The sequence below is a fragment of the Capricornis sumatraensis genome, chromosome X, assembly GCF_032405125.1.
Source record: "Capricornis sumatraensis isolate serow.1 chromosome X, serow.2, whole genome shotgun sequence".
In the NCBI taxonomy this organism is placed as follows: Eukaryota; Metazoa; Chordata; class Mammalia; order Artiodactyla; family Bovidae; genus Capricornis; species Capricornis sumatraensis.
This window is the reverse complement of record NC_091092.1, coordinates 106,467,764-106,756,121: the sequence shown is the minus strand read 5'-3', so window position 1 is coordinate 106,756,121 and position 288,358 is coordinate 106,467,764. Positions and strand designations below refer to the sequence as shown.

General features: G+C 40.7%; 2 protein-coding genes and 3 pseudogenes across 2 annotated transcripts; 1 reads left to right on the top strand and 4 right to left on the bottom strand.

The window, feature by feature from the left end:
- The first annotated feature begins 10,117 nt into the window (after window positions 1–10,117).
- LOC138071835 (transmembrane protein 126A pseudogene) lies at window positions 10,118–10,641 on the top strand (annotated as a pseudogene).
- A 33,286-nt stretch (window positions 10,642–43,927) lies between these two features.
- LOC138071834 (ferritin heavy chain pseudogene) lies at window positions 43,928–44,479 on the bottom strand (annotated as a pseudogene).
- Window positions 44,480–59,779: 15,300 nt separating this feature from the next.
- On the bottom strand, window positions 59,780–60,331 carry LOC138071833 (ferritin heavy chain-like). The gene has a single exon (XM_068963230.1). The coding sequence runs from the start codon at window positions 60,329–60,331 to the stop codon at window positions 59,780–59,782; it is 552 nt and encodes a 183-aa protein (XP_068819331.1).
- Window positions 60,332–101,956: 41,625 nt separating this feature from the next.
- On the bottom strand, window positions 101,957–245,209 carry PRRG1 (proline rich and Gla domain 1). Its single transcript, XM_068962200.1, has 4 exons — window positions 245,118–245,209; window positions 193,219–193,268; window positions 164,415–164,575; window positions 101,957–106,006 (listed from the first exon to the last, which is right to left on the bottom strand). Exons 2-4 carry the CDS (start codon window positions 193,223–193,225, stop codon window positions 105,521–105,523), a joined length of 654 nt encoding a protein of 217 aa, XP_068818301.1. The 5' UTR covers window positions 193,226–193,268; window positions 245,118–245,209; the 3' UTR covers window positions 101,957–105,520.
- On the bottom strand, window positions 175,739–176,377 carry LOC138071026 (transcription factor E2F6 pseudogene; annotated as a pseudogene).
- Window positions 245,210–288,358: the final 43,149 nt, after the last annotated feature.

Genomic DNA, 288,358 nt, shown 5'->3' with positions numbered 1-288,358 from the left:
ACGGTCCCATGTAAGGACACTTCTCTCTCCTCCTTTGCCTTCCAACTCCACCTCACGGCCAAATCCTAGACAAGCACACACACATACACACATGTGATCCCATGTAAGGACACTTCTCTCTCCTCCTTTGCCTCCTGACTCCACCTCATGGCCGAATTCTAGACGAGCACAGACCATTTCAGGGGCGAGCTGGCCAAGCCCCACGTGGTTGTTTTACACAAGCCACACAGGATGTCACTGAAGCAGGTGAACTTGGGAGAGCCCCACAGACCTCCTGTGTGTTTATCCCCGAATATCTCCTGAAAGGAGGAAGAACAACAGTGAAGGAGTGAAGAGGAATCAAGGGAGCACCGGGAATTTGGGAGCACAGGGCTAAGACCCCCGACAGGAGACTGTCTCAGAGGTGAGGCTGAACTAGGCACATGTGCCTCACCCTGGCGCTGTCCAACAGAGACCCCATTGCTGGACTTGGACTGTCCCCTCGGGAGTTACACCCCCACGGGAGAGCTGTACCCCTCAGAGTTTGGGGACTCATCCTGTGGAAGCTCCTCCGGGTCCTTTGTCTGCACACCCCGTCTCCCTCGAGAGTCAGGTGCCTTCTCCCACTGCTCCGAGGCTGAGGTGAAACACCTTGCCTCCCTGTCGCCAGCGCCCCTCCTGCCTTCTGCCCTCTTCCCTCCCAGCCACACTAGTTGAGTCTCACCATCGATGAAATCGTTCACACTCCAGATTTGAAGGGTTGCTGATCTGTGGCCCCATGTGGGCTGACACCTTGCCGTGTGAATAGAGACCTTCAGGTGCTCTTCCCCTGGGTGGGGGCACAATAATCTGGGACTTCATCGAGGCAGAGGGGAGGGTATTGAGGGGTGAGAGTGAGGGACAGTTTCTGTGTCTGAGGATATCTGGGAACAGGGACATGCACTCTAGAATCACCCAGATGACACCTCCTAAGCCCCTGCTTAGCATTCTGGCTCCGGTGGGATTAACTCAGAGCTCAGCAGCCCACTGCATGGTGAGCACTCAGGACTTGAATAGAGTAACCCCCTCTCCCTCCTCTGTTCTCACTGACTCGGTATCCCTGGATGCGAACACCCCAGACTCCCCCCTGTGCCTCTCTCGCAAGGTCTGCTGTGCAAGCATCTGGAGACAGACGTGGTGGAGATGGAGCAGATGCATGAGCCTCAGGGCTCCTGTTCTCACTGCTCCCCAGAGACCGTGTCTGCCTCCAAGTGTCGTTTGTTTTTCTGCGCTTCCCCAAGTTCGCATTTGTGGACTGTGTGCTTGTGTCGATTCCCCACCTTTCAGTTTGGCCGCTGTGCGCGGCTATTCAGAGCGTGGCACTCCCTGGGGGAAACCACGTGAAATCTGAATGTCGACTGTGTCCTCATCTCCTGCTACAGAGAGAGCCACCAGTCCTGTGATACCACGCAGATCCCTCAGGAGTCTCCTAGTATCATTTGTCAGATTTTATAAAGCACAAGCTAAGGATACATGCATCTTGATGCTTGATAAAAAGTGTTCTAGTGTTATAAAGCAAATTCATACTTCAGAAATCGATGGGATGAAATTAAAGGGCACCGATCCTAAAACCTGGAGTTTGAAGGTAAATCTTTCCTCACTTAATATTTACTCTCAGGTTTATTTAACATCAGTCCTCGGGTTAGATCTGATGTGGTACTTCAGACTTATTGTACCCTTCTGCCCTCTGCTGGGAATTTTAGCAAGCTGGGCATGGCAACAGATTATTGGGTTCGTAACAAAGTGGAAAATCAGAGTGAGTCGTGATATAATTTAGATACAGAAAATCCTCCAACATGCCGTTCAAGCAGCTCCATTAGGCCCAAAACAAAGAAAAAAACCCTATGAGACTGTGGAATGTGGTATTTTGCTTCATAAGCATTTGATCATGTTTTGTCTATTGTTTGGAAGAAAAAAAAAAAAGAGCCATTAGTTAGGAGACAGATACACACACACACACACACACACACACACACACACCAGTGTATAAAAGTATATCGACTCTTATAAAGAATAAAATTCGGGATTTCTACTCCCCATGCTTTCATTTGCTAAACTAATGCTAGTTGTAAAGATCTAAATGCTTCAGTGTATCCCCATTATAAGTTCATCATCATTAAACATGTGTTATCCAGGTTGTAATTCTTCTAATATCATCTACTTTAGGTGGACTACCAAATCTATGTCACTGATAAAACTTTATTTTCTACAAGAAAATATGGTACTAGCTTCTAAATGGTACTAGCTTTCAGCTAGTCACCCAAGAAAAACCAGTGTTTTTCAGTTATTGTAAAGATACTGGCTGATGTATGAAGTGGATACTCTGCTGGTGGATTTACCAGAGGACAGGTGCAAGCAGAGACAGAAATAACAGCTGTTTAAATAAATGCATAATCACACATATAAGTGGCAGCTAGAACCTGTCCCTCTGCAAAAAGAACAGCCACATCCTGCTTTGGGGTCTGGGGGGAGCAGGTATGTGCTGTCTGCCCCTAGATCTCCTGAGAGCCACTCTCTGCTCTTCCCTGGGCCCCAGGGGGCTGTGCTCTGCAGTGGGCATCTTCGGGCTCCTCTGCACTCTGCCTCTGCCAGGAGGTGTCAGCAGGCGCTTGGAGGGCAGAAGACAGCAAGGTCATGAGTGTATTTCTCTCACCTCCTCCTGGCTTGGGCAGTGATGGTGCTCCGCCACAGCTACAGCTCTGCCCAGGGCCCCTTCCTGCAAAGCTTCAGCCCTCAACCAGCTGTCAGAACACCTTCCTCTTCAGGTGTGGTAAAGGCTTCTGTTTCTGCAGGCCCCTGGGTGCCTCAACAGCCCCTGGGCTTCCCTGACCCCGTCTCACTCTGTGAATAGCCCTACACTAAAAGAAGCGTCCTAAGAGATCATCATGTAAACCACTTCCTCGGTTTTTAACAGATAAAATTAGTCAAACATCATACAACCGTTGTTAAATTAGGATTAGAATTTGCCTCTGGACCCGCAGTCTAGGCACTACCCTACACCCCTCTGCCATATTTCCATATGGAAAGAGACTCGGAAGCAGGGTAATAGTAGCAAGAGGTAAGGTCATGGAGCATCTGTAATGAGAAAGGATGAAGGGGCAGGAGGAGAGGGATGGTCTGTGCACCTGCATGGGGTCAGCAGCACAATGTTGAAGGCTGCACCCCCTAGATGTGGAGAAATGCAGTCTTCCACGGAAAAGCGCTCATGCAGCTTCCATGCCTCCTCCCACAAAGGTCAAAGTCCACCTTCCTTTTGAAGACTTCCTGGAACTGAAGCCACCAAACAAAATTAAATTCCCATAGACTTTACTGCTCCTAATGTTGTTAGGATCAAGTGAGATAATGCATGTTGGGATGCTTTGTAGAAAGGGACAGATTTATGGTATTATTAATGAGAACCATCAATTACAGATGAGAATGCTTACCTCTGAGATGTGGTGTCTGTTTCAATAAGAAAGGAAATGTGTAAAAGATGCTGCTATCTTAACCTGTAATTAATACTCCTCATCCTTCCTCAAAGGGCTCCTTGAATGAAGGGGCTTGATGAAGAAGGAGAAAATAAACTTAAATTGCCTTAGACTGTCATCACAACGTTGGCTTCGGTGTCTGTTTTCACCTTGATTTATACATCTTGACCACAGTCTGTGGTACAGAATTTTCTTTTATAAAACAAACTGAGGATGAGGTGGTCTAATAAGACTCCAGGAGGGTCTGTGCAACAGGCCAGGAGAGAGTCTTTCTGACTGCTGAATTCCAGAGCTTAACTACAGCCTTTGCTGAATTGTCAGTGTTGGATGGATTACATCATTGCCAGGAGATTTTCAACAGCCCTCCAATAAAACAGCTCTAACAAAAACGAGGATTTACTCAATGATAACTTTTCAGGGAATCACTTGACTCAGAACTGGCAGAGTCAGCTCTGAGAGAGAGAGAACAGATCTTCCCTGAGCTGTGCTTCACCCAGAAGCAGCTGGCGAGCTCTGCCTCACAGAGTGTGGCTTCCACAGCCTGAACGAGATGCTGGGTCCCTCAAACCAGTAACTACACAGAGTTCCCAGCACTCAGGCAGTGCTTTCCATCTGAGCTAAGGACCCTGAAGCGACTTAGAGAAGCAATCTGCACAGTGGAGAAGAAAGCCCCAGGTTCAGGGAAGTCCAATTTCCCCTCTAGAGCCTTGAGAAGAAATACAGGCTGCAGAGACAGCCCACTCGCTCTCAGGATTTACTCTCAGGAAGTCCTGCCAATTCACTGAGTGAGAGTGGGTGAGATCATCTGCAAGGTGCTCTCTGGAAACAGATTGGTTACATTGAAGACAAAGTCTGCTCTGTCATGTCCCTGCCTCAGGACATGGGCACGGCTCTCAGACAGAGCTCTGAAGGCTGCTCCTAGACAGAGCATGCCTGCAGGCCGAGGTGGGCACCGTGTGTGCTCAGCAGCTACAGCCACTCCCGGCTGCCTGTGGGGATGAGCCTATGGGTTTCCATCCGCACAAAGCTGCAGCAATGTCAGGAAGCTGTTTGCCAGGAAGCTGTCAGCCCACTTCTGACTTAGAAAAGACCCCCAAAGCAATTGACTTTTATTCAAAGGCCACCAAACTGCAATGCTGATCTAACTCGAATGAGGGAGTGGAGCACTTTAGTTTGGAGGCAGACTTATAGGGAAGTCAGTCTTGTTGCTGGTATGTGTTAGTGAGTTCTGTGAAGCTGGGCACAAGGAAACATTTGCTTTTGGAGCAACAAAGATCGAGGTTTACAGGTTGTTAGAGGAAGCCTATCAGAGACCGTTTGGTATTTGCCTGCTGACCATATGGTAACTTCGTGTCACTCTTAGAAGGGTTAGATCAGGGACCTTAGTGTGTGCTCTCCCCCAACCCCCACCCCAGACTGATTGTTTCCAGGAACTCCATCAAGATATGTCTGACCTCAGGGTCTTAGCTGAAATCACCAGATCTCAATAAGGTCTTCCTAAAGAGCTTGCCCTGCAGGCTTTCAAGTCAGGATATGCTGTGGCCCACACCCCTCATCTGCCCCTCCACTCCTTTCATTGGCAATGAGTCTCTGAAAGGTCTGTTTGCATTCATGCTGCATCTCTCCTCAGCTTGCCATGTAGGTGAATGCCCCCCCATACACATGTCTGTCACCGTACTGGAACATGACACTGTGACTCTGTTTATGGAGACGGTCCCTAATGTTGGAAAGGATCCTGGAAGGCAGGCCCAGGCATGCTGCCTTAGTTGCTGACTGGATCATATGGTAAGTGAGGGGGGATGTCTAGGGCAGTGACAAAGAGGAGGTCTGGGGGCTTAGGGAAGTGGCTGATAATCAGCTGGCTCAATATAGTGATAATAGTCTGCCCCTCTCTTGGGCCCTTGAAGTCCAAGATCCTCAAGGAAGAGCTTTAATGATGAAAAGTAGCTTTGTCCAGTTGTAGCAGTTTGGTCTGTATAAAGAGCACAGTGTCATCATTAGAATACACAGTTCTGGCCAAGCCACTGGCAGGCTGTGTCTCTGGTGCATTGCTTATTCTCTGCAAGCCCTGGCCCTCCAGTCATGAAATGGGATGGTGACACCTACTTCACAGGGTGTTGTGAAGATCAAAGGTATGGGAAAATGCTCAGCCTAGTGACTTCTACGTAGAAACCATGCCATTGTCCCTGGAATACTGTTGCCGTGGAAGGGACCTGGATTAGATCTCAGCCAGTTCCCTGGGACGTATGAGAAAGCTGAGGTCCTGGGAAGTTGTCACTTCCTCATGATCACCCAGGAGTTTAATCACAAGCTCAGAAGAGGAACACAGGTTTCCTGGCTCCCAGTGGAATGGTTTTCATTTTACATTACACTGCCTCTTTTATCCTTCTACAAATGATGATATACCATAGCTTTGCCCCTGTGGTGTGTTAATGTGTTCATATTAGTAAGATTTTCCTGTAGAACAGCAAACAGCAAAAAGTAAATATAAAATGAGATTTTACTCATAAAGGATGAAACCTATAGAAGAATGCTTAATGAAGGGCTTGGGTGTGTGGCGTGGGGGATTCACACATACAGGCCACGAATTCAGTTCTTTCCAGAATGATGAGTCAGTGTGATGCTCACTGTCTATTGTCCTCACAAAGACTTCCCAGTTATTCGCTACGCTGACTCTCTGAAAGCTCAGGTAGGGGCTATCCTCTGACAGAACACAGATCGTCCTCCTCTGGGAACCGTTGCCTGGAAGTCTGCCGAGAATCTGCATTTCTGTCTCTCGCTGGCAGTTTCACGATGATGTTTAGAAGCAGCGATGTGAAGTGAATAGCCACAGAGCGGAGAGTTCTTCCATCAAATTAGCATGACCCCTGACAGCTGGGGACAGCACACTCGCTTTTAAAGAAAACTGCCAAAGGGTCACCCTGCTCCAGCTTTTCTTTAGTTACCCAACACCAGCACATGGGTTCGTGTGTGGGGACAGCAAAGGAAACAAGCCCCAGGCCCAGACTTTAGCTGCCTTCCCTTTTCCTGCCTCCTCCCCAACCTGCAGACCTGTAAGCGAGCAGCTCCTCTGAGGGAAGATGCAATGTGGTTCTGTGGTTCACTGGTTGGTGTGTGTGTGTGTCTGTGTGTGTGTGTGTGTGATTTTTCCAGAGAGACAAACTCTCCATAGTCACTAATGCAGCAGAACATGTTCTAACTTCCAAGATGCAGAAGAAGCGGTCACAATATGTCAGAAAACTACTGTTTGCCAAAGAACGCTCCCAGAAGCACTAACCTTAGTTTAATATATTATTGATTTTCTAAACTGTTAACTATGGTTTATAATAGCATTATCGTACATGATACTACACATTACATCAATTATTACCTAGTTTATTAAAGCATTAATGTTGCCTTCAGCAGTTACCTGAAAAACTGATAGTATGTGTGAGACTTAAAATAAGGGATTTCCCAATGAACATTCGTTAAGTATTTTCAATGGCTTATAGGAGCTTTTCAGTACATTCCAGACTCTTTTCCTCCTTCTCTTATCTACCCCCCCCAAAAAAAAGAGCCTGTACTGTGCAAGTGTGAAGCACCAGTGGGTTTAGTGAGGTAATCCACAATTAGCCATTAGAAGATATTTGCATAGTTAATTAAATATCACTACTGATTGAAAGGTGTGTGTGTGAGCACATGCATGCAGGTGGAGAACTTAGGAATAAAGTAAAGGTTTCTAAACTATTTAAAAGCAGTGGGTACTGTCCCATTGTTAGTGCAAGGCAAGATTCTAGTCTTTTCTTTTACAGGTAGTGTATTAGTCTGCTAGGGCTGCTATGATAAAATACCACAGACTGGGTGGCTTAAACAACAGAAGTTTATTTTCTCACAGTTCTGGCAGATGAAGGTCCAAGATCAAGGTGCCATCAGGGTTTGCTTCTGGTGAGGCCTATGTACCTGGCTTATAAATGGCTGCCTTCTCACTGTGTCTTCACATGTTTTTCCCCCTGGGTGTGTGTACAGAGAGGGAGGGAATTCTGGCATCCCCTCCCCTTCTCATGAGGATGCCATGCCTACTGGATTAGGACCCCACCCTCATGACCTCATTTATCCTTAGTTCTTTCCTTAAAGGCCCTATCTCCACACATAGTTCTTTCTTAAAGGCCCTATCTCCACACATAGTCATATTGGAGATGAGGCTTCAATGTACCATTTTGGTAGGGACACAGTTCAGTCCATAGCAGGAAAGCAGCATGTCTTAGTGGAACACCTTGAACATTGGAATCCATTTGACCTGGTTTGGGGTCCCATTGATGCCAGCTGTGTGGCTTTGGGCAAATTACATCATCTTTCTGTGCCTCAGTTTCCTCATCTGCCTACCTTTCAGGTTGCTAGCCTTCAATAAATAAAAGCTATAGTTATTTTCATTGCTTATTTCAGGCAATTGCTTATTGAGGACTTTGTCTTACTCTTTGTATAACTTGTTTTAAAAAAACTTATAAGAGGATTCTCTTTGACTCTCTGAATGTGTTTTGTTGTGTTCTTACATGCAGGGGGTGGTGGTTTGCTTCCAGTTTGAGTAGAAGTTCTTTGAGGGCACGGAACATTCCCTCTTATATTTCTTTTTATCTGGCACCTCACATAGTATATTTTACATAGCAGATACTCAAGACAACATGATATTTTTGTTGGTTAGAAAGCTATTGCATCTGCCTTCTTGATTTTGGGGCCACTTTTTTTTTTTTTCTCTATCCCTACTACTACTACTAAGTCACGACAGTCGTGTCCGACTCTGTGTGACCCATAGACAGCAGCCCACCAGGCTCCCCTGTCCCTGGGATTTCCAGGCAAGAACACTGGAGTGGGTTGCCATTTCCTTCTCCAATGCATGAAAGTGGAAAGTGAAAGTGAAGTAGCTCAGTTGTGTCTGACCCTCAGTGACCCCATGGACTGCAGGCTTCCAGGCTCCTCCATCCATGGGATTTTCCAGGCAAGAGTACTGGAGTGGGGTGCCATTGCCTTCTCTATCCCTACCTCTCCTTTAACATGGCCCTGTTAATGAATTTTAGCACATTATATGGGATTGTTGAAGTCCTGAAGTTAGTAACTAATTGTTGATGTTTATGCCTTATTTTCTACTTCATTCTAGAAAGTAACTATCAGTATATGGTAAGTCCTGAAACGAAAGGATCCACTTGTGTCGATGTCAGCTATTGAACTAAAGTCAATCAATTTCTGACAAAGTTCCCCCCTAAAGAGCAGAGACAGACTATTAGCAATTAAGTTTAAGTTATTGTTTATGTTAGTTCCTGCATGGTAGTAATTTTTCCTGTTTTTATAAAGGATCTGTGTAATATATTTCAAGCTCCTATTATTAATATTTATAAATTCTCTCTGAAGATTGTGATTTTCAGAATAGGAATATGTTGACTTACTGTGTGTGGTTAATAGTTTGAACAAATAGTCAACTATGTCTGTTTGGGCTGAAATGAAGTAGAAGACATTTTAGTTCAAGGAGCTTATGGCCCAATATGAGACATAATCTATGGTGATATGACAAATGAAACTATAAGACTCTAATCAAGATTCAAATGAGAATGCTGTTTGAGCTCATCAAGATTATAAGTCACTAGAGAGAAGATCAACTTATATTTCCTTATATCTTCACCATAACTGTTTTGGTGCCAGATAGAATTAATGTTCATAGACATTCCATGAATAACCAATTTCTTTCTTATTGACATATGCTGCGGCTGCTGCTAAGTTGCTTCAATCATGTCCAACTCTGCGACCCCATAGACGGCAGCCCACCAGGCTCCCCTGTCCCTGGGATTCTCCAGGCAAGAACACTGGAGTGGGTTGCCATTTCCTTCTCCAATGCATGAAAGTGAAAAGTGAAAGTGAAGTCGCTCAGTTGTGTCCAACTCTTAGTGACCCCATGGACTGCAGCCTAGTAGGCTCCTCCATCCATGGGATTTTCCAGGCAAGAGCACTGGAGTGGGGTGCCACTGCCTTCTCCTTATTGACATATAGTTGACTTATAATCTGGTATTAGTTTAAGGTGTATGGCATAGTGATTCAGTATTTGTGTAGATTATACTATATTAAAAGTTATTGCAAAATAATGGCTATAATTGCTTGTGCTGTACAATATATTCTTGCTTTTTATTTTATACATTGTATTTTGTATCTCTTAATCCTCTACCCATATCATGCCCTTTCCTCCTTTCTTCTCCTCACTGGTAACCACTAATTTGTTTTCTGTATCTGTGAGTCAGTTTCTCTTTTGCTATATATGTTCCTTTGTTGTATATTTTTAGATTCCTCATGTAAGTGATATCATACATAATTTGTCTTTCTCTATCTATTTCACTCAGTGTAATATCCTCTCGATCCACCCACGAGCTCACAAGTTTTTTCACCTACACTGGAAAGTTTTTGACAAACCTTCAGTCTCTGTCAGTTTTTCTTCACAACTCTAGATGATAAAGACTGTGGATATAATAAAACAAGAACATATAAATGACTTGTCTTGTGCAGCCCAAGTGGCTGCACGTGGGCGACTTGAGCAAAGGTTGGGGTGAGCCCTTGCTTGGCTGATGAAGACCAGAGGAGACAGTGACTGCTGGTAGAAGAGTGTAAGGCTCAAGATGGAAAATCATGAACCAGATGGTACTATCAAGGAAAACTTAATTGATATCGTAGCCAGAAAAATTAACCAACTCCAAGAAGCAAAAAGGAATCTGCTTGAAAATGGATTAACATATCGGACTTGATGCTACTCTCTGTAGCCTAATAGCAAAGTCTTTTTCTATACATCTTACATGTGACACAGGCTGCTGGCTTACCAATGGCAGTGATCCCATTTTTGACAGCAAACATATCTTACAAAGGTTTTGTAAATTTACCTTTGAATACAGGTGATCTGCAGTGTGAAACCGGTGGCCTGTACCCTGTTTTCTGGCTGTCTCTGTGAATGGTGGCCTAGCAGCTAGGTATAATTCAGCCCTAGCTACCAAAGAAAGGAAACATCTTAAATTACTGGATTAGGACTTCTAAGCCTGTCTTTAGAAAGGTGTTATTTCCCATTTTGCTCCAGACTGGGTTTGCTGCATACCTTGGGTCTAGACAATATAAACTACTTATAAAGGCTCTTCAGTTACCCAGAAGTTGAGTGATTGTTAAGCAAATCTGTACACAAAAATAAAACTAACCTACATCTAAGTATGAATAAACAGACTTGTACATAAAAATAAAATGACGTGTCGTTTTAAAGCTAATATGTACTTAGGTATGTATTTCCATGCATGAGTCAACAAGATACACCTCCTTTATTAATAATGCAATAACAGTGATGTTTTTATACATAATCAATTTAATTGTTTCACTGCATTACTCAGTTCTAAACCTCTCTCTAGCCTCCAGCTTAGTGTATCTTCTTAAAATCTGAGTGTAGACTGTTGCATTGTGAAGTCCTAGGGTTCTGGCAGGAGTTGATATTTGGTTATTTCACACCAGAACATGCCCCTCCAAGGGCTTTTTCTCTGGGTTTCCTCTTTCTTTGAATGATGCTGCCAGTGTCCTGTCCCTACCTGCACAAGTCACCAATATCATTCATCTTTTATGTCTGCTTTTTCCCTGTCCTCATCCCTCAACTGCAAGCAGTGATTAAGATACGAAACTTCTAGGAGTTTCAAGTCTGGCCCCATCTTTCTTTGTTTCAGTTTCCATTGCTTTTACTTCAAGTTATCATTATCTCTTGCTTCTCTGGAAGTGATTGTCCAGTCACCAGTTTCTCTTTGCTCCCATTATTAGTGTGGATCTCTCTGTCACTCAGTGTCTATATAAATATGATCTTGATTCTGCCTCAGCAGTGGGCTGCTGTTACCTCCATTCATACCCCACCAATCTATTGCTTACATTATCCACATACTGGCATACCCTACTTCTCCCCATATCCACACATCTAAGGTTTTTTCCTTCTTTAATCCTATCAAAACACTCTATTTCCACAAAGCATTCCTCTTTCCATTAAACCATAATACCTCAACTGTAACCTTTGGCTGACATTTATCACAGACTCCCTATTTCAGTGATTACTGGTATACTTAAAATTCTTTCGGGTTAGAAGCTGTAATTAATTTATGTATTATCTAATCTTAGGCACGTCTAAATTTCATCCTCACTGGTTTATACCTAAAGAATATGAAAAGAAGGAAAGTTTAAAGCATACTAGGTTTATGGAAGAAATACAATAAATAAACCAATGTAACAGAGTTTGGGAACATGAGAAATTTGGAACACAATCAGACAAAATCATGTATGGAGTATCAGACAAATTCATGTATTCTTTCTTTTTTTTAAATCTTTTTTTTCTTTATCTTTTTAAACTTTAAATTTATTTTAATTGGAGGCTAATTACTTTACAGTATTGTATTGGTTTTGCCATACATCAACATGAATCTGCCACGGGTGTACACGTGTTCCCCATCCTGAACCCCACTCCCACCTCCATCCCCATACCATCCCTCTGGGGCGTCCCAGTGCACCAGCCCCAAGCATCCTGTATCCTGCTTCAAACCTAGACCGGCAACTCATCTCTTATATGATATTATACATGTTCCAATGTCATTCTCCCAAATCATCCCGCCCTCTCCCTCTTCCACAGAGTCCAAAAGACTGTTCTATACATCTGTGTCTCTTTTGCTGTCTTGCATACAGGGTTATTGTTACCATCTTCTAAATTCTATATATATGCATTAGTATGCTATATTGGAATTCTTCTGTCTGGCTTACTTCACTCTGTATAATAGGCTCCAGTTTCATCTACCTCATTAGAACTGATTCAAATGTATTCTTTTTAATGGCTGAGTAATACTCCATTGTGTATATGTACCACTGATTTCTTATCCATTCATCTGCTGATGGACATCTAGGTTGCTTCCATGTCCTGGCTATTATAAACAGTGCTGTGATGAACATTGGGGTACATGTGTCTCTTTCAATTCTGGTTTCCTTGGTGTGTATGCCCAGCAGTGGGATTGCTGGGTCATAAGGCAGTTCTATTTCCAGTTTTTTAAGGAATCTCCACACTGTTCTCCATAGTGGCTGTACTAGTTTTCCATTTGTTCCTAGAGCTTTTGGTATTGTATTCAAGAAATTATTGCCATGATTGTCATGTAACTTCCCCTATGTTTTCTTCTGATTCTTACAGATTTGGCTTTTGCATTTAGGTGTTAGGATCATTTTCAGTTAATTTTTTATGTGATGTAGCTTATTGGTCCAGCTCCATTGTTTTGCATGTGAATATTCAGTTTTCCCTCCATCTTTTGTTGAAAAGATTATTCTTTCCTAGTACTATGTAATTTTGAATTATATAGTTCATTACTAATCTTAATGACTTTTCCAAAGTCATGAGGAAGGGGTTCTACATAATAAAGAGAAAAGTCTTTATGTCTGGCTTGTCTCATCAGAATCCATGTTTATCCTCTCTTCACTCTTTGTCAGTCCCATCCTTTCCTCCTCTCTCCATCTGCTCATTCAGTGGATTCCATCCATAGGGCTCTAAATCTTTGCCACTCAAAGTAAGGTCCCTAGACACCAGAAATATTGGTATCATTTGGTAGTTTGCTAGAAATGCAGGTTCCGAGCCAGACCTCAGACCAACTGTATCAGCATCTGTACTTTAACTGGATCCCTAGTGATTCATGTACAAGGTCAAGTTTGAGAAGCACTGATCTGCAGAATCTTCTCAGGTCTCTCTAGGCTCAACTTCTACTAAAAGTAACCATACCACAGCAGCTGGTAAGAGAATAAAAATTCACCATTTTGTACCCTATTTTTCAACACATTACCTGGTGACCAGTGTGCGTGTGGGCTACAATGCCTCAGTCGTGTCTGACCCTGTGGGACTCTGTGGACTGTAGGCCGCCAGGCTGCTCTGTACATGGGGAGTCTCCAGGCAAGAGTACTGGAGTGGGTTGCCATGTGCTCCTCTAGAGGATTTTCCCAACGCAGGAATTGAACCTGCACCTCTTGTGTCTCCTGCATTGGCATACAGGTTCTTTACCACTACCGCCACCTGGGGTGACCAGTACAAAGGTGTTTTATTTCATGTCAACTTATTAGCAAGTTCCATTTGACACAGATCTAGGTCCCTATTACTATGGCGAGAGAGCTTTGTTGTTTTAGCTGTCATCAGTGTATTCTAGATTCAGTTGTTCTCAAGTACCTTGTTTTTTTATGCTTGTACTTCCAATATCTTTGATTTTCCCTGCATCTCATGCTTCTTATGATGTGCTAACAGGTGGATGAAGATAAATAATAATGTCTTTCCAAGAACAACTCAAACACCCACCCACCTTTAAGATTCAGAGGGAGGTTGCACTTCCAGAATGGTGGTGTGAGGAGTTTGGGGAAATCTTATTCCTGGAGATGCATCTCTTGAGCTGGTGAAATTTTCATTCAAAGTCTTTGATGGATAAAGATCCGTTGGTGGGCATCCAACAAAGTGAAAAGCATTTATTTAAGAAAATCTATGAAAACTAGACAAGACTGATGGGAATCCATGGCATTTTTTGTTTTAATTGGAGGCTAAATACTTTACAATATTGTAGTGGTTTTTGCCATACATTGACATGAATCACCCGTGGGTGTACATGTGTTCCCCACCCTGAATCCCCCCTCCCACCTCCCTCCCCATCCCATCCCTCTGGGTCATCCCAGTGTACCAGCCCTGAGCACCCTGTCTCATGCATCGAACCTGGACTGGGGATCTGTTTCACATATGATAATATACATGGTTCAATGCTATTCTCTCAGATCATCCCACCTTTGTCTTCTCCCACAGACTCCAAAAGATTATTCTATACATCTGTGTCTCTTTTGCTGTCTCTCACATAGGGTTATCTTACCATCTTTCTAAATTCCATATATATGCATTAGTAACTGTATTGGTGTTTTTCTTTCTGGCTTACTTCACTCTGTATAATAATTCATCCACCTCATTAGAACCGATTCAAATGTGTTCTTTTTAATGGCTGAGTACACAATGAAACATTACTCAGCCATGGCATTCCAACTAGAGATAGTCCTCAGGCGTCAGCAGTTCTGTCTTGCAAAAGAGCTGTTCCAGTGGACTCAGTGGCTGATGGCAACTCCTGTCTTTCGTATTAAGGTGAAAAGCAAAGTTGGTTATAGATTAAATTTATAAAGGCTTGATTTATATGACAACTTGGTAGGTCATGTGAAAAATAAAAGAGGAATAAACTTTATTGATTGTTAGAGTTGACAATTAAAGACAAGGCAATAGCCCTTATAGGGAGCAATTTTTCGTGGCTGGCATAGAAGCAGAGTGTTGAAGAGCAGAGTCGTTTATTTAAGCTATTGCTTGGAGTTAAAAAAAAAAAAGCTAGAATTTCTTATAACTCAGTATCTTCTTTTGACATGATGTCACAAAGTTTAGAAAAGAAACAAAAATGAAGTGAATCATGAACACATTCGGATATGTATATTTCCCTCAATATAATCTTCTCTTACTAAAATAAATTTTTTAATGGTTTGAATGTTTTTACCAATTCAACGTCACTTTTGTTTCAGTCGTGGAATACTGATTTAGCCATATGTTTTAAGATTGTGAATGTGGCCCCTAGGGGGCCACATGGTCTTCCATAAACTGAATTGATTAATTAATACTAGTGAGTGTCCTGGAATTTTTTTTTTTTTTAATGCTACAGACAGGCTTCATTTTAAGAGAAGGAAGCAAAATGCACATACAGGAAATCCAAGTTTGGTTTTCATTCACTGCTCAAGTTTCTGAGTTCAGTTTAAAATATTGTAATAGCAAATAAATAGGTAAAACATTTCCTTTAAAATACTTAATAAAATATTTTAAGTTATTCCACGTTTCCTAATTCTACATTCAGTTATGATATATTTTAAGTTTGTTGCTGCTGCTAAGTCGCTTCAGTTGTGTCCGACTCTGTGCGACCCCATAGATGGCAGCCCACCAGGCTTCCCCGTCCCCGGGATTCTCCAGGCAAGAACACTGGAGTGGGTTGCCATTTCCTCCTCCTTTAAGTTTGTTACCTTTCCTAATTTCATTTATTCAATATTTACTTCTAAGCCCCTCTGTGAAATAGAGTAGGAGGGAGGAAAGGAGAGGGAAGGAAAAGAGAGAGGGAAAGGAAAAGAACAGAAAAAAAGGCATTTAAAAATAAAGCAGACAAAACTACTTTTTTCTTATTTTAGAAATTATTTTTCTCTTGCATTTTGTTTGTATCTCTCATATATAGGCTACGGGGAGGGACGAGGGAGGGGGATTCAGGATGGGGAACACGTGTATACCTGTGGCAGATTCATGTTGATGTATGGCAAAACCAATACAATATTGTAAAGTAATTAACCTCCAATTAAAATGAATAACTTTATATTAAAAGAAAAGTGTTTTCGGAATAAGAAAGCAGTAACTCACGTTTTCCGAAAACAGACGTACAACACATTCAACCTTTTTCTTCCCCTATGATTAGGAATTCCTTTCTCTCCAACTTGAGACTAAACCTTTCATTCTCTGCAATCTTAAAAAAAAAAAAAAAGATGCACACCAGGCTTACATTCTGTTTCAGTTCAGTTCAGTTCAGTCACTCAGTTGTGTCCGACTCTTTGTGACCCCATGAACTGCAGCACACTAGGCCTCCCTGTCCATCACCAACTCCTGGAGTCTACCCAGACTCATTTCCATTGAGTCAGTGATGCCATCCAGCCATCTTATCCTCTGTCATCCCCTTCTCCTCCTGCCCTCAATCTTTCCCAGGATCAGGATCTTTTCAAATGAGTCAGCTCTTCTCATCAGGTGGCCAAAGTATTGGAGTTTCAGCTTCAATATCAGTCCTTCCGATGAACACACAGGACTGATCTCCTTTAGGATGGACTTGTTGGATCTCCTTGCAGTCCAAGGGACTCTCAAGAGTCTTCTCCAACACCACAGGTCAAAAGCATCAATTCCTCAACACTCAGACTTATTTATGGTCCAACTCTGACATCCATACATGACCACTGGAGAAACCATAGCCTTGACTAGACGGTCCTTTGTTGACAAAGTAATGTCTCTGCTTTTTAATATGCTGTCTAGGTTGGTCATAACTTTCCTTCCAAGGCGTAAGCGTCTTTTAATTTCATGGCTGAAATCACCATCTGCAGTGATTTTGGAGCCCAGAAAAATGAAGTCTGACACTGTTTCCACTGTTTTCCCATCTATTTGCCATGAAGTGATGGGACTGGATGCCATGATCTTCGTTTTCTGAATGTTGAGCTTTAAGCCAACTTTTTCACTCTCCACTTTTGACCTTCATCAAGAGGCTCTTTAGTTCCTCTTCACTTTCTGCCGTAAGGGTGGTGTCATCTGCATATCTGAGGTTATTGATATTTCTCCCAGCAATCTTGATTCCAGCTTGTGCTTCCTCCAGCCCAGCGTTTCTCATGATGTACTCTGCATAGAAGTTCAATAAGCAGGGTGACAATATACAGCCTTGACATACTCCTTTTCCTATTTAGAACCAGTTGTTCCATGTTCAGTTCTAACTGTTGCTTACTGAGCAGCTGTATGCAGGTTTCTTAAGAGGCAGGTCAGGTTGTCTGGTATTCCCATCTCTTTCAGAATTTTCCACAGTTTATTGTGATCCACACAGTCAAAGGCTTTGGCATGGTCGATAAAGCAGAAATAGATGTTTTTTCTGGAACTCTCTTGCTTTTTCAGTGATCCAGCAGATGTTGGCAATGTGATCTCTGGTTCCTCTGCCTTTTGTAAAACCAGCTTGAACATCTGGAAGTTCACAGTTCACATATTGCTAAAACCTGGCTTGGAAAATTTTGAGCATTACTTTACTACCGTGTGAGATGAATGCAATTGTGCAGTAGTTTGAGCATTCTTTCCATTGCCTTTCTTTGAGATTTGAATGAAAACTGACCTTTTCCAGTCCTGTGGCCACTGCTGAGTTTTCCAAATTTGCTGACATATTGAGTGCAGCACTTTCACAGCATCATCTTCCAGGATTTGAAATAGCTCAGCTGGAATTCCATTACCTCCACTAGCTTTGTTCGTAGTGATGCTTCCTAAGGCCCACTTGAGTTCACATTCCATAATGTCTGGCTCTAGGTGAGTGATCACACCATTGTGATTATCTGGGTTGTGAAGATCTTTTTTGTACAGTTCTGTGTATTCTTGCCACCTCTTCTTAATATCTTCTGCTACTGTTATGTCCCTACCTTTTCTGTCCTTTATTGAGCTCACCTTTGCATGAAATGTTCCCTTGGTATCTCTAATTTTCTTGAAGAGATCTCTAGTCTTTCCCATTCTATTGTTTGCCTTGATTTCTTTGCATTGATTAAAGGCTTTCTTATCTCTCTTTGCTATTCTTTAGAACTCTGCATTCAAATGGGTATATCTTTCCTTTTCCCCTTTGCTTTTTGCTTCCCTTGTTTTCATAGCTATTTGTAAGGCCTCCTCAGACAGCCATTTTGCTTTTTTTGCATTTCTTTTTCTTGGGGATGGTCTTGATTCCTGTCTCCTGTACAGTGTCGCGAACCTCCATCCATACTTCATCAGGCACTCTATCAGATCTAGTCCCTTAAATCTTATTTCTCACTTCCACTGTATAGCCATAAGGGATTTGATTTAGGTCATACCTGAATGGTGTAGTGGTTATAGCATCATCTGAATACTAAACAAACACATATAATATAAGGATAGTATATTAACTAGAGGTGAGTGAAGACACCTGGCATGTGGGATATTTTTAAACTTATTTCTCTTGTAGTCACTTTAAAAATGTCATCTGTCTTGGACATTTGCTTGTCACAAAAGTAATCTTGTTTTAAAGAAGAAGAAGCGTTTTAATTTGGATGGACTACAATAAGAACCTTAGGCTTATGTAGTTAACAGAGAGCAGGGTGTTCCAAAATATATATAGTGGCCTTGAAATGCACTATGAATGTGGTTTCCTCTCCCATTTCTTCAAATGACCCCAAGGAATCCCAGGCGATTCCCTCATCTACGACATTCCTTCCATGTGTATAGTTTATCTCACTATTGGACAAGGAAATAAGCAAAGTCCTGGGAGATTAAGTGAGAGATTAGAAGTGTCGTCATCTATGTTTTCTAGTTAGATTTCGTTTGTACTGAAATACTTTATATGGCATCTAGTGTTTCATGAGCTCATTGAACAAACCAGTTCACCTAATGTACCAGTGCTGTCCACTGTCCGTATACAGGGAGCCAGCATATGTAAAGCACACACTCAAGACACAGGGTTGGTGGGGTGCTCTATTGTATAGGTCCATATAGTCAAAACTGTGGTCTTTCCAGTAGTCATGTACGGATATGGGAGTTGCACCATAAAGAAAGCTGAGTGCTAAAGAATTGATGCTTTAAAATTGTGGTACGGGAGGAGTCTTGAGTGTTACTTGGACAGCAAGAAGATCAAACCAGTCAATCCTAAAGGAAATCAATCCTGAATGTTTATTGGAAGGACCGATGGTGAAGCTGAAGCTCCAGTACTTTGGTCACCTAATGCAAAGAGCTGACTCATTAGAAAAGACCCTGATGCTAGGAAAGATTGAAAGCATGAAAAGGAGGGGATGACAGAGGATGAGATGGTTGGATGGTATCACTAACTCAATGGACATGAGTTTGAGCAAACTTGGGGAGATGGTGAAAGACAGGGAAGCCTGGAGTTCTTGGGGTTGCAAAAAGTCAAACACAACTTAGAGACTGAACAAAACACAAAGAACAAGCTGTTTTTCTTAGGATATTCTTCACACTACTTGACATGTCCTAATAGTTGAATAATTAAAAATAATAGTTAAAGCAAACAGTTTAAGAGAGTAGCTAATATAAAAACTAAGTTACGTACCTTGGTGTGATTCTGTAAAAGTTAGAGAAAACATTATCAAAGTACATGTGGGAAGAACAATGGTAACAGTTACAATCATCTAAAGAAATTGACATGCACTGTAAATCCAGTTGACTCTTTAGTATCTTGAGTTTATTTTCTAATTTAAAAAATCAGTCAATTTAAATAGGCCAGTATTTTATTAAGGAAGATAAATCAATAATTAATCAACTTTCAAGATATAATGACCCTGGTTCAAATGGATTCACTGATGAATTCTACCATGTTATTTATCAACAGATTGTATTAATGCTTCTTCAATCTCTTCCAGAAGATAGAAGCTGAAGGAATACTTCCTAACTCATGCTAAGAGGCCAGCAGTATCCTAATGCCAAAATCATACAGGGACATTATAAGAAAACAACAGACCAACATCTTTCATGAACATACAGGAAAAAGTCCTCAACAAATATTAGCGGATCCAATATAACTATGTATTAAAAAAAATACATGTCAAAATCTATTTTGTGGAGGTAGGCCCTTACAGAGTGGTGTGTCCAAATTCCTTTCAAATGTTGTCTTTCAGTCTAGAGAAACAAGTCCACTGCAGACAGTTCACATCTAAGCAAACTGCTGGCCCTAAAATAAATTTGTTTCACAGTCACATTTTATATAATGAAAAACAGCACACTTATAAAAGGCATATATCTGTTTGTTGTTCTTGTTCAGTCACTCTCATTTCCAACTCTTTGCAACCCCATTAACTGGAGCACACCAGGTCCCTGTCCTCTACTGTCTCCCAGAGTTTACTCAAATTCATGTCCACTGAATTGGTGATGCCATCCAACTGTCTTATCCGATATCTTCCCCTTCTTCTCCTGCCCTGTCTTTCCGAGCATCAGGGTCTTTTCCAATGAGTCGGTTCTTCGAGTTAGGTGTCCAGAGTTTTGGAGCTTCAACAACAGTCCTCCATTGAATATTCAGGGTTGATTTTTGTTAGGATTGACTGGTTTAATTTCCTTGCTGTCCAAGAGACTCTCAAGAGTCTTCTCCAACCACACAGTTCAAAAGCATCAGTTCTTTAGCTCTCAGCCTTCTTTTTTTTTAATATACATTTATTTATTTTAATTGGAGGCTAATTACTTTACAATATTGTAGTGGTTTTGCCATACATCAACATGAATCTACCACGGGTGTACATGTGTTCCCCATCCTGAACCCCCCTCCCACCTCCCTCCCCATACCACCCCTCTGGGTCATCCCAGCGTACCAGCCCCAAGCATCCTGTATCATGTATCGAACCTGGACTGGCGATTCTTTTCACATATGATAATATACATGTTTCAATGCCATTCTTTCAAATCATCCCACCTTCGCCTTCTCCCACAGAGTCCAAAAGACTGTTCTATACATCTGTGTCTCTTTTGCTATCTCGCATACAGGGTTTTTGTTACCGTCTTTCTAAATTCCATATATATGTGTTAGTATACTCTATTGGTGTTTTTCTTTCTGGCTTACTTCACTCTGTATAATAGGCTCCAGTTTCATCCACCTCATTAGAACTGATTCAAATGTATTCTTTTTAATGGCTGAGTAATACTCCATTGTGTATATGTACCACTGCTTTCTTATCCATTCATCTGCTGATGGACATCTAGGTTGCTTCCATGTCCTGGCTATTATAAACAGTGCTGTGATGAACATTGGGGTACATGTGTCTCTTTCAATTCTGGTTTCCTTGGTGTGTATGCCCAGCAGTGGGATTGCTGGGTCATAAGGCAGTTCTATTTCCAGTTTTTTAAGGAATCTCCACACTGTTCTCCATAGTGGCTGTACTAGTTTGCATTCCTACCAACAGTGTAAGAGGGTTCCCTTTTCTCCACACCCTCTCCAGCGTTTATTGCTTGTAGACTTTTGGATCGCAGCCATTCTGACTGGCATGAAATGGTACCTCAATGTGGTTTTGATTTGCATTTCTCTGATAATGAGTGAGTTGAGCATCTTTTCATGTGTTTGTTACTCATCTGTATGTCTTCTTTGGAGAAATGTCTGTTTAGTTCTTTGGCCCAGCTTTTGATTGGGTCATTTATTTTTCTGGAATTGAGCTGCAGGAATTGCTTGTATATTTTTGAGATTAGTTGTTTGTCAGTTGCTTCATTTGCTATTATTTTCTCCCCTTCTGAAGGCTGTCTTTTCACCTTGCTTATAGTTTCCTTTGTTGTACAGAAGCTTTTAATTTTAAATAGGTCCCATTTGTTTATTTTTGCTTTTATTTCCATTACTCTGGGAGGTGGCTCTTAGAGGATCCTGTTGTGATTTATGCCAGCCTTCTTTATAGTCCCAATTCTCACATCTATACATGACTACTGGGAACACCATAGCTTTGACTATACAGGCCTTTGTTGACAAAGTAATGTCTCTGCTTTTTGAAAATTAAATGAGTGCTCATGTACATGACACCAAATTTAGAGCTCAGAGTTCCCTGTACACTCCCCTGACCTCCCCTTCCTCTCTTCAGTCTGGAAATACATGCAGTCCAAATGCATATTACTTATTCTCTTGCTTTCACCTTACATGTTGTAAACATAAACAGTGTTATAATTTTAGCTCATTTAGTAGTATATATATTTATAGAGCCTGTCTTTTTCTGTGAAGCTTTTTTAAACTTGATACTGATGCATGCAGCTGCAGTGGGCTTCCCAGTTGGCTCAAATGGTAAAGAATCTGCTGCCAGTGCAGGAACCGCAGTTTTGATCCCTGAGTGGGGGAAGACCCCTGGAGGGGGAAATGGCAAACCACTCCAGTATTCTTGCCTGGGAAATCCCATGGACAGAGGAGCCTGGCAGGCTACTGTCCATGAGGTGCAAACAGTCGGACATGACTGAAACAACTGAGTATGCATATATACATTAACACAGCTGCTGTAGTTTCATTCTTCTGTTGTATAATATCCCTGTGCATCTTCCTCCAGTGAGTAAATTGGGCATTTCTCCAATGGAAGGTCATTTGGGCTGATTCCAGTTTATGCCATTAGGAGGGTTGCTGCTCAGGTTGTAAGCATCACTTCGTGCTTGTGGATGAGCATTATGTGCTAAACACTGGAACTGTGGGTCTTCAACTAGGCTCTTGTTCATTTTATGGGACATAACAAAGTGTCCTCCAATGTCTGATTCTGTGGCACTATGTGAAATATAATTTGTGCTATTACATCCCTTCCTGAACACTTGGTATGATGCAGAATGTTTACACTTTTTTTTTTTTTAATGTTTAGCATCTATCCTGGCATATTGGGACTGGAAGACTGTCAGAATAGTGATGTTATAACATCATCCTATTTCTGGTTACTAAGCAGAGCCCTTATTTTGGCCTCATTCCACACTTGCAGCACTGCTTTCAACCTGGAAAGTGACAACAAGTGAATCTGTTTGTAAATACCAAATTATCTGATGCTAGTACAGCCTGTTTCATTGAATATTCCCAAGTGAATGGACCACTGCCAGATGACAGCATAAATATTCTACACAAGAGCGAGTATAAATGTTTAGAGACACTGTCCTAATTAAGGATTGTAGTGAGTTCTTTGAAATTATCCTGCAAAATCCAATTTAATGTTTCTCTAACTGACTTATATTCTCACAGTGCTCTATTGTATTCTAACACAGCTGGATGTCTTAGAAAATTGAAATATTTTCTTCCCATCTGTATTAATACTTGTAAGTAGAATTTTTAAAAGATGAAAAGTGAGTGTTTCAGTCTGGCATGAAAAAAATAAAATTCTTATTTCAGTTGATCTTTTTCAATATTAAGTAGCTATTTTATTGCCATTTTAATGTAGAGAAACTGTGATAAATATGCTGCTAACATTTAAAGACTTTTCTATAATAAGTTATTCCAAAAAGTGTTTTGATCATATTCAAGAGACAGCTGATTGATCTTTGCAGTGTCTCTTTATTAATGCCTTATAACAGATCCACAGCACGTTATTAGAACCTGTTTCAAGCATAGAGAAGGTAAACAAAATTAAGTCTCCTATGACTAACTTAGAATCTGTGTTCTCCTTATTCAGGTTTCTTTAATCATTCATACATGTTCAGTTCAGTTCAGTTCAATCGCTCACTCGTGTCCGACTCTGCGACCCCATGAATCACAGCATGCCAGGCCTCCCTGTCCATCACCAACTACCGGAGTTCACTCAAACTCACGTCCATCGAGTTGGTGATGCCATCCAGCCATCTCATCCTCTATCATCCCCTTCTCCTCCTGCCCCCCCAATCCCTCCCAGCATCAGAGTCTTTTCCATTGACTCAGCTCTTCGCATGAGGTGGCCAAAGTACTGGAGTTTCAGCTTTAGCATCATTCCTTCCAAAGAACACCCAGGGCTGATCTCCTTTAGAATGGACTGGTTGGATCTCCTTGCAGTCCAAGGGACTCTCAAGAGTCTTCTCCAAAACCACGGTTCAAAAGCATCAATTCTTTGGCACACAGCTTTCTTCACAGTCCAACTCTCACATCCATACATGACCACTGGAGAAACCATAGCCTTGACTAGATGGACCTTTGTTGGCAAAGTAATGTCTCTGCTTTTCAATATGCTATCTAGGTTGGTCATAACTTTCCTTCCAAGGAGAAAGCATCTTTTAATTTCATGGCTGCAGTCACCATCTGCAGTGATTTTGGAACCCCAAAAGATAAAAGTCTGACCCTGTTTCCACTGTTTCCCCGTTTATTTCCCATGAAGTGATGGGACCAGATGCCATGATCTTCGTTTTCTGAATGTTGAGCTTTAAACCAACTTTTTCACTCTCCACTTTCACTTTCATCAAGAGGCTTTTTAGTTCCTCTTCACTTTCTGCCATAAGGGTGGTATCATCTGCGTATCTGAGGTTATTGATATTTCTCCTGGCAGTCTTGATTCCTGCCTGTGCTTCTTCCAGCCCAGCATTTCTCATGATGTACTCTGCATAGAAGTTGAATAAGCAGGGTGACAATATACAGCCTTGACGTACTCCTTTTCCTATTTGGAACCAGTCTGTTGTTCCATGTCCAGTTCTAACTCTTGCTTCCTGACCTGCATACAGGTTTCTCAAGAGGCAGGTCAGGTTGTCTGGTATTCTCATCTCTTTCAGAATTTTCCACAGTTTATTGTGATCCACAGAGTCAAAGGCTTTGGCATGGTCAATAAAGCAGAAATAGATGTTTTTCTGGAACTCTCTTGCTTTTTCCATGATCCAGCAGATGTTGGCAATTTGATCTCTGGTTCCTCTGCCTTTTCTAAAACCAGCTTGAACATCAGGGAGTTCACGGTTCACATATTGCTGAAGCCTGGCTTGGAGATGTTACCTCAATCAAAAACGCAACATCCATTTCTCATTGAGATTTGCCCTCCAGTAGGACTAGAACAATTGTGCAGCACTCAACCCGGAGTAAGCAGCAGAATGCCTCCTTCCTGATCTCTACCCTGAACTCCTTTCAGAGTGTGTTGAAGGTCATCAAGTACAGTAGCTAATGACCTAATCCTTACAGAACCACATGGCAAGTGACGATTTTTGGTTGGAATGTCCCTTTCATGATCATAAATTTGACCATGGTTTGGCAGGCATTTTATGACCATTTTGTCCCATGGTGCTAGGAATGCTTATTCCCAGGTGAAGTGATGATTTTTGTTGATAGACCATTCAATGGTCTATTCCTGTACTGGAAAAAAAAAAGTGAAAGTGTTAGTCACTCAGTGGTGACTCACTCTTTGTGACCCCATGGACTATAGCCCACCAGGTTCCTCTGTCCATGGAATTCTCCATGCAAGAATACTGAAGTGGTTAGCCATTCCCTTCTTCTGGGGATCATTCCAACCCAGGGATCAGTGCAGGTCTTCTGCATTGCCAGCAGATTCTATATAGTCTGAGTAACCTTAACCGTAGTGAAAAGTCTCTGGACCACCTGTCTTACTAGTCTCTCATGATCTAGAAAATGATTCCTTCTTGTTGCTTCTTCCTACATCCAGAGTTAAACTATTGCAATCATTGATCTCAAATAGGACTGTATACCTGATCAACCTCTTTAAGTCACCTGTTTATTATTATCATTGGTTTGGTCACACATTTGGTAATACCAAAAACAACGATCTTGAAAAACAGGCAGGATACAAGTAATATAGTGAGTTGTACTTGTAAGATCATACATAACAATTTAAGTCAAGAATTTCCACTAGGTTTGGACCACTGTATGCCAAGGTCATCTGATTTAGTCTCTTCTGTACCAACTCTTATCTTTAAAGGAAATTTTTTATTGGCCTTATTCATAAGGCACCCATCCCAGTTTCCTAGTGTAATTAGGCTGATTATTCTTAGTATTGGAGAAGGAAATGGCAACCCACTCTAGTGTTCTTGCCTGGAAAATACCATGGACGGAGGAGCCTGGTAGGCTGCAGTCCATGGGGTTGCCAAGAGTCAGACACGACTGAGCGACTTCACTTTCACTTTTCACTTTCATGCATTGGAGAAGGAAATGGCAACTCACTCCAGTGTTCTTGCTTGGAGAATCCCAGGGATGGGAGAGCCTGGTGGGCTGCCATCTATGGGGTCGCACAGAGTCGGACACGACTGAAGTGACTTAGCACATTCTTAGTATGGTTTAATTGTCCCCAACATAAAGAGGTCTTAAATGATCATAATCTGCTGTTAGCCATATTAATCCATCCCACAGCTGAGGGAGACTGTAATCTTCAGCTAAAATTTTGCTTGTTGCTTTGGTTAAGCTTGAGTAACTTTAGAAGAAAATTCATATATATGATTGTGATCAAATATTAGTGGGCTTCCCTGATAGCTCAATTGGTAAAGAATCTGCCTGCAATGCAGGAGACCTGGGTGCGATCCTTGGGTTATGAAGATCCCGTGGAGAAAGGAATGGCTACCCACTCCAGTGTTCTTGCCTGGAGAATTCCATGGACTGTATAGTCCATGGGGTCGCAAAGAGTCGGACACAACTGAGTGACTTTCACTTTCACTTGCTATCATGTATAAAAAGAATTTTAGTAAACAGCACTTCTCTGTCACTTCCTCTTTATTATAATCTGTATAACCTATTCACTTATTTCTTAAAATGTGTAGATTTGATTAAAAAGCACCTACTGAATCTATAATATATTTAATCATAGTCACCGAGTGGTTGGTACTGACAGTGTTTTATATGCCACTAGTGCAGCACATATTGTCTGTCTGCCATCTCAGTGGCCCTTGCACAGAAGATTTATATAATTTATACAGTGACTAGTACGCATGTTAGTAATAAGTATTCTGGGTGATATATTAATAGTTTCAAATTTAGAAACCATATTCTTCACCATGGCAGTCACACAATCAGCTGTGTGGAGATATGTGAAGGCAATGGTGGTATAGATTAGACCTACAGTTTTGAGCCTTGCCCCCATGAACTTGCCTCTGAGTGACCTTACATGGCTGTGATACATGGGATTATTAGAATTAGATGTTCCATTTGATGATTACATGGAAAAAGGTATTTCAGGTAGTTGATACCTGTACTTACTCAAAAAAGTTCATATATGCATTGTCTTCTAGGAATTTTATTTTAGAATTCTCATGCTCCTAATAAACACTTCTCTCAGTAGAAAAATTGTATCTATTTTCTGACACCTCTTTCCCTAACAGGTCCATTTTCTTATATCTAATATGTGTAATTTGTCCCCAATTTCATAACCTTTTCTAGATTTATGAAACTGTCATTCATTGCTGTTCTTTGATCTATTCTTCCTAAACTATCGAGTGATCTCCTTAAGATGTCAACTGGATCTTGTCACCTTCTCCCCAAAATGCTTCATGGATTTCCCATTATACTAAAAATATTATCTCACATCCTTCAGGAGCTGACCTCTGTCTTCGTCTACAAACTCCTTGCCCTGCATCATCCTGCTAACGTCCTCCCTGTGCTTCTCACTCCTGTCGTTCTTTCATTCCCTCAACCACCCAGAGTTCTTACCTCAAGCCCTTTGTCCATCTTCCTCCTTGTCCATTTTATGCCCAGCTTATTCTCATTCTTGAAGACATGCTGTGCATGATTACGTCTCACAGAGGCCTTCCTTGAGTTTTCAACTGAAATTAGGTTCCCTGCACTTAAACTTTTTAAAGTTTTTGTAGCTTTAACAAAAACTTACACTCTATACAGCACTCATCATAGCTGTTAACTGTGCCTATTTATAGGATAACTTGTCTCCCTAGAGAATAAATTATGCAAGTGCATGGGCTTTTGCTGTTTCATCCAAAACAACATCCTGAGAGCTTAGCACAGAGGCAACATACCTCAGAATGAATGCATCATTGCTTTCCTATTTCACCTTCAGATGGCCTCAAAAAATTCCTTTACTTTATCTGCAAAGAATAACTTTCTCCTATTTCTAGGACTTCTGTCTTCATAGTTCTTGGCACTGAAAAGATATCGATAGCATTTTGTTGTTGCTGTTGCAGTTGAGGTGAATATCTCTCTAAGTAGATTTTGAGGAAATAGGTATGGGGAAGCATCATTGTGTTCAGTGTAATACAGTGAGATGACTCAGCAAAATGTCAAGAAGCCCTTTGGGGAAAATCTCTCTTGACAAGGTGCTAAGAGACAAATATATCTCATAGAACTTGGAACAACTTGCTATTTCGTAGTTAGATAGGTTTCTCAGCAGAATTCTGCCTAAACACTGTCTGTATTTGCACTTACTTCAGGCCAAAGAGAAGAGCACTGTGTACCATATTAAGCACAGAAGGAAGTTGGAGATGAAGGAGCAATTCTGAGACATGGGCCAGAAGATAAGAATACAGTGAAAGGAGGAAATCAGAAGCATCACTGGCCATTAGAAATGCCCTCCGTACCAGAAATTTGCAGAAATACTTGGTAGAATATTGATCTACCTACAGAGGGTTGAAACCAATCTTAATTCTGAAAGAAATCACTTTTACTGCCTATGCCAATGGGCTTTAGGATGCTAAACTTAAAGAGAATCAAAAAGTTGACTCAAGATTTCAAGTATAATTCCTTAGAAATGATCTTCAGGCATTATATCAGGGTTATTGTCTAAGAATTATAACATTGGCATTTTTGACCCCAGGATATTCTATGTTTTCCTAAAACTACATGAAGAAAAAAATCTCTAAGAAGTCATTTTAACTTCTTGTTGTTTTATAATTTTGTATGTTCCAAGAAATCTTTGTCCAGTGTATGTTATAAGGTTTTTTTAAAATATATATATATATATATATATATACATATATTTGATAAGATAGTAGATATAATGAGAAAGGCAATATTTTGATGGGAACATTATCATTTCATTCTCAATTTAATATTTTACATGTAAAGACAATAGGAAAAAAGTTAGGTTATTTAGTCATGTAGGGTAAAATCCAGTTATTTAATGCTCTAATTTTTTTCTTTTTTAAAAATTCTTTTAATTTAATTAATTTTTTTTAATTTTTGGCTGTGCTGGGTCTTCATTGCTGTGCAGGCTTTTCTCTAGTTGTCACGAGCAGGGGCTGCTCTCTAGTTCTGGTGTGCAGGCTTCTCATTGCAGTGACTTTTCTTGTTGCAGAGCATGGGCTGGAGGTTGCCCCAGCTTCAGTAGTTGTGGCATGCAGGCTTAGTTGCTCTGTGGCATGTGGGATCTTTCCAGACCAGGGATCAAACCCATGTCTCCTGCATTGGCAGGTGTATTCTTTAACACTGAGCCACCAGGGAAGCCCTCTAAATTTTTCTCAATATTTCTCAGATGTGTTTTTTGTGCTCTTAAATTTATGAGAGATACATAACTACATTGCAGGAAATTAGATATACCGAGCAGTGTTCAGTTGAATTCAGTCGCTCAGTCGTGTCCAACTCTTTGCAACCCCATGAATCGCAGCACGCCAGGCCTCCCTGTCCATCACCAACTCCCGGAGTTCACTCAGACTCATGTCCATCGAGTCGGTAACGCCATCCAGCCATCTCATCCTCTGTCATCCCCTTCTCCTCCTGCCTCCAATCCCTCCCAGCATCAGAACCTTTTCCAGTGAGTCAACTCTTCGCGTAAGGTGGCCAAATATTGGAGTTTCAGCTTTAGCATCATTCCTTCCAAGGAACACCTAGGACTGATCTCCTTTAGAATGGACTACTTGGATCTCCTTGCAGTCCAAGGGACTCTCAAGAGTCTTCTCCAACCCCACAGTTCAAAAGCATTAATTCTTCGGTGCTCAGCTTTCTTCACAGTCCAACTGTCACATCTATACATGACCACTGGAAAAACCATAGCCTTGGCTAGATGGACCTTTGTTGGCAAAGTAATGTCTCTGCTTTTTAATATACTATCTAGGTTGGTCATAACTTTCCTTCCAAGGATTAAGTGTCTTTTAATTTCATGGCTGCAATCACCATCTGCAGTACATAAGGGTAAATCCTTCTTGTCTTTCAGAGTTTCTCCCCTGTTTGCTGTTTCTGAAAATAAGGGACAGCTTAAAGTAATGAATCAGAGAAGGCAGTGGCACCCCACTCCAGTACTCTTGCCTGGAAAATCCCATGGACGGAGGAGCCTGGTAGGCTGCAGTCCATGGGGTCGCTAAGTCGGACATAACTGAGCAACTTCACTTTCACTTTTCACTTTCATGCATTGGAGAAGGAAATGGCAACCCACTCCAGTGTTCTTGCCTGGAGAATCCCAGGGACGTGGGAGCCTGGTGGGCTGCCGTCTATGGGGTCGTACAGAGTCGGACACAACTGAAGCATATGCCAAAGAGACATATTCTGGGGTGGTAAACTCTGTTCTCCTACAATGTATACATGTGAGATGCTCAGGAAAACTAAGTAACTTCCTGAAATAGCTAAAGTCACTGCCTTAAATACCATCTGAAGACAGAAGATATTGAAGGTGGGGGAGACACTTAGGGGAGGTGATCAGGAAAAACACAGTAAACAAAGCTAAGGTTATCATGCAAATTTTAAGTTGGTACCTTCTCCATACGTAAGAGTTTACAGACATTCAGTCATCCTCCCATTCCTATTATAGAGAGGGAGACATAGCAAGTGGATATTTTCTTTATGAATGTAAATGTATGTGTCTTACCAAATGTTTTCAGAGCTTCTCCGGTGTCTGCTGTTCTTTAAATATGCTCAGCTCAAGATAAGCCTTATGCCCAAGAGGCAGACCTTGGGGTGGCATATTCTGTTCCCCTTCACCTAACAGCTGGGAGTATGTGAGTTTAATTTTAGTGTAGGTTGGTCTGTTCCTCTAGTATATTGGTGTCTGTCTGCATATATGGTCTGTTCTCTTGCAAAACTTCTAAGGAGCCATTTAAACTTGAATTTTCATGGGAATTCACAGGAAGTTATATTCCCTTCCAATGACCTAAGCTCTTATTTGTTTTACAAATAAGCAGAATTAATTTAGGCCAAAGAATCTTCTTCCCTAATATCCTAACTAGGAGAAAACAAAGGAATTTTCCTCTGAATTTGATTAACATTCAAGAGAGGAAGGAGGGGTAGGGATTGGGGGTGGGGAGTGGGAAGATAACAAAACACTATTCCCTGCTACTCACCTGCCCAGCTCCTTGCTTGCTTGTCCTGGGGCCTTTGATTGGGCAGATTTGGAAAAGAAGCATGGTAAATAATGAAACAGGATGGCTAGATTTGCTCTATATTGGAAACAGCAGAGAGTAAGTGGTGAACAGAAAGAATGGATTGGATGGCTTCACAAGTCATTTATCCACCTGGGATGTCAGAATGTTTGTCCAGCACAACATGGATGATCTGTGACCTGTGTTCTGTGTTCTAATAAACTAACACAGAAGAGATAATGTTTGTCTGAATGCTTCTGGATGATTTCTGCTGCAAAACTTGTAGCAAGGCTGCTAATCAAGAGGAAAATGCAGCTATATCTTGGTGATAAAAATTGCTTTCCAGTGACTGACTGTGTTCCTCAGTCTTCTGCAAGGGAAATCAAGAGTAAAGGATGGCCAAAGTTTCCTTCACACTGCTGCACACACAGAGAAAAGTTACTCAAATGGCCAAAACAAGGGTTAAAGTCATAGAAACAGATTCAACATGGAGTCAAAATGAACCCTTCCTCTTAACAAAAGCTGTACTTGAAATTCTGAATTTGGATCTTTCCTAGGCTAGCAATATGCCCTGTGTCCTCTCTTGTGATGCTGGCCCATGGTTTCCAGGCAATCACAAGATTGTTAGGGGAAGCATACTGACTGAAACTGCCCACCCTGGCCAGGCTCTCTAGTAACCATTTGCATGAGTTGTTTTATGACAGGAGGTCCTGATAAGGAACATGGAAATAATAAGCCATCGCCAACCAGAAGAGTTTGGGAAAGGTCAAAAGGAGACACCATGTGTCCATCTACCTCGCAGAATCCCTCTCGCTAGCATGCATCTTGGCTGAGTGATGCGTGCACCACTAGAAAGGACTCTGAGTCAGAATGATTGACCAAAGACAACCCGGAAACTAACTCCATCAACACAAAACCTGAGACTGCGAGCCATGTGGCAGAGCAGTTCTCCTGGGTTCGCTTACCCTGCTGCTCTCTGCCCACGTGCCCTCTTCCAATAAAGTCGCTTGCTTTGTCAGCACGTGTCTCCTCGGACAATTCTTTTCTGAGTGTTAGACAGGAGCCCACTCTTTGGGCCCTGGAGGGGGCCCCCCTTCCTACAACAGGATCATGAAGGTAAACAACCAATGCACTTAAAGCACCCAGTCCCTGCACAAACATTCTGTTTTTCACTTTCAGTTTAGTGTTCAGTAAATATCATGAGATATTTAACACTTTTGTATAAACAGGCCTTGTGTTAGAGTATTTTCCCCAACCGTAGGCTACGTGGGTGTTCTGATTGCATTTAAGGAAGCCTACACTAAGCTATGATGCTTATTTTGATAGTCAGGTATTTAGCATACATTTTTTATTTAGAGTATTTTCAATTCATGAAGGATTTATTGGGATGGAACCCCATGACAAATTGAGGAAGATCTGTGCATAAAATGTATTTCCCTGTTTCATCTGAATATAGTACACATTCATGAATTTAGCCACTGTCCCTAAAAAAACTGCAGATGAAAGGCAGGAGGGAGAAGAGGTATAGTTTCCTCTGTGTGGAAGGGCAGAGTGTGTCAGTTATTCAGTGACTTTCTCCTTTGGGGAATACATGGCATGGAGAACTCAGGTAGGCTAAGGACCCTCACTGTTGCCAAGATAAAGATGTTATTTCAGACATAGGAAGGCAAATGTTTTCCTCTTGGAGGTAGCTGTGTCCTGATGTTTCCCTTCTGTACCGGTCTGCAATGTTCTTAACCTCATTCACTGTCTTTGGCGTGCAAGTTTGGGGAGATGAAATGGCACAAGTCCTTACGCCCAGTATAGGTAGAAGAGGCTCAGGACAGGACAGGGCGACACGTGTGCTGCTCCCAGAGTAGCTCTTCCATCTCACAGCTGACCTACAATCACCCATGGTGCTGCGGGTTCTTTTATTCTCATCTAGAGTGTTTCTTAATGTGATGAAGTTTTCTATTATAAACTCTGACAAAGATGAAAGGCCATTCAATAAGGAAAGATATTCTTTTCAGCAAATGCTGTTGGAACAATCACCATATTAATACATCTTCAAAAAATAAAAAATGGAAAACCTTACCTCATTCCTTTTAGTACAGAAAAATTAACTGAGCATATATAAAGCAAATAAAAATGAAACTGTGAAAGTTCCCAAGAAAATGTAGGAGACAGTCTCTGAGACTTTGGGTGAGAGAAGTTCTGTGGCCTGTTAGGAATGGATCAACACAGCAGAAAGTGAGTGAGCAGGTAAAGCTTCACCTGTATTGACACTAAAGTTATTAGTTGATGCATCAGTAACAGTCTCCGATTCACCTTTTAAGTTTTAAAACAGGGATCCAGGAATCTCTTCAGGGCCGCAGGCACCATCCACATGCAGCTCAGGATCTCCAGAGAGGGAGGGAGAAGGTAATCCATGGGAGCGTGGAAAACACAAAATCCATCTTGCCTTCATAAACAAACTAGGTAAGAGGGTAGGGTGGGCCATCTGAGCCCCTAGTGTATTTGGGTACCTGTGCCTGGTAAAATGATATAGATAAAAATCCTAGCGCATGCGCATATGTGCTCAGTTGCTTCAGGTGTGTAGGACTCTTTGCGACCCAGTGGACTAATTTGTGACCAGTGAATATGATGGAACCAACCTCTAACAAATCCCCACACAGCACCCAAGTGAGCATGAACTGCATGACTCCTTACCCCCAGGAGGGATCAGGGGTCAGGTCTCTCCTCATCACAGTTTCTGAAAGTGGTCCTTATGGATCCTTAAGGATCTGCAGTGGCAGAATTTAGATGAAATTTCCATCTCGAGAGGAGGAAAATGCCACATGTGGTTGGAATTTTCTCCATCTCCGATGACAAGTGAAATTCATTTCCAGGCAAGTTTTAGTGTCAGTACATTAATTTGAAAGGCGGACCAGAAAATTATCTGTCAGAAACTTGGTCGTACAACTCATACTTAAAATCTGTCTAAAATTAATACCAGATCATTCTAGGCTTCAGTGACACATACTGCTCTAGGACTTTTGTTACCACTGCACCTAACAGTTCTATGCCTGCTGTCACTCCCGATTAAGTGCTGCACATTTGTTCTAGTCCTACTTGAGGGCAAATCTGAATGAGAAATGGAAGATGTGTTTTAAATTGAGGTAACATGTATGAATGATTTAAGAAACTTGAATAATGAGAACACAGATAGTAAGAGATTCATAGGAGCCTTAATTTTTTTTTGTCTACCTTCTCCATGTTTAAAGCATGTTCTAATAATGTGCTGTGGACCTGTTCTAAAGCATTTATTAACAGACCCTACAGGGATGTCCCTGGTGATCCAGTGGATAAGACTCTGCACTCCCAGTATAGGGGGCCCAGGTTCAATCCCTGGTCAAGGAACTAGATTCCACATGCTGCAACTGAAGATATTGAATGTTGCAACTAAGACCCGCACAGCCAAATCAATAAATTAAAAAAAAAAAGGAAAAGGAATAGGGCACTGCAAAGATCATTCACATGTCTCTTGAATGGGATAAATACACTTTTGAAATAAATCATTGTAGAAGAGGCCTTAACTGTTAGTAGCATATTTATCAACCTTTCTTTACATATAAGTGGCAAAAAAAGTTATTTCATATTGAAAAGACTCAACTGAAACATTTGTATTTTTCCAGACGAGACTGAAACACATTTTCTTCTTTTAACATTCTCCTTACAAGTATTACTATAGGTGAGAAGAACATGTTTGAATTTTATGAGACACCCAGCTGTTTTAATACAATTGAGCTCTGTGAGAATGTAAATCAGGAAGAAAAAAACTTAAAAATAAATTGTGCAGGATAATATTAAAGCACTCTCTACAATCTTTGACCAGGACAGTGTCACTAAATACTTATTCCTGCTTTTGAATAGTGTATTTATGCTGTCTTCTGGCAGCGGTCCCTTCAGGGAGGAATATTCAGTGTAACATGCTGTACGTTGTTGTTCAGTCACTAAATTGCATCTGACTCTGCAACCCCATGGCCTGTAGCCCTCCAGGCTCCTCGGTCCATGGGATTTTCCAGGCAGGAATACTGGAGTGGGTTGCCCATGCCTTTCTCCAGGGGATCTTCTCGATCCAGGGATCAAACCTGTGTCACCTGCTTGGCAGGCGGATTCTTTACCACTGAGTTACCAGGGAACCCCAGTAGGCTGTACTAGCCTCAGATTATTTCGTATTTCCACACAGACTCACTCTCTGTCACTTTCTAGGCTGAAAGCTGTGCTGCTGTACATATGGAATGAGTCCAAAATTTTAACGGCTCTGCTGAGTAAACAGAAATAGAATGATGTTACAACATCACTGTTCTGACAGTCTGCTGGTTTCAGTATGCCAGGCTATATGCTAAACATTCACAGAAAACTGTAAAAATTAAACATTTGGAAATACCAAGTGTTCATGAAGGACTGGAATAACTCATACTCAACTTCACACAGCATCGGGGAAAAACAGTTTGATATGTTCAATAAAATAAACAAGAGCCTAGTTGACCCACAGTTCCAGTATTTTGCATGTAATGCTCACACACAAGCACTAAACCATGCTTACAGAATGTCCTGAGCAGCATTGTTCCTAAAGGCAAAAACTAGAATCAGCCCAAGTGGGCTTCCATGGGAGAAAGGACTAATTTATTCATTGGAAGAAGATGCACTGGGATCTTATACAACAGAAAAGCAGTACAGCAGCTGCATGCATCAGTATGAAGTTCAAAAAACAGGCACAGAGAAAAATATGCTATAGGAGTATTATATTCATATACTACTAAATGAGCTAAAATGAAAAACAGATAATTTATGTGTTAAACATATAGAGTGAGAGCAAGAGAATAAGTAATATGCATTTGCACCCTGAGTAATTCTAGACTGATTAGAGGAAGGGGAGGTCAGGCAGGAGTGTTCAGGTGACTCTGAGGTACTGATAATTTGTTATTGTTCCCTCGTGTCCCATTCTTGTGACCCCATGGATTGCAGCATGCCAGGCTTCCCTGTCCTTCGTCATCTCTTGGAGTCTGCTCAAACTCATGTCCATTGACTCAGTGATGCCATCCAACCATCTCATCCTCTGTTGTTCCCTTCTCCTCCTGCCCTCAGTCTTTCCTGGCATCCGGGTCTTTTCAAATGAGTCAGCTCTTCGCATCAGGTGGCCACAGTATTGGAGTTTCAGCTTCAACATCAGTCCTTCCAATGAACCCCCAGGACTGATCTTTAGGATGGACTGGTTGCATCTCCTTGCAGTCCAAGGGACTCTCAAGAGTCTTCTCCAGCACCATAGTTCAAAAGCATCAATTCTTCGGTGCTTAGCCTTCTTTATGGTACAGCTCCCACATCTATACATTACTATTGGAAAAACCATTTTTGACTATACAGACCTCTATTGGCAAAGTAATGTCTTTGCTTTCTAATACACTGTCTAGGTTTGTTATAGCTTTTCTTCCAAGGAGGAAGCGTCTTTTAATTTCATGGTTGCAGTCACCATCTGCAGTGATTTTGGAGCCCCCCAAAATAAAATAAAAATAAAGTCTCTCACTGTTTCCATTGTTTCCCCATCTACTTGCCATGAAGTGATGGGACTGGATGCCATGATCTTCACTTTTTGAATATTGAGGATTTAGCCAGCTGTTTCACTCTCTTCTTTCACAGTCATCAAGAGGCTGTTTAGTTCCTCTTTGCTTTCTGACATAAGGGTGGTGTCATTTGCATATCTGAGGGTATATTCTGTTCTAAATTAGGTGCCAAACACGCAAACCCTCATTGAATTATCATTGTTTATACTGATATATGCCTTTCATAAGTGTGCTGTTTTTCACATTAAAAAATGTGATTGTGAAACTATTTTAGGGTTAGCAATTTGCTCGGATGTGAACTCTATCTGACATGGACTTGCTTCTCTAGAGTGGAGGACATCATTTCCAATATTGAAGTTGATTTGGGCCTATCACTGTATAAGGGCCTACCTCCACAAAATAAGTTTTGACATACAAGATTTCTTTTTAATATGTTGTTGTATTTGATCTGCTAATATTTGTTGGGGATTTTTGCCTGTATGTTCATGAGAGATGTTAGTCTGTTGTTTTCTTGTAATGTCCTTGTTTGATTTTGGCATTAGAATACTGCTGCCCTCATAACATGAGTTAGGAAGTATTCCCTCAGCTTCTGTCTTCTCGAATAGAATGTAGAAACATTGATACAATCTGTTCTTAAAAACCTGGTAGAACTCATCCCATTTAGAATTCTGGCAGAATTCTGAACTCATTTAGACCTGGGGCATTCTGTCTTGAAAGGTGATTAACTATTGGTCCTTTTTTCCTGAGTAGATATTGGCCTATTCAGATTATCTGTTTGATCATTTTTAATTAGAAAATAAACTCAGGATACTAAGGAGTCACCCTGGGTATAGCCTCCATCTAGATTTCTTTTGAATTATTTGTAAATGTTAACATTGCTCTTCTCACTTGTAGTTTGATGATGTTTCCTCTCACCTTTATGGAATCACAACAAAGTACACAACTCAGTTTTCATATGAGCTACTCTCTCTTATACTGTTTGTATTGCTTTAACTGGAAATTAAATTGTCCAGCTATCTGAACTTGTCAAGTAGTGTTAGGAATATCGTAAAGAACACGGGTTATTCTTGGTGTACACATTCATCTCCCCATGAGAGAAGACCTACAGCAGAGCAGCCCAACAGCCCTGAATCTTGAGTGTGCCCTTCAGATCACCTGACTCCATGTACAGAGACAGTAAAGTGCACCTGTTAATTAGGTGAACTGGTTGAGTAGACCTCGGTTTGTTAAATGAGCTCATGACACATTAGATACCATAGGAACTGTTTCATTGCAAAAGAAATCTGCTTAGAAAGCATAGGTGGCCTGATATTTATGATCTCTCCATCTCCCAAGACTTCCCTCATCTTCTCGTACAATAGTGAGTATAACTGGACATAGGGAAGAGCTGTCCTCAATAAGGGCATCCCTTCAGGTTCCTTGAGATCAGTTGAGTAAAAAGGAGAGGAAACTACATTCATAGTGCATTTCAAGACCTCTGCATGTATTACATAACACAGAGCTCTATCTACACCATACATGTCTTAGGTACTTATTTTAATCCTTGCAAATTAAAAAGCTCCTTCTGTAAAGCAAGATTATTTTTATCACACCACAGATGGCCCAGACAAATGATATTTTTCCACTAATTATAATAAAATACAGTTTAAAAAATCCTGCAAGCCAGATGTCTTCAGTCAACCCTGGTGAATATAGTAGTCTTATACATGTTTTTATTATTATTATTGAGATCATGCTCTACAAAATGTGAGCCTGGTGTGTGTGTGTGTTTTTATAAAAATTGTGACATCTTAAAGGTTAAGTCTCAAGGTGGAGAGAAAAGAATTCCTAATGGCAGAGGAAGAAAAATATTAAAGGAAGTATGTGTCTGTTTTCGGAAAATGTGAGTCACTGCTTTCTTACTCCCAAAACAGTTTGTAATTGGCTTATGTAGGTGACTGTGTATGAGAGAAACAAACAAAAAGTGAGAGGAAAGCAATCTTTAAATAAGAAGAAGTAATCATGTCTACTTTGTATCAAAATTCCTTTTTTTTTTCCTGTTGTTTAACTCTTCCTCCCTCTCTATTTTATAGAGGGGCTTAGAAATAAACATTGAATAAATGAAATTAGAAAAGACCACAAACTTAAAATATAAATGACTGCAGAATTGGGAAGCATGGAATAGTTTAAAGTATTTTATAAATTATTTTAAAGGAAACCTTTTATCCATCTATTTTTTCTTACAATATTTTATACTGAACTCGGAAAATTGAGCAGTGAAAACTCAACTTGGTTTTTCTCTATGTGCATTTTGCTTCTCTTTCTTAAAATGGAGCCTATCCTTAACAAAAAACAAAATTAAATGGATATTCCAGTACAGCCATGAGTATTAGTGCTACACATCAGGTCAATTTATGGCAGTCGATTTGGCTCCCTCGGAAGCACACACAACATCTTAAATCTATGACCGAATGAGTTTTCCAAGACTGAAAAAAGTAATAGTGAATTGGGAATAAACCCAAAGTGTTTAAAAATTATTTCAGTAGATAGTGAAAAGAAGGATATATTGAGGGAATATACATATTTGAATGTGTTCATGGTTTACTTCACCCTTTTGCTTTATTAAAATTCCTGACATTTTGTCAAATAATGTTAATGAATTATAAGAAATTCCACTTTCTGCCTTTTTAACTCAAGGCTAATGGTAAAAATAAACAAACAAAGACAGACTCTGGTGTCCATCACCCTCATTTGATGCCAGCTATGAACAGTTGCTTCCTATTGGGTTATCCCCTTGTCTTTCAGTCTTAACCATCATCCCTAATAATCAGTGATGCTTATTTTTCTTTTGTTTTTTACATGACCTATCAACTGTTCATATAAATTGAGCCAGTATAACTTCAGAAAAATACTGGAGTATAGTTAATTTACAATGTTGTGTTCAAGTGTATTGTATAAGTTTTATAAAGCAAGATTTGCTTCTATTTTAATCCTCTCTTGTTGTTCAGTCAGTGAGTCATGTCCCACTCTTTGCAACCTCGTGAACTGCAGCACTCCAGGCTTCCCTGTCTTTTACTATCTCCCAGATTCTCTCTGCCTTGTGCAGTTATCTGGATTCCATTCAGAATAGCTCCATAAATGGATTGCAGAGGTGGAATCTGCCCTCATTTTTGGCATTCACTGAGGCAACTTATATGCAGGCAGAACTGCAGATCATCTATTCCAACTTCACCAGCTTACTCTATGTAACTCCATGAATGAGATTTTCCCACACTCCTCACATCACCATTCTGGAAGTCCAGCCTCCCTCAGAATCTTAAGAGTGGGTACTGGAGGTGCCCTTGAAAAGACATGATTATTTTCATCTATCAGTTAACCCATCACACATATATGAGAGTCAGGGAAAATAAGAGTTCTGAGAAATAGGAGCATAATAATAATAATAATACGTGGTTGAGAGCCACAAAGTCTAGAATACACTGATGCTACCTGAAACAAACAAAGCTGACTCACCATTGCCAACTGAACCAAGTCAGTGGCAAATAGAGCCTGCTGTTAAGTTGACATGAACACCTTTCTCCTGGTCACCAGGTGATGTGATGAAGAGTAGGGTACACAGCAGTGAATTTTTACTGTCTTAGAAACTGTTTTGGTATGGCTACTTTTAGTAGAAGTTGAGCCTGGAGAGACCTGAGGAGATTCTGTAGGTCAGTGCTTCTCAAACTTCACCTTGTACCTGAATCACTAGGGATTCCATTCAAGTACAGATTCTGATTCACTTGGTCTGGGGTCTGGCTAGGAATCTGCATTTCTAGCAAACTCCCAAATGAAGCCAGTATTCTTAGTGTCAGGGAGCTCACTTTGAGTAGCAAGAATTTAGAGCCCTCAGCACGGAATCCACTGGATGAGCAGATGGAGAGATGAGGAAGGGATGGGACTGTGAGAAGAGAGGACAGGTATGGATCCTGTTGAGACAAGCAAGATGTGGAAGACTTTCCTCCTTATCATGTAGAATCCCTTCCTCTCGACTTGTCAAGTTGTTGAGATTGTTGTTCAGTTGCTAAGGCATGTCCAACTCGGCAACCCTGTGGCCTGCAGCAGGCCAGGCTTCCCTGTCCTTCACTATCTCCCGGAGTTTGCTCAAACTCATATCCATTGAGTCAGTAACACAATCCAACCATCTCATCCTCTGTTGCCCCCTTTTCTTCTTGCCCTCAGTCTTTCCCAGCATCAGGGTCTTTTCCAGGGAGTCAGCTCTTCACATCAGGTAGCCAAAATATTGGAGCTTCAGCATCAGTCCTTCCAGTGAATATTTGGGACTGATTTTCTTTTGGATTGACTGGTTTGATCTCTTTGCTGTCCAGGGGACTATCAAGAATCTTCTCCTGTACCACAGTTCGAAAGCATCAATTCTTCAGCACTCAGCCTTGTTTTTGGTTCAACTCTCACATCCATACCTGACTACTGGAAAGACCATAACTTTGACTATACAGACCTGTACAACAGAGCAGCCACACAGCGCTGCCTCACATAAGCTGCTTCCTGTACACAGATAGTGGGGAGCACTTGTTAATTAGGTGAACTGGTTCAGTAGGCCTAGGTTGGTTAAATGAGCTCATAATACATTAGATACCATATAAACTACTTCAGTATCAAAGAAATCTAACTAGAAAGCATAGGTGGCCTGACCTTTGTGATCTCTCACTTAATAACCCAGGACTGTTTGTTTCCTTATCCAATAGTTAGTTTATCCAGTCCTTTTAGTCCAGCACTCTCAAGAAAATGTTGGCTCCCTTATGTTTATTTTAAATTCTGTTATCTCACCTTGTTACTCAACCACCCTGGGGTTCACTCCCCCAAAACACAAAGAAACCAATCTACTGGCACTGGTTGTATAAGGGAAAGTACAGCCTTTGTTGCAGGCCAGGCAAGGAGAACCAGCAGCTCATGCTAAGAAGACCCCGGGTCTCCAGTTGCTTTCACCAGAAGGTTTTTAACAACAGTGTGAGGCAAAGGGTCTCAGGGTGCATGATCACCTTGTGTTCAATTCTCTGATCTGTTAATGGCGAGATAACAGGGTGATGTTTTCAGTAATCTCAGTCATACACCTTCTGGTTTCAGCAGGTCTGGGTTATACTTTTTTGTGGCTAGCATGTAGTTAACTCTTTCTACATGGTGGGGTTTTGGTAACTGCAATGCCACTAAAGGATATATCTCAGAATATTATATAAAGCCCTTGAGAAAAAACTGAAGGTGTTTTAATGGCTAAACCATTATTTGTTCTTGGCTGTTTTCATTTGTTTCTGTATATTCTCGTTTCTCTGATTAAATTTGCTGTAAGCTTTCTTAAAATAAGAGGTGGGAGGGGCACACCAGGCTCTAGCCCAGAAATGCCCCTCAGAGCAGTGCTTGATTTTCACATGAGCTTCAATTTCAGTTTTCTGGCTGCCTGCAAGGCATTTCCACCTGCACATCTAATAGGCGTCTGAGACTTCCATGACATGCCTTCCCACATCCTTTTCATCTCCCCACTAATGTCCCCAGATTAATTAATAGCAACACTTTCAATCCAGGTAATCAAGTGAAAAAACTAGAATGGAGATTATTTCCCACCATTTCCCATTTTTCTCCTCTATCCCTTAAGCAAATCATGTCTCCTTGTCCAAAATCCATTTGGAACATGCGAAGGTCTCTTCATTTCCTCAGCGACCACTCTATTTCCAGCCACCACTGTCTCTCTGCCCTGCTGCTATGTCTCCTAACTTGTCTCCCAGCCTCAACTCACCCTCACTCACCTACTTTCTTTAAAGGAGCCGAAATCACTGGCTTAACATTCTGGGAGTCTATTTTATTTTTTATTCAGAAACAAAAATTGGACCTTAGCCTTGACCACATATTTTTCAGCCCTTCTCCTGAGGTAGTTTGAGTTTTCTTGTATGATTACTTTAATGGAAGAAAGGGTACAATGGAAGGGGGAAAAATATGTGTGTGTGTGTGTGTGTGTGTGTGTGTGTGAGAGAGAGAGAGAGAGAGAGAGAGAGAGAGAGTTGGACCATAAAAATTGCTGAGTGCCAAAGAATTGATGCTTTCAAACTGTGGTGCTGGAGAAGACTCTTGACAGTCCTTGGACTGCAAGACGATCAAACCAGTCAATCCTAAAGGCAATCAACACTGAATATTCAATGGAAGGACTGAAGCTGAAGCTCCAATACTTTGACCACTTGATTCAGAGAGCCAACTCATTAGAAACGACTCTGATGCTTGGAAAGATTGAAGACAGGAGGAGAAGGGGATGACAGAGGAAGAGATTGTTAGCATCACCAACTCAGTGGACATGAAGTTGAGCAAACTCTGGGAGATGGTGAAGGACAGGGAAGCCTGGTGTGCTGCAGTCTGTGGAGTTACAAAGTTGGACATAACTTACAGACTGAACAACAACATATATGATGGATGTTTTTGAAGGGCAATATGCATGACTAGCATGGTGAGCTAGGATGTCACTCCAGTGTCTATAGGAAAGTCAGCCTATGGCTTAGTTACCAGTATCATTGTTGTCCAATGATATGACGGACCCTGCCATAGCTGTTTAGGACCCAGGGTGCTACTCAGAAGCAACAAACTTTAACATTTGCATAATCTATTGAGCTATAAATTTTCAGGTAAGGTTGAAGACTCCCTTATTTTACTCCCTGTCCAATCTCATTCTTCACTTCTCCCTAAAAGACAACCAGTATTTTGAATGCTGTACTGCTGCTGCTGCTGCTGCTAAGTCACTTCAGTCGTGTCCGACTCTGTGCAACCCCATAAATGGCAGCCCACCAGGCTCCCCCGTCCCTGGCATACTCCAGGAAAGAACACTGGAGTGGGTTGCCATTTCCTTCTCCAATGCATGAAAGTGAAAAGTCAAAGTGAAGTTGCTCAGTCGTGTCCAACTCTTAGTGACCCCATGGACTGCAGCCTACTAGGCTCCTCCATCCATGGGATTTGCCAGGCAAGAGTACTGGAGTGGGGTGCCATTGCCTAGTTTATATATTTATGTATATCATTTTACCATGTACCCACATAGACTAGGGCCTCAGACGGCCCACCCCACCCTCTCCACCTACTTTGTTCATGGGGGTCCTGTGTTTTCCAGGATCTCAGAAACCCCTTCTCCATCCCTCTGCAGAGATCCTGAGCTGTATATGGACCAGACCTGGGTAGCTGAGAAAGACTCCTGGATACCTGTTTTAAAGTTCAAAAGATGAGAGAGTTGCACACAAGAATCAAACAGAGACCTTTATTGAGGAACCAAATAACTTTATGTGAAGAACTGGTAAAACTGCAAGGAAAAACTTAGGTGAACTTTTTCTGCAAGGGAAACACTGGTCTGCATGGCAGGCAGGGTGACCTTGGGCAGTCACCCAGAACTCATGGGAAAGTCCAGTACAGGCTCAGTCCTTGTCACAGGCGCCCAGGGTGAGCTTGTCAAAGATGTACTCTGCCAGGCAGCCTTCTGGCGTCCCCATCTTGTGCATGTTGGTGAGATGGTCCCCCAGCTCCTTGATGGACTCGAGCTGCTGGTCCAAGTGGCGCGTCTCCAGGAAGTGGCACAGGTGGGCATCACTGCTCTCTGTGGCCAGGTGGTGCAGGTCGAGCAGGCTCTGGCTGACACTCTTCTCCAGGTGCAGGGCGTCCTGCGTGGCTTGGAGGCCCCTCTCCTGCTCTTGGGTCTCGGACATCCTGATGTCCAGGAAGGAGATGCGGCCTCCACGCTGGTTCTGCAGGAACATCAGGCTCTCGGCCATCTCGCTGTGCTCCTGGGAGTGGAGCAGGAAGAAGCGGGAGAAGTGCTGCAGGGCCATGTCCTGGTGGTGGTGCAGGGAGCAGGCCCTGGCCTGGCACTGGAAGGAGGCGTGGAGCTCTAGGGTGGCACGGCTGTTGACCATGGCCTCGCACTCGGGGCGGTAGTGGTAGCGCACCTGCGAGGCCGCTGCGGGCAACATGGCAGGCAGCAGCAAGACCATCCGGAAGGTGTCTCAGATGAGGGAGGTGAGGCGGGGGCAGCAGCGGGTGCAGAGGTGCTGGCCGCCTTCTCAGAGCCTTCTCACTGTGACCCATGATGGCAGCCAGAGGTGGGATCTGGGCCCCGGGGCAGGTGGCTGGGTACGGGCTCTGGGATGGACAGGAAATGGTGACCGTTAGTGCAGGGTGAGCACCTGGGCTTTGGGTCCCTTAAGGAAGAGGTCACCAGGTAGGCGGGGCCGGTGGGCAGGGCAAGAGCGCTGAGTCCAAGTTCCATCAAAGCCTGGGTGAGGCAGGAATGCTTTGACCTGAGCACCTGATGCCTAAATTTTTGCATTACTAATAATTTGAAAGAACTTTTTCTTGTTCTCTAATTCAGCATCCTCCAACATTTTTGACACTAGGGACTGGTTTCCTGGAGGACAATTTTTCCATTAGACGGGTAGTATGTTTCAGGATTATTCTCCTAAGGAGAGCACAACCTCTATCCTTCAGGTGCACAGTTCACAGTAGGGTCTGTTCTCCTATAAGAATCTAATGCCACTGCTGATGTGACAGGAGGTAGCACCCACGTGATAATATGAACAGTCGAGAGCGAGTGTCAATACAGGTGAGGCTTTATGTGCCCACCACTCACTTGCTGCTGTGTGGAGCCATTCCCAACAGGGTGTTGGGGAGACCTGCTCTGATTGTTTCCTTCTATAGTATGTTTCCTTATTTGAAGGTTTAATGGTATTCTCTTCAGTTTTATATATCTGTGAGTTTTCCTCCAGAAATAGTTTGTTTTATTCATCATGATCTTCTCTTTTACTTGCATATCTTTCTTCATGTAAACTTAGGAATAAAGGGCTCATTTGATTTGCCTGGTTAATTAGCATGGATCAGCTCTAGAGCTGGGATGCCTATTTCATGTACAGTCTCATTTGTATTGGAGGGCAGAGTGTGTCAGTTATTCAGTGACCTTCTCTTTTGGGGAATACATGGGCATGGAGAATTCAGGTAGGCTAAGGACACTCACTGTCGGCCTTTGTTACCTAGGTGGCTATGGAGTCTCCACAGTATGAAACAGCATCTGGGCTGCTATCTGTAGTGAGGGGTGAAAGGTAACTATGGAATTTGATACTAATAGATCCAACGCCGGGAGAGTTGGCTTGCTCCTTCCCCTGACTGCTTTTAGCCAGGCAGGCTAACTGAGGAAAAAATGTCCAAAAAGCTTTTGGTTTTTGTATTGTCTCCAGGATGCAGGAGAAAGGGCCCCCATATTTCCAAAGGTAAGCTTAGTGGGCCTGGGATGTTAAATGTTTACATTATTCTCTTTTCCAAATGCCAGGAAAATGGTTACATTCAATTCTCAGGAATGAAGCAAAACTTTAGAAAAATCACAGAGGGGAGAAAGGCTGAAGGGGACACTCCAGCCATTTCTTTGACTTAGCTCTTAATGGCAATTGCACTGCCCTTCTGTGTCATATTCCAGACTATATCTCTAAGATCTGTAATGTTAATGTTGATTGATTGATCTATTTATTCATCTGTCCATCCATCCAACTATCTATGCATCTATCTGTATGAAGTCTTAGTTGCAGCACGTGGGATCTTAGATTTTTGTTGTGCCATGGAGGATCTCTAGTGACATGCAAAGTCTTATTGGTTGCAGCATGTGGGATCTAGTTCCCTAAGGAAGAGTCAAACCCTGGCCGCCTACATTTGGAACTTGGAGCCTTAACTAGTGAACCACCAGGGAAGTTCTAGGATCTGTAATGTTAAACCCATACCTTTTGAATTTCTTGTTAGGGGTTTGAGTGAATAATTTCTGCTGAAGAAAAAGAATCATATTTTTCTGGAATTGAGCTGCATAAGTTGCTTGTATATTTTTGAGATTAGTTGTTTGTCAGTTGCTTCATTTGCTATTATTTTCTCCCATTCAGAAGGCTGTCTTTTCACCTTGCTTATAACGACCCAATCAAAAAATGGGCCAAAGAACTAAATAGACATTTCTCCAAAGAAGACATACGGATGGCTAACAAACACATGAAAAGATGCTCAACATCACTCATTATCAGAGAAATGCAAATCAAAACCACAATGAGGTACCACTTCACACCAGTCAGAATGGCTGCGATCCAAAAATCTGCAAGCAATAAACGCTGGAGAGGGTGTGGAGAAAAGGGAACCCTCCTACACTGTTGGTGGGAATGCAAACTAGTACAGCCACTATGGAGAACAGTGTGGAGATTCCTTTAAAAATTGCAAATAGAACTACCTTATGACCCAGCAATCCCACTGCTGGGCATACACACCGAGGAAACCAGAACTGAAAGAAACACATGTACCCCAATGTTCATCGCAGCACTCTTTATAATAGCCAGGACATGGAAACAACCTAGATGTCCATCAGCAGATGAATGGATAAGCAAGCTGTGGTACATATACACAATGGAGTATTACTCAGCCGTTAAAAAGAATTCATTTGAATCAGTTCTGATGAGATGGATGAAACTGGAGCCGATTATACAGAGTGAAGTAAGCCAGAAAGAAAAACACCAATACAGTATACTAACACATATATATGGAATTTAGAAAGATGGCAATGACGACCCTGTATGCAAGACAGGAAAAAAGACACAGCTGTGTATAACGGACTTTTGGACTCTGCGGGAGAGGGAGAGGGTGGGATGATTTGGGAGAATGGCATTCTATCATGTATACTATCATGTAAGAATTGAATCGCCAGTCTATGTCTGACGCAGGATACAGCATGCTTGGGGCTGGAGCATGGGGATGACCCACAGAGATGTTATGGGGAGGGAGGTGGGAGGGGGGTTCATGTTTGGGAACACATGTAAGAATTAAAGATTTTAAAATTTAAAAAATAAATAAATAAATGAATAAAATAAAATAAAAAAAGACATACAACAAGCAAAAAAAAATAAAAAATTCAAAAAAAAGAATCATAAAAAATGAGTTTGTACTTTGTGGCTAATTGCTTTTGGGTATATGATAACATGGATATAAAATATTATATCCTTCTAATTATATAAATATTACAAGGAAAAGCTGGGGGTGGGGGAAGTGTTTGTGGAACATGCTTTCCTTGCTCTTTGCCATTGCTGGGCTGATTAGAAGTTAAAACTCTTTGAATATTGAAAACTGTAAATGCTCATAGGCTTCCCTAGGGGCTTAGTGGTTTAAAAAAAAAAAAAAAAAACAACCTTCCTGCCAATGCAGGAGATACAGGAAATGAGCAGGTTTGATCCCTGGGTTGGGAATATCCCCTGGAGGAGGAAATGGCCACCTGCTCCAGTATTCTTACCTGGGAAATCCCGTGGCTAGAGGAGCCTGGTGGGTTCAGTCCATGGGGTCACAAAGAGTTGGACATAACTTAATGACTAAACAACAATATATCTTGATAAGTGATGATTTTTGCCTATTGGGATCTCTGGAAAAAGGGAGGCAACATGAAAGAGAAGCAGTCTCCAACTGGAGATACAATTTTAGAGTTTTTAAATACAGTTTTTAATTTTTAAAATTAATTTTATTGAAATATAGTTGACTTACAATGTTTTGTTAGTTCCAGGTGATGAGCAAAATGATTTATTTATATGCATACACATACCACTCTTTTTTAGATTATTTTCTCATTAAGGTTATCACAGAGTTTTGAGTAGAGTTCCCTGTACTATACAGTAGAGCCTTGTTGGTTATCTATCTTATGCAGTATATAGCGTGTGTATGTTCATCCCAATCTCCTGACTTATCCCTCTCCCCTACATTTCCCTTTTGGTAGCCATAAGTTTGTTTTTATATATGTAAGTCTCTTTCTGTTTTGAGAATAAGTTAATTTGTACATTTTTTAAGAAAAAAATAAGATTCTACATATGAATGATAACATATGACATTTATCTAGGTTCATCTTTGTTGCTGAAAATGGCATTGTTTTGTTCTTTTTTTCTGACTGAGTAATATTTCATTGTGGGCTTCTCTGTTGGCTCAGCCTTAAAGAATCAGCCTGCCAATGCAGGAGACATGGGTTTAATCCCTGGGTGAAGAAGATCCCCTGAACAAGGAAATGGCATCCTATTCCAGGATTCATGCCTGGGAAATCCCATGGACAGAGGGGCTTTTCAGGCTACAGTCCATGGGGTCACAAAGAGTCTTACATTAGTTAGTGACTAAACAACAACAGTATTTCAGTGTATAAATGTACCACATCTTCTCTATCCATTCTTCTGTTGATGGATATATGGTTGTTTCCATGTCCAGCTGCAATGAACAATGAGGTACATGTGTCCTTTCTGATTATGGCTTTCTCCAGTGCATGCTCAGGAGTGGGACTGCTGGATCATATGGTAGTTCCTACCTTAAGTTTTGAAGGAACTTCCATACTGTTCTCCATAGTGGCTATACCATTTACATTCCCACCAACAGTGTAGGGGGTTTCTCTTTTCTCTATATCCTCTCTAGCATTTATTGTGTGTATACTTTTTGTTGATGGCCATTCTGATCAGTATGAGGTCAAAATGATCAAAACTACCTCCTTGTAGTTTTGATTTGCATTTATCTGATATTTAGTGATGTTGAGCACCTGAGCACCTTTTCATGTGCTTTGTGATTTTTGGCCATCTATATATCTTCTTTGAAGAAATGTCAATTTAGATCTTCTGCTCATTGTTTGTTTGCTTTTTTGACATATAGCTACATGAGCTGATTGTATATTTTGGAGATTAGTCTCTTGTTGCTCACTTCATTTGAAAATATTTTCCCCTATTCTGTGTGCTGCCTTTTTAAAATTTTTTGATGATTTCCTTTGCCCTGTAGAAGCTTATAAGTTTAATTAGGTCCTCTTTGTTTATTTTGATTTTTATTAGTCTAGAAAGTGGATCAAAAAAGATATTACTGTGAGTTATGTCCTGGAGTGTTCTGCCTATGTTTTCCTGGAAGAGTTACATAGTGTCCAGTCTTACATTTAGGTCTTTGATCCATTTCAAGTTTATTTTTGTGTATGATGTTAGAGAATGTTTTAATGTAATTCTTTTATATGTAGCTGTCCAGTTTTCCTTGGAACCCCATATTGAAGATACTATCTTTTCTACATTGTATATTCTTGCCTCCTTTGTGGTAAATAAATTGACCATAGCGTGTGAGTTTAAATGAAGTTTTCAGTTGTTAGTGAGCTCTTTTGAAATCAGATGTCTGACCCTTAAAAGTTGATAATTTTCCCACCTGGCATGTCGATTTTTTAGTGGGTCATTTTCAACTGTAAGACTGATAAGGCAAGTGAACTTAGGAAAACTCTGCCATTGTAGTGTAAAAATAGCCAGGTGTAACAGCACCCCAATGGCAGGCTGTCATCAAATGAGCATGGCTGTGTTCCAATACAGTTGTATTTAGGGCTGTTGAAATTTGCATTTCAGACAAATTTTTACATGTCATCCAGTACTGCTCTTTTAACATTTTTCAGTCATTTAAGAATACAAAATTCATTTTCAGCTTGTGGGCTGTACATAAATAGATGGTGGGTCAGATTCAGGTTGTAAGCCATTGTTTGCTAACCTCTGTTTCCGATAACATGTATACTTTGAAAACTGTAGAAATGAATTACTACAACCAAATAAAAATTTACAATTGAAACTGATGAATGTAGTAAAGAAGCACAGATGGGACATCATCATGCAGCTTATTATACTGCACACAATTCCAAATCCTTATCTGACTCTCAGTTTATATATAGCTGTGTCAATACCAGTTGCCACTGGAGAATTTGTTCTCAAATTGAAAAATTATTCCACAAGATTTAAGGCCTACCAAGTCACAAAAAATAGAGTCTAATTCAGTGGCCATTTCTGTAGAATGAGACACAGTTCTAGATAAATATTGAGATTGCTGTAATAAATCTGTTTGCAAGAAGAAAGGAAGACATATGTAATTGTGTTAAATCATTTCATGATAATTGCTTGACATTTGTAATTTATTGAGTTTATAGTTTTGAATTGTATATGTATAGTTTCATTTGTGAATTTTATAGAGAATGACTTTGCATTTTTTTATATTTATTATGACTTGAGAAATAAGTACTACAGTGACAAACAAATAACTCAAAATGGATCAACAGGCCTAGTGGTAAAGTACAAAATTGGAGGTATTCTTACCTCTCCAGACTGGAAAAGGTGCTAAAATTAGGAGATTCACTGTTACGAAAGCACATGGAGGGAGAGCCAAGGCTGTCCCTGTGCAACAGAGAGAAGATGAAACAAAGGAATGTCACAAGGTTTTCAAATCCTATACAGGAAACAGGCTAATACAACTACTCAGATACAAACATATGCTACCCTTTAAGAAAAATGAAGAATAGCTTTAAGAGAAGAATCTTGGGCTTAGAGCATGGAGCCTTCAGCACGGAAGGGGAAATCTTGACCCACAAAAAATTCCTCCTAGGCCTGGCAGCCTAATGAAATATCCATACTGGGCTTTGAAATTGCTTGGAATCAGTGACCTCTTTGTTCTTTGTGTTTTTTTTTTTTTCCCCCATTTTGGAATAGGAATGGCTAAAGCTCTTAGACTTGATTTGTTCCAGCATTGTTTTTTGAAAAGACATAACTTGTTTTCTGGGCTTCCCTGGTGGCTTAATGGTAAAGAATCCACCTGCCAATATAGGAGGCACAGGTTTGATCCTTGGTCTGGGAAGATCCCCTGGAGAAGGAAATGGCAACCCACTCCAGCATTCTTGCAGGGAAATCCCATGGACAGAGGAGCCTGGTAGGCTACACAGTCCGTGGGGTCACGAAAGAGTCAAGCACAGCTAGACGACAACAACTTGTTTTCTAGTTTTACAGGTATAGAGATGGACAAGTATGTTGTCCTAAGATGGGTCATATGCAGAGTCTCACTCTCTGATTTAGATAATGCTGATAATTAGATTTTGGACTTCTAAACTCATTAATTATATTTATATGAAATTTTGGACTTGGTTTACACTGTAAAGGATTAAGATTCAATAGGATGTTGGGATGGATGAACGTATTTTGCATGTGGGGTAGATGTGAATCTTTGGGGCCAGAGGGAAGAAAAACTATAGTAAGCTGAAAAATACACTATCAAAAATATTTACATATGAATTTCTTAAACCCATGAATGTAATCTTATATGGTGAAACTAAGACTGTCTTTAGATGTGGTTACTTTTAAGATCTTGAGATGGGAATATTATGCTGGATTATCTAGGTGGGCTCTAAATGCAGTCAGACACAACCACTTAAGAGGGAGATAGAGGTTTCACACTCAGAGAGGACAATGTAATGGGCAGATAGAACAAAGATTTGAAGATGATGGCCTTAAAGACTGGAGGGCTGCAAGCAGAAACCAAGGAAAGCTAGCAGCAAACAGAAAGTGGAAGGAGAAAGGAAGATTCTCCCCTGGATCCTCCGGAGGATATATATCATATCTGACACCTTGATTTAGGCCGAATGAACATATTTTGGTGCTTCTGGCCTCTGGACCTCTAAGAGAATAAGTATGTAGTTTTTGTTTATGGTGGGAGTGGTGGTGGGGTGGTCATCAGTTCAAGGCAATTTGTTACCACAGCCCTGGGAGATTATTTAAAGTGGAAGCAATCTAAATGCCCATCAAATGATGAATGGATATAGAAAGTGTGATATTACCATCTAACAGAATATTATTCATTAATAAAAAGAATAAAGTAATAATGTGTTCTGCAACATGAATGGACCTTGAAAACATGCTGAGTGAAAGAAGCCAAAAAGGAACACATTGTACAGTTCCATTCATATGAAATGTACAGAACAGACAAATCTATAATACACAGAAAGCAAATTAGTCTAAGATTGGGCAGGTAGGGATGTTGGGAAATGCTAGCTAAGCAGAGTGGAGTTTATTTGGGGGACAATGAAAATATTCTAAAATTTATAACTGGATATACTAAAAGTTCTTGGATATAAATTCAGAGGGTAAATTATATGGTATATGAATCATACCACAGTAAATCCATTTTTTCAAAAGAAAGCTCTACAGTGTGCTGAGAAAAAGGCATGAAATTATATTGAGAAAGACAAGTCCCATGATCTTCAATGTCAAGCTGGAGACCTAAGAGTGCTGATGGTATAGTTCCAGTTCAAGTCCAAAGGCCTCAGTTCCAGTGTAAGGGTCAGCAACCTCAATAACCAGTAGAAGGTAATGTTTCAGTTCAAATCCAAAAGAAAGAAAAATCCCCCCTCATTTAAAGAAGGGTCAGCCGTTTTGTTCTAGTCAGACCTTCAATTGATTGGATGAGGCTCACTACCATTAGGGAAGTCCCTCTGCTTTCTTTATTTATTCTACTGATTCAAAGGTTAATCTTATCCAGAAACACCCTCAGGGACACACTCATAATAATATTTGCCCAAATTTCTGGGCATCCCTTGGTCCAGTCAAGTTGACAAATAAAATTAAACATACTTATGTAAGTCCTTTGTCACAGATACATATTGTAATGTTTTTCCCATTTGCAGTTTGTCTTTTAGTTTTAAATTTTAATTGTCTATTTGATCACCTTTTTTATTTTCACTTGTATGTATTTTGTTCATTCCTGCAAAAATAAGGCAGTAGCCTTTTCCCAATAGCCTTGGGAAATGCTAGCTAAGTGGAATAAGGTTTATTTGGGGGACAGAGAAAATATTCCAAAATTCATTATAATACTTTTTTGGGGGGATTTTGAGAGAAATTACATTGAATCTGTGAAATTACATTGAATCTGTGAACTCTTTGGGGGACTTTACCATATTTACAATATTAAATTTTCCCATAAATGAACAAAAGATGTCTTCTCACTCGTATTGATCTAGTTTAAATTATTTTAGCAATGTTTGTGGTTTTCACAGTAAAAGTCTTGGATCTTCTTGGTTAAACTTATTCTTAAGTATTTTCTTCTTTCTGATGCTCTTAGTGGAGATGTTTTCTTAATTTCATTTTCAGATTATTCATTGATCAGGTATACAATACAATTTATTTTTGTGTGTTGAAGCTGTGCTCTGCAATTTTCCCAAACTTATTGCTCCTAATTTTTTCTTTCCTTTGGGATTCTCTTTATATAAGGTTGTATCATCTGTGAATAATTTTACTCCTTCCATTTTAATTAGAATGTCTTTTCCTCCTTGCCTACATGCTAAGGCTAGAATGTCTGGTTGAATGGAAATAGCAAAAGCTGACATTCTTTCCTTTTTCCTGACCTTAAAGGGGAAGCTTTTGTTGTTTCACCTTTGAGTATGGTGTTAGCTTTGAGTTTTTCAAAACTGCCCTTTATCATATTGAGGAAGTTCCCTTTTCTTTATAGCTTGTGGAATGTTTTAATGATGAAATGGTATTCGATTTTGCCAATTTTTTTGTGTGTGTCTGTTGAAATGATTGTGTGCTTTTTCTTATAATCATTCTGTTAATAAGATTAGTTGATTTTTGTGTATGGAACCAACCTGGCATTCCTAGGGAAAATTCTACTTGGCCACGGTATATGATACTTTTAATATGCCACTGCATTCAGTTTGCCAATACTCTGTTGAGAGTGTTTTATATCTGTACTCATAGGGGATATTGTTCTATACTTTTCTTTTGATGTCAGTATCTGACTTTGGTATCAGTTAATACTTGTCTTATAGAATAAGTTAAGAAGTGTTCCTTTTATTTTTTGGAAGAATTTAGGAAGAAGTAGTATTCTTCTTTATTTTTTTTTTTATTTTTTTAAATTTTAATTTATTTGTTTTAATTGGAGGCTAATTACTTTACAATATTGTAGTGGTTTTAGCCATACATAGACATGAATCAGCCATGGGTGTACATGTCTTCCCCATCCTAAACCCCCCTCCCATGTCCCTGCCCATCCCATCCCTCTGGGTCATCCCAGTGCACCAGCCCGGAGCACCCTGTCTCATGCATGCAACCTGGACTGGCAATCTCTTTCACATATGATAATATACATGTTTCAATGCTATTCTCTTCAGATCGTCCCACCCTTGCTTTCTCCCACAGAGTCCAAAAGACTGTTCTATACATCTGTGTCTTTTGTTTCTGTTGCATTGATCTCTGCCCTAATTTTTATGATTTCTTTCCTTCTACTAACCCTGGGGTTCTTCATTTCTTCCTTTTCTAGTTGCTTTAGGTGTACAGTTAGGTTATTTATTTGACTTTTTTCTTGTTTCTTGAGGTAAGCCTGTATTGCTATGAACCTTCCCATTAGCACTGCTTTTACAGTTTCCAATAGATTTTGGGTTGCTGTATTTTCATTTTGATTCGTTTCTATGCAGATTTTTATTTCTTTTTTGATTTCTTCTATGATTTGTTGGTTATTCAGAAGCATGTTGTTTAGCCTCCAGATGTTGGAATTTTTAAGAGTTTTTTTTCCCTGTAATTGACAGCTAATCTTGCTGCATTGTGGTCATAAAAGATGATTGGAATGATTTCAATTTTTTTGAATTTAGCAGGGCTGGATTTATGGCCCAGGATCTGATCTATCCTGGAGAAGGTTCCGTGTGCACTTGAGAAAAAGGTGAAATTCACTGTTTTGTAATGAAATGCCCTATAGATATCAATTATGTCTAACTGGTCCATTGTGTCATTTAAAGTTTGTGTTTCCTTGTTAATTTTCTGTTAGCTGATCTATCCATAGGTGTAAGTCGGGTATTAAAGTCTCCCACTATTATTGTGTTATTGTTAATTTCCCCTTTCATACTTGTTAGCATTTGTCTTACATGTTGCAGTGCTCCTATGTTAGGTGCATATTTATTTATACTTGTTATATCTTCTTCTTGGATTGATCCTTTGGTCATTATGTAGTGTCCTTTTTTATCTCTTTTCACAGCCTTTATTTTAAAGTCTATTTCATCTGTTATGACTATTGCTACTCTTGCTTTTTTTTGGTCCCCATTTGTGTGAAATACCTTTTTCCAGCCCTTCACTTTCTTCTTTAAAGGTTAGGTAGGATTCATCCTGGACTTTTCTTTGTTGAGAAGGTATTTATTACTGATTCAATCTCTTTACTTGTTATTGGTCTTTTCAGATTATTTCTTAAGTTTTGGTACTTTTGGTTTCTAGTGATTTGTCTGTTTCAACTAGGTTATCACATTTCTTGACACAATTTTCTTCACATTTTTATGGATACTTTATTTTTTGTAAAATCAGTAGTAATGTCCCCATATTCATTCCAGGTTTTAGTTCCTTGTTTTACTTCTTTAGTATAACCTAAAGATTTTTTACTGTTGTTGATATTTTTAAGGAAAGAACTATCAGTTTCATTGATTTGCTACTTTGTTTTCCCATTCTCTACTTCATATATCTCCATCCTAAACTTTTTTATTTCCTTCTTTGTGCTAGTTCATCTAGTTTAAGATGTAAAGTAGTATTTGAAATGTTTCTTTATAAGTTTAGGCTCTTATAGTAATAAATTTTCCTCTAAGCAAGGCTTTACATGCATTCCTTTCAATTAAGTAATTAGTAACAAGGGAAGACTTACTTCTGCTCTTTATTTTCTGTGTATCTTATTTTTGCTCCTCATTCCCTCTATTGGTAACTTCTTTCAAGTTTGATTTTTTGTAGTGAACCATTCTGATTCCCTCTCATTAATTTTCTGTGTTTATTTTTATTTACTTTTTAAATGACTACCTTGCAGATTGCATTTAATATCTTCAGTGTAGAGCAATGTATTTTGAATTAGTAGTAAATTAGTTTCAAGTGTACAAAATATGCCACTATACAGCTCCATATTCCCCCTTTTATGTTGTTGTCAGAAATTAAATCTTAAATATATAGTGTTCCCATTACTATACATTTATGACAAATATTTATGACTTTTTAAACATCCTAGAGGATAAAAGAAGAGTTCTCAGTGAAATATACAATAATAGTGGCTTTTATATTTATTTATGTAGTTACTTTTAACAATATTCTTTATTTCTTCATATGGGTTCTTGTTACTGTCTATAAATAAACAAATAAAGATATACTCAGCTCCATTAGTAATTAGAGAAATTTTTTTTAAATCACAATAAGCTACTAATTAAGACCTAGTAGAATGGCTATGAGTTAAAGTAAATAGGCAGATTTGTGTATTGCCAAAACATTACAGAAATTGGACCTTCACACATTGCTAATGGAAATGAGAAATTATGTGGACACTTTGGAAAACAGAATTGCAGTTTCTTTTTTTAATTTATTTTTTAATTGAAGGAAAATTGCTTTACAGAATTTTGTTGTTTTCTGTCAAACCTCCACATGAATCAGCCATATGGATACCTGTGTCCCCTCCTTCTTGAACCCATCTCCCATCTCCCTCCCCATCCCACCCCTCTTGATTGATACAGAGCCCCTGTTTGCATTCCCTGAGATATACAGCAAATTCCCATTGGTTATCTGTTTTACATAGGGTAATGTAAGTTTCACCGTTACTCTCTCCATACATCTCACCCTCTCCTCCCCTCTCACTGTCTCCATCAGTCTATTCTTTGTGTCAGTTTCTCCATTGTTGCCCTGCATAAATTGTTCGGTACCATCTTTCTAGATTCCATATATATGTGTTCGTATACTTATCTTTCTCTTTCTGACTTCACTCTGTATAGTAGGCTCTAGGTTCATCCACCTCATTAGAACTGACTCAAATGTGTTCCTTTTTATGGCTGAGTAATATTACGTGGTGTATATGTACCACAACTTCTTTATACAATCATCTGCTGTCAATGGACACCTAGGTTGCTTCCATGTTCTAGCTATTGTAAATAGTGCTGCAATGAACAATGGGATATATGTGTCTTTTTCAATTTTGGTTTCCTCAGGGTTGTTGGAATTCCCTAGTGGCTCAGATGGTTAAGAGTATGCCTGCCATATGGGAGAACCAGGTTTGATCCCTGGGTCGGGAAGATTTCCTGCAGAAGGAAATGGCAACCGCTCCAATATTCTTGCCTGGAAAATCCCATCGACTGTAGCCTGCCAAGCTCCTCCATCCATGAGGTCACAAAGAGTGGGACACGACTGAGTGACTTTACTTCACTTTCTTTCCTGAGGGTATATGCCTAAGCGTGGGATTGCTGGGTCTTATGGTGGTTTTATACCTAGTCTTTAACGAAATCTTGATACCATTTTCCATAGTGGCTGTATCAATTTGCATTCCCACCAGTAGTGCAAGAGGGTTTCTTTTTTCCCACACCTTCTCCAGCATTTATTGCTTGCAGACATTTTGATGATGGCCATTCTGACCTGTGTGAGGTGATACATCATTGTAGTTTTGATTTGCATTTCTCTAATAATGAGCAGTATTGACCATCTTTTCATGTGTTTGTTACCCATCTTTATGTGTTCTTTGGAGAAATGTCTGTTTAGGTCTTTTTCCATTTTTTGGTTGCATTGTTTGTTTTCCTGGTATTGAGTTGTATGAGCTGCTTGTATATTTTAGAAATTAATCCTTTGTCAGTTGTTTCATTGGCTATTATTTTCTCCCATTCTGAGGGTTGTCTTTTCACCTTGTTTATAGTTTCCTCTGCTGTGCAAAAGCTTTTAATTTTAACTAGGCCCCACTTGTTTACGTTTATTTTTATTTAGATTGGCAGTTTCTCATGAAGTTAAATATAGGTTTACCATATGAAATTGCAATCTCAGTCATAAAGTATCTTGCCAAGAGAAGTTAAAACATTCTTTTTAAATATGTATATGAAAGTTCACAGTAGCAATATTCCCTAAAGCCTAAAGTAAAACAACTCAAATGCTTCCAACTGGTGAATGAACAGAAGTACCATATCTATGGAGTAGAATATTATTCAGCAATAAAAAAGAATGAAGTAGCAATATCTAACACAGGTAAACTGCAAAAAGACTATGCCTAATGAAAGAAATCCAACAGAAAAGAATGCATATTGTATGTTTCCATTTATAGTAAATGTCTTGAAAAGGCAGATGTCTAGAGACCTAGACTAGACCAGTATTTACCAGGGTCTATCTGGGGATAGTATTACAGAGAGACTGTAAATGGGCATGCAGTATCTGGGGTGTGATGAAAATGTTCTAAAATTCGTTGTGATGATGGGTTGTACAGCTCTGTAAATATATTAAAGTCATTGAATTGGGCGATTTCAGCATCACTATCAAAGAAAGAAACCCCACAGACCTGTCTCTCCATAGAAACATCCATTGGATAGAGACGACTGGGAGCCTGAGAACAGTGACAGAATGAATACTTCATAATAAATGTTTTTATATACTTCAATTTCTGAATCTTATGGATGTTTTACTACTTCTAAAACTTAACACAAAGAAATTCACTCTTCCAGGGAAGGAAAAACGGTACAGATAACTCTTTCAGGAAGCCTAATTTTGACTTTAAAGTGTGCCAGGTGAGGATTAAGAGACCTATGTGTTTAGTGAGCATCAAGTATGAAATAAGTCATTTGGGGCTGGAAACAACGGAGAACATGAACTCAGGGTCTGAACACCTAAAAGAAACATACAAACACCACATATAAACCTATCAATTAAAAAAAAATAAAACAGGGATAATGCCATTCATCCTATAGGAATAGTGCCTAAATGAAATCACGTATGTAATAGTGATTACATAGCTCATGGAAATGAGATGGCAACAGAGCAGAAAATAGGCAGTTTATCCCTTCTGAAGCCAGATAATTCTAGCCTCCATTCACCAGGGCTGCTCTTCACTTTGAACTTGTCAAAGAGGGATTTGGCCAAGCTGACTTCTGGACCCCCCATCTTGCTACCCAGAATTACGCAGTAACATTTAACATAAAGTGAAAACTCCCTTCACTTCAACCCTTGCCCAACCCCATCCCCTTCACTCTTTCCCCAGTTCAACCCCAATCATGATTTTCAGGCCATGTTTTTATACTTTAACTCTGCTCAGGCATCCACACTCACCAGGGCCCCAGACCAACCCCAACCCAACATTGTTTTACTAGGGGAGGAATGATTTTGTGTTTTCCATGGCCCCGTGGAACACCTTCCCTCTCCATCGGTAAAGATCCTAAGCTGCATGTGGACAGGGCCTGGGTAGCTGGAGAGACTCTTGTATACCTGTTTTAAAGTTCAAAAGTGAGAGATTTGCACATAAAAATTAGAGACGTTTACTTATGCATCAACTATTAACTTTATTTGAAGAACCAGTAACTTTATGTGAAGAACTGCCAATACTGCAAGAAAAACACTTCAGTGAAGTTTTTCTGCAAGGGCAATACTGCGGACTTCATGGCAGGCAGGGTGACCTTGGGCAGTCACCCGGGACTCAGGGGAAAGTCCAGTCTAGGATCAGTCCTCCTTGTCGCCGTCGCCCAAGGTGAGCTTGTCAAAGACGTACTCTGCCAGGCTGCCTTCCGGGGATCCCACGTTGCTCAGGTTGCTGACATGGTCTCCCAGCTCCTTGATGAACTTGACCTGCTGGTCCAGGTAGCCGGTCCCCAGGAAGTGGCACAGGTGGGCGTCGCTGCTGTCGGTGGCCAGCTTGTGCAGGTCGAGCAGGCTCTGGTTGACGTTCTTCTCCAGGTGCAGGGTGTTTTGCATGGCCTGGAGTGCGCTCTCCCACTGCTGGGTCTCGGGCATTCTGATGTCGAGGAAGGAGACGTGGCCCCCACGCCGGTTCTGCAGGAACATCAGGCTCTCGGCCGTCTTGCTGTGCTCGTGAGAGCGGAGCAGGAAGAAGCGGTAGAAGTGCTTCAAGCCCACATCATCACGGTTGAGGTAGAAGGCCACCGCCAGGCACTGGAAGGAGGCGTGGAACTCCAGGGCAGTGTGGCTGTTGAGCGCGGCCTCACACTCAAGGCGGTAGTTCTGACGAACCTGTGAGGGCGGTGTGGGCATCATGGCGGGCGACTCCAGGGCCCAGGGAATGGCGGCTCGGTTGGCAGGTGTGCGGGGCTGGCATCGGCGGGGGCGCGAGCGCCAGCGGCCTCCTCGGAGCCTTCCCATGGTGGATGATGTGGGCGACCAGAGGCGGGCTCTGGGCCAGACGACAGGCGGCTGGGTGTGGGCTCTAGGATGGATGGGTAATGGCGTCCGTTGGGCCAGGTCAGTGCCTGGGCTTGAGATTGGTTAAGGAAGAGGTCACGTGGGTGGGCGGGATCTGTGGGCAGGCGGGGTCTATGGTCTTGACCCTCCTTCTTTCGCCTGGTGACGTAATGGCTGTTGAGAAGGGACTATAAGACAATTTCAACAATCAGGTCCTGGAAAATAACCCAGAAAAGCTCCACTCCTTGTCTCTCTCCAGGTCCTTCTCACCTCTACTTTCTGATTCAAGTGAAATAGTCAGACTACAGTGTGTAGCAGCTAGTCTCCTGAGGGGCTGATGAGAGGCTGGATAACGTGTCATTTACGTGTGGAAGAAGCCTCTTCGGGATGGGCTTTGACCAATGAGAAATGGGGGGTTGAAGAGAGCCTGTAAGATAAATACCAATGCTACCCTCTTCCACACTGCCAAGTGACCTGAGGAATGATTTCAGATTCTAAATCTCTAGACAAGCCTGTTCAGTGAATGATCTGCTGAGTCTTTGTGGCTCATTAGGAAGCAGTGGCCAGTGTGATAAACACGTAGGATTACATTTCTTCACATCTTTCCCTGCCTGATGTTTCATTTGTCTCGCCCTTATTGCTGTGAGTTCACACATTCTATCAAAATCAGCATCTTAACAGCATTTAAGCTGAGTCTCAGTCTCTGTTTTCTAAAAGTCAAGCAAGGCTCAAACTCCTGTGTTGGTCATTCTGGGAATCTCCCTGTTATATGTCTTATTATATATCATTTTATTTTCTCATATATTTTCTACTATTACTTCTTTGAGAATTTCCTCTTTGTTCCTTTACTAGCTGGTTGCGATTTCTGCCCTCCCTTGATCCTATTGTATTGCGGCAGGATTGCTTTGACAATTAACCATCTCTCTAATTTGCTATTCAGCAGTGCCTATTCTATTCTTCTATTTATTGGACTTTTTATTCCAACAATAAGTGTTTTCATTTTCATGATCTCTAGTTTATCTTTATGGATTATATATATATAGATAGATAGATAGATAGATAGATAGATAGATATATATATATATATATTACTGCCTGAGGATATTAAGTGTATTTATTCTGAAGTTTTGGTCTTACTCTACTAATGCTTTATCTTTGAGTTTAAGTAAGGTTTTTGTTACGTATTTTTATTTTGAAATATTTTCAAAGTTTCAGAAAAGTTACAGGGATAGTGCAAAGAACTTGTAGTTTCTGAACCATATGAGAATAAGTTGTTGACCTGATGTTTCATCAGCCGAAATACTTCAGTGTCTAATTTCTGAAAACATGGAAATTCTCCTGTAGCTACAATACAACAGGCAAAATTGAGGAATGAACTTTGATGCATTACTACCATCAAATACTCAGATGCCATTCAAATTATTTTTTTTTCCAATTATTCCCCCAAATGCCTTATGCAGTAAAAGGACCCAATCTAGAATCTCATGCTACAGTTAGTTATCATGACTGTTAGCTTCCTTCAGTCTGGTGTAATTCTTGAGTCTCTCCTTCTCTTGCATTCCTTGACACTTTTCAGAATCATAAGCCAGTTATTTTGTAGAATGTTTCTGACTTTTGGCTTGTGTAATCTTTTGAGTATAAGAGCTCTTTCTTTCATTGATTCAGTTTGATATTTCTTCTTTATAGTTTATTTTTTCAAGTTTTTCTTCAAACATTTGATGATTTTTAATTCATGATTGGTTTTTAGATTCCTTTTTAAACATTCATCTGTGTGAATTTAGAAAGCCAGGGAGATAAGTGGTGGGACAGCTTCTACTCTGGCCAGTCATTAGTGAAATTGGAGAGAATCAACTCATATTTTTGGTGAACTGCTGGATTTGGAATCTCCTTGTTCTTCCCGGGTTTTTCTACTCACCTGTGGGTACTGTCCCAACTTGTGACAAAAGCTTCCACACACCCTGCTCTGATCTAAAAACATTTACCCCCTCTCTTGCTACTGCTCTGTGTGAGGACTAGGAAGCAGTTGTGGGCAACAGTGTGTGTACTTTCTGTGGTATCCAACTAATCTCCTTCTTAGATGTGTCCAGACTCAAGGCTGAAGGATCCTGTGCATAATTGAAAATAGTAGAGCCAAGCATTTTCTATCTAATTAATCAGTTCAGAACCTGCCTAGTAACATTTGGAAGTGGGTTATGTTCCCAGTGAGTTTGTATTGCTGAGGAGGACCCAGCAACATTTATACACAGCATTCATATGGCTTCTTCCTTTCTTTGAACAAGCATGACAGGAAAGATAATCAGAGATGAGGGACAAAAACCACAATCCAAACTGCAAAAACTGCCTGTGTTGAGAACATAAAACGGAAATATCTGCTAAGTTGGGGCATTCACCGAGAGGTGGTTGGCTATCTAGAAGTTGTTCAAAAACTTAAGAGCCACCTCATCAACTTGAATGTTCTAGGGAAAATGGATGGACCATCACACAAGTCACTTAACATCTTTAATTTCTTCATCTATACAATAAGATTAAGAAACTCAAACTTCTGGCGAAAATAAACAGGTAGAACACACACAAATTGGAAAGTTCCGTGCAAAAAGTCTTCTATTGAAATTATCACAGGGGAAGGTGGAAGACACATCGCTAAAATGCATTATCTATGCTGTGTAATTCCACTGCCAATTAATTTTATTAACTATGAAAGATGAATAACTTGGGAAAGAAGTCAAAGGTTGGTTGCATCTTGCTTAAAATAACCGTAAATACTATTTGTGCAAGGTGGCATAATTGATATAAAGTAAATTGATTAATTTGATGTAAAGTAAATTGATACAATTTATCAATAAATATATCAATATATCAATTGATATAAAGTAAAACTTCTTTCATTTTGGAAAAGTGTTATAATTTGTACTCAGGACACTTGAATGGAGCTTAATCAAGTAGGAAGGGATTGGTAGCTGTCTCAGTGGACACTGTCTCGCCTACTTACTGACTTTGTGGAATAAACCCAACAACAGGCTATATGTAAATAAAAGGTCATGGGTCAGTTCCAGTAAAATTTTATTACAAAAGCAGATGGTAAAAATCACAGCAAGTTATTTTGTGGATATCACTAAAATTATTCTAAAATTGGTAAGCAGAGGCGAAAAGAAAAAACAAAGCAGAAGAGCGAATACACTATTAAAGGAGAACAATAAAATTGGAAAACTGACATTACTCGACCTCAAGACTTACTATGAAGCAATGGTAGTTGAGACAGCATGATATTGGTGAAAGAATAGCCAAATAGTTCAGTGAATAAACTAGGGAATAGGTTAAGAATCTGCCTGCCATGCAGGAGACATTGGTTGGATCCCTGGGTTGGGAAGATACCTTGGAGACAGGAATGGCAGCCCATTCCAGTATTCTTGCCTAAAGAATTCCATGAACAGAGGAGCATTCCATGGGGTTGCAAAGAGTCAGGCACGACTGAACACAGACACTTTATCTCCAAGCAGCGTTAGGACCCCCAAATGGATATACTAAACCACCACCAGGGAGTCCAGAAATACAACCATATAAATATGATCAAGTGATCTTTAACAAAGAAGAAAAGGTAATACAATGGAGCAAAGATAGTATTTTCAAGAAATGGTGCTGAAACAACTGGACATCAACATGCAAAGAAATGACACACACTGCACGTCATTTATAAAATTTAATTTAAAATGGATCATAGACCTAAATGTAAAATGTCAAGTTATAAAGCTTCTAGAAAAGAACAGTGGAGAAAGCTCAGATGACCTTGGGTATGTAATTGATAAACTGTATTTGATTAAAATTAAAAACTTCTGCCCTGTGAAAGACAATATTAAAAGAATGAGAAGACAAGGCCCAGACTGGGAGAAAATATTTGCAGAAGACACATGATCAAGGACTGTTATCCAAAATAGACAAATAACTCTGAAAACCTAACAATATTACATTTGAATCAGTTCTGATGAGATGGATGAAACTGGAGCCGATTATACAGAGTGAAGTAAGCCAGAAAGAAAAACACCAATACAGTATACTAACACATATATATGGAATCTAGAAGGATGGCAATGACGACCCTGTATGCAAGACAGGAAAAAAGACACAGCTGTGTATAACGGACTTTTGGACTCAGAGGGAGAGGGAGAGGGTGGGATGATTTGGGAGAATGGCATTCTATCATGTATACTATCATGTAAGAATTGAATCGCCAGTCCATGTCTGACGCAGGATACAGCATGCTTGGGGTTGGTGCATGGGGATGACCCACTGAGATGTTATGGGGAGGGAGGTGGGAGGGGGGTTCATGTTTGGGAACACATGTAAGAATTAAAGATTTTAAAATTTAAAAAAAAAATTTTTAAAGAAAAGAAAAGAAAACAAACAGTGTAGTTTTAAAATGGGACAGAAATGTTAACAGCTCATCAAAGAAGATATACAAATGGCAAACAAGCATATGAAATGATGCTCCATATCGTATGTCATCAGGGACATTAACACAAAAACCTGCATGCCGATGTTTGTAGCAGCTTTATTCACAATGCCCAAGATGTGCTTCCATACCTGTAGAGATAAAATAAATTTTGATACAATCAGACAGTGGAATACTAATCAGCACTAAAGAGAAATGAGGTATCAAGGTATGGAAAGATATGGAGAAGACATAAATGCATCTTACTAAGTGAAAGAAGCCAATCTAAGAAGGCTATATATACTGTATGATTCCAACTGTATCACAATCTAGAAGAGACAAAAGTATGGAAACATTAACGAGAACAGTATGGTATTGGCATAAAAACAGACACACAGATCAGTGGAGCAAAATGGAGCCCAGAAATAAACTCAATTTAATTAATTTATGGCAAAGGAGCCAGGAATATACAATGGAGAAAAGACAATCTCTGCAGTAAATGGTATTGGGGAAACAGGACATCCACATAGAAAACAATGAAACTGAACCACTATTTTACACCATACACCAAAACCAACGCAAAATGGATTAAAGACTTGAACTTAAGACTGCAACCATAACAGTTGTAGGAGAAAGCAGAGGCATTAGTAAACTCCTTGACATTAGTCTTGGAGGTGAGGATTTGTATTTGACACCAAAGTGAAGGCAAGAAAAGCAAAACTAAACAGGTGGGACTACATAAAACTAAAAGACTCCTGCACGACAAAGTAAAACTATCAACAGAATAAAAAGACAACCTATTGAATGGGAGAAAATATTTGCAAATGATAAATGTGATAAGGCAGTGGTCACCAGTCTTTTTGGCACCAGGGATCAATTTTGTGGAAGACAATTTTTTCATGGACTGGGTGTGGAGGGATGGTTTCAGGATGATTCAAGCACGTTACATACTGTGTGAACTTTATTTCTAATCTAATGCTGCTGCTGATCTGACTGGAGGTTGGAGACTCCTGTGATATGGGGTTAATCTCCAAAATAGCAAAAAAAAAAAAAATTGATTACTAAAACTGACAGAAGATCTGAATCAATATTTCTGCAAAGAAGACATACAGATGGCTAAGAGGTACATAAATGTATTCGGCATCACTTTTCATCAGTTTAGTTCAGTTACTCAATTGTGTCCGACTCTTTGTGACTCCATGAATTGCAGCACGTCAGGCTTCCCTGTCCATCATGAACTCTCGGAGTTTACCCAAACTCATGTCCATCAAGTTGGTGATGCCATCTAGCCATCTTATCCTCTGTTGTCCCCTTCTCCTGGCCCCAGTCCCTCCAAGCATCAGGGTCTTTTCCAGTGAGTCAGCTCTTCACATGAGGTGGCCAAAGTATTGGAGTTTCAGCTTCAGCATCAGTCCTTCCAATGAACACCCAGGACTGATCTCCTTTAGGATGGACTGGTTGGATCTTCTTGCAGTCCAAGGGACTCTCAGGAGTCTTCTTCAACACCGCAGTCCAAAAGCATCAATTCTTCGGCGCTCAGCTTTCTTCACAGTCCAACTCTCACATCCGTACATGACTGCTGGAAAAAGCATAGCCTTGACTAGACGGATGTTTGTTGGCAAAGTAATGTCTCTGCTTTTTAATATGCTATCTAGGTTGGTCATAACTTTCCTTCCAAGGAGTAAGCGTCTTTTAATTTCATGGCTGCAATCACCATCTGCAGTGATTTTGGAGCCCAGAAAAATAAAGTCTGCTACCATTTCTACTGTTTCCTCATCTATTTGCCATGCAGTGATGGCACCAGATGGCCATGATCTTAGTTTTCTGAATGTTGAGCTTTAAGCCAACTTTTTCACTCTCCTCTTTCACTTTCATCAGGAGGCTCTTTAGTTCTTCACTTTCTGCCATAAGGGTGGTGTCATCTGCATATCTGAAGTTATTGATATTTCTCCCAGCAATCTTGATTCCAGCTTGTGTTTCTTCCAGTCCAGCGTTTCTCATGATGTACTCTGCATAGAAGTTGAATAAGCAGGGTGACAATATACAGCCTCGATGTACTCCTTTTCCTATTTGGAACCAGTCTGTTGTTCCATGTCCAGTTCTAACTCTTGCTTCCTGACCTGCATATCGATTTCTCAAGAGGCAGGTCAGGTGGTCTGGTATTCCCATCTCTTGAAAAGAACTTTCCACAGTTTATTGTGATCCACATAGTCAAAGGCTTTGGCATAGTCAATAAAGCAGAAATAGATGTTTTTTCTGGAACTCTCTTGCGTTTTCGATGATCCAGTGGATGTTGACAATTTGATCTCTGGTTCCTCTGCCTTTTCTAAAACCAGCTTGAACATCTGGAAGTTCACAGTTCACGTATTGCTGAAGCCTGGCTTGGAGAATTTTGAGCATTACTTTACTAGCATGTGAGATGAGTGCAATTGTGCAGTAGCTTGAGCGTTCTTTGGCATTGCCTTTCTTTGGGACTGGAATGAAAACGGACCTTTTCCAGTCCTGTGGCCACTGCTGAGTTTTCCAATTTTCCTGGCATATTGAGTGCAGCACTTTCACAGCATCATCTTTCAGGATTAGAAATACCTCAAATGGAAGGCATTAGGCTAAATGAAAGAAGTCAGACTAAGAAAGACAGATACCAAATATGTATCAGTATATGTATCTCCTTTATATGTGGGATCTAAATCAAGAATAACACCCAAAAGCCAAAACTCGTAGAGGACAGATTGGTAATTGCCAGAGCAAAGGTGAGGGTTCAAGGTGAGCAAAATGGGTTAAGGAAGCAGAAGACAAAATCTTCCGGTTTTAAGTCATGAGTTATAATGTATGGCATGGTGCCTGTCGTTAATAACACTATTGTATATTTGGAAGTTCCTAGTATAGTAAGTCTGAAATGTTCTTATCACAAGTAAAAAATTTGTAACTATTGAATGGTAATGGATGTCAACTACTTGGGATCATTTCACAACATATACAAATATCTAATTATTATGTTATATACCTGAAATCATTGGTATATGTCAATTATATCTCAATGTAAGAAATATGGAGACAGTAAAAAGATTAGTGGCTGAGAGGGGAGGAGGAAATAATAGGTGAAGGGGATATATTTTAGGGCACTGAAAACTCTGTACATGACTATAGTCAGAGGTACATGTCCCTATATATTTGTCCAAACCCATAGAATGTACACCACAAATAAGGAATCCTAACATAAACTATGGCCTTTGGGTGATTATGATGTATCAGTGTAGGTTCACCATTGTATCAAATTTACCACTCTGCTGCTGGATGTTGATGGTGGCATACATTATGCATATGTGGGGCCAGAGAATATGTGGTCTGGGAATATCTCTGTTCCTTTCTCTCAATTTTTCTATCACCCTAAAACTGCTCTTAAAAATGTTGTTTAGTCAGTAAGTCATGTCCAACGTTTTGCAACCCCATTGATTGTAGTATGTAGACTCTGTTGTCTCCCAGAGTTTGCTCAAATTCATGACCATTGAGTCAGTGATGCCATCCAACCATCTCATCCTCTGTTGTCCCCTTCTCCTTTTGCCTTCCATCTTTCCCAGCATCAGGGTGTTTTCCAATGAGTCAGTTCTTTGCATCAAGTGGCCAGAATATAGGAGTTTCAGAAATAGTCCTTAAAATGAATATCCAGGGTTGATTTCCTTTAGAATCAGACTGGTCTGATCTCCTTGCAGTTGAAGGGACTCTCAAAAAACATCGTCTCTAACAAATTTAAAAAGTAACACAATAGATGGTGGGCTGGATTTGGCTTGCAGACCATAGTTTGACAACCCATGGTATAAAACAAAGCACTTTGTGATGAAACAAATACATAAATGTGTGTGTGTCTATGTCACTTGATGTGTCTGGTTAACCGTGTGTCTATTACCAAGACAGGCTCACTGCCTGATGTGCATAGAACCCCATAATATAGCATTGGCTTTTGAGAAAAAAAAAGAGTTTTATTGTGAGGTCAGCTGGCAAGGAGACAGGAAGCAAGGTTCTCAAATCTGGTTCTTCACCCTAAGGTTGAAGGAGAAATTTAAGCGGTTTGAGGAGTCAGCTGATTGGCCAGTCTCGAATCAGCCCATATGAACTACTTGTGCTGCTGGAAGCCATGGTTTCCTTTTCTCTTGGGAGGGCAGAGTATGTTGCTTTACAATGTTGTGTTTGTTTCTGCTGTAGAACAAAGTGAATCCGCTATATGTATACATATATCCCCTCCCTCTTCAGCCTCCCTCCCTCACCCACATCCCACTCCTCCACGCCATCCCAGAGCACCAAGCTGAGCTCCCTGTGCTATACAGCAGCTTCCCACCAGCTGTCTGTTTTACACATGATAGTGTATATATGTCTGTGCTACTTTCTCAGTTGGCCCCCTCCCTCTTCCCCCTCATGTCCACATGTCCATTCTTTATGTCTGCATTTCTATTTCTGCCCTGCAGATGGATTCAGCAGTACCGTTGTCCTAGATTCCATATGTATGCACTAATAGACCATGTTTGTTTTTCTCTTTCAGACTTACTTCACTCGGTATGACAGACTCTAGGTCCATCCACATCACTACAAATGTCCTAATTTTATTTCTTTTTGTGGGTGAGTAATATTCCATTGTATATATGTAGATCTTGTTTATCTATATTTGTGTCACTGGATATTTCGGCTGCTTCCATGTCCTGACTATTCTGAGTAGGCCTGCTATGAACATTGGGGTACATGTCTTTGAATTATGCTTTCCTCAGGTATATGCCCAGTAGTGTGGTTTCTGAGTCATATGGTTGTTCTATTTTTAGTATTTTAAGGAACCTCCATACTGTTCTCCATTGTGGCTGCACCAATTTACATTCCCACCAACAGTGCAAGAGGGTTCTCTTTCCTCCACACCCTCTCCACCATTTATTGTTTATAGAATTTTTTGATGATGACCATTCTGACCAGTGTGAGGTGATACATCATTGTAGTTTTGATTTGTATTTCTCTAATTATTACCAACATTGAGCATGTTTTCATGAGCTTTTTGCCTATCTGTATGTCTTTGGAGAAATGTCTGTTTATTTGTTCATTTGGCTGTGCTGGCTCTTTCTTGCTGTGTGAGGGCTTTCTCTATTTGTGCTGCATGGGAGCTACTCTTCAGCTGTGGTGTGTGGGTTTCTCATTTCGGTGGCTTCTCTGTTGCAGAGCATGGGCTCTAGGGACGTGGGTTTCAGTAGTTTTGGCTCGCGAGCCTCGTTGCTCTGCAGCATGTGAGATCTTCCCAAACCAGGGATTGAACCAGTGCCCCCTGCATTGCAAGGCATATTCTTAACTACTGGGTCACTAGGGAAGTCCTCATGGTAAGTTTCAATTTGTATTGCTCTACTGATGAGTGCTATTGAGCATAACATCCCCATTCATCTGCTCTCTAGGTCCATTACTGAATACTGAGGCTTAAACAGCAGTAGGTCCACACGTGGGATGAGTGCTAGGGTTTTAGGACCTGGGGTTTTGGTTCTGGCTGATTTTCTGTGGCCTGACAGGCCAAATTATTTCCCAGGTGATGCTAGTGATAAAGAACCCACCTGCCAGCTCAGGAGACACAAGAGAGGTGGGTTTGATCCCTGGGTCGGGAGGATCCCTGGAGGACGAAATGGCAACCCACTCCAGTGTTCTTGCCTGGGAAATCCCATGGACAGAGGAGCCTGGCAGGCTACAGTCCATGGGATTGCAGACAGTTGGATACGACTGAGTGACTTAGCATGCATGCATGATGGGCCAAATTATTTCCATTAGTTATATTGCTATCCATCTTTTGGTGGCCTGGGCAGTGAGCTATGGCTGGTTCTTCCACCATTCTAACAGAGTCTGATAAGTCCTGGATCTCCTCTGTGTATTTCTTTCCTTCCTGATGTTCATAGAGCTCTCATTTCATATAGCCCCACATACCTGTACCACAGAGAAGGTGTACTTAGAATGAGGAGAAGGAGTTACCTTTTTCTTAGCTCCAAGGTGCAGGGCTCTCATGCAGGTTATTAGCTCTGCCTTCTGGGAAGACATACCCGGAGGAGGATTTCTGCTTCTAGGACTTCCTGATGAGTTACTGTTGCATAGCGAAGAGTCCCCTGTCCATGAAGCTGCTCCCATTTGTAAGCATTTCCGTATCTGGATTGTCGGGTCAGGTCTGCTAGAATGGAGTTGAGTGAATTGTACAGAAAGGCCTCATGGCATTCTGCAGTCTATCTTAGTGGCTCATTGTCATTTCCTTTAAGAGCGTCATATAGGGGTTTACCATGATCCCAAAGTTAGGGATCCAAATACAACAAAGCCCAGCCATTCCTGAGAATCCTCATGATTGCTTTCTGGTGGATGATGCAGTCACTCTAATGCCTCCCTTCCATTTGGAATATGTTTCTTTGTCATAGATATTTTACAGTTGGTTGAGAAGTTTTCACTTTTCCCATGGACACTTTGTATCCCCAGTCTGCCAGAAAGTTGAAAGTAAGGATTGTATTTTGGCCTGAAGCTTCCTTCGTTTTACTGGCCATTAGGTATATTATTCATATATTGCAGTACAACTCCTTCATTTAATTGGCGGTCCCTTAAGTCCCTGGCTAAGGCTTGCCGAGAAGATGGTGGAGGCATTCTTCGATCCTTGTGGGAGCACCATCCAACAGTAGGGTTGTTTCATACTAGTCTCTGGATCATCTCATTCAAAGGCAACAGTTCCTAGGCCTCAGGACCGAGTGGTATGCATTAAAAGGGATCTTTTAGGTCCAGAATTATAAACCAGCAAAAGTCTCCGAATAAGATTGTAAGTAAAAGTATAAGGATTTGGCACTGTGGGACGTATATCGTGTACAATTTAGTCAATGGGTCTCAGATCCCATGCAAACAATAATCTCTGGCCCCTGGCTTTTATACCAGCAGTATTGGAGTATTTTATTGATATTGATAAGTTTGATAAGGGGCTTCCCTGGTACCTCAGATGGTAGAGAATCTGCCTGTAGTGCAGGAGACCCAGGTTGGATCCCTGGGTAAGGAAGATCTTCTGGAAAAGGGAATGGCTACCCACTCCAGTATCCTTGCATGGAGAATCCCATGGACAGAGGAGCCTGGTGGGCTACAGTCCATGAGGTCATAAAGAGTCGGACATGACTGAACCACTAACGCTACACTACTGAGGTTGGATTACTTGGCATTTAATAACGGTGGTTGTCAGAGGCTTTATACTTCACATGCCTCTTTAAAGGTTATTGCTTTTTCAGTTCTGACACTTGGCACTGGGCTGGCGTTTTCCTACTACTGCATCAGCGGTCTTGGCTCTTCCTGACCTCCCCACAACTCAAGCATCCACTCTTACCTTTTGTAGAATTTCTTCAGGGACTTCTGGTTGAAGTTTGTCTCTCCATTGTCATAGCAAAGCTTGGAGGATGCAGGCTTGACCTAGGAGTAGTTTAGCATCTACTTTTTCTGGTGAGAAAGACACTTGGGCATTTAACTTTGTTAGATCTTCCCCCAGTAAGGGAATAGGGCATTCAGGCAGACACAGAAAGCTGTGCCCTACATATGCTTCCCCACCCCCCACCAATTATATAAGATCTGAGGTAGGAAATGGAGAGTGTACATGTACGAATGCCCTGGGTTGACCTTGGTCATCTAGCCCTTTGGGAACTTATTTCATTTGATACTGCCCTGCCTGAGGGCAATTGAAAAGATAATAATTTTAAATATGTTTAAATTTAAACATTTACAATATAATAAACCATCTAGTCTTTTAAGCCATAGTTTTTTGATCCCTATTTTACATGAGAAAACAGAGGCACAGAGAAGGTAATTAACATTCCCCAGTGTCCACCATTTAGTAAGTAGCTAGAATGGCATTTGAACCCAGGCCATCTATGTGGAAGAATCCATGACACCAAACTGTTTCTCCAAACCTGAAGAGCAAGAAGGATCTTTCAGCTTCCCTGGTGGCTCAGTGGTAAAGAATCCTTCTGCCAAAGCAGGAGACCTGGGTTTGATCCCTGATCCAGGAAGATCTCACATTTTGCAGAGCACCTCAGCCTGCACATCACAGCTACTGAACCTGTGCTCTAAAGCCGGGGAACCACAACTGCTGAGCCCATGTGCCACAACTACTGAAGTCCAAGCACCTCGAGCCCATGGTGTGCAAGAAGCAAAGCCACCACAATAAGGAACCCACATACCACAACTAGAGAAAAGCCTGTGCAGTAACGAAGCCCCAGCACAACCAAAAATTCAATTTCTAGTTATAAAGATGAACAGCTACTCAGCTGGTGCTTGCTTCTATCTATAGGAGAACAGTTAATTGACATATGTAAGATCTGAGACATTGTCAGAGAGAGGAAAATGAAAGTGCCAGTCACTCAGTCGAGTCTGACCATTTGCGACCCCATGGACTGGAGCCTGCTAGGCTGCTCTGTTCATGGAATTCTCCAGGCAAGAACACTGGAGTGGGTGGACATTCCCTTCTCCCAGGGATCTCCCTGACCCAGGGACTGAACCAGGGTCTCCTGCATGGCAGGCATATTCTTTACAGTCTGAGCTACAGGGAAGAATATTTGTAAATATTTGAATATTTGTAAATATTCAAAGCAGTTTGCAAACTTTAGGGAGACTCAGATTGACCATGTGTCAATCTGAGGACCATATCTTATCAAGGACCATAAGACAGGCAAGATCTGTACAATTTTAACTTTTGCCTTATTAACCACACCTAGGCACAGAAGAAACATATTTTGAGTGTTTTTGTAGAAACATATTTTGAGTGTTTTTGTTAGGCAAAGGCAATATTAGGGTTTACCTGTGTAGAGACTTCATCTGATCAAATAGAGTTGACCAAGAGGTTGAATTTTTAAAGGGGAAGAGGAGAAAAATAAAGTTTTTTTTTTTTTTGGCTGTGGTGGGTCTGTGTTGCTGCACATGGACTTAGTTCTCCTGAGGCATGTGGGATCATAATTCCTGGACCAGAGATCAAACCCGTATCCCCTGTGTTGGAAGGCAGCTTCTTAACCACTGGATCACCAGGGAAGTCCCTATCGTTTTCTTAAGAAATATTTTTTTAACTGGAAAATTTATTTCTGCATAGTCAAAAAAGATAAAAAGTTCAGTCTTCTCCCCATTCCTAAAGCAGATCCCAGGAGGCCACACTGAGGTCACGAACAGGCTGATTTGGGGCCACTGGGTGTGGGCACAGTCTGCAGTTAGCTAATGGTCAATGTCAGGTCAGCACACCCTGGGCATTTCATCACCTCAGCCCTGCTTCTACATGTTAGTTACCCTGGGCATGGGCTCTGCCGTACTCCTAGTCCACTCTCCAGGGAGGTTTTCCACTCCCATGACCACAACACAATCTATATAGGGATCATGATATTTCCCACAGGTCTGTTTCTGAAGCTGACATCCACATCCACTCTGAACTCCAGATTCATTTTTTCTGACTACCTGCATGACAGTTCCACTTGGATGTCTAATATACATCTCAGATTTTACATGAGGTTCAGACGGTAAAGTGTCTGCCTGCAACGTGAGAGACCCGGGTTCGATTCCTGGGTCAGGAAGATCCCCTGGAGAAGGAAATGGCAACCCACTCCAGGACTCTTGCCTGGAAAATCCCATGGACGGAGGAGCCTGATAGGCTACAGTCCATGGGGTCGCAAAGAGTCGGGCACAGCTGAGCAAGTTCACTTCACTTGCCTTCTCCAACCTTCCATCCCAGCTGTGCCCCTGGCAAAAGACCACAAACTGATAAAATTGCACCACCATCAACCCAGGCTAAATTAGATTATTTTCTTCATATCTCACTCTTCCTCTCTGGTCCATGAAGAAACCTTGCTGATGTATTCCAATCCATCTGCATTTCTTCGTTTCTTCATCCTCCACTCCAGTTCAACGATTGTCTTTCACCTGGACCAGCTGTGATAACTACTAACTGGTCTCCCAGCTTCAACCCTTCTCACTCTGTATTGCTCAATACAGCCAGTACCCCTAAATTCATATGCGGGGGATTCATTTTCTTTTCAGTTCAGTTCAGTCGCTCAGTTGTGTCTGACTCTTTGTGACCCCATGAATCGCAGCATGCCAGGCCTCCCTATCAATCACCAACTCTCAGAGTTCACACAGACTCACATCCATCGAGTCAGTTATGCCATCAGCCATCTCATCCTCTGTCGTCCCCTTCTCCTCCTGCCCCTAATCCCTCCCAGCATCAGAGTCTTTTCTAATGAGTGAACTCTTCCCATGAGGTGGGCAAAGTACTGGAGTTTCAGCTTCAGCATCATTCCCTCCAAAGAAATCCCAGGGCTGATCTCATTCAGAATGGACTGGTTGGATCTTGCAGTCCAAGGGACTCTCAAGAGTCTTGTCCAACACCACAGTTCAAAAGCATCAATTCTTCGGCGCTCAGCTTTCTTCACAGTCCAACTCTCACATCCATACATGACCACAGGAAAAACCATAGCCTTGAGTAGATTGACATTTGTTGGCAAAGTAATGTCTCTGCTTTTGAATATGCTCTCTAGGTTGGTCATAACTTTCCTTCCAAGGAGTACGCGTCTTTTAATTTCATGGCTGCTGTCACCATCTGCAATGATTTTGAAGCCCCCCAAAATAAAATCTGACACTGTTTCCACTGTTTCCCCATCTATTTCCCATGAAGTGATGGGACCAGATGCCATGATCTTCGTTTTCTGAATGTTGAGCTTTAAGCCAACTTTTTCACTCTCTTCTTTCACTTTCATCAAGAGGCTTTTTCGTTCCTCTTCACTTTCTACCATAAGGGTGGTGTCATCTGCATATCTGAGGTTATTGATATTTCTCCTGGCAATCTTGATTCCAGCTTGTGTTTCTTCCAGCCCAGCGTTTCTCATGATGTACTCTGCATATAAGTTCAATAAGCGAGGTGATAATATACAGCCTTGATGTACTCCTTTTCCTATTTGGAACCAGTCTGTTGTTCCATGTCCAGTTCTAACTGTTGCTTCCTGACGTGCATATAGGTTTCTCAAGAGGCAGGTCAGGTGGTCTCGTATTCCCATCTCTCTCAGAATTTTCCACAGTTTATTGTGATCTACACAGTCAAAGGCCTTGGCACAGTCAATAAAGCAGAAAGATGTTTTTCTGGAACTCTCTTGCTTTTTCCATGATCCAGCAGATGTTGGCAATTTGATCTCTGGTTCCTCTGCCTTTTCTAAAACTAGCTTGAACATCTGGAAGTTCACGGTTCACATATTGTTGAAGCCTGGCTGGGAGAATTTTGAGCATTACTTTACTAGCACGTGAGATGAGTGCAATTGTGTGGTAGTTTGAGCATTCTTTGACATTGCCTTTCTTTGGGATTGGAATGAAAACGGACCTTTTCCAGTCGTGTGGCCACTGCTGAGTTTTCCAAATTTGCTGGCATATTGAGTGCAGCACTTTCACAGCATCATTTTTCAGGATTTGAAATAGCTCAACTGGAATTCCATCACCTCCACTAGCTTTGTTTGTAGTGATGCTTTCTAAGGCCCACTTGACTTCACATTCCAGGATGTCTGGCTCTAGATGAGTGATCACACCATCGTGATTATCCGGGTCGTGAAGATCTTTTTTGTACAATTCTTCTGTGTATTCTTGCCCCCTCTTCTTAATATCTTCTGCTTCTGTTAGGTCTATACCATTTCTGTCCTTTCTTGAGCCCATCTTTGCATGAAATATTCCCTTGGTATCTCTAATTTTCTTGAAGAGATCTCTAGTCTTTTCCATTCTGTTCTTTTCCTCTATTTCTTTGCATTGATTGCTGAAGAAAGCTTTCTTATCTCTCCTTGCTATTCTTTGAGACTGTGCATTCAAATGGGTATATCTTTCCTTTTCTCCTTTGCTTTTTGCTTCCCTTCTTTTCACAGCTATTTGTAAGGTGTCCTCAGCCAGCCATTTTGCTTTTTTGCATTTCTTTTCCATGGGGATGGTCTGGATCCCTGTCTCCTGTACAATGTCACGAACCTCCGTCCATAGTTCATCAGGCACTCTATCTATCAGATCTAGGCCCTTAAATCTATTTCTCACTTCCACTGTATAATCATAAGGGATTTGATTTAGGTCGTACCTGAATGATCTAGCAGTTTTCCCTACTTTCTTCAATTTAAGTCTGAATTTGGCAATAAGGAGTTCATGATCTGAGCCACAGTCAGTTCCCGGTCTTATTTTTGCTGACTGTATAGAGCTTCTCCATCTTTGGCTGCAAAGAATATAATCAATCTGATTTTGGTGTTGACCATCTGGTGATGTCCCTGTGTAGAGTCTTCTCTTGTGTTGTTGGAAGAGGGTGTTTGCTATGACCAGTGCATTATCTTGGCAAAACTCTATTAGTCTTTGCCCTGCTTCATTCTGCATTCCAAGGCCAAATTTGCCTGTTACTCCAGGTGTTTCTTGACTTCCTACTTTTGCATTCCAGTCCCCTATAATGAAAAGGACATCTTTTTCGGGTGTTAGTTCTACAAGGTCTTGTAGGTCTTCATAGAACCGTTCAACTTCAGTTTCTTCAGCATTCCTGGTTGGGGCATAGACTTGGATTACGGTGATACTGAATGGTTTGCCTTGGAAACGAACAGAGATAATTCTGTCGTTTTTGAGATTGCATCCAAGTACTGCATTTTGGACTCTTTGTTGACCATGATGGCTACTCCATTTCTTCTGAGGGATTCCTGCCCACAGTAGTAGATATAATGGTCATCTGAGTTAAATTCACCCTTCCAGTCCATTTTAGTTCGCTGATTCCTAGAATGTCAACATTCACTTTTGCCATTTCCCCTTTGACCACTTCCACTTTGCCTTGATTCATGGACCTGACATTCCAGGTTCCTATGCAATATTGCACCACCATCAACCTAGGCTAAATTAAAAGTTCGATTATCTTCTTCATATCTCATTCTTCCTCTCTGCTCCATGAGGAAATCTTACTGATGTATCCAAATCCATCTGCAGTGTGTCTATATCTCTTCATTTTTTCAGCCTCCACTCTAATTCAACCACCATTGTCTTTCACCTGGACCACCTATGATATCTACTGACTGGTCTCCAAGCTTCATCCCCTCCTGCTCTACATTCCACAGTACACCTGAAAGCACTGACTTCACATTCACGGAGATTCATTTTACTTTATATTTAATATCACAAATTGACCTTCATCCATGAGCTTATATTTTTCAGCCATTCTATTGAGGTAAATTTTGAGTGGAATAATTACTTTACTGCAACATGGTACAGTTCAAGTAAAAAAATCACAGGTGGATGTTTTGTAAGAGTAGCAACCATGCTCAACAGTGGTAACCACAGGAAGTGTCTGTAGGAAAGCCAGCCCTACTACACTTGAGTGTCACTGTAGCCAAGGGTGAGCTTGTCAGAGAGGGACTCTGCTATGCCAGAATCCAGGGCCCCCATCTTGCTACCCAAAACTCTGCTTCAAACAAAATGAATACCCCTTTATTTCAGTCCCTTCCCAATCTCATCCCCTTCACTATTTCTGGAGATCAACCCCAATCATGATTTTCAGGCCATATTTATCTATTTATTCTATTCACAAGCACCTACATTCACCAGGGCTGTACCTCACCCACCCCCACCCCATGTACCACATTGTTTATTAGCATGTGTGTGTGTTTAGTCACTCAGTCGTGTCCCACTCTTTGTGAGCCCATGGACTGTATAGCCTACCAGGCTCCTCTGTCCATGGGATTCTCCAGGAAAGAATATAGAAGTGGGTTGCCATTTCGTCCTCCAAGGGACCTTACCAACCCAGAGATTGAACCCTGATTTCCCATTGCAGGTGAACTCTTTACCATCTGAGCCACCAGGGAAGTCCAGGGAAGGTATGTTTTTATTTTTCAGGATCCCATGGAACCCCTTCTCCCTTCCTCTGTGCAGATCCTGAGCTGCCTGTGGACAGGGCATTGGTAGATCAAGAGATTCCTGGATACCTGTTTTAAAACTTGAAAGGTTAAGGGTTTGCATGCATGAATCAACAAGGCACCTTTATTTCTTCAGGAAGCAATTACTTTATTGGAAAAACTGGCAAAACTGAAAGAAGGAAAACTTAAGTGAACTTTTTCTGCAAGGGCAATACTGCAGACTGCATGGCAGGCAGGGTGACCTTGGGCAGTCACCCGGGACTCAACAGAAAGTCCAGTTCAGGCTCAGTCTTCCTTATTGCCTTCACCCAGGGTGAGCTTGTCAAAGACGTACTCTGCCAGGACGCCTTCCGGGGACCCCATGTTGCTCAGGTTGCTGACATGGTCTCCCAGCTCCTTGATGAACTTGACCTGCTGGTCCAGGTAGCTGGTTCCCAGGAAGTGGCACAGGTGGGCATCGCTGCTGTCAGTGGCCAGCTGGTGCAGGTAGAGCAGGTACTGGTTGACGCTCTTCTCCAGGTGCAGGGTGTCCATAAGGGTAGTGTCATCGGCATATCTGAGGTAATTGATTTTTCTCCCTATAATCTTGATTCACGCTTGTGCTTCCTCCAGCCCAGTGTTTCTCATGATGTACTCTGCATATAAGTTAAATGAGCGGGGTGACAATATACAGCCTTGACGTACTCCTTTTCCTATTTGGAACCAGTCTGTTGTTCCATGTCCAGTTCTAACTGTTGCTCCCTGACCTGCATGTAGGTTTCTCAAGAGGCAGGTCAGGTGGTCTCGTATTCCCATCTCTTTCAGAATTTTCCACAGTTTATTGTGATCCACACAGTCAAAGGTTTTGGCATAGTCAATAAAGCAGAAATAGATGTTTTTCTGGAACTCTCTTGCTTTTTCGATGATCCAGCGGATGTTGGCAATTTGATCTCTAGTTCCTGTGCCTTTTCTAAAACCAGCTTGAACATCTGGAAGTTCATGGTTCACATATTGCTGAAGCCTGGCTGGGAGAATTTTGAGCATTACTTTGCTAGCATGTGAGATGACTGCAATTGTGCGGTAGTTTGAGCATTCTTTGACATTGCCTTTCTTTGGGATTGGAATGAAAACGGACCTTTTCCAGTCGTGTGGCCACTGCTGAGTTTTCCAAATTTGCTGGCATGTTGAGTGCAGCACTTTCACAGCATCATCTTTCAGGATTTGAAATAGTTCAACTGGAATTCCATCACCTCCACTAGCTTTGTTTGTAGTGATGCTTTCTAAGGCCCACTTGACTTCACATTCCAGGATGTCTGGCTCTAGGTGAGTGATCACACCATTGTGATTATCTGGGTTGTGAAGATCTTTTCTGTACAGTTATTCTGTGTGTTCTTGCCACCTCTTCTTAATATCTTCTGCTTCTGTTAGGTCCATACCATTTCTGTCCTTTCTTGAGCCCATCTTTGCATGAAATGTTCCCTTGGTATCTCTAATTTTCTTGAAGAGATCTCTAGTCTTTCCCATTTTATTGTTTTCCTCTATTTCTTTGCATTTATCGCTGAGGAAGGCTTTGTCTCTCCTTGCTATTCTTTGAGACTGTGCATTCAAATGGGTATATCTTTCCTTTTCTCCTTTGCTTTTTGCTTCCCTTCTTTTCACAGCTATTTGTAAGGTGTCCTCAGCCAGCCATTTTGCTTTTTTGCATTTCTTTTTCTTGGGGATAGTCTTGATCCCTGTCTCTTGTACAGTGTCACAAACCTCCCTCCATAGTTCATTCAGGCACTATGTCTATCAGATCTAGTGGCAGACCACTTCAGTATTCTTGCCTTCAGAACCCCATGAACAGTATGAAATGGTAAAAATATGGGACACTGAATGATGAACTCCCCAGGTGGGTAGGTGTCCAGTATGCTACTGGAGATCAGTGGAGAAATAACTCCAGAAAGAATGAAGGGATGGAGCCAAAGCAAAAACAACACCAAGTTGTGGATGTGACTGGTGATAGAAGCAGGGTCTGATGCTGTAAAGAGCAATATTCCATAGGAACCTGGAATTTTATGTCCATGAATCAAGGCAAAGTGGAAGTGGTCAAAGGGGAAATGGCAAAAGTGAATGTTGACATTCTAGGAATCAGCGAACTAAAATGGACTGGAATGGGTGAATTTAACTCAGATGACCATTATATCTACTACTGTGGGCAGGAATCCCTAAGAAGAAATGGAGTAGCCATCATAGGCAACAAGAGAGTCCGAAATGCAGTAGTTGGATGCAATCTCCGAAATGACAAAATGATCTCTGTTCGTTTCCAAGGCAAACCATTCAATATCACAGTAATCCTAGTCTATGCCTCAACCAGTAAAGCTGAAGAAGCTGAAGTTGAACCGTTCTATGAAGACCTACAAGACCTTTTAGAATGAACACCCGAAAAAATGTCCTTTTCATTATAGAGGACTGGAATGCTAAAGTAGGAAGTCAGGAAACACCTGGAGTAACAGGCAGATTTGGCCTTGGAGTACAGAATGAAGCAGGGCAAAAGCTAATAGTTTTGCCAAGATAATGCACTGGTCATAGCAAACACCCTCTTCCAACAACACAAGAGAAGTCTCTACACATGGACATCACAGATGGTCAACACCGAAATCAGATTGATTATATTCTTTGCAGCCAAAGATGGAGAAGCTCTATACAGTCAGCAAAAACAAGACCTGGCTCAGATCATGAACTCCTTATTGCCAAATTCAGACTTAAAGAAAGTGGGGAAAACCACTAGACCATTCAGGTATGACCTAAATCAAATCCCTTATGATTATACACACACATTGGGCCCATCTAAATTTTAAGATTGTTGATTCTACTTCTATTTAAAAAAAAGTAATTGGACTCTTCTCCATATGGATTGCATTAAGTCAATGGATGGGTTTGGGTGAAAAGTGAAAACAGTATGAAAAATTTAAGTATATTTTTTCAAATCTCTGAACATGGGATAGCTTTTCATTTATTTATGTTTTCTTTGATTTTGTTTGTCAGTGTTGTACAGTTTAAAGTGTATAGATCTTTTGCCTACTAGGTTGTACTTTTCCATTAAGTATTTTTTTTTTGTTTTTGATGCTATTGTAAATGAGATCATTTTCTCTACTTCATTTTCAGATAATTCTTTGTTTGGGTGTAGAAACACTACTGAATTTTACATGTTAATTTTGAATCCTGCAACTTTACTGAATTTGTTGATTAGATTGAACTGTTTTTTGGTAGAATCTTTAGGACTTTTATAGATATAAAATCATGTTGTCTGCAAATAGAAACAATTTTACTTTTTCCTTTCAAATTCTGCTGCATTTTATTTCCTTTCCTTGCCAGATTGCACTAGCTAAAACTTCCATGCTATGTTGAATAGAAGTGTTGTGAATGGGCACCCTTGTCTTATTTCAAATCTTATAGGAAAGCTTTCAGTCTTTCATCATTTAGTATGATTTTTGCTGTTGCTTGTCAACATTGCAACAATGTTATATGTTGTTATCATGCTGAGGTAAATCCCTTCAATATCTAATTTGTGAAGTTTTTTAAATTATTAACAGATGTTAAATATTGTGCAGTGCTTTCTCTGCATCTATCGAGTTGATCATATGATTTTTATTTTTCACTCTACGAATATGATATATGACATTGATTAATTTGTATGTGTTAAACCTTCCCTGACTCCCAAGGATAAATCCCACTCAATCGTGGTGAATGGTCTTTTTAATGTGCTGCTGAGTTCAGTCTGCTAGTATTTTATTGAATATTTTACATCTATGTTTATCAGGTATATAGGCCTATAATATTCTTTTCTGATAGTGTCCTTTTCTGGCTTTTAGGTAGCAGGATGGCCTCATAAAATGACTTTGAGAGTGTTTGCTCCTCTTTGCTTTTTGGGCAAGTAGTGGCATTAATTTTTTAAATATTTTAAAATTTTTATTTATTTGGCTGTGCCAGGTCTTAGTTTTGGCACGTGGGATCTCTGATCTTTCTTGCAGCATGTGGGATCTAGGTCCCTGACAAGGATCAAACCCAGGCTCCTTGCAGGGGGAACACAGAGGCTTAGCCACTGGACCACCAGGAAAGTCCCTAATGGTATTAATTAAAAAAAAAAAAAAGTCTAGTAAGATTCAACTGTGAAGCTATCTGGTCCTGGGTTTGTCTTTTTTAGGAGATGTGTGATTACTGACTCAGTCTCCTGACTAGTAATTTGTCTTTTTCTTTTCTTCCTGGTTCAGTCATGGTAGATTGTATTTTTCCAAGAATGTTCCCATTTCTTCTAGGTTCTCCTGTTTGTTGGCATATAGTTATTCATGGTAGCTTATAATGATTCTTTGTATTTCTGTTGTAATGTCTCCCTTTTCATTTATAACTTTATTGGTTTGAAACCTCCCTTTTCCCCTAGCTAATCTAGCCAACGGCATGTCAATTTTGTTTATCTTTTCAAAGAAACTACTTTTAGTTGGGTTAATCTTTTGTATTGTTTTCCTGTTCTCAATTTCATTTATTTCTACTCTAATATTGATATCTTTCTTATGCTGCTCAATTTGGGTGTAACTTTCTACCCCACCCCCACCACCCAATTCCTTAAGACATATAAAGTTAGGTTTTTTTATTTGAAATTTTTCTAGCTCCTCAATGTAAATGTGTTTTGCCATGAACTTCCTCTTAGAATTGATCTCACACTGACTTGGTGGGGTTGTGGACTGTGGGACATTCTGTGATAAGGGCATCATAATGGACTGTCTGCCCTCCATCAAGTTACCAGAGTGAAGCAGATGGTCAGGTGATGTAAAAAAAAATCACAGAAGCATGGTGAAACAGAATCAGAGCTCAAGATACTGGGTTGGCAAAAAAAAAAAAAATTGTCTAAATTTTTCCATAACATCTTACAGAAAAACCTGAATAACTTTATGGCTAACCCAATAAAAAGGGTATCATGTTAGAGGGTAAAAGCTCAAGGATTGCCAGAAATGACCAAAAGTGGAATTTGGAGGGATGTATAATTGTATAATAACGTCCATCATTGTTTCCAAGGTTCATATCAAATAGTTTAAAATTATAACACCTTATTTTACACTGATAACAACTTCAACTGAATTTCTTTATATATATAAAGAAACTTTTTATATATAATTCATGGATCATGTGGGATCTTTCTTTCATTGCTATGCATGCCTTTAGTTGCCTTGTGGCATGTAGGATCTTAGTTCTTCAACCAACGATCAAACCCACATTCCATCCATTGGAAGATGGATTCTTAACTGGACAAGGGAAGTCCCTCAACTGAATTTCTAACCTTACCACTTTTACTTCTCCTTCCCATCACATTTTTTGATTGTTGATATTACAGTGTACATATTTTTTATATTGCTTAAGTAATAACAGGCTATTGTAGTTATAATAATTTGTATTACATTTGTTTAACTTTTAAGCTAGAGTAGTAAATGGTTTATGCACCACCATTATCATACTACAGAGTCTAATTTGAATATATATTTACCATCACCAATGAGTTTTACTCTGCTTTTTTGTTTTTATGTGTTTATTTATTCCTTCCTTCCTTCATTTACTTTTTTCAGGCAAGGCTTTATTGGGGCTGCTACTACAGCAGGGAAGAGTGAGAACAAACAACAGGTTCTCTTATTTATTTGCTCCCTGAGGTGGGGCTAGCTTGTTCCTTATATGGGGTGAGGGTGGAGGTCTGTTCAGAGGTCAAGCCGGAGGTGTCACCCCTTAGGTGGTGTTCTATGCAGAGGGCATGAGCAGTACCCTGCTTTTTCTCCAGGCTCTTTAGAAGTGGCAGTTGGGTTTTTGGCCTCTGTGTATCTTTTGTCCAGCATTTGCCCCAACTGCACATGCACACAGCTATTTTCAGTCCCATATAGTTCCTTTGTATTTCGTTGCTTGGTAAAAGGTGTCTCCAGGTGCAAGCTTTGCAGCATTGCAGCAAGGGTCTCAGATCCCAGCCAGTCTCATTCCCGCAAGAGACTCTACATCCTTATTCTTAAGGAGTAAGGGGCTGAAGGTCTCTTTTTCTGAAACTTCTTCCTGCTGGACAGGGGCCACAGACCCTAGCCTGTACTAGAGGTGTAGAAGTTCCTCAGTGACTGTTCCAAGGACCTGTAGGAACCTGGGCCACTTGCCACTGGAATGAGCTGAATTCCTTGAGCCATCATGAGCCTCACTTCAAACTGTTAACACCTTTAAAAGACACAGACTTAACCAAAAGGTTAATAAATAAACAAGGGCTAAAAAAGACAACAGCAATAGCCATTAAAGGGCCTAGAAAGGGAAGGAACCAGGGTAACTTTCTTAACTGTTAACCATTCAAGGGAGGCAGTATCTCCCCTGCCAAAATTAGGAAGCCACTCTGCCGAGGTGTGTATTTCCTCAATATTAACTTGTATATGTCCTGTTGCATTGATCCAAATGTAGCAGGGAGTATCAGTTATTGCACAAACTCTGCCTTGGTCTGCCAGATGGTAACCAAGGATTGGACAACTGTCAAGAACCACATCAGCCAAGGAAACGCGAGGTCCCAGGTCCAGTTAAGACTTCAAACAGGAGCCAATGCACTACATCATTTTACTTAACTGTTGATCATCCCTGTCTTTTTAAAAATTAATTAATTTATTTTTGGTTGTGCTGAGTGTTTGTGGCTATGTCAGGTCTTCATTGCTGCACGCAGGCTTTCTCTAATTGCATCAAGTGGGAGATTCTCATTACAGTGGCTTCTGTTGTTGCAAAGTGCGGGCTCAGTAAGTCATGAGCTTAGTTACCCTGCGGCATGTGGAAATCTTCCTGGATCAGGGATCAAACCTGTGTCCTGCATTGTCAGGTGGATTCTTAACCACTGGACTACCAGGGAAGTCCTGTGCCTGTCTTTTGAAAAAGTATCTCAGATCTTCCACAGGCTCACAGGTGTATTGTTCTTCTGTTGTGATCTTTGCTGTTTTTGTAGGTAAAAACTTTAGTCTGGACAAATGTACAACCGCAAGATATCCCTTGCAGTTTGACAGTAATCGGGATGGTTAAAATTACTTTATAGGGGGCCTTCTATTATAGCAATCTTTGGTATTTGTGGGACCCCCCCTTTCCAGGTTTTAAGAAGAACTTGGTCCCTGGGGGTTTGTTTTTGAAGGAACTGATCCTTCCTCTATGTTTTTAGTGGGAGCAGGCAGTGCCTTGTAGGCACTGTCCTGGATTGCCTTCTGAACTTGCGCTAGATTTTTTTATGTGTATATCTCATGGCCTGGCTCACTTCCTCATCCAGTAGAAAGTTAATAATAAGCAAAGACCTCCCATAGGTCATTTCAAATGGGCTAAATCTCAGACCACACCTGGGGGCTATATGGACCCTGAGGAGTACAATAGGAAGCAAATTGGTCCAGGGTTCATGAGTTTCTTGGCAGAGTTTCAATGTGGTTTTCTTTAAAGTATGGTTCGTTTTCTCTGCCTTTCCTGAAGACTGGGAATACCAAGAGGTATGTAGCTTGTAGTCTATTCCTAGGGCTCTTGTGAGCCCCTGTGTGATTTTGGCTGTAAAAGAGAGTCCATTATTGCTCTCAAGGGACTTTGGAAGTCCAGACAGAGGAATTACTTCTTTTATAGGGGACTTATAGGTGTCTTTCACCTTTTCAGATTGGGTGTGGAAGGCTTCAACCCATCCTGTGAATGTATCAACAAATGCTAGATGTTTATATCCTGACAGTGTGGACATTTGGATGAAATCTTAACTACCAGTCTTCCTCCAGGTATGGACCTCAGTGTTCAGTTGACCTGAGTAATGAAGGGGGGATTGGATGGGTCTCTGTGTTATTGTGGGCACATAAATCACAGGCAGTATTGCTTATTTTACTGTTGTTTTAAGCCTCTTCACTGAAAAGGCCTTCTGCATCAAGTCCCATAGTACATCCCTTTTGGAGTGAAGGGTGTCATGTAAGCTCTCAATGAGTTTCCATTGTTGGGCATCAGAGATTAGAATCTTACCCTCCTTTTTTAATATCAGCCTGTGATTCCCTACTCATAGCCCCATTTCTCAGCATATTCTTGTTCCTGTGGGGGAACTCTGGGGAAGGCTAGGAAGTTCAGGGGGACCAGTCCCTAAAGCCGGAACCTGTTTAGGTTCCTGCGGTTGAGCTGCCTGTTTTTCAGTTCAGTCAGCTTTGCTGTTCCCTTGGCTCACAAAAGATCCCTCCTCTGATGGCCCCTACAGCTGATTACTGCTACCAGGGTCAGAAGCTGCATGGCTTCTAAAAGAGCTGAAATCACATCTTTATGTTTTAAGGGGGAATTTCTAGCAGTTAACATTTCTCCTTTTTTTGAAATGGCAACCAGAGCAAGTCTATCCTAAAGGAAATCCAGTCCATCCTAAAGGAAATCAGTCCTGAATATTCACTGGAAGGACTGATGCTGAAGCTGAAACTCCAATACTTTGGCCACCTGATGCGAAGAGCTGACTCATTTGAAAAGACCCTGATGCTGGGAAAGATTGAGGGCGGGAGGAGAAGGGGACAACAGAAGATAAGTTGGTTGGATGGCATCACCTACTCGATGGACATGGGTTTGAATAAACTGCAGGAGTTGGTGATGGACAGGGAAGCCTGGCATGCTGCAGTCCATGGGGTCACAGAGTCAGACACAACTGAACAAGTGAACTGAACTGAACATGAGCAGGTAGCACATGGAACCCAAATTTAGAGTCTGTAAAAATATTTAATTTCTTATTTTCTGCTAATTGCAAAGCTCTCGTTAATGCAGTTAGTTCAGCCTTGCCTTTCAGTGTCGTACCTTTTTGCCTTTTCATGCTGTTCATAGGGTCCTCAAGGCAAGAATGCTGCAGTGGTTTATGATTCCTTTCTCCAGTGGACCACTTTTTGTCAGAACTCTCCACCATGATCCATCCGTCTTGGGTGGCCCTACGTGGCATGGCTCATAGTTTCATTGAGTTACACAAGGCTGTGGTCCATGTGATCATTTTGGTTAGTTTTCTGTGATTGTGGTTTTCATTCTGTCTGCCTTCTGATGGATGTGGATAAGAGGCTTGTGCCAGCTTCCTGATGTGAGGAACTGGCTGTGGGGAAAGCTGAGTCTGTGGGGTGGCAGGGCCCTGGCTTCTATGACGTCTTCTAGACTAACTATGGCATATATTGTCTTTCAGGTTCCCACTTCTGCAAAACTGCTCCCATCAGTAAGCCTCTTGGCCTCAGGGCTACCAAGAGGCTCTTCTAGAAGATCAGACCTGTTGGAGTAAGTTTGTTTTGGGGTCTCCATACACTGATGCACTAAGTCTCCACTCTTGATAGCTGGAAGCAGAGTTGCTGGGTTCAGGGTTTGGCACACCTTTAAGGTAATGTCAGGGGTATTAGGAGGGCCTGATACCTTGTTAACCTACTTGTAGTCAACCATTGATGTCTTTTGACTTCCAGAATAGATTGTATCTGATGAGGGATTAATACATGTAAGTGTTGTCCCAGGGTGAGCTTGGAAACATCATAACCAGCAGCTGTGGCTGCTACCGCCTGCAGTTAGCTTGGCCATCCCAGGGCCACTGAGTCCAGTTGTTTTAAAAATAAGCCAGTGATGTCTGATCTGGTCCCAGCTTTTGGGTCAGGACAACCCGTGCTATCCCTCACCTGTCGTGAACATACAGGATAAATGGCTTGTCCAGATTCGGAGGGCCTGGTGCTGGTGCTCAGTTCAACTCAATCTTTATAGAGTCTCAAAGTCCCACTGGTTGTCCATAGTCTGCCGGGAGCCAGTGTGAGGAATCCCGCCCGTGACAAGGTCATGAGGAAGGAAGCTGACATACGCAAGGCGTGCTCAGACTTCAGGGGCCCCTCTGGAAATTCCTAAGCATGTACCCCAACAAAAATCTGCCGGTTTTTGTGCTCTGCTTTTCCACTCTTCTGACATTCTCTGGAAAAAGTCAATTCAGGGCTTTAGCCTTCTGCATTTGAAAGAGTGTTTCAATCCAAAAACCCCTCTGATGGCTTTCTAGCCTGCCTGTAGGACTCGTACAGCTGCGCGTGTGATTGTTTGAGGCCTCCTGACCGCAGGAGGCACAGGAAGCTTAAAACATCCTAGGAATGTAGGGGCTTCCGAAGAGTCAAAATCATTAGAATAGGACTGATTGAAAGTTTCATTTGTTGAGTCAATGCTTGCTGCCAAATTTTCATATCCTTTATTTTTAGATATAGTTGGTATATAGAAAAACAAGTAGTAGACCTGGTATTAGCAACATTAGATCTTTGAGTTAAGTACCTTCTTTGTTATAATCCACTGCACCTTTGTTCTATAGAGATGTAACTTTAGCGCTTTAAGGAAATGCAGATTAAAGAAAAATAGTTAGGGGAAACGAGATTAACATTCATTAAGAAAGAGAGCCAAAAAAGTGTTAACAAGCCTCCTGGCCAGAAGATAATGTAAATCACCTGAGACCTTTTGTATACAAAAAATATACAGAAAGAGTCTGGGCTGCAAACGCTACATGATTTTGTATTACCCATTGATCTCTATGTATAATCAAAAGTATAAAAGGCCTTGAAGGACAATAGAAGGAGAGCCAGTCGCTGGACTGGTTTTCCCCATGTCTCCTCTTTACTCTAATTTCAGGCTGAATTCCCATCTGGGGCGTGGAGGCTCACTATATCTACTTACTTGCCCTGGCTTTTAAGATCTGTAAGAGAGAGAGCCCAAGGCAGGGCACTCTCTGATACTCAAATGGGCGCCGGTGGCCTAACGTAGACAGTGCAAGCTCCTTGTCTGGAGTTTTATTGGTTTTCCACGTAACCCAAGTTAATCAGCCTCTTCTCTCCACTTAATCTTCCTACTACACTACTTCTTCCTAATCTAATCTTATATTAATAAGTAAGTTTTCCTCGCCGACTCTGTCCACCCTTCGAATTCCCTGGATCCACCGGGGCTGGACCCCGGCAATAGTCCATTGAAGGGCTTCCCTTTTTCCTCCCTTTGGAGCCTCATAGAGGGGTTTTGCTGCTGCTGCTGCTGCTGTTGCTGTTGCTGCTGCTGCTGTTGCTAAGTCACTTCAGTCGTGTCTGACTCTGCGCGACCCCATAGGCAGAATCTGGACAGGACAGAACCCAGCCATCCTGAGAAAGCCTCAGAGCTGCCTCCTTGTGGTTTCAGATGGTAATGCACTAAATGCTGTGTTGTTTTTTTTTAATGTATTTATTTTAATTGGAGGCTAATTACTTTACAATATTGTATTGGTTTTGCCATACATCAACATGTATCCACCACAGGTATACACATGTTCCCCATCCTGACCCCCCTCCCACCTCCCTCTCCATACCATCTCTCTGGGTCATCCCAGTGCACCAGCCCCAAGCATCCTATATCCTGCATTGAACCTAGACTGGCAATTCGTTTCTTACGTGATATTATACATGTTTCAATGCCATTCTCCCAAATCATCCCACCCTCTCCCTCTCCCGCAGAGTCCAAAAGTCTCTTCTGTACATCTGTGTCTCTTTTGCTGTCTTGCATACAGGGTTATCATTACCATCTTTCTAAATTCCATATATATGTGTTAGTATACTGTATTGGTGTTTTTCTTTCTGGCTTACTTCACTCTGTATAATCAGCTCCAGTTTCATCCACCTCATTAGAACTGATTCAAATGTATTCTTTTTAATGGCTGAGTAATACTCCATTGTGTATATGTACCACAGCTTGCTTATCCATTCATCTGCTGATGGACATCTAGGTTGCTTCCATGTCCTGGCTATTATAAACAGTGCTGTGATGAACATTGGGGTACATGTGTCTCTTTCAATTCTGGTTTCCTTGGTGTGTATGCCCAGCAGTGGGATTGCTGGGTCATAAGGCAGTTCTATTTCCAGTTTTTTAAGGAATCTCCACACTGTTCTCCATAGTGGCTTTACTAGTTTGCATTCCTACCAACAGTGTAAGAGGGTTCCCTTTTCTCCACACCCTCTCCAGCATTTATTGCTTGTAGACTTTTGGATCGCTGCCATTCTGATCTATGGCCAGGGCTCGTGACCCTGGGTTCAACACAAATCCTAAATATTGAACCCATTTCTGTGACATCTGAGCCTTGGTTAGAGAGACTTTATATCCCCCTTTTTGCCAGAAAATTTAGGATGCTAACAGTATTTTGATCTAAATCTTGTTTGGTCTCATGACTTACCAATAAGGCATCAACGTGTTGTAGCAGAGTTCCCTTCTCCAGGTTCAGTTCTCTATGCTCCCTTGCTAATGCATTTCCAAAAATGGGGGCTGTCCTGAAAACCCTGCAGAAGCATTGCCTAGGTGTATTGCTTAGCCCCCACAATGTCAGGGTCCCTCCATTCAAAGTCAGAAACGTATTGAGAGTCTGGATATAGGGCAGTACAGAAAAAAGCATCATTGAGATCCAAAACAGAGAAATACCAGATGTTGCTTAGCACTTGGATGAGGAGGGGGTATAGATTTGGCACCAATGGGTGAATAGGGATGACTGCTTCACTCACTGCTTGTAAGTCTTGCACAAACTAGGCTTCTGAATGGGGAGGATGGGGATGTTGCAAGGGGATTGGCAGAGCGTAATGAGTCTGAGTTTAGGAATTTGCTGAGCAGCAGTTGGAGTCCCCTCAGGGCCTCAAGCTTCAAGGGATATTGTCTCTTCCAGGGGTATTCTTCCCCAGGCCTTAACCCTATTTTTTCTGGGGGAACATATTTAGCCTTCCCTGGCACCAAGGTATCCCAAACTGCAGGATCTACCTGTTCTCTGATTTCTTGGGGGATGTCATGGGGGATATTTTGATGCCCAATGAGTGGATCATATGGGGCTACTAACAGATGCAGTCTCTGTTCAGATTCTTTACCTCTTTGAACTTTACCCTGTCCTGAGAATATATTACGTCCTATTTAGCAACTCTCCCCTGAGGAAGGGAGCGGCATTCTGGCATATACAAAAAAGAGTGACTAATAATAATGGACCCGATTCCGCAAACAAGGGGAGATGTTAATTGCTTTATCTTTGCCTGTCCATCAGCTCCCATCACAGTACAATCATGGCTGGATGGGGGCCAGCCAGCCAAGTCAGAACAGAGCAGGCGGCTCTAGTGTCCACAAGAAATTCAGTTCTTCTGTGCCGGGAGCCAGCACGGGAGATCCCACCCATGACAAGGTCATGTGGAGAGGCCTGATGGGCAAGGCGAGTCAGGCTTCAGGGGTTCCCCCTGGGTTTTCCTGAACATCTACCCCCCAAAACCAGAGTCTGCCTGCTTTATTACTGTGCTTTCCACTCTTCTGACATTTTCTGGAAAAAAGTTAATTCAGAGCTCCAGTTAACAGTCTCCTGCATATAAAAGGAATGTTTCAGCTCAGACTCCTTTGATGGCTCTCTAACTTGCCTGACAAGTTCCCCGGACTTTTACAATTTGTGAATTGCTTACAGCCCCCCAACCGCGAGAGGCACAAAGCTTAAACGTCTTAAAGATATAGAGCCTTTTAGAGTTAAGAATTAGTTTGGTGAAGAGTTTGTTGAGTTAATGTTTGCCACCAGGCCTCCATATCCTTTATCTTTTAGGCACCTGGGAGGATATTAATCAATGTAATCAGGATGCAGAAATAGGAATATAGTAGTTTTGATGTTAGCAACACTAGACTTTTGAGTTAATTACTTTTCTCTTTATAAGTCACTGTACTTCTTTCATTGTTATAAATTGTTGTATCCTTGATATGTAAGAATGTAACTTTATTTAGTGCTTTCTGAGAGTGGCACAAGACTTTGGGAAGAACAACACAAATAAGTCTTCTGGTTGACAAACCCTTATCAGAAAAGGGCCGTAAAATATTAATTGGCCTTCTGGCCAGAAGATGATGTAAATCACCTAAGACTTGTGTATACAACTAAGTATGCAGAGAAAAAGCCTGGTCTCGATAAGAGTCAGGGCTGCTGACACTGCATAATTTTGTATTATCCATTGATCTCTATGTACAATCAAAAGGTATAAAAAGCCTTCTGAACAATAAAGGATGGACCAGTTTCTTGGACTAGTCTCTCGGACCAGTTTCTTGGACTAGTCTCTCGAACTAGTTTCTTGGAAATCTGGCTCCCCCCATGTCGGATCTCTCTCTCTCTTTGTCCCTCTCCCTCCCTCTCCTTTTCCGGCTGAATTCCCATCTGGAGCAGGGAGGCTTGCCATGTCTACTTACTTGCCCTGGCTTTTAAGTCCCGTGAGAGAGGGAGCCCAAGGTGGGGCACCCTCCGCTATTCAAACGAGTGCCAGTGGCCTAACGTAGATGATGCAAACTTCTTGTCCTGAAGTTTTATTGGCTTTCCCTGTAAACCAAGTTATTCAGCCTCTTTTCTCCACTAAATTTTCCTACTACACTATTTCTTCCTAACCTCTCTTTATATTTCTAATTAAATAAATTTTTCCTCGCCACGCTGTCCCCGCTTTGAATTACCCTGGATCCACCGGGGCTGGACCCCGGCACTCCTGCCTGCCAAATCCAAGATAATCCAAGGCTCCCATGGAGTAATGAGGATGGATCAAGTGGGATCTGTTCCCAGGCAGGCCCTTGGGCCCAATCAGTCAGTGGGCAAGAAATCCTAGAGATTCACAAGGCACTGGGGCTGGTTGGGGAAACTCCTCAGTCATCCCACACGAGGGTGCTGTGGGACATTTCATCCTTCTAGTGCCCCCCTTTCCAACAAAAGGCACACTGGTTCAGGCCAGGGTGGCTTCTGGGGGGTCTATCCAGTCTTTTCAGCCATCCAGGGTCCCCTTGAGGTGGTGGGTGAATCAGAGAAACCAAATGCTTCATTTTCTTTATTAGCCACTTATCCTCATTGGCTATGAGGGCTACTTAATTTCTTCTAAGGGATTCTTGCCCACAGTAGTAGATATAATGGTCAGATATACCCACTTGAATGCAGAGTTGCAAAGAATAGCAAGGAGAGAGAAGAAAGCCATCCTCAGTGATCAATGCAAAGAAATAGAGGAAAACAACAGAATGGGAAAGACTAGAGATCTCTTCAAGACAATTAGAGATACCAAGGGAACATTTCACGCAAAGATGGGCTCAATAAAGGACAGAAATGGTGTGGACCTAACAGAAGCAGAAGCTATTAAGAAAAGGTGGCAAGAACACACAGAAGAACTGTACAAAAAAGATCTTCACGACCCAGATAATCACAGTGGTGTGATCACTCACCTAGAGCCAGACATCCTGGAATGCAAAGTCAAGTGGGCCTTAGGAAGCATTAGTATGAAAGCTAGTGGAGGTGATGGAATTCCAGTTGAGCTATTTCAAATCCCAAAAGATGCTGCTTTGAAATTGTTGCACTCATCATGCCAGCAAATTTGGAAGACTCAGCAGTGGCCGCAGGACTGGAAAAGGTCAGTTTTCATTCCAATCCCAAAGAAAGGCAATACCAAAAAATGTTCAAACTACCGCACAATTGCATTCATCTCACATGCTAGTAAAGTGATGCTCAAAATTCTCCAAGCCAGGCTTTGGCAGTATGTGAACCGTGAACTTCCAGATGTTCAAGCTGGTTTTAGAAAAGGCAGAGGAACCAGAGATCAAATTGCCAACATCCGCTGCATCATGGAAAAAGCAAGAGAGTTCCAGTAAAAACATCTGTTTCTGCCTTATTGACTATGCCAAAGCCTTTGACTGTGTGGACCACAACTGTGGAAAATTCTGAGAGAGATGGGAATATCAGACCACCTGACCTGCCTCTTGAGAAATCTGTATGCAGGTCAGGAAGCAACAGTTAGAACTGGACATGGAATGACAGACTAGTTCCAAATAGGAAAAGGAGTACATCAAGGCTGTATATTGTCACCCTGCTTATTTATCTTATATGCAGAGCACATCATACGAAATGCCAGGCTGGATGAAGCACAAGCTGGAATCAAGATTTCCGGGAGAAATATCAGTAACCTCAGATATGCAGATGACACCACCCTTATGGCAGAAAGTGAAGAACTAAAGAGCCACTTGATGAAAGTGAAAGAGAGCGAAAAAGCTGGCTTAAAACTCAACATTCAGAAAACTAAGTTCAAGCCATCCAGTCCCATCACTTCATGGCAAATAGATGGGGAAACAATGGAAACAGTGATAGACTGCATTTTGGTGACTTCAGCCATGAAATTAAAAGACGCTTGCTCCTTGGAAGAAAAGCTATGACCAACCTAAACAGCATGCTAAAAGCAGAGACATTACTTTGCCAACAAAGGTCCATCTAGTCAAAGCTATGGTTTTTCCATTAGTCATATATGGATGTGAAAGTTGGATTGCAAAGAAAGCTGAGTGCTGAAGAATTGATGCTTTTGAAGTGTGGTGTTGGAGAAGACTCTTGAGAGTCCCTTGGACTGCAAGGATATCCAACCAGTCATTCCTAAAGGAAATCAGTCCTGAATATTCATTGGAAGGACTGATGCTGAAGCTGAAACTCTAATAATTTGACTACCTGATGCAAAGAACTGACTCATTTGAAAAGACCCTGATGCTGGGAAAGATTGAAGGTTGGAGGAGAAGGGGATGACAGAGGATGAGATGGTTGGATGGCATCACCAACTCGATAGACATGAGTTTGAGTAAGCTCTGGGAGTTGGTGATGGACAGGAAAGCCTGGTGAGCTGCAGTTCATGGGGTCACAAAGAGTTGGATACGGCTGAGCAACTGAACTGAACTAATCCTCATTGGCCTTTTCCATTAAGTCTCAGTTGTTAGAGACCTTGAAGGCATCCTCTACCAAGGTTGATAATGGGTTTTGAGGCCCAGCCTCAAGCTTTTTTAATTTTCTCTGGATATCAGGAGGCCAGATAGGTCTTCCCTTCTGTGGACTCTGGGTCTATATGGGTTTCCTTCCTGAATGCCTCTGTCACTTGACTCAGGAAGACTGCAAGGTTTTTAACTTCTTCCTGTACAACCTTTCTGACCTTATCATAATTTACAGACTTTCTCATATACCTTTTCATTTCTTCTGGAAGACAAGTAATGTAATGTCTCATCCTAGCCTGGCTTACACGATCTTCATAGTCCCCATGTGGCCCATGTTCTGGGGTTGCATCACTACCGCCTGATGAATTTGGTAGTGTGGATGGGTGGCCAGTAGACTTTTTCTGTGTATTCCCTGGCCTTTCTCAGTATATACGTCTTTTCATCCAGAGTGCAACAGTGGGCCAGAATAATTATGATATCCTGCCAGGTGAGAGAGAATGCCAGCCCTAGCCTGACAAATTCATCCCTAAATTTGTTAGGGTTCTCTGAGAACTGGCCAATGACTCCTTGCAGATGAACCCAGTTAGTTTAGGATTTCTCTTTTGGACATTCCAAGGGCCCTTTGGAGCACTCCACAGTTAACTGGAAGTCTAGAGAATTTCCATTAGAATTTAATATTTTGATATTTGTCAAAAAATTAGAAAACATTTTAAAACACCCAGTCAAACAAGATCGTAGGTTTCTGTGGAACAATTCTTATTTCTTGAGGTAAAGTAGGGAAAAAAATCTAAAGTAAATGTAGATCACTTAATGGCACACACTCTGTTATCAAACGTAGCATTCCAGAACAACTTTGTTCTCTTACAAGAGAGACCGAATCCAGTCATCCCTCAGTCTTTGTTGTTGAGTTGTTAAGTCGTATCCAACTTTTTGCAACCTATGGACTGTAGCCAGGCTCCTGTGTTCCCCATTAACTGCCAGAGTTTGCTCAAATTTATGTCCATTGAGTCAATGATGCTGTCTAACCATCTCATCCTTTGCCACTCCTTTTCCTTTTGCCTTCAGTCTTTCCCAGTATCAGGGTCTTTTCCAATGATTCAGTTCTTTGCATCAGGTGGCCAAAGTATTGAAGCTTCAGCTTCAGCATCAGTCCTTCCAGTGAAGATTCAGGACTAATTTCCTTTAGCATGGACTGGTTTGGTCTCCATTCAGTCCAAGGTATTCTCAAGAGTCTTCTCCAACACCACAATTCAAAAGCAGTTCTTTGGAACTCAGCCTTCTTCATGTTCCAACTCTCACGTCCATACATGACTACTGGACAAACCACAGCTTTTTACTATACAGACCTTTGTTGGCAAAGTGATATCTCTGCTTTTTAATATGCTGTCTAGGTTTGTCATAGCTTTCCTTCAAAGGAGGAGGCATCCTTTAATTTCTTGGCTGCAGTCACTGTCCACAGTGATTTTGGAGCCCAAGAAAATAAAATCTGTTACTACTTCCACTTTTACCCCTCTATTTGTCATGAAGTGATGGGACCAGGTGCCATGATCTTAGTTTTTTGAATGTTGAGTTTTAAGCCAGCTTTTTCACTCTCCTCTTTCACTCATCAAGTAGTTCTTTAGTTCCTCTTCACTTTCTGCCATTAAGGTGGTATTATCTGCATATGTGAGGTTGTTGATATTTCTCCCAAGAATCTTCATTCCGGCTTGTGATGCACCAGTCTACTCTTCACCAGACATCTTTAATTTCTTTCACAAGACAAAACTAGGTATATTTAGGTCTGTGTAGCAATTAATATTCCAATATTGTATCTTACTTGAAATGGCCTGAGTATTCCATAAATTCCCATCATTTAACTTAATTTAGTTTAAAATGTACCAGCATTTGGAGAGACCATTTTAGATGGACATTACCAAAACATAGCTATTCCTTTAGATTTTACCAAAATGTTCTTATCTCAGTTACATTTACTTAAAAATTTAATCATATCTGGTTATTATCCCTGTTGACAGATTTTTGTAACAATATGCACTTACTGACTTCTAGTAACCCTAGATACAATGAAAGTATTACACTTAATGCTGATGACTCTACACCCAGGTCTCTATTAAGTAAACCTAGTAGCTTAAGCTAGATAAGGTAATTTATATAGAACCAGAAGTCTCATGGTTTTCCTGCTTATATTTAAAATGGCTTTTATTTTTTCCAGTCTGGGGGACTATAGATAGATTAGCTAGTTCCTGAGAGCCTAGGCAGAAAAGTTACATTGCAAAGACAGAGGAGAGAAAACTGCAAGCTTTCTTGTCTTGTCTTTTTGTTCTTTGAAATCCCACTAAGTAACCCAAGGCTGGAGTCTTCAGCAGTGTAGGCTGTATCATCCATTCTCTCCTGACCTGAAATGTTTTTGAGAAATCCATCGATAGTGTAAGGGGGTTCCCTTGTATATAACTTCTCTTGCTGCTTTCTAAATTCTTTATGTTCGACAATTTAATTATACTGTGCCTTGGTGTAGTCCTATTTAAGTTGAACCTATTTGGGATCCTTTAAGACTCTTGGGTCTGAATGTTCATTTCTCTCCCCTGGTTTGGGAAGTTTTTAGCCATTATTGCTTTAAATATACTTTCTGTCCCTTTGTCCTTCTTTTTTTTTTCCTTCTGGAATTCCCATAGTGTGGATATTGTTTCTTTTTACTGTGTTCCATCTGTCCTAGCAGCTTTCTTTACTCTTTTATTCTTTTTTTGCCCCCTCTGACTGGATAATTTCAATTCTCCTAACTACTCGGTCACTGCTTTCTTCTGCATGGTTGGATCTGCTTTTGAAGTTCTCTGTTGAATTCTTCAGTTTACTTATTATATTTTTTAGCTTTAGGATTTGTTTTTATTTTTGATGATTTGTATTTCTTTGAACTTTTACTTTTGTTCATGTATTGTTTTCCTAATTTCATTGAGGTGTCTGTGTGTACTTGTAGTTCACTAAACTCCTTTAGAAAAATGATTGTGAATTCTTTGCCTGACAGTTTACAGATTTCTATTTAGGGTCAGCTGTTGGGAGCCTTATTAGTTTCCTTTGGTGTTTTTCTATTTCCCTGTTTGTTTTTGTTTTGTTTTAATGATCTTTGATTTCTTACATGGGTATCTACACATTTGAGAAAGTGGTTTTCTATTTTAGACTTTACAGGCTTGCTTTGTCAGAGACAGCTCTTCACCAGTCAGTTCAGTTTGGGTTCCTCTACATGTCTGCTAATAATATCATTGGGCCAGTGGGGCTTGCCATCTGGGTCTATTTTGGGGTGAGGCCACTGCCTGAGCTACAAGGTTGGAGGTGTGTGTTGCTGGCTGTACACTGTGGGATAGGACTGCTGGCTTATTTCCCTGCACACAGAAGGCTGTAGGGTGGGCTCCACAGTTGCTTGAGTTCTCTGGTCAGGCTTCCTAGATGGTGGGCACTGGGTACTATACTAAATAAGAGGTGGAACTATGAATTAATATTAAAGAATAGCCACTCTGGAAATCAGGTTCTTTCCCTCCTCAGGGTTTGTTTTTTCTACTTGTTCTAGTTGTTGCTATTTTAGTAACATTTTAAACTCATATTGTAAAGTCTGTATTCTTAGATGTGGCTGAAGTCTCTCTTACTGTAGTGGTCAACTAGTGATTTGACAGAATTCCTTAAACATGTGGAACACTCCCACTTCAAAAATTGTCCTAGTTTTCACAGGTGGGCTCTTTTGTGTTGGAAAAAACCTTCGACTTGCAGTCTGACAATATACAATTCTATCATAACCTTCACTTTTTGCTTAGAGAGAACCTGAAGGTCAGAAAAAGGTGAGAGTTTAAAGTCTCTCAGGTTTTTTTTTTTTTTAAGAGCATGTACCCAGCTTTTGATATGTGCTTGACCTTTTAGATTACTAAGACTACCTGAAAGCTTTCCAAAGTCTTTATCCTCCCAAGCTTTTCTGTTTGTCTATTGTTTATCCCTACTGTTGGTCCTTGTCTAGTTGCTAGCCCTAATGCTTTTACCTTTAAGTATTTTTGACTGCCTTCTCTCCCTGCTACCCTGCCCTGTTGCTGCCTCCAACTTGGGAGATTTCCAAGTCAGGTTAAATAAACATAAACCCTTTGAGCTGGTACTTCAGGAAGCCAAAATACAGAGCTGAGTAACCAACCTCTATTCTTTGAGGATAAGGTTCATTTTTTTCTCCCTCTGGTACTAGGAACCTCTACCTGGAATGTAAGCTGTCGAGAATTCTACAGTGCCAGTGAGAAGGGAAGCCAGGGCTAAGGACAGGGTAAAGGAAACATTTTTTCTTTATTGGTTGCTATAAGCTTTAAGTAGTTTCCAGAGTGCTAATAAAGTTGATTCTGCCAGATTTTGGCAACTTTTTTTTTTTCCTGATTTTGTGGAAGAACATGGAGTTACCTATTTTCATTGACATTGCTCTATGCTTATTTTAAAACATAGTTTATGAGTATATTCAAACTATCATTTCCATAAATGCAAAAGGACTGATTATTGAAAATGTAGCGAACAGTATGGTGATGATGGAAATGATGCAAACCAAGAATCAGAACTGTTAGCATTTTGTGGTGCTCTCTGCTTACAAAATTCTGATAGCGTATGTTGGTGGTTGGGGCAGTACACTTGTGAGTTAGGAACAGTTGGACCAGAAAGAACGTTAAAACTCTAAGCAGTCCATTAGTGGAAGAGATTCTGTAGATTGCTCTTTTAGTGTGTGTGTGAAGATGAGGGACTAAGAAACTGGACATCAATAGGAGATGTTAAGTGATGATATTCATCAAATTCTAACGTTTGCAGAGGGAACCTGAAATAAGGGTAATTGATAAGGAAGGTCATAGATGGTGAGGTTCCAAGCTTCTCACTTCTGTCATCAGCCATCATCATCTCATCTGTTTAATATATTAGGGTTCTCTGAATAAAATATTTCCAACTTTGTTTCCGCTGTTAAAAACTTACAGAAATTACAATATAGCCTGATAGGACTGCATGATGATGATGACTAATTATAATATAAAACTTTCAGCCAAAAGATTGTCTGTGAGATAGGGTAGAATTAGGGTTATACCAAATTAGAAGATTAGAAGGTTAGGCCAATCTAATTCCCAGGGACAAAGCTATAGGCACCATTGCTTTCTAATCCCATTAGTGTCTGTCACAAGGTAGGTACTTTGTTAAGTATCCATCATCTGAGTTACTAAGAAAATAAGGTTAGATAAGCCTGTGGGACCAGATTATAGCAGGTTTTGATCTAAAAAAAAGAAGTAGATAAAATAAATAAAATTACTGAGAACAAAATGTCGTCATACAAAGTTTAAGGAAATGGCATGTGATAAGAATCACAAGACAAAGACAACCAAGAGACCAGCCAGAAAGGTACTAAGGTTTTGGTCGATATATAGTATTAGAAAGGCCTCATTTTAGGTGGCAACCCACTCCAGTATTCTTGCCTGGGAAATCCTATGGACAGAGGAGTCTGGCGGGCTACAGTCCATGGGGTTGCAAGAATCAGAGACGACTGAGCGACTAAACCACAACCACATACTTGTGGAAGGGAGGTAAAGGGATTAAACAGAATTCTGGCCCTCAAAGAGCTTTAGGTATGTTGAAAAGGCTTAGAATGAGTAGGTGATTTCAAGGAGGTCCAGGAGGTAGAAGAGCAGCTCTGGAATTTATAGCCTGAACTTTTTGGAAATACTTTGAAAAAGGAAGAGAGACAAGTCCATATGGCTACAGCCAAGTGTGAAATTTTAAAAACTGATCTCTTATGATTGATGTGAGAATAGTGTTCCCTTTAAGGAGAGGGTAGGGTAAAAGGGAGCCTTCTGGGGGTACTAGAAATATCTTGATATAGGTTTTAGGTTTCATAGATGTGTTAAGATGTATGTTATAAAATTTTTAGAAACTGATGTTTTTAAAAGTACCTAAACTTACACTTATAAAATATACATCAGCTTCTCATCTTTGAAGTAACTATACTTAGGGAGATGTCCTGTGGTCATATACGTTTCCATCCTTTGCTTTCCTTTCTGTGTTTCATGTAAAATGCAAGCTATTCTGCTAAGGGGAAAACACAGGTCTTTTGTATCTGTAGACAACACTGTTCCCAGTAGTCGACAAACTCCACTATAGCAGGGAACTGAGTCTACCCCTTTGGAGCAAGTGTTCCCATTTTGTATCATTCCAGCATCATTCACAGCATCATTCTTTCTTAGGCTTTGAACACCCTGAAGTTTTCAGCAGGTAATTTTTGATTACTGAGCAGTGTTCCCTAAATTCCTAAGAAAAAAAGAAGTGTAATAATTTTACCATGTTAAAAAGATCACAATAAGAGCTTATGTAGCATGTTTATCACCTCACCATAATCTAATTATTAACAAATGGCAGAAGAAATCTTTTTGGTTTAAAAATAGCTTTATTTAGCATACCCAAAACAGAAACATAAGAAAAACCTTACCTGGAATGAACATAAAATAGTTAAATACCATAATTTAATGTAAACCAGCTGTTTAAAAATGTGAAATATTATCAAATACATGCTATTTACACAGAACCAAGGTAAAGCTCCCTCCACAGTTATTCTATCAGATCATCAATCTTGAAGTCATCATTAACAGTGAATCAAACACAGCATCTGTATTTGTACTGGTCAATAGGAAAAAGAGAAATCATTTAATTTAAACAGATACAATTCATTGTGACATTCAAAGCAGGGAGGCAGAAAAGTGCCAGTTCTAGGATTCCAGACACAATCACTGCAGGTGGAGGTCTGGAAACCGATCCACTAAAAGACCAGGTAGCCCATTCTTTCATGTAAATATACACTGGTTGATTCAATGTAGTTACTTCTTAAGAAAGGTACTAAATAGATCTGTAAAAATAAACATTTATTAAAAATGATCAAAGGTGAATGTAATATCAGTCAGGTAAGAAAGGCTAAAGCATAAAAATAGACGCTATTCCAGACAAGCCCCTTTAATTATAACAAATGTTAAGAAACTCAGTGTACAAAACCAGATAGGGTAGCAAAAGGGTTTCTAAAAAGGTCAAACCCAAACCAAGATCAAACAAAACTAACCTAATAGACTGTTTCTTAAAGAAAGTATTCTGTTTATCTTAGACATTTGCTTCGCCTGTCATTATCACCTGAATGCGGCCATGAGACCTGTGGCTGATGTCAGCACTGTGGAATAGTGTGTTCTCTGACAACGGTCTAAAAAGCTATAGCCATTGATCAGTGTAAGCATTTGGCTTTTGCTTCAAGGATGAACATTCATTCTTATACTTAAATTCAGGTATCTCTAAGAGGCAGCGTTAAATTCACTATCAGGAGTTTAAAATGTAACATTAAATGGCAAGTATGCATAGTTAGTAATAGAACATCCTGTTCCTTTGTCTAATCCTGTAAATTTCAAACTTTTGGTCTCCAGACCCCTTTATATTCTTAACATTTATTTGTTGGGGATCTGGATACCGAAGAGCTTTTGTTAATGAAATTTATAGCTACCAATATTTGCCATGTTAGAAAGTAAAAGTAAAAAAAATTTAAGTACTTATTGATTTAAAAATATAAAAGTCCCCAAATTAAGAAGTCCATTACATGCTAAACATAAATAACATTTTAAAGAAAATAGCTATATTTTCTAAAACAAACAAAAGCATGGGAAGATGACTAACATTTTTAACAACTTTTTGAGAAAGTGAAAAGACAACATGTTGGTGTTATTATGAAAATAGTGTTGTCTCACAGACCCCCCTCAAATTTGAATGTTCTCAAGGACTCCCAGGGGGGCTCATTGGCCAGTTGTTGAGAACTGCTAGTTTAATCTAAGGCCTGATATTAATGACAAAAGAAAAAGTCCACACAAAAGGAGCCTTAATTTTTCTCTAAACCAAAATACATTACTGGCTCAAACACTCCCATTCTCAGCTTTAAGTAGAAGCCAGAGATTACCATGTACTCAGGGCCAAATTCAAAACAATGCTGTCATTTCTGCTGAGACCAGGTTCAAGATTTATTAATTTTTAGTCCATGAAAGCCATAAAACCTGTTATCTAAACACAGTCAGCGGTAGTTCCCTTTCCAGCATTTGCTTACTCCTGTTTGTGCTGAGCGTACAGTTGTCATTAAGTAGGCTCAGCATTGGTATAGACCAGAGAATGACAGGTGTTGAACTAAGAGCTCACACACTCAAATTAGGAACCTGTGAGCCACTAATGGAGCAGCCTGCTCTATTTCTCACTCTGTGAAAACTCAGATACATTTTAGGGAAACAGCAGATTCTTCCCCCATGACAGCAAGGAGAACAATGCTGTGACCTTACACCTAGAGTGCTCTTCACGTCTTACAAATGACTTTCACACATACCATCTTATTGCATCCTTTTAAAGCCCCAGGATAAAGGCAGGGTGAATGATACTATCACCATTTCAGAGGTAAGTAAGGAGCTTGAGGGTCAGATATGGGTCTTTCCCAAAGTAGCCTGGCAAGGGTATGGCAGAATGAGATCTGATTTCAGGTCATCTGACTCCTAGTTCAAGGTCCTCCCAAGCAGTCCTCCTCCTTTGGGTTTAGGGGAGTCTGCATGGGGATGGATATGGAGGCCACAGGACATGACACTTCCAAAGCCTGCTTGCCTTCTGCCTGATCAACCATTTTATCCAACACTAAGGAGTCGTGGGAGTGGCACAGAAATCTGACCGACAGAATGCATTTTCCATCAGCGCATGTATAACTGTTGGATTTTTTCTTCTTTCCTAGCCAGTTTATGTTGGCAGTTCATTCACAGCCTGTTCCCCCTGCTCCAAGAATTTTCAATAAAAATTCTGCAGGTAAAAAAATCTGAAAATACAAAATGAAACAGCAGCTGTGAGATATGTTTGCAGCTATAACTAGATTTATTGTGCGCCTGGCACAAGACAGACTTTGCAGTCTTCCTCCGCCAACTGGAGAATAATGCAGAAATCACAGTTATTAATTTAAGGGAAAATTGCCTGGTAATCATCTTGAGACAAAGGCTTCACTCTATACAAAAACATTAAGAAAATAATTCCCAGGGTTTTAACTAAATTCTTACTTGCTAGAAGATTCTGGGGTGGTAGGAGAGCAACTAGAGTAAAAGGCAATGTAACATGGAGAAAGAAAGTGTTGCCAATAAGCCAAGGAGAAATCTGCATCTGTTCTGTCATCAATTCGAGTATCTACTTGAGAAATGATTCTTTTGCCAGGAAATCCACTCCACCAAGATGTTAATACAAATAGCATGCGACATTCAAGGACACTAAGCAAACACTGTTTAATTTTTGGGGGGAGGCAGTCAATTACAGCACCAAAATCCCTCCTGTGAAAGCAGCCAAAAGCCATGAAGGACCAATGATTTTCTTGCTGTCCACTAGGAACAAGGTATCAATTATTATGCCTTCCTTCTCTCTCTGTCACCCTCTGAGATGTTCCTCAAGTCAAGACTGACTATATGCATTTTTTCCCTTTTAAGGAAGTTGAAGAAGGTTAACAAAAGCCTGTAAAAATTTAAAAGCACGCTAAGTTCATCTTATTTTCAAAATTCAACAGCACGTTGCTGTTACACAAATTGTTGGTGCCTTCCCCCCAACCTCCAATTTTGGTGAGTAATGTTCTCTTTACAGGTGATTTAGATAGATGTTAATGACTTTTTAAGACAGGTGCCCATATACTGGGCTGATGTACACACACGTATATGTTCATGTACATATATATACATAAACATACATGCGCACACACCAATGTATATCTCCTAGGAAGACCTCCACTAGTATTTTTCCCTCTTCACATATTTCCATTAGCAAAAATGAGCATGGATAAAGAGTTTAGAGTGGGAAACAGAACTAATGAAAATCAAATTGGAGAATATGAAGTGGTATGCTGTCAGAGTCCAATAAGTCAGATGCACATGTATGTAGTGGTAAAGTGCTAGAAAGTTTTCTCATTAGTATTTTAAAAATGATTATAGTAAAAAGAAGTTTGCAGTTTCATTTGATAGTGGTGACCACAGGCACCATGGCAATAGCACTGGCTGAGTTGGAGTTGATGATGTCCTCATACTCCGGAGGCGGATCGAGGTGAGGTTCTGTTTCACTCCTCCGTAGGTTCATCTGGCCAGTGGCTTCCTCGTAGGTCGGTGGGGGATCGCAGTTGGACAGGCGAGTGGAGACAGAATCTGAGCGCCCAACCACGTATTCCAGGAAGCCTGGGGACAACCCGCTGTTATCAAACACTTCATCTGGTGGGGGAGGTGTAGTGATAATATTGAGGTGTTGAGGGAAAGGAATATGACCTTCCGTCACTGTCTGTCGGCGAGTCTTGTTTCTTAGGAAGCATCTCCAGATTAGGAAAATGACAAGGAGGATAATGAAGAGGCCAAAGATTAATGGAAAGGTAAGGTAAAACTGAAACCAGTCACTTCCTCTGTTACTCTCTCCTTGTTGTGCTTTTGTGTACGTGTTCCAAAACTCCTTCTGAAAATAGAAGAGGAGATTAACTGTAAATCAGCATGATCCAAAGATCGAAAATAGCAAATGAATGCATATCTGGGTTTTATTAATATGATGAAAACCCCAAACCAGATTTGTTGGTTCCAGTGACCTGCGGCCTGTATTTTCCCTGACAAGACTACAGATCATGGTGCTCCCTCTGGACCCTCCCCTAAAATGGGGAGTCAGAACCCAAGGTCTTCAAGACTTGGTGTTTTTTGTATTTTCAGTTATGATATATTGGAAGGGAAAAAAGCATAAAGAATTTTCCCTTTTCCAAATATACCACCTAATCTCTCCTCTAATATAGAAGGTAAATACCATTTTCCATGTCCAATTATGAGATGAGGGACCCCATCATCATTGTGCTATTTCAGGCTGTTGGAGGCTCTTGGTGCTCAGACTGAATGCCTTGTTTTCCAATAGCTCTGTTTGGGACTCTCTCCTACCAGGTATTCCCCCCCAGCCCCTGAGTACACAGATTTAATGCATCTAAACATTCAATAAGTAGTGGTGATGATAATGAATTTTTGTATATCATGGGCTTCCCAGGTAGCTCAGATGGTAAAGAATCCGCCTGCAATGCAGGAGACAAAGGAGACGTGGGTTCGATCCCTGGGTTGGGAAGATCCCCTGGAGAAGAGGATGGCTACCCACTCTAGTATTCTTGCCTGGGAAATCTCATGGACAGGGGAGCCTGGCAGGCTACAGTCCATGGGGTTGCAAAGAGTCAAACACGACTGAGCGATTGACCGTTCACTTGTGTATCATAAGTCTCTGCTTCAAATTGGAGTAATCTATATCCCAAACCTTGGTACAAACACCACCCCCAGTGCTTAGACTTAGCCAATAATGTTTGTTTTTTTCCCCTCACAATATTTGTTTGCAGGCTACTGATAGTATTTAAATACCTAGCAGAAGGTAAGACTGTGGGCTCTAAAACTGTTTGTTTCATAGCACTATCTTTTATTAGTCATAAAGGCTTTTAAAGTACTATATGGATCTAAGAATGACCCACAGTGCTCCACCCCTAAACTGGGTCATCTTATAAGGTACATTATTATTCCAACATTCTGTGATTCTAAGATAAAAGTTTGATATGCTGTAAGAAATACGGTATGACTTAGTAAAGGCTGGGTGCAGGTGAAAGTATGCCAGGTGCAGCATTAAAACAAGCCAAGAGTAGAGACACTATAATCCCAAAGTCTGTAGCATTTATTTTAGGACAGTACCCCAAACTGGAAATTAAATTTTTATTAGTGAAACAGTCAGTTAATAATCCAGGTTGAAAACTCATGAAGCTTTTTGTAAACAATAAAAATGTATGCTATATTTGTATAACTGTTACTTTTAGTATTGCCAACTTTATTACAGAAAATATAGATTATATAAAAGTTTACTAATGCAGAAATATCTGAAAAGGAAAAACCAATCATCTGTAATTACATTGCAAAGATATAATCACTATTAACATTTTTGGTTTACAACTACTCTCTTCCAACTCTCAGTTGAATCCTTACACAAATGTACATTTTTTAAAAATTTGGAATCAAACTGTACTAAATCTCAATAAACTTTTTATTAATCTACTTTGTAGGTAACTTTCTTAATCTATAGAGATGAGGATTTCTCCTCTCTTTGCCATCTTTCAGATCACCATCTCCCTCCATTTAATCTTAACCACAAAACACAAATAATATGTGATTTCAAATAATTATATAATGTTAATCTTAGAATAAATGGAATAGACAAATGACTTTTTAATCTTGTCCAGTCACTTTTGGATAATCAATAATGCACATGAAAATAGTTCTGTTTCTTTTTTCATGCTTGGCTGGTGTAAATCAATTTCTGTGGTTTCCTTGGCACACTTGGGAAAAAGCAGCAAAGTTGTGTGTTTTGTTTTTTTTTCCCCCTTTGGGAGAAAAAACTTTAACCCTTGAAAATAAAAGTGTGATTCTGTTTTAAAGACAAAGCTTAGACAAGAATAGAATCATCACAGCAGCTTTTTACTTTACCAATAGCAACACAATTCACAAGCTGCACCTAATAATGAAGGCATACTTATCATCCCCACTTGCAGATGAGGAAATGGAGACTCAGCGATGTTACCTTATAATAAAACCAAGGTCAGTTAACACACAAATGTTGGAGCTGGTATTTGAATGCAACAGGCCTGGTGTCAGAGCAAAGCAAAAAGCAGTCTGTCCTGATGCATAAGGTATGTCAAACTTGGACAGTTTCCTAGAAAATTCAATCTTTCTCATCATGCTAAATGTGTAGTTTGAAAGCAAGTAACATTCATTGATCTGAATAAAAAGGTACTGCCAGATTTATTTCTTTGGAAACTAGACTGACTTTGTCCTTGAGGCAAGAGAATCAGGGAAATACTCACTTAAAATCAAGTAAAATAACTGTCATTCAAATAGACAAACCAGGTTTATGTATCTCTAAGCTATTTAGATTGTTCTTTATCTTACTGGAAACAGCCAGAAGATATTCAGAGAGCAAATAAGTGATTTCAAGACTCAGTAAAACAGTGCTTTAGAGGCGATGGAAGTTTATTTGAGAAAGAAAATTTTAATGAATGAAAGGGATTCAGTAATTTTAGATAACACTAAAATTACATAGATAATGAACCTCAAGGGATCAGAGGGGTCTGGCAAATCATTCAGACATGGATGAACCCTTGCATCCCTGGGATAAATCCCATTTGATAGTGGTGTGTGATCCTTTTAATGTACTGTTGGGTTCAGTTTACCAGTATTTTGTTGAGGATTTTTGTGTCTATGTATGTTTATTAGTGATAATGGCCTATAATTTTCTGCTTTTGTGGTATCTTTATCTGGTTTGGGTAACTGGGTGATGGTGGTATCATGGAATGAGTTTGGGAGTGTTCCTTCCTCTGCAATTTTGCGGAAGGGTTTCAGAAGGATAGGTGTTAACTCTTCTCTAAATGTTTGATAGAATTCACCTGTGAAGCCATCTGGCCCTGGACTTTTTTGGTTGGGAGGTTTTTTTTGTTTTTTTTTTTTAATAACATGTACTTACATACTTATTAATAATGAGAGATATTTTTCTTCATGTTTTGAAATACTTATGTTAGGTTTCAGACCCCATGACCCCAGCACCCTAAAAGATAGGCTCCCATGGTAAGGAGACCTAGGGATTGCAAGTCTATGCCTTAGCATTTGTTGGGAGTTTTTAAATTACAGTTTCAATACTTGTGACAGGTCTGTTCATATTTTGTATTTCTTCTTAGTTGAATCTTGGGACACTGTACCTTTCTAAGGATTTGTCCATTTTATATAGCTGCCTTATAATCTTCAGTATTTCTGTGGTTTCTAAGTTCTCCTTTTCACTGCTAATGTTAGGTTTGTGCCCTCTTTTTTCTTGATGAGTCTGGCTAAAGGTTTATGAATTATTATCTTTTCAAGGAAGCAGTTTTTAGTTTCACTAATCTTTTCTATTGTTTTCTATTTTATTTGTGCTTTAATCTTTATGATTTCTTTCCTTCTACTAACTTTGGGGTTGTTTGTTCTTTCTCTAGCTGCTGTAAGTGTAAAGTTAGATTACTGAGCTTTTTTCTTGTTCCCTGAGGTAAGATTGTATTGCTGTAAACATCCCTGCTTTTGCTGCATCCCATACGTTTTGCATTGTCATGCTTTTGTTTACCTAGAGACAAATGAATTATTTTTTTTTCTTCAGTGATCCATTGGTTGTTATTTGTTGCTTTTCCCTTGTTGCTTTTTATATTTTCTCTAGTTTTTGACAATTATTTCAGAGGCAAGAGCCACAAAAGATAGATGTTTCATCACAGTGGGTAAGTATATAAAAGATTCTACCAAACCAAATTTGTCGCTATTTTATTATAAAATGTCTGCTTTTCTGATTTGAATTTTCTCAATACCATTTTTAAGTGGAATTTGAGTGACTCAAGGCCTGAAGGACCATATTCCTAAATTCAAAGAGTAAAGCCAAGAATATTTTTCCAGTCTTTGAGTAATCAGCTCAGAACCTACGTATGTGGTAAAGTTTGGAAGCGGGTGATGTGCCCAGTGAGTTTGTATTGCTGAGGGCCCGGCAGCATTTATACTCAGCACTCATATTCTCCCTTTTACTGAACAAGCATGACAGGGAAGGAAAGACTACCAGAGAGAAGGGACAGAAGCCACAATCTTAACTCCAAAAGCTGCCTTGTTGAGAACAAGTTGGAATATTCCAGCAAGAGGTCACTGAACACTGTTAAGATTCTTTATCTAGATGGATGTTCTAGGGTAAAAAAAAAAAAAATCCCTGTAAAAATACTTTGTGTTCTTTCATGAAAAGAGTAGGACTATGTAGATCTAACTTCTGAGAAAACAAAGACTACTTGTAAATTATGAAGTATGATATAAAAGGTAAGGCATTCTCTTGAAAATTGCCACTAGAGTGTATACAGTTTGCTGAGAAACAATATGTATGATAAGTATGGTGTCAACTTATTTTACTATAAGTTGTAAATGATATGGCTGGGGGATGAAGAATAAGGTACAGTTTTTCTTTTATTTTTAATTGGAGGATAATTACAGTATTGTGATGGTTTCTGCCAGATCAACATGAATCAGCCACAGATATACATATGTCCCCTCCCTTTTAAACCTCGCAACCCCCCTAGGTTGTCACAGAGCACGGCTTTGGGTGCCGTGCATCATAGAGCAAATCCTCACTGGCTGTTTTCCATATGGTAATGTATATGTTTCAGTACTACTCTTAAGTCATCCCACCCTCTCCTTCCCCGCTGTGTCTACAAGTCTGTTCTCTAGGTCTGTGTCTCCTTTGCTGCCCTGCAAATAGGATCATCAGTACCATCTTTCTAGATTCCATATAGATGCAATATGATATGATATTTGTCTTCTCTTTTTGACTTAACTTCACCCACCTCATTAGAACTGACTCAAATGTGTTCAGAAGTTACAGTTCTATCTTTTAAAAAATAATTATGGGGATTATTATTTTGCTAGGTAGCATACAGCTTACATAAAGTAAAAAACTCTATAATTTAGGTATAATGGTAATGGTTGTAAAACAGTAAAGGTTCAGATTCAGGATACTTGAGGTGGGAACTGATAGCCGTCCCAGTATAAGAGGCAACAGGAGAACTCTCAAGTCCCAAAATATCCCTTGTAAGCAGCATTAAAAACTGACTGGTATTTTAGGGTTGCAGTTGAATATACCAATGTAGGAAGGCCCCAGAGAAGGCGATGGCACCCCACTTCAGTACTCTTGCTGGAAAATCCCAGGGATGGGGAAGCCTGGTGGGCTGCAGTCCATGGGGTTGCAGAGTTGGACATGACTGAAGCGACTTAGAAGCAGCAGGAAGGGCCAGACTGCACTTCCTTCTGTGGACACATCAGATCTACGCAGGGAACAATTGTTTTCTGGGAAAAAAAAAAAAAAACTATAAAACTAGCAGAGCAACTTCTACTCATCAGGTGAACCAGGAAAAAACCCTACACTGAGCTGGGTAGGAAAGGCTGGGACACAACCTCCCCATGGACCCCACCCGTTGTGTGAGGACCTATCATGGGGAGGGATCTCAGAAACATGAGCTGTTCTCCTTGAGGAGTAAAGGATTTGAGCTCACATGGGGGCACCCCGACTGTATTTAGCAGGATAGGAGCAGACTCAGAAGCACCCAGACTTCCTGTGAAAGAGACTCACTTGCTGATCTTAAAGCATCAGTCAGCCTGAGACACAGGCCTCTGAGATAACAGACATCTTTTAGGCCTAATGCAATGCTCTGGGGGTGGAGGATGGCAGGGGCCACCTTAACATCCTGGGAAGGGGCTTGTACCTTTGTGTGCAGCCCCAGTTTCTGAGGGTTCTCTCTGGGTGTCTGGCTCTGGTAGGGCTTGTGCAGACAGGTCACCCAGGGCGGAGCAAGAAGCAGCACTGAGGTGCCAAGTCCTTCTGGGAAAGAGGCTTTATGTCACAGCTCTGTGGCCTGAGAGGCAGACTTCTATGGAAACATACAGCTAAGGCCCCCTATAGTCCTCTCTAGAGCACCAGCACCTCCCAGAGGGGAGCTTGTACATGTGTCTGCTGCCCCCTAATCAATCACCTGGCTGTGATGGCTAGCAGGTCCTGTGTTTGTGGACCTCTCGATAGTGGAACAGATGTAATAGTTCCTGGCTGGCTACCACTCTCAGGGCACAGCACAGACACAGATTGAAACACAGCCCTTTTTGTGTGAAAAATCCTTCTTTGCTTGTCTTGGAGCTTCAGGCTGAGGAGCACGATTCCTGTTTGGTGCTTATATATAGGGCTCTCTGTGGATGAAGGCCAGTGGATGGTGCCTTTGCATTCTCCCACCACGCTGCTCCAGGCTGCTGGTATCTCCTAGAAAGGTGCTTGTACCCTCCATCTGGCACCCCGACTTTGTAGGCTGCTGCCTAGGACACAAGTCTATACAACTGGGCCCTGGTAGTCAGACTTGCCCTTGTGGTGCCACAGGACTATAGAGTATGTTCACACATTTTAAAAGCTGCTGTTTGAGGTCTGGCTTCTCATCAGCCTGAATGTAGGTGCTGATGGTGATCCTCTTCTTTGTGAAATATCTTGGCACACCCCCAAGGACTGGGAGCCAATAGAAATAAAATGGGCTGCTTGAACAATTACAAAGGTTTGACAGGCAACCAAGAGCTAGGACAGGGTTGAATGACAAGGTTCTTCTTTTGTAGACTACTTCTTCAAGACTGGAAGAGGTGGTGGTTTCATCTACTAAATAGAAACCAACACAGAAAGTCAAGGAAAATGAAGAGAGGAATGATGAAACATCAGAAAAAAACCTTGAACGAAACAGCGGTAAGTGACTTATCTGATGAAGAGTTGAAAACAATGAACATAAAGGTGCTATTGAACACAGGAATGGAATGGGCACACACAGTGATAACCTCAAATGGAAGTTACAGAGCTGAAGAATACACTAGAGGAGTTCAGCAGCAGACTAGATGAAGCAGAAAAGGTCAATGCATTTGAAGACAGGTGAGTGAAACTCAGCCAGTGAGAGCAGTGGAAAAAAAAAAAAAACACAAAAAACGAAGATAGCTTAAAAGAAGACTTTGGGGACAACATTGAACTGACTTAAGATTTGCATTTTAGGGAGGTACCAGGAGGAGGAGGAGAGAGAGAAAAGCATGGAAAGATATTTTAAAGAAAGAATGGGGAAGGAAACACATCCAGATTGGGTTCATCTTGTTTGGAACTCTCCAGGTTTCCCAAAGAGACACACACCAAGACAGATTATAATTAAAAAGATTAAGGAGATACTTTTAAAAGCAGCAAAATAAAAACAATATGTAACATACATAAGACCAGCAGTAGATTTTTCAGCAGAAATGTTGAAGGCCAGGAAGGAGTGGCATGATATATTCAAAGTGCTGAAAGGAAAAAAACTTCCAACCAAGAACACACTTCCCATCTAAATAGTTATTCAAAGTTAGGAAGAGGGTTTTTTGGACAAACAAAAGGTAAAGGAGTTCATTACCAGCCTGATAAGAAATGTTACAGAATTTTCTTCAAGCTGAAAAAAAGGGTACTAATTAAATCTCAAAGGTAAATAATGTAATAAAATGTAATAAAAAGGTACATAATGTAGTAAAATGGTAGATTAATCATTTATAAAGCCAGTCGGTAAAGTGTCTGCTTACAATGTGGGAGACCTGGGTTCGATCCCTCAGTCGGGAAGATCTCCTGGAGAAGGAAATGGCACCCCACTCCAATACTCTTGCCTGGAAAATTCCATGGACGGAGGAGCCTGGTAGGCTACAGTCCATGGGGTCGCAAAGAGTCGGAGATGGCTGAGCAACTTCAATGTCAATGTCAATGAATGTTAAAAGACAAAAGTAGTAGTAAAAATAACTAACTACAATCCCATTACTGTTGACCCTTGAACAACACAGGGGTTAGGTGTACCAACCCTCTACCCACTTGAAAATTCCCATAGAACAGTTCCACATCTGTAGATTCAACCAAGCATACATTGTGTAGTCCTATAGTACAAATTTAGTGAAAAAAAAAAAATCCATGTATAAGTGAGCCTGTGCAGTTCAAAGCCATGTTGTTCAAGGGTTAACTGTATGTAAGGGATATACAAGATACAAAGATGTAAAATGTGATATGAAAAGCATAATGGACTGGGGAGGAGTAAGAATGTAGAACTTCAGAATGTGTTCAGATTTACAACTGAAGTTGATAACTTGTATGTGTAAGCCTCATGGTAGCCATAAAGCAAAAACCTATAGTAGACACTTAAGATAAAGTGTACTATTGAAGAAAATCATCAAATCACAAAGGAAAGGCACAATAGAGAAATGACCAGAGAAACTGCAAAGCAGTAAGGGAATATTTAACCAACAAAACAACAATAAATATATACCTATACTTCATTTCAAGACATAATCGACCTGGGGATTTTTGCAGAAGCTAGTAACTGGCCAGTGATTTGTTATGTAAATGAATAGTGAACATCTGCATTTGAGTAAAACACTTTTTTTTTGTACTTGTGCATGTCTTACTAAAGCATTCTAATATTTCATTAGAGGCAGTATAGCTGGCACTCTGTGCAAGAGGACAGAGCATCTATTTCAAATATACTGTTTCACTGCTCTTTTCCCTGGAAGGACATTCTGTACTTTCTGGTGGCATTTTTCTTTAGTCCTGTGGGTATTATTTCACCTAGAGTGTGTTCTTTTACCTGGAGTTGACAAGGCGGATCTTGTGGAAATGAGAAATTTCTCGATGTGTCAGTTTTGAAAATGTTATGGTAATACACTTGTGTTTGTAACATATACAAGGTTGGAACAAAAACTTAACAGAGCAAAATGTGAATGACAACTATAAGTTGTATAATAAACCCCTGATCAGTGTTAAGCTTTAACAACTGTATACATTAATGCTAATTGTATCACTTTCTAAAAGCATATTAATATGTGTGTGTTTGTTCAAAATTCTCCAAGCCTGGCTTCAGCAATACATGAACCGTGAACTTCCAGATGTTCAAGCTGGTTTTAGAAAAGGCAGAGGATCCAGAGATCAAATTGCCAATATCTGCTGGATCGTTGAAAAAGAGAGTTCCAGAAAAACATCTATTTCTGCTTTATTGACTGTGCCAAAGCCTTTGACTGTGTGGATCACAATAAACTGTGGAAAATTCTGAAAGAGATGGGAATACCAGACCACCTGACCTGCCTCTTGAGAAATCTATATGCAGGTCAAGAAGCAACAGTTAGAACTGGACATGGAACAACAGACTGTTTCCAAATAGGAAAAGGAGTACATCATGAGAAACGCTGGGCTGGAAGAAGCACAAGCTGCAATCAAGATTGCCAGGAGAAATATCAATAACCTCAGATACGCAGATGACACCACCCTTATGGCAGAAAGTGAAGAGGAACTAAAAAGCCTCTTGATGACAGTGAAAGAAGAGAGTGAAAAAGTTGGCTTAAAGCTCAACATTCAGAAAATGAAGATCATGGCATCTGGTCCCATCACTTCATATGAAATAGATGGGGAAACAGTGAAATAGTGTCAGACTTTATTTTGGGGGGCTCCAAAATCACTGCAGATGGTGACTGAAGCCATGAAATTAAAAGATGCTTACTCCTTGGAAGGAAAGTTATGACCAACCTAGATAGCATACTCAAAAACAGAGACATTACTTTGCCAACAAAGGTCCGTCTAGTCCAGGCTATGGTTTTTCCAGTGGTCATGTATGGAGTGAGAGTTGGACTGTGAAGAAAGCTGAACACTGAAGAATTGACGCTTCTGAACTGTGGAGTTGGAGAGCACTCTTTAGAGTCCCTTGGACTGCAAGGAGATCCAACCAGTCCATTCTGAAGGAGATCAGCCCTGGGTGTTCTTTGGAAGGAATGATGCTAAAGCTGAAACTCCAGTACTTTGGCCACCTCATGCGAAGAGTTGACTCATTGGAAAAGTCCCTGATGCTGGGAGGGATTGGAGGCAGGAGGAGAAGGGGACGACAGAGGATGAGATGGCTGGATGGCATCACTGACTCGATGGATGTGAGTTTGAGTGAACTCCGGGTATTGGTGATGGACTGGGAGGCCTGGTGTGCTGCAATTCATGGGGTCGCAAGGATTCGGACACGACTGAGCAACTGAACTGAACTGATGTGTTTGTTACGCCGATGTTATTGCCTGGAGATGTATCAATTGATCAAGCATTCATGATACAACTTATGACTGTCATTATCATTCACATTTAAGGCTGATGTTTTGTCTGGTTGATCTGTCCATTGATGAAAGTGAGGTATTAAAGTCCCCTACTATCATTATAAACTGCTATTTCTCCCTTTAGACCCATTAATATTTGCTTTATATATTGAGGTACTATAGTGAGTACCTCACTAGTGTTGGGTTCATGAATATTTACAAGTGTTATATACTCTTGTTCGATTGACCCCTTTCTCTGGAAAATTCAGAAATATGCAGAGATTAAACAACATATGAGCAACCAATGTGTCAATGAAGAGATCAAAGAGAAAAAAAATTCCCAAGACAGATGAAATGGAAATAAAACATACCAAAACTTATGGGATGAAGCAAAAGCAGTTCTAAAGGGAGGTTCATCACAATAAATTCCTATATCAGAAAACAAAAAATTAGAAAAAACCTAATTTTATACCTCAAAGAACTAGAAAAAGAAGGAAAAACTAAGGCCAAAGTTAGTAGAAGAAAGGAAATAACAGATCAGAGTGGAAATACATGAAATAGGAACTAAAAAGGCAGTAGAAAAATCAGTGAAATTAAGAGTTGGTTCTTTACAAAGATAAACACAATTGACAAGCCTTTAGACTCCTGAGAAAAAAGGAGGACTGAAATAAAAATCAGAAAATAGATATTACAGCTGATACCACAGAAACTGTAAGAGGCTACAATGAACAATCACATGCCAACAAGTTTGACAACTTAATATAAATTACTAGAAATGTACAAACACCAAGACTGAATCATGACTAGAAAATATGAACAGTTACTAGTGAGGAGATTATTAAAAACAAACCTCCCAACGAAAGACAAGGACCAGACCATTTCACTGGTAAAATGTGCAAAACATTCAAAGAATTATTGATACTGATCCTTCTCAAATACTTCCCAAAAAAAAAGAGCAGGAACACTGCTTACTTGAGGTCTGTTGAGCTGCTGTGTGCTTTCACATACTGCCTCAGTTGTATACTGTGTTCAGGATCTTATCCCAAAGTTTCATGGCTGTTATAATAACTCAGCAGTATACTTAGACCAGTGTGCTCAAGGGCGAGGTGAGTAGACCATTAATTATAGAGCCTTTAATTGACTAAATTGACTATGAATGTGTGTGAGGGTACTCCACACCTCAAGGCCAAGGAGAGCTTATGAAGGGAGACTGGACCACCAGGCTGTTGTCACTGCCCAAGGGGAGGCTCTAGGTTTAAGGCAGAATGAAAGGATTCCTAGAGGTAAGGAAGATAAGAGACCTCCTCTTGTGACAGTCACGTTGGTGGGTCATGCCTGGACTGAGAGACTTAACCCAGAACAGAGAGAGAGCCTTGTGACAGGAAACTGGTGGCTAAATGAAAGGGAAAATACAAGAGGCCTACAGTCTGTCACTGCCTCACTCGCAACTGTTGCATTCTTTGCCCCCTGACCTGATGAGGTCCCATGGGTGCAGTACCTGCCATGATGTTGCTACACAATGGACAAATATAAATATCCTGTCGTGAACATCAGGAGGTGTACTAGTGCCTCCCACCATGAAGCCTGCACAAGCCCCAGGACCAAACTCACACACGAGGGGACAGATAACAGGAAGAAAATGAGCTGCAATCCTGCAGCCAGCAGAAAGGAGACCCCCAAAAGAGAAAGTTAGAAAACCTGAGAGATGGCAAATATGTTCCAGGCGAAGGAACAAGATAAAAACCCACAAGAAAACCCAAATGAAGTAGAGATTGGCAACTTACCTAACAAGGATAATGATAGTGAAGATGTTCCAGGATTTTGGAAAAGAATGGAGGCACAGATCAAGAAAGATACAAGAGACATTTAACAGTTAAAGAACAAACAAATGCATTAGCGATACAATCACTGGAATGAAAAAGAGACTAGAAGGACCCACTAGCAGAACAATTGAGGCAGAACGACTAGTTGGCTGAAAGAATAGTGGAAATCACTGTTGAAGAACAAAATACAGACAAAAGAATGAAAACAAATGAGGACAGTCTCAGAGACCTCTGCTGCTGCTGCTAAGTTGCTTCAGTCGTGTCCGACTCTGTGCTACCCCATAGACGGCAGCCCACCAGGCTCCCCCGTCCCTGGGATTCTCCAGGCAAGAACACTGGAGTGGGTTGCCATTTCCCTCTCCAATGCATGAAAGTGAAAAGTGAAAGTGAAGTCGCTCAGTCGTGTCCAACTCTTAGCGACCGCATGGTCTGCAGCCCACCAGGCTCCTCCTTCTATGGGATTTTCCAGGCAAGAGTACTGGAGTGGGGTGCCATCGCCTTCTCCAGAGACCTCTGGGACAACATTAAATGCACCAACATTCCCACTCTAGGGGGCTCCCAGAAGGGGAAGAGAGAAAGAAAGGCCCTGAGTAAATATTTGAAGTGATAATAGCCAAAAACTCCCCTAACATGAGAAAGGAAAGAAGTCCAGTAAATACAGAGTCCCAGGTAAGATAAACTTATGGAGGAACGTGCTGAGACACATACTAATCAAACTGAAAAAAATTATAAAGACAGTGAAAAAATATTAACACATAATAAAGGGAAAAGCAATAAATAACATACCAGGGAACTCCCATAAGGTTATTAACTGGTTTTTCAGCAGATATTCTGCAGGCCAGAAGTGAAAAGCATGATATATTTAAAGTAATGAAAGCCAAGAAATAACAGTCAAGAATAGTCTGCCCAGCAAAGCTCTCATTCAGATTTGTCAGAAAAATCAAAAGGTTTACAGACAAGCGGAAGTAATGGAATCCAGCACCATGAGACCATATTTACATCAAAGCCTACAGGAACTTCTCTGGGGCAGGGGAAAAAAAAGGCCACAACCAGAAACAAGAAAATGACCAATGGGAAAGCTCACCAGTCAAACCAAATAAACAGTACATGTAAGAAATAATCTGCACACAAATATGACATCAAAACCAGCAATCGTGAGGAGAGTATAGGTGCAAGATACTGGGAAATGAAATGGAAATTGAGATAACGGAAACTAAAACAACATTGCACATACAGAGAATGCAGTATCAAAACCTCATGGGGAAAAATCCTCATAGGAACTGCAAACCAAAAATCCACAACAGGTACACAGACATAGAAAAAGGAATCCACACACAACACTAAAGTTATTCATCAAATCACAAGAGAAGATAACAAAAGAAGAAGGGAAGAGAAAAAGACTTGTAAAAATGAACCAAAACAATTTTAAAATGACAATAGGAACATACAAATTAATAATTATCTTAAATGTCAACTGATTCAGTACTTCAACCAGAAGGCACAGACTGGCTGGCGGGCTGCAAAAACAACACCTGTATATATGCTATCTACAACAGACTGATGAACGGTACAAGAAGGCAAAAAGATATGACACTGGAAGATAGGCCCCCAAGGTCGGTGGGTGTCCAATTTCCTACCGGAGAAGAGTGAAGAAATAGATCCAGAAAGAAAAAAAGAGGCTGCACCAAAGTGGAGACGTTGCCCAGTTGCGGATGTGTCTGGTGGTGAACATCAAGTCTGATGCTGTAAAGAACAATATTGTACAGGAACCTGAAATGTTAGTTCCATGAAGAAAGGCAAATTGGAAGTGGTCAAACAGGAGATGGCAAGAGTGAACATCGACATTTTACGAATCACTGAAAAAAATGAACTGGAATAGGTGAATTATATTTAGATGACCATTATATCTACTACTGTGGGCAAGAATCCATTGGAAGAAATGGAGTAGCCTTCACAGTCAACAAAAGAGTCCGAAATGCAGTACTTGGGTGCAGTCTCAAAAATGACAGAATGATCTCTGTTTCCAACTCAAACCATTCAATATCACAGTAATCCAAGTCTATGCCCCAACCAGTAATGCTGAAGAGTGAAAGTCACTCAGTCATGTCCAACTCTTTGCAACCCCACGGACTTCTCCATGGAATTCTCTAGGCCAGAATACCGGAGTGAGTAGCTGTTCCCTTCTCCAGGGGATCTTCCCAACCCAGGTATCAAAGCCAGGCCTCCTGCATTGCAGTCGGATTCTTTATCAGCTGAGCCACCAGGGAGGCCCTGATGAATGCTGAAGTTTAATGGTTCGATGAAGACCTACAAGACCTTCTAGAACTAACACCAAAAGAAAAACAGATGTCCTTTTCATTGTAGGGGACTGGAATGAAAAAGTAGGAGGTCAAGAGATACCTGGAGTAATAGACAAGTTTGACCTTGGGGTAAAAAATGAAGTAGGGCAAGGGCTAACAAGTTCTGCTAAGAGAACACTTAGTCACAGAAAGCTCCATCTTCCAGCAATATAAAGACGACTCTACACATGGACATCACCAGATGGTCAATACCAAAATCAGATTGATTATATTCTTGGTAGCCGAAGATGCAGAACCTCTATACAGTCAGGATAAAGAAGACCAGGATCTGAATGTGGCTCAGATTCTGAACTCCTCATTGCAAAATTCAGACTGACTTTGAAGAAAGTAGGGAAAACCACTAGACCATTCAGGTATGACCTAAATCAAATCCCTTATGATTATAAAGTGGAAGTGACAAATAGATTCAAGGGATTAGATCTGATGGACAGTGTACCTAAAGAACTATGCATGGAGGTTCATAACATTGTATAGGAGGTGGTGACCAAAACCATTCCAAAGAAAAACAAACGCAGAAGGCAAAGGAGTTGGCTGAGGAGGTCTTACAGATAGCTGAGAAAAGAAGAGAAGCAAAAGGCAAAGGAGGAAAGGGAAACATATACCCAAGTGAATGGAGAGTTCCAGAGAATAGCAAGGAGAGATAAGAAAGCCTTCCTCAGTGATCAATGCAAAGAAATAGAGGAAAACAACAGAAGGGAAAGACTAGAGCTCTCTTCAAGAAAATCAGAAATACCAAGGGAATGTTTCATGCAAAGATGGGCACAATAAAGGACAGAAATGGTATGGACCTAACAGAAGCAGAAGATATTAAGAAGATGTGGCAAGAATACACAGAAGAACTATACAAAAATGATCTTCATGACCCAGATAACCACAATGGTGTGGACCACTCACATAGAGCCAGACATCCTGGAGTGCGAAGTCAAGTGGGCCTTAGGAACCATCACTACGAACAAAGCTAGTGGAGGTGATGGAATTGCAGTTGAGCTATTTCAAATCCTAGAAGATGATGCTGCGAAAGTGCTTCACTCAATATGCCAGCAAATTTGGAAAACGCAGCAGTGGCCACAAGACTGGAAAAGGTCCTGTTTTCATTCCAATGAAAAGTTTTCATTCCAATTTCATTCCAAAAGTTTTCATTCCAATCCCAAAGAAGGGCAATGCCAAAGAATGTTCAGACTACCACACAATTGTGCTTGTTTCACATACTAGCAAAGAAATGCTCAAAATCCTTCAAGCTAGGCTTCAACAGTATGTGAACTGAGAACTTTCAGATATACAAGCTGGATTTAGAAAAGGCAGAAGAACCAGGGAACAAATCACCAACGTCTGTTGGATCAATGAAAAAGCAAGAGGATTCCAGAAAAACATCTACTACTGTGTCATTGACTAGGCTAAAGCCTTGACTGTGTGGATCAGAACAAACTGTGGAAAATTCTTCAAGAGTTGAGAATACCAGTCCACCTTACCTGCCTCCTGAGAAATGTATACAGGTCAAGAAGCAACAGAAGTGGACATAGAACAAAAGGCTGGTTGAAAATTGGGAAAGGAGTACGTCAAGGCTGTATATTCTCAGCCTGCTTATTTACCCTCTATACAGAGTACATCATGCGAAATGCTGGGCTGGATGACTCACAAGCTGCAATCAAGATTGCAGAGAGACATATCAACAACCTCAGATATGAAGATGATACTACTTTAATGGAAGAAAGCAAAGACAAACTAAAGAGCCTCTTGTTGAATGTAAAAGAAGAGAGTGAAAAACCTGTGTAAAACTCAACATTCAAAAGACTAAGATCATGGCATCTGATCCCATCACTTAATGGCAAATAGATGGGGGGAAAACATGAAAATGGAGACAGACTTTCTTTTCTTTGACCCTAAAATCACTGCAGATGGTGACTGCAGCCATGAAATTAAAAGATGCTTCCCCTTGGAAGAAAATCTGTGACAACCTAGACAGTGTATTGAAAAGCAGAGACATCACTTTGCCAACAAAGGTGTCTAGAGTCAAAATTATGATTTTTCCAGTAGTCATGTACAGATGAAGAGTTGGACCATAAAGAAGGCTGAGCGTCGAAGAATTAAGCTTTCAAACTATGATGTTGGAAAAGACTCCTGAGAGTCCCTTGGACAGCAAAGAGATCAAACCAGTCCAGCCTAAAGGAAATCAACCCTGAATATTCATTGGAAAGACTGATGCTGAAGCTTAAGCTCCAATACTTTGGTCACCTAATGGAAGATTCAACTCATTGTAAAAGACCCTGATGCTGGGAAAGATTGAGGGTAGAGGGAGAAGGGGCAACAGAGGATGAGATGGTTGGATGGCATCATGGAATCAATGGGCATGAGTTTGAGCAGACTCCAGGAGATAGTGAAGGACAGGGAAGTTTGGCATGCTGCAGTCTGGGGTTTCAGCAGGGAGAGGAAGAGAGAGCGAGGGTGAAGAAACTCCTTATTAAATAGACATAATTGGGATACATATTTAGAAGTGAACTTTCCTACAGAATTTATGTTTTATGCTATGTCTACTTAAAGAGTTACTCAAAGCTTTTCGTAACTTGAAACCTTACAGTATTTCTAACTTGATAAATGATGGCAAAAAAAAAAAGATATTATACTGTGAGAAGTCATATGCTTCTAGAAATTATGAATTGTATTCAGATGTGTTCCACTCTACAGAATACTTGTACAGCAATTCACAAGTACTTACTTCTTCAGTTCAGTTCAGTCGCTCAGTCGTGTCCGACTCTTTGCGACCCCATGAATCGCAGCACGCCAGGCCTCCCTGTCCATCACCATCTCCTGGAGTTCACTCAGACTCACATCCATCGAGTCAGTGATGCCATCCAGCCATCTCATCCTCTGTCGTCCCCTTCTCCTCCTGCCCCCAATCCCTCCCAGCATCAGAGTCTTTTCCAATGAGTCAACTCTTCGCATGAGGTGGCCAAAGTACTGGAGTTTCAGCTTTAGCATCATCAGGAGGGCTGATCTCCTTCAGAATGGACTGGTTGGAGCTCCTTGAAGTCCAAGGGACTCTCAAGAGTCTTCTCCAACACCACAGTTCAAAAGCATCAATTCTTCAGCGCTCAGCCTTCTTCACAGTCCAACTCTCACATCCATACATGACCACTGGAAAAACCATAGCCTTGACTAGACGGACCTTAGCTGGCAAAGTAATGTCTCTGCTTTTGAATATGCTATCTAGGTTGGTCATAACTTTTCTTCCAAGGAGTAAGCATCTTTTAATTTCATGGCTGCAGTCACCATCTGCAGTGATTTTGGAGCCCCCCAAAATAAAGTCTGACACTGTTTCACTGTTTCCCCATCTATTTCACATGAAGTGATGGGACCAGATGCCATGATCTTCATTTTCTGAATGTTGAGCTTGAAGCCAACTTTTTCACTCTCCTCTTTCACTTTCATCAAGAGGCTTTTTAGTTCCTCTTCACTTTCTGCCATAAGGGTGGTGTCATCTAAGTTAAGGTTTATACAGGTTCAGAATGCTAATACATGTATTTAAAACTACTAGAACGTGTAATTAAAACTACTAGAAATACTAAGAGAAAGCAATATCACTATGCCAAATAAGCTGGATGTTTTGACTAAGAAAAGATATGATGTATGGAGATGTGTTTTTTTAAAAGGGAAATGAAAGTTATTTTATCCTAAAGTAAAACTGGGTGTTTCCAGACATAGAGAACAGACTTGTGTAGGAAGGAGGGGGTGGGATATATATATAGAGGGTAATATGGAAACATACATTACCATATGTAAAACAGCCAGCCAATGGGAATTTTCTGTATTAGCAGGGAGCTGAAATTGGTGCTCTGCAACAACCTAGAGGGGTGGGAGGTGGGAGGGAGGTTCAAGAAGGAGAGGACATATGTATACCTGTGGCTGATTCATGTTACTGGATGGCAGAAACCAACACAATACTGTAAAGCAATTATCCTTCAATTAAACATAAATGTAAAAAATAAAATTGGGTGTTTCATAATGAAAAGAGTAACATAAAGGGCTAACTGAATGGATATAGAAGTTGAGGGCAGAGAGAAATAACTTTATCTTGGGTACTCAAGCTAGCTAAAAATAGAATAATTTTATGGTAAGGTTTTTTTTTTTTTCAAGTAAGTAGTGAATGTACAGGAATCTAAAACTTAATTTTCTTTCATTTGCTAAAAGGACAACATTTTCATGGGCTACTGGTCTGCTCCTGATAAGACTGAAAGGTTTCTCTTTACTTTTTAATAAATTTGCCTAGAAAACAAAGATCCTATGTTTTATCAAAAATAATTTCTTGGAATTGAGCTGCAGGAGTTGCTTATTTTTGAGATTAGTTGTTTGTCAGTTGCTTCATTTGCTATTATTTTCTCCCATTCTGAAGGCTGTCTTTTCACCTTGCTTATAGTTTCCTTTGTTGTGCAGAAGCTTCTAAGTTTAGTTAGGTCCCATTTGTTTATTTTTGCTTTGCTTTCCAATATTCTGGGAGGTGGGTCATAGAGGATCCTGCTGTGATGTATGTCGGGGAGTGTTTTGCCTATGTTGACCCAATCAAAAAATAGGCCAAAGAACTAAATAGACATTTCTCCAAAGAAGACATACAGATGGCTAACAAACACATGAAAAGATGCTCAACATCACTCATTATCAGAGAAATGCAAATCAAAACCACAATGAGGTACCACTTCACACCAGTCAGAATGGCTGCGATCCAAAAGTCTACAAGCAATAAATGCTGGAGAGGGTGTGGAGAAAAGGGAACCCTCTTAAACTGTTGGTGGGATTGCAAACTAGTACAGCCACTATGGAGAACAGTGTGGAGATTCCTTAAAAAACTGGAAATAGAACTGCCTTATGACCCAGTAATCCCACTGCTGGGCATACACACTGAGGAAACCAGAATTGAAAGAGACACATGTACCCCAATGTTCATCACAGCACTGTTTATAATAGCCAGGACATGGAAGCAACCTAGATGTCCATCAGCAGATGAATGGATAAGCAAGCTGTGGTACATATACACAATGGAGTATTACTCAGCCATTAAAAAGAATACATTTGAATCAGTTCTAGTGAGGTGGATAAAACTGGAGCCTATCATACAGAGTGAAGTAAGCCAGAAAGAAAAACACCAATACAGTATACTAACACATATATATGGAATTTAGAAAGATGGTAACGATAACCCTGTATGCGAGACAGCAAAAGAGACACAGACGTAAAGAACAGTCTTTTGGACTCTGTGGGAGAGGGCTAGGGTGGGATGATTTGGGAGAATGGCATTGAAACATGTATAATATCATATATGAAATGAATCGCCAGTCCAGGTTTGATGCAGGATACTGGATGCTTGGGGCTGGTGCACTGGGATGACCCAGAGGGATGGTACAGGAAGGGAGGTGGGAGGGGGGTTCAGGATGGGGAACATGTGTATACCTGCGGCAGATTCATGTTGACGTATGGCAAAACCAATACAATACTGTAAAGTAATTAGCCTCCAATTAAAATAAATAAATTTATATTAAAAAAGATAATTTCCTGTGCTTGGTGTTTTATCAAGTCTCTGGCAACTTAAAAACACCCAGTCTTCTCTATTAAAAGAGCTAAGGTGTTGTTTTTATAATTTTGTAACTTTCTGTTTTCCCTGGTAAGTCTTTGTCACTTTGATTAAATGGATAACTAAGTACTGTTTCAGAAGGACCTATGATCCTATTTGTTTTAATATTTTGAGATTGTTTGACAAACTTCCCTCAAATCAAATTACCAAATGAAGTCTTCTTGACCTTGAATTACTTTTGGGATTTTCCAGAAGTATCCTGGAACATGTCAAAAGATGTGTTGTCTCTCCTTACAAAAAAAGAGACTTTACTTAGGTTTATTTGATATGTTAAATTATATGGTAAATATTAATAAATAAGTAATTGTAAACCTTCTCAAGGTTTTATTTGACATATATGTTACTAATATTGTAGTCCCAGAAATTTTATAAAATCCTAAAACTCTGATATGTCCTAGTAGACTGTTATTAGTTATATATCTAGTTATCATCTTAAAATGTTCTCTGTGATTGGAATAACCAAATATCCATGTCAGCTACATTATTATGAACTCTTATCACATTTTTAATGACCAACATTTGCCCTTTTGTCATTAGAGTTAATTGTTTCTTGCTTTTGCCAGACTATTCCTACACAAAATGTTTCATTTTCAAGAACATTCATGGAAAGCACTCTAACTAGTAGAGGTTCCTGATAACTTTCAGGTCTTTAAACAAAAAATATGAGAGGCAGATGGCCAATAAACACATGAAAAGATGCTCAACATCACTTATCACAGAAATACAAATCAAAGCTACAATGAGGTATCACCTCACACCTATCAGAACAACCAGCAAAAAAAATCTACAAACAACAAATGCTGGAGAGGATGTGGAGAGAGGGGAACCCTCTTGTGCTGTTGGTGGAAATGTCAATTGGTACAGCCACTATGAGAACAGCATGGAGATTCCTTTTAAAAAAAACTAGGAATAAAACTACCCTATGACCCAGCAATGCCATTACTGGGCATATACCTTGAGAAAACCACAACTGAAAAAGACACATGTACCCCAGTGCTCACTGTAAAACTATTTACAACAGTCAGGACATAGAAGCCACCTAGATATCCACTGACAGATGAACAGACAAAGAAGATGTGGTACACAGACACAATGGAATATTACCCAGCCATTAAAAGGAACACATTTGAGTCAGTGATAGTGACGTGGTTGAATCTAGAGCCTGCTACACAGAGTAAATGTCAGAAAGAGAAAAGCAAATATATATTAACACATGTATATGGAATCTACAAAAATAATACTGATAAACCTATTTGCAGGTAAGAAATGGGAGATGCAGATGTAGAGAACCAACTTGTGGACACAGTAGGGAAAGGAGAGGGAAGGACAAATTGAGAAAGTAGCATTGATATAATACTCTATCATGTGTAAAGTAGTGGGAAGATGTTATATATATAACACAGGGAGCCCAGCCAGGTGCTCTGTGACAACCTAGAAGGGTGGGATGGAAGCGGGTGGTGGGGGGAGGCACAAGAGGGAGGGGATCTACATATAATTATGACTGATTCATTCTGTGCTATGGCAGAAACTAACACAACATTGTAAAGCAATTATCCTCCAGTTAAAGAAAAACATAGGGAAGGGAGGAAATCAAGATGGCAGAGTGGGAGGAGGCTGAGCTCACCTGGCCTCATGAACACATCAAAAATACATCTACATGTGGAGCAAGCAATTCACACTGAAAAAAAACGAGACTGGCAGAAAGGCTCTTCTACTACCAAGGCTGTAAACAAAGATCTGCAGAGAGTTGGTTAAGAAGAGAGAAGAAGCGATCAGCTTGGGAGCCACATACCTAGGAGGGGACAGAGAAGGGCAGGGGACTATCATGGGGTGGGAGATTCTCCTTGGGAGTAAGCAGTCTGAACCACATATTGGGCACCCCAGCCCTGCAGTCCAATACTGGGAAGACGAGTCCTGTTTGCTGGTTTGAAAACCAGTGGGCTGTAAGAAATTTGAGACTCCACCCCTGAAAACCACACGCACAAGCTTGCTTACTCCTTAAACAAGGAAGAGATGTGGGGGATGGAGCCTGCTCGCAGCCCGCACCACATCTGAATGGGGTGAGAGCAGCCACTGCTGGCCCTTGGTGGAGGCAGTTGCAACCCCATGAAATACAGCACACCAGGCCTCCTTGTCCATCACCTGGGCATTACCTGGAGTTTACTCAAACTCATGTCCACTGAGTTGGTGATGCCATCCAGCCATCTCATCCTCTGTCGTCCCCTTCTCCTCCTGCCCTCAATCTTTCCCAGCATCAGGGTCTTTTCAAATGAGTCATCTCTCTGCATCAGGTGGCCAAAGTACTGGAGTTTCAGCTTCAACATCAGTACTTCCAATGAACACTCAGGACTGATCTTTAGGATGGACTCATTTGATCTCCTTGCAGTCCAAGAGACTCTCAAGAGTCTTCTCCAACACCACCGTTCAAAAGCATCAAATTCATCAGCGCTCAGCTTTCTTTATAGTCCAACTCTCACATCCATACATGAATGACTACTGGAAAAACCATAGCCTTGACTAGATGGACCTTTGTTGACAAAGTAATGTCTCTGCTTTTTAATATGCTGTCTAGGTTGGTCATAACTTCCTTTCCAAGGAGTTAGCATCTTTTAATTTCATGGCTGCAGTCACCATCTGCAGTGATTTTGGAGCTCCCCAAAATAAAGTCAGCCACTGTTTCCACTGTTTCCCCATCTATTTGACGTGAAGTGATGGGACCAGAAGCCAGGATCTTAGTTTTCTGTATGTCATATAGGGTCAAACCCATAAGGTTATAAGTTGATTTGGGGTGGAATGACTGCCCAGTTACTGGTGAGAAGTCATAATTATTCTATGCCAATCATGACAATTATGTTCTTAAAATAAATGGTGCTGGGAAAACTGGACCACTATCTTACACAATGCAAAAATTCTATCAAAATGGATTAAAGACTTGAATGTATGACCTGAAACCATAAAATTTCTAGGAGAAAACATAGGTCATAAGTTCCTTGATACCAGTTTTGGTGATGATTTTTTTGGACTAGACACCAAAAAAATGAGCAACTAAAGCAAAAATAAACAAGTTTGACTATATCAAACTACATAGCTTCTGTACAGCAAAGCAAGCTGTCAACAAAATGAAAAGGCAACCCTACTGAATGGGAGAAAATATTTGCAAATCATATATCTGATTAGGGGGTTACTGTCCAAAATACGTAAGGAACTCTTACAATTCAATAGCTAAAAACTATAAATCCCGAAAACAGTCCAGTTAAACTATGGACAGAGGATCTGAATAGATAGTTTTAAAAATAAAGACATACAGATAACCAATAGGTACATGAAAAGGTGCTCACTATCACTACTCATCAGGGAGACACAAAGCAAAACCATTAGGAGATACCACCTCACACCTGTCAGAATGGCTATTACCAAAAAGACAAGAAATAATAAGTGTTGGCAAGGATATGGAGAAAGGGGAACCCTTGTGCACTGTTGGTGAAAATGTAAATTGGTATAGCCACTATGGAACCTGGCTCCTCAAAATATGAAAATCGTAACTACCATACAATCAGCAATCCCTTCACTGGGTATTTATCTAAAAGAAATGAATACAGGATCTCAAAGAAGTATCCACACCCCCATGTTCATTTGTAACATTATGCATAATAACACATATATAGAAACAGTCTGAAGTGTCCAATCAACAGATGAATGGATAAAGATGATTTAGAAAGATGGTAACAATAACCCTGTATGCAAGACAGCAAAAGAGACACAGATATATAGAATAGTCTTTTGGACTCTGTGGGAGAGGGCGAGGGTGGAATGATTTGGGAGAATGGCATTGAAACATGTATAATATCATATGTGAAATGAATCGCCAGTCCAGGTTTGATACAGGATACAGGATGCTTGGGGCTGGTGCACTGGGAACACCCAGAGGGATGGTACGGGGAGGGAGGCGGGAGGGGGGTTCAGGATGGGGAACACATGTACACCCGTGATGGATTCATGTTGATGTATGGCAAAACCAATACAATATTGTAAAGTAGCCTCAAATTAAAATAAATAAATTTATATTAAAAAATAAAAGAAAAAAGATGATGTGGTATAATACATAAAATGGAATATACAATTATTCACTATAAAAAAAAAAGGAAATCTTGCCATTTGCAACAACATGGGTGCAACTTGAGGGGATTATGCTAAGTGAAATAAGTCAGACAGAGAAAGACAAATATATGATCTCATATGTGGAACCTAAACAATCAAAATAAAGCAACAAATAACTGAGCTCATATATACAGAGAACAGATTGGTGGTTTTCAGGGGTGGGAATGGGCAGAATGGTTATAAGGGGTTAAATGGTACAAAGTTCCAATTATAAAGTCATGGGGATGTAATGTATAACATGATGACGATAGTGAATTGTATGTTTGACAGTTGCTAAAATAATTTATCTTAGTCTCATCATAAGAAAAAGTTGTAATTACGTATGGTGATGGATGTTAAATAGACTAGTGATCATTTTGCAATATATACAAATATCAAATCATGTTGTATATACCTGAAACTAATAAAATGTTATGCCTAATAAAATTATATAAAATTATATAATAAAATTATAAATTATAATAATTTATAACCAATAAAATTATATCTCAATAAAACACTCATTTTATATTGCTAAGGATAGAAAAAAAAGCAATATGTAGGATCCTTTAAATTATGCTACTCTTTAGGTCAGGGGAAGGTTATGCTGAAATATACATGAAACAAATGTACATATGAATATACAGAAAACTCCCAGGAAAAGTTTACCTTGAGGGAGCAGAGGAGGGACAACTGAGAGCCTAGGGATAGGAAGGAGGGAGTCTTTCACATAAATTATTTTATGTGTTTTATTTCTAAATCTTCTGGAAGTACTACTTCTAAAATTTAATAGTAAAAAATTCCTTCTTTTAAGAAAGTCAACAGATACAGGCAAACCTTTCCAGAAGCCTGGCTATGAATGAAAGGTTGAAATAGTTGTTAGCTTGAGATGCAGATAAGGTTTAGGGATTCCTGTATTTAAGGAATATTAAACACCTAAAGAGAGAGAAAGGGAAGGAGCAGTTGTACGGGCTGGGTGTGACAAGGAGAGAATGAGCTGTAGGTCTGAACACCTGAAAGGGGTATGCAAACACTACCCACAAACTAAACTGCATTACTTTTTTTAAAACAGAGGTATATAGCGACTCATCTCACAGGGCTATTGCTTAAATAAAATCACTTGTGTATTATGGATCATAGAGCAGAAGGAACTGAGATGAGAGCAAAGTAGAAGTGATACAAAGACATTACCCTCCCCTGAAACCAGACGACTCTAGCTCTATCACTGCAGCTAGTGGCTGTAGAAAATTGCACCACCCTGAACCCATCCTCTCATCCAATAAGGAGGATCCATACACAGGATTGTTAACAACAACACAGAAAATGTCTGGAGAGCACCTGAAACAGGTGCTGTATCTGAAACCTCACATATAACACATACTTACAACACTGCTTACTTAACAAGGGAGGGAAAAGTTACGATTTAATGTTGAGTGAGGCTAAGCAATTAGTGGTAAAGAATCCACCTGCCAATGCAGGAGACCTAGGCTTTATTCCTGGGCTAGAAAGATCCCCTGGAGAAGGAAATGGCAACCCTTTCCAGTTGTCTTCCCTGGAGAATCCCAAGGATGAAGGAGCCTGGCTGGCTACAGTATGTGGGACTTAGCGACGAAACAACAGCAACAATTAATACCTTGCCCCTGAAGTCATGTTAGACCTGTTAGATCAGCCACAAGTAACAGAATACACACAAAGTACTTAATAATATCAATTGTGCTTTCTTACCAAGAAGCCTGGGTGATAAAAAAAAAAAAATGCTAGTGTTGATGACTCTAGCCAAAGTATGGTCTATGTCTTCCTGCAAATTTCAGCCTTTCCTCATGGCTACAAGGTGGCTCTCTCTGCTCGTGGTATCACGTCCTCATACAAGCATCCCAGTAAGAATGATTAGAATGGTAGCAAAATGCTTTTCACAAAACTGTATCTTTTATCAGAGAAGCAAACTGCTCAGGCGGCCAGGTTATTTACATCTACTTAGGCTAGAAATCAATCAGTCACATGGGTGGCCCTAGCATCAGGAAAGATGAATAAAGCAAACTTATTGTAAGGAGAACATAATTGCCATGCCTGATGCAGACTACTTATGACTTATCACCAGTAACTGGGGACATCGTCATTCCCCCCAAATTAGTGCCACCTTAGTAAGGAAGGATGAGTGGAATGGCCATTGGATAAGTAACCAACAGTGTCTGCCACACTTCTCTTAGCTGGAGATGCTACTGTCGACTAAAAAATATAGTCACAACCTGAAAGTAGAGTTATTTTATTTGGTGGGAATGTTTAGGACTCTGAGCCTGGGAGACAGCATTTCAGCAGCTCTGAGAAAACCGCTCCAAGGAGGCAGGAGGGGAAGTCAGGCTACATACAAGTTTGCAACAAAGGGAGCAGGCAGTCTGATCATCAAAGATTGGGTATCAAGGAATTTAACAGTCTATGTATGGGAAGATGCAAGCCTCTGGGCTCGCTGAATTCATTCCTTTCACATGCACCTCAGCTATCTGGGGCCAATCCTGTTTCCTTGGTCACCTTGCTTCCTACATCCCCCCAGCTCCTCAGCCATCACCATGAGGGGTGGTGGCATCCGTTGGATCACAGTTTTGGGAGCCCTCATTCACATTTGGAGGCCAGAAGTCGCTGATGGTTGTGACATTTCTTGCTTATTGATATGGCAGGAGATATTTTCATTTCACACTGTATTAAGTCATTAACCTCCAAGATTAAATATACACATTACCTTGTTTTCCTTTCTGCCAAAGGGTGGCTGTGGTAGGGAGATGGATGATTAAATTGTAATGTGTGGATGTTGGAAGTATAAAGACACTTGTGGGTTTTTAAATATTTAGCAGCTTTAGGTAAATTCAGGGCTTGTGACAAGTTAGGGGTTGGCAAACATTTTGTTATGAATAAGACAGTATTTTAGACTTTGTGGGACATACAGTGTTTGTCATTATGTACTAATCTGTGTAAGAAGCTTTTGGCAGAAAATAGCTCTTCACAGGAGGCAGCTTTTGTCTTGTCACTTTAGCAAACAAAGCAATATTTTAACTAACCTCCGGCTCAAGCACACTTTTCAAGTCTTTTGATTAGACAGAGCCTTGCCTAACCTGCTGGTTCCTCCCTTAGGTCAAAGAGGTAGAAATGAAGAATAAGTAATTAACAGATGACCAGATCTTTTTCCCAGGTTTCCCTTCAGTAATCTTGCAGACCAAGTGGGTGAAGGAGATACATCTAAAGAAAGATCACAAGGAATCAACAGGCCTGTGCACAGTGGGAGATGGCAATGAGTCCAACCCCCTACCTCAATGATTAACTGAGATCACTTCCCTTTTATCCCTTAAGAAGTTTCATGGCCAAGCAGAATCTTTATAGAGTTGGTTTTGGGATACTAGTCAGTCTTCTCTCCAGACTGCCAGCAACTTTTTAAAAGCAGCTTTTCTGTTCCTACCAACTTTTATCTCTCCTACCAACTTTCTAGTGGCAAGCAGCTGGGCCTGAGATTGGTAACTGTACCACTGTAGCATGAACCCTTGTCAACAAGCAATATGTAATCAAATGGTCATGCATTTGTTTGAATAAAACTTTATTACAAAAGTAGATGGTAGACTGGATTTGGCTTGTAGGCCCCAGTTTCCAACCCATGTTTGTGATAAAACATAGCAGTTGCCATAAGTTTACACAACAGAATGCTTAAAAGTGTGTGTGTGCACACGCAAGTATGCAACCTAAGTGGAAATGAGGTTTTCAAGTCTTTGTCAATATTTGCCAATTCAACAATTGAAGTTCAAGTTTTAGTGTGTTTGGTGCATCCACACATAAGGATATGCCTGGATGATCTGTTTAAATCTGAACATAAGTATCCTTTTCTAGCATCCCAGATTATCCCAAGATACAGCCATCGTTGAGAAGCAGGATGCTAAAACAGTGCTTCAAAAACTTCAGTGTGCATATTCATTACCAGGAGTCTTATTAAAATGTAGATTCTGGTTCAGTAAGTCTGGGGGTAGCATCTGAGATTAATAAGCTCTCCTGGCTTCCCAGGTAGCTCAAACGGTAAAGAATCTGCCTGCAATACAGGAGACCTTGGGTCGATCCCTGGGTTGGGAAGATCCCCTGGAGGAGGGCATGGCAACCCATTCCAGCATTTTTGCTTGGAGAATCCCATGGACAGAGGAGCCTGGTGGGCTACACTCCATTGGGTCACAAAGAGTCACACACAATTGAGCGACTTTCACTTTCAACAAACTTCCACTCCAGTATTCTTGCTTGGAAAATCCCATGGACAGAGTCTGGTGGGCTGCAGTCCATGGGGTCACAGAGAGTTGGACACAACTGAGCATGAGCATGAACAAGCTCTCGAGGTGAGGTTCCTGCTGCTCTCCTAAGACCACAGTATGAGTAGCAAGGCGGTCTTGCTGGTTTACCTGCCTGGGATGCCTTAGTCCTGCCCCAAGAGACTGATATAAGTGGTCTGGCACGTACCCTGCATGGGACTCTAACATGCAACAAAGCATGAGGGACCCCCATGCCAAAGCATGTGGTGATTAATCAATTTTAGCTATTATTCTGTTACTAGCTCTAATGTGATCCTGTTTGCCTGCTCCACTGCCCACGGTCTGTGCTCACCCATTCCTCTCCTTTTCAGATTCCAACATCCAGATGATGGCAGGGGAGCGGGGGGAGTTCAGGATTAACACTTCATCCTTTTGCTCTTTTCCATCTCTCAGAAGTGAAAGTTAGTTCAGGATAGAAAAAGAGACTTGGGCAATCTGGAACGGGGAAGAATAAGCAAACAATGTTCTGTGGGATGATCTAAAAAGGAAGCTCACTGAGACAATGGGGAGGATTGCCAGGGGAAGCTGTCGTAGCAAAATTCGTCCATAGTTTTGTGCCTGAGGTTAGGGCCGTGAAAACAGCAATCTACGCTCCTGAATCCTGGCAGCACCTGACAACTTTGTTGTTACTGTTGCTCAGTTGTGTCCAACTCTGTGACCTCATTGACTGCAGCTTGCCAGCTTTCCCTGTCCTTTACCATCTAACCTCAAGACTAAGCAGCTACGAAGAACTTTTCCTTCTAAATATAGAGTGACAAGGTTGGTCAAAATGCAAGAGAGACCCACCAGTGGCAAAGCACAGACATGAAATCTCCCCAAAGCACTGAAAAAAAAAAAGAAAACAAAAACAACTTAGAAGTGAGTGAATGAGGAGGATAGTGATGATACATGATGACTAACACACTATGTACTTTCTATATACCAGACACTGTTCAAAATGATTTACATATAACTCATTTAACTGCAAAACCCCAATGGGGTTAACACTTTTATTATCACTATTTTACGTGTGAGCAAACTGAGGTGCAGAGAAGTTAAATAACTTGGCTAAGCTCACCAAAGATACATGGATAAACTGGGATTTGAAGTCAGGCATTCTGAGGTTAAGAAATCAGTATAGGGGACTTCGCTGGTGGTCCAGTGGTTAAGAATTCGCCTGCCAATGCAGGGAACATGAGTTGGATCCCTGTTCTGGGAAGGTACCACATGGCGCAGAGCAACTACGCCCACGTGCCACAACCACTAAGCCCGGTGCACCACAACTACTGAAGCCCACACACGTAGAGGCTGTGCTCTGCAACAAGAGAAACCACTGCAATGAGAGGCCAGCACACTGCAACTAGAGAAAGTCAGCATGCAGCAATGAAGACTCAGTGCGGCCAAAATAAATGAATGAAATATTAAAAAAAAAAAAAAAGATATCAGTAAACTGCCTCTCTGAAACAGGAAAATAAGGCTCCTCAGTCAGTTTACAGTTATGAACACAAACAGGCACTCACGCTGTGCTTCGTCATATCTAGAGAACAGTTAATAGTTAGATCTGAATCAATGTCAGAGAGAGGAGAGGCCCTCCAAACAGGCAGAGAAAGAAAAACAGTACAAAGACCAGCACTGACTAAGAAGAGGTAAATGACAGTAGCATTTCTGGAAACTGAACTCACAGGGGCCTAATTTTCATTTTTTTTTTAAGAAGTGTTACAGTGCAGTGATGAAATGTGGATGCTAATTACTACGTAGCTAAACTCACGCACATTTTACTAAATGTTTAAAGCTATCTGCTAGCTTTAAAGAGATTTGCACTATCCCTGTAACCTTAATTACCACAAACAAAATCTGTACTGTTTGACTTTTATCTTCGTAACACACAGGCAGCTCAGAAGAAACAAAATATTTTGCCAATTTTTTCCCCAGACATGGACAACCTTAGAGTTTACATGGGTACAGATTTTATCTGGTTAAACATAGTGGGCTGAGTGAGACTGGGGGTTTTACAAGGGAAAAGAGGGACTTCCTGAGGGTCCAGTGGTGATGACTGGAGTCCCACTGCAGCGGGCCTGGGTTTGATCCCTGGTCAGGGAACTAGATCCTACATGCCACAGCTAACAGTTTGGAAGCCGCAAGTAAGATCCCAATGAAGCTCGCAGATCCTGCATGCCACAACTATGACCCAGTGCAGATAAACAAGTAAAGTGTTCTCCCTACTAAAAAAATAAAAGGGAACAGAAAAAAAAATACAAACATAAAAAAGCAGATCATTTCCTTGGGGAATCTTCCTTTAACTGAGAAATAATTTCTTTCTACCCACAGTCATGAAGGTGGCGCTAGTGGTAAGGAACCCACCAGCCAATGCAGGAGACATAAGAGACACGAGTTCCATCTTTGGGTTGGGAAGATCCCCTGGAGAAGGAAATGGCAACCCACTCCAGTATTCTTGCCTGGGAAATCCTATGGACAGAGGAGCCTGGTGGGCTACAGTCCATGGGGTCACAAAAGAGTTGGACATGACTAAAGCGACTTAGCACTAACAGTCGTGAAGACAAAGTAAAATGCTCACCCTTTTCCACATTCTGAAAGGAGAAACCTGAAGCCACATTGAGGTCAGGAACAGGCTGAGTTGGGGCCAGTGGGTGTGGACCCAGGTGGCCACAGTCTGGAATGAGCTAATGGTCAAGGTGGGGCCAGCAGCTCTCTCCGTGCTCCAATGCCTCAACCCACCACCTACAGTTAGCCACCCTGGGTCGGGGGCTGGCTGTGCCATACTCTCTTCTCCACCCTCTTTCCAGTGAGCTTATCCAATCCCTTGACCTCAACATCTTCTACAGCTGATGCCTCTCATATGTATATTTCAATACCTCCCGATTCATTTTTCCACCTACCTGCATGACAATTCCACTTGGATATCTAATACACATCCCAGACTTTACAAGGCAGGTCTTCCCTAACCTTCATCTCCAAAGTATCCCTGGCAAAAATCCCCAGCTTAATAACCAGTATTTTTGCCCCACTTCAACAACAATGTGACATCCAATTTTGGACAAAAATGCTTCGTGGGACATGTGGGATGATCCAGCTCCATATGCCAAGTATCCCAGAAGGAGTTGCAACTATCCACACACTGAGTAAAGGGCATATAAACTTGGTCTCAGGTATGACTCCTGGGGTGGCCCCTGAACCAGTTCCAGTTCCTCTTGGCCCCAATCCAGGAACCCCTGGAAAATACTGTTTTACACTATCACCCATAGATGTGAGAACCTCTGTGGAAGTCCAGGTTTCCAGAGGAAAAGTTCCAACATACCACTGGAAAAAGTAATACAAATTTCAGACACATTGGAGAGGAATACTAAATGACTGGGGGTCAGGAAGAAGCTGAGAGAGAGGCAGATAGGCCTCTAAGAGGGTATTAAAAGGACCTGGATCCTACTGTGTCTGACTCCATCAAGAGGCCTGCACACAAGCACTGGTTGCCCCCCATGGATGATCCCAACTGACCCCCCAACTGGCCCCTGGGTACCCTCAGTACTCAGCATGCCGCCTCTACACACACCCCGACACTTTGGTCAGCTCCCTGTGTGTGCTCCCAGTGGTGGTGGCAAGGGAAAGCCTTGGAAAATGGCTAGTGAGCATCTGCAGAAAATCACCCAATTCTATAGGCTAGGGAAAGATGAAAACTTGAGATTTAGTGCCACTTTTTAGAAAATAAAACAGACTGTCAAACTCTTGGCCTGATGCAGTGCAGGATCAAGAGACGGCATAAAAGAAAGCTTAAGAATTCTGCCACAAGAGGGAGGAAGAAGTATGGAGCAGCTGTATCTATAGAAGATCTGAGAAAGCCTCATATCTACAGAAGATCTGAGAAAGCCTCACTACAAGGACTCAGAGCAGGTATTTTTCTCCTGAATGTAATTAGTAAAGACTGTAGGAAGTGACTACTGCCTCAAAAGAAAAGCCAGCCAAACAGAAAACAGCAAAATTCTGTAAAGCAATTATCCTTCAATAAAAAACAAATTTAAAAGAAAAGACAGCCAAATAAAACTTCAAGGAACATGAAAAACATCAAGTAAACACGACATGACCAAAGGATCACAATCATCACCAATAACCAATCCCAAACACACAAAGGAAAAACCTGTGTTAAATACAAAAGCAAAACAACAACAAAAAGATTCTAGGACTTCCCTGGTGGTCCAGCAGCAGAATACACACATTGTTCTCAAGCACACAAGAAACAGTCTCCAGGATAGATCATGTGATGTCACAGAACAAGACATACCGAATTTAATAAGACTGAAACCATATCAAGTAGCTTTCCTGAGCACAACGTTCAAGTCGAGTCACTCACTCAGTCATGTTCGACTCTGCAACCCCATGGACTGTAGCCCACCAGGCTCCTGCATCCGTGGGATTCTCCAGGCAAGAATACTGGAGTGGGTTGCCATTTCCTTCTCCAGGGGATCTTCCCGACCCAGGGATCGAACCCAGGTCTCCCGCATTGCAGGCAGACGCTTTACCCTCTAAGCCACCAGGGAGCACAACATTATGAAACTAGAAATTATTAATGGAAGGGAAGATGGAAAAATCACAAATATGTGAACATAAAAAAACACACTGCTGAGCAACCAGTGTGTCAAAGAAGAATTCAAAAGGGAAACAGAGTATTATCTTGAAGCAAAAAAGATGGAAACAGCATATGAAAACAAATGGGACGCATAATAAACAGTTCTAAGAGGGAACTGCATAGTGACAAATGCATACATCAAGAAAAATAAATGAAATTGACAACCTTTCGCCAGACTAAGAAAAAGAGAAAAGACTCAAAATCAGAAATGAAAGAGAAGACATTACAACTGATACCACAGAAACACAAAGGATGCTGAGATCCCATAAACAACTATACCAACAAATTGGCACCTAGAAGAAATGGATAAATTCTGAGAAACATGCAACCTACTAAGACTGAATCAGGAAGAAACAGAAAATCTGAACAGAACAATACTGAATAAAGAGATTGAATCATGAATGAAAAAAGGTCTTCCAAAGAAAAGCCAGGACCAGATGGTTTCCCTGGTGAATTCCACCAAACATTTTTAAAAAGAAGTAACACCAATCTTTCTCAAAGACTTCCAAAAAACTGCAGAGAAGGGAACACTCCAAAAATCATCTCACAAGGCTAGCATTACCCTAATACCAAAGCCAGGTAAGGACACTACAGGAAAAGAAATTACAGGTCAATGTCCCTATTCAGTGTAGATGCAAATATTCTCAACATAACCTTTGTAAACTGAATATTCTATGATCAAGTGAGATTTATCACTGGGATGGAAGGATAGTTTCACATGTGCAAATCAAAAACTGACCCCACTACATTAATAGAATGGAAGATAAAAATCATATGATCACCTAAACAGATGAAGAAAAAGGATTAATAAAATAAATACAACATCCTTTCCTGATAAAAATTCTTGAAAATTAGAACAAGTCCACAGCTAACATCATCTGCAGTGCTAAAAATTTGAAAGCTTTTCTTCTAAGATCAAGAACAAGTCAAGAAACCCACTCTCATCACTCCTATTCAACATAGTACTGGAAGGCCCAGCTGTAGCAACCAGGCCAAAAAAAAAAAAGAAAGAAAAGGCATCCATATTGGAAAGGAAGAAGTGAGCATGTCTTTGCAGATCGTATGATTTTATATATAGGAAGTCCTAAAAGAATTCCCCAAAACCCTGCTGTAACTAATCAAGGAATTCAGAAATTTGCAGGATACAAAAATAACATCAACAGTTGCATTTTTCTATACACAAGACATCTAAAAAATAAAATCTTATTCACAATAAAATAAAAAAGCAATAAAATACATAAAAGTAAACTGAATCAAGTAGGTGAAAGATATGTATGCTGAAAATTTTAAGATCTTGATAAAAAATGGAAGATGCAATACAATGAATAAAATACTGTGTTCACTAAGTAAAACAATTGATATGGTTAAAAGGCCCAAACTAGCCAAAGCCATCTGTACATGCAATGCAATTTCCCTCAAAATTTCAATCACATTTTTTACAGAAATAGGAAAACAACCCTATAATTTCTAAAAACGCACAAGACACCCCGAAGGGTGTGATTTGAACTATAATACAGAAGCTTTAGTAATCAAAGCAGTATGGTACTGGCATAAAACACACACACATAGTCCAATGGAACATAAGACCTCAGATATAAACCCATGCATATAGGGCCAACTAATATTTGATAAGGGAGCCAAGAATATTCAGTTAGGAAAGGATAGTCTCTTTGTTAAATGGTGTTGGGAATATAGATAACCACATGCAGAAGAATGAAACTGGACCCTTGTACACCTCAAAAATTAACTTGAAAAGGATTAAAGACTTAAACATGAGATCTGAAGCCATTAAGCTCCTGGAAGAAGATAACATAGGAAAAACTTCTTAGACTTTTGTCCTGGCAACAGTTTTGTGGATATGACACTAAAAAGTGAAACTGAAAGTCACTCAGTTGTGTCCAACTCTTTGCAACCCCATGGACTATATAGTCCATGGAATTCTCCAGGCCAGAATACCAGAGTGGGTAGCCATTCTCTTCTCCAGAGGATCTTCCCAACCCAGGGATTGAACCCAGGTCTCCCACACTGCAGGCAGATTCTTTACCAGCTGAGCCACCAGGGAAGCCCATGACACTAAAAGTACAAGCAAAAAAATAAATAAATAAGCAAAAATAAGTAAGTAGGACTACATCAAACTGAAAAAAGTTCTGTATGGCAAAAGAGACCATCAGTAAAGCAAACAGATAAATCTTACATCTGATAAGGGGTTAATATACTAAATATATAAAGAACTCACACAACTCAATAGTTTAAAAAAATAAAACCTAATTAAAAAGTGGTCAGAGGACCTGAGTAGACATTGTTCCAAAGACATAAAAATGGCTAATAGGTACACAAAAAAGTGTTCAACATCACAATTATCCGGGAAATACAAATCAAAACCACAATGAGCTATCACCTCACATCTATTAGAATGGCTATCATTAAAAAGAAAAGAGGTAAGTGTTGGAGAGGATGTGAAACAAATTGTGTGCTGTCCTGGGAATGCAAATTGACACAGCCAGTATGAAATCAGTATGAACACTGCTCAAAAAGGGTCATCCTACCATACGGTTCTGCAATTCCTTCTCTGGGCATTTATCTAAAATAAATGAAAACAGCATATCAACAACATATCTGCATCTCCATATTCAATGCAACATTATTCACAAGAGCCTACGTATGGAAATAACATGCCTATCAATAGATGAATGGATAAAGATGATGTGCTATGTATATGTGTGTTTACATAAGTGTGTGCATATATATATATATCTCTCTATATATATATCTCCATATATATACACACACACAAACACACACAACAGAATATTATTCAGTCATGAGAAAGATGGAAATCCTTGTTTTTAACAACTAGAATGAACCTTGAGGGTATTATTCTAAGTAAAGTAAGTTGAGCAAATATTGTATTCTATCACTTACATGTGGAATCTAAAAAAGCAAAACTCAGAGAGTAAAATGGTGGTTACCAGAGGCTAGGGGTGGAGGAAAGGGGGTAGACGTTAACCAAAAGGTACAAACTTTGGGGAATCTAATGTGCAGCATAGTCATTATAATTAACAATATTATATACTTGAATGTTGCTAAGATTGTAATTCTTAAATATTCTGACTACCAAAAAGAAATGGTAAATATGTGAGGTGACAGAGTTTTTAGCTAAGGCTTTGGTGGTAATCATCTCACAATATATGTATATAAATCAACACACTATACATCTTGATATTATACAATCTTATAGCTCAAAAACTGACACCAAAACAAATAAACAGTGACAAAGTAAGTTTCATTCCAGGAATAATTCCACTTAGGGAGATCTATTAATCTAATTTAGAGTGCTAGTATATTAAAGGTGAAAACTATATGATAATAGCATTTGGATGTAGTTAGTATTTAAAAAATGCTTCTTGATTATTGTGTCCCCTTTTATTCAACGTTCTATTTTCACCTTCTGAAATTTCTATTGGTGGCTATCAGTTATTGGACAAAGTCCTTATGACTCTTATTTCTCTAAAGGAAATTCAATCTACTATACATTCATTATCAAAAATTTGATGTTCAGCTACTATGTTAAATTTTCAAACTTTGTAATAAGTAGGGTTTTCTTTCTCTACCAAATTATTAGAAGTTGTACAAAGGAAAAAAAAATAAAGACAGAAGTTTTATAACAACAACAGTATATATGCCTGGCACTGCTAACTATAGAAAGTCATAGCTGTGTCTATGGACCCATCAGCCTGACACAGTTCCCATAATCACTGACAAGGGTGAACCTGCCAAACAGGGATGCCACAGTGCCAGTTTCCAGGGCCCCAAATTGTTACTGAGAAACAATAAACATGGACACTTACATAATAAGCTAAAATACTTCAGATAAAGTGGAAGACTTCATGTATTTGTAGCTGTTAAGTCGCTCAATAGTGTCTGATTCATTTCGACCCCATGGACTGCAGCATGCCAGGCTTCCCTGTCCTTCACCATCTCCTGCTCAAACTCATGTCCATCAAGTTGGTGATGCCATCCAACCATCTCATCCTGTAATCTCCTTCTCCTCCTGCCCTCAATCTTTCCCAGCATCAGGGTCTCTTCCAATGACTTGGCCCTTTGCATCAAGTGGCCAAAGTATTGGAGCTTCAGCTTCAGCCCTTCCAATGAATATTCATGGTTAATTTCCTTTAGGATTGACTGGTTTGATCTCCTTGCTGTCCAAGGGACTCTCAAGAGTCTTCTCCAACACCACAATTCAAAAGCATCAGTTCTTCAGCACTCAGCCTTCTTTATGGTCCAACTCTCACCTCCATTTAGTTAATGCCTGCCCAATCCCATTTGGGGGGCTTCCCTCATAGCTCAGTTGGTAAATCATCTGCCTACAATGCTGGAGACCCGGGTTCAATTCCTGGGTCAGGAAGATCCCCTGGAGAAAGAAATGGCAACCCACTCCAATATTCTTGCCTGGAGAATCCCATGGACAATGGAGCCTGGCAGGCTAGAGTCCACAGGATCGCACAAGTTGGACACAACTTAGTGACTAAACTACTACCACCACCAATCCCATTTTTCACTTCTTTCTGGGATGCAACCACTATTATGAATCATAGAACATGTTTTTATCCATATTTTTACCGTATATATGCACCCACAGACACCAGTGTCCGAAACCACTCATCTCACCCCACCCCACATAACCACAGTTTATAAGGGCAAAGTGGAGATTTTCTAAGGACAACATGCATGTTCTGCATAGGGGATCAGAGTAAGTCACCCTCACATCTTATGGGGCAGACAGGTGAAAGCTGTTTCCCTTATCACTGCAGCAAAGGATGAGCTTGTCAAAGAGGGCCCCCAACTTGCTACCCAGAATTAACCACTAACATTTCAGATAAAGTGAAAATCCCCTTCATTTCAACCCCTGACCAACCCCATCCCCTTCACTCTTTCCCCAGTCAACCCCAATCATGATTTTCAGGCCATGGTTTTATACTTTAACTCTGCTCAGACATCCACACTCACCAGGGCCCCAGACCAACCCCAACCCAACATTGTTTTACTAAGGGAGGAATGATTTTGTTTTCCATGGAACACCTTCCCTCTCCATCGGTGGAGATCCTGAGCTGCACGTGGACGGGGCCTGGGTAGCTGGAGAGATTCCAGGATACCAGTTTTGAAGTTTAAAAGGTGAGAGATTTGCACACACAAATCAGAGACCTTTATTTATGTATCAATTAATAACTTTATATGAAGAACCAATAACTTTATGTGAAGAACTGGTAAAACTGGAAGAAAAAAACTTAAGTGAACTTTTTCTGCAAGGGCAATACTGCGGTCTGCATGGCAGGCAGGGTGACCTGGAACTCAGCGGAAAGTCTAGTCCAGGCTCAGTCCTCATCATCATCACCCAAGGTGAGCTTGTCAAAGACGTACTCTGCCAGGTCACCTTCTGGGGATCCCATGTTGCTCAGGATGCTGACATGGTCCCCCAGCTCCTTGATGAACTCAACCTGCTGGTCCAAGTGGTGCATCTCCAGGAAGTGGCACAGGTGGGCATCACTGCTGTCAGTTGCCAGCTGGTGCAGGTCGAGCAGGCTCTGGTTGACGCTCTTCTCCAGGAGCAGGGTGTCTTGCATGGCCTGGAGTCCACTTTCCCACTCTTCGGTCTCAGGCTTTCTGATGTCGAGGAAGCAGACGCGGCCCCCCACACCGGTTCTGCAGGAACATCTGTCTTCCTGTGCTCGTGGGAGTGGAGCAGGAAGAAGCCAGAAAAGTGCTTCAAGGCCATGTCATCACGGTCGAGGTAAAAGGCCACGGCCAGGCAGTCGTAGGAGGCGTGGAACTCTAGGGCAGCGTGGCTGTTGACTACAGCCTCACACTCTGGGTGTTAGTTCTGGTGTACCTTCGACGGTGGTGTGAACTGAACTAAATAGATGCTAAAGGCTTAGGTCAGGCAAGGGGGCGGGACGCGCGAGGGGGCGGGACGCGCGAGGGGGCGGGACGCGCGAGGGGGCGGGACGCGCGAGGGGGCGGGACGCGCGAGGGGGCGGGACGCGCGAGGGGGCGGGACGCGCGAGGGGGCGGGACGCGCGAGGGGGCGGGACGCGCGAGGGGGCGGGACGCGCGAGGGGGCGGGACGCGCGAGGGGGCGGGACGCGCGAGGGGGCGGGACGCGCGAGGGGGCGGGACGCGCGAGGGGGCGGGACGCGCGAGGGGGCGGGACGCGCGAGGGGGCGGGACGCGCGAGGGGGCGGGACGCGCGAGGGGGCGGGACGCGCGAGGGGGCGGGACGCGCGAGGGGGCGGGACGCGCGAGGGGGCGGGCACAAGCATCCTGGGTCCCAACAAAGCCTGGGTGAGGCACAGAGACTGACCTAAGCCTTTAGCATCTATTTAGTTCAGTTCAGTTGCTCAGTCGTGTCCGACTCTGCGACCCCATGAACTGCAGCACGCCAGGCCTCCCTGTCCATCACCAACTCCCGGAGTTCACTCAAACTCACGTCCATCGAGTTGGTGATGCCATCCAGCCATCTCATCCTCTGTCGTCCCCTTTTCCTCCTGCCCGCAATCCCTCCCAACATCAGAGTCTTTTCCAATGAGTCAACTGTTCGCATGATGTGGCCAAAATACTGGAGTTTCAGTTTTAGCATCATTCCTTCCAAAGAACATCCAGGGCTAATCTCCTTTAGAATGGACTGGTTGGATCTCCTTGCTCTACTTTTCAAGGACATTCTCTTGTTCTTTAATTGCTCTCTTTAGTATCACTGTCTTCCTTAAAATTCTGAGAATATGAATTTGGATTTATTGTTTCCTGTATTATATCCATCTTTTCTCCAGAAATAATAGTTATATTTGTTCATCATGAACGTCTCTTTTATTTTCCTCAAATATCTGGCAAGCTTTTGTCCATTTAAATGTAGGCATAAAGGACTCATTTGATTAGCTTTGGTAATTGGCATGGATTTGCCCTAGTGTTGACATCCATTTCATTTATACTATCCTCCTCAGTATGGAAGGGCAGACTACATCAATTATTCAGTGACCACTTTTGTGGCTATATGGCGTTGGAGCTCACAGGTAGGCTAGAGATCCTCACTGTTGCGGAAATAAAGATGTTATTTCTGACATAGCAAGGCAAAAGTTTTTCCCTTGGAGGTAGCTGTGTCCTGATGTTTCCCTTCTGTGGAGGTCTGCAGTTTGTCCTTATGTCCAGTAGAAGTAGAGGTGGGAGAGGTTCAGGGCAGGCCAGGGCAACATGTGTGCTGTTCTCAGAATAGCCGTGCCATCTCACAGCTGACCTAGGACTTTGTACAGTGCTTCAGTTTTGGTGACTGTTCCTGAAGTGTGTCTGAACATCCTCGGTTTTCTACTGCAGATGTTTCAAATTCTCTGAATTAACTTGTTTGACTGCATCTGCATTTCCTATCTTCCAAGAATTCCTCATATTTATGGTGTGCTAATAATACCCTTTAGTGTGGTATGTGTGTGTGTAGATGTCTCTGTGTGCTTAACCACTGCCATGATTCAATTATCATTTTAAAAAATTTCTATATATATATATATAAATGACTGATTCATACCATAAAGCAATTATCCTCCAAGAAAAAACATTTCTAAAAGTGTACATAATTTTCTTAATAGGTAATATAATCATATGGCTCAAAGCCACACTGGTCTTCTCCCTGCAGGCAAGCATTATGGCATTACTTCTTATAAATCAGGAGGAGAAAGAAGGAAAAGAGGAAGAAATAATATTCATGAGATTGAAGAGAATAAACTAAAATATATTCTTTAGAAGCACATTCTTCTCAGGTACACACAGAACAATTACCAAGATAGATCATATTCTAGGCTATAACCATGTCTCAATAAATTTCAAAAGACTCAAATCACACATCATTAGAAAAGAAAAAAACATCTAAATCAAAAAAATCTACCCTCCTTTAAGGAATAAGAAAATGAAGGGCAATGTCAAGTCAAGCTGAAGTCAGAAAATGATAAAGAAATGATCAAGAAAGGAAAATTCAGTGAACTAGAAAACAAACAAAAAATAGAACAAACAAAACTAAATATAGATTCTTTAAGATTAAAAAAAAAGATAAATTTATCAGCAGACTGATCAGGAAAAAAAGAAAGAAGGCAAATTACCAACATTAAGAATGAGAGAGAACACATTACTAAAGATTATGAAAAGGAACAATATTGCTGTGATCATTCATGATGATAACTAGATTAGACTATTAATTGTGAACTATGGTGTTGGAGAAGACTCTTGGACTTCTTGCAGAGTCTCTTGGACTGCAAGGAGATCAAACTAGTCAATCAATCCTAAAGGAAATCAATCCTGAATATTCATTGGAAGAACTGATGCTGAAGCTCCAATACTCTGGCCACCTATGTGAAGAGCTGACTCATTAGAAAAGACCCTGATGCTGGGAAAGATTGAAGGCAGGAGGAGAAGGGGACGACACAAGATGAGATGGCATCACCGACTCAGTCAGTGGATGTGAGTTTAAGCAGGCTCTGGGAGATAGTGAAGGACATGGAGGCGTGGTATGCTGCAGTCCATGGGGTCACAAAGAGTTGGATGTGACTGAGTAACTCAACAACAACAAATTGTGATTCACCAGTGGCTCAGATGGTAAAGAATCTGCCTGCGATGCAGGAGACCCAGGTTCAATTTCTGGGTCGAGAATACCCCCTGGAAAAGAAAATGGCAACCCACTCCAGTACAGTCCATGGGGTTGCGAAGGGGACACAACTGAGCAACTAACACTTTGGCTTTCACTTCACTTCATCTGCCACACAAGCAGCAACTCAGAATACGTTAAGTCAGGCAATTAGTTTCTTTTCTCAGCGAGACGGTTAGTGGTAGGGCAATTCATGACTAAACTGCAGTGAGCACAGGATTTCTAGTGTAATGGAAACAAAGGATCTTTTTATGGTAAACTGAAGAATATAATTCCTAGTAAATAAGTCTGTCTAAAGTTTACCCTGTTTTTATTTTTTTCAGGTATAGCTGATTTACAATGTTGTGTTAGTTTCTGGATTTTAATATTTTAAAATACAAAACAGGAAAATGAAACAGTTTTGATGGAAAAGCATATAAATTCTAGGTTTCTGGGGAATTAATTGTTCTTGCTACTTTATCTCATTTAAGTTATTAATATGTACCTGGATCTTTATAATGTACTCTGTCTTTCAAAGTAATAAAAATCAATCTCTGTAGTACTGCAAAGTTTCATTAACTCTAAACAGCTTTATCATCTCTTCTACCACTTCAGACATTATTCTAGAATTATAATGAAACCCCACTAGTTTATTTTAAAGACAGCTCTCTTGAAAATGATCTTACCATCAAACCAAACAAGTGCAAAACTGTCTAAGAGTTCAGGTTGCCACTTTTCAGGTAACAATAGGAAATTTCAGCCTACCTCTATATTCCTTCCCAATTGGCCCTATTGTATTACAAGCCTTATTAAGTTTCCTTTTTCTTTTCTTCCTGTCTTGTGCTCCAAGTCTATCAGCTACACGGTATGATGTTCAGGAGTACTTGATTAGGAATCAAAAGCCACAAATTCCAACTCCAGTCAGAAATCAGGTACATCACTGGTCTTTTTGGCACTCACAATATTGGTTTAAAAATGCAAAGGATGTCACTTGCTTTGCCTGTTCTAAAGCATTTTAAAACAGTAGAAATAAAAATGCTGCCAAGAGTATGAACCAGCCACCAATTTTTCCATTACAACCGTATCTGGGCTTGAATAAGGATACTGTGATGTGCCTAATAAGAACTGGCATAAAAAGCCTAGAGGTAAACTGTTCCACTGTGAAACCCCAGCCTCACCATCACCCACAAGATTAGGAGGGAACTGTGTTCAATACAGAGGGAAGGGAGGGCAGGGAGACCTGGGTTCTCCTCTGGGATTCCCCAATCGGTATCTTGCTAGGGGGAAATGAGCAAATCAACAACTTCTCTTGCTATTGCCTTATTTGTGAAATGAACAGCTTGACCTATTTGGTTTTCCCAAACCCTATCAGTTATAAAAATGACTGGAGCCTATTCCATGAGTCTTTCTTCAAAAACAGAATGGAAAGAAAAATCAGGCTTTAGTATATTAGTATAAGCAGTGACTGATATCAAATACTAGCTTTGGAAATGGGGTAATATTTTAACATTCAAATAATAATGCCACATTAAGTTATGGCATTAGTACAACTCTCTGAAGGTTACAATTCAAGAAAAAGCAGAGCCCTCTTTGCTCTGCTGGTTGCTATGTGTGCAGTGGGGGAAGAGATGCCCTGTTTCAATTTGATGGTACCTAAGTCCTAGGTCTGAAAATACTAGACTATTGCAGAGTTCTAATTTCTTTTGCTACTGATTTTATTGTACCTTGGAAGTAGCTAAACTGAATCTTATTTCTACAGTTGTTGACATTCCAACCATGAGAACCATGGTCAGAAGTCTTGCCCCGGGAGAGTTGTGCCCTAACACTAGGGAAACTATGCCCTAACACTGGGGGAAAGAACCAGTTACAACCCCAATATATTAAATCAGCAGCTGGGCTTCTAATTAATATGGCTCAGTGGATAAGAATCCATCTGCCAACGCAGGAGACACAGGTTCATTCCCTTATCCGGGAAGATCCCAGATGCTGTGCAGCAACTGAGCCTGCGTGCCACAACTACCAAGCCTGTGCTCTAGAGCCCGGGAGCTGCAACTACTGAGCCCACACGCTGCAACTACTGAAACCTGTGCTCCACAAGAGAAGCCACTGCAATGAGAAGCCCATGCACCGCACCTAGAGAGTAGCCCTCGCTCGCTGCTCACCACAACTAGAGAAAAGCCTGCGCAGCAATGGAGACCAGCACAGCCCCAAATAAATAAAATTATTTTTAAAAAGAAGTGTGAGTTGTTCTAAAGTGCACATTTATCTATAAAAAAAAAGAGAGAAGTGATTGTAAGATATCCTAGAATATTAAAAAAAAGAAGAAAAAGAAACAGCAGCCACCTACTTGATTTACAGTAGTGGCCTCATGCAGATGGGCTCTGAGGAGTGGGCAGAGGTGGTGACATTTTATCAAATATACCATGAATTGAAAAGCACACTTTTTTTTCTGGGTTAAAAAAAGAAAAAGAACGTGTTTTCAACCATATGTCATTGATTGCAAACTCCACCTCAATTTCACAGAACTTAAAATGTGAATAAATGATTAGAGAATTGATGAAATATGTAATATCTATTGGATTTTGTCATCCACTTGCCTTAGTATATTTATTAAAGTAGCTAGTTTTTTAAACTATTCATAATTGCTTATTACTTTTGGAAATTGATTTGTGCCCCTAATGGTCCATAGTATTATATATAAGTACAGAAAACCTTATTTAAAAAAAAAAAACAACTGGCATTTTCTATTGGATACTGTATCATTTTTCAACACATCAGCCTAACCTTTTTCTTCTTTCTTTTACATTTTTGAAGAGACAGGTTTAATGTATTTGGTTAAGGAATAATTCCTTGGGTAATAGGTAACCCCTGTTCTCTGAATTCATAGCTAACCTCCTCCTAGCATGCCATGGGAGACATCTTTCAGATGAAATAATAGGTGCATTAAATATTTAGCAAGGAAAGTTGCTGATTTAGGGTTCTACTCAAATCCCAATTTGAATGTGAATGTTGCATTCTCATCAGTTCCACTGACTGAATGCCACTCACTACTGGATAACGTAAGCCACTTCTAACAGTGAGCACTGCCGAGCTAGCAATCCAGCACTCTGGAGCAGCAGCACTGCACAGGCCAGGTCGGTCTGTCACACTTTCATAGATTCAAAGCTACTGCTGAGAACCTAAGACCCTGAACTACTGAGAGGAGCTTCAAGGAAGCCCAATGTAGGGTACCTGCATGAGGAGCTCATGAACAGTCATTCCCTGAGCGGAAGTCCGCTTCAGCAGTGGAACCGCCGGGGCACCTGACTCCTGCCCACTGTGTCCACAGGAATATGAGGAAAAGCAAGGTGGGGAATATGCTCAGCAACAGAGCCAACCCCTTCAAAGGGTTACAATAAGGCTGTAAGAACTTCGCGTAAGTTAGGTGGCTGCTGTGGAAAGCTTGAGCTATGTTGCTTCTATTCTACCCTGCAGTGCTGTGTGCCAGGCAGAGGGCATCAACAATGAGGAAGTGACATGTGCACAGCAGGCAGGAGTCAGCTGGGGGATAGGGCAAAAGAGGCACCACAGAGTCCTAACTCCTGTTCCCGGACTCACCACTTACGTGACCTTAAACTCTGATGCAATATTGCCAGGGGACCCTTGGGTTTCCACCAGCTCCATTAGGAGAACTCCTTCTGGCAAAATGAGAAGCACTGATGAGTTATGAAATTCTACCTATGTCTTGGGGGTAATCATGGATAAATAGCAGCATGAAATCATTGTGAACGTGTTAGCCACTCAATCATGTTTGACTCTTTGCGACCCCATTAACTGTAGCCTGCCAGTTCCTCTGTTCATGGGACTCTTGAGGCAAGAATACTGGAGTTGGTAGCCATTCCCTTCTCCAGAGGATCTTCCTAACCCAGAGATCAAACCTGGGTCTCCCACATGGCAGGCAGATTCTTTACTGTCTGAGCTACCAGAGAAGCCCTGAATAGCAGCACATTTGGATGCTAAATAGGACATCACTAACTAGACATTGCAGCCTAAGATATGCAGAGTTATATTAAGTCTATGGTGCAGAAGAGTCTACAAAGGACCAAAAAAAAAAAAGTGGACCCATCAATCCTACCAGTCACCAGTTCTCTGAGGGCTGGCCTGAAAAAAAGGGTAACTGGTACTGAAACTTGCCAAGCTTAAAAGACTGCTGGTATGGCAGTAGAGACCCACACTGGAACAACTCCACTGCTTTAGTAACATGCAGGCTGAAACCATCCAAATAAAGTTACTACCATAACTTGAAAAGAATAACTGAGACTACATAGCATTTACAATCTACAAAAGGGCCCAATTGCCAGAGAATAAAGTTCACCACTAATTGAAAAACATCGACAGTATAATCAATAAAAACTAAATGACCATATATGATCATGGACAAAGTGCTGTCAGACCTTCCTGATCTTTCTGGAAGCTCAGAATACCAATGATACACGATAACAGACTTTAGCCCTGTGTAACTTATTCTCAAGAGATCCCAAAAGATGTAGTGATGAAGCCCATGGGAGCCACAGGAAACTGCCACCTGTAGCTGAGAGGGAACTTCACATTTTGCTCCTCCAAGAGGGTCTAGGATGGGTCTATGAAAGTGTGGAAAGTTCTGGATGGATATGCACGGAGGATGGCTGTGAGAGAGCCAGGGTGAGGCTCCCTATATGCCCCCATATGTTTATGCCCAGACTCAACTCCGTCCCTCCCTTTTTTTTCTGAATTCTCTCAACCTTCAAAGGGCAAAGTTCTGAATCAGTGGTTCAAATGCCATCAGTGGATCATGAGAGGCTAAATGAAATCAGAGTTCCCCTAACTGTCAAAGAATCCCAGTTTCTCCCTGCAAGTGTGATGAGTCATTTCCAGGGAACTAGTGACCAACTCTTAAATACCTCTGATCTCTTCTTATGAATCACCATCTCCACCCACAAGCATCCACATGCTGTCTCCTGCTGTGGGCTCTAACTTTAGAGATCCCCAGTGTAGCTACTGTGGCATATTCTAGTATGAAGTGGCACTTTCTTCAATTTCTCTGTTAATAATTTCCACACAAGACAAATTTAAGGCAACACTTTGGAATGAGAGGTATCATCCAAAAAGGAATAGCTCAACTTAAGACTAAAATCTTTGGATTTGGTTTCTAAACTAAGCACTTTTAGTTAAATCATCTGGTTGACAGTCTAACAAAATGTTATCAGCTGATCACCAGCATTAGAATCCCCTGCTCATTAAAGCAGGTTCCCTGGCCGCATGGAGACCTGTGGACCCTGGACTGTACATTTGTAAAATGATTTTTTTTTAATTTTGGAGTAATTTTAGATTTACAGCAAACTTGGAAAGATAGTACAGAGCATTTCTCGGTGTCCCTCACCCAGTATTCCGTCACATTAGCCTCTTACATTAGGATGGTACATTTGTTACAATGAACAAATATTGATCCATGACTATTAACAGTGGATTTGGACTTCACTGGTTTTCCTACTAATGACCTTTTGGTTCCAGAATCCAATCCACACTGCACTTAATCATTACACGTCTTCAGTCTCATCTGTTTTGTGACAGTTTTCCAGTCTTTTCCTCTTTGTCATGACCTTGACAGTTTTGAGGGGTCAGGTGTTTTGTACAATATATCTCAATTTGGATGTCTTTGGCAGTTTTCTCATGATTCCACTGGGGTTTGAGGAGGAAGATGCCACAGAGGTGACATCCATTCTCATAACATGACCTGTTATTGATGATGCTAACCTTGATCACCCAATCAAGGTGGTGGTTTGCCAGGTTTCTCCACTGTAAGGTATTTTCCCCCACTTTCCATACTCTAGTCTTTGGAAGCAGATCATTAAGTCCAAGCAACCCTCAAGAGAGGCAGAGAATTAGGCTCTACGTCCTGGAGATGGGAGTATTTACATAAGTAGATTAGAATTCTTGTGTAATAAAAGATTTGTCCCTTCTTACCTATTTATTTATTCATTTATTTGTATCATTATGGACTCGTGTGTTTATTATATGCTTTATGTTATAATCCAAAACTATATCACATATAATGTTATTCATGTTGTTCTGGCTTTGGCCACTGAGAGCTCCTTCAGGTTGGCTCCTATGTCCCTTGGACATGCTCTCTTTTTACTTTGAGTACTTCCTTACTTTCTGCTGGGCTTCCCAAGTGGCTCAGTGGTAAAGAATCTGCCTGCCAATGCAGGAAATGCAAGAAACACAGGTTCAACTCCTTGGTTGGGAAGATCCCTTGGAGTAGGAAATGGCAACCCATTTTAGTATTCTTGTCTGGAGAATTCCATGGACAGAGGAGCTTGGCAGGCTATAGCCCATGGGGTCGAAAGAGTCAGACACACAAATGGCATAGCACTACAACAGATTTCACTTCATGTTCCATTCTCTTGCTACAGCCCTAGAATTTGCCATACCCCCAGGGAATCCTGATTTCTCTTGCTGCAGAATTGTATGAGCAACCTAGATCTGGGCACTGAGGGGGACTGTGCAGGTTGGAGAAGCAACCAAGCAAATTCTTAGGCATGCTCAAGTTTGAGGGCAGCCATTTTGGAAAGTCAAGCACAAATAAACTAGAAATAATTTGTCAAGAAAAGCTCTGAAGTAGCTCATTTAAAGAATTACTACTATTTTCTTCATGTTAGTTCAAGATCAAAAGTTCCAAACTGCAAACACCCTGGGGGACCTATAGAGAGGAAAAGAGAGAAGACAATAGTACAGATCAAATACTGATTCTGAAATACAGTGGTTATAATTCAACACCTAAAAACTAGAATAAAATAGATTTATGGAAGGCTTTCTCTGTGCCAGGCACTGTGCCAATCTAAGTGCACGGCCCCAAACCTAACGCTAAAGGTGTAATTTCTCCTTTTGTAAACGTTCTGAAATTGAGGCTTAGAAAGGTGAAATGTTTGCAGAAACAAAACAGTCAGTAGGTGGCAGAGCTGAGACACCAAATCAGGTCCAGGTGCTTGCCCATGAAGAGGATTTCACTTGGCATTCTGTTAACTAGTGCAGAGGTGAGATTTTCTGCAAATTTCAGACTTAAATTGAAGAAAGAAGGGAAAAACACTAGACCATTCAGGCATGACCTAAATCAAATCCCTTATGATTATACAGCAGAAGTGACAAATCGATTCAAGGGATTAGATCTGACAGACAGAGTGCCTGAAGAACTATGGATGGAGGTTTGTGACGTTGTTCAGGAGGCACTGATCAGGACCAACCCCAAGAAAAAGAAGTGCAAAAAGGCAAAATGGTTGTCTGACGAGCCCTTACAAATAGCTGAGAAAAGAAGAGAAGCTAAAGGCAAAGGAGAAAAAGAAAGATATATCCATCCGAATGCAGAGTTCCAAAGAATAGAAAGGAGAGATAACAAAGCCTTCCTCAGTGATCAATGCAAAGAAATAGAGGAAAACAATAGACTGGGAAAGACTAGAGATCTCTCTAAGAAAATTAAAGGTACCAGTGGAACATTTCATGTATAGATGGGCACAATAAAGGACCTAACAGAAGCTGAAGATATTAAGAAGAGGTGGCAAGAATACACAGAAGAACTATACAAAAAACATCTTCATGACTCAGATAACAATCACTCACCTAGAGCCAGACATCCCGGAATGCAAAGTCAAGTGGGCCTGAGGGAAACATCATTATGAACAAAGCCAGTGGAGGTGATAGAATTCCAGCTGAGCTATTTCAGATCCTAAAAGGATGCTGTGAAAGTGCTGCACTCAGTATGCCACCAAATTTGGAAAACTCAACAGTGCCCACAGGACTGGAAAAGGTCAGTTTTCATTCCAATTTCAAAGAAAGGTAATTCCAAAGAATATTCAAACTACCACACAATTGCACTCATCTCACATGCTAGCAAAGCAATGCTCAAAATTCTCCAAGGTAGGCTTCAACAGTACATGAACTGAGAACTTCCAGATGTTCAAGCTGGATTTAGAAAAGGCAGGGGAATCAGAGATCAAATTGCCAACATCCGTTGGATCATAGAAAAAGCAAGAGAATTCCAGAAAAACATGTAATTTTGCTTCATTTACTATGCTAAAGCTTTTGACTGTGTGAATCCCAACAAACTGGAAAATTCTTAAAGCGATGGGACTACCACACCACCTTACCTGCCTCCTGAGAAACCTGTATGTAGATCAAGAAGCAACAGTTAGAACCATACATGGAACAACAGATGGGTTCAAAATTGGGAAAGGAGTACGTCAAAGCTGTATATAGTCACCTTGCTTATAATGCAGGGCTGGATGAGGCACAAGCTGGAATCAAGATTGCCAGGAGAAGTATCAATAACCTCAGATATGCAGATAGCACCATACTTATGGCAGAAAGGAAAAAGGAACTAAAGAGCCTCTTGATGAAAGTGAAAGAAAAGAGTGAAAAGGCTGGCTTGAAACTCAACATTGAAAAAAAAGAAACATGGCATCTGGTCCCAACACTTCAAGGCAAATAGATGGGTAAACAATGGAGACAGTGATGGACTTTATTTTCTGGGGCTCCAAAATCACTGCAGATGGTGCCTGCAGCCATGCAATTAAAAGATGCTTCCTCCTTGGAAGGAAAGCTATTACAAACCTAGACAGCATATTAAAAAGCAGAGACATTACTTTGCCGACAGAAGTCCGTCTAGTCAAAGCTATGGTTTTTCCAGTAGTCATGTATGGATGTGAAAGTCGGACTATCAAGAAAGCTGAGCACCAAGTAACTGATGCTTTTGAACTGTGTGGTGTTGAGAGTCCCTTGGACTGCAAGGAGATCAAACCACTCCATCCTAAAGGAAATCAGTCCTGAATATTCTTTGGAAGGACTGATGCTGAAGCTGAAACTCCAATATTTTGGCCAGCTGATGTGAAGAAGTAACTCATTGGAAAAGACCCTGATGCTGGGAAAGATTGAAGGCAGAGGAGAAGGAGATGACAGAGGATGAGATGGTTGGATGACATCACCAACTCGATGGACATGAGTTTGAGCAACCTCCAGGAGATGGTGAAGGAAAGGGAAGCCTGGTGTGCTGCAGTCCATGGGGTCACAAAGAGTGACACGACTGAGTGACTGAACTGAACTGAGCTTTTTTGCATGCCTGCCTTTCCCAGATCTCAAAGCCAGGAGGGAGGGTCAGCACATTCACTGCTGAATGTCCTGTGTCTGTTATGTAGCAGGCACCCAGCAGATGACATCTGAGTGAATCTGCACAAATTCCTACATTGCCAAAAATGAGGACCATGAAGCATAACACATTTACTTCTACTGTATCTCACAATTAGACTTATATTCCCAATTAGGTAAAAAACCAATGAAAACAACAAAAAATTCTACCTAAATCATACTTTAAACTTCATGAAGTTCAGATTTGGGGATAAGGAAAATAATTATGTGTAAACTGGTCTGAGTGCAAGGTTTTAGTAAACAAAAAGGTAGTCAATTAACTTGCAGGTGGTTTGTCAGGTGGCTCAGTGGTAAAGAATCTGCTTGTCAATGCAGGAGACGCAGGAGATGCAGGTTTGATCTCTGGATTGGGAAGGTCTCCTGGAGGAGGAAATGGGAACCTATTCCAGTATTCCTACCTGGTACATTCCATTGACAGAGGAGTCTGGTGGGCTACAGTCCATGGGGTCACAAAGAGTCAGACACAACTGCTTACACACATGTAGTCCAAGACTAGAAAGCAAATGCCAAAAGTCATCAGATCACTACTTCCTATAAATTAAATGGACTTCATAATACACCAATACATTCGTTCATTACTTCATCAAATGTTTCTTTAATGCCTAGATGCGCAGGCACTGTTTCATATGCTAAAGACTATAGCTATGAACAAAACAGTAGAGAAACGCTGCTGTCAGAGCTAACAGTTAACAAATACCATGAATACACGTCAGATGCTGATAAGTGAGTGGTGACAGAGCTCAGAAACATCCACCTGGAAGAGGAAAGAGCAAGTGCCAAAGCCCTGAGGCAGGACACATGCTACATGTGTGTATGGAGCCACAAGGAAGCCACAGGAAAGTGACCAAGGAGTGATGTGTCACAGGAGATGCAATACAGAAGTGCCTGCAGCTGTGGTGGAGGTATGGAGTGGACAGAGATGAGGACTTATGGTGCAGTGTCCCGTGGGTGATTCTGACCCCCTGCAAGTTTATTGAGGAAGACAGGAAGCTGTTACAGAGGAGACACTTGTAAGGATCACTCTAGCCTGCTATTTTGAGAATGACCAATGACGAGGTGGCCAAGAAATCATACGAATGAGAGAGTGATGGTGGCTTGGACGTAAAGTGGTACCAAGAAGACAGGCTAAGAGGTGGTTCTATTCTGAATATGAATATATCAGCACTCTTGGCAGATGGAGTGTGGATATGAAAAAGAAGAGTCAGGGGTGGCAACAAGGTTTGGGGCTTAGCAAAGAGATGGACAGATATATGGCTACCACATACCGAGATTAGAGTGGGATCTATCCTTGGTGGCTCAGCGGTAAAGAATCTGCCTGTTGATGCAGGAGACATAAGAGACATGGGTTCGATCCCAGTGTGGGGAAGAGCCCCTGGAGAAGGAATGGCAACCTATTCCAGTATGCTTGCCTAGAAAATCTCGTGGACAGAGGAGCCTAGTGGGCTACAGTCCATGGTCACAAAGAGTCAGACACAACTGAGCAACTAAACAACAAACCACTGAGATCAGAAAGGCTGTGGCAATTCCAAGAGGTGCTGAGTAGGCAGTCAGTCACCTGGGTCTGCATTTCAAGGTAACTCTCCAGGACTCAAGGATATAAATTTGGGAGTCATTAACATTTCAAGCCACAAACTAGGAAAAGCTCACCAGGGGTGTGAGTACAGACAAGGCAAAAATGAGGTTATTGCTGGAGGGAGATAAGAGGGTGAGAGAAAGTTGTTTTTTTTTTTCCCCTAAAAGGTGGGTAGGCTAATGAGAATGATTCTATAGAGAGGGAAAAGGTGATGCTGGAGAGCACAAAGCAATTGCTGAAAGAGTTTCTTCGATTTGCTTTGAATATTGCTGAAATGCAGCATCCTGTCTCTGAGGGCAGGAAAGGATATAGAGAAGCACTGATATGCATTAAGGGCCAGAGAGGGAAGCCATCAAGACCTCATCACTCACCTTGAAGGAAACAAAAGAGGCCATTGGTAAGGTAGTATGATCTATAATTAACACATAAAAATCAATAGCCTACAAAACACATATCTAACCACAGATTTGCATCCAGAATATACAGAAAACTCAAAAATACAAGAAAATCTGATCAGAAGGTAACCAAAAGATAGGAAGAAAGATTTCACAGAAGAAAATATATAAATGGAAAATAAGCATATGAAATGATGTTTCTATGGCCACTAAGGAAACGGAAATTAAAATCACAATGTATCACTACACACCTATCACAATGACTAAAAACAAAAAAACAGTGATGACACCAAGTGCTGGAGAGTAAATTACTCTGTCAGTAGCCTACAGAACTATACATATACTTACAACAAATATATTCCTGGGGATTTACCCCAGAGAAATGAAAACTGATGTTCACATAAAAACCTGTACACAAATATTCATAGCAGCCTTATTTGAAATAGCCTCAAACAGGAAGCAACTCAGGTGACCCTCAATGAGAGAATGGTTTAAAAAAACTGTGATACATCATAGGGATCGAACCTAGGGTCTCCTACATTGCAGGCAGATTCTTTACCATCTTAGCCACCAGGAAAGCCCATTACCATGGAATACTACTCAGCAATAAAAAAGAATGACCTAGTGATACACACCGAACTTGGATGAAGTCAAGAGCATTATGTTGAGTGTAAACAGACAATATAAACAGGTTGCATATTATATGATTCCAATTATATAACATTCTTATAATGACACACGTAGGGAACAGAAGAGTGATTACCAGAGGTTAGGGATGTTAGTGGTGGTAGAAACGATGTGACTATTAAGGAAGATTTTGTAATAATGAAAGCATTTTGCATCTTAACTGTAGTGGTGGTTACAGGAGTCTACACAAGTGTAAAATGGCATAGAACTATACAGACAGGTTGTACCAATGTCACTTTCCTGGTTTTGATACAGTACTACTATTATGTAAGATGTAACCACTAGGGTAAAGTAGATAAAGGCTCTGGTGGGACCTCTCTGTGTTATCTTTGCAATTCTCTAAGAATCTATAATTATCTCAAAATAAAAAAATTTTAAAAATCTAATGCATCCTTGAAAGTTTAACTTGGACCATAGGATTTCTTAGAATTCAAGTCAAAATAAATATATATGGTATTAATTTTAAAAAGTCAATAGCCCAGGACATGAATATTCATAGCAGCTTCATCTGTAATAACCTCACACTGGAAACAACTCAAATGTCCATATACATACAATGATATACTATTCAGCAATAAAAATAACTATTGTTATGTGAACTATGGATACATCTGAACATAATTATGCTGAGTAACAAAAGAGTCATAATTATGCTGAGTCAGACAAAAGAGTGCATAATGTTATGATTTCACTTATAGAAAATTCTAGAAAATATATACTAATCTGTAGCAACAAATGGAGAAGGCGATGGCACCCCACTCCAGTACTCTTGCCTGGCAAATCCCATGGATGGAGGAGCCTGGTAGGCTGCAGTCCATGGGGTCGCTAGGAATCAGACATGACTGACCAACTTCATTTTGACTTTTCACTTTCACGCATTGGAGAAGGAAATGGCTTGGAGAATCCCAGGGATGGGGGAGCCTGGTGGGCTGCCGTCTCTGGGGTTGCACAGAGTCAGACACGACTGAAGTGACTTAGCAGCAGCAGCAGCAGTAGCAACAAAAATCAGATGAATCATTGCCTGGGGGTGGTCTTGATCATGGGGAGAGGTGGGAAGGAGGAATTACAATGGGGCTTTTGGGAGTGATGAATCTATTTACTATCTTCACTGTGGTTTCATAGGTGTATGCATATGTTAAAACTTACCAAGTTGTACAGTTTATATACGTGCGGTTAATTGTATGTAACTCAATAAGGTTTAAAAAACATCAATAGCTCACACATTCACAAATAATAACCAGTTAGAATTTTTCATGGAAAAGAACAACCCATTTACAATAGCAACAAAGAAACAGGAACCAACCTAAGGAATGTGCAAAACTTATATGATGAAAACAATAAAACATTTCTGAAAACAGTAAAACTTTCCTTACTTCAATAAACAGAAAGAAATCTCTTCTTGAGAGGGTGATTTAATACCTTAAAGATGTTAGTTCTCCCTAAGTTAATTTATAAACCGAAAGAAATCCAAATAAAAACACTGACAAATGACTTTTTTTCTGTGCTAGACACATTAATACTAAAATTTATATGGAAAAATAGGCATATGAGAACAAAACACTGAAAAAGCTTATAAAGGAAACTAGCTGTAATTTATATTAAATATGCTATCAATCTTCTATAATTAAAGCAGTGTGGGACTAGCATTTAAGTAGAATGATGGACCAATGGACTAGAATATGAACAATCCTGAAATTCACTAAGTACACATGGAAATTGGGTTATGGTAAAAGGTAACTAAAATCACTGGGGCAAAGAAGGACTTCGTAACAAATTGTGCGTGGACAACTGGATAGCTACATGAAAAACAATCAGATCCATAACTCACACCACACCCAAGAATAAACTAAGTGAATCAGAGGACCAAATGTAAAAATTCAAATATATTAAAAGAAATTGTGTGAATTCCTCTATAATCAGGGACTAAGAGGAAGGTTTTCTAGTATGATTTAAAATCTAGATTCAATAAACTACTTGTTTAATGTTTAGCTACAATGAAAATGAAAAAAAAACTGCATAAGTAAAACCCATAAGCAAAGTCAAAATATAAATGACAATTGCAAGCACATATTTGAAATGTATCACCAATAAAGGCTAGTATCTCTAATATATTTTCTAAAAATTCGGGGTGGGGGGGCATGGGAAGGACCATAAATCTGATAGGAAAAAAATGAACAAAAGGCCAAGACAACACACAAAATAGATATAATAATGGCCCATAAATACATGGCAAAATACACAACTTCGCTCATAAGAGAAATGTAAACTGAAACACAACCAAGATACCATGTCACACCCTGCTAGTCAGACTGTGAGGGATAGGCACTCTCTCAAATATCTTGGGGGGGATGTAAAACAGTACGAGCTTTCTGGCAAATTCTAACAAACCTACACACACATCAACCCTTGATAAGCAATCCAATTCCAAGAATTTATACTGAAGATGTACTTCCTATCATGCAAAATGATTTACCATGGCATTATCTGTAATTGTAAAAATAGTGGAAACTACTTAATGCCAAAATACAACAGACCGGCGGAAAAAATGGTAACACATCCTTACAAGCAAGTCCCGTCCAGATTTTTTTTTAAACAGGGTAAGTTCTGTGAATACATACAGAATGACTTTCAGAAGGGACAGATGGATGAACATAAATGTTTTTCCCTCCCTATTATGATATGGGCATTAAAATAATGAAACCACCGTATGTGTGCTGTAGAATTGGGCAAATGAGTTAATATACTGGTGTAATTGACAGCCAGGCTTCTCACTGTGGAAGAACATCTATGGAGAATATTTACATTTCACATACAAATATAGAATGGGGAAAACAAAAACCCTGAGGGGTGTTGGAACTGAAGATTAGCAGGATGAATATGCAGGTCCCTAACACACACAGACACATGCGTGTGCACACACACACATATTTATATGCATATACATGTATCATTTTTTTCCCTCGCTCTGCTGTTGGAACCTCCAGAAACAGTGATACTCTGATGGCAATGAAAACACTCTAGCTCCCAGATCTTGGTTTCTAAATATTATTCCTAACTAAAAGTAAGCAAGGCTCCTCAGAGAAACAACCAATGCCAAGACCAGGGCAGGGAAAGTACAACAGTATCCTGGAGTACCTTGCTGGGCCAAAAAGTTTAAAAAAAAAAATCAAAAATGATAAGAACATGTCAAAGAGACAGAGAAGCTGGTTTGAAGAAATTTCCATTAGCCAAATTTAAGATATTTTGATCAAAACACTGACAGTAATGGATTATAACTCACAGAATAAAATGATTTATGAAAGATAGATAGATCAAGGGAAAATTTTTGCCCATAGTGGACTGCCAGCTAACAAATGTACATAGAACGATGGAGTCAGAAACTCATCATTTAGCATTATGTTAAACTAGAATTTAATTGATTCAGTCAAGAACTATCAATAGCAGATGTTAAAACTAGTTGTTAAAACTAGGGGGTAGAAGTTTGGTGGAGAACAGAATATTTTTACATAGTGTCAAAGTATCTTCCCACCAAAGTTCTTACCTTTCCTTTAAAGGAACATGATAAAGCAGGATGAAAAGGTACTACCTTTATAAAAACCACAGTAGAGTACCTAAAATTTGTACATTTTTGGAAAAACACAATATCAAAACCTAATTTTTAAGTACATGAGCCAGGTTTTATCAGAAACTCCATACTACAAAATACTATTTATACTATAGTCCTATTGTCATTAAAATTATCTATGTACTATGAATAGGCTAGAATGATAAATACCAAAATTATAAAACTGATAGTACTAAAAATTCGAGTGATTTTATTCATTTTTATGTTTTACCATATTTTCAATGTCTCTACAATAAACATGTATTACTTTTATAAGAAGAAAAAGTATGGGAAGAAAAAAACCCACAAGGAGTAAGCAGATACAACAGAAAAAAGCTGGAAAGAAATTTAAAAGACAAGAGTGTTTTGTGATTGCATGATGGCATGATAGATGATGTATTCTTTTCCCTGTTTTCACCTGTGGGACTTCAGAGTTAAAAACCCTGACGCTCACAACTGATCACTTTACACACTGATTTTGCCTTTGCTGTGCACACCAAAATCTAGCGACACTGCCTCTCTGATCATCTCTCCTTGAACTCCTTCCTCTTACCCCCTGGAACCACATCATCTTTCTTTAAAACTTCTGCATCCACTGCTCCTGAGATTATCTGATGTCCCCTGAGCACATCCAACATCACTTGTTTCTCAAGTAGTGTTATTTTCACAGCAGCGTACAGGAGTGGATCTTTATACAATACCTACCTCTCTGAAACATCATTTCCTTCTGTAAAGCATTGTCAGAGTGGGGAGGGGAGTTCTGATATGTCTTTTCTCTGGTAGAAGTAAAATGTTTTAAAACAGCATCACTATCTATCAGCTTTCTCTGTACTTTGTGATCAAGCATGGTAGGGTCATGATGGTATCTGCAACTTTTCTGGACAAAGCCTTGAGTAAAACAAGCTTACTTACCCCTTACACGGATGATCAAACTCAGCTCAGCAGGGTTCTATGGAAATGGAGCCCTCAAACACAGATCAGCACACAGGAAAGTGGACCGAGGCCTCTGACCCACACCGTGTTCTTAGAGGCCACATTTAGAGTTAGCTCTTCAAGAGGTTAGTTTTTAACTGATAGCAACGCACACATTTGGGAATGCAGGTTTTAAATATACATCACAAAGGTAGGCAAATTTATGAATATTTTAAAAGACTGCCAATATACTCACAGTTTTTTCATTATTTTCAAAAGCTTCTCTTGCCTCTTCAAATGTACAGACTTCTTCTTTGCATTCACGCTCAATGTTGCCCTGTCTTATTTCTTCAAAGAGTCCATTCGCTCTTGGGTAGCGTTTTAATACTGAATTGGCTTTTTCTCCGGTGAGGAAAACTACAAAGAGATATAGTAATAAGCATAACACTGTAATCAAAAATACATGTGGAAAGTTACTGTACAAGATGAAGTCTGCTAGACGCTTTTTAAAGAACATAGCCAACACCCTCAACCTCTTTCTCTAGGTCAGCAAGGAAGTAACGCTCGGCTCTCAACCACCCCATCTGCTGTCTTCCTCATCATGTGTGTCCTTTCAGTGGCAGTTGCCCTGGGCAGGGACAGGGACATGATGAACTATCCTATATCCAGACTTTAGCACATTCCTGCCAACCATGGGTGTTTAAACATAGCAATAATGAAACCAGTACACGCATGCATTCATTACTGTAAGAGGATGCCCCAGGCATTCTGCTGGTGGATAGCAGCAATGAAATAAAAATCCAGTCTGTGGACTATCAGTCTTTGTTACCCCTAACTAAAAATAAATAAAACTCCATTTGACCTAATTATGTAAACCCAAAGCACCTTTACTCATGTGAAAGGAAGAGGTGACAAAATACTATCAAGAAATTAAGATAAATTTGGCCATAATTCATTCCAAAGGATATTAATAATCATTTTGTTCTAAATGCACTTAGCTTGAATATATTTTGACACGTTAATATATTTAACCCCATTTTGATGTCCTTCGGAAATAGAAAATTGTTCTGTCTGACTTGTAGAGGCATTTCATATAAACATTCAAAATGCACATTCATAATACCCAGTAAAATAAGGCAATGGTTATAATGCACACTTGTGGGAAATAATTTTTATGTACAGATTAATTTTAAACTATACTTCAATTACATTTGTCTAAAATGGTCATGCTTGTTTGAAGAGATAAATAGAATGCTACCAGAATTTAATCTTCTGCTAGTGCAAATAAATTAGAAAACACGCTAATCTTAAAGACCTCTGACATGTGACAAGGTACATAATAGATCCTTCAGAACATTAAGGGAAAAAATAAAGGCCACATTTTGGGGGGGAAAAAAACATTTTGAAGTTAAATGAAAATAAGTAAATACTCGTTTAAAAATGGCAACAACAGGAATGAATTTAAGGTTTACCTCAATTTTAGAAATGTGTATTTGACTTTATAGAGGATATGGATTCATTACTTAGGATTCTTTAAATATTCAAATTGATACAAGCTAGATGGGTACACTGAAAACTATGGTATGTCTTCCTTCTTTCTGTGCCTCAGAAGGGTTAAGTAGCGATAAAAATGGATCACAAAATCATAAAAAAAATCATTAGAAGAAATCCTAGAACATAAAAGGGTGCTGCTGAGTTGGAGAGTAATAGTTGAATTTTCTGCCAGTGCTTTTCACAGCTTAGCTGCATGAGCATCTCTTGTTGGACTTACTATCACACATCCTGCTGGGCCTACCTCCCAGAGTCTCTGATTGCACAGGGCTGGGGTAGAGCCAAGAAGCTGCATTTGAAGTAAGAGCCCAGGTCATGCTGGTGCTGCTGGGCCCACTCCCACAGTTCCAAAACCACTACTCAAATGGGAGCTCCTTAGAAAACTAGTTCTGAGGAAGGTGTTTATGGAATGCCGGGATTAACAAATGTAAAAAGATCTTTTACAGTATGACTTTTTAGGACTCTTACTATGTATTTAATATATATATATGAAATCTCCAGAAAACAAACACAACACACACGTATGTCACATTTATTTGACTATGGAGCCCTTTTCCAAGGGACATTTCATTGAATTAACAACTTCTTAGTCACTAGTCTTATTTATGGCAATGAGAAACAATTCTCTTCCATATAATAAGCCAACTAATACATGAAGATGGTAACTGACTTCCCTTGAGGCTTCTCTTTTCTAGGATAAACATGTCTCGTTCCTTCATCTGCTGGTCATATATTAGAAAAATACATAGGTGTCCCTGTATCATCTTTATCACATTAAATGCCATATTCTACACTGAGTGTGGTCTGACAAGTACAACACTAATCATGGCTATCAGCTTCCTTGTTTCTAAACACACTAGATATGTCAATTGTGCTTCCCTGGTAGCTCGGCTGGTAAAGAATCTGCCTGCAATGCAGGAGACCCTGGTTTGATTCTTGGGTCAGGAAGATCCGCCAGAAAAGGGATAAGCTGCCCACTTCAGTATTCTTGGGCTTCCCTGGTGGCTCAGCTGGTAAAGAATCCACCTGCAATGTGGGAGACCTGGGTTCGATCCCTAGGCTGGGAAGATCCCCTGGAGAAGGGAAAGGCTACCCACTCCAGTATTCTGGCCTGGAGAATTCCATGGACTATATAGTCCATGGGGTCGCAAAGAGTCAGACACAACTGAGCAACTTTCACTTTCAGATATGTCAATGAAGTCTAAGGCTTCCTTGGCTTTTGGTGACAGTTTTCTTTAAAATAAACCAATCAATAATATTGTATTTTAAGCTTTTAAGAGGGAAAAAACCCTAAATTCTCCTAAGGGAAAATCTTACATGCTGTCTACATTGAAAAATGTGTCAAGGAAAGAAGCTGACTCCTAAAATCAAAATGCAGGCTAATTCAGATCACACAACTATAAGGTAATGTACAGCAGGATACAGCCCTTCTAATTCCAGCCTAACCAAATTAACAACAGCATTCTACAAACATCTCCTGTGTATTTCTTGTACTGGGAGGCAACGTCATATAATACTGAGATCTCTAGATGCAATAACCTGGCAAGTAGGTTTTTATCTCACTTGCCAAATATGGTCAATTAGAAGTTATCAGTTGGAATAAGAATCTGACCAGTAGGAAAGATACTATTACAGATTAGTTATGTCCTGGGAAAGACCTAAGACAAAAAGGAGAAGGGGTGACAGAGGATGAGATGGCTGAATGGCATCACTGGCTCACAGGAGTCTGAGCAACTCCAGGAGATAGCAGAGGACAGGGAAGCCTGGCATGCTGCAGTCCATGGGGTCGCGAAGAGTCGGACACAACTTAGTGACTGAACAACAACAACATATCTGCCATATATTAGGGAACAGGAAATTGTGGAAGAGTATCTGCCAGTCCTAATCAAAGTAATTTGGAAATCTAATGGGTGATGTCAGAATTGGGATCCTTTCTATGAGAAAACAAAATCAGGGAAAGGTGGCATCTTGGACCTATAAGGTAAGATCAGACTATTTTTTCCTAAAACGCTGGGCAGTCTCCATGATGCAGGGGCTTGTGTTTGGACTTAATGTTTGAAACTAAGGTTGATTACTTTCCTATACCTCCTTTTCATCAAAATGTGTGAGGTACCCCAGAGCTGTCCAGAATCATGTGTACGCCTTCATCAGAGATGACATGATATGACAAGTATACAGACTGTAAATCTACTCTGAGAACACAACACTGAGGTGGTATTCAAACATGTTCTTGTCTCATTAAAGTACATAACGAAAAACCTAAGCTGTTTTCTTTCAATTCAGTTAGGGAACATCCTCACTAAGGAAAATATTTCAACTCTTAAGACTGAATACCACTATAAAATAAGTATATTAATTTAAAAAACATAGCTACTTTTTCATAATTTCAAAATGAATAGCTCTCACCCATGCTTTCTCTTCAAAAGAAAACAATAAAAATAAGTGAAATAAGATGACTTCTCAAATAACTCCCTAAATTACTCCCTTAAACCAAAATACATAGTCATGTTGCATACTTTTAACACTGCAGGATACCAAAACTGATATTTTAATGTCAAAAATCTTTATCTAGGTAAAATCATGTCCATATACTTGCTGAAAAACAGCAGATGGCAGGGCCTGAAAGTTAACAGCTCATGTGGAAAATCTCTACTCCACTTATCTAATCAGTTCTCTCATCTTGGGTTTGAATTTACTCAAAGAGCCATTATTTAAAGTGGCAAATGTTTACATTTTTCTTTTAAGTGAGCAAATTTTTTTCTTTAGGACTTATTTACTGAACACAGACTATGTACAATGAGATAATGACAAGTCACAAAGATCAATAGGAAATGGCCTTTGCCCTCAAGGTTCTTTGGTGCAGATAATGAAGATAAGAGATATACAAACAGCCCTAATGGAAGATGAACCAGATATATGCTGTTTGAGGTCAGCAGGCAGGCAAATTTCTTCTGGATAGGTATGTGGGTGGATGGGAGAGAGGCCTGGAGAAAGACGAGTGAAGTGTATTAGGGCTGGCCTTTCAGGGACATGCAAAGATGGTGAGGAAAGACACCCTATGAAAACAAAAAAGTGAGTGAGGGCCTAGAATCAAATAAACCTAGGGCCATAAATAAGGAATAATGAGCTTGCCAGTAGGGCAGAGTTCACCATTCAAAAAGGAAGAGAGGGAAATGGAACTTGAAATGGCTTGATAGCCATGTCATGAGGCATTGAATGTTAGGCTAAAATATTTAAACTATTTGATAGCATTCAAGATTTTAGACCAATACTTCACAGAGAAAAACCTAGAAAAATGTTTTTATGTACAACAGATTTAGGGGTAAGATGAGGAGAAAATGGAGGGATAAAGGCCAGGAAAAACGCTACTTACATTAGACCAGGTTAAGAAATGATAAGATCATGCTTTAGAATGGTGCCAAAAGGAAGGGAAAGAAAGGGACAGATGTGAAATTTAGGGTTAATATAAGGTAGTTCTACACAGAAGGTGGATTTTAGCTGTGATTAAAAAAAAAAAACAAAAACCAGGTGCTATGTGTGAGAAGAAGTGAGAATGTTTGAGAAATTTTGTGATCCTCAAAAGATAGACACATCCAATTAGTAAGTAACTGCATGGCTATTTAAAAGAAATATCAAAACAAAGTGTGAGTTTTTTGGTTTCCTAATGCACATAAGTTCAGTTCAGTCGTTCAGTTGTGTCTGACTCTGCGATCCCATGGACTGCAGCACGCCAAGCCTCCCTGTCCATCACCAACTCCCGGAGCTTACTCAGACTCATGTCCATTGGGTCGGTGATGCCGTCTAACCATCTCATCCTCTGCCATCCCCTTCTTCTCCCACCCTCAATCTTTCCCAGGATCAGGATCTTTTCCAGTAATTCAGTTCTTCATGTCACATGGCCAAAGTATTGGAGTTTCAGCTTCAGCATCAGTCCTTCCAATGAACACTCTGGACTGATTTCCTTTAGGATGGACTGGTTGGATCTCCTTGCAGTCCAAAGGACTCTCAAGCGTCTTCTCCAACACCACAGTTCAAAAGCATCAATTCTTTGGCACTCGCCTTTCTTTATAGTCCAACTCTTACATACATACCTGACTAGTGGAAAAACAATAGCTTTGACTAAATGGACCTTTGTTGGCAAAGTAACGTCTCTGCTTTTTAATACGCTGTCTAGGTTGGTCATAGCTTTTCTTCCAAGGAGCATAAACGTAACTAATGCCCATAAAAGTTATTTTTATACTATACTATATACTATTAAGTATGCAATAGCATTATATCTTTAAAAAGTAATGTACAAACCGTAATTAGAAAATACTTCATTGCTAAAAATGTTAACTACCGCCTGACAACGCAAGGTCGCCAAAAACCTTCAATTTGTAAAAATCACAATATTTGACAAGTGCATTAATAGGAGGTATGTATTATTTTTTTAAGAAGTGACCAAGCTGTCAAGATATAAATACCTATTAAGTTGTTTAGACCTAATTACTTCATAAATGGAACTACTAGGAATTTCTTTTGGCCTATGGCTGTTATTGAAAAGTCACTGCAATAACTAGGAGTACTTTAAACTCAGCAAGTTTGGGAACCTCTGACCTAGGGGTTCTGAAGACAGATTGGGTCTTGCCAGTGTGCTCCCAAATCCATCTGTCACATCAAGTTTCAATGGGCTGTGAAGTTTCTTCTCTGAGGAAGGAAACTGAGATCCGTTTTGGAACTTGAAAGTTGGTGACACCTGTCACATGGGCTAGTTACTGTGGCCCTGGTAAAGTTAGCAGGAAAAGAATCCAGTGTAGTCCCCACCCCATCCAGTCACACCCCCTCAGTTGTTGGTTACCTTCAGTTCTCCCCCAATTAGCTGCTCCAGTTCTGTCAGCTTGTCTGGGGAAGAGGCCAGGGAGATGAAAACTGAAATACAGGGTCACTAGGTAGCCGAAACACTGGGCAATCAGGCTTCCTGTGTTATGGAGTGAGCAGAGGGGAGTGAAGTGCTGGGTAGAAAGGTGTTCTCCTCTTTCCCTAGTGCTGCTGGTAATTACTACCAGCCCAGCAAGGGCAAACCTATGCCTCAGTTCATGAAGTGGCTCCTCTACTGTCCTTGGAATTGCTGGGTATCAAAAAGCCTGATTTGGGTGCTCTGGTTTCAATGTAAGACTATATGCTAGCAACAATATGAAGAGCAAGATAAAAGGGAGACTTCCTACAAATGCGCCTAGCATTCCATTATCTTTCTTCGGTGCAGGAGGCAGGATGTACTCCTCTATTTGTGGGAGAAGGTGAGTTTCACATCCTATTACTCCTTCATCTTCATCACTCCTCACAGGATGTACTCCTCTAGACTTCAGGTGCAACCCTAGAGTTCCTACATGTCCCACAGGAACAGGGCTGGTAAGGGAAGGAAGAAAGACATTCTCATATTTTCAGGGGCTGTGGTTACTTTGAGTAATGAATGTGATCTCACTGGTATCCCAAGTTTGTTAAATGGTACCCATCAGCTACACATTTACAAAGTAAGCAAGAGGCATTAAAGCAAACAGCTATGTGAGGAAAGCCAAAACCCTAAGCTTCCCTTCCTCATCTGTAGAACTGGAATAACAGCACCAACCTCAGTTATAAATGAGGTATTGGACATAAAGTGCTTTGCTCAGAGCCTGGCAAAGACTGGAGCTCAATAAACAAGAATATGATTTGTTATCACTGTCCTGGTAGCAGTTATTTCATTAAAGGAAAAACAAGAGATTTATTTACCAAGATGATAAAAAAAAATACACTTAGAAAAGAAAGAATAATTGATCAAGGATAGGATTAACTTGCAGTGAGTCTGTATGTTTAACTCCAGGGATGCCTGGAAGTCTGGTCCCCTTGGTCAAGTTTGGGATGAAATGTACAAGCTTTATACAATGCTGTTTAAAGCCCTTGGAGGTACTCTGTACTAGCCTGTCCAGTTTGTTGAAAAATGTATAGATTGATGGTTTGCACTGATGGCATGCAGCCTAATTTTAGCTATATGACCATTAAATATCAAAGATTCTCAATAAACTTGTCCTCTGGCTCCCCTGAGACCAAGGTTATCCTGCATGTATTTTGACTGTTCACAATGAGAAGACAAAGTATATCCTGTGTGACTAAAAATGGGCTTAGGAGCCATCTTTCTCCTGCTGCACCATACCTTCATCATTGTTCAGTCACTAAGCCATGTCCAACCCTTTGTGACCCTATGGACCATAGCCCCGCCAGACTCCTCTGTCCACGGGATTTCCCAGGTAAGAATACTAGATTGGGTTGCCATTCCCCTCCTCCAGGGGATCTTCCTGACCCAGGGATTGAACCCACATTTCCTGGATTGGCAGGTGGATTCTTTACCACTGAGCCATCAGTGTAGCCCATACCTTTAATAATACCTTATGAGAATCTCATAGGTCCTTTCAATTAGTTAGTGTCAAGTAGTGGCTACTTTGATGATTCATAAATATTCTGAGGATATCATGAGAGTTAAAATTTTGAGGGCTTCCCTGGTGGCTCCTTGGTAAAGAATCTGCCTGCCTGTGCAGGAGACATGGATCCCTGATCTGTGACGATCCCACATGCCATGAAGCAACTAAGCCCATATGCCACAACTAGCAAGCCAGTGCTCTAGAGCCTGGGAACCACAACTACCAAAGTCCATGTGCCCGCGAACCCATGCTCTGCAACAAAAGAAGCCACCGCAATGAGAAGCCCACACACCACATCTAGAGAGTAGTCCCTGATCTCCATAACTACAGAAAAGCCTGGGAAGCAACAAAGCCCCAGCACAGCCAAAAATAAGTGAATAAATAAATAAAATTATTCTCAAAAATTTCAAAAATTCTTCAGAATATAAATTATGGACTATTTCTGGTCCTTATTTAAGAAGGACTTGATTTTATAAGAAACTCATAAGGAAGTATCCTTTACCATACCTTACACGCTTAATTTTATTAACTTCAATTTTGGTCAAATGTGTGCTGATAAGTCTGTCATCATGAGAATTTTAGCAAAAGATCAGAAAGAAGCTCTTAAGAAGGACTGAGAATTGAAAATCATACACATGACAGATATACATATTTAGAGAAGCATGAATGAGTAGCTATAACAAAATATCCTAAATTATTTTCTACTGATATTTGGGTTATTTGATATCTGACATAATCATTTTGGATATTAAGGATAGTAAGACATTATTTATGCAGAAGTGACTCAAACTCATAAACCGAGAAACAAACCAAGACTAAGGTGATGCATTAGAACTTCTGTTTCACCTATAAGGGAGCCCTAGCTCCCGCAGACTTAACAAGGATTAGTTTACTCATCCCTCATCCACGAGCCTGGCTATAAGACTGGAAAGCTGCTCTCGCACATGAAAGCTGAGAAGTAGAAGGGACTAGGGGTGAGCTGAACTAGATCAACACACTGACAGCAACAAGAAGTGAAAGTTGGTGGATCTGAAGAGGAAAGAGACAGGAGGCCCTTTGAGGTTATTTACGAGTTTACAGAGGGCTTTTGTTTACATGATCTCATTTTACTCAGAACATTTTGCAAAGTAGAGTATTTGTCATATCTCACAAGTAAGAAACTGCTATTTAGAAAGGATGCTATCACTTGTGGCCATGCTTCCTTTGTTGGATTTTGGGGGCACCACCTTCTTCAGTTGTTTTTCCCCTTCCTCTCATTCTTCCCTCTCAGGAAAGGCTTTTTCTGCTGTCTTTTCCCTTAAAATAAATGTTAACTGGCCTCTCCTCTTCTCCTTCCCTCTTATTAGGTGACCTCATCCACTCTCATGTTTAGCCATCACATGTAAGTGACAGCTGCCAACTCTATAATGCACAGCCTGGCCCTGTCCAAGGAGCACCTGACCGATACACACACCTTCTGCTAAAACTCTCATGTTCATCACCTGTGCCCAAGGAGCACAATGAGCACTCCCAGACTGGCAGAGGCAGTCGGCAGGGACTACTAGGAGGGAGGAGGCTGGTGTTCAGCAGAGGGGCAGGACTGGCAAAAGCCACTGGAACTCACAGGTGTGCAATTCCTAAATGCTCAGTATTATCTTCCAATATTTTGATTTTTGATTCCTATGCTCTTTTTATACATGGTCTTAATTTCATGTTGCTTCAATTCTTTCTTTGAAAGCAAGAGAAGCTTAAGATATGAATTTCAATGATACAAGAACCTTGTATGCTACATAAGCCAAGTATTATTAGTCTAATTTTACCATTCACTGACTCACTCACTGATTTGTTCAAACATTTATGGAGCACTTTTTATGTGCCAGATGTTGGTGCAAGGCAGTGGGTTTAACAATAAGACAAAGTCCCTCAAGGAGCTCAGTCTAATGGCAAACTACTGAGTAAACTGAGGCACAGAGCGGTAAATGCTTTGCCCAATGAAGTGGAAATACTAGGTACTTGGAAATGATTGACTAGAGCTGGAGAGAGGGCAGGGTACCATTAGGTCATCATAAGTAAACCCCCTTGACTGAAGAGCAAGGCTACATACAGAAACCTATTACAGAATCTGCTTGCAAAAAAGGTTAAAATAGGGGACTCCCCTGGTGGTCCAGTGGTTAAGACTTTGCCTTCCAATGCAGGGGTGTGTGTTCAATCCCTGGTTGAGGAGCTAAGACCACAGAACCAAAAACACCGAACAGAAACAATACCGTAACAAATTCAATAGACTTTAACAATGGTCCACGGTAAACATTTTTTTTAATTTTTTTAAAGGTTAAAATAGTTTTCAATTGACACCATGACTGAATTCACACCTCGCAAGAAATTATTAAACTGTGATCTGATGGCATTTCTACACTTGCCCCCAAAGCCTGGGGCATGCCACCAGTTTGCTCCAACACAATCAATCTGTAGGGACCTTGAAGTCCAATTTTAGCACTGGGAACCATAGTGAGATACATTAATTAATTCTACAAACTTTAAGTATACAGCATATTTATGATACCTCTACATACAGAAGTTTGGATAAAACTCTTCTCTAACCCTCATTCAGAGGGTTCTAGTCAGTTATAAATGCCAGAGAAATTAGAGAATACATGTTACTTTCCATATAGACATTATTTAGGTTGTACAAGGGTAAAAAGTCTCACTTTGAAATACTTCATAAGCAATCTAAACATTATACAACTATACACAAAGACATCATGTCCAGATGCATGCATACCCCTATCCATTGCAGACATGAACCCATATTAAGGCAATTTCTCTTTTAATAAAAACAACTTATCCATGCAGCAAAGGGCAGAGTCCACAAAGAGCTGTCCATCCAGCCTGCCCAACAGTTTCAGTGATACTCTGTGTGATGCAGTAATCTCAGGAGGCAAGATGTCTATTTCACTGGCAAAAAAAACAGGGAATAATTATTTTTTTTTAAGAAACTGGAGCCTATTATACAGAGTGAAGTAAGCCAGAAAGAAAAACACCAGTACAGTGTACTAACACATATATATGGAATTTAGAAAGATGGTAACCATAACCCTGTACGCGAGATAGCAAAAGAGACAGATGTACAGAACAGTCTTTTGGACTCTGTGGGAGAGGGCGAGGGTGGGATGATTTGGGAGAATGGCACTGAAACAGGTATAATATCATATGTGGAACGAATCGCCAGTCCAGGTTCAATGCATGATGCTGGATGCTTGGGGCTGGTGCACTGAGACGACCCAGAGGGATGGTACAGGGAGGGAAGAGGAAGGGGGGGTTCAGGATGGGGAACACGTGTATACCTGTGGCAGATTCATGTTGATGTATGGCCAAACCAATACAATATTATAAAGTAATTAACCTCCAATTAAATAAATTTATGTTAAAAAAAGTTGTTTTCAAATGCAGAAACCATAATTATCTAGTAATCTAAGTAGTGAACTGCTCGAAGTTACTCCTGGCCTTATTGCTATAAGGGAGAATGGGAAAGCATAGGGGATGATTTATTCCTCTGAGGATCACATCTGGTGTGTAATTCACCCACCCGGATGTCCCCAAAGATTCAATACCTGGATCCTCACATGCCATTAGTCTTCACTTCAAGCAACTCCTCACTCTGCTCTGGAGGATCATCTTCTTTCTCAGGGTAAGGGTTTTCTGGTTGTGCGCTTTCGGACGAAGAGGTTCCTACACCATCCGATGTTTCATTACTTGGGAGATCCTCCGCCATTTCACATACATAAACATCGATAGGTCCTGTGGTGCTCTTCATATGTAATGCGGCAGAATCTTCCAGGGAAAGTAAAAGATCCATGCTGGTTTCAGCCGGAGCTCTAACTGCAAATATAGTCTGTTCACGGAAGATTTCAAGGCTATTAATATCTTCATATGACACATATGTTAGCCTTCGGCTTTCTCTGTCCGCTAGTAAGTCAACCAACTGTTGAGAACAATCCTTAATTAATCCATCCAGAGCTGCTTCTTTCGCTGATAAGTCAGAAATTTCCCTCTCCAGCTGCCTCTGTTCGGGCCGTATTTCCAATTCATTAAGATCAGGTCCTATCCATTGAATATAGTTCCTAGACTTTTTTTCAACCAGCTTGATTCCACTTAAGACACTGATGACATCATACAGTCTTCGTTTTTGTACTCCCAGTGTTTCTGCAGCTTTATTTAAGTCAAGAACACCTTTAGGACTAGATCTGAGAAGAGCCATAAATCTTCGAGTTAAACGAGACAGGGACGAATAACACCGAGGTATCTTCATTCCTGGGCCCTTTTTCCTGGACACCTGTTGCTTACTATCTTCTAAATTAATGCTTACTTTTAATGGGCACAGTTCCTCCATGCCGCTGGGGTCTTTGGATTCACCGCACACCATCTTCTCCTCCACCCGGTCCACATGCAAGCTGGGCAGCTCGCAGGCAGGCTGCTGCTGACTCATGCTGCCCGGCTGGCCCTCGCCTCGCACTGCACGAGCTCTCCTGCCTTCTCCCACTCAAGTCGGGCACCGCTTCCAACACACTGGTCCCAGGGGACAAGCACGAACCTGGCTCCTGTTGTGATCAGATGCTCAATGTGGCTAGGCCGGCCCTCAAACTGGCGCACCGCTGCCCCACGGCCCTGGGAGCTGGAACGCTAGCGGCAAGAAAACACACCGACCTACGGCACTCAGAACACGAGTCCCGCCATCTTTACGCATGCGCAGTGCGCCGCTTCTAGTGCGCTGCTTCTAGTGCGCATGCCTGCTCTGGCTGGCACGTTCTGATGCACGCAGTACGGTGTGTTACATTGTTTTTTTTTTGTTTTTTTTTTTTTTTAAAAAGCCTCAGCTTTGTGGCTCAGCTGGTAAAGAATCTGCCTGCAATGCGGGAGACCTGGGTTCAATCCCTGGGTTGGGAAGAGCCCTTGGAGGAGGGAATCTGGCTCCAGTATTCCGGCCTGGAGAATTCTATGGACTATATAGTCCATAGGGTCGCAAAGAATCGGGCACGACTGAGCGACTTTCACTTTCAGCAATCTGCAACACTTATTTATTCAAATAGAAAGTTTGTTCCTAGTCGGTGTTGTATAAATGTTGGTGTGTCACAGACTGAAACTATAAGAAGTCTGCATACTAAGAGGTTATTTTTCTCTTTTTTAAATAAATCTAATATCTTGTTTAGTTGCAAATTTCTCATAAAAGACTATGTAAGATGCTAGTTCAGTTCAGTTGCTCAGTCATGTCCGACTCTTTGCGACCCCATGAATTGCAGCACGCCAGGCCTCCCTGTCCATCACCAATTCTTAGAGTTCACTCAGACTCACGTCCATCGAATCAGTGATGCCATCCAGCCATCTCATCCTCTGTCGTCCCCTTCTCCTGCTCCCAATCCCTCCCAGCATCAGAGTCTTGTAAGATGCTAAGTTATCCATTTATTTGAACCTTCTGTTGTTAGTCATATGAAAACTGCCTTTTGAGACTCTCTGGTTGAAGTCTGAGAAAGCTAATATCTGTTCACTGCTTTTACCAACCCTGTATTGAGACAAATGAAAATTCAGGCAGAGTATGGTAGCGAGGAAAGATCCTAAATTTGTAGTCAGGTATGCGGATTTCTGTCCAGCTCTGGCACTAAACTGGCTACATGATTCCACATTTGTTGCCAAATTTATCTGGGTCTGTCTCCTAATTTGTTAACCTAAGGTTTATATGTATAATTTCTTAGGTTTTCTCAGTTGTAACTATAAAATTTTATACTTGGAAAGATTTTTGTTAAGTGGGAGTAGTGTATTGCATTCAAATTCTTTGGGGATAAGAATATATTATTTTTAAGCCAAGCAACCACCATCTCCCAAACCAACAATAAAAACAAACAAGAAGCAAAAATCAACAAGATACCCTCCCCATCAAATCCTGTCCTCAGATTTATATACTGTAAAAAAAAATTTATAAAATGTCACACTCATATTTCCTTGCTTCTAAACTTGATACCATCATTCAGTCAGTGTGTGTACATACAATGCCTTCAAGTTTTTTTCTGCTAAAATGGGTATAAATAGGCATTTCTTAGCACAAATGGATGGACACAACTTTCCTTAGAACAACTAAGTCTTACTAGAATTTTCAAGTGACATCTCACTTCCTAAAAACCAAAATTATGCAAAATAAAAAGATCCTATTTGACTGTTGGTGGGAATGATATAGCCACTATGGAAGACAGTATGGAGATTCCTTAAAAAAACTAGGAATAAAACTACCATGTAACCCAGCAATCCCACTACTAGGTATACTCTGAGGAAACAACAAGTAAAAAAGACACATGCACCCCAATGTTCGTTGCAGCACTATTTACAATAGCTAGGACGTGGAAGAAATCTAGATGTCCACTGACAGATGAATGGATAAAGAAAATGTGGTACATACATACAATGGAATATTACTCAGTCATAAAAAGGAATGCATTTGAGTCAGTTCTAATGAGGTTGATGAAGCTAGAGCGTATTACACACAGTGAAGTAAGTCAGAAAGATAAAAACAAATATCATATATTAATGCATATATATGGAATCTAGAAAGAAGATACTGTTGAACCTATTTGCAGGGCAATGATGGAGACAGTTCATGGGGTCACAAAGAGTCGACATGACTGAGCAACTGAACTGAACTAATGGAGACAGACATAGAGAACAGACTTATGGACATGGGGGTGGGGGTGGGGGGGATAGAGGGTAGGATGTATGCAGAAAGTGGCATGGAAACATACACATTACCATAGGTAAATCAGATAGCCAATGGGAATTTCCTATGTGATTCAGGGGGCTCAAACCAGTATTCTGTGACAACCTAGAGGGGTGGGATGGGGAGGGAGGTTCAGGAAGCAGGGGACATAGGTATACCTATGGCTGATTCATGTTGATGTTTGTCAGCAACCAACACAATTTTGTAGAGCAATTACCCTTCAATTCATGTTTGGGAACACATGTAAGAATTAAAGATTTTAAAATTTAAAAAAAAATAAAATAAATAAAAAAAAATTTTTCAATATTAAAAAAAAAGATCCTATTTGGATCATCTTCCTATTACTGAAAAAAAAAAAAGTTGCTCAGTCATGTCCGACTCTTTGCAACCCCATGGACTATACAGTCCATGGAATTCTCTAGGCCAGAATACTGGAGTGGGTAGTCTTTCCCTTCTCCAGGGGATTTTCCCAACCCAGGGATCAAACTCAGGTCTCCTGCATTGCAGGTGGATTCTTTACCAGCTAAGCCACAAGGGAAGCCCCCCTATTACTTAGGGAGGTGGGAAAAAGATTATTTCTAAAATGTATTTCACCACTGTAACCTATCTGTGGAAATAAAGAAGGTTATTTTTCTTGTAGAAGGTAGGTTTATAATTCAGAATTTGTTGTACAGTGGTGCTCATGTGCCCATACAGGTTGTCACAAACTTACAACTTAGTTAGAATGGCATGTAGTATACATTTTCACAGGAATTAGGAAGTGGAAACCCACTCAGGAACTGAGACATTTAAAATATAATTTAATGTTATAGGACTGAACTAGAGAGAGTGGGGCATCTCAGGGTTTGAGAGAAGTAACTGTTGTATCTTTAATATTCCTGAACCTGCTTCTTAAGGACAATGTAGTGGTTATGATCGCTATCTAAGACTTCAAAAAATGACATCTCTGTGCCATCAGAGGTATGCAATGAAATGCCAGATAATAACAGGCAGGTTTCCAGGAATAAATGTGGAGAAAAAGACAGAAATGGATTTCTATAAGACTGAAGACAAAAGAGGTTGTGTATGTTTATAAAGTCAATAGATCCTTTTCCCCATGAGGAGGGATCTATTACTAATTCAATATGGCTTACTTAAAAGCCAAATTTTACATCACATATTCTGATGTCTCCTGTCTAATGATTTTACGCTTTGTAAGGAATAATTAGATACAGAGAAATTATCTAATAGATTCTCCCACAAGGGAAGGTAAAAAGCCAAATTTTCTTTGAAGGAGTTTTACAATAACTCCTTATCAAAAAGAATACTTCATGAAATGGAGGATGACAGCAATCAAGTTACCAGCAATTACAACTACTGCTTAAATGTATGGTACTTTAACATGCGATATTTATGAACAAAAGTCGTGCCTTACCCACAGGAAGTAAACAAATATGGGTTTAGAAAATGATCTAATTTGCACAACATTAAGCACACAATCCAGTAGAATCATGAAAACAGGGGAATTCCCAAGATAGGTATTTCCCATCACTAGTGCCTCAACTCTCATCAACAAGAAGATCATTTGTCTTAGAGTTTATAGTTGCTACAACCAGAAAACTTTGCTTTTAGTTTATGAATATGATTTACACTGATTCTGGTTACACTGGATCTGTCCCATTTGGAAGAATACAGAAATAGCTATAACAATCACCATTAAATGGGCTGGGGGGTGGCAGGGTAAGGCATGTAGTGAGACTCAGCAAACATGAAACATAGCTTTAAATATATAACTATGTTACAGTGAATGCTTTACACTCTGTCAACATAGATAGTATGGCATTATCTATGGGATAGTTAACTGTAATCTAGATACTAGGAGTGAATGATTGTCCTAATAGAATACATACTACATTTAATCAAAAAGTCTCATATCAGAGATGGTTGTTCAGAGAACATGCAAAGCTAGTGGTCAGCTATCTTTCTGTTATGCACAACAGCAGAGCAGAATGGATTTCAGAAATGGACTCTTATTGACAAAGTAGTACTTTTATTAATTAGCACATAGATTTCAGAAAGGACTTTTCACTGGTGAAATCAATGTTGTTTATATGTGAATTTGTTCTAGAAGTGATGTTGATAGAATTCAAACTTTCGCTTGTTCTGTCTGAAGGGGAGAGGAACACTCACCAGTATTCCCTCTTCTTTCCCTTCTCTCCTAGTGGTTCCTCAGGGACCCCTGTAGGAAACCTGGGGCTTCACTGAGCACACTGAAACCACAGATCTATCTCAATCCCTTCATTTTGCTGACATGAAAAGGGAAATCCAGGCTAAATGACTTATCCAAGGACTCAGCTGCTTGATTCTAGGACCAGCACTACATCTTGGTTTCTAGAACCATAATGGAAGCAAATTTCACATACTAAGGTATGGGGGAGTCATTCTGGCTTATATATGATTAAACTCAAAGTTTATGCTAACTAAAACAGCCTGTTTGTGGCATATCAAACAAACACCCTACATCTGTCTTGATCCTTAAAGAAAAGCGTGCATTCACCAAAAGTAAAAAACGTCTATGTTAAAAATAAACATTAAATGCCTCCCTTCCTGGGCTGCCGATGGTGGTGCTCCTTCAATGATGAGACGCCCTTCCAAGGTACCAAGGCTATACTGACTCCTGTGTACATGCTGATTTGTTATTGTTGTTTCGAAATCTTGAAGGAATGGATCCCTGACTTCTTGTCAGGACAAAAAACAAAAAATGGTATTTTTTGTTCTGACAAGATATAAAACTGTGCTGTGGAGAAGGAGATGGCAACCCACTCCAGTATTCTTGCCTGGAGAATCCCATGGACAGAGGAGCCTGGCGGGCTACAGTCCATGGGGTCGCAAAAGAGTTGGGCACGACTGAGCAACTAAACAACAATCACCCCCACACACAGCAGAGTGAGCTGCTAAAAACAAACCTCAGCATCTAACTTTCCTCCTGCAAATTCTTCAGTGGCTTCCAGCTGCTTTTGGAAGAAAGTCCTAAATCTAAAGACCTTTCATAAATCAGCCTCTACCTCACATCACCCCCTCTTCGTTCCCTGTGTCCCAGTCACACTGGCTGACTTTCTGTTTATTAAATATCTTCCTGCTTCAGAGCCGGGACACAGGCTGTTCTCTCTGCTTGCAACACTTTTCCATTTCCCATTGTGCTAATTTTAAGTGTTTCTTCTTCACAGAGAACTTTTCTGGTTTCTCCATGTAGGTCAAGACTTTCTGTTAAATCTTCTCTTAGCACCAGGCCCATTTCAGAGCACTTACTGTGACAGTAATATAAAAATTACAGACGTTAATTAGCTGGTGGGCTGCTAGACTGTAAGCTCATGAGGGCAGATGTCGTGCCCCTCTTGTTAAGTACTGTATTCCCAGTGTTGGGGCACACAGTTGCTACTCAATAAATTTTGATTGAATGGAAAAAAAAAAAACTGTGCTGAAAACTCCAGCGTAACTTCTCTAGCATAAGTTCCTCAGAATAATCTGAGACAGTGTCTCCTGGGCTTTAGTCCTTGTTGTTCAGTTGCCCAGTCATGTCCAACTTTTTGCAACCCCATGGACTGCAGCACATCAGGCCTCCACGTCCCTCATCATCTCCCAAAGTTTGCCCAAGTTCATGTACATTGCATCAGTGATGCCATCCAACCATTTCATCCTCTGTCATCCCCTTCTCCTTCTGCCCTCTATCTTTCCCAGCATCAGGGACTTTTCCAATGAGTAGGCTGGTCGCGCCAGGTAACCAAAATACTGGCGCTTCAGCTTCCTTTGTTTGGCTTCCTTAATCCTTAGTTTGGCTCAAACAAAATTCCTTTCTATTCCTATCATAGATTGGTTTACTGATCATTTCTGTTGACAACCATATACATTTGTCCCTCAGCAGCTGCGGAGGATTGATTCCAGGCCCCCTTATGGATATCAAATTCTGCAGGTGCTCAAGTCCCTTATGTGAAATGGCATGCATGCTCAGTCGCTTCAGTTGTGTCCAATTCTTTGCAACTTCAAGGACTGCAGCCCTCCAGGCTCCTCCGTCCGTGGGTTTCTCCAAGCAAGAATACTCGAGTGGGTTGCCATGACCTTCTCCAGGAGATCATCCTGACCCAGGGATCAAACCCATGTCGCCTACATTGCAGGCAGATTCTTTACCATCTGAGCCACCAGGGAGGCCCAGTACAATGTAAATTATACATAAATAGTTGGAAACACAACATAAATTCTATGTGAACAGTTGAGGACATGTAGCAAACTCAGGTTTTGCTTTCTTGAACTTTCTGAAATTTTTACTTTTTCCCAGTATTTTTGATCCTTAGTGGATTGAATCCATGGTTGTGGAACCTGAAGATAACTGAAGACACAGAGTGCCAACTCTAACGCTCTCCTTGAGACTCAAATTACTTCTCTGAAAATCACAATGGTGTTGTTTGGCTTATCTCTAAAGAATTCCTATCCTTTATTCTGGGGCTTCTCTGCTGGTAAAGAATCCGCCTGCAAAGCAGGAGACCTGGGTTTGATCCCTGGGTTGGGAAGATCCTCTGGAGAAGGGAAAGGCTACCCACTCCAGTATTCTGGCCTAGAGAATTCCATGGACTGTATAGTCCAGGGAGTCACAAAGACTCGGACACAACTAAGTGACTTTCACTATGACTATCCTTCATTCTAAATCAGTGGTTTTCTATCTTGGGTGATGTTGCACCCCAAGGAACATTTGGTGATGTCTGGATATATTAAAAAAAAATTTTTTTTAAGTATTTATTTGTCTGTGCTATCAGTTGCAGCACACAGGCACTTCCTTGTGTCATGTGAGATCTTCTGTTGCCTAGTTGCTCCGTGGCCCGTGGGGGTCTTTGTTCCCCAGCTAGGGATTGAAATTTGCATTGCAAGGTGGTTTCTCAACCCTGGACCATCTGGGTAGTCCCTGGATACATTTTTGATTCTCACAACTTGGAGGAGTAGGTGCAACTAGTGGGGAGAAGCCAAAGATGCTGCTGAACATCTTACAATGCACAGGTCAGCCTCCACAACAAAGATGTATCTGGTCCCAAATGTTGATAGTTACTTCTACAAATCTGGCCCAAAGAATTGAGAACAGATACTCAAACAAAAACTTGTACATCAAGGTTCACAGGAGCACTATTTCCAATTAACCAAAGGGTGGAAACAACTGAAATGTCCACCAACTGATGAATGACTCATCAAATTGTAATACATTCATACAATGGGATATTATTCAGCCATTAAAAAAATAATAAGGTACTAATACAACATGGATAAATCTAAAAAAAACATTATGCCAAGTGAAAAAAGCCAGACACCAAAGGGCACATATTATATTATTCCATTTATATGAAATATCCATGATAGATAAATCCATAGAGCTAGAAATCAGCTAACAGGTTGCCAGGGCCTGGGAGAGTGCAAAATAGAGACTGACTGTTTAATGGGTAGAGAAGGTCTCACTTGGAGGTGATGGAAATGTTTTGGTACTAGAGTTACACAATATTGTGCATGTACTAAACACCACTAAATTGTACAGTTTAAAATGGTCAATTCTGGGCTTCCCTGGTGGTAAAGAATCCACATGCCAATGTGGGAGACATGGGTTCAATCCCTGATTAAGGAAGATCCCACATACCACAGAGCAACTAAGCCTGTGTGCCACAATAATTACTGAGCAAGTGTTCTAGAGCCCAGCAGTTGCAACTACTGAAGCCCGTGCATCCTAGAGCCCATACTCCACAAGAGAAGCTCCACAACAAGAAGCCTGCTCACCACAACTAAAGAGTAGCTCCTGCTCAATACAACTAGAGGAAAGCCCACACAGCAGCAAAGACTTCGGACAGCCAAAACTAAATAACTAAAATAACTAAAAATATTTTTTTAAAAAAAGAATCAATTCTATGTTATGTGAATTGTTTTGCCTATATTATGTATTTTGCCTCAAATTTTTAAAATGTCAACAGTGCTAGGGTTTAAGAAGCCATTCTAAACTTAAGTACTGAAATTATTCTCTTCTTCAATAGGTAAAAGGCAGAGAGAATTGTATCAAAGACAAAAAGCATCAAGCAGTATAATGAGTTTTTTTTTTTTTAAGGCAGCCTGAACCTCACATAATAAGCTCATTTTTTGTTTTCTAATGGGAAAATCTTTCCAGGAAAAAAATAATGGCTGTTGCCAACTCCAAGTAGATTTGTTTTACTGTTACAAAATTATGAAGCTAGATAAGGATTTATAATAAATTGGTGACATCATGTGAACTGCACAGGCATGAATACACTACCATAATAGAGAGACTCTCAGATTTAATATAGGCCAGAAAATGAAACAATTGTCTTTGAATGTGTGCCTTCACTTGAACTATAAACCTGGGAGCTGTCAAATAAAATTAGGCAGTACATTATTAAACAGTCACTTTACAAGCCTTGTCAGTTTGAACACGCATTCCCTGTTTGAAAATATGTAGCTGTATGGCTTGAATTAAAGCTTAGGATTGACCTCAACTGAGCACTAATTCAGCAGTGACTCAAAGAACTTAGAAATTTACTCTAGTAGCTATGAACCATCTTTCCTTCCATTAAGTCTTGGTAAGTGGAGGGGATATGTTTGGGTTCTTTGAAGTAAAGGAGCCAAGGGAATGATGCTGCTATGGTTTAATCAGTTCAGTTCGGTTCAGTCACTCAGTCATGTCTGACTCTTTGTGACCCCATGGACTGCAGCACGCCAGGCTTCCCTGTCCATCACCAACTCCTGGAGCTTGCTCAAACTCATGTCCATTGAGTCAGTGATTCCATCCAACCATCTCATCCTCTGTCGTCTCCTTCTATTCCTGCCTTCAATCTTTCCCAGCATCAGGGTCTTTTCAAATAGTCAGTTATTTTTGCATCAGGTGGCCAAAGTATTGGTGTTGCAGCATCAGTCCTTCCAATGAATATTCAAGGCTGACTTCCTTTAGGATGGACTGGTTTGAGCTCCTTGCAGTCCAAGCGACTCTCAAGAGTCTTCTCCAACATCACAGTTCAAAAGCATCAATTCTTCTGCCAGGGTCAGTCTCTCCCATCAGGAAGCTCCCATAAGCCTCTTATCCTTATTCATCAGAGGGCAGACAGACTGAAAACCATAATCACAGAAAACTAATCAAACTGATCACATGGACCACAGCCTTCTCTAACTCAGTGAAACTATGAGCCATGCCATGTAGGGCCACCCAAGACGGATGAGTCATGCTGGAGAGTTCTGACAAAACGCGGTCCACTGGAGAAGGGGATGGCAAACCACATCCATATTCTTGCCTTGAGAACGCCATTATTTAATAATAATAAACAAAAGACTGTAACTGGTAGCACCATCACTATTTCTCTACAGCACAACCATATGTTCATGGATCCTAGGACATCAAAGGCATGTTACTATTAAGTATGGAAAATGAAGATGGAAACTGACTTTGTGGATTAAGAATTTATGGGCCTAGGGTTTCCTTCTAAGCTAGGTAAAACCTATCTATCTCCAAAGACTAAATAACAAAAGAAGAGAAACAGAAAACATGCTGAGGCATCTTTATATTTTTATGTTAGTTCAGTTCAGTCACTCAGTCATGTCTGACTCTTTGCAACCTCATGGACTGCAGCATGCCAGGCCTCCCTGTCCATCACCAGCTCCCGGAGCTTACTCAAACTCATGTTCATCGAGTCGGTGATACCATCTAACCATCTCATTCTCTGTCATTCCCTTCTCCTCCCACCTTCAATCTTTCCCAGCATCAGGGTCTTTTCCAATGAGTCAGTTCTTCGCATCAGGTGGCCAAGGTATTGGCCTTTCAGCTTCAGCATCAGTCCTTCCAATGAATATTCAGGACTGATCTCCTTTAGGATGGACTGGTTGGATATTCTTGCAGTCCAAGGGACTCTCAAGAGTCTTCTCCAACCCCACACTTCAAAAACCATCAATTCTTTAGGACTCACCTTTCTTTATAGTCCAATTCTCACATCCATACATGACTACTGGAAAAACCATAGCTTTGACTAGGTGGACCTTGGTTGGCAAAGTAATATCTCTGCTTTGTAGTATGCTGTCTAGGTTGGTCATAGCTTTTCTTCCAAGGAGGAAGCGTCTTTTCATTTCATAGCTGCAGTCACCATCTGCAGTGATTTTGGAGCCCCCCAAAATAAAGTCTGTCACTGTTTCCATTGTTTCCCCATCTATTTTCCATGAAGTGTTAGGACTGGATGCCATGATCTTAGTTTTCTGCATGTTGAGTTTTAAGCCAACTTTTTCACTCTCCTCTTTCACTTTCATTAAGAGGCTCTTTAGTTCTTCTTTGCTTTCTGCCAAAAGGGTGGTGTCATCTACATATCTGAAGTTACGGGTATTTCTCCCAACAATCTTGATTCCAGCTTGAGTTGGAATCAATAATTTTATGTTAATTATTCTCCAAAAATATAACCTGTATGTCTGTTACCATTCAGCAATTCCCGATATTGTTTTCTGTACAACAAAGCAAAATAAAGCTGTTTGAAGATTCATGGGTAAATATTATTCTTATTTTATAAAAGAGGAGTAGGAACATCTTGTAGTTTGCTATTATTGAGAAGCCAAGATGAATTTCTTTCACAAGCTTTGTTATTAAGGTAAAGACGTGAAATTAGCCATCATAACTGCCTATTAAGAGTAATAAATACCATAAATTGCTGCTATAGCACTTAAAATATGCAGTAAGAGAAGTGTGTTCTGACATAGAAAAAAATCTGATGGAAAATAGGTATGACTAAAAATCAAATTCTACTCAAGCTGTGTAACAAAAACAACCCTCAAATTTTTTAGCAAGAAAACTCCCAAGAAATTGCTTTGTGGAGAACTGAGACCTTTGTCATTTTATCATGAATGTAGCAGTTATTCAGTGGCTGGGGGGTGGGGGAAGAGGATGAAAAGGTAGGATAAAGTTTTAATGTCTATCTGAAGATGACTACAGATACTTCTGGTACATAATATCTGGTAAGCCTAAACGTGCACCTTTGTAAAATTCTCATATTTTCTTTGTGAAAATGTTCATTCTCTACTAAAATCTTACACATAATTTAATTTATACATGCTGTTCTTTTTTTTGTAACAGCATCTTTCCTTGTTGACTACATACTGTTCTGGTGTTCCACAGTGTATTGTATTCTCTGTGTTATGAAAAACCACAGAGATAAAACCTATCGATCAAGCAGGGTGACTTTCACCATGGAAGTGGTGTCTTAGGTCCCTTACTTTGGGGACCTCCCACTATGTGCTGTGTACAGCAACCTTCTGAGTTGAATTTCTTGTTACTTTAACTTGGTGACTGTCAATCAGTGCTGCTGCCTTTGAGTTACCACAGCCAGGGACCACTGCTGCTCAGAGGATTTTGATATTTGAGGCACTCCACCATGTGACACAGATGTTTTAGCTGTTACCATAAATGAGGATGAACTTCCTTTAGATGTTACCATAAATAAGGATGAACTTCAAATACCTTCATTTCTCCCAGCCATTTCTCCTTTCCTCTCCTCCCACCCCCACACCATACTGTGAGAACATAGTCTTAAGAAAATATTTTCTTTCACACCATAAGATAGTTCCTAAGTTTTTAATCGACTTTATACACAGCTGATGACTAGGGTGCTCAGAATACAGTTTATTGGAAGGAAATGAAAACTGCCTGTGACATAAGGAGACCTATGTTTGCCTTCTGACTCTTCATTCATAAACTGCAGACTTTAGATAAGACTTTCTCTCATGACGCTATGTTTTATACTACATAAAATGAAGATAATAATCCATATTTATACTACAGGGTGCTCTTACAACTCAAGTAAGATAATGGAGAAATATCTATGAGTTATGAACTCTACAGATACTTGTTAATACCAAAATAATTATATATTCATAAGAATCATAAAAACTAAACCCTACTTAAATACTAAATACATGGTGAATGGAATTTCAATGCCACATACAATGGACACTGCTGATGGTCTACTGAGAAATGATTCACACAAGTCTGTTCTCATCCCCTCCACCATTTGTAAGACTATGAATTTTTCCATATCACATAAGCAAAAGAAGGATTCTTCTAACACATCTATAAATAATTTCTTCATCCAACATCAAAGAATACTAAAAGAAGTTGACCTCAATTTAATTTTTCATCTATACTGTATGGTTTCCCAGCTGTGTTCTTTGTTTTCATGGCTCCTTAATTAATGAGGCTAATGACATGTCTTTTTGGTATTTTCTTCTGCTGTCACTTTGTATGACACATTGAGCTATGTTTGTGAGAACCTTTGCTAAAGCCAGTAAAAACTTCATTGTACATGGCCAGAAAAAAAAAAAAAGAGCACACAGTAGCATCTTTTTTTTCTCCTCACTAACAGAGTCAGCAATTAACAAGTATAATCAGACAAACTAAAGCTTAGAGTGTCAAGGATAGATTCTTTGTGATTCAGGATGTTAAGGATGTTTTCAAAGTGCTCACACAAATAGTCAAAATGCTGCTATTACAAGCTGCCATGTGTTTGTAAAAGTAGCGTTTTTGGAAGTGCTTCTCTTATCTCATCTCTGGGTTGGAAACCTCTCCATCTTTGCAGATTACACTAACAAGCCCTATCCTTTAGCAAGAACTCTATTAACTGCCTGACTATGTAAACGGACACTTGCTGAGGCATCTTTTAAAGCAAGCACTCACTGATAATGATTTGATGACTATTCTAAAAAGGAAGAAGGGAAACAAGGAGGAGTATGTTGCCCTGTGTCAGTGCAGCTCTCTTCACTACAGGGCCATGATGAAAACCAAGAATCACAGCATTCTCCAAATCCACTTGAAGCTTGAAAGAAAGTGAAAATCAAACCATGAATCCAGTTACTCTGGAAGGTTCTGTTGATAGTTGATGCTGGAGTTAGGACCTGGCATAGATTAGTTCTAGAACTTTGACCATTTAAAAAAAATGTATTCAGGTTTTAAAATTTTTCAAAACTATCAGAGATAGGTATCTTTTGTGAAGGTGGGGACAGAACCAGAATCCCTGAGGGAGTGCTGGAGAAAACACACAAAAGCTGACTCATCAAGGTTCAGGAAGATATTTTCCATCTATAATCCTTGGGGCTGCCTACCAGGGCCCAGACTGGTGTGGGGTAAGAAAGATGCATAGAACACAAACAGAAGGAACCACTCTATCTCTAACACACCCTAGTCCCAGGCTTCCTGCCTACAGAGGCATCTGATCAAATAACTTCATTTTAACTACTGAATGACAGAACCAATGAAGATCTACATCTTCAACAAGGACAGCAATGAGCAGAGACCTCTGCATTCTTCCATTATACATTAGGGTTTTCAACATGCTTTCATATATATTCTCACATTATGCCAGCCACAGCCTTCTGAGGTTAACAGTGTGCTATGTTATTAATCCCACCACAGAGATGAACAGTCAAAGGCTTTGGCATAGTCAATAAAGCCGAAGTAGATGTTTTTCTGGAACTCTCTTGCTTTTTCAATGATGCAGCAGATGCTGGCAATTTGATCTCTTGTTCTTCTGCCTTTTTTAAATCCAGCTCGCATATCTGGAAATTCATGGTTCACATACTGTTGAAGCCTGGGTTGGAGCATTTTGCGCATTACTTTCCTAGTGTGTGAGATGAGTGCAATGGTGTGGTAGTTTAAACATTGTTTGGCATTGCCCTTCATTGGGATTGGAATGAAAACTGACCTTTTCCAGTCCTGTGGCCTATGCTACGTTTTCCAAATTTGCTGGCATATTGAGTGCAGCATTTTCACAGCATCATCGTTTAGGATTTGAAATAGCTCAGCTGCAATTCCATCACCTCCACCAGCTTTATTTGTAGTGATGTTTCCTAAGGCCCACTTGACTTCACATTCCAGTGATCACACCATTGTGGTTATCTGAGTCATTAAGATCGTTTTTGTATAGGTCTTCTGTGTATTCCTGCCACCTCTTCTTAATATCTTCAGCTTCTGTTAGGTCCATACCATTTCTGTCCTTTATTGTGCCCATCTTTGCATGAAATGTTCCCTTGCTATCTCTAATTTTCTTGGAGAGATCCCTAGTCTTTCCCATTCTATTGTTTTCTTCTATTTCTTTGCATTGATCACTGATGAATGCATTTTTATCTCTCCTTTCTATTCTTTGGAACTCTGCATTCAAATGGGTATATCTTTCTTTCTCTCCTTTGCTTTTAGCTTCTTTTCTTTTCTCAGCTATTTCTAAGGCCTCCTCAGACAACCATTTTGCCTTTTTGCATTTCTTTTTCTTGGGGATGGTCTTGATTACTGTCTCCTGTACAATGTCACAAACCTCTGTCCGTAGTTCCTCAGGCACTCTGTCTATCACATCTAATCCCGTGAATCTATTTGTCACTTCCACTGTATAAGCATACGGGATTTGACTTAGGTCATACCTGAATGATCTAGTGGTTTTCCCCACTTTCTTCAATTTAAGTCTGAATTTTGCAATAAGGAGTTCATGATCTGAGCCACAGTCAGTTCCCGGTCTTATTTTTGCTGACTGTACCAGACCACCAAAGCTGTATGCAGGTCAAGAAGCAACAGTTAGAACTGGACATGGAACAACACTGGTTCCAAATCGGGAAAGGAGTACATCAAGGCTGTATATTGTCACTCTGCTTATTTAACTTATATGCAGAGTATATCATGCAAAATTCCAGGCTGGATGAAACACAAGCTGGAATCAAGACTGCCAGGTGAAATATCAATAACCTCAGATATGCAGATGACACCACCCTTATGGCAGAAAGCAAAGAAGAACTAAAGAGCCTCTTGATGAAAATGAAAGAAGAGAGTGAAAAAGCTGGCTTAAAACTCAACATTCAGAAAACTAAGATCATGGCATCTGGTCCCATCACTTCATGGCAAATAGATGGGGAAACAATAAAAACAGTGACAGACTTTATTTTGGGGGACTCCAAAATCACTGCAGATGGTGATTGCAGCCATGAAATGAGAAGATGCTTCCTCCTTGGAAGAAAAGCTATGACCAACCTAGACAGCATACTACAAAGCAGAGATATTACTTTGCCAACCAAGGTCCACCTAGTCAAAGTTATGGTTTTTCCAGTAGTCATGTATGGATGTAAGAGTTGGACTATAAAGAAAGGTGAGTGCCAAAGAATTGATGCTTTTGCACTGTGGTGTTGGAGAAGACTCTTGAGAGTCCCTTGGACTGTGAGGAGATCCAACCAGTGTATCCTAAAGGAAACCAGTTCTGAATATTCATTGGAAGGACTGATGCTGAAGCTGAAAGGCCAATACTTTGGCCACTTGATGTGAAGAGCTAACTCATTGGAAAAGATCCTGATGCTGGGAAAGATTGAAGGTGGGAGGAGAAGGGGACGACAGAAGATGAGATGGTTGGATGGCATCATCAACTCGATGAGCGTGAGTTTGAGTAAGCTCCGGGAGTTGGTGATGGACAGCAACCTGGTGTGCTGCAGTCCATGGGGTCACAGAGTTGGACATGACTGAGCAACTGAACTGAACTGAACAGAGATGAACAAACAAGTTTAGAGCAATGAGAGGAGTTGATCAAAACAATAGAGTTAGAACTTGAATTCAGGACTCACTCTCTGCCAAGTACTCTTCTCATTATACTACCCAACACCAACTCTTCCTTTGAGGTCCTTCATAACATCAGATTTCATGCCCTATGTTGATTAGAATTTATCATCAAGTCACTGCAGTGGCTGGTTAACAAAGAAATAACCTTAAATTTGTTTGTTGTCAACTGCCCATATAACAGCCTTATGGGAAATGAAAAATGGACAAAAAGAATGAATCTAATGGGTCTTAATTCCAGTCTTTAACACTTTACAGGCAACCAAAGCCATTTAAGTCAACCTCACAGGTGATTTTTTTTTCCTACTATCATTAGTTGCATAGTACAATCATATTTTTGTTTATGTTATTATCAATAAGGCCTTAGAAATCATTAGCAGCATATGGGTAACTTTGCTATGAGTTGTAAAGAAGCAGAGATTAGGGCAGGTTCATATAATATCAAGTTTGGGCCTTCTCTCCCTGTACTAAGTGACATTCAGAAAAGAGCGGGTGTGGGGGGGTGTTGCGGGGGGGGGGGGGAAGACCCTTTCCAGTGAGCAACCTGTCTCTGCACAACACTGCTTCAGACAAAACCTTTCTAACACTAACCAGAAACACAATTTAGTTGTCCACAAAAGAAAAAAAAAAACTTTGAGTTGCAAATCTAATTTCCTGTATATAGTGGATTACTGTAGAGAGAATCTAAATTATTTAAAAGTGAAGAGAGACTTACTTCCCATGTTTTCCTGTGGTCTCCGGTAGATCCTTGGATGATGAATCCCTCTGCAAAACACAGCACACACACAGTCAGATTCAAGTTCCATTAAAACTGATGTTGTCAACATGAGCATTTCATTTCAGTGCTTTCCAATCTTGCCCCCTTATATAAATAAAGCTGATATCTAACCTCAGAAGATGGAAACACTGTATTCTGGAACACATGGGCTCCATATCAGTTGGCTATGACCTTGTTTATCTGGCATTAGTTTCTGCCCTTGCCAAATAAAAGTAATCAAATTGGTCACATGCTTCTTTCATAGGAAAGCAGGGATATCAACAAAAAAAAGGTGGCCAAAAATGCCAAAAGGCTCAATTTCAATAACAAGACTAGAGTGTTATCCCTGTCTATCCCTGGTTTCTCTTCAGTGTCACTCTGTGACAAATCCAATACCCTTTAGAGTGTAACATTTTCCTGAATGGTGTCAAACAGCAGTACCTCTAATCAAATTATCCCTCCAGCAAAGCAGCCCACAGAATTACTACCAGTAAACAGCATGAATCAATAATAACTATGAGCTACTGACAACAGAAACTTTGGAGGAGAAAAATACATACTGCAAATGCAGGTATGCATGGAAGAGCAGCAATTCTGTTTCTTTAGGAAAATACACACACAGAAGCTAATTTATACCACAATGGCTTCATTTTCTTACAGGGTTTAATCACAAAACTACCACACATTTACTGTTCACTTGTCAAATTCCCAATATGGAGATAAGCACCAGAGAGGCACAATTCTAAGACGTAATTTATCACTATGTTAAGGAATATATAACCTGTTTAAGTCAAACATATAGAGGAGAGTAATGTCATCAACCTGGCCACATAGATCATTCCCAATTTCAGTTCCCCTCAAAAGAAGACCCACTAGCAACTATGCACAGAAAATGTGCATATACCCATTGTGAAGATGCTAGGCTGAAGCACCCTGGTGGACAACAGAGACTGAGCAGGACCACATGAGAAGGGTGAATGGACTGGATCCACCCTGACCACATCATGCTCCTCCCTGGAGGGAGGAGAGGAATATGGATTCCATACTGGGAAAAGAGAGCCAAAGGTGGGCATCCAGCTCCTCTACCATATAGGACACTTCCCAGGAGGCCCACTCAGGTCTTGCCTTATGGAGATCACTGGAGCAATCTGCTGCTTGACTACTGGGAATTGGAAAGAGATGGAGAAGGGGGTGGGGCTCAAAGCAAACAGTGCTCAGGCCTTGGCAAATGGCATTTCTGCTCATATCCATGCCTTAGCAAAGATCCTGGCCAGCAGATCTGGCCATTTGCAGAGCTAAGCAGGTGGCCCCTTCTGACTAGAGAGCTCAGGTGGTAGTTCTACTTGATCTGGATCTACGATCAGTGGAACCTCTTCTACCATCCAGCCCATGAAGGCAAGCAAATGCCTAGTCCTGCTGAAGTGCTGAGCATACCCTCCAGTTTCTCCTTCCAGGAAGCCTGGCTGGGGAACCAGAGCAGCCATAAACTCATCTTACAGCCCCGACTGGTCAGACAGCCAAGCTAGTAGTCCTGCCCAATTGCTGAGTATAACCACTGGCCCTGCAAAACCAGGGAGTTGGAACAGTGACCCTGGGCAACAGGAGAACCCAGCCTATGGGACTGCTAGAGAGGCAGAGCAGAGCCTACACTCCCAACTCAGCCATGGAGCCTAGCCCTACAACCCTGATAAGCAGAGGAGCCCAGCCTATGGCCCTGCTCACTTGCTGGAAACAGCCTGTGGTCTTGCCCATGCAGGAAGCCCAGATAGTAATCTTGTCCAATGAAGAAGGGTAGCTTGCGGTCCCACCCAACAAGGAAGCTCAGCAGCATGCAGCCTTGTTCAACTTCATGGCAGTGTCTATGGCCCCACCTAATCCTGAAGCACAACCGGAAGCCATGTGAAAACACTCTGTCCTGCCTGGGGCCCTGCTTAAACATAAAATCCAGCCAGCAATACCATTGGGTTGTGGAGTGCAGTCTGAGATCCCACACAACAAGGCATGACTGCTGAACCAACCCATAGTCCTGCTCAATCATGGAATTGAACCGGTGGCACCACCCTACCAACAAACACAATCTGGGACCTTACCCAACTGGAGGTGATATCAGAACTCAGATAGTGGTCCCATCTCACTGCTGAGCAAAACCAGTAGCCCCACCCAAACAGGGAGATGGTCACCTAGCAGTTCTGCTTGAACTTGGAGCCCAGCCAATAGGCCTACCCAACAGTGGAGCCCAGTCAGTGGCATTTCCCCCAACCTCAGAGCATAGGCAATGGCCTCACCCAATGAGATTCCAAGTGCAAGCCCTGCTGACTGTGGAAGCTACCAGCTGACATGCAGCTGAAAGCTATCATGAGTGGTGAAGGTCTTTCTCTACAGAAGTGAACCTGTAAAGTCTGGAGGAGGAGACTGCTTAAACAAATGCACAGACACCAATGCAGGGAATCATGAAACAAACAGGTAAACATGACATCACCAAAAGAAACTAAAAGTTACAACAACTGACCGTAATGAAACAGAGGTCTATACGCTGTCTGAAAAAAGAATTCAGAAAAAATCCTCTTAAAGAACTTTCAGTGAACTACAAGAACACATTGACAACTAAAGAAAATCAGGACAATAGTACATGAACAAAACAAAAAGTTAAAGAAGTAAACAGAAACCATAAAACAAAACCAGGACCTTTTGGGGATTGATGGAAGTATCCACTGTTTTGTTTTGTTTTGTTTTGTTTTAACTTTTTATTTTGTATTGGGGTATAGCCGATTAACAAACAATGTTGTGATAGTTTCAATGAACAGCAAAGGAACACAGCCATACATACACACACATGTACCCATTCTTCCACAAACTCCCCTCCCATCCAGGCTGCCACATAACATTGAGGAGAGTTCCATATCCTATACAGTAGGTCCTGGTTGGTTATCCATTTTAAATCTAGTAACGTGTACATGTCCATCCGAAACTCCTTAACTATCCCTCCCTCCTTTCCTTCCCCCCCCAACCATAAGTTCGTTCTCTAAGTCTGTGAGTCTCCTTCTGAAAAACAGAAATCTTAGAGCTGAGGAATACAATCACTGAAGAATTGAATAGAATAAAATGGTAATATCTAGCAATAATTACTTTAAACGTAAATGGGTTAAATTCTCCAATCAAAAACAGCTGAGTGGATAAAAAACAAGATTTCAATGATATGCTGTCTACAAGAGATTCGCTTTACTTTTAAGGACGCATATAAGATGAAGTGAAGGGATGGAAATAGGTATTCCAAGCAAGTAGAAACCAAAAGAAAGCAGGGATAACTATATTTAGATCAGACAAGGCAGACTTTAAGCTAAATATGGTCATGAGAGACAAAGAAGGCCATTATATAAAGAAAAAGGAGTCAATTTCATCAAGAAGATATAACAACTATAAATGCTTATGCACCCAATGTTAGATGCACTTAAATATATAAAGCAAGTACTACTACAAATAAAATGAGAAACAAACAGCAATACAGTAACACGTGCTGACTTTAATATCCCACTCTCAACAATGGATGTATCATCCAAATAGAGAATCAATCAGGAAACAGTGGATTTTAACTACACTACAGACTAAACAGATCAGACAGACAGATAGAGAGCATTCTATCCAACAGTAGCAGAATACGCATTTTTCTCAAGAATAGAGAAACTTTTTCTAGGATTGATCATATGGTAGGCCAAAAAATAAGTTTCAACAAATTCAAGAAGGCAGAAATTATATCAAGCATCTTTTACAAACACAATGTTATGAAGTTAGTAATCAATAACTAGAGGAAAGCAAGAAAAATTTTAAGTACATGGAAATTAAACAACATCTTCCTGACCAACCAAAGTAAATAAAACAAATCTTGAGACATACAAAAACTGAAATACAAGAAAACCCATCAGATGCAACAAAAGTAGTTCTAAAAAGTTTATAGTGGTAAATTTATAAAAGAAAAAAAAAAAAAACCCAAAAGAACAACCGAACTTTAGCCATAAACAAATTAGTAAAAGAACAAACTAAGCCCAGAATTAGTAGACGAATTAAATACTATTAGAGCAGAAATAAATAAAATAAAGAATAGGAAAGCAACAGAAAAGATTAACAAAACTAAAAGCTGGTTCATTGAAAAGATGAACAAAACTGACAAATTTTTAGCTAGATCAATAAAAAAAAATGAAGATCCAAATAAATACAAAGCATCATGAGACTACTATGAACAATTACCCACCAACAAATAAAACAGCCTAGAAGTACTAGCATAAAAAAAAGACAAATAGACCAAAAAAACAGAATCCTGAGTCCAGAAATAAATCCAAGCATATAAAGTAAACCAATATTTGACAAGGGAGCCAAAAACACTCAATGGGGGAAAAGCAGTCTCTTTAACAAATGATTCTCGGAAAACTAGATATTCACATTAAAAAAAATTGAAAATGGACCTCCTCCCTTACACCATGGACAAAAATTAACTTTAAATAAACTAAAGACTTAAATGTAAGACTTGAACTCATAAAAAGTCCTAGAAGAAAACAAAGGGGAAAAAAAAGAAAACAAAGGGGAAAAAACAGGCCAAAAAAATCACAAATTAATGAGACTACATCAATCTAAGAAGCTTCTGTATAGAAAAGAAATGATCAACAAAATGAAAAGGCAACCAAAGGAATGGGAGAGTTTATTTGCAAACCACATATCCAACAAAGGGTTAATATTCAAACTATACAATGAACTTATACAACTCAACAGCAGAAAACAATCAAATTTTAAATGGGCAATGGATCTAAATAAACATCTTTGAAAAGAAAATACACAAATGGCCAAGAAGTACATGAAAAGGTGTTCAAATCACTAATCCTGCTGCTGCTGCTAAGTCACTTCAGTCGTGTCCGACTCTGTGCGACCCCATAGACAGCAGCCCACCAGGCTCCCCCATCCCTGGGATTCTCTAGGCAAGAACACTGGAGTAGGTTGCCATTTCCTTCTCCAGTGTATGAAAGTGAAAAGTCAAAGTGAAGTCTCTCAGTCATGTCCAACTCTTCGCGACCCCATGGACTGCAGCCTACCAGGCTCCTCCATCCATGGGATTTTCCAGGCAAGAGTACTGGAGTGGGGTACCATTGCCTTCTCCATCACTAATCCTGAGAGAAATGCAAATCAAACCACAATGAGGGGTGGGGGAGTTGGTTCAAGAGGGAGGGGACATATGTATACTTATGGCTGATTCACACTGTTGTATGGCAGAAGTCAACACAATATTGTACATTACAAAAATACAATGGAACATCACACCTCACACCTGTTACTATGCCTACTTACAGAAAGATGAGAGATAACAAATGCTAGTGAGAATACGGAGAAAAGGGAACCTTTGGACACTGCTAATGCAAATTTAACCTTGTATAGCCACTGGAGAAAGGAGTATGGAAGTTCCTCAAGAAAATAAAAACAGCAATAACATGTGATCTAGCAATTCCTCTTTGGGGTATATAGGTGAAGGAAAAGAAATCACTATCTTGAAGAGATTTTTGTACCACCATGTTCACTGCAGCATCATTTATAATAGTTGAAACATGGAAATACCTAAATGTCTACCAACAGGTGAAGAGATAAAGAAATGCATGTGCAAGCACACACACAGTAATATTATTAGTCATAAGAAAGGGAATTCTAACATCTGTGACAACATGGACGAATCTTTGAGAGCATTAGGCTAAGTGAAATAAGGCAGACCCCAAAAAACAAATACTGTACAATCTCACTTCTGTGTAGAATCTGAAAAAAAAAAAAAAAAAACCTTACAAAAATAGAGAGTAGAATGGTGGTGGCAAGGGGTGGGGGCAGGGGTAGTGGTAAGAGTGGGTGAAGATGGTCAAAAGGTACAAACTTCCAATTTTAAGATGAGTAATTTCTGGGGACGTAATATAGAGTATGATGATTACAGTTATCAACACTTACTGTATATTTGAAAAATGCTGAGCAAATAAACCTTAAAAGTTCTCAATACATCACACAAAAAAATTCTAACTATGTGAGGTGATGGATCAGCTAACTAACCTTTATTGTGGCTATCATTTCACAATATATTTATGAATCAAATCATCACATTGTACAACTTTAACTTATACAATGTTATATATCAATTATATCTCAAATAAAGCTGGGAAAGAAAGAAAGTGTATATGAAATAGGGACACTCAGGGAATAAATACGTGACTAAAACCTGATAACTAGTTGTACAACACTGGAAAATTATTTCTATCTCAAGTTCCTTGCAAAAGGAAGGGGCAGAATTAGATGAATGTTTCCCAAGTTGATGTCCACAGGATGTTAAAAGGTACATTATTCAAAAACAAGGCTCTGATCAAATAAATGGAAGAAATGCTATCTTAAGGTTAAATGGGTTTATTATAAAATTTTCAGAGCCTTAAAAATGCTAATAATGCGACAAAAGTATACTCTCTCCATGTACTTGGCTATACAATCCTTTTCGTAAGCAATCAGTATTTCTTAGGAGTTCTATTCTTGTGAGCTCAGTTTGGGAACCCACAGAAGATAACTGCTAAAACCTCTTGCAGCTCTGAGATTTCATTACTATCTAACAAGGCATTAATTGTATGGAACAAAAGTAACAGTGAATCCAGAAAGAAGTCAAGGGGGTTGATTCTCAGAGTATTTTGGAGCCAAAAGGAACTTGAGAAACCATCTAATGATTTTTCCTCACCCCACCTTTTACTTAAAGCATCAGAGCACGCTCACAAAATCTTATGCAGAACACTAATATATAAAATGGGTTAGGGCCAAAGTCTTCAGGGTGAATTGAGGTAGAGGGCTGTAGTCCCACTTACTGGGATTTCTCCTTGAGGGAGCCTAGAAACTTCATCGGAAAGCAGAGGTTAGTGAGCCCTGACCCTTCTGATTAGCTATTCTGAGAAGGCTTTGGGAAAGAGCGGAACTCTCCTACATATTCACAGGAAGGTCCTTCACCCTTCCCGGTATCAACTCGATTTTAAGTCCTCCTTAAAGGACTCCTTTAAGTCAGACACATAAAATAAGCATTATGTAAAGAGAATCACAAAACGTTTCTCACTCTAGAAAAAACCACATAACGGTAAATACACTAAAATGCAACCCCTGTAGAGACGAGAAGCTATTCAAGTGTTAAGCCGGGGAGTCACATGGCTACACTTGGATTTCAAGAAGTTCTGAGTGGCAGCAGTAGGGAAAAGAGGAGATTTGACTGGCGAGACTTCTTGTACTTTATTTCCTGTTTGTTCTTTAATATTTAACAGTCTTTTTGCAAAGAATCAAGCCATTCTCAGTTGTGTTCGGGGAACCACAAAAGGCTTTGAGCCCTAAGCTAGGACTTTCAAGAGGACTGGCCTCTCCAGAGGTCAACACGGTGTAAAGAACAGGTTTCAGAGGCAACTCTCTTCCAGGGGAAGATGAAACCAAGGAGGTAACTGTCAGTTGACTCACCTAGTGTTCCAGCAATAAACTTCCAAAGACCCGAACTTTGTTTTAAAGAAGACAATTTCCTGACAGAGGTATGGAGTTTACCACCTACTGACAATAAACCCTGGATTCCTCCAGTCCCAGGTTACTACTCTGCTTCTCCTGTTGCCAGGGTTAAGCTAATTTCTTAAAGTAATAGCAACATACTTAAAAACAACAACATAGCAGCTTTTAGCCAGACATTAACAAATCTAAATAAAAATCACTGTTCCATGGGTTTACCCAGCCTGGTATTAAACATTCTCGACAAGCAGGTTCCACCTTCATTAGCAGTCACCCTACATTCCAGCCAAACCGGCCTCTACTCATCCCAAAAGTATGCTTTAAACCGTTGCAATTCTATGCCTCTGTTCTTCTCTGCATTATTCATACCTACTAAAATCCCATTCATCCCTTACTATTGGTAGTGAAGCCTTTCCTCATTCCACGAACAGGAAGTCATCTCTTTTCCTTTGAGCTAAGACAATGTGGAACTTAGGTGCTATCTTATACAGATGTGCATACCTTACAGTGTCCATCAGACTACACTTTTCAGAGGGTAAGTGATTTGTCTTCTACGTCTGTGTCTAGGTTGTGCAGGACACAGATCATTCCCAATGAGAGCTCTAGTGGCCAGACTTAGAGGAGGCCCTCATACCAAGTATGTTCAGGACACTCTTTTTGCCTAAGTTTTCCTTAGTATATAGATCAATGAATCATACTTCAGTCACTTACATACCACCTTAGTTGATTTACTGATTTTTGCTAAATGCATTTATTGCCTTCACTTCAGGTTTCCTTCAATGAAGTCATTTTTTTAAACTTCACCATTCACTTTAGCCTTATCCTGTAAAATACTATGTGAAATCACAAATTCAATGTTATATTTTTCTAATGCATATAAAAATACATAACTGTTAAAGTTCAAAAACTTTTTCAAGGTTTTCTCTAGTCATTTTGTTTACTTTGTGGAACATTGTTCATTCCTATCTTCAGTCAGTTAAAAAAATAATGGGGGTCTTTTACTTGCCAGGCGCTGTTCTACTCTTTAAAAGGGCAGTTGTTGTCAACTGAAGGTAATTTTCTCCCCAAGAGACGTTTGGCATTATCTACAGATATTTGAGAGGCTGGCGTGGTGGTAAAGAATTCACCTGCCAATGCAGGAGAAACAGGTTTGATCCCTGGGTTAGGAAGATCCCTTGGAGGAGGAAATGGCAACCCACTCCAGTATTCTTGCCTGAAAAATCTCATGGACAGAGGAGCCTCATGGGCTACAGTCCTTGGGGCTGCAAAGAGTCAGACACAACTGAACGCGCACACACATGAAAGATATTTTGGCTTGTCAAAACTGGGGAGGGATGCTACTAACATTTCAGGGGTTGAGGCCAAGGATACTGCTAAATATTCCACAGTTTCCAGAACAGTCCCCCACAATACAGAATTATCTGATCCAAAATGTCAACAATATCCAAGTTAAGAAACCCTACTTCAGAGAAACATGGCAAATGAAAGACACACCATCTGCTTTTCTGGAGCTTACAGTCCAGTAACAACGTTACAGATGCTACTACTTTCTTCTTGTACATTCAAGTAAGATTCATTAAGTCTATAGTTTTCAGGATTTCTTCTCTGTGGTATTAATTTCTTATATCAGGCAGGCATTCTGGCACTGAGCAAATTTCCAGAACTGTGGCATCTTAAATAACGGCAGGTTTCACGCATTCCTGACAAGGGTTCCCCCACCAGGTCAGAGTGTAAGCTTTGCCACCATGTGTCCCTGGGTTTGAGACTGCCCTGCCAATTACTAGCTATGTGGCCTTGGGCAAGGGATTTAACCTCTCCAAGCCTCCGTCTTTTCATCCATAATGCAATTATTATTGGTAGTCCTAATTTCACAGACTTTGAGGGAAGATTAAATGAGAACAGTTCAATGTAACAACAAATAAACAGTGAACAGGACCTGTGAGGAGGGTAACAAAGATTTTCATTCCCCTAAATGTCTTGGTTCAGTGTAGTTTTGGTGGTTGATCTGGTTCAATACATTCAGTTTAGTTCAGTCGCTCAGTCATGTCCGATTCTTTGCGACCCCTTGGACTGCAGCACACCAGGTTTCCCTGTCCATCACCAATTCCAGGAGTTTACTCAAACTCATGTCCATCATGTCGGTGATGCCATCTAATCATCTCATCCTCTGTTGTCCCCTTCTCCTCCTGCCCCCAATCCCTCCCAGCATCAGAGTCTTTTCCAATGAGTCAACTCTTCGCATGAGGTGGCCAAAGTATTGGAGTTGCAACTTCAACATCAGTCCTTCCAATGAATATTCAGGACTGATGTCCTTTAGGATGGCTGGTTGGATCTCCTTGCAGTCCAAAGGACTCTCAAGAGTCTTCTCCAACACCACAGTTCAAAAGCATCAATTCTTCGGCACTCAGCTTTCTTCACAGTCCAACTCTCGCATCCATACACGACTACTGGAAAAACCATAGCCTTGACTAGATAGATCTTTGTTGGCAAAGTAATTATTAAGTGTAAATATTACTACTTAAGACAGAGAGTAGAATACTATATATTTAATGAGCTGATTTTTTAAAATTTGATTTTAAAGTTTTAGCATCAGTTGCACGTCCTATTTAAGTTTGGAATGTGTGCCCTCAGTTCTTTATGAGCTTCCTTTGCCATTTTTGCTGTCCTTAAATGTGCTTGTGCCTCTTTTCCTAAGCTTCCAGTGACAATCAGACCCTGGAAACTCCTAATCCTGGTAGCGATTCTTCTTTCAGTAATCCTCTGAGATTCGATTATGTCTAGCTCTTTATTAGTTCTGAAACACTGAAGGGTACATTTGAATTTGTAGAGAAGCACTTCGATGACGGCTTTATTTTCGAGCCACATGGCTCTCTCATGGCTGATTAGGTAGGTCCATCACTTCCCTGTCCTCCACTGTGGAGGACTCAGATACTTGCATTAATTTCTGGACATCCTGCTAAAGGCTGTGCCAGTCCTAGCCTCCTGCTCTTCCCCAAGCCCGAAAGTCCTTTCGATTTTGAAGAGAAAGTGGGCCTAAGGGCCCTGTGGCATACTCTAGAGTTGAGAGGAAATCCATTGTCTCTTCATGATGTCTCTTAAAGCCCCAGCTCTCTTTAGCTGCTGAAGGGCCTTCTGTAAGAGGTGAGTTAACTCCACTGGGTTCCTCAGAGCTTCCTCTCTACATCTTCTCCACTTCCACATCCTCCAAATAATAAAGACTCTACTGGTATATGTTGTATATCTACAACAGTAAAGCCATTCCACATATATCATCTCATGAGTGCTCACAACAATAACTTTTGATAAGTGATAAAACTAACTTTCCAAGAAATTGACTCACGCATGTTCACATCATCAGTAAGGAGGAGAGTCCCAGGATTGTTGTTTTTAGTTCATCAACACATTTACATCAATTTGGTACACTTTCATACATGTACAGCTCAAAAACTTCACAAACACACCTGCTCTAACTGGCATCCAGATTACAATTTGGAACACACTCCACAGGATTTTAACTGAGGGGTCCTGACACCAAGTCCAGTGCTCTTTAAATCATACCTGTAAATCATACACGTAGGCATTCAACATATTTTTAGTTACTGCTTCTAAATGTCAGAATTTTGCTAAGCACTGCAGAGATGATGGTAAATAAGACAGATTTGATCCCTGCCCTAATATAACTTAGAGCCTATAGGGGGTCATAATAATTTATTTTTTTTAAAGACCATACATAAAGGAGCTTAAGGTATTAGAAGAACTTTAAAAAGTTCAGTATGGCTTCGGCATGCCAAGAAAGAGAGAATAGGTTAGAGAAAGAAATAGTCGAATCATAGAAGACTTCACTGCCTGAAAAAAGAGTTTGGATTCTAAATGTTGTAGAAGAGTGCTAAACAATGCCCCTTCTTCATAAAACAGCCTCTTCCCAAAGAGCTGGCTGAATTCTTCAACTGCTCCAACCTCTGGGTACTTACTCCACACCATTCACTTCACTAGGCCCATTAACCTCAATGTATAACTAAAATAACTGACATAAAGGCTTAAGATATATATTTTAATATGTATATATTAAGTATGAATACAGTAATCATAAAATTCTAAATCATGATATAAAATAATGTTAAAATTTATATGTGTATATAATATATATTTATAAATGCTGTTCCTCCCAGTGATATACACAAAGCAGCAGCATCAAATGTGCTATCAGATATTGCTGCATTACCTGGATACTCATCTTTTAAAATGTGGAGAGCAAAGTGAAGCAAGTTTACAGATGAAGAAAGGACAATCAGCACAACCTTCTTTTCAATTCAACAAATACTATGACTATGCAAATACATATTGTGTTTCTACCCTGTGCCTAGTTGCTGGAAAGACAGCAGTAAATAAAAAAGATAAAAATCCCTGCCCTCAGGAAAGTTACAACCTAGATGCATGGGAGCCTGTGCTTGTTTACTGAAACAAGCAAAATGTATAGTATGCTAAATTGTGACAAATAGTGGTGCACACAAAGGATAAAAAAAAATAAGGCCTGAAAGGAGAATAGGGATTATTTAAATCTGTGTAAACAGGCAAGCATTTTTTGAATACTTGTCTTTTCAGTAGTTTATCAATGACATAACTGCTGGTTGTAAACCAGGGGTCAGCAAACTTTTTCTGTAAAGGGCCAAACTTTTTCTGTAAACTGTTTCTGTAAATGTCGAGCTTTGCAGGCCATATGGTCTCTGCTTAAACTATTTGACTTTGCTGTTGTAGCACAAAAGCAGCCACAGAAATGAAATTGTGTGTGGCTGTGTTCTTGTTTTTAAAAAATATAAATGTATTCATTTTAATTGGAGGTTAATTACTTTACAATATTGTAGTGGTTTTGCCATACATTGACATGAATCCGCCACGGGTGTACATGTGTTCCCCATCCTGAACTCCCCTCCCACCTCCCTCCCCATCTCATCCCTGTGGGTCAACCCAGTGCACCAGCCCCAAGCATCCAGTATCATGCATCGAACCTGGACTGGCGATCTGTTTCACATATGATGATATACATGTTTCAATGACATTCTCTCAAATCATCCCACCCTCACCCTCTCCCACAGAGTCCAAAAGACTGTACTATACATCTGTGTCTCTTTTGCTATCTCGCATATAGGGTTAGCATTACCATCTTTCTAAATTCCATATATATGCGTTAGTATACTGTATTGGTGCTTTTCTTTCTGACTTACTTCACTCTGTATAATAGGCTCCAGTTTCATCTACCTCATTAGAACTGATTCAAATGTATTCTTTTTAATGTCTGAGTAATACTCCATTGTGTATATTTACTACAGCTTTCTTATCCATTCGTCTGCTGATGGACATCTAGGTTGCTTCCATGTCCTGGCTATTATAAACAGTGCTGTGATGAACATTGGGGTACACGTGTCTCTTTCAATTCTGATTTCCTCGGTGTGTATGCCCAGCAGTGGGATGGGATTGCTGGGTCATATGGCAGTTCTGTTTCCAGTTTTTTGTTTTTGTTTTTTTTTTTTACTTTTTATTATTCATTTATTATTTTTTTTTAATTTATTTTTATTTTACTTTACAATACTGTATTGGTTTCACCATACATTGACATGAATCCGCCACAGGTGTACATGAGTTCCCAATCTTGAACCCCCCTCCCACCTCTCTCCTCATTTTTTAAGGAATCTCCACACTATTCTCCATAGTGGCTGTACTAGTTTGCATTTCCACCAACAGTGTAAGAGGGTTCCCTTTTCTCCACACCCTCTCCAGCATTTATGGCTTGTAGACTGTTGGATAGCAGCCATTCTGACTGGCATGAAATGGTACCTCATTGTGGTTTTGATTTGCTGCTGCTACTGCTGCTAAGTCGCTTCAGTCGTGTCCGACTCTGTGCGACCCCAGAGATGGCAGCCCACCAGGCTCCCCCATCCCTGGGATTCTCCAGGCAAGAACACTGGAGTGGGTTGCCATTTCCTTCTCCAATGCATGAAAGTGAAAAGTGAAAGGGAAGTTGCTCAGTCGTGTCCAACTCTTCGTGATCCCATGGACTGCAGCCTACCAGGTTCCTCCATCCATGGGATTTTCCAGACAAGAGTACTGGAGTGGGGTGCCATTGCCTTCTCTCTGATAATGAGCATCTTTTCATGTGTTTGTTAGCCACCTGTATGTCTTCTTTGGAGAAAAGTCTGTTTGGTTCTTTGGCCCATTTTTTGATTGGGCCATTTATTTTTCTGGAATTGAGCTGCAGGAGTTGGTTGTATATTTTTGAGATTAATTCTTTGTCAGTTGCTTCGTTTGGTATTATTTTCTCCCATTCTGAAGGCTGTGTTCTAATAAAACTTTATTTATGGATAGTGAAATTGAAATTTTATATAATTTTCATGTGTCATGAAATTTCCTTTTAAAATTTTTCAACCATTTAAAAGTGTAAAAAGCATGTGCCATATAAAACAGGCACAAGCCATTATCTGCCAGTCCCAGGAGTATACTGGGAAATAGCTTAGTGAATTTCCATAAATCAACAAATCAAAAGAAATCCAAGTAAGCCCAGGATAAATATTACTGAAACATAAATATCTAGCACTATCAATAAGAAGAGTTAGACAATTGTCTAATAACTTTTAAGTCAGAGATATTAATTTTATATGATAGTGGGACTTGTATTTCAAGTACACAATAAAATATTAAAGACAATGGTGTAACTATCTAAATAAATCATGCTTAAGCTATAGAAGTGCCTCAGTGAATGAAAAGAAATCATCACAGATAACATCAAATAATCTAGATGCCCTGTAAATCACTTGATGAAGTCAATGGGATTTCCTAACAGAAATCATTTATTTCATCCAAAGTAATGTTTCAATTATCACTTCCAATCCAATGAAATACAAAGCTATCTATCTAGTCTTAACCTTTCCCCTAACTTCTGTAATTTCAAATGCCCCAGAGAAATCTATACTTGGATTCTGTGCCACCACCTGAAACATCAGGGATCTGAAACCAACTATTTTATCCACCATGTATATTAAGTAGCTGACCCTCTAAATTCTGTAACTGTATTATTGATATCTTTATTATCAATCATTCAACCCAAGTGTTGTGGCATGACATTTTTTTAGATACTTTAAGTTGTATTTCTCCCAAGAGTTCATTTTCTTTTTCCCTTCTTTCTTTACTCTCTTATCAACTATTTTCTCCACAAGCAGCTAAGCCACTCTGCACTCATGGCTTCAAATGTAACATAAGCTTGGGTAAGAAGAAGAGAAATGAAAAACTTCCTGACTTTGTTTTCCAAGGTACAGCAGAGACCACGTGACTGAAGAATGTAATGAGAACATGGGTTCCCTCTGCAACCCCATCATTCATGCCCCCATCCCAGGCTAGAAATAAATGAGCAAATAAATAAATGTTATCTGTTATTTTTTCTAGTCTGTGCTAAGATAAGCAGCTTTCACTGAGGTGTCTGCCAACAGGTAGATGACTAAGCCACCTTGAAGCAGATCCTCCAGGCCCATTCGAGCCTTCACATGACTGCAGGCCCCAGCTGACATGTTGAAAGCAACCTTGTGAGAGAGACTGAGCTAAAACCGCCCAGCTTAGCTACTCTTGGATCAATGACAGTCTGACTGTGTGAGATAATTATTAAACTGCTAAGCTTTGGGATAATTTGTTATGCAGCAATAGATAAATAACACGGTACTTATTATTCTTTTATATAAAATATTAAAATAAAGCACACATACATAAAAGTATACAAATCCTAAGTATATACCTCGTTGAATTTTCATAAAGTGAGCACAACCATGTACTGGTACCTAGATCTGAACAAAACATTACTGGCACTCCAGAAGCCCCCCCTGTGCCTCTGGCCTGATTTCTTACATCATAGATGAGATTTGAGTGTTTTTGAACTTCGTATAAGTGGAATCACAATGTATGCTCTTTTGAATGTAGCTTGTGCTCAGCATCATGTTTATAAGATTCATCCATATCGTTCTATGTAGTTACATTTCATTCATTCTCACTACCAATTTCATCCTAGGTCTATATCCCCGTTAATGCATTCATTTTACTACTGATGGGCATTTGGGTTTTCTCAAGTTTAGGTTTATAACAAATAGTGCTATGAACATTCTTGTACATATCTTTTTATGAACATATATAACTATTTCTGCATCTATGCCAAAAAGTAGAATTAATGGGTTTATAGGTATGCTTATATTCAGCTCTACTCATTACTTAAATCACCACTTTTCCAGGATGGTTGTACACTCTCAGCAGTGCTAGAACAGGACTCCAGTTGCTCCACATTCATGCTGACTTTTGATATTGTCCTTTTCATCTTTGCTATTCTGGTGAGTGGTCATGGTACTGCACCATACATCTTCCCAATGATCGATGAAACTGAACAGCTTTCTGTACATTAACTGGCCATTTGGACATCTTGTGTGAAGTGCCTGTTTCAAAAAATCTTTTGCCTATTTAAGCAAATATTACTTTTAAGATCAGCAAAATACCATAATTTTCTCAACAGCTTCCCTGGTGGCTCAGTTGGTAAAGAATCCACCAGCAATGAGGAGACCCAAGTTTAATCCCTGGGTTGGGAAGATCCCCTGGAGAAGGAAATGGCAACCCACTCCAGTATTCTTGCCTGGAGAATCCCACAGAGCCTGGTGGGCTACAGTCCACGGGGTTGCTAAGAGTCAGACCTGACTGAAAGAGACTTAGCACTAGCACTATAGAATTCAGAGCAGTTCAGTGCTAGTACAGAAAGCAGTAAACATTCTGCAAATAGAAAAGTATATCACCTGTAAGTGTGATCCCATTACATCACACATCTTGAGAGGAAAAATGGTAATTTATATATACCTGTGCACACGTGCTCAGTTTGTGTCTGACTCTGCAATCTCATGGACTGTAGCCCACTAAGCTCCTCTGTCCATGGGATTTCCCAGGCAAGAATACTGGAGTGGTTGGCCATTCCCTTCTCCAGGGGATCTTCCTCACCCAGCAACCGAACTCAGGTCTCCTGCATTGCAGGTGGATTTTTCACCACTGTACCACCTAGGAAGCCCATATATACTCTTGACTAGCCAATAAATATTCACCTTCCTTTAACCTCACATGCCTATATTAGCCTTTACTTTCTTTTTCTATTTTATGAGTTACCAGAATGCACAACAGCATTAGCTGCTTATTTTTAGTTTACTGATTAAATTTTAATAAGATGCTTCAGACAGCAGAACAATCAGTTAAAGAAAGTTAATACTGCTGCACAAGATCAATGCATAACGGACACCATGTGTGAGTGAAAAAGTAGAAGAATAAACAATGTGACTTTGGTTGTATTTACCTTAGGCATACCACAGAACAAAATCTTAGCCCTAAATGTAACAAAACTGGTGCTTTAAATGTGATCATATAAGTAGTTCAGGTTTATAATTTTAAAAAAATGAGGTCAGATATACTAACTTACTTCAAGAGCTCAATATTTACAATTCAACCAGAAAAAAATCCATCTCACAGTTTTAGTATTCCCACTATCCTACTGTGTATGCACATGACAAAAATATGGCATTGAAATAACATAACAAATAGTATATGGAACAAATCTGATATACCTCTAAGGCTTTAGAAAGAAGAGCTCTTGCTATGACATGTAAAAAGTTACATCATTCTCTAACAAAGCATATCATTGCAATGAATATGTCCAAGGATATTACATTAAAGCTATTGGGAGAACCAAAATTTAATGGTTTGACATGGACCATTAAACATGAAATTAAAACATTAACCTCAATTCTAAAGAAGGTTTATTTTGCAGGATGACTTTCTTAAATAAATAAGATTTATGGTTTCTTCGATAAAAAAAACTGTTTCTGAGTGAAGGTCCATTTCCTTTAAGAATCATTCAAATTTTTCAAAGGAAAATTAATTTTAAGAACAAAATTAAGTTCATAATGCTAGCCAACCATAAGAATCATTCTGTAAAAGCAGGTGTAAGGTAAAATAGAAAGACCCCAAAGAAATGCTTTACCTTTGCACACTAGTATCTTCTCCTGCATAAGCAGGCCAGATAAACTCAGATAGATTTCTAGGAGAAGCTATTATACTGATGTCACTGGGCAACACTAACCACATAGGTTAAAAATAAAATCTAAAGATGACAGGGAATGAGGCTTGATGTTGTCTGTTGGTATTGGTTTTAAATTCTACCACTCAATCTAATGGAACTGAAGAACTATGGATTCCCATACAAAACGCAGAAGAGAAATGAAACCAAGGTCCTGGAGAATCCACAAACTAGAAAATGAGCTTAATCACATTTGATGAGAAACCACCAATCCCCAAAGGGAGATTCAATTGCATAATCATGTCTTATTTAGTTTCATGCTGGCAGAGAGCATGTAAATCTTGTCTGATGCTAGATCTTCATACTTATCACTCTACTTGACACATACTAGACATGAGAAATTTATCGAGTAAAAAACTTGTTGAATAAATAAAATATTGTATTTTAATGTCTTGAGTTTATATACTACTCCATTTTGTGTCCAACTTCTTTCATTCATACATTGTAATAATCTTCTTAAGACTTATGTACTTCCTAAGTATGATTCTTGATGGGTGCATTACATTCATGAACCATAATTTAAGCATTCCCTAAATGTTCTTTCAGAAATAAACTTTGTTACAATCATACAATAAAAACTGATGCAGTCATTAAGAACTGATTCCAATTTTTGCTGTCATAAATAATGTAGTAGTGTGGATTTTAAAATATAAACCGCTATTCTCATTTCTCATTACTGCCTTGGGACAGATAAATGAGAGAACCTGGATTTAGATAACTGGAGATAGAGCTATCTTATCTTTGGGGGCAAACCAGCATATATTATTAGTAGGAAGATCAGAGGCCATTATCAGCTCTTCACACATGCATAAATTAATCCACCTGCTTCTTAATGCCTAGCTGAAACAGACTACAAAAATTGGAATTTTCCCATGATAAAACAGAAGTGGATTTTATCCAGCAAGAGCTGTGTTATATAGGGTGGATATGGGAGAATTGATCCTGATCAAGGAACATGCACTGAGCTAGGCCTTTGTTCTGTTACCTAGTGAGCTGTGAGAAATTTCTGAGACTCTGTTTCCTCTCCAATAAAAGGCTTCCTGGTGAAATGAACTGAGACTTGAGAAGTTTGACAGGAAAGGGCCAAGAAGATAGAACTTGTGCACACTTTGAAGTATTCACTGCAGGGGTTACTGCAGGCATATGATCAGCTGTTACTTTATCTCTCGTGTATCTAAAAGTTCAGTTGTTATACACATCAGTAATATCACTTACTTTGGTATCCCAGATCACCACGAAGTCATAATATACAACAAAAGCAAAAGAGACACCATTTCAACACATTAAATTTAACATTTCAGTATCAAATTAATTGTATTTACTTATACCCCACTCCAGTACTCTTGCCTGGAGAATCTCATGGACAGAGGAGCCTGGTGGGCTACAGTCCATGGGGTCGCTAAGAGTCGGACACGACTGAGCGACTTCCCTTTCACTTTTCACTTTCATGCACTGGAGAAGGAAATGGCAACCCATTCCAATATTCTTGCCTGGAGAATCCCAGGGACAGAGGAGCCTGTTGGGCTGTGCCGTCTATGGGGTCGCATAGAGTCGGAAACGACTGAAGCAACTTAGCAGCAGCAGCAGCATACCTTGTCTAGTTCTGGAAAGAATTAAAGATGGCCTATATAAACTTAGATAATTAAAGAAGAGAAAATAAAATTAAAAAATAAAAAGTTTTTGAGGGAAATGTGACAAAGGGGAAATCAAAAATAGAAGTGTTTCAGGATAATGTGGCCTGTATAGAGAGAACTGAGATTAATCTATGAAAAACTTGCTGACAGGCTCTGTATCTTTGTTAAAGGCAGAGATAAACTTCTTAGGAGCCAATGCCAAGAGAAAAACACTACTAGCTACATGAGCCATGGTATCTCTAAAATAAAAACAAAGCAATTGCCTAAAAGCCTTATTAGTTATGATTTTGAGAGTGGAGAGAAAAATTATCTCGAGTGTCCACAAAAGAAGAAATGTGATGAACAGTATCTTCAACATCCATATAGCAAATACTATGAGGCATTTTACAACACGATTTCTATAGTTTCTTGTTATAAGTAGGCCAATGGCAAGATAGCACAAAAGCCAGGTACTCTACATTTGTATAATATATTTACAAATTGACCCACTCTAGTTTTAGGAAGCTTCCTAAAACTGCCTGAAAAAAGTGAAAGTCACTCAGTCATGTCTGACTCTTTGTGACCCCATGGACTGTAGCCTGCCAGGCTCCTCTGTCTGTGGAATTCTCCAGGCAAGAATACTAGAGTGGGTTGCTAGTCCCTTCTTCAGGGGATCTTCCTGACTCTGGAATTGAACCCGGTTCTCTTACATTGCAGACAGATTCTTTACTGTCTGAGCCACCAGGGAAGCCCAAAATTGCCTAGATACAATAAACAACACACCAGGCCCAACCGAATGCCCGTGCCAAAGGAAACTCATTACATTTGGCTGATTCAGACAGCAATCCTGAGGGCCATTCTACGAATAAATTCTAGATGCTCTGACTCACTCTGCTGGCCCTTCTCCAGAAAAGAGCAGCAGCCCTGAGGAAAAAAATAGCCACAAAGCAACCTCATGGGCCAAGAGAATTCAGCATATCATTCCACTCTAAATAATTAAGGATGAGGGACTATAGTTCATCTGGGGGTAGCCTTGGGTCCCTAAGAATTACTGCACTATGGAAAAACATTGTGGAATGCCTGTCAGGTGAGTTTACCAAATCAGTACAACCCTGGGATTCATTGGCCAAAACCAAAGAGGATATTTGTTGCAATATGAAAGCGTTCATTGATCAGTCATGTCTGACTCTTTATGACACCATGGACTGTAGCTCACCAGCCTCCACAGGGATTCTCCAGGCAAGAATACTGCAGTGGGTAGCCATTCCCTTCTCCAGGGTATCTTCCTGACCCAGGGAATGAACCTGGTCTCTCGCATTGCAGGCAGATTCTTTACCATCTGAGCCACCAGGGACATATTCATGGCTAAAAAGCAATCCCCAAACCTATACTGGAGCCCAGCTGTCTGGGGACAATGCACTAAAGATGCTGGTACTGGGTGGGGGAACATTTTTCTGGACTACTGCCCCGTCAGTACTCAACTTTCAGGTGGGTTCAAATTTCTCTATAAATGCTTTTATGTCCCCTAGTTGTACACCCTTTCATCAGAGCTGAGGTTGAGAGAGCACAGGATACAGAGGGGGTTCTGTCTGAAAGTTTATTTTTTTTGATTCTCCAACCCTGCATCAACAAGAGTCTTTCTTTCACTTTATTAATGCTTGACCTACACGTTAGGAACCCTGTGTGTTCAGACTGGCAAATAATAATATACTTGTCTTACAGATGAGGAAACCAAGGTTTGGGTTGGTTGTAACCAAACTCTGTAGAGTTTCTGCTTGGCAGACCCTGCAGCACATTTCAGTCTAATGCTGTCCCCACCGTAGTACTCTCAACCAAGAAGGGAAAATTTTCAGCTCTCAGCTTAATTTCATTATGTCCTACAGTGGGTTCTCTAATACTAAAATGGATATTTTTGTGTCATGCAATTAAAAGCAACAAACACAATTGTATGCAAATCTGCATCAGAGGTCCAAAGTCAAGTGTCACATCCCAGACTGACTTCTGGTCCCTGTTATTTGTTTTTCCCCTCCAACAAGAACCCTAGAAGTCAAATCAAGCTAGCTCTCTACAAAAAAGGTCTCAGCAAAAATTTAGCTCCCTCCCACTTACAAACCTGTGTTCATACCATTCCTCTTCATTGAAATATGATGTCCCTTTCTTTTGGCATATTTGAATCCAAACACCATTATTAAGGGCAGTATGATTTTCTGCCTCCTTAGAAATGTATCTCTATCAGCCCCGCAGGACATAATCTCTCTGTTCTCTGAATCTCTATGGTATTCAAATCTGTAGTATTCATTCATCAAATATGACTCTCTCTTGCTTGCTTACCAGTTTTCTGTGTATTGTTATTGTTCAGTCACTAAGTCATGTCTGATTGCAGCACGCCATGGATTCCAGCACACCAGGCTTCCCTGTCCTTCACTATCTGCTGGAGTTTGCTCAAACTCATGTCCATTGAGTCAGTGATGCCATCCAACCATCTCATCCTCTGTCACCCTCTCTCCTCCTGCCCTCAGTTTCCCTCAGATCACAAGCTGCTTGAGGGATGAGACTTTCACTTGCCCTGTCTGCACTGACAATAGCAACTAGCACCCAGATGACACAGAGAAAAAACACCCAATGACTGATGGCTAAGACTCCAGGTCCTCTGAAACAGACAAGTCAGAATATGCATAAATTTTCATTGCCACTTCATAATGTTATAGGAATATCATTTATTTAACCAGTGCTTTATGGGTGCTCATTTAGGATGGTTCTGTTTCTTATAAATTATGGTGGTAAATCTACCTACCTATATTTTTATGAACATTTCATTATTTTCTGAGATTAAATTCCTAAGGTGATTGATATTTATTGCTATCTTGCCCTCCAGGCAGTTTGAAGCAATTTCATTTTTACCATCAGTGTAGGACAGTGTTTGTTTACAGAGAGTGGTTGCCTCAGGTTGGCTTTAGGGAGGTTGACAATGAAGGAAGGAGGGAAGAAGAAAGGGAAGCAGATTAGGGAGGGTTAGGTCTTTAAGAAAAAAAAAAAAAAACTTTGAAAGACTATTTCCCATACTTGTTGGCAATGAGAATGAGCATTTTCTTTTTCAAATTTGTGAAGTCAACAGATTAAAAATGCACCTCATTGCTCTAGTTTACAATTCTTTGATCACGATCAGGTTAAATATATAATATATAATGTATGTATGAGCTAGCTATATTCTTTTATGAACCTCTAGCTTTTGGTTAAAATTTTGTACTCTCTGCTCTTTGTGGGACATGGACACTCTGTTTTTAAATGTAAAAGCATGCATGAAGAATATTTTCTCTCAAAATGTAAAACTTCTTCCCACAAGAACTACCCTTTCAGTAAGATCTTGACATGTGTGGCCCTTATTTGATCTCTTCCCCTTTATAAATGCGACTTCCAAAGGAAAAGAAAAAAATTGCCACTACCGAATTGGACATAACTTTCCTAGAGGCAATAAAGACCTTGCTTCAGCAAACTTTCTTCAATAAAGCTCCTGCCATTCCTGGAACAACTAAAGGGAAGGACTGTGGAGGAAAGCCTGGTCTCTGAGGAAAGGGATTTGTGTAATAGATATGACTGTAGGGTTTTCCTGTGGCTGTGGTAAGTAAGGACAAGGGAATTTATGGCTGAAAACAAACGTTCTGTATTTGGATAAAGACAGAGACATTACAGTTCACAACCATCTAGAGAATACAGTCAGTAATGCATAAAAGCCACAAATGATAGAAACGAGTGTCCTAGGACAAGAGTAACAGTGGGGGCAGCAGGAGCAAAGATTAGAGGGTCTTAAAGGTTCCCAGATGTCCTCAGGTTCATTCCAATCAGTTTAAAGAAGAGGACTCAGAAGTTACTTGTTGATACAGAAATTAAATATTTTCACACTACACATAGTAGGAGGGCATGGCAACCCACTCCAGTATTCTTGCCTGGAGAATCTCCATGGATAGAGGAGCCTGGTGAGCTACAGCCCATGGGGTCGTAAAGAGTCAGACATGACTGAGTGACTAACACCCACACATACATAAGGGGACCTATCAAGTGCTATGGCCCGTCCCTCTATGAAATGCAATTCCTCAGAGAAGAAAGGATTTGAAAGCTAAAGGACATTGAGAAATCACAGAGCCCTAGGAATCAGACAGATTATTTATGGAGCCCATCACTTACAGGGTTGAATGGTTTCCACACTGCTGGGGCCACATTCCTGGAACCACATTCTATTGTACTCCTGTGCATTTCCATCACTGACCATAACCTTCATCTTGAAAATGGCCAACGTAGGTTTAATTTGAAACCATGAGCCAGACCACACTTAAAATAGATGCAAAGAATCTGAAGAAATAGCAAAGAAACAGATTTTGTCCTTGAGGTTTAAGATGGTGAGCCTACGACTAAAATCTGTTCAATATGTGACAGAATTGATTGGATGTGTGCCAGGACATTTTTGAGGGAGACCCCAATCATGAAGAAGATGTTGTAGACTGCCTACAAAAATGCTATCCACAATGCTTTTGCCCTTAGTCTTTCTCTAAGAGGAGGGCCAGAAAAGTTCTCAGACTCCCTTGTAACTATGGGTATACATGTGATCCAGTTCTACCAATGTGATGTAAGGGGAAAAGTCTTTTTTTCAGAGGACATACTTCTGGCAAACCCTTCTGCACGTGCCCTCTTTCTTCCCACATGGAATACAGATGTGAGGTGTGGACTACAGCCATTGTACAACCATGAGAATGAGAACCACATGCTATGCTTAATGGGTTAGAAAAACAGAAAGATATGTGTCCTTGAAGGCATTCGCTCTGAACTGCCTACCTCCTAACTTATTTTGTGAGATAACAACACCCTTATCTAAGTGTCTATTAAATGCATTTCCTGCCAATTGCAGTCCAACTCATTCCTACTAACAGACCAAGGGTGAGCAAACAAACTGTAATTGAGCTCTCCGCTGTGGTATAAAAAGGCAGATACACATCAAAAATGAAGTAAAAATGCCATAAATGCTATAAAAGAAGTAAAGGATACATTAAGGGGAAAATGATTAGGTCAGTGGTACACAGAAAAGATATGGTCTACCATCACAGACCAGGTGACACTTTTTCTTTTTAAAAAAATATTTATTCATTTATTTCGCTGTGGCACGTGAAATCTAGTTACCTGACCAGGGATCAAACCCAGGGCCCCTCATTGTGAGTGTGGAGCCTTAGTCACTGGACCACCGGGGAAGTCTCCAGGCGACACTTGAAAGTCTCAAAAAATGACTTGCTTGCCAGGGGCAGGAGGGAAAGTCTCTCTTACCGTGCTTTCTGTCCAACATTGCTACCTCTATTCCCAAGCTAAAACAAGTCAAGCAACCTAGGAACATTGCAATAATACAATAGACATCTCATTTTAACAACAATCTATCAGGATCTTCCACAGCCAAGCATCATACCAGGAGTCTGATCATCAAAATATTAAATAACATAAAACCTGCCCTCATGTTGGTTAGTTTAAACGACTTTTTCAAGGCTATCTCAATAAAGCAAGCAGTCAGAACTCCATGGCTGCATACCTGTTTCTGATATGTACTACTGTGTTTGGCCTACAAGAAGTCTGATGTTCCAAGTCTTCCAAATTAAAACCTACCCTTTGTTCCTTATCATCTTGGAATCGCCTCTCTGCTAGAATAAAAGGAGAGACATCATGTTGTCATTTGTGATCACGGAAAATCTCAATGCAATTATGAACCTGGCAAAGATCCCAGGAGATCAAATCAGGCTCTTTGGTAACTCACAGCTTCAAAGCCTCTGGCGACAATGAAGATCCAAGTACTTAAGAAAATTATCTCACGAGCCATTCACCTCCTTGGAAACTGCTTCTGAAATGGCTGCAATGTCTTGCTTTAGCTACCAGGGAAAGCCAATCTGAGGGAAGGTTCCATCCGCAAACCAATTTCTCCTACTAACTGGAGGAGAAAATTCTCTTTGGAAAAGCATTTCACCAAACTTCATGTAAGCGTTACAGGATTCTAACACCTCATACAGTTTATTCTAAACCAGATTTTTCTTCCTGTTCTTACCACCCAGATGCTGTGAAACACAAGGCAAACTCCATGGAAACATAGCTCCTTACCACCCTTTGAGCTGAATGAAACATTCGTCTACCTCAGAGATGGGAGAGTAAGACAAAGGGTCACAGTTGATGTGGTCTGGTACAGAACCAATAGGAATGCAACTGGGTGCCAAGAAGAATCAAATATAAATTTGTTAAACTATAAAGGAATCTTTCAGAATCATCTGGGGAAAAAAATGAAGTCTGCTGGCCACATGCACGAATAACCATAAGAACATTCTTTGGCCTTACTTACCTTGTTATTCTGGCCTATAATTGTTTTCACATTTTTAGAGCTCACTCATGCAATTAAGGCCTCAAAACAGCTTTGGGGCACTGGATTTCAACCCTAGAATGGGGGTGCATACAGGGGGATCCACAGCTATGGGTCACTAGAGCCAACAGCAAGATAGCTACCATAACCCCTTTAAAGTCCCAAGCTTTCTCAGGATTCACCAGTCTGCCTAAAACACTGAGTCACTGGAGACCTAGGGCAAAAAAACTCAATGAGTTTCTGAGTTACAATGCTGAATACTTGGATTAATCTCAGGAAATAGCTCCACACAGCATCTCTTTTACTATAACCACTCTGACAAGTCAATGCCAAATCTCTTATTTTAGTGACAGGCCAACATGGCTGCTTTGATCTCATGCAGTCTCATTCAATAGTGAGCAGTGCAGCCCATGATTTACCATAATGCTTTACCATAAGAGACCACACATAATCTCTCACGTGTGAATTAACAAGAGGGTAATGAGCTAAAAGTATTGTGAGCTGTATTTTGATGAATTTTATACTTTGTACATATGCAGACATATATGTAGAACACTTTAACCTCATTATTAGTGAAACTGTAATTCTTTGCTCTTCTATCATTGTAAATTCCTTGGTGATTTCTACAAGCCTCCTGATTACTAAATGCATTCTTAAGGTGTTCAAGTTAATAATCTCATTTACTCTGGCTGTTCTATAAGGTTCATACAAAATGAACTTTATTTAATTACCTAGCTCACTATTCCCTACAGTTCTTCAACAAATGAGTTATTAGTAAGAAATAACCATTACAGGAACTTCCTCCCAAATATTTCAGTTATATAGCACTATATAACAAGGTATATCATGGACAAAGTAATTTTTGATTTAAAATGGCTTGAAATATGTTAGCTGCCTGTTTGTATGATTACAAGAAGAAAAATATACAAATATATTTATTTAACCATTTATGAGATATTCAAAATGCTCACTCTTTATTAATAATTAATAATTTATTATGATGAAATATGATTTACTGAACTCCAGAATTCTTGCCTGGGAAATCCTATAGACAGAGGAGCTTGGCAGGCTACAGTCCATGGGGTCACAAAAGAGTTGGACACAATTCAACAACTAAAAAACAACAACACTGTACTAAGCAGAGCAGAATCTAGCATTTGACTCAAAATATCAGTAGCAATAAACAGGTTTTTTAAAATCTCCAGAACTGATGAAAAGTAATTCTATTTTCAACACAACTTAGTGAGGTGGGATCATATACGTTGTTCATAGCCCCCAAAGGACGCTGTTTATCTCTAAAATGTCTCTCCCTGGACTCCCTTTTGTATGGAAAACCAGAGGCTGGACATCACAAGATTCTATATCACCAATATTAACTAAAGGAACACATGGTGCTGGTTAACAAGAGACTATTCAGTGAATTGGTTTTTTGCCCTCCGGAAATACTCCTCAAAACTTTCCATTTCCGGACATGATAAACTCAGAACCGATAGGACTCTCTCTCTCCTGCATGTGCACATATGCGCGTGCGCGCGCGCACACACACACACACACACACACACAAAACAAGCACAAAGCCTAGGAATGATAAGCAAACTTAAGGTACCGGACAGTGAGCAGAAGCATACGGACTCTCACAAAAACTCACAACTGCTGGGAGGGACAGAGACAGAGAACTAGATTAATAAGTTTTAGTCACCATGGCTTTCAGCCTGAGGCTAAGTCAGCATTTGTGATGAACAGTAGCCAGTGGAGGACAGGGCACACATGGAAAAAAACCAACATTATCCTGGCCTAGGGAACCAGGAAAGATGAGTTGGAAAAATGCTGAAGAAGTGTGGGAATCCCAGGAGGAAGAGAGCCAAATGCTGTCTACCCATATCCTGAACAACACTGGTAATTGAATCCTGAACTACACTGGTATGAAATAAATGCAAAGCAAAAGAAGAGACTCAGAACTGAGACTGTAACTGCCATCCAGAAGGTTCTGGTGAGCAAAGAGAAGCAGACAGACACTGGCAGACTGTGCGCTCACTTGAAGGAGGGGAGATGGTGAGCGTTTTAGTCTGGGTCTAGGTGCAGCTCAAATACTCACAGCAGAAGCAAGCAGGTGGGAAAAATCTAGTCATTCAGCCCTGGAAAATCAGGTAACAAGAATCCAGGAAGTCATGAGCACTGAAGAGAAAGAGCCAAAGAGTAGATCCCTAATCCCTGATTACCCACATCTCTGACTAAACCCTGAACAACACTTGTACAGACTAGACTCTTAACAGCCATCCAGAAACAACAGATCTGAACAAAGACAAGAGCTACTACACAAGAGTTAGCTGTTCAAGCCCAGCCAAGAAAACTGGCTGCTAAAATACAGTACTCATTGGATCAACATCATATAGTCCAGTATCTACTGAATTTTATAACACTCATGATATCCAAGATACAATCCCAAAGTACCCAGCATACAAAGAATATATATATATATATAAAATACACACACACAATATAACACATTATCAGGAGAAAAGAAAACCATTCTAGTCCAACTCCTAGATGAATCGAGATGCTGGAACTAACAGACAAGGATGCTAAAGTGGCTATCCTCAACGAAATACAAGGAGACCTGCTTTCAATTCATAAAAACCTGACTTCTGACCTTGGCATATAAGGACCTTGGAAGTTGCCACTCCCACTTCCACAATAAGAAAAAAGGTGAACAAACTGAAAATCAACAATTCTTTCTAGATCCATCAGAGGACTGAGCTCACAGAGCAAACCCTTCAAAACTGGAGAGACAGACAGGTCCATTTAGAAAATCCAACGTATCAAAGCAGAAAGAAGCCCAGGAAAAGAAAACTCCAGAACCAGAATCAGAGTGAATGTGAAAGTGAAATTCACTCAGTCGTGTCCGACTCTTTGCGACCCCATGGACTGTACAGTCCATGGGATTCTCCAGGCCAGAATACTGGAGTGAGTAGCCTTTCCCTTCACCAGGGCATCTTCCCAACTCAGGGATCGAACCCAGGTCTCCTGCATTGTAGGTGAATTCTCGACCAGCAATGCCACAAGGGAAACCCAGAATCAGAGCAGAGAACCTAAACTGTAGTTCATTGCTGGAGGCTCAGTGTAGATAAGTTTGAGAGTTAAAAACTTCGGGGGGTGGGGCTGATCTCAGGCGGACCCTAATACTTTTGTGAGTTTGACTACCAGGAGCCCTACCAAGTTCTCACAGGGAAGATCAGAGAAAAATTCCCTCAGGCTTCCAGCAGGGAGAGGGGGAAAAATAGCCATTGTGTAATATGCCCAGGACATTCTCTACCTCTTAACGAGGCCTGCCCTCAAGAGAAACTATCTGGGGCTTCCCTGGTGGCTCAGTGATAAAGAATCTGTCGCCGATGCAGGAGACATGGGATAGATCCCTGGGTCTGGGAAGATCCCACATGCTGCGGAGCAACTAAGCCTGTGCACCACAACTGTGGAGCCTGTGCTCTAGAGACCAGGAACTGTAACTACTGAGCCCACATGTCATAATTACTGAAACCTATGGTTTTTCCAGTAACCATGTATGGATGTGAGAGTAGGACCATAAAGGAAGCTGAGAACCGAAGAATTAATGCTTTCAAACTGTGGTGCTGGAGAAGACTCTTAAGAGTCCCCTGGACTGCAAGGAGATCAAACCAGCCAATCCTGAAGGAAATCAACCCTGAATATTCATTGGAAGGACTGAGGCTGAAGCTGAAGCTCCAATATTTTGGCCACCTGATAAGAAGAGTCGACGCATTGGAAAAGACCTTGATGCTGGGCAAGATTGAAGGCAGGAGGAAAAGGGGACAACAGAGGATGAGATGGTTGGATGGCCTCACCAACTCGATGGAAATGAGTCTGAGCAATTTCCAGGAGATAGTGAAGGACAGGGAAGCCTGGTGTGCTGCAGTCCATAGTGTCACAAAGAGTCAGACAAGACTGAGTGACTGAACAACAACAATGTGCCCTAGAGTCCATGCTCTTCAACGAGAAGCCACTGCAGTGAGAAGCCCATGTACCGCAACTAAAGAAAAGCCTGCGCAGCAATGAAGACTCACCACAGCCAAATATAATAAACAAATACAATTATAAAAAAGAGAGAGAGACTATTTAACAAAGCCTAGTCAACCTTGGCATCACTGACTCAATGGACATGAGTTTGAGCAAGTTCCGGGAGTTGGTGATGGACAGGGAAGCCTGGCATGCTGCAGTCCATGGGGTCACAGAGTCAGACGCAACTGAGCAACTGAACTGAACTGAGTCAACCTCTGGGAAGTGAAATACTCAAAATACCCAAATACCTTGTTAGTTCTAATCCCCTTTAGCCTTCCACATGGGGGAAAGAAATCACCCAATTCCAGCCCCATTTAGTCTTCCTGTCTCATCTAAGGGGCTTTCCAGGTGGTGCTAGTGGTAAAGAACTCACTTGCCAATGCAAGAGATGTAATCTAAGGGGGAAAAACAAAAGCTGAGAAGTAGCTGTGAAGGTCACAGCAGAGGGGTACAGTTTCACTAAAAGACTCAGACCCAACCTTAGGATTATAAAGCACTTCGTCTCTCCCTGCACCTTCCCACCTCATCAATAGAATTCTTGTATAATGACAGGGGAATAAAACTGAAAGTATAGCACATCCCAGACCTTATTTAAGAACAAGTCCCTAGGAGAACCTGAAGACAAGAAGAAAGTGAAAAATAAAGATACTGGAGGAAAGTTTATCCTGACACCTACAGCTACAGTAAATACTACATACAGCCTAACTTTTGGCCAGACTAACATCAAACTTCACACTAAAGGCCTATTTATCTCAGTTCCTATTACCCAGTACGTGATGTACAGTTTTCAGCAAAAAATGTCAAAGCATAATAAAACAAACAGTCTAGTTAGATGAGACAAAGAAAGCATGAGAACTGGATTCAATTATGGCTGAGATGTTGTAATGATTAACTGATGAAAGCTTCAGCCGAGATACTAGAAGTCTCAGCAGAGAAACAGAAACAATGAAAATTGTTTAGAACAAAAAACACATAATTTCTGAAAAAATATCACTAGCTTGAGTAACATCCAAATGGATATGACAGAGGAATAAGAGAACTTAAAGACTGAACAATAGAAATTACAGAAGGTGAGGAATACAGAGAAATAAAATGAAACAAAATGAACAGGAGCTAAGAGACCTGTTAAATGATATTATATAGTCATAAATAAATGTAATTAGAATACCAGATGAAAAAGAAAGAGGAAAAAATTTTAAAGAAATAATGGATGAAAATTTCCCAAAATTGATGAAAGAAATTCATGGATACAAGATACATGAATCAAAGCAGGGTAAACACAGAGAAACCCAAAGTAGATAATAAACCATTGTAAGCCAAAGATGAAGAGCAAATCTTGAAAGCAACCAGAGAAAAATGGAATATCACCAATAAGAAAACAATGATCTGATTAATGTTTAACTTCTCATCAGAAAGCATGGAGGACAGAAAGACTGGAGCCAACATCTTTAAAATCTTGGAGGGCTAGGGGAATGTTAACCCAGAATTCTATATCCAGTACACATATCCCTGAGGAGGGAAAACAAAGTAAAGATACTTTCAGATCTTTAATTAAAAAAATTAAAAGCATCTGTCACTGGCAGATCACTATAAGAAGTGCATTTGTTGGTAGCAGACTTGCCTTGTAAGAAATACAAGAAGTTATTTAGCTGTAAGGGAAATGGTATCAGATGAAATTGGGACACTCAAATATGAATAAAGAACATCAGAAGTGCTAAGTGGCAGAATAAAAACAGAGGACTATATTTTGCTTTTTTCCTCTAAATTTTTTTTATAAATCAAGAAACTGTCTAAAACTAAAGCGATAACAGAGTCTTGTGAAGTGTGTGTGTATGTGTGTGGACATTTAACACCTATAAAAAGAAAGAACAGAAATGTGGACATATAAGTTTGTAAGATTTTCATGTTTTACTTGAAGTAGTACATTATTAACTAATGTACCAAATAGTGCATTATTAACTAATTAAGTGGACTGTGAAAAGTTATGCTTGTACATTGTAACCCCTAGGGCAGCCACTATAAAAATAGTACAAACAAGAATAGCTAAAATATCAATAGCCAAAATAAAATAGAATTCTGAAAACATATTCAAGCCCTCTAGAAACATGGCAGGAAGAAGATAGGAAGGAAAACAGATGTGTGGAAAACAAAAATAGAAATATTTGGCATAAGCCCAATCATGTTAATCATTACAATTAAGAAGTAGAAACTGTCAGAAGGCAAAAATGAAACAAACTACACAAGTCTATGCTGTCTACAAAATATTCATTTTAAATATAAATACATGGGTTAAAAATGAGCAGATGAAAAAAATACACTTTGAAGAGAGTAATAAGGAAAAGGCTAAAATGACCATTAACATCACAAGACGAATTTTAAAACTAAATGTATTATCAGATATAAAGGACTCTTCATAATGATAAAAGGGTCAATTTAACAGGAAGGGATCAACCTAAATGTGTATGCATTTCGTAACAGAATTTTCAAGTATATGAAACAAGAACTGACAGAACTGAAGGGGAAAAATAGGCAATTCTCCAACTATAGTTGGGGACTTTAACACTCCTCCTTCAGCAATGGATTGAACTAGAGGAAAAAAAATATCAGCAAAACCACAGAAGACCTGCACAACATTATCACCACTCTGACTTAATATATATTTATAGAATGACATAACCAATAATGGCAGAACACATTCTTTTTCAGATTTACATGGTATAGCTACCAGGAGAGATCATATTCTAGGTTATAAAACAAGCCTCAATAATTTCTTTAAAAAAAAAACTGAAATCATATGGAGTATGTCCTTTGACCACAATTGAATCAAATTAGAATACAGTTTTAGGGCACACAGGACCACCCTCAAGCTTGTGATTCACCAAGAAAGAGTCAACAGCAGGTTATACTCATGGCTAAGATTCACTGCAGTCTAGGGTACAGAGTAAAAGCAAGAGAGAAAATGTATGCATTGGGTAGAAGAATCCAGAGAGGTCAGACACACACCTTTTTATACATTCTTGAAACAAAATACAGGGACATATGCAAAATATGTCTGCCCAGGGAAGAGCAGAAAAAGCAACTGAGTCTCAGTGTTCATGGCTTATATGAAGGGCTGGTCATACAGGCATATCCAGCCATGGGAACTGACACTCAGGACCCCAACAATGAAACTAGGTATACTTCATCAATCTAGATGTTTGTACAAAGTTGTTCTGACAAACAGGTACAGCATGGTCTATTGCTCCTGGTGTGCAAAACAAAATCAACCATTAACATGAAAACATGCAGAGGGCCACATTCCCAGGGGTTACCCAAGAGTATGGTTCCAGGTTCCTTTAGAGACATGAAAAGTTAGCAACTAGACTCCCTGTGTTAACATCTTCCTCACAAATACCAATATGTAAATAAGGAAAACCCTACATATTTGGAAAGTAAACAATAAATAACCATTGGATCCAAATTCAATTATACACATACTAACTTCTCTTCTGAAAGGGGTCTGATAAACTGAAAGAGTACTACAGTATTAGGATAAAATTTATAGTACCACATAGTGAAACGTATATGACTGCATCTGGATAAAAAGCTTTCAACATGGGAAGACACACACAAACTTAAAAATAAATGACAAGAGAAATTAGACAATATTTTGAACTAAATGGTAATAAAAGTACAACATAAAATCTGTGGAATGCAGTTAAAGTTGTCCTTAGTGGGAAAGTTATAGCCTTGAATATCTACATCTAAAAAAAACTCTAGTGCAAAATCAAGAAGTATTATTAAAAAAAATTTCAAAAATATGTAAGTAGAAATTGCCCTCCATATTGTTTTCTCTTTTTCCCAGATCTAATGCCAGAATAGAAATGTTTTGTACGTGCTTGAATGGTGAAACATTTGGTGTCTTTGGAAACCAAAATGTCACAAAATCTATGAGCAAGAGAACCACCTCCTGAGTAAGAATGTACCATTTAAAGTACACCATTCTGAGCAGGCCCAAACACGGTGATTAGTCCTTGTTTGCCACCACACTTCGAAAGAGTCAGAGGCTGGGAGGTGGGGGGAAGGGACCTTCAGAATTTGTGTGGTCTTTCCAGTTCTAAATAAGGCTTTCTAAAAAGCAGATATTGGTATTTCCCTTGGCCTGGCAATGTGAGAAAAGGGTAATTCCAATAGAAAGGCTCTGTTCACCTACAAACTGGGGGCCCCACTCTGCTCAAAGACAAGTACAAAGGCTCAAAGAGTACCCCATGGTACATCTAGGAGCTGAGGGTTTGGCCAGTGAGAGCCCCACTGCCTCACTATGTCACACAGTCAACATTCCCAAAGCACCAACTCAATGGCTCACAAGGTCACAAGTATTATTAGTGCAGCCACTGGGTTGGCTTGCCACACTTCCATAGATTAGGCTGGTAAGGAGACAATTAGTTCAAATGGATTCAGACAATTTATTACTTACACACACAGCAAAAGCAAAATCAGTATGTGTCAGTGTACCAAGTACTTAATCCCATAGGCTGACATCAAACAGGAGGGGCCCAATGACAGATGTCCAAGCGATGTGTCATGCTGCCATCAAGAAGCCACCTCTAAATGAAACCCAAGCAGCTTTACTGACCTACACAGACACCAGAAGTTGTACTCCATGGGAACAAGAAGGAAGCCTCTGCCCTCAGCTGAACGAGGAGATGGATGAGAAATAGACTTAGGATATTTCCCACGAGGTATGTTACAAGAAACTGCCTCATGACAGCTCCTCACCAGGCTGCTTATCTCTCCTTGCTCCAGGAGGAACCATGGGGCGTTTCGCCAAGACTTGACTCAGACTATGGTCAAGCATTGCCCGTGGGGCCTGAGTGAAGACATGCAAGGTGGCCCAGGTGCCGCACAGAGAAGCTTTTCTACAAGATGCTGAATTTACGTGTTTTTATTAGAATGATATTCAGCGCCAAGATTTCTGAAGCACTCGCTAAGGAGAAACACTGAGCATTTCAGCTGAGCCCTAAACTAAATAAAAGAAAAGTGATGGGGGAGGAAGGTAAATGTGAAGTTTTTAACAAAATAACCTTTCACCTACTCACACAGGTTAATGGAATTAAGCACTCCAAATACAAGCACCCTTGAAGCAGGGGGTCTATTTGTGGGAGGTATGTGGAATCACAATGAAGGAAGCGGTCTACCAGCCCTGTACACTTCTCCAACCACTCACTCTTGGTCCTCAGAAGGATGTTCTCAGGATTTCACAATATTCCATGCAATTGATGCTGCTGCTTCTGGTCTAACACAGTAAGGTCAAGATCAAGGGGTATGGTTCTAAAGCAATCAGCGCACTATAATCAGAATCATCTATCCCAGACAGTGCTAGAACCTTAGGTTGTCAACAAACCTATGTCAGAGCTTTCTGTGACACTCTCTGCCTTAGTCCTTGCTAGCTGGGGAACCGACAACAAAATGAGTTGGAATTACATTTCTTTAAATACAGATATGGACAGACATAGGCTTTCCTGGTAGCTCAGCCAGTAAAGAATTCACCTGCAATGCAGGAGACCCCGGTTAGATTCCTGGGTTGGGAAGATCCCCTGGAGAAGGGATAGGCTACCCACTCCAGTGTTCTTGGGCTTCCCTGGTGGCTCAGACAGTAAAGAATCCGCCTGCACTGCAGGAGACCTGGGTTTGATCCACGGGTTGGGAAATCCCCTGGAGGCGGGCATGGCAACCCACTCTAGTATTATTTCCTGGAGAATCCCATGGGCAGAGAAGCCTGGTGGGCTACAGTGCATAGGGTCACAAAGAGTCAGACACGACTGAGCGACTAAGCACAGCACAGCACAGCATGGACAGACGCACAGTACATGATCACATAGCAACTAAGATTCACCTATGACAACATGGAGCTTAGATGTACATTAACCTTTGGTCATCTTAATAGAATCCACAGCTTTCATCAGTACTACATAAGAAGTTCTAGTAAACATTTTGGAATAAAAAGAATAAAATATTTTTTTATAAATTTTTCTTTAATGGGACTAAATGTAGGAAAGAAATGCTTAAGATTTCTTTACCAACATTATAGAGACAGTGTCTGACTTTAAGGTTGTTTGAAGACATTTCATATACAGCTTTGGACAAATGGGTCCCACATAAATGGGATAAAGGAAAAAAAGAAAAGCAAAACCACATGGCATTGTACTAATGTAACAGGAAAAAACATAACACTATCAGCTGAAGTCCTGTAGCTCTAGCACAAAAAGGGGAAACCATGGATAGGCCCAGAGAAATAGGTAAGAGTGAACTGCACAGTGTCACTGGGAAGGCCTCCTGTGAGGACTGGAAGTCACAGGAAAAATAACTCACAAAAAAACATATGGTCTATTATCCAGCCAGGAAAGGAAGAGACAATGGGGGAAAAATCCACACAGACCTTGAGAGTTCTGTGGACGTGATGATCAGAGCACATTCTCCCACACATCACACTTGAGAAAGGAAGGTCAGAAAAAAGAGGCCTCCTGCTCCTGTCATTCCTTCTTGCATCAGCAAGGAGGAAGAGAAGGTCACCGGCACAGAAGACAATTGAGGGCTTTCCTGGTGGCTCAGTGGTAAAGAACCTGTCTGCAATGCAGGAGACGTGGGTTCGATCCCTGGATCAGGAAGATCCCCTGGAGAAGGAAATGGCAACCCACTCCAGTATTCTTGCCTGGGAAATCCCAGGGACAGAGGAGCCTGGCGGGCTACAGTCCATGGGGTCGCAAAGAGTCAGACACGACTGAGCACAGCACAACACACATAGCACAGCACAGAAAAGCACCAAAAGACAAAACTTGTTTGGCAGAGGTGATGCAGACCACAGCCCCTGAAGTTAGGGGCCTTAACTCAAGGTCAAGACTGCTATTTCTCCACAGCAGGGGCTAAGGGAACCCCACGTGGTCACATTCGTAATTATACTCAAGCCACTTCTTACCAAGAGGTCTCTGTCCTGAATACAGAATCTCCTCCTCTTTAACAATATGAGCCACAAAGGAGAAGCAGAGATACATACATGGGGCAGTGGGCAGGGGGAAAAGTTCTAAGACGTTTTAGTTTAAGGTCGACAGTCATTTATATGACCCTAGGTCATTGAGGAAAAAAATTGACTATAAAACTCTGATCTATTTGTGGGAACTGTCAGTGTGCAGAATGTAGCAGGTTATGAGAATTAATGCCATTATCTAGGGAAAGGGCAGAAGTCAAGGAAGGAGGTTTTAGCAGTGAATGAGTGAGAGACTGAGTAAGATGAAGTAGGTAAACGAAGGCTTTACCACAAGTAGAGTTCAGCATAGGATATCAATTACCCTCTGAGGGAATCAAAGGACAAAAACATCCATTAAAATCTGTGTTTAGGACTTCTCTGGTGGTCCAGTGGTTAAGATTCTGTGCTTCTAATGCAGGGGACATGGGTTAGATCTCTGGTCAGGGAACCAAAGTCCATATGCTGTGTAGAGGTCAAAATTAAAAAAAAAAAAAGCTCATCTTTTATTTACCAGAAGACTACATCTATCACTCAAACACTTATATTCATCATCATGTTCTAATAGAAGGGTACACTGGATAATCTAATTCAATAACATTTGAATGAATAGTGTCATCAATTCAACAAATATTTTCTGAGCACCTACCCCATGCCTGCTACTGTGTTAACCACAAAGAGATTAACCTTTCTAACAAATTTACACAGTATCCTCTCATTTATTCATTCATTCAACAATGATTAAGCACCTAATGCCTGCAAGATCATGTCTGATGCTTGAAATGCAGGCATGGTAAGTGTTCAATATACATTTTCTCTTCCTGAACACTCCAAAGTGACCTTGAGGTCTTAAGCTGGCTGAACTGCAGTGTCCTTGGTATAAAAGTGGGTGTAAATATCATATCCCTTACAAGATAATAAAAATAATACAAGTAAAATGTCTGGTACAACATGGAGGGGTTGTCACTGCTGTTATTATCATTATTAAGGAAGATAATCTGTGTCGCTTGAGAGATGAGCAGAAAAAAATAATGTGGGCAACCTTCTGAATAATGAACTCAACTATATTCCTGTGAAGGACAGGGTTGCTAAGAGTGTTCTTGGGTCCCAGAGGAAAAAACAAAACCCCATTCCAAACAGGATTTACCCCAGTGCCTTTCCTGGTTTTCTGAAGGCCCTGATATGTTCTGCCTCTTATCAGCCCTGATGAAGTACACTGGAGGCCACCCACTCCAGTGGTGAGGAGTCACTGGGTGTTCAGATTTCTGATTCCCAGCCCTCACCAGGCAAAGACCAAAGTAGACAAAGACAACAGAGATGCTCTGACCCCTAGCTAATGAGGCTGAGATTCTGGCAGAGAACTAGCACCAGTTCAACAGTTAAGAGCTGAAATGCAAATAAGGAACTAAGGCAGAAAAGCAGAACCCAACTCAGAAAGGTTAGGGGTACACAAACTTTTAAGAAAGTGAAGAGGTCAGTCTTTAGGGGTGGGTGGGGCTTTATAGGGGGCTTCCCTGGTGGCTCAGCCAGTAAAGAATCTGCCTGCAACAGGAGACCTGGGTTCGATTCCTAGGTCAGAAAGATCCCCTGAGAAGGGACTGGCAAAGCACTAGGAGGAAGTGGTACCTGCAGGCTGGAAGCCTTCAGTGTTTGTAGATAGTTCAAATTAATGCAACAAAAACGTGTATTTTCAGACTAACTGCTTATGAGCATAAAGAAAGAATTTTTATTTTTACTCCTCTATATAATAATATTGAGTGAGAAATTGAAGTATGATAAAATTACACAGGAAAGTAAACATATTCTTGCCAAAAATCATTATTCTGCTCCCATGAGTAATACTAACAGAAGAAAAGACTAGGAATATATTCCATTAACTTTTTTCTGCAGTGACAGCAAATTTTCAACTAGGCATGTGTTTCTAACTTTGCCAGCTTTCTCTCTGAAGCAAACATGTCAGACAGGATTACTGTGGCAACTTAGTCATATGGATTTTTTTCAAAATGGTAATGCATAACATTAGAAACCAAACCACAAAGAACAGGCTCTCTAGAGCCAGACTAGAGCCCTTACACCAAACACACAGTGCTTTGAATAGGTTTTGTCGGTCAAAAAGGAGGAGCTTGGTTACCTAGGATTCCAGGAAATAACATGTATCTTCTAGGACACAAAGAAGGGAAAAAATAGAATGCAGCGAACTTATTCCAAGTCAGGAATATAAAATAGCATACCCTCTCCTAAAGAAATCCTAGGTTCTAAATTATGAGGCACTGAAAAATATACTTAAGAAGCTCAAATTGTTATTTCAATTCTGGCCCATTTAACAGCCAAGCCTTTCTAGAAGATAATGAATACTATCAAAAATTCATATACATAACTATGTGAATGAGCTTGAAAAGAAGCATACCAGCTATTACCACACAATAATAGAGAAAGAAAAGCAACCATTGAGCATTTTTAAGAGCTCTGATTATCCCTGCCTTGTGGAACTTTATTTAACTCTCATTCCATTATGCTCAATAATATTCTTGAGAAATATTTATGTTTCTACTCTACAAAGGGTAAAGCACACCCCTTTCATAGCAAAAGTGCTCAATAAATGTTGAATAAAAGTTTGACATACATTGTATAAAGCCACTTCCTTGGGAGATGCTAAAAGTCAACTTCCACTGACAATATGATTTCTATGGTCCCCCACGTTTCTGGATATCCCAGTCACTGCTATTGTAGGAAACGTGTTGTGACACCAAGAGGGTGTTTTCTAAACCCTGTGAAGAGGGAGAGAAATCAAAACAAAATCAGAGTCTGATATGGCAGGAATGTTAGAATTATCAGACCAGGAATTTTAAAATACTAGGAATAATATGCTATGGACTTTAGACTTCTCTGGTGGCTCAGTGGATAAGAATCTAACTGCCAACACAGGGGACAGCGGTTCGACCCCTGGTCTGGGAAGATTCCACATGTCGTGGAGCAACTAAGCCCGTGTGCCACAACTACTGAGCCCACATGCCCTAGGGACCTGGAGCCGCAACTGTTGAGCCCATGCGCTGCAACTACTGAAGCCTGTGCACCTACAGCCTGTGCTCTGCAACAAGATAGGCCACCACAGGAGAAGTGCATGCAAAGCAACAAAGACCCAGCAGCAGTTAAAAAGCAAATATGATATGGGCTTTAAGGTAAAAAGTAGACAACATGCAAGAAAAGATGGATAAAGTAAGTGGAGAGATGGACATTCCAAGAACGTATCAAAAAGAAATGCTCCCAGTCAAAAATGCTGTAACTGAAATAAAGAATGGTTTTGATAGGCTTATTAGGAGAATTGATACAGCTAAGTAAAGAATCTCTAAGCTTGAAAATATGAAAACAGAAACAGCAAAACTGAAAAGAAAGGAATATCCAAGATCTCTGAGACAATACAAAAGATGTAAAAGATGTAAAATATGTGTAATGAGAATACCAGAAAGAGGAAACAGACAGAAAAACAGCAGCATTATTTGAAGCAATAATGAGTGAGAACTTCCCCAATAAATGTCAGACAGCAAACCATAGATTCAGGAAGCTCAGAGAACACCAAGCAGGACAAAATGCTAAACAGGATAAAAGCAAAACAAAGAAACAAACCAAAAGCTATGTCTAGGAATGTTATAGTCAAATTGCAGAAAATCAAAGACAAAAAATCTGGAAAACAACCCAAAAGAGGAAAAAAAAAAAAAGTATCACTAGAGGAACAAAGATAAGTTGACCCTTGAACAACCTGGATTTAAACTGCCCAGGCTCACTTATATGCAGATATTTTTCAACAGTAAATACTGAAGTACTACACAGTCCGTGGTTGGTTTATTTTGTGGATGCAGAGGAACTGGAGATACAGAGGTATGGCCGTAAGTTATACTCACTTGGATTAATTACCACGTTGTTCAAGAGCTAACTGTATATCTGACATTTCCTCAGAAACCAAGCAAACGAGAAGGGAGTGAACAGAAATACTTCAGAGTGTTGAGATAAAAAAAATTCACCCACTCAGAATTTTGTACCCTAAGAAATTATCTGTCAAAAGAGAAGGAGAAATAAAGATTTGCTCAGACAGGCAAAAACTAAGGCAACTTTTTGCTAGTAGATCTACCTGACAAGATTTGTTAAAAGTTCTTCAGAGAAAAGGAAAATAATATAGGTCAGAAATAAGGAGCTACATAACGAAATGAAAAGCATCAAAAAATGAATAACTAGAAGTAATATAAAAACTTTTTCCTCATTCTTAACTGATCTAAAAGATTACAATTTGCTCAAACTACTAGCAACAATACATTCAGTTATAAATACTTATATATATGCTTATGTATAAATGAAATGAATAACAATAATACAAGGAATAGGAGGGAGGAATTTGGAATATTTTGTTATTATACAGTACTTCTATTACCTATGAAGTGATACAGTATTATTTGAAAGTGGAATTGGATTAGTTGGAAATGTGTATTTAGCAAATGCTATGGCAACCATTAAAAAACTTTTTTTTTTTAAGTTTACTGATACACTAACAAATAAGAGAAAATGGAACCATATAAAGTGTCAGTTAAGACACAGGAGAGGTATGAAAGACAAAAACGGAACAAAGAACAACAAATATAAAGCAGTATGGTAGTTATTAATCCAACTATATCAACAATCCTTTTAAAACATCAATGATCTAAATATACCAATGAAAAAACAGATTGTCAGAGTGGATGAAATAATAAAACCCAAATATATATTGTCTACAAGAAACACATTTTACATAGAAAGACATACATAGATGAAAAGTAAAGGCATGGAGAAATATACCATGCTAGTAATTAATCAAAGAAAGTAGAAACAGCTATATCAATTTCTGACAGAGCTACTCCAGGGCAAGGAAAGTTGTCAGAGATAAGAGGATAATATCATAACACAATGACAAAGGGGGTCAATTCTTCAAGAAGACATAACATTCCTTAATGTATGCACATAACAACAAACTGTTAAAATATATGAGGCAAAACCTGTCAGAACTGCAAGGAAAAACAGATCAATCTCCTATTATTACAGACTTCAACACTCCTCTAACTGAACTGGACAGATTCAGCAGGCAGAAATTTAGTAACTCTATAGCACCACCAATCAATTGGATATAACTGATATCTAAAGACGACTTCATCCAACAACAGAATTCCCATTTTTCTCTAGCTTGATGGAATATGCACCAAAATAAACCACGTTCTGGGACATAAAATGCAACCTTAGCAAATTTAAAAGAATAGAAATCATACACTGTCTGATCTCAGACCACAATGGAATTACACCAGAAATCAGTAAGATAACTGCAAAATCCCCAAACACATGATGATTAAACAACTCACTCTAAACAACACATGAACTCTCAAAGTTTAAAATATTTTGAACTATATGAAATAAAACTTACCAAATACTATGGAATGCAGTGAAAGCAGTGCTTAGAGGAAAATTTTATAGCAATGAATGAATACATTTAAGGTTCTTTACTGCTACCACCACCTGGGAAGAAAAAAAGCTCTAAAAATCAACAATCTAAGCTTCTACCATAAAAGTCAGAAAGTGCAAATTAAATTCAAAGAAGCAAAAGAAGAGAAATAATAAAAATTAGAGCAGATATCACAATGAAACTGAAAAGGAGGAATGAATAGAGAAAATAAAACCAAAACCTGACTCTTTGAAAAGATATTTTTTAATTAATAATCTTCTAGCCAAGCTAAGAAAAAAAAGAGAGAGACAAATTACAATACTTGAAATAAAAGCCACCGTTATAGATTGCATGGAGACATTAAAAGGTTAATAAAAGATTATTATGAACAAATCCATTAAACCAATTCCTTGAAAGAGTCAACCTGCCAAAACTCATACAAGAAGAAATAGATAATATGAATATATATTATATATTAAATAAATAGAATCAATAATTAATAACCTTTCAAAAAGGAAAGCAACAGGCTCAGACTTACCTGTGAATTCTATCAAACCCTTAAGGAGAAACTATACCATTTTATACAGTCTCTTCCAGAAGATAGAAACCAAACCAAGGGAATACTTCCTAACTTATGAAGCCAGAATTACCCTAATACCAAAACCAGACAAAGACATTACAGGAAAAGAAAACTACTGACTAGTACCTCTCATGAACATACCTGCAAAAACCCTCAACAAAATACTAGCAAATCAAATGCAGCGATGTATAAAAAGAATTACAAACCATAATCAAGTGAGATTTATTCCAGTTATGCAATGCTGATTCAATATTTGAAGGTCAATTAATGTAATCTATCACATCAATAGGCAAAAGAAGAAAAATAACATGAACATATCAGCAGATGCAGAGAAAGGATTTTACAAAATCCAACACCCATACATGATTAAGAACTCTCAGAAAATAAGAAGTAGAGGTAAACTTCCTCAACTTGTTAAGATTATCTACAAAAACCTACAGCTTAACACCATACTTAATAGGGAAAAACACAAAGCTTTCCAGCTAAAATAAGGAACAAGGCAATAATGTCTCCTCTTACCACTCTTTTCCAAGTTATGTGTGTATGGACTCAGTCCTGTCCAACTCTTTTGTGACCCCATGGACTGTCGCCCACCAGGCTCTTCTTGTCCATGGGATTGCCTAGCCAAGAATACTGGAGTGGGTAGCCACTCCCTTCTCAAGGGGATCTTCCTGACCCAGGGATCGAACTTGCATCTTCTGCATTGGCAGGTGGCTTCTTTACCACTAGCGCCACCTGGGAATTCCTTCCCAAGTTACACGGATTGATAAGTAAGAAATCAAACTTTTTTCACAGATGGCATTATTGACAATGTAGAAAACCCCAGAGAATCAACAACAAAGACTCTTGGAGCTAACAAGCAATGACAGCAAAGTTGCAAGACACAAGATTAATGTGCAAAAGTTACTCAATTCCCTAAACACCAGTAATAAATAAGTGGAATTGGAAATTAAAAATATATTACCATTTATATTAGCATCCCCCCAAAAATGAATTACTTATTAAATCTAAAACAGTTTGTTCAAAATCTATTATGAGGAAAATTCCTCATATTTGTGACCAAAGACATCAAAGGAGAACTAAATAAATGGAGAATTATTCCACATTCATGGAAATACAGATTCAATAGTGCTAAGATGTCAGTTCTTCCCAAGATGATCAATAGGTTCAACACAATCTCTATCAAAATCTAGCAAGGTATTTTGTGGATATCAACAAACTTATTCAAAAATTTATATGGAGAGCCAAGGGACCTAAAAGAGTCAACTTAATACTGAAGAACAAAGCTGGAGGACTATTTTCTACTCAGTTTTGTTGTGAACCTAAAATGCTCTAAAAACAGTTCATTAATTTTTTTTTTAAGGAGTGAGTCCTTCTCTTTCCCTGTAACGATCTGATCTATTCCCAGAGCTTCCTCTCCACCCATGCCACTCTCCTGAATTCCACCTGGAGAGCAAAAAGTCTTCTCAGACTCAGCATGCCTAGTACTGAATGCTTGCTCTTTCTTCTCTCAAATTTTCTTCTCCAACAATCTTCCATATCTCACTAAGTATCTACTCCATTGTTCTAGTTGCTCAGACCAAAACCCTTGGCATCATCCTTGACTCTCATCCTTTGTCATATTCCCCTTCTAATTCCACTTCCAATAAGTGAGCAGAAAATCTGGTCACTTATCATACCTTTAGCATTATATTTCTTTGGTTCAAGTCACCCCAACCTCTCCTCCAACTGGTCTCTACTGTTCTTGCTCCCCTTGCAATTCTATATTCCACAAAGCACTCAGATTGATCCTTATGAAACAGAAATCAGATCACATCATTTCACTCTTAAAATCTCCCATGGCTTTTCCTCTCACTCAATAGCCTTACAATATCCTCTCAAAATGAGTGGAATAGCCCTACCCTCCAACATACCTTTTTACTTATGTGACCCTGTTTCTTATTATTCACTCCCACTCATTCATGCTATTCTTGGCACAAGGACTGTTTTGTGATTCCTAGCAAAAACGTCTCAAAAAGGTACCACCTCAGGACCTCTATATTTGCTGTTCTCTATTCCCAGAAAGCTCTTCCTCCAAATAAGTAGTTTTCTCATCTCTTAAAACTCTTTGCTGACACTGTCTTCCCTGATCACTGCCCTCCAAAAGACTCTATTCATATACTGATGAATATCTATAGATGCTCCACTATTCACTTTTCCTACTTTGCATTTCTCTAAAGAATGGAACACTGTAACTCTACTCACATACACATATACACATATATATATACACACACAGAGTGTACATACACCCACATTTTACTTATTTATGTTTATTTTCTTCCTCCCTCAAATAGGATGTTAGCTCCTTGAGGACAGAAATGTCCAGTAAAATACAAATATTTTACTCAATGCTGTATCCTGAGTGCTTAGAATAACACCTGGCAATTGAGAGGCACACAAACATTTGTTGAATAATAATCATATACTTATGTCAGTCTTAGGGCAAGGGCTGGGGCAATGGGGTTATGACAGAGCATGCCTGAACTTAACTTCAAAAAATTCTTCTAAATGAAAAAAGGTGGAAAAAAACACAATTGTGCAACCATAAGAGGTAGCTGGAGTCCTGAACTTTAGTAACCAGCATTACTAAACTTGAAAAATCCATAGAGTTCATGGCCTATTTAAGTTCCACTGAAAAGTAGTGTGCAAACAAACCTCCCTTACAGAGTGTTCCTTCAACTTCTCCCCTCTCTACATTTAGATTTACTTTTCTTAACTCATTCTTTCCCCCTCTGTTCTCTTCGTGCCTGATTCTAGTCCCTCCTGCTCTCTGGATCCAGTTCTCTGCTTTATCAATTATATCTCCTTAGCATTTCACCTTCAAACATTCCACTAGGCTTTTCACCCCTTTCACAATACACTTTTCTTGATCCCTTAAAATTCTCAAACTCCAGTTTTTTTTCTTCCCTTCTTCCTTCATCAACAATTTAAAAATATATATATTTTTCACTGCTTCTACTTCCTGACCAGCATTATTGAAAGAAGTGGTTCTTAACTAGAGTGTACATGAAACCCTCCTGGAATTTTTTCATGCCCAGGTTCCACACTCTGAAATTCTGACTTGATCAGTTTGCACTGGGGTGACACTTTAGACAACACACTAAACCTAAGTGTGTTGGTGAAAACAGCTCCCTAACAGAGTCTAATGCACACCCCCATATTAAGAACCATTATCTCAAAGACCTGCCATATGTTGTTTTTCTTTTTTCTGGTCATAATAACATTAATATTCTACCAATTGAGGAGTATAATTAAATCAACTCTTGTACCTGACACACATGAAAACAAATAAAAGGGCTCCAATCAGAACACAAATCCAACTGTGTTCTCTCAGCTTTATCCTTTCTGAACTTTCCAAGGCATCCGATACCACCAATTTTAAGCATGCTCCTCTCTTCAATAACATCTTGGTCTTTTTGTTTTGGTCTCCCCTCCCCCCTTCCAATCTGTCTTAATGCCATCTAAATCAGTGCCACTCAATGTGGATCTGAGGGTAGGCAGCAACACCATCATTTGGAAACTTACAAGACGTGAATATTCCTCAGGCCACATTCCACACATCAGAAACTCGAGGGATGGGGTCCAGAAATCAATTCATTCTTGTGATTATTAGGCACGCTGATGTCTGCAAACCAGTGTGCTAAGCCACCTGTTTTTAGAAATATGGGAGGAATCTATTCACAGGACTGAAGCGTGAATGAAGCGACATGTCAACACATTTCATATTTTGAAGTTAACTGCTACTGAAATTATATAGTTGTCATGTGTGTTTGTTTAGTCGCTCAGTCATGTTGGACTCTTTGTGACCCCATGGACTGTAGCCCACAAAACTCCTCTGTCCATGGGGATTCTCCATGCAAGAATATTGGAGTGGGTGGTCATGCCCTCCTCCAGGGGATCTTCCCAATGCAGGGATTAAACCTAGATCTCCCACACTGCAGGCAGATTCTTCATCGTCTGAGCCACCAGGCAAGCCCATGGTGGGCTTAAGTAGGTGTCCTAAGAAATGGCAATTACAAATAATTGTAGCTACCGTGTTCAGGGCAATTAGCATGTGCTAGATACTTTGATAAACTGTTAACACACCTGATCTCACTTATCAGGTGTTGTAATCATCTTTACAGGTAAGGACACTGACACTTTGAAAAAGACGTTTAAACTCTTGCCTCCAAATTTGACACCACTGACCACCATATCACTGTCTCCTGCAAAGATTCAGAAAGTGCCGGGAGCCAGTGTGAGGAATCCCGCCCGTGACAAGGTCATGAGGAAGGAAGCTGACATACGCAAGGCGTGCTCAGACTTCAGGGACCCCTCTGGAAATTCCTAAGCATGTACCCCAACAAAAATCTGCCGGCTTTTGTGCTCTGCTTTTCCACTTTTCTGATATTCTCTGGAAAAAAGTCAATCCAGGGTTTTAGTCTTCTGCATTTGAAAGGGATGTTTCAGTTAAACCCCTCTGATAGCTCTCTAGCCTGCCTAACAGGTTCCCCAGACCTCTTACAGCTTGTGAATTGCTTACAGCCCCCCAACCGCGGGAGACACAAAGCTTAAAAGCATCTTAAAGATACAGAGCCTTTTCTAAAGAGTTAAAAATTATATTGGTAGAGGGTTTTCACTGTTGACTCAAGGATTGCTGCCAGACCTCCATATTCTTTATCTTTTAGGCACCTGGAAGGTTGTTAATGTAAGCAGGATGTAAAAAAAGATACATAGTAGTTTTGATGTTAGCAACACTAGACTTTTGAGTTAATTGCTTCTCTTTTGCTGTAAATCACTGCACTCCCTCTACTTGTTATAAGTTGCTGTATCCTTGCTGTGTAAGAATGTAACTTTATTTAGTGCTTTCTGAGAGTGGCACCAGACCTTGGGACGATCAACACAAATAAGTCTTGTGGTTGACAAACCCTTATCAGAAAAAAGGCCGTAAAATGTTAATTGGCCCTTTTGGCTGGAAGATGATGTAAATTACCTAAGACTTGTGTATACAATTAGGTATGCAGAGAGAAAAGCCTGGTTTTGATAAGAGTCTGGACTGCTAATGCTGCATAACTTTGTGTTACCCATTGATCTCCATGTTTTATCAAAAGTATAAAAGGCCTTCTGAACAATAAAGGATGGGACCAGATTCTCGGACCAGTTTCTCGGACTAGTCTCGGCCTGGTTTCTTGGGAATCTGGCTCCCCCCATGTCTCTCTCTCTCTCTCTCTTTTTCTCTCCCTTTTCCTCTCTCTGCTCTTTACTTTAATTTCAGGCTGAATTTCCATCTGGGGCGCGGAGGCTCGCCAGGTCTACTTATTTGCCCTGGTTATTAAGACCCGCGCGAAAGGGAGCTTAAGGCGAGGCACCCTTAGATATTCAAGCGGGCGCCGGTGGCCCAACGTAGATGGTGCAAATTCCTTGGTCTTCCGCGTAAACCAAGCTATTCAGCCCTCTTCCACCACTTAATCTTTCTACTACACTATAGTTTCTTAATCTAATCTTATATTAATAAATAAACAAGTCTTTCCACGCCAACGCCGTCCACCCTTCGAATTCCCTGGATCCACCGGGGCTGGACCCCTGCAAGAAAGAAAGAGTCTTAAACAGAACCCTAAGAAGAAGACTCAGTGGAAGTGACTGAGGTTGACTGGTCAAAGAATCAGAGGAGAAACCAGAAATAGGGAAGGAAGTCTAGGAAGCAGAAAGCCTTAATCACAGTGGTTGGGAAATTTTTTTCAGTAGTCTACAGACCACAAAGGATGTAGAACTTTTTTATTTTTTGAAGTTTTATGGAGGCTACTCATTCTGAGTCCCAAGTTTCACTGACAAAACCAGACACTAACTTGGAGTGTTTTGGCGGGGGTGGGGGGGGATAATGGTTAATATTATTTATATATATTTATATTTAAAGTGACATGAAGGAAAAAAGTTTTTACATTTAGGTGGAGAGGGGATAAATTAAATGAGGGGAGAAAACTTATAAATGTACTAAGAGCCAGAATAGGTTTTCTACCTTTTCTTAAAAAAACTTTTCATTAAGCTTTATCTTATTTTAAAAAAGAAGAAAAATATATATATATATATTGGAGTGCAGCTGATTAACAATGTTGTGATGGTTCCAGGTGGCCAGCAAAGGGACTCAGCCATACATACACATGTATCTGTTCTCCCCCAAACTCCCCTCCCATCCCGGTTGCCAACCAAGCAAGATTCTGACTCATTTTTAAAACTAAAGTATCAATTTTATTCACTTATAAACTGAGTAATCATTTGCTCATGATATTCTCTCCAATGGGAATGCCAGCTGTTGGGGTGAGGAGCTTGAATTGTAATGAGCAAAAGGAAGATAATTTCTGTTATGAGCTAAAGGTGACTGGAAGGCCAGGGATGCTGGTGGAGTTAAGGGGAACTTGCTGGCAGAAAAGTCAGGCCAAGTCTACTGAGGGCACTGTGCTGTGAAGAGACTCCCTAGCCAAATGTTTAAGTCACCTTATGATTTAGGAGGAGTATAATACAACTGATAGTCTAACTGGTCTAATCGGTTATAGCTTCTTTAGTTACATTACCCTCCAGAAGATGCCATCTGGTCAGCCTGATCTGCTTACAAATTTCCTAAATTCCAGTGGCACTCTATTTGTGTCTTTCTACAAATGATTAATCATTTCACGTTGACTTTTCGCTTGTTTTGGAGTCAGAAATCAACCTTTAAAAAAATAATCAGCCTTTTTCTGATGTCTACTTCGCCTATATATATACACAAAGCTTTTACACCTTTTTAAGAAGAGTACATAAGTGAAAGTCACTCAGTCGTGTCCAACTCTTTGCGATCCCATGGACTATACAGTCCATGGAATTCTCCAGGCCAGAATACTGGAGTGGGTAGCCTTCTCCAGGGCATCTTCCCAACCCAGGGATCTCCACAGATTAATACATGGGAACATATTTCCGTGTTTATTTCTTATCCATATTCTAAATAATGGTGTTCAAACACTATAATTTCAGCATTCTGAATTTCTTCTATTATCTCATGAGCCTTATGTGATGTGAATTACTATCTTTCTAATAGCACTTATTAACATCTAACTGTAAGTGCATTTACTAGGCACTGAGTATATACCCAGCAGTCCTAGATACTGGGATAACACAGAAGACTGAGGTTCCAGTAACAAGAGAAAAAAGGCCAGTAGTGTCAGCTTGACAGAAAAGGAGGTGATTAATACATTCTGAGTGCATATGTGTTCAGTCGTGTCCAACACTATGAGACCCCCATGGACTGGAGCCCACCAGGCTCCCTGTCCATGGGATTTTCCAGGCAAGAATACCAGAGTGGATTGCCATTTCCTCCTCCAGGGGATCTTCTCCATCCAGGGATCTAACCCGAATCTCCTGCATGACAGGTGATTTCTTTGTTTGTTTTTACCACTGAGCCACCTGGGAAGCCCAATACATTCTGAAAGATTTGGCCAGTTTTTTCCAAGTAGTGAACTGGGCTGAGTCTGAAAGGATAAATAGAAGTTCATCAGGCACTGGAAAAGGGATGTATCCCTAATACTTCTCTCCCCAAATTTGGTAATGTTAGTGGCATTTGAAAAAGAAAGAGTAAAATGACAATAATGCAAGAAGAAATCTTCCACTTTATGATCTGGGGGTTGGGACTGTGCCTTTAAACACATTTCAGATCTGAAAGCAAATGTTTATAAAACAGTATTCACAAGAGGGGAAAGGGGTGGAGGAGGAAGAAGTTCAGTTTGTTTTATTGTATTAAGTTAAACAAATGAGTAAAAATATCAACATCTACGCTTGGGAACACATATAACTACTTTCCATAAAAACCCTATGCGTGAAAATGAAAGCCTCAGAACCTTATCCTAAATTACAAGAGTCGCCCTGGTGTTTTATATCCCCAATGTAATTTTGCGCGCGCGCGCGCACACACACACACACACACACACACACACACACACACACACAAATCCATTCTTAATTGAAACCATCAACCACGCCCTAACCAGCTTCCACTTACCCTGACTTTCACACCTCCACATCCTTCAAAGTTTGGCTGAATTTATACTAGGACTATCTCAAGGCATTAATTTAGCTCTAAATTTTGACACACCACCTCTTCATCCTTCCTTTCAATTATTTCCTTTTAAATTCCATTAGTTTCCCATTTCTCCTTAAGGGACACTTAGAAATACATCAACAGCACAATTACAAAACCAATGGCTGCAGCCAGTCTGAACACACACACTAATTTCCACTCACATCCCTCTCGAGGCTGTTTCTACCAATAATCAAAATCAGTGGACCAGAAAGGAGGAAAAAGCTGAGGCAGGAGGATTGTTGCCTTCTACTCCCCCCATGTCTGCCCCCCACTTTCGCTCCCCCGTCCCCCAAAGCTGCACCGCGACCTTGTGTGCTCCCCCCTCCACCGACTCGCCCCTGCTGTCACCCGCCACTGCCTAGAAAACAGTCCTAGTCTTTGTTAAAATGTCCATGAGCACAATGTACCAGAAGACGGACACATTCCCGGGGGCGGGGTGAAGAAAGTCACACGAGTGCCACGCCCTCCTTGGCACAAACCTGGGGCGACAGCCCACCTCCTCCAAATCCTCTCCCCCCGCGATGAGGAATGTTCCTGGCAACTCTGCACTCCAGGACGGCAGAGCGGGGGAAGGGATGGGCCCGGGACGCCCGCCGCTCAGGGGCACTAAGCGGGGGCTACTAAACTTGAAGCTGGGACACCCTCCAGAGCCCTTGGCGAGCCTCCCGGTCCTGCCTAGCCTGAGTCCAGACTTTCAGCCTCCGGAGCCCTTTCCTTCAATTTCTCCTCTTCCACATATCCTCGCCCGCTCCTGCCACCAGGCACTCTTGCTCCCCACGCAGCTGGAGCCGGACACCCTCCGGCAGCGCGGCCAATCCCGCTGCCGCACGTCTGGCAGGTTTTTCCTCGCGGGACTGACGGCTATCCCGGCCGTCACCCGCACACACTCCAATCCCTTTCGGGACTCCCGGCCCGAACCACGTTCTGCGGCTGCGAGCCCCGCGTGCCCACCACACTCACCGCGCACCCCGCGCCGCTACTCCGCACTCTGCCTGCCGCCAACGGCGCCTGCGCGCTTCCACCTCCGCCGAGCCGGGTGGGAGCCTGGAGCCAGGAGCCGACGGGAAGGGCTGTGGGAAGCGGCGGAGGCGGGGCCCGGGAGGAGTTAGGAGAGGCAGGGCGGGACCAGGCAGGTTGGGAAACCGAGGGGCGGGGCCCGCTGCCGGGGTATGGAAGACCTAAGGCTTGGGGCACTGGGTTAGAGCTTTCCAGTCTTGAGATCTGTTTATAAATAACACTGGCATGAGAAGTCATCAAGGACCCTGGGTGCACCCCATGCACACTCACACTCCAGAATGCCCAGCTCGGCGCGGGGCCAAGCTAGCCACCCCCGGTGTCAGCACGCCTCTCCCAGGAACCACTCTGGGTCCTCATTACCCTTTCACCTTTTCACATGCCTGGCTCCCCACACGTTATTCCGCCCACTGGCCTCTCGCCTCTTCGTGCAAGGTCCTTGGCGCTCCAAAGGCGAGCCACATGGAAATTTCTCACCCACAGACTGTCTGTGCAGGGCACCCTAGTTAACACGTCTATGCTGTGTGAGGCCAGAACACGGTTGGTGACTTTCCAACCGTTACCCACTGTTACAGTGCAGCCCTTTCCCAGAGAACAAACTCTTTTGCTGTTCTGGCCTTTTGCTGACAACATCTGCTTTTTCTTTTAAAAAAAAAAAAAAAAGAAAGAACGAATGAACAAAAAGTCTTAAACAAACCTACACAAATATCTTGGAAAGAAGAACACATGTCAAATAAGACCCATCTCTGACCCTGCTTCTTTAGGGAGCCACTTCAGAATTTGAGCCTTCTTAAAAGCCCCTCTGAGAAACAGGAATATTCAGCGTGTGTAGCCCTGTGAATTTTGCTCTACTGGCTTCAGGTTTTTCTGGTAGTTAGCATTTTAAGAAGCCTAACTTCATTATTATTCCATGCTGCATGCGTGCTTAGTTTTTAAGTTCTATGCTTTTCTGTTTAAAACCTGGTCGGCTGTGGTATTTCACGTGCTTTTAGATCAGTTATTAAAATAAACATACCTGAGTGGAATCCAAGTGAATTGGCCTGTGGGCCTGAAGTGACTTACTCCAAATTACTTTTCTTCTTTTTACTTGAGTTATGATGGAACTGAGAAACAACTGGCTATTAAGAAAAACAGAATTGCCACAGGGCCAAAGCAATAGTCCTTCACACCAAGTATTTTGACTGAAAAGGGAAAGGAACATTTTTGGTGAGAGACCGGTCATTGCCCTTAGAGATATGAATTTCTTTCCATTAACCTTTGTGGTTCTTCTGTTTGTATATTTTTATAAGCCAGACTATCTGAACTCATTTCTGTTTTGCATGTGTCAAATAAGCATATGGGGATTTCAGTGAGGACAGACTGCAAGAGGGTATGTATATTGGTAAGTGTAGACACAGACTCTATAGACTGGATAATCTGTAACTGCCTGGAAGTAGGAATTTGTCCTAGTCATTTCACTGGTAGAATGTTTCACATACAGAAGGTGCTAAAAGAAAAAAAAAAAAACTCTAACCCTGTATTGATAAAGATAATTTTTACATCTTCAATAGATGCATATGTTTGTTCACTTTCATTTGATTACTGGATTTTTTATTTTATGTCCAAACTGATCTGAATATTTTGATTGGATGCAGAGTTTCAGAGAACACTAAGGAGAGATAAGAAGGCCTTGTTAAATGAACAATGCAAACAAATGGAGGAAAACAATAGAAGGAGAAAGACTAGAAATTTCTTCAAGAAAATTGGAGGTATCAACGCAACATTTTATGCAAGGATGGGCATGATAAAGAACAGAAGCAGTGAGGACCTAGGAGAAACAGAAGATACTAAGAAGAGGTGGCAAGAATACATAGAAGAACTGTACAAAAAAATGTCTTAATGACTTGGAAAACCATGATGGTGTGGTCACTTACCTAGAGCAAGACATCCTGGAGTATGAAGTCAAGTGGGCCTTAGGGAGCATTACTACCAACAAAGCCACTGGAGGTGATGGAATTCCAGCTGAACTATTTAAAACCCTAAAAGATGACACTATTAAACTGCTGCACTCAATATGTCAGCAAATTTGGAAAATAGCAGTGGTCACAGGACTGGAAAATAGCAGATTTCATTCCAATCCTAAAGAAGAGCAACACCAAAGAGTGTTCAAATTACTGTACATTTGTGCTCACTTCATATGCTAGCAAGGTTATGCTCAAAATCCTTCTAACTAGGCTTCAGCAGTAAGTGAACTAAGAACTTCCAGATGTACAAGCTGGGTTTCGAAGAGGCAGAAGAACCAGAGATCAAATTGACAACATTCGTTGGATCATGGAGAAGGCAAGGGACTTCAGGAAATACATCTACTTCTGCTTCACTAACTACACTAAAACCTCTAAATGTGTGGATCACAAAAAACTGGGGAAAATTGTCAAAGAGATGAGAGTACCAGACCACCTTACCTGTCTCTTGAGAAACCAGTATGCAGGTCAGGAAGCAACAGTTAGAACCAGACATGGAACAACAGACTGGTTCAAAACTGGGAAAGGAATATGACAAGGTTGTATATTGTCACCCTGCTTATTTAAGTTATATGCAGAGTACATCATGAGAAACGCTGGGCTGGAGGAAGCACAAGCTGGAATCAAGATTGCCAGGAGAAATATCAACAACCTCAGATATGCAGATGACACCACCCTTATGGCAGAAAGTGAAGAGGAACTAAAGAGCCTCTTTTTGAAGGTGATAGAGGAGAGTGGAAGCATTGGCTTAAAACTAAACATTCAAAAAACTAGGATCATGGCAATCTGGTCCCATCACTTCATGGCAAAGAGAAGGGGAAAAAGTGGAAAGAGTGATAGATTTCATTTTCTTGGGCTCCAAAATCAATGCAGGTGGTGACTGCCTCCATGAAATTAAAAGACACTTGCTCCTTGAAAGGAAAGCTATGACAAACCTGACAGCATATTAAAAAGCAGAGACATCACTTTGCCAACAAAGATGCATATAGTCAAAGTTATGGTTTTTCCAGTGGTCATGCATGGATGTGAGAGTTGGACCATAAAGAAGGCTGAGTGCCAAAGAATTGATGTTGTCAAACCATGGTGCTGGAGAAGACTCTTGAGAGTCCTTTGGACAGCAAGGAGATCAAACCAATCAATCCTAAAGGAATTAACCCTGAATACTCATTGGAAGGACTGATGCTGAAGCTGAACCTCCAATACTTTGACCACCTGATGAAGAGCAGACTCACTGGCAAAGACTCTGATGCTGGGAAGGATTGAAGGCAAAAGAAGGGGGCGTCAGAGGATGAGATGGTTAGACTCAATGGACATGAATTTGAGCAATTCCAGGAGATAGTGAAGTTGAGAGGAGCCTGGCATGCTGCAATCCATGGGGTTGCAAAGAGTCGGACACGTCTTAGCACTGAACAACTATAATTGGTAATTTGGTATTTATTAGCAATTCAAGAATTTGATAAAATATGTTCAAGAAAAAATATAAAGATTTAAATTACAAAATATTAAATGATGTAGCCAATGGCTCAGCAGTAAAGAATCTGCCTGTGATGCAGGTGATACGAGTTCAATCCTTGGGTCAGAAAGATCCCCTGGAGGAGGAAACCCACTCAATATTCTTGCCTGAAAAATCCCATGGACAGAGTAGCTTGGCAGGCTACAGTCCAGTGGATCACAAAGAGTTGGACACGACTGAGCACAGCACACAACAAAGCAGAAAAATAGGGAAAACACTTGTTATAATAAAATATATTGAGGGTATATATGTTATGGAAACTCTCTTTGGCGGTATGCCTCTAGATCTTCCTTCAAGAAAGAAAATTGTTGTTCAGCTACAAACAGTAGGTGTACCTGGCAGCCTCCAGTTATATCATCTTAAGGAGGCACCTCAGCTTTTGAGTTGGGAGGGGCTATGCATGCTTGATGGGTAACTCCCCACCATGTGAATGAGCATGGTGGGGCACTAGAGCCTGGCCATTCCTGTTGCTCTGGAGCTCCATTGGGTTAGCTGAAACTTGATCAGATCTGTGTTTTGTTGTGAAATTTTCTCTGACGTGCTTCCTCCTTACTTTCCTTTCAAAAGTGTCAAATCAGCATCGTAGGACGACGGTTTTCTCTGCCCAAGCCTTCCTCCCCCATTTATCTTCCAGAGATGTTACTTTTCCATCCTTCCCCCAAACCTCTTATAATCCTATCTCAGATTTAAATTTCTGGAGGTCCCAAACAGGCATACTCTCTAAGCTCTAACTGCATTAAATTAGGATGATTTTCTTGGTGGCTAAATAGTTCTCAGTTGTTGGAAAAGGACAGTCAATATTAATACAGTCCTGTCAATACGAATTGCCAACATCCGCTGGATCATGGAAAAAGCAAGAGAGTTCCAGAAAAACATCTATTTCTGCTTTATTGACTATGCCAAAGCCTTTGACTGTATGGATCACAATAAACTGTGGAAAATTCTGAAAGAGATGGGAATACCAGACCACCTAACCTGCCTCTTGAGAAATCTGTATGCAGGTCAGGAAGCAAGAGTTAGAGCTGGACATGGAACAACAGACTGGTTCCAAATAGGAAAAGGAGTACGTCAAGGCTGTATATTGTCACCCTGCTTATTTAACTTCTATGCAGAGTACATCATGAGAAACGCTGGACTGGAAGAAACACAAGCTGGAATCAAGATTGCCGGGAGAAATGTCAATAACCTCAGATATGCAGATGACACCACCCTTATGGCAGAAAGTGAAGAAGAACTAAAAATCCTCTTGATGAAAGTGAAAGAGGAGAGCGAAAAAGTTGGCCTAAAGCTCAACATTCAGAAAACGAAGATCATGGCATCTGGTCCCATCATTTCATGGGAAATAGATGGGGAAACTGGAAACAGTGTCAGACTTTATTTATTGGGGCTCCAAAATCACTGCAGATGGTGATTGCAGCCATGAAATTAAAAGACACTTACTCCTTGGAAGAAAAGTTATTACCAACCTAGATAGCATATTCAAAAGCAGAGACATTACTTTGCCGACTAAGGTCCACCTAGTCAAGGCTATGGTTTTTCCTGTGGTCATGTATGGATGTGAGAGTTGGACTGTGAAGAAGGCTGAGCGCCGAAGAATTGATGCGTTTGAACTGTGGTGTTGGAGAAGAGTCTTGAGAGTCCCTTGGACTGAAAGGAGATCCAACCAGTCCATTCTGAAGGAGATCAGCCCTGGGATTTCTTTGGAAGGAATGATGCTAAAGCTGAAACTCCAGTACTTTGGCCACCTCATGAGAAGTGTTGACTCATTGGAAAAGACTCTGATGCTGCGAGGGATTGGGGGCAGGAGGAGAAGGGGATGACAGAGGATGAGATGGCTGGATGGCATCACAGACTCGATGGACGTGAGTCTGAGTGAACTCCGGGAGATGGTGATGAACAGGGAGGCCTGGCGTGCTGCGATTCATGGGGTCGCAAAGAGTCGGACACGACTGAGTGACTGAACTGAACTGAACTGTCAATACTAGAAGAAAAGTTAAAATAATTATTATACATATAAGTTATATTTCCTATTCTTTTATTCCCCAGGCTAATTGTCTAGTTTCTGATTAAACAGAATGAGGACTACACAAAAGGTATTCACAGACCCTGATCTTCATGCCAAAGAGCAAGACCTGTGATGAGAATTTGACTAGGGTGTGGTCACCCAGGACCATGCCTTAGGGCACCAGCATTTCTTTAGAGGCTGAAAAATTGTAAATACCTTTTTAAAAAACAGCACCCTTTCAAAGAGCTAATGCCACCGATTCTGACATTCATTCCTTCCTGCCAGTCTCTCTAACCACCTCCCCACAAAATGAATAATTACAGCTAATATTTGTTGAGTACTTGCATGCTGGCCACAGTGCTATGTTCTTTACATATTTATTCCATGTAATCATCACTTCTACCTATTACATTTTGGTTCTATTATTATTCCTGTTTTGCAAATAGCAAACCCAAGGCTAGGAAAGGTTAAGCACTGTACCCAAGATCATGGCTGCTAAGGGTCAAGGACTAGATTAGAATCTAGTAAGTGTCAGATCTTAATTCACTCAGCTCTGAGAGTTTAAGTATCTTCACCTACATATAGAATGGATTTGGGACTAGAATTCAAGTCTTTGGAAACCTCATTTTGTGCTCTTGCTTCTAAATCACAATTATCTCTTTTAAGGCTCAGAGTTATGACTCTTAATCTGAGACATTGGAATTCTGAAATCTTTTAGTCAAACAAACATCCTGCTTTCAGATGGAAAAATCAATGCAATGTTCAAGTGATTTTGTACCTGCCCTATATTTAGTCTGAATGTTTGTTGGTCATTTTGCCTTCAGCTCTAACATGTCTTTAGTTTCATCACAATCTGAGTTGATTTTCCTAAATCCATCATCACTGGGAAAAGAGGGACCAAGTCTCTTTTTATCCTTGTGAAGAAGCCCAAGGATAAGGACTTTTTAAAGTCCTACCTTAATAAATATCATCTTCTCTGGTGGCTCAGAGGTTAAAGTGTCTGCCTCCAATGCGGGAGACTCGGGTTCAATCCCTGAGTCAGGAAGATCCCCTAAAGAAGGAAATGGTAACCCACTCCAGTATTCTTGCCTGGAGAATCCCATGGACAGAGAAGCATGGTAGGCTACAGTCTCCAGGGTTGCAAAGAGTCGGACACGACTGAGCGAGTTCACTTACTTACTTACTTGCTTCAGTTCAGTTCAGTTAAGTCGCTCAGTCATGTCCGACTCCTTGCAACCCCATGAATCGCAGCACGCCAGGCCTCCCTGTCCATCACCATCTCCCGGAGTTCACTCAGACTCACGTCCATCGAGTCAGTGATGCCATCCAGCCATCTCATCCTCTGTCATCCCCTTCTCCTCCTGCCCCCAATCCCTCCCAGCATCAGAGTCTTTTCCAATGAGTCAACTCTTTGCATGAGGTGGCCAAAGTACTGGAGTTTCAGCTTTAGCATCATTCCTTCCAAAGAAATCCCAGGGCTGATCTCCTTCAAAATGGACTGGTTGGATCTCCTTGCAGTCTAAGGGACTCTCAAGACTCTTCTCCAACACCACAGTTCAAACGCATCAATTCTTCGGCGCTCAGCCTTCTTCACAGTCCAACTCTCACATCCACACATGACCACTGGAAAAACCATAGCCTTGACTAGACAGACCTTAGTTGGCAAAGTAATGTCTCTGCTTTTGAATATGCTATCTAGGTTGGTCATAAATTTTCTTCCAAGGAGTAAGCGTCTTCTAATTTCATGGCTGCAATCACCATCTGCAGTGTTTTCCCTACTTTCTTCAATTTAAGTCTGAATTTCGTAATAAGGAGTTCATGATCTGAGCCACAGTCAGCTCCTGGTCTTATTTTTGTTGACTGTATAGAGCTTCTCCATCTTTGGCTGCAAAGAATATAATCAATCTGATTTCAGTGTTGACCAGCTGGTGATGTCCATGTGTAGGGTCTTCTCTTGTGTTGCTGGAAGAGGGTGTTTGCTATGACAAGTGCATTTTCTTGTCTTCAGTTACTATATCATGTCTGACTCTGTGACCCCATGGACTGCAGCATCCCAGACTTCCCTGTCTTTCACTATCTCCTGGAGCTTGCTCAAACTCATGTCCATTGAGTTGGTGATACCATCCAACCATCTCATCCTCTGTCACCCCCTTCTCTTCCTGCCCTCAATTTTCCCCAGCATCAAGGTCTTTTCCATAATAAATATTATTGTACAATATTTACTTCCTTCCTATTAATCTTCCCTTTTGATCAACAGCTGCAGACTTTTCCTAATCTGACCCTCAAAATAGAGAACATTTTCCCCCCAATAATCACAAAATTTCCATATAAGACATTTTAAGAAAAGCCCAATTCCTAGTTACTAGAACATTTAGATGATTCTATCAACATCTTCCTGAGATCCCACTGCCTTCCTCACTTCAGTCCACTATAGTCAAACCAGAAGTAGTTATTAAGTTATTGTGATCTTGAATAAGAAAAAGGAAATTCTGATTATTTTGCTGGGAGGTAGTAGTAAATTTCCCTCATTTCTGGTTGGATAGACCCTTTGGGTGGCCCAGGGCAACACAATAGGCTAGGTCTCAGGACAGTTCTGACACCATTTACTTCAATATGACTTTTTAAGGTAAGATAACAAGAAAGATGCAACATTGAAATGTTTGAAAGTAGGTGCAAAGCGAATCCTGCGCCAGCTACAGAGAGGTGGCCCAGGGCAACACAATAGGCTAGGTCTCAGGAGAGTTCTGGCACCATTTACTTCAATATGACTTCTTAAGGTAAGATAACAAGAAAGATGCAACATTGAAATGTTTGAAAGTAGGTGCAAAGCGAATCCTGCACCAGCTACAGAGGGCAACCTCAGTATGGAAAGACCTTGGCCCTTATTTTATAAGATGAATGTTGCATGAGCTAGGGCATACAGGATGCCATGGATGACAGGCACATTACTATTTAAGATTAATTTTTAAAAAAAGTATGGAAGGTGGCTTCCCTAGTGGTAAAGAATCTGCCTGCCAATGCAGGAGACACGGGTGTGATTCCTGGTTAGGGAAGATCCCACATGCCGAGGGGCAACTAAGCCTGTTTACCACAACTACTGAGCCTGTGCACTAGAGCCCAGGAGCCGCAACTACTGAAGCCCACACACCCTAGAGCTTGTCTCTGCAACAAGAGAAGCTACTGCAATGAGAAGGCCATGCATTGCAACTAGAGGGTAGACCCTGCTCACTCCAACTAGAGAAAAGCCTGCATAGCAACCAAGACCCAGCTCACCCAAAAATAAATAATAAAATATATATTTTTATAAGTATGGAAGGAAAGACTGAGTGGAGCAATACTTATATGTCATGGGAATTTTGCATCTTTATAGGATTTGGGTCTTATTTTTGTGTTTTTAAGCTAATAAGTTATAGTAAAATAAACCACCTTGTAGGAGAATCCCTCATTAAAAGCAATTAGGATTGGAATTGGTTTAATAATTGGCAAAGTTGGCTAAAATGGAAAATTGAAAATGTCATTTTAACATAAAACTATATGTACATTTATTTATCAGTCTTTTGACCTAAAGCCCAGGAATCTTCTTTGAGCATGGTTCTATCAATAGATGGTCCAGTTTTTTTAGATCTCCTGTATCATTTTTCTAGTGGTTCCTTTCATCCCCTTCCTCATATCCCTCCAACCTCTTGGTTCCATTGTTGTATTCCATCTTTGATTGCCAAATCTCCCTCCATCTCCCTCTCATAAGAACTCTTGTGATTACATTTAGGACATTAGTTGCTCAGTTCTGTCTGATTCTTTGTGACCCCATGGACTATAGCCCACTGGCTGCTCTGTCCATGGGATTTTCCAGGCAAGAATACTGGTATGGGTTGTCATTTCCTTCTCCAGGGGCTCTTCCCCAGTGATTGAACTCAGGTCTCCTGCATTGCAGGCAGATTCTTTACCCTCTGAACTACTAGGGAAACCTGTGATTACATTTAAGACTCAGTTAAATAATTCAGAGGATTCCTAGGTGGTGTGAGTAGTAATGAACCCACCTGCCAATGGAGAAGGTGTTAGAGACCTCAGTTGGATGCCTGGGTTGAGAAGATCCCCTGGAGGAGGGCATGGCAGCCCACTCCAGTATTCTTGCCTGGAGAGTCCCTTGGACAGAGGAGCCTGGCGGGCTACAGTCCATGGGGTCACAAAGAGTCAGACATGACTTAGCACACAAGTAAATGATGCAGGCTAATTTTCCCTCCTCAAGATAATCAATCTGCAAAGATCCTTTCACTATGTTAGATAATATATTCATGGGTTCCAGGGATTGGGATGTGAATATCTTCAGGGTTCATTATTCAGTCTATCACACATGGCTTAATTAGAAACTAAAGAACAAATTTCCCAAAGTAAACTGAAAAACTAATCGGGTCAATGTTTTCAACAAGGGTGCCTAGAATGCCTAAGCTGTGAGGAACTAAACAGTAATTTAACTTTTAATAGCAATTTAAGAAGTTTGGTAATGGAAGATTCTTAGATTGAACTTGGGAACTTGTAGCGTACATGGCTCGTTTCTTTTAAAAACAAAACCTATTTAAAACTTGAGAAAAAAAATCCCTCTTCTGCTTTCCTCTTGCCTTCCTTTGCTCTTCTTCCACTCTCCCTTCTTCACTTTCTTTTCTGTTACATGCCTCTATAAATTATTTCATGAGTCTGTAAGTTCTTGAGCTTTTATACTCATTGCTGCTTCTGCTGCTGCTAAATTGCTTCAGTCATGTTCAACTCTGTGCAATCCCATAGACGGCAGCCCACCAGAATCACTGGGGTTCTCCAGGCAAGAACACTGGAGTGGGTTGCCATTTCCTTCTCCAATGCATGAAAGTGAAAAGTGAAAGTGAAGTCGCTCAGTCATGTCTGACTCTTAGCGACCCCATGGACTGAAGCCTACCAGCCTCCTCTATCCATGGGATTTTCTAGGCAAGAGTACTGGAGTAGGGTGCCATTGCCTTCTTTGTTTATAGTCATTTCTTATTCAATTTTGAGTTCAGCAAGAAACAAAACCTCAGCATGATTTTTTCTGTTATTAATCCTAAATGCAAGAGCAGTAGTTATTTGAAAAAGAGATGCATATAAAATATATAATCAAAATAAATATAAATGGAATAATTTCTTTTTTTTTTTTTTTTGCATCCAGTGAAGAATTTGCCAGATTGCTCTTTCCCAACTTGGGACATAAATTAATTAGTTTTGCCTCATCCTGTTTGTTTGTTTTAATGTTTAAATATTCTTGATTTATTTTGTAACTTATCCTGTTTGTTTCTGAAGCACATTGGCTACTCTGAAGTCCCAAGATAAGGCTTTTAGTGCTAATGTTATTAGTCTTCTGTGTGACAATTTTTCTATATTGGGGACTTATGAGCTACCTCTGGCATTTATTCTTTTGAGAAACTAGCATTTAAGAGGTTTTTCTTGATCTAAGAGATTTGGTTTGTGGCTCATCACTTCTTTTCTTTTCCTTAAAAATGGTAAAACTATACCTTCCTAAGTGAATGATGCAAAGAAATAGAGGAAAACAATAGAATGGGAAAAACAAAAGATCTCTTCAAGAAAATTAGAAACCAAGGGAACATTTCATGCAAAGACGGGCACAATAAAGGACAGAAATGGTATGGACTTAACACAAGCAGAAGATATTAAGAAGAGGTGGCAAGAATACACAGAAGAATTATACAAAAAAGATCTTCATGACCTGGATCACCACGATGGTGTGATCACTCACCTAGAGTCAAACATCCTGGAGTGCAAAGTCAAGTTGGCCTTAGGAAGAATCACTATGAACGAAGCTGGTGGAGGTGATAGAATAGCAGTTGAGCTATTTCAAATCCTAAAATATGATGCTGTGAAAGTGCTGCACTCAATATTCCAGCAAATTTGGAAAATGCAGCAGCGGCCAGAAGACTGGAAAAGGTCAGTTTTCATTCCAATCCCAAAGAAGGGCAGTGCCAAAGAATGTTCAGACTACTGCACAATTGCACTCATTTCACATACTAGCAAAGAAATGCTAAAAATCCTTCAAGCTAGGCTTCAACAGTACGTGAACTGAGAACTTTCAGATATACAAGCTGGATTTAGAAAAGGCAGAGGAACCAGAGATCAAACTGTCAACATCTGTTGGATCAATGAAAAAGCAAGATAATTCCTGAAAAACATCTACTTCTGTTTCATTGATTAGGTTAAAGCCTTTGACTGTGTGGATCAGAACAAACTGTGGAAAATTCTTCAAGAGTTGAGAATACCAGTCCACCTTACCTGCCTCATGAGAAATCTGTATACAGGTCAAGAAGCAACATTTAGAACCAGACATGGAACAACGGACTGGTTCCAAATTGGGAAACAAATATATCAAGACTGTATATTGTCACCCTGCTTATTTAACTATTATGCAGAATACATCATGCCAAATGCCAGGCTGAATGAAGCACAAGCCAGAATCAAGATTGCTGGGAGAAATATCAATAATCTCAGATATGCAGATGACACCACCCTTATGGCAGAAAGTGAAGAGGAACTAAAGAGCCCCTTGATGAAAGTCAAAGAGGAGAGTGAAAAAGTTGGCTTAAAACTCAACATTAAAAAAGTGAAGATTGTGGCATTTGGTCCCATCACTTCATGGCAAATAGATGGGGAGACAATGGAATCAGTGGCAGACTTTATTTTCTTGGGCTCCAAAATCACTGCTGATGGTGACTGCAGCCATAAAAGTAAAAGATGCTTGCTCTTTGGAAGAAAAGCTATGACAAACATAGACAGTATATTAAAAAGTAGAGACATTAGTTTGCTGGCAAACATCCATCTAGTCAAAGCTATGGTTTTTCCAGTAGTCATGTATGGATGTGAGAGTTGGACCATAAAGAAAGCTGAGGGCCAAAGAACTGATGCTTTTGAACTGCGGTGTTGGAGAAGACTCTTGAGAGTCTCTTGGACTGCAAGGAGATCAAACCAGTCAATCCTAAAGGAAATCAATCCTGAATATTCTTTAGAAGGACTGATGCTAAAGTTCCAATATTTTGGTCACCTGATGTGAAGAGCTGACTCATTAGAAAAGAACCTGATGCTGGGAAAGATTGAAGGTGGGAGTAGAAGGGGACGACAGAGGATGTGATGGTTGGATGGCATCACCGACTGAATGGACATGAGTTTGAGCAAACTCCGGCAGATGGTGAAGAACAGGGAAACCTGGCATACTGCAGTCCTTGGTGTTGCAAAGGATTGGACACGACTGAGCCATTGAAGAACAACAATACTTTTATAACATTTATACTCTATAAGGGAACAAAATCAGCCACACCAAAATGTATCTCTTTGATGTGTGGATTATTTCAAGCTGAAAACAATCAAGGTCTAAAAGATTCAGAATCATCTTTGAGCTTACACCTCACTGCATGAAAGAATTTAGACAGAAGTCCCATTCTCAAAATAGAGCTACCACTGCTGCTGCTGCTGCTGCTGCGTCACTTCAGTCGTGTCAGAGATATGTAAAGAACATGGGCTAGATGTACTAGGGAAACACAGCAGGGTCTAGAGATCAGGGTCCACTCTGTGTCCCATGGTCTCTGTGTGGCCCAGCAAACATTTGGTTAGCAAATATTTGCTTTTCCATCTCTGTGTGAATTGCCTACCTCCTCTTTGAAGTCCCAAACCACCACCCCTACTTCTTTAGCTAAAGATGGTATTGAAGGTGAGGGTTTCAGCCATTTTGGCAAGTTACTGAATTTTGCTGGGTTTCTTCCCTGTCTACATGTTATTAAACTTTTGTTTGATTTTCTGCTGTTAATCTGTCTGATATCAGTTTAACTCTTAGACCAGCCAGGAGAACTTAGAAGGATAGAGGAAAAAAAAAATTTCCTCCCTGACTCCTTTTCACTCATTTAGTTGTTTTATGCTCTTCTAATATCAATGTCTCAAATCTCCCATTCTCTCCATTTCTACAGACTGCCTCCTCAGCTAACCAGCTGTTCGCAATTCTGTAGTGGATTTGCTCTCTCTCTACTTCTAAATATCATCAAGTTTTCAGTGTATAAGCTTTCTAAATTGCAAACAATTATTGAATGATAGGACTGTGAGTGTTTTTTCTTTTTCTTTTGATCTTTTGGGGGATTTTTCATATACTTTATATTGTATAAATTCTAGAAAACATGATATGTAATATATTAATATAGAATAATATATTACTGTATTATAATATATAATTCTAGAAATAATATACACCATTATAATATATACTATAACATATTCTAAAATGATATTAAAATAATATTGTATTTTATTAAAATAAGTTCTTGATAAAATTATTATGACAGATATGGGCTCTTTTGGAAAATAGTTTCTGATCATTTCTGCACAAAAATACTGTCCTGTGTCCAGAAATTGCCATTTTCCTGTATCTTGTTTTTTTCCTCTCTTTCTACTTCTCTCCCTCTCTGTATATATGTATGAAAGGAGTTTTAAAAAACTAAGTGTTTTAAACATTAACTTAGTAAAACTGAGGAAAGAGGTTAAAGTTTGTTACAATAATAAAACAAAACCCACCAGATAAATGATGAAACATCAGCTAAGATATTCCAAGGTTAAAAAAGATTAAAACCCAACTGTAACAATAAAATAATTCACTCATGGTAAGTCCAAAATCTGATGGAGGGAATATTTTTGAGGGGAGAATGAACAAACGATGGAGAACTTTTCAAGCTTTGGGATTCCTAAATGGATTATATATAGGCCACTCCTGCATGTTAGGGCAGGGAGCCCCAAGAGAGAAAGGTCAAAGCCAAGTCCACTAGCCAAGCCTCCTTGGGGTTGAAGGACAATAAGCATGAAGGTAGCCCCAGATGCACCCCCTCAATGGTAAGTTCCCAGTGCTCCTACCCTCCATATATGCTGTAAATTACCTTCTTGTACATAAAAGCTATTAATACATATACTGTATCAACAACTACAGACTCTATTACCTTATAATATAGAGTAGGTTGCTAAGACTACTGATTAATGGGAGCAGAAAGAACATCTTATAAAACACTCCCTCAAATATCTATAAAGATATTATTTTGTATTGTTAAGTAGGTCTCTTTGCTTTTTTTGGATCAGTTGCAGAAATACTTTTTTGAGGTAGTCTTGATCCCATTGATACTCTTGTGATATGCAAGAAGTAGCAACTCTTCCCCCCATTAAGAGGAGAAATGTGGACTAAAAATTATCTTTCTTCCCCTTGTGTGTGTGTGTTAGTTGCTCAGTTGTGTCTGACTCTTTGTGACCCCATGGACCATGACCTGCCAGACTCCTCTGTCCGTGGGATTCTCCAGGTAAGAATACTAGAGTGGGTAGCCATTCCCTTCTCTAGGGGATCTTCCTAACCCAGGGATCGAACCTGGATCTCTTGCATTGCAGGCAGATTCTTTACTGTCTGAGTCACCTTGGAAGCCCTTTTCCCTCTAATACTATCCTCAATGAAAAGGAGAGCATTGCACATACAGCACTATGTATTTACCATACTACTTCATCTTCCTGGACACACAGAAAGACAATATTCCCAACCTCCTTTGAAGATGGATTGGGACCATTTCACTGAGTTCTTGCCAATGGAATGTAGACAGAAATGGCATATGCCATTTCCAAGTCTGGCTATAAAAAGCCTGTGTAGAAGCAACTCTCTGGTTCTTTCTCTCCTGATAGTGGAGGTTATGCAAGCCACATGTTTACATGGGAATACAACAAACTGGTGGAAACCTGGATCCCTGAGTCACTAAACAGAAGAGACCCCTGCCAACCCACATCAGACTTTAAGGTAGTAAACCTATTCTGAGGTCCAATGTCTTTATCTATAATGACTTAGAATCAAGGCCACAGCCTTTGTGTTTACTTCTCATCTTATGTCTTCTGCAATGCCACTTATTCTTCCTTTAAATATTAATTTATAATATGATTTTCCAAGTAGTATTGCTCTATTTTTATTTTACTCTCTTTTGAAAAGTCTATTTTTAAAATATTTAAATAGCTTATAAAAAAGTTATATCTGGGAGGCTCCCTTTTAATAGCCATGCTGATTATTTTTATTATATTAATTAATAATAGCCCACTAGTGAAAATACCACAGAAACTTTTATAGCCATAAAGTTCATTTTACAGCTGTCATATGTGAAGTCACACAGAGCTATAAAGTTTTGCTATTACTATAGCTGAGTAGCTCTACTAGATCCAATCCTGCCACAGGAAACAATTAAAAATTCTGGGGGAAAAATAATATAAAACAGTGACTGGGAAGCATTGGAGAATAAACAAAAACAGGAGGTCTTGGAGGAAACTCAAAACTCAAAAGGAGGAACAGTGCACAGAACCAGTTTAACATCCATTAGACTGAGGACAAAACCAAGATCTCTCTACCTGGAGTGGCTAAAACTTGGATAGAAAATCTCGAGAATTTCTGGCCTGAAGAACTAGAGGACAAAATCCAGGGCAACCACAGACACTGGAAACGAGGGGCATGACAATGAAAAGGAGACAAGAGGGGGAGTGTATCCATTTCTCTCTATAAATTTTGTTCAGCTCTGCGGCTGACCCTTGAACCACACAGGGGCTGGGGTAGGCTGAAATTAACACAGTTTTATCTGTGAGAGCTGAAATTTGAGATGTTGTCACCTCAGGAGATTCAGACCGTGAAGTCTGAGACCAACCAAAGGACATACCTGATTTGAAAACAAACGAGCAAAATATCAAAACCAACTCTTCAGGAGACACAATAGCCAGCAAAAATCCAAAAGCATACAACAGAACAGGAAAACGTGGCCCAATTTCTAGCAGAAAAGATAATCAACAGAGATCAACCCTAAGGTGACTCAGTTGTCTAAATTATTACACAAGGATACTGTAATTATGCTCAGGGAATTAAATAAAAATACCTTCAGAATGAATGTAAAGACAGGGGCTCTCAGCAAAGAAGTAAGAACCATAAATAGAACCCAGTGGAAACTGTAGAAGTGAAATCAGATAGAGAGGCAGTCCACCTCTCAATTATGAATTACAAAGAAAAATTAATTTTTTATAACATAGCTGTAAACAAGGAAGAACAAAAAGCATTGCTCAGCACCCAGCTCTAAGTCGTTACTGACTGACCAGGCACCCTGAGAGGAATTCAGAATGAAAAACAGGATGAGGTTGTCTGTGCTTTGGAAAAAACAAGTCCCCTTAGATAGTTAGATCCATACATAGAAAAGCACTCAGATCATTAACTTGAGATATCTGTTCATTGTGAATAGCAGTAATCTTTTACCAAGCTGCATGCTCGACTGCATGATTCCCTAGCCAAATGTCATATACAAATGAGGTTTCTTCCTCTTCCTTCTTGGAGCAGTTCCCTCAGAGCTACTGAGAGGCTGTCTCCTTGGGCTATAGTCCTCAGAAAGGTCTTGACATGTGCACATGGCTATATTTAAAATGGATAACCAACAAGGACTTACTGCATAGCATAGGGAACTGTAATAACTTAATTGGGAAAATAATTTGAAAAAGAACAGACATATGTATAGGTATAACTGAATCACTTTGTTGTACCCCTGAAACTAACACAACATTGTTAATCAACTATACCCCAATATAAAATAAAAAGTTAGAAAAAAACAAACAAAAAACCAACTCATAACTCTGATAGAGTGCATTTTTCTCCCAAGTCGACATAGCAAGGAAAGGAGCAAAGTGTCCCCATCACCCCCTATACTTTTCTCCAAACTCCTATTATGAACTAAGCATTGAAAAGAGTCTGAGGGTATGGGAAGAAAGATATAAGTAAGGAGAAATGGATTCACTCCCCTTCCTTAAAGGAGTTTAAAGTCTTAGAATTTTGTGAAGTGAAATCCATTCACCTTTATTATGAGGAATGTAACAAAAATATCTGTTACAAATGATTTATATATTGTAACTAGAGAGTATTGGAAAATAATCCTTTTTGAGAGAATATTAAAACTCTTTGATAGACATAGTTATTTTTCATACCTATTTTCATGTGAAATCATTTCAACAGGCTTCACATTCCAATTAGAGTAACTCCATGCCATATGTAGTCCTCAAACTATTCATTATTCTCACTGATCTTTCTTCTTTTTAATCTTATTCTCTCGCAACTTTTCTAGCAAAATCCATTTCCCCTTAAGGCCAGTCTTTTACCATTTGTTTCATTAAGAAATCTTTAGTTTACAGAGAAAAATAAAGTTAATTACAAAAGTAGTCAGTGGGTGACAAGTGGAAAAACAGGATTGGGGAAATGCTAAAGATGCATAAACGTTACAAGAATCTTAGAGGAGAGGAAGAGACTTTCAAGCCACACTCTGAACAGATGAAATATCTTTCTTAAATTATTACTCATATTCTGGAAATACTCTGCGAAACTATATGAAATGTGTTAAACGTTGTCATAACATTATATTTTATGCATTCTAAAAACATCACATTGCTTTAAAGGATGAGAAAAAACTACAGTGATGCTTAGATGTACACTGTACTGCACTGCTGTTTTCTAACATTTCATTTTGTATTACAGTATCTCTTCATGACATACTTATTATGAAACTGACATTTTGATTTAACCTGATGTCAGGCGTTGGCATTTTAATCCTGTCAGGCAGGATTTTTTCTTTCTTTTCTTTTTATATGATGATCTCAATGAACACTCTGCTTTGTTCTTTTCTTTTGTTTTCAATTCCATTTCAAAACATATTGCGTGAATATTTTTTCTTCCTTTGTTCACATACATTTAACAGCCCTCCAGTACCTAAAAAGAAGAGTAGATAAAACACATGTGGATATTGTAGTAAAGGTAATTAACTGTAATTTTAAAAAGATAATATTTACAAAGCCAAAAAAAATTTAAAGGAGAAAAAAACAAAAAAAATAAAAAGGACAACATCCGTTAATAACATGATTCCTCTTTATCTCTGCCCAGTTTCTCCCTTGGCTGATATTTTTAAAAGTCCACAAGAGATCTTCATATGGCTTCTTGGATTTATTTTTACTCACAATTCTCAGAACAAAGAATAATTGTGCCCCAAGGCTAAAGGAACAATGACACTTCTGCTTATTTTTCTTTAAAAGTGAGCTATTGTTTCTGCTGTGTGCATTCATTGCCTTTCTGATTCTCTTTCAGAGCTTTTTACTGTGTAAAACATTTGTTGCAGGCTGATGTATTGAAATCACAGATTGCAAATATATTTGGAGTTTTATTTATCTTGTCAGAACAGGGTGAGACATCATCTTTCTGATGAAACACACCAACTTAGTACTGCTTTTTAAATTAAAGCTTGTGGATATAAAATGCCTGTAGAAAGTACCTGTGGTGAAGGGTCTCCAAGACCATCCCTGCATTCAGACATTCACTAGAAGGACTCTTAGGACTCAACATACAGTTGCACACATCGCTAAGAATTATTACAGTGACACAGCATGGATATACAGCCAGATCATGAGGGGAAAAGACACAATCAGAATCTAGAAGAATCCACATGCAGGCTTCCTTTTGTTCTCTTCCTGTTACTGAATCAAATTTGGGTCTACTTGCCCACTGACAAGCAAAGCCTATCTACTGATAACAGCTGGTAGTGAAAAAAAGTACAGCATTTATTTGCAGGGCACCAAACAAGGAGAGAGCTTCTTTGGTAGCTCAGATGGTAAAGCATCTGCCCACAATGTGGGAGAGCCGGGTTCGATCCCTGGGTCGGGAAAATCCCTGAGTTGTGAAGGTCCTCTGGAGAAGGAACTGGCAACCCACTCCAGTATTCTTGCCTGGAAAATCCCATGGACAGAAGAGCCTGGTGGGCTACAGTCAATGGGGTCACAAAGAGTTGGACATGACTGAATGACTAACTTTCACTTTCAAACAAGGAGAATGGGTAGCTCATGCTCAAAAGACCAGAACTCCTTGATGGCTTTCAGGGGAGAGTTTTTGAAAGGCAGAATTTGGGGTGACTGCTGCAGGATACAAGACTTTCTTCTGATTGGTTGGTGGTAAGGTAACAATGTGATGTTTTGGTAATCTTAATCATTCATCAACTTTCTGTTTCTAATCAGTTTGAGGTCTACCTGCTTGTGGTCAGAATGTAGTCACCATCCTCCAGTTAGGTGGGTAGTCTTAGTGTTTGCAGAATGACTCAAAGATATATGTCAGATTATTATGTGGATGCTTTACCAGCTGAGCCACCAGGGAAGCCAAAATCACTGCAGATGGTGACTGCAGTCATGAAATCAGAAGATAATTGCTTTTTGGCAGGAAAATGATGACAAACACAGACAGTGTGTTGAAAAGCAGAGACATTACTCTCCCAACAAAGTTCTATATAGTCAAGGCTATGGTCTTCCCAGTGGTCACATACGGTTATGAGAGTTGGACCGTAAAGAAGGCAGAATGCCAAAGAATTGATGCTTTCAAAATGTGGTGCTGGAGAAGACTCCTGAGAGTCCCTTAGACAGCAAGGAGACCAAACCAGTCAATCTTAAGGGAGATCAACCCCGAATATTCACTGGAAGGACTGATGCTGAAGCTGAAGTTCCTGGTCATCTGATGTGAACAGACAACTCATTGTAAAAGTTCCCGGTGCTGGGAAAGATTGAGGGCAGAAGAAGAGGGTGTCAGAGGATGAGATGGTTGGATAGCATCACTGATGTGATGAACGTGAACTTGGGCAAACTCTGGGAGATGGTAAGGGACAGGGAGGCCTGGCATGCTACAGTCCATGGGGTTGCAAAAGTCGGACACGATTGGGTAACTGAACAACAATAACAACATTATGTGGATCTCTTGAGGAAGAACTAAGACTCTGTTTTATCGCTGAACTATTATCTAAGCTCTCACAACTTTTCTTGCTTAAGTGCTTTTCCTTTGTTTCGGCATTTCCTCACTTCCCTAATTAGCAAATGCTTGAGTCTGCTCTTTGGCACTCAGGAAGGGCTTAGGAGACTAAAGCCTTTTTCTACAGAAAAGAAATGGAGGACACGGAGGGGCTTTTGTACCTGGGAAGGCCTGCAGGGTCTTGCTAGGTTTTATTCCTCCCATTAGGCGTCAGAGTGCACACTTTCCCCAGCAAGAAAAATGCAGCAACATATGCATGATGTTACTACCCAGCGCATCCATTAGAGACTTAGCATTTGGGGTTTTCACTGGGGGCTGGTCACATAGGTACCCTTTGCCGATCATGAATCAAAATTCCAGATGATACTATGCAGGGCCCAGTGGGACTCCTGGGAATGAGGCTTTTCTGTATCACCCATTTCCTTGATTATAGGAAACAGCTTTCATTCAGCCTCCATGACCTTCCCTGAGTTCTAACAGGCAGATTCAAGCAGTTGTTAATAGGGAAGGGAGGGGATGTGAGACTAGGGAGAAACAAACAGACAAGAGCAGCCTTGGATCAAGGTCCTGTTTTCCCATTTCCCCATCCATGGATACACACAAGAGTATCTTTGAGCTATTCTGCAGATATTGAAAGCCCCTCCGGGTGGGAGAAGTTAACAATTAATAATGATATGCTGCCCACAAGCACGTAGATCCCAGACCAGTTGGACCTGAAGGTCGATGATGTGGACTCCTACTTACCTCACCAGTAACCCATAAGAAGAATGTCCACGAGCTGATCACACCCTCTTTGAACCATTACTATAAAACTTCTCAGTATCTAGCCCAAGTTAGGACACATGGTTTTGAGGGCATTAGCCTGCTGTGGCCCCCTTTGCCTGGCAAAGCTATAAAGCTACTCTTTTCTGCTTCACGCAAAACTCTTGTCTCCAAGATTTGACTTGGCACGATTGTGCAGAGAAGCTGAGCTTTCAGCACTGCAGACTTCCAGAAGGAAAGCAGAGTTCAGCAGGAACTACATTGTTTGCGCAAACCATTTAGAATCACAGTGAATCACCCTTATCAGTTTGGGGACTGGTGGGAACCCTCCCCAAATCCAAGTTCCCAGATGCCAGGCAAAGTTCAGCCTTACTAACAGACCCTTCTTAGGAAAGCAGTCTCAAGCATGTTATCTTAACTCTTTTCTGCAAAGTAGCTAACCAAATTAGCCTTGCAAATAGAATATTTTTGAACACCAGTAATTTACCTAAAAATAAATGCCCTTTATACTGTAGTCAACCTACCTCAGCAAAGTTACTGTAATAGCAATTTATTTTCTGGTTACAAATATAGATTTCCCAATGTAATTTATTAGCTTTTCTTTTTGAAAGTGAAAGTGAAAGTGAAGTCGCTCAGTCGTGTCCGACTCTTTGCGACCCCATGGACTATAGCCCACCAAACTCCTCTGGCCATGGGATTCTCCAGGCAAGAGTACTGGAGTGGGTTGCCATTTCCTTCTCCAGGGGATCTTCCCAACCCAGGGATCGAACCCAGGTCTCCCGCATTGCAGGCAGATGCTTTAACCTCTGAGCCACCAGGGAAGCCCATTTTGAAGGTAATGTCAACTAAAAAGCCACAATAAGAAACAATTGATCTTCCATTCTTCTGTCAACACTCATTAACGAGTTTGTTGAAGTATTCAATTAACAGGATGTTGGAATTAATAAGAGTTAAAATGTAATTTCTCTCTGATTCTGTTGAAAACTAAAAGCCTATTATGACACTTCAGCTACTCTAAGTCTCTTGGCAGGCCTGGAAGTTCACACGTTAATAGATGAGCTGAAGCTACTGCACATTCTTTGCTGTTCATCTCTACTTTGACTAAAGAAGCCTTTGACATACCTACCAGTTTGAGCCAGTTTTTTAATACTTGTTTTCTTTTAATATTAAGAATTCAGCTGCTTATATTTTTTAAAAACTAATTTTATTTATTTTTGGTTATGCTGGGTCTGCATTATTGTGCACAGGCTTTCTCTAGTTGAGGCAAGCAATGGCTCCTCTCTAGTTGCCATGCAAGAGCTTCTAATTGTGATGGCTTTTCTTGTTGCAGAGCACAGGCTCTAGGATACAGACTTCAGTAGTTGCAGCATGCGGTCTCAGTAGTCGTGGTGCATGCGCTTAGTTGCCCCACCCGCGTATGGAATCTTCTAAGCCCAGGGATCAAACCCATGTCCCCTACATTGGCAGGCAGATTCTTAACCACTGGACCACCAGAGAACTCCTCAGTTGCTTATCTTTAAGCACAACTATTTTCTCATTCTTTCAACCTACCAAACCCAGCTATTTCCTACTTATATACTTTAAACATAGATATCAATGTATTAGATGTATCCTACTTCCCAGGTGGCGCTACTGGTAAAGAACCCACCAGCCAATGCAGTAGACATAAGAGACGCAGGTTCGAACCCTGGGTTGGGAAGATTGCCTGGAGGAGGGCATGGCAACCCACTCCAGTATTCTTGCCTGGAGAATCCCATGGACAGAGGAGCCTGGTGGGCTACAGTCCATAGGGTCACAAAAAGTAGGACACAACTGAAGAGGCTTGGCACACACACATGCACTGTTAATAGTAGGTAGGTGATCATTATGCTTTTGGGAAAATTATACATACTCTTATCTCACTAGGATGTATTTTATCAGGCCCTAAGTAACTGTTTTTTTTTTTTTTTTAATATACACTCAGGGATTCCATGTGGATAAGTTCAGTTGGATAATCAAACTGTACTATTTCACTTTGAGGGATGTGGGGTCTTGGTTAGTCCTTGAGCATAGTGTTATTAGGAGCACTGACTCTGGTGCCAGGGAGACTAGGATTTGCATGCTCCCTCTGCCACTTACTGTGTGATCCTGGTTAAGTCTCTTGTGCTTGTGATCAGTTTCTCAGCGGTGCCCAACTCTTTGTGACATCCTGGAGTGTAGTAACCCAGGCTCCTCTGTCAATGGGATTTATCAGGCAAGAATGGGTTGCCGTCCCTACTCCAGGGGATCTTCCTGATCCCGGGATCAAACCCGTGTCTTTTGCATCTCATGCACTGGCAGGTGGGTTCTTTACCACTGAGCCACCAAAGAAGCCCTGGTAAAGTCTTTTAGCTTCTCCTCAATCTCTACAATTGTAAAATGGTGGGGTGGGGGGGTGGACACTAACAGTTCCTCTTTTTGAGCGATTAAATAAGTATACAAAGCTTAGTAAGTTAAGATATTGTTTATTATTATTATTTTCATTTCATGACTATGCAAATTCAGACTTGGCTTTAAAGGCAAACATTGAATTATTCAGCTGGAATCATCAAGGTTAACTTAAGAAAAAAGCTACAGTCCATGCGTACAACCTAGTAACCTTAATAGGCTTTCTCAAAAACAAACTTCCTTAGTCAAAGCACATTTTTAAGGAGTTATTTTGAATTAAAGTAACTGGAATGCATATATGCACACACTGAACACCAGGAACAAAAGACTATATTACAGAAAAACTATACTTTAGGAATTATACATCTATAAATTTATGATAATACAAACAACTCAAAAAACATATCCATGTATCTTGATATTGTCCTAAAATTGGAATGAGACTGACCCTTTTATGCAGGTTTCTTAATTAAAATGCTTGAAAATTGTATCATTCTGCTTGTGGTGATGGTTTTAGAAAAATAGACATCCTATAAATATTAAAGACTGAAAAAACTGACTTGATACAATGTGGTTGGGATGATTCATTTCAGGTTGATTTGCATTCCTACATTGTTGATTTGTGTTCATATATTGTTATATATTAAATATTTTTCCTTTTTATAAATTTTATTTTTGGCTGTGTTGGGTCTTCATTGCTGCACGGGCTACTCACTAGTTGTGGTGCGCAGGCTTAACATTGTGGTGGCTTCTCTTGTTGTGGAGCATGGGCTCTTGGGTGCATGGGCTCAGTAGTTGTGGTACATGGGCTTAGTTGTTCCGAGGCATGTGGGATCTTCTCAGATCATAGATCAAACCCGAGTCTCCTGCACTGGCAGGGGGCTTCTTTAACCCTGAGCCACCAGGGAAGCCCAATATTTTCCTTTGGAAGCAACAGTTTACAATGCTTTGGTTTTTAGGCTATGGCTTCACAGATGTAATGGACCCTGTGGAAGTTAAGCGTAGACAGGTGACTTGCTTTTACTGAAGGAATGTGAGGAGAAGTGGCTCATTTCTGGGCCACAGCTTTAACGGCTGTGTACATGATGTGCCTCGTCTCCTTTTTCATGGCGACAGTACAGCAACTCTCCACATGCTGGCTACTCTAACAGCCCAACTCAGTCAGAGAAGAGAGCTGTGGAGTTGGGACCCAGTCTCCTCAGGGCAGATTGGTTATGTAAGCAAGAAATAAGTCCTTGTGGTTATATATGGTTATAATGCTGGACTTTGTTACTGACTGACACAGTCCATACACTGTATCGTGTGCTTAGTCACTCAGTTGTGTTGGACTCTGCGGCCCCATGGACTGTAGCCTGCCAGGCTTCTCTGTCCATGGGATTCTCCAGGCAAGAATATTGGAGAGGGTTTCCATTTCCTCCTCCAGGGAATCTTCCTGACCCAGGGATTGAACCTAGGTGTCCTGCACTTCAGGCAGATTCTTTACCATCTGAGCCACCAGGGAAGCCCACATTATATTGGAATGACTTAAAATTTGCTTTTGCTAGTTTCTACTTCTTACATTTCTAAATGCTTAAAGGCTGCATTTTCAGGTCACTAAAGTAATCTTTTGTTATTCTTGAACTTTCCTGGCATTTCAGGGAGAGAAGATAGGGAGGTACTGTGCATGCAACCTGGTTGTAGCACTTGAGGACTTATTTTACCTCTAGTCCATAGCCTTGGTCTTCTCCTCTTGTTACAGTCATGAGGCATATGGTACATATCGGGAAGTGTAAGAAGAGAGAGATCCAGAGCAGAAAATACCACCACCACAACAGCAAGAATAATTTTCATTTGCTGGGTGCCTAGTCTATGTAGGGCACAGTTGTAAGTGCTTGACATTTATGAATTCATTCAATCCTAAACATTACCCAGTGAGGTAAGAACTATTATATTCACATCTTACAGATGAGACACTGAGATGCTGAGTGACCTGCTACAGCTTACACTTTGGAAATGGCAGAGCTGGGTGCAGGCAGCTCTCAAAAAAACAAATTTCAGGAGTTGCTACTTGGCTATGCCAAAATTTGAGGACAAAAGCATCAAGAAGTAGCGAAGATTCCAGGCTGCCACTGCAGGGGGCCTGGGTTCAATCCCTGGTCAGGGAGCTAGATTCCACATGCTGCAACTAAAACTCAGCGGAGACAAACAAAAAAAAATTAAAAGAAAATCAAGAAAAGCCATTTCTTTTGGTTGTAGAGCTTCTAGATTAAAACAACAACAACAAAGTAAAAACAAAAGCAAAAGCCTATAGTTTCAGTGAAAAAGGAGTCAATCAGCATTTAGCAAAGAGGACAAGGCCTCATTGCTTTTACATGGCTCACACCTCTCTTTCCAAGTCAGACAGATGTCTGACTTCAACCATGTCCTTGACCTTTTCCACTCCCTCTGCCTCACACATTTACTCACAATAAATTCTTTCACTCTCTCAGGGGCCAGGCAGCTTGCCAGCCTCATATCCAAGTTCCATCAAAGCAGAAGCTCACTGTAGAGACGGGGTCACTGCTGCTGTGCAGAACCTTACTTTTATTCAGCACCAGCCCTTTATCAGCCAAATCGGTGCCACAGCCTTCCACACCCTGGGTCATGAATGAATCGTTGACAAATCTGAAGGGTTTAGGAATGATTTAGGAATCTATTTAACTCAGGGTGAACCATGAAGTGAACCCTCTTTGCTTCATGGCTTTCAGAGATAAATGATTCTAATTTTAAATATTCCTGCCCCTGGACACTAAGTCTAACCCTAGATTATTGAACTTAGAAAATGTCTCCAGAGATTCTGGGCAACAAAAACTTCTCTTCTAGAGGAAATGTTCAAATTTGTTAAGGAACCATGTCTTGCGTGTGAGGTCCTAGAGGAAATAATTTCGTGCCCATATTGTCTTCGAAAATCACTAACATAGTGTTATGCATGAAAGGTAACTGAGAATCTCCATGATGTTTCTACGTTGTATCTTTACCTCCTTCACATGATGTGTCTCTTTCCATTTCTTGTGTACTGTTATAGCTGAAGGGGACCCACCTAGCCTGCATCAAAATCACCTGGAGGGCATGTTAAAACACCAGCACCTAGGCCCTATCTCTAGGGCCTTAGAGTTTCTGATTCAAGAGGTCAAGAATGGGGTCCAAGAACTTACGTTCTAAAAATAATATTTATGAAAACAAAGAAAAAAATATTTATGCATGTATATATGTCTCTGAAGAACTGATGCTTTCAAATTGGACAGCAAGGAAATCAAACCAGTCACTCCTAAAGGAAATCAACCCTGAACACTCCTTGGAAGAACTGAGGCTGAAGCTCCAATACTTTGGCCATCTGAAGCGAAGAGCCAACTCACTCAAAAAGACCCTGATTCCAGGAAAGATTGAGGGTAGGAGGAGAAGTGGGCAACAGAGGACGAGATGATTGGATGGCATCACTGACTCAATGGAGATGAGTTTGAGCAAATTCCAGGAGCTGGTGAAGGACACGGAAGCCTGGAGTATTGCAGCTCACGGTATCACAAAGAGTCAGACATGACTTAGCAACTGTACAACAAATGTTTATATGTGTGTTTGTATGTATTTATTTGACTGTGTCAGTTCAGAGTTGTAGCATCAGTTCAGTTCAGTTGCTCAGTCGTGTCCGACTCTTTGTGACCCCGTGAATCGCAGCACGCCAGGCCTCCCTGTCCATCACCAACTCCCGGAGTTCACTCAGACTCATGTCCATCGAGTCAGTGATACCATCCAGCCATCTCATCCTCTGTCGTCCCCTTTTCCTCCTGCCCTCAATCCCTCCCAGCATCAGAGTCTTTTCCAATGAGTCAACTCTTGGCATGAAGTGGCCAAAGTACTGGAGTTTCAGCTTTAGCAACATTCCTTCCAAAGAAATCCCAGGGCTGATCTCCTTCAGAATGGACTGGTTGGATCTCCTTTCAGTCCAAGGGACTCTCAAGAGTCTTCTCCAACACCACAGTTCAAAAGCATCAATTCTTCAGCACTCAGCTTTCTTCACAGTCCAACTCTCACATCCATACATGACCACAGGAAAAACCATAGCCTTGACTAGACAGACCTTAGTCGGCAAAGTAGTGTCTCTGCTCTTGAATATGCTATCTAGGTTGGTCATAACTTTCCTTCCAAGGAGTAAGCATCTTTTAATTTCATGGCTGCAATCACCATCTGCAGTGATTTTGGAACCCCCACAAAATAAAGTCTGACACTGTTTCCACTGTTTCTCCATCTATTTGCCATGAAGTGATGGGACCGGATGCCATGATCTTCGTTTTCTGAATGTTGAGCTTTAAGCCAACTTTTTCGCTCTCCTCTTTCACTTTCATCAAGAGGCTTTTTAGTTCCTCTTCACTTTCTGCCATAAGGGTGGTGTCATCTGCATATCTGAGGTTATTGATATTTCTCCCGGCAATCTTGATTCCAGCTTGTGTTTCTTCCAGTCCAGCGTTTCTCATGATGTACTCTGCATAGAAGTTGAATAAGCAGGGTGACAATATACAGCCTTGACGTACTCCTTTTCCTATTTGGAACCAGTCTGTTATTCCATGTCCAGTTCTAACTGTTGCTTCCTGACCTGCATACAGATTTCTCAAGAGGCAGGTCAGGTGGTCTGGTATTCCCACCTCTTTCAGAATTTTCCACAGTTTATTGTGATCCATAATTGCAGCATGTGGCATCTAGTTCCCTGACCAGGAATTGAACTTAAGCCCCCTGCATTGGGAGTGTAGAGTCTTAGCCACTGGGCCACCAGGGAAGTCCTAAGAACTTACATTTCTAACACGTTCCCCAGCTGATGCTGACACTGTGGGTCCAAGGATCCCACTTGGAGAAGCACCGTCTTTGACTTATCCTAGCTCCGGAGAGGACTTACTGCAGCAGTTTCAGAATCATCACCCACATGTCCCTTGTCACAATTCACAACTACCTGATGGGTCTCAGTCGTGTGGGCCCCTCCCACCACCACTTCCTGGGTGCACTGCTTTGATAATTATGCTCCTGTGCTGGAGTTTTCTAAGCCCATGCACATCCTCCTACCCATTTTCCCTGCCTTGGAAATCAGAGACTTGGAGACTTATTTTTGACATTGGATTTTGCTATTCACTAAACTCTCTGCTGACAAACCTAGACAGGGTGTTGAAAACTAGAGACATCATTCTGCTGACAAAGCTCTGTATAGTCAAGGTTATGGTCTTTCCAGTGGTCACACACAGTTGTGAGAGCTGGACCATAAAGAAGGCAGAATACCAAAGAATTAATGCCTTCAAACTGTGATGTTTGAGAAGACTCCTGAGAGTCCCTTGGACAGCAAGGAGACCAAACCAGTCAGTCTTAAGGGAGATCAATCCCTAATATTCACTGGAAGGACTGATGCTGAAGCTGAAGCTCCACCATTTTGGTCATTTAATGTGAATAGATGACTCATTGGAAAAGTCCCTGATGCTGGGAGAGACTGAAGGCAGAAGGAGAAGAGGGCATCAGAGGATGAGATGGCTGGATGTCATCACCGATGCAATGAACTTGGGCAAACTCCAGGAGATGGTGAGGCACAGGGAGGCCTGGCCTGCTACAGTCCATGGGGTTGCCAAGAGTCAGACACAGCTGGGTGACTGAACGATAGCAACAACAACAAACTCTGCTAGGAAGAAGGAATGAAGGTATTGAGAGCCAGCCGGAAGCCAGAGACTTTTACACATCAGTCTGGCACCCCACTCCAGTACTCTTGCCTGGAAAATCCCATGGACGGAGGAGCCTAGTAGGCTGTAGTCCATGGGGTTGCTAAGAGTCGGATACAACTGAACGACTTCACTTTCACTTTTCACTTTCATGCATTGGAGAAGGAAATGGTAACCCACTCCAGTGTTCTTGCCTGGAGAATCCCAGGGATGGGGGAGCCTGGTGGGCTGCCGTCTATGGGGTTGCACAGAGTCTGACACGACTGAAGTGACTTAGCAGTAGCAGCCTCACTAGATGAGTTTCCTCTTTAAGTCCAGCCCAAGATTCTGCCCACCCATTTCACCACCTTTACAGGCATCATTTGTGGAGTTGCAGGGCCAAGAGGCTGTCATACTCAAAAGTAAAAAAATCTCACGTGCCTGATATTTTGGAAAGAAATTTGAATACATATTTTGAAAAGAAACTTGAACATACATTTGCAAAAACAGGAGGAATGTGATGAATGGAATTCTAAAAGGAACTCCCCCAAGAGTCCCTTTTTCCTGGTTGTTCAATCCAACACTAACCGAGTTACTACTGTGAAGGGGCTTTGCAGATGTAATTAAAAATTTTTTACAGTTATTACAGTTTATTACACTCACTAGTTTATTAATAAGCAATTAATGGTGATGCATCAGTTAACCTTAAAACAGGGAGGATATTATGGATTATTGACATGGGCTCACTATAAACAGATGAATCCAGAAAAGCAAGAAAGGAAGGCAGAAAAGTCAGAGAGATGCAGCGGTAGAGGGGAGGAGAGATGCTAGAAAGGAACATTTCAGGGAGATTCCAATCGTGAGAGGAAGTCAACCCACTCTTGCTGGCTTTGAAGATAAAGGGGCCACAAAGCAAGGAATGTGAGCAGCTTGCAGAAGCTGTGAATGACTCCCAGACAACAGCCAGGAAGGAAATGCGGGCTTCCGTCCTAAAACAACATGGACTGAATTCTGCTAAAAACTTGAGTGTGCCAAGCAGGGGAATGCCTCCCAGAGCCTCCAGACAAGTGCCCAGGCCAGTCAATACCTTGATTTCAGCCTTATGGGACCCAGAGGAGAAAAACCTGCTGATCCATCCTATACTTCTGATCTACAGAACTGTGAGACAATAAATTCGTGTTATTTTGAGTTGCTAAGTTTGTGGCCATCTGCTATGTCAGCAATAGAAACCTAATACACTGGGACTTCCCTGGTGGTCCACTGGCTAAGATTCAGTGCTCCAAATGCAGGGGGCCTGGATTCGATCCCCACTCGGGGAACTAGATCCCACATGCTGCAACTAAAATCCTGCATGCCACAAGTAACACCTGGAGCAGCCAAACAAATAACATATTAAAAATAATACAGGGAATAAGATAAAGCAAAGTGATATATTTTTTAAAGTATTCAAGTATATATTTTGAAAAAAGAAAAAGTCACAGACTAACAAGGCATGTAGAAGGGGAGCCACAGTCTTCAACAAGAAAAGGATGATTTTGAAGGGTTCTGCTAAAGGGATGATTTTAAAGGGTTCAAGGGGCTTCCCTGGTGGCTCAGCAGTAAAGAATCCACCTGCAATGTAAGAGACATGGGTTTGATCCCTGGAGTCAGGAAGATCCCCTGGAGGAGGACATGACAAGCCACTCCAGTATTCTTGTCTGGGAAATCCCATGGACAGAGGAGCCTGGCAGGCACCAGTCCATGGAGTCACAGAGAGTCGGACACAGCTTAGCCACTACACAACAAAAGGGTTCATTCAAGAGAGTAAAAGCATCAAGGATCCTTTTTGTTAGCTAAAACTTGTGATTACCTGGCTGCTACCCTCTTCAGCGCTGGTTTATAAAGCTAGATTTCTGTTTTGGACGCTGTTCTACATTTCTGCTCTGGTCAACTTTCTAGTTACCCAAGGCTTCTTGCAGGAAGAGTGAGTCCACTGTGCTTCTGTTGGAAACTGGTATGCTGCTCCTGAATATCAGAGATTCATAGTCGTGTCCGACTCTTGTGACCCCATGGACTGTAGCCTGCCAGGTTTCTCTGTCCACGGGATTTTCCAGGCAAGAATACTGGAGTGGGTTGCCATTTCCTTCTCCAGGGGATCTTCCTGACCCAGGGATCAAACCCAGATCTCCTGCACTGCAGGCAGATTCTTTACCAACTGAGCTACCAGGGAAACTGAGAGATAGATAAACTGTAGCCCAAAGACTGACCTTTCAGAGGCTTACTGCTTTTCTCTACTACCATTTCTGAACCTCTGTTGCACCATCCTGGTGAGTGTCCAGTTTTTTTCCAGGTACTGACCAAATGCCTGAATCACAACTGGAAAAGACCCTACCCATGAGAAAGCAGCCTCTTCATTAAGACATATTTACTGAGCTTCTCCTTGGTGTACAGTGACCATAAATCTAATTGTCACTTTGAACAGTGAAGGGCGTGTAGTGACTAATCACACCATGACAACAGACATAACTGGGACGGTCCTGGCAAACCAGTATGGATGCTCAACCTGGTTATATTCCAAGTGGTATTCCAGGGGCTTCAACTAGAGCAGTGAACAGCGTATAAGGTAAAAACCAGTAACTTCTTGGAGCTTATACTATAGCAGGAAAGACAGAATACAACAATCAAGAAAGCTAATGGAGAATGTTAAATTATGATAGGAGGCTATGGAAAAATTAAAGCAGGGAAGAGAGAATTTAAGTATACATGTGTGAGTGGGGTGTCTGAAGAGGGTGCTAATTGACATGTGGTAGTTGAGGTAAGCCTCAGTGAGAAGGTGACTTCTAAGCAGAGACTTGTAGATGATGAGGGAAGGTACCATGAGGAAACCTGAGAGAAGAGAATTTCAGGCAGAAGAGACAGTAAATGCAAGGGTGTCCCTGGTGGCTCAGATGGTAAAGAATCTGCCTGCAATGTGGGAGACCTGGGTTCCATCCCTGGGTTGGGAAGATCCCCTGGAGGAGGGAACACTCCAGTATTCTTGCCTGGAGAATTCCATGGACAGAGAAGCCTGGAGGGCTACAGCCTATGGGGTTGCAAAGAGTCAGACATGACTCAGCAACTTTCACTTTCAGAGGAAGGCATGTGCTTGGTGTGTCCAAGGTCCAGCAAGAAGACCAGTGTGGGGACTTCTCTGGTAGTCTGGTGGTTAAGAATTCTCCTTCTAATGCAGGTGAGTTGGGTTCAAACCCCGGTGGGGGAACTAAGATCCCCCATGCCACAGGGCAATTAAGCCTGGGCACCACAAGTACTGAGCTGGCACGCTCCAGAGCCCATGTGCCACAACTCGAGTGTCCATGTGCTGCAACTATTGAGCCTGCATGCCATAGCTGGAGTCTGTGTGCCACAACAAAAGAGCCTGCATGATGCAACGAAGATCCTGCATGCTGCAACTAAGACCCAATGCAGTCAAGTAAATAAATATTAAAAAACAAAAGACCAGTGTGGTCCAAGTGGATGGAGGGAGGGAGGTGGAGAGTAATAGGAGAAGAGGTTAGAAAAGTAAGAGGAGGGCAGAGATCAGATCAAGTAGGGCCATTGTGAAGACTTCATCTTTCCTTCAAGTGAAATGAGAACCCAAGGGACGGTGTGAAGCAATGGAGTGACATGATCTGATTCCTGTTTCAACAGGATCCATTGAGCTGCTGTGTGGGGGCCAGGATGGGGGCAGTGAGACTAGTGTCTTGCTTACTTGGATCACAAAGGAACAAACCTCACAGGTCCTGGCACCTCCCTGGGCCCCACAAGCCATCAGGCCCCACAAGCCTGTGCCCATGGGAGGACCCCTCCTGCCAATCTACCATGCCATGAACAGAAAGCTACAGCTGACAACTGCCAAGTGTCAAAGATCAGACATGAACCAAAGCTTCAAATATGTGTGTGATATAAGTGGAGAAGAAACACGGTTAACTACTCCCCCCGCCCCCCGCCGCACCCCCAACCAGGGTGATCCTCATCAGGGCCACATGTTCTTGACATTGAAATTTCCCTAGCATTGCTACACCAAATATGTCAGCATCCTGGAACATGTGCTAAGCCAAGCAGAAAACATTATGCCTGAATCTTTCCTTTTAGCAAAAAGGAGAAACTTGACCTCTCATCCAGCCTCCTGCACAGTGATAGAAGTAGCTCGAAGCTGTGCATGGCCAGGTAAAGACACCAGAAACATAGCTAGTAACTGTTAACTGAATTTGCTATTGACAAGGAGGCAGATTTTTCCTGAAATGTGAACAGAAGAGAAATTAACATCTGTGAGGCTCCCACTGCCATGCCCTGCTGCACTGTGATGGAAATGGAGCCCAAGATGTGGGAAAATGATCCTCATTTCTGAGGCGAGAAAAAAAAAAAAAAGCTAAACAAATTCAAACAGAAAAGAATTTAATAAACCATCATTTCCAGTGTTTGGCGTGTATCCAGTGTTCACAGCATTCAGCATTTTCTGCTGTCCTCATTTTCCTCATTGTTCTAAATAATGACCACCAGAGAATTCTCTGGTTTCCTGAACCGAGAGCCACGTGTATGAGAAGCTTTTATTTCAAAGGCAGCTTTGGTCTTTGTCCTGCATTCATTCAACCATAAAAATCATCCTGTCCTTTTTCCTGTAGTAAGAATTCATAACCACTGGGCAGGGGGGTATATGGGAAAAGTCTGTACCTTTCTCAATTTCTCTGGGAACCCGAAACTGCTCTAAAAAATAGTCTTAAAAGAAAAATCCCCACACAATAAAAAAAAAAAAAAGAATATACAACCACCAACCACAATCGAACCCTACAATATTTCCCTGGGCCTTTTCAATTGAAGAGTCACATTTTCTCCACACTTTCTCATTTTGGAGACCAGAGTATCATATTGATATTAAATTTCTACAAGGCATAGTAAAGGGTATTGACCAAAAATGATGATGATGAAAGAGGCTGCAAATAAGTTTATTTGGGGTCTTAAGAACTGCAGCTTGGCAGATCCCATATTCAGGTAACCCCAAAGGAATGTTCCAGGGAAGAGAAAGAGTCAGGGGCTTATGGATAAAAAAGCTACAAGACGGCTAAAAGTTGCCTGAAGACAACTGTGACTGACTGTGACTTGAGTTAAAAAATATTTGTCCTTAAGGAATCAAAAGTTGTTCTAGGGTAGGGGTCTGTTAATACATAGACTATCAAGAGTTATTTTAGGGTAAGGGTCAGATAAGTATCTTGTTTCTGGCAGGTGTTCGGATGGCTTCATCATGTCGAAAGATCAGATTCCATCCGGAGTGAGACATGCATAAATCACACTTCCTTAATGGCCTCCTGGCTTCATTTTAGAGAGCTCTCTTAGCAATACCAACTCCATCTTGATTTTCCTTTCAGGGTTCACTTAAGGTCCTAGAAGTTGTTACCAATTTGGTTTAGAAGAGCATTGTGTGTGTTTGTGTGTGTGTATTACCTAAGTAAGTGGTTCACAGATTTTTATATAAGCAGAGCTTCACTCATTTAACAAGTATTTATTGAGTACATTCCTGTGGAAGAGGAGGCAATTAACTCTAAGCATAATCTGATTATTTGTTGATAGTGTCTATCACCTATCTATTGCTCAATCAATCATTATCAACTTATCTACTTCAGAATGTAAAAATGCTACAGAAGGAGAAGATGAAAGTGGAGTAAGAAGCTTCAGAAATGTGTTTGGATATGGACTGCATATACCAAGGGAGAGGACAGGACAGGGAGGGCTTTTTGAAGAAGGTGGACTTTTTTTTCCTTTCTTAAAAAAATTTTTTTTATTGAAGCATAATTGGTTTACAATGTTTTGTCAGTTTCTGCTGTACAGCAAAATAAATCAGATATATGTATATGTATACCTGCTCTTTTTTGGATTTCCTTTCCATTGATTTACAATGTTGTTTTAGTTTCTGCTGTACACTAAAGTGATTCAGTTACACATATTTATATACATTTTAAAATATTCTTTTCCATTATAGTTTATTTCAGGATATTGAATATAGTTCCCTATGAAGGTGCATTTTGAGAAAAGCCTTTTGAAAGGGGATGAAGCAAGCAATGTGGATGTTTAGAGGGGGAGGGCTCTAGACAGAGGGACTCACCAGTGCAGAGACCAGGAGATGTGGGAATTGTCTGAGGAACAGGGCAGAGACCAGCATGGGAAGAGCTCAGGGCAAGTGTGTGGGAAGTGGGGACAAGGGTAGTGTTACAGATGTCAGAGCAGGAGTGGATCTAGGTTTTGTGGCACCTGAGTCTTGCACAATTAAAAGAAAGAATTCAGGGACTTCCCTGGTGGTCCACTAGCTAAGAATCTGTCTTCCGATGCAGGGGTCGCAGGTTCCAACCCTGGTTAGGCAACTCAGATCCCACATGCCGTGGGGCAACTAAGCCCACATGCTGCAACAAGAGAAGCCCATAGGCTACAACTAGAGAAACACCCTATGTGCCACAAAGAAGACCCAGAGCAGCAAGTAAATAAGTAAATAAATAAATGCTTTTTAAAAAGGAAAGAATTCAAAGGTACAAATACAAAATTAGGCACAAAATCAAGGATTTATGTAGAATGACAAAAAAACTGCAATAAATGATGAACCTTAGATGAGTGCAGGTGTGCTCAGTCCTGTTTGACTCTTTGCAACCCCATTGACTATAGCCCCGTAGGTTTCTCTGTCCATGGGAATTCTCCAGGCAAGAATACTGGAGTGGGTTGCCAATTCCAGTCCAGGGGATCCTCCCAACCCAGGAATGGAACTTGAGTCTCTTACATCTCCTGCCTTGGCGGGCAGGTTCTTTACCACTGTGCTACCTGGGAAGCCCAAACTTTACAAAGGCAACAAATGCCACAAACACTGAAGTCCCTGAAGTATGGAGTAGAGTTTATGGCTGCATTTTCATGTATGTCCCTGATAGGAGAGAACTTCTGTCTCAAGAGACATTGGCATGAGTAAACCACCCTGCCTACAACTTTATACGTGCTAGTGATCAGAAGAGTTTCCGACAGTCTGGCTTGTGGCATCATCCATTTCAGTAATTGTTTCTCTCCCACCGTCTCCATTCTTCCAGGTGCTGGGAGCCAGATCCATGGTTATATTACTTAATAGCCTTTGGTCTTGCATCCTCATGTCCAACACAGATGAGTCAGCAGAGAGGACACAAGGAGCATTTTGGGAAGCCATTCCTTACATGGGGAAGCTAGCTTACCTCTAGATACAACTGTGAACCACAAAAATACATCCCAGAAATCCAAGCTACATGTATCTGCAACTCAATACGCCCATGGCTAGATTCCAAACACTCACAAACTCCCTCTGGAACAAAGACAAACGGGCTTGGGCTGGGGACAAGGAGCTCACACAGCACTCGGCAGGATATGGTAGGGGTTCTCATTAGTGCAATGGAGAGCCTTTGTTAGTTATAAGTACAGAAGGGACTGATCTGACTTAATGAATTTTATCACTTTTCCTCTACATTTTATCATTGGGGTTATTGGGATTTCCTTTGTAGCAACTGTATTACAACACTCATCTGCCATGTGACAGTTCAGGCATTGTTATTTGCCTGCACAAAGGAACTTGTTCAGGAAAATTCTTTTCTTCCCTTTAGGCAAGTTCTCTGCATTATCAGTACTACATGTGTTGAGTTTAATTGCTGTTTAAAATGCCTTCCAGAGACTTCCTTGGTGGTCCAGTGGCTAAGTCTCCATGCTCCCAATGCAGGGAGCCTGGGTTCGATTCCTAGAAAGGGAACTAGATCCCATATGCCCCAACTAAGAGTTTGTATGCTTCAACTAAAGATCTGGCACAGCCAAATAAATATTTAAAAAATAAAAATGTCTTCCAAAAGATTATATGATGATTTGGCACTGAAACAAAAAGTTAAGATGCAATAGAAAGTCAGGGAAACACAGCAGCAGTGTAAAAAGTGATACTAGTGAAATGAACATTCATTGTTGGGGGAATGAGTCAAAGTCTGTCATTTCTTGCAAAGCCATTACCAAGTTAGTACTAAAAAAGTCAAAGAAAATATATCAATGAGTACAGGGACTTGGGTTTCCTTTCATTCATGGTATACATCCAAAAAGATTGCTTATCATTCCATCAAGTGATAAATGAATCTGAATGCAGTTTTTTTAAAAAAAGTGTCAAATATCCTGGAATTGTGAAATTTCTTCAAGCAGACAGATTCTGGTGAGACTAAGTGATGTTTTGCACAAGATTAGCATTAAGGCAAGGGGCTTACCCAGTGGCTCAGCAGTAAAAAATCCACCAGCAATGCAGGAACCACAGGAGACATGGGTTCGATCCCTGGGTTGGGAAGATCCTCTGCAGAAGGAAATGGCAACCCACTCCAGTAATCTTGCCTGGAGAATCCCATGGAGAGAGAAACCTGGCGGGCTACAGTCCATTGGGTCTCAAAGAATTGCACATGACTGAAGCGACTTAGCACACATGCATGCACAGTTTTAAGGCAAAGCTTCATAGTTTAGTTCAAGTTTAGTTCATAGCAATGTCCCTTACTTTACTTATACATACTATAAGGCTGCTTCTCACAATTGATGGCATCTTGGGCTTCCCTGATAGCTCAGTTGGTGAAGAATCCGTCTGCAATGCAGGAGACCCTGGTTTGATTCCTGGGTCAGGAAGATCCGCTAGAGAAGGGATAGGCTATCCACTCCAGTATTCTTGGGCTTCCCTTGTGGCTCAGCTGAAAGAATCTGCCTGCAATGCAGGAGACCTGGGTTTGATCCCTGGGTTGGGAAGATGCCCTGGAGAAGGGAAAGGCTACCCACTCCAGTATTCTGGCCTGAAGAGTTCCATGGACAGAGAGTTCCATGGAGTTGCAAAGAGTCGGACATGACTGAGCGACTTTCACTTTCACTTTAAATTCAACAGGGCTTCCCTGATGGCTCAAGTGGTAAAGAATCTCTCTGCAATGCAGGAGAAACAAGAGACATGGGTTCCATCTCTGGGTCGGGAAGATCCACTGGAGAAGGAAATGGCAACCCACTCCAGTATCCTTGCTGGAAGGTTCCATGGACAGAGGAGCCCAGCAGGCTACAGTCCATGAGGTCCAAAAGAGTTGGACATGACTGAGAACACACATGTTAGATTCAATAACATAGATCACTCTCACTACTTGGTTTTAAATAGACCCTAACAGCACAAGGCTAAGACGGAGGGAGGCCAGTTAACAGATGATTATGTTGATCCAGGTGACAGGGAGGTGTGGTAACGGTACAGGTGGTGAGAAGTGGTCAGACTACAGATGTATGCTGAAGGTAAAGCAAATAGGATTGGATACAGGGTAAAAGGAAAGAAACATGAGAAGGAAGACTTCAAGACTTTTGATGTCAGCAACTGGAGAAATGACAGCAACATCAGCGGGAACTGATGCATAGAACTTGGGAGAAGAGACTGTGGGGACAACACGAGGAGTTCACTTTTGAGCCCGGTTATGTTGGAGATGTCTGTTAACAGGTGGAAAGGCAGAATGTGTGGGTCTGGATGCAGGCAGGTCAGTAGATGAGGTGGCATTTCTTCTGATTCCTACAACTTTCTTGGTACAGTAACAAGCAGGGCACTACCTGGCTGCAAGGATTGGTGAGGAGGTGTTAGAAGCTTGGAGGGAGATAATAAGGTATAAAATTGTCATTGAGGACTCTGCTACTCAATGGTCACCAAGGTCATAGCTTACCTGAGGCTTATTAGAAACACAGGTTCACACATTCCAGGACCAGTTCAGAAAGTGTACTTAATTAAGATGCCCAGGTGACTTAGAGCACACTCAAGTTTGAGATGGGCTTCCCTGATGGCTCAGATGGTAAAGAATCTGCCTGCAATGCAGGAGACCTGGGTTTGATCTCTGGGTTGGAAAGATCCCCTGGAGGAGGAAAGGGCCACCCACTCCAGTATTCTTGCCTGGAGAATTCCATGGACAGTCTGGTGGGCTACAATTCAAGGGGTCACAAAGAGTCACACACAACCTAGCAATAAACCACCATCACCACCAAGTCTGAGATATACTTTTAGGGAGAGTGACTACATTCAGGAAGAACAGTCTGATGGTTGAGCATGAGGTTCAACATGAGGTTTCCAGCATCAATTTCAAGAGAGAACCATCTGCATGGTGATGAATTTTATTCCAGCCAAAGGCATTAGTGTGGCACAGCTGCAGGGTAGGCAGAGAGCTGGCTGTGATTAGGGTTCTGGTTGTTTCAAAGAAGGAAGCTGAATGAGAATGAGTCAAGAATGTCAAGGATGCAAAGAAATAAAAGATATAGACAGGTGGGGATATGACTAAATTTTTATACTGATACAACTGAATTTTTCCTCCTAGAAATAAATATTTTTTACATAATATGAAACACTTAGAGAACCCTGATTTAGATGATATTAGCTAAAGCACTACTTCGCCCAGGGGTATTTATTTTTAGGGGATGCTTTGTGACAGTCACCATATTAGTAAGATGCAGAAAAATAAATGTTTAATGGTAAAATGGGAAGAGCTCTGGTCAGCTTCATCTGGGACTAAGGAACTTCCTGGTGTATACTGAAATTGCATCTAAAATTTAAGAGTTGCTCACTGAGGTAGTGTCTTGATGTTTGTCACATAATCCTTAAAGATTAATTCTAGAAGTGAAATTTCAACCATGAACCTTGCCAGTGAAGAGTTTTGTCTCCAAACTGAGGGCCTGCCTGTATGAGACAATGTTATGAAATGAGCCCCTAGTGCATGTGAGTATCCCCAGGGCTCCTATGGCAACACTCAGAATGAGATTCACAGACATCAGGCAGAGGTAACCACTCTTGTTCTTCTTTTGACTGTCCATTCAGCAGCCTCTGAGACATGAGCACAGTGGAGACATCTAAATTAACAGAACCACAGGGTCAAGCACAGTAGAATAGAAAGAGATGGTGGCTCAGTGGTAAAGAACCCAGGTGCCAATGCAGGAGACGTGAGTTTAATCCCTGGGTCGAGCAGATCCCCTAGAGAAGGAAATGGAAACCCACTCCAGTATTCTTGCCTGGGAAATGCCGTGAACAGAGGAGCCTGGTGGGCTACAGTCCATGGGGTTGCAAAGAGTCCAACACCACTGAGCAACTGAGCAGATACACACACACACAAACAGATCTTCAGTTCCAGTGTCTCATCCAGCCTAGAGATCCATGTTCATCCAGTTGTGTAAATACTTGCGTTACTGGGGAAGACATTCTTGCCCACATCAGCTAATTCCACAGTTGGTCTGTTCTAATTCTTTTCTACTGTGTCACTGTATCTACCTCCCTAAAGCTGCCTCCACTGGTCTCAATTCTGCCAAATGGAGCAAGAGAGAATCACCCAGACTCGTTTCAAAAATTTCAAGGGCTCATTTCAAAAATGATAAGGTTGCTCATATATCAATGTCACTCTAGCAGCCTGTACAGCTACTGCACTTTTTTTTACTTATTCATATCTGTATTAGAATAAAAACCTTAGAAGTGTTTTTCCAAATGATATTTGATCGTTTCAGAATACCATGGGAGTTCTACACCCATTGATCTAGACATGACACACCCATTAATTTAGAATAAGTTTCCATTAGTTTTTCCACTGGCTCAGTTAACACTGTTAATTGATATTGAGCAACAAACCCCCTTGGGGGTTTTTCACATTAATTGCTGTCAAGCTGGGTCTCCACCATCCAGTACTAGTCATTGATCTTTTGGACTTTAATGCAAAGCTCTCGTTTTCCCTTAATAGGCTTCACCTTGTTGATTTCACCTCATCATTCTATCCCATAGGGTTCCATAATACTACTGATGGTATTATCTGAGGTTTCTGCCAACTGTCCTCTGCAGAAATAAGAATGAAGCAGATCTGAGACTGGTACCCTTAGAAAGGCCTATGTGCCAACTTGGTCCTTGGCTGGTGTCTGGGAGCTTGGATTTGGGGAGGGTCCTTAAGGCTTCCTAATTGATGAGGATTTTTACTGTGCCTGGACAGTTCACACAATGTGTTTTATTCTGAACACCTACTTTCCTCCTGGAAGTTGGGCCTTCTGCTACATGCGAGGCAGAGGGTACCTATGTGACCAGTCTCCAGCAAAAAAGAAAAAACAATAATAAAAAAAAGAGAGAGAAAATCCTAAACTATGTCTCAAACGGCTTCCCTGGGCAGAAACATTGTGTGCACATTGCTGCCTTTTAACTGCTGGGGGAAAAGGATGTTCTGTGTGACTCCTCATGGGAGGCAAAGACCATTAGGAGGCCTACACATGGATTGGGCTTAACAGGTGGTTCAGTGGTAAAGAATCAATGCAGGAGACCCAAGTTCGATCCCTGGGTTGGGAAGATCCCCTGGAAGAGGAAATGGCAACCCACTCTAGTAATCTGGCTGGGAAATCCCATGGACAGAGGAACCTGGTGGGCTATGGTCCATGGGGTCGCAGAGTTGGACACGACTGAGCAACTGAACATGAGCACAGACACACGAGTTATTCCAGACTCTGCCTGTGTCCTGTCCCCTTAACATCTGGTCCTGTATCTTTACTACACTGTTGTGATAAATCTTAGCCCATGGTTGCCTACTCTCCTTTGCTACTGGGAGTAGTTAGCTTGAAAAGTATAGGTAGCCATTGCTCCAATCCAACAGATTTTGTTTGTTTGTTTGCTTTTGGCCACACTACAGGGAACGTGGGATCTTAGTTCTCAGACCAGGGATCGAACCCATGCCCCGTTCACTGGAAGTGCAGAGTCTTAACCACTGGACCACCAGGGAAATCCAGGTCCAATAGTTTTAAAGGGTGGTCCCCAGACCTGCATCATCAGCATGACCTGGAAGCTTGCTAAAAATGCAGATCATCAGGCCTCACTTTAGACCTTCTGAATCAGAGACTTTAAGGGTGAGGATTGTGATCTGTGTTTTAACAACCCCTCCAGGTGATAGAGATGCACACTGAAGTTGGAGGACCACTTTCAGTCTCCTAACTCTAAAACTTTCTATCCATTTTACATTTACTTTCATTTTCAGTGAATGCAATAACTTCCATTGTTCCCTTCCCTTTTTATCAACTGTAGATATGCTTTTCATCTTCTTTTTCTTAAATCTTTTTTTTCTCACTACAGGTGTTTTTAATATTCATCTTACTTGAGGTCTGTTACTACATGACAGCTTTGACCATACGTAAAATGTTTACCGAGTCGTTGGAAAAAGATCTGGGTTACCAAAATAAGACACACCTCTTCTGAGGACTGATGTTGAAGCTGAAGCTCCAATACCTTGGCCACCAAATGAAAAAAGCTGACTCACTGGAAAAGACCCTGATGCTGGGAAAGACAGAGGGCAGAAGGAGAAGGGGATGACAGAGGATGAGATGGTTGGATGGCATCACTGACTCAATGGACATGAGTTTGAGCAAACTCCAGGAGATGGTGAAGGACAGGGAAGCCTGGCATGCTGCAGTCCATGGGGCATGAGAGTCAGACATGACTGACTGACTGAACAACAACTTTTGAACCAGGAAGGCCCTGAGTCTGTTAAATGCTGAAATCTTTCTAGAAGAACAAAAGTACCTTAACGTCTTATGCAATCACCTCACTTTTCAAAGTGTTATATTTTTTAGAGGTTAGAAAAGGTGATCTTCTGGATTGGCCAATAACTTCATTTGGGTTTTTCTTTAAGATGGTATGGATAAACCCAACCTTTTTGGCCGGCTCAATATTTAACAATCAAACTATGGTAATTAATTGTACTACAATATGGTGATGTTTGTGAACATTGTTCCACTGTTTATTTTTTTAATATTGTGTCAAAATGCTGGGAACAAGGTTTGAATAATTATTTAAGATTCTTCATGAGTGTGTATGGTATAACTTTTCTTTTTGAGCAATTTTATTTGATGATTGCTTATTACTTTGGTTATATGATTCATTGTCTTTGCTGCAGCAGAGCTGACACACTGC

Excerpts from the sequence above, each read along its gene's own strand:
- LOC138071833 (XM_068963230.1), bottom strand. The coding sequence starts at position 60,331 with ATGATGCCCACACCGCCCTCACAGGTTCGTCAGAACTACCGCCTTGAG.
- PRRG1 (XM_068962200.1), bottom strand. Across the intron at positions 106,007-164,414 it reads TTGAAAATAATGAAAAAACT|AAGGAGTTTTGGAACACGTA; the intron begins GTGAGTATATTG and ends TTCTATTTTCAG.